Raw genomic sequence first — 285532 nt, 5'->3', positions numbered from 1 at the left:
TCATTCTGGAGAGGAGGGCCAGGAGAAAATGTCACACTAGGTGTGTTTAGGTGGTCACTGTGGGGTTCTTCTACATTCCCTCGCTTCTCATAGACATAAATAAATCCCCTTTCATTCATGTCCTCACTGCAGGATTTACCAGCAGTGAGGACATACTCATCCACCACCTTTACTGTCTGTCGTCCCTGAATCAAATAGGTGTAGAAATTAGCTGATTCAGCATCTCTACAGATGACGGACGACAGACAGTACACCTCAGTTCCACTTTCTCCTGGTACCTCCATGACTGGATTGGGAACCACTGGGTATTTTCTAGTGACCCACTGTGGCAGAAACAAAACAATCACTTGGTTGTTGTTCAGGATGTTTTTACGATCTAAGCCGGACCTGCAACTGGAACAAGAAGGCGGGCGCCACATATTTATCCAGTTGTTAAATAAAGAAACAGTGTCGTTAAGTGTAGTCGAGGTCGGCAGCACAACGATAGGGCCGTTATTTAGGATCTGTAAGAAAGATGTTCCACAATCACTGCAGGTGTTTGTGCAGTACATTTCTCGATCAGTGCTGCCACCGTATGAGTCGAGCCAGACAAGAACAGACTCCAGTAAACAAGATATTTCATATTGTTTCCCCACGTCTGGTGACGGTTCTCTCTCCCTCAGTTCCATCAGAACTGGGGAGATTTCTGTTGGGGAAAACAAATATCCTGGTCGGTGGACGGCAGTGTGGATCAGAGAGGCACAGTTTGGGATTGACGAAGCCTCTTTGAACAGGTGTCTCTGGGCCAGACACCGTCTGGTGACGCTCAGGTGGAGAACACTCTGAAAACCGGCACTCATCCAGCTGTTATTGAATCTGTTTACAAATCTACAGATGTCACCCTCTGTCTGTCTCAACCTGCTTTGTTCCTCATGTACAACTTTCCCATCCGGGTCAGTTTGTTGTTGAGGAACAGTGCAGTACTGGTTTCCCAAGACTTTTCTCTCGTCCTGAGAGACGACTACCCCGGCTGGGGTAGTTTTGTCTTTGGGAAACGTTGAACCATCATTTGGTGGGGTTTCATTGCTGATCCTGTCCGTCAAACCAGCTTCCCCTTCTGGGGTGCAGTCTAATTCAGGATCTACAGTAACCCTGCGCCTTAACAATGGGTTCACAGACAGATCTCGGACTCTGTTTTCATTGTAAAGTGTTCGTCCCTCTGAAATGAATTCCTCGTCCGAGGAACTCTTCATGTCAGAGGAGCTGGAAAATGTGCCGTCGATCATCAGAGGTTTCTCTGCGAGTTCAGTCCCCGAAAAAACTTTCCCAGCCGGGTCAGTTTTTTCTTTGGGAACAACGGGCAAATTGTTCCCAAAGACTGAACTCACATCCTGAGTTGCGTCGAGAGACGATGTCTTAGTCAAATCCACTGTAGAGGCTTCACAGTCGACTTTCTGGTTGACAGACCAAACTGACCCAGCCGGGTCAGTTTGGTCTTGGGGAACCATTGAAAGTTCATTCCCAATGGAAGTGCTCTCGTCCTTTGTACTGCGTTGTGAAATCTCCGTCGAATTAATCTCAGTGTCTTCGGAGTCAACTGGCTCGTCTTCAAGAGAAACTGACCCAGCCGGGTCAGTTTGGTGTTGGGGAACCGTTGTAGGTTCGTTCCCAAATGAAGTGGTCTCGTCCTCTGTACTGTCTTCTGAAATCTCCGTCGAATTAATCTCAGTGTCTTCGAAGAAAACTGGCTCCTCTTCAAGAGAAACTGACCCAGCCGGGTCAGTTTGGTCTTGGGGAACCGTTGTAGGTTCGTTCCCAAATGAAGCGGTCTCGTCCTGAGTGGCACCCTGGTCCAAGTCCTTTTCTGGCAGGTAGTGGTCAAACAATTTCTTCATTCCTGTTGTGACCAGGTAACCAAGTCCCCAACCAACAGGAAAAATTAAGGGGTAAGGCATCTCTAAAATATTAAAAATCTTTGTCCGAAACGAAGCTGTGTTTCACTGAACTGTTCAGATTCCTGACTGACGATGAACTGAGTTACACGCATTCAAAGTGTCATTGACCTTCTATGAGGTCATCATAGAAGGTCTATGAGGTCATCAATGACCTCACTGGAGCTCTGGTGCAAGGTCTTGCTTCTGATCGTTGCTATGGAAACGATCACATCAGTCCTGCATGACTCAAACTATAGATGGAATAATAACTAAATATTTGTATAATGTCATATTTTTAATATTTATTTAACATAAAGAGATTGACAATAGATTTTTATAGGATTGAATCGTTTCATTTGTGGTTTTCTGTATCTGCTGTGGTATAAATTGTCTTAACCCAATTAGCCATGATTATTTTTTAACACAATCCTTTGGTAAGCTAGCTGTACCAAACTATGGTCCAGGGATCCCAGTTTGAGAAAGAATCTAATCTAATCTACTATTATCCGACACTTTCATCTCTCTGATTTAAGCGGATAAATCAGATGAGATTAACAATGATTTTCCAAAATGAAAAAAAGAAATGAAATGATCTATGCAGTTTGTCTTCAAGCACCAGTTAATCTATAACACCGGACTTCCCAGCACAAGTTTTCATGCAGCCAATCTAAAACTCAGCTGATAAAACGTACAATAGAAAGGTGCACAAAAACCCTGTAGCAAATAATATATCATACAAATAAAATATGATTTGTTCATTTTTGGTCAAAAATAAATAAATAAAAGTAAAACAACAAAAACAACAACAACAACAACAACAATAATAATAATAATAATAATAATAATAATAATAATAATAATAATAATAATAATAATAATAATAATAATAATAATAATAATAATAATAATAATAATAATAATAATAAATTGTATATGAAAATATTTAAAAAGTTACAAAACAACCAAATTAACGTGGTGACACATTTTAGGTGCACCACACCATCATTACATACACATAACATATATGGATCAATGTTACAGTTATTATGAAACACATCTCTAAACAGGTGGGTCTTTAACCTTGTCTTAAAGGAACTATTTGTTTTCACTCAGTTTTTTTGAAAGTTTGTTCCAGATTTGTGGTGGATAGAAGATGAATGCTGCTTCTCCATTTTTGGTAATAGTTCTGGGGATGCAGAGCAGCCCAAAACCAGAAGACCTGGTATATCTGGAAGGCTGACACAATGATAATAGATCTCTAATGTATTTGGATTCAAACTTGTCTAATTGTCATGGTTTTTATTAAATAAGTTCTGTTTCTGTTTGGACAATTATCCTCCTCATGTGGAGACATCAAAAGTTGAAACTGACAGCTGAAGGTTCAGCTGATGCTAGATATTACTGGAAGTCTTCGATTGTGATAATGGCATACCACACAGTCTTTTATCAGAGTATTACATATTAATGAGAACTGATTGCACCATAATGTGTTAAGGTGAAACTATCAGGCAATCATCCTGCCCAGGAAAATAAACAGGATGGACTTTTAGACAGTAGATAATGAACTCTGAGTGGTCAACTCGGCCTTATCCATAAACCATCAGTGACAAGCTAGTAGAATGACATAGTTAGATTTTTAAAACTCTTCTGACATTATTTTTCTCTGAAGGCTGTTTTGATGACCTGCTCCCATGTAGGCAGTGTGTCATCCAAAGAGAAAAAAGTTGCAGCTTTCTCTTATTGCACTGCCAGGAATAGAAAGTGGCATTCCAGTTTATGCAACAAAGTAAATTTTTTGTTATTTTGTTATTTTTAGCTTTTTAGAAGTATTGTGTGATTCATTAGGTTCTACTTCAGAAATACATACACATTAACAATTTTTTCCATCTATATAAAATATTTACTCTTGTAGAACCCTATTACAAACATCAGATGTGCAAACAAATGAAATACTTTAAAATATAGAAGAAAAAAAGAATTACATATAATTTTGTTATTGTGATTTCAGCTGTGTAAATAAAACTCCCATTACAGCCTCCGACAACCTGCTACATGCTTCAGATTCTGGATATAACAACTGACATGACCAAAGTCAAAGTAACACAAGAAAGCACAAAAAGGGCATGCTGTTTTATTGGGGTCTAAGTTAATTTGACACTGCAGGAAAAAAAAAAAAACATGACTTGAACATATTATACTGAAGCTTGAGATTATTTTAGCTGGGATCAGAGAGTGACTTAAAACCTAAAAAGCTACAAAGGTCTGAGGGTTTCCAAAATGTTCCTACATCTCAGCATATCATTAGAGTGCATGAAGATCTTCCCATCCTTTTTTCAGAAACATGGAATCAAAAGCCACAAACACAGACCAACACGCCGCTGTTGCTTGGCTTCTTTAAAGCTGTTGGCCAGCAAGTCTGTCATTACAGGAGCAGAGCTCTGGGTGTGTCAGACAGTGAAAACCAGGCCTGTGCAACATCGGTGGTCCACTGACGAAGTCGTATGTGTGTGTCTCCCCCTACTGCCAACTTCTTGCACTACAACAAAGGGCTTCTAATGGAAAATCTGAATACCACAAAGTCCAGAACAAGGCCTGTTAGAACCGATACTCTGCTGCAGCTCATGAAGAACATATTAAAACATTACATTCAAAAACGCTTCATTTATCTTGAAAGTAAATTTTTTAAAAACTGAACATTCTGAGAAGCTTTGCTGTAATTTTATATGGATATATTTTGTTTCCAGATTTTCTGTTGGTTTTAAATAAGCATGGTCTACATGAATGATTTTGTAATATTTCAAAATGTCTTCTGTGCAGTCTTCCACATGTTTGGCAATAAGTTGAGACCCGTCCTATATCTTTTTTTCCAGTTGCCATTCTCAAATGTTTCTATAAATTAAAAACCTATTTTCTTCTTTTTTGTTATTTCCTGACTAAGCAGTCAGGATTATCTATCATTTAAAGTTGTTGTTTTTCAGGCTTCCTAAACGTCCTTCCAAACTTTTCTTTTAACTCTAACCCATTTGTCACTACCTGATCATTTTCAGAGGAAAATTGTACTTTTTTTGTTAGGCCACTTAACTACGAGTCATGGTTGCATAAAAAGGTTCTTAAAGACAACTGAGCAAAGAACCACTTTTAGATTGCACCATCAGGCAGCTAAACACAGAAAAGTCGCTGTCATTTCTTAAGATGCAAAGCATCAAAGATGACACAGTTTGACATAAACAAAATCTGATTTCCCAGAAGATCAATTAGTTGTCAACTCTTGAAAATATTTTCTTTTCACTGCAAGTCTTTCAGATCCATCTAAATTGATGTTTCACCTTTTTTTTTTCTCAGATTGCACTTTACGTTGCTTAGGAGTAATCAGTAAGTTTCTATTTCCATGAGGTATACTTATTTTGTAACACAGGTTTATTTAAGTTAGCAGATATAATTCTTCATAGGTCATTTGAAGATTGATAATTAAGAAGTCTAAGGTTTGTTTGGTGATATTTAGGACCCTCTGAATCAGTGGCCTGCAAACATGGTGGCTGATGCAGATGGACATCTTTTACTTCTTTATGATGTTCAAAAAATGTCTTCAAATAGGAAAAAAAATGCCAGTACAACATGAATTATATTTCATTCCTGTTACTGAGCTTGGGTAAAAACATCGGCTAGCCCATAACAGAAAACAATCTTCCCATGAAATGTCAAAACTGCAGATCTGTCTTAAAATAATGCAATCTTGTGAGATTTTTAAAAAATGTTTTTCAATCAACTATAAAGTCCTTACTTTACAAGATTCTTACTATTTAACTCATTTCACTGAAGTATTGCATGTTCAGTTTATTATTGTATGGATAAAAATTTAAACGGGAAAGAAATTAAATTTTAAAATTGTATGGAAAACTTCAAAACAAAATATTTATGTGGTCCCCAATCACTTTCAAGTTGATAATTTGGCAAAATATTTGAACAACTGGAAGTGTGACGTTAAGATCATATTGACACAATGAAAGTTTAATTTTTATTCACCTAAAACAAGTTTATTGCAAGTTTTTAAGTATCTTATAAAAGAAAGGAAAATTGCATTAAAACAAGACATTTATTTATACATACTTCATTTTTTCTTAGAATAGCAACAGAAAAAGGTGTTAGATGTGATTTGAGGAGAATATTCTGCTTCAAAACTCAGAAGTAGGCCTGATAGGCCAGAAGATATGCATCATTGTACATGTAGATCTGCCTGTTGACCGGGTTGTAGCTCAGACTAGCCACTCCTTTGGCTACCTTTTCCAGTGGCAGTGCCAGAGAGTTGTCCTCTTTTCCTGTTGCTGTGTCGAAGGCGTAGAATACTTCCTCTCTGTATTCATCTACGTAGCGGGTGGCGTACATCACACCACATACCATGAAAGCGTTAGTCGCTGCCTTCTTGAACAGCCTCGTCTCCCAGGTTTGCGACACGTTGATCGTCTTTGAGTTGTCGTCCCAAAACAGCTTGCTCACTACCAGATTACCATGGTTGCCAACAGTGGCATATAAAGCCCACAGCCCGGTTTCATCAGCTTCAACATCCACATCGCTATTTGAGCGGCATTCATAGTAACAATATGGAAACTTGTTGTTGAAGCCCACACCCGTGCCAGGAAGGGTCACCCGCTTGACCTCATTGGTCTTCAGGTCGTAGCGGCAAATATCTGCAGAGCGGTAGCAGTGATAGTACAGACCGTCACCGTACAGCACAGCACTAGGACCCTCAATGGCGGTGGGAGCTGTGACAGAGGACGAGAAAGTAGCGTCCCTGTGGTTGGAAGAACGCATGAAGTCTTTGTAGGTTTGGTAAAGGCGGACTATGTTTCCATAGATGTTGCTGCTGGTAAGTGTCTGAACCCAGTAGGTTTCTGTGTCCGACCCGCTGTCCATCTGCGCCTGCTTGCCCCATGATCCAGAGATGTGGTTCTTGTCATAGGGATTGATTTTGGTGGTAATGGGGTCACTGATGTTGGTGATCAGGCCCTTCATGCAGTACTTGTTCTGGCCTGAAACAGAAAGTTTAATCTTAAATTAAACTTTCAATATTTCATTGGGTGTTTCATAAAGGAGGGGACTGATTATTATATTTTGCATAATACATATTGTAGTACACTGATTCAAACCTATGCTAAAAAAGAAACACCACCTTCTTCAACCATTGAACAGGTTTAACTATTAGTTTTTGGAAAGCTGACTTGAATTTCATTTGCCACGCCCAGCCCTAATTACTGCAAGAGAAGCACGCAGTAGGCTTCTCTTGCAGTAACACATCAGGCTCCAATCTGAAGAAATTCAAAAATGGATGAGAAACAAAATAATTAACTTCAATTAGTCCAGAAAGGGTTAAAAAGCCATTTATAATGCTTTATAACTATAACAGAGTGCATTAGATTCCTGTAAAAGAAATTTCAATAAGACACAATATAAATTTATTCAAAACTATGTGAAAATTCAGATGTAAATGTGAAATTGGTATTACATAATGCAAATTAAGTAAAATTAAAAAAATCTACTTTCATTAAATAATTACAATGATCTGGAATAGCTCTGATTAATAACCTTTGGTGTCACTGCAGACACACAGACCCACCTCTGAAGTCTTTTGGGATCGACTTGCAGGACTCAACGTTGTTCTTCAGGTAGCGAAGTTTCTCCTTGACTGTCTTCATGTTCACCGTGTCTGACGTTTGCATCTTTAGCACATCTTTATGCAATTTACCCACCTAAAAGACACAAATAATTTAAATAAATTCAAAAGTGCCATGTGATGAACCCCAGCTTCCCAAAGCAGGGAATAAAGGCTTGTGAGTGTTGCTTTAAATTTCTGTAAGCCTTCAGAGCAAAGACTGCAGTTTGGACCTGTATTGTTTCTCAGACTGCCACATGGTTTAGCGCTTCCATTGATCCAAAACGCTATTGCTATGATGCTTTATAATAAATAATTATACAGTAATTAAACTATTCAACCTGTGTTAAACAGTTCAGTTGAAGATATCATCTGCATGTCAATCTAAAGCTAGTTCTCTCACACCATGTTGTTTGGCTCTGAAGTCATTTCATGCTAATGCTAAAGCTAAAGCGTTCTGTTTATGAGCCACCTTAATGTGGCTCATAATCAAAAAATGTATCATTATGATCACTCAAAACATGAGTCACCTCATAAAATAGAACATTTAAATTCTCCAGAGTGAGATCACTTTTCTCAATTAATCAAGCTTTAAATTCAGTGTTGCTTAAATATTGCAACAACTCAAGAATGTGTTCATTTGAGTCCAGACATTTAAACTCCTGCAGGTAAGATATTGGCCACTTTATCATACTTTATTATGATTTCAATGATTCCTAAGCTGTATTGTCGTGATTTTTGCTGAGTATCTGTTGAACCTCTTTGTGGAGTTTCTGCGACTGGGCGTTGTTGAGCTGGCTGTGCACAACGGTGACGTCCGTCTCCAGCTGGCTGAGCTCCTGGCCCAGCAGACGGAGGGACAGCGCTGTGTACAGTCCGCGGTCATGCAGGTACTGGTATGGCTCAAGTCGTGCTGTCAAGTTTGAAATTTGAAGCTGAATGCCAGGGAGACGCTGACCGGAGACCAACACCTGCAGGGAAACACACGCAGAAGCTCCAACATGTCAAGGTTGCAGATTGAAGCAAAACTATCAAGAAATTGTTTCCTATTTTTTGAGAATGGTTCGCATGGTTTTAATGCTCTAAAACGAATCAAGTCAGACAAGAACACAAAATGAATTTATTATTCTGGTGTAGAAAATAACGGGCTATGCAATTTGATAGCCAAAGTTGTCTGTTTTAATAATTGGCTATAATCAAAACATTTAAATAAACATGTGATTGATGTGTTGAAATGTAAATAAAATTTTAATACACTACCAATTTTTTGGATTATTGTTGTTATTATTAAATTCATATCATTTCATCACACAATCAAAGTTTTGTGGGGTTTTTCATTTTTACTTATTTCAAACAGACAAAAAGTAAAAACAAGAAAAAAATAAAAATAAAGAAAATTATCATACCCATACAATGTCATTTCAAAAAGGAGCAGGTGGAAGACACACAGTCTTATGATTTCCTGCCCCTCTCTCTCATCAACTTATAAACATTTAAATCTCCAAACACCAGATAAACTTACATTATTTCCACATGACATGACACTTGAATCTACAATTATTCAACTCCATAAAAATAATCTTCAGTGCTTACCTGCCCCTGCAGGCCGTGCAGAGACTTCTCACAGGTTTCAACCTGCTGCAGCACAGCCTCATACCTCAGAGCAGGGAACGACCATATTGTGGTGTTCACATCGCACTGGCAAGAGTCAGACTTTTTCTGACCTGGTACATGGTAAGCCCAGATCTGCACCTGCATGCAAAAACACAGATGTTTATTGAAGCAGAAAACAGATGAGGTGCTGAAAACAAAGTAAAACTCCTCACTGAGATTGTATCTTGAGGATTCAGTCTAATTTTAGGGATTTGCAGAAATGCGACTTACTGTAGAAAAGAGCAGTGGGAAGAGCAGCAGCATCATGCTTGAAGCTGGATCAGTGATGATCGGATCAGCAAACGCTTGTCTGTGTTTCTCTAAATCAGCAGGCTAATTTACTGTCTCTCATTAGTCATTACTGACCCATAAAACCAGGACTCAACTAAATATATCAAAATGCAAAGCTGCCAAAGACTTGTGGTCTGGCTCAGAGTTTCCTACTTCCCCTTTTCTTGATTGGTCATTTATTTGTGAGGTTAGTTCCTCTTTTAAAAGATCTTGTTATATTTTTTTCTTATTTGAAATGTATAAAACTCTACAGAACAAAACCTTAATTTCCATATTTTATTTTTCAGTATTAATTAGATTGTGTTGCTGCACTGTGCCAGATTATTTGTCCCATTTCTTGCCGTACATCAACCACTTTTCCCCCACAGCTACTTGTTCATCTCCAAAAGGTTAAAACTTTCATTCCCCGTTATTTTTAACACAAAAATGAGTCTTACCAACCATTATTCTATTGCTTTAATCATGGAAAGTTTTAGAAAGTATTTCATCTTCTTCTTTTCGGTGATGGCTTTTGAGAACATCAATGGAAATGTAATGAAAGCACATGAACACAACCTCTTCTAGGTCACAGTGGTGATCAAAGATGTTTGAAAGCCTCATTTCTCTGTGGTACAAATACCACCAAGATACCTTCTGGCCAAAACCTCCAAAAAAAAAAAAAAAAATGGCAAGGAGGAAAAAATAATGAATAAATTTGTCTTCTGTTGTTAGTTATTCAGTTAAGATCAATTGGGTGTACTCATGTAGCACCAATTTTCACCATATAATGGGCCAAGGAGGCAATTTACAAAAAGGTCAAATGAATTCAGTCATTTAGATGGCTTCAAAGTCATTCATATCTGTTCCAGTTCAACCCTAGTTATTAAGCAATGAAAAAAAATGGTTAAAATGTTGTATTTTTTTTTAAATCAGAGGAATCCCAGCATATTGCATTGAGCCACTGACTTGGCAGCATGAACGAGCATGTAGACAGTAAATTGTCATTAACTTGCAACAGTCCCTCATCCTAAAATGGCTTAACATGAAAAAAGATTTGATCTCAGATCAGGTTCTGTATCCCCAGAACCAGAACCAAACATTAAGTTTGTTTGCTCCTTTAATCTGGAACAAACATCCAGAAAACTGAAAAAAAGTGCTGAAACAGAGTTTATTTAAATCAAAGCTAAAGATTCCTTTTGTTTAGAGCTGCCATGGATTGATACCAGCTGGATTATCTTAAATCATAGTTGTTGTTTTTTTTTATCATATCCTTTCCTCTGTCACCCAATGTGTTTCTGTTGTTGTTGTTTCTTGTTTTATATTACTTGTAATTATGTAAACACATCAAATTGCCTTAATGCTGAAAATCTGCTTTACAAATAAAATTGCCTTTCCCTGTTCATCCCAATAATGATGACTACACCATGTTTTTTTTTTTAACCTTGTATGAGGTCAGAAAATGCTTATTACGCAGAATACAGGCAGTGGTTCTTCAAACACTTTGTTTTTAAACTCTGAAAAATTCTGCACTTAATTTAAACATGCGATTTGATCAAATTGTGGGGTTTTTTCTGATTTATTGTGCAGCTTGATCATTTTCTGTTCCTGAATCCTACAACCACATCCTCAAAAGTGAGCCAAAAATCTAAATAATAAAATTAAAGACACGCTTCAGTCAGGTTTTTTTCTCTGCGTTTGCAGCCACTTTAAATCCAAAGCCAATGACTTCTAAATGGAAGTAAAACAGCAGAACTCAGATAAATACGGTTCTTTATGACCATAGGGTGCATACTCAAGCTTCTGAATTTCAAAGTGACTTTGGTCTACTTCAAGTAATATTTAATAATATGATATAAATTGAGATCATTTATTTGTCTCCTATTTGAAACATTTACCTTAAAAGAGAGGACAAGGCTGCATGCAATGCAACAAGGAAAACACAATACTTCAAACAAAACCAATAAGATCAAATAAAATGAACAAAGTGATTAAATAAACATGCATTTTGTGCAAAGGAGAATACATTTTAAAGCGGTTTTTGATGCTAAGTGAAGCACAACTAGGTTTTTTTCGCATACCGTCTGTTTGGTTTGGATGTTTTTCTCCTAAATAAATAAAATTATAATTCAAAAACAAGTCTCACTATTTAAACTTATTTCTGTGTGATGATAAAATTGGTTACAATTATCCTAAGCATTTAAAACAAACATCTGAAGGGGTGTCATGTCTTTATTAACATAGTTCATGTCCTTATGCAGAACTAAATTTGGAAAAGCTCTGAAGTTCTAATAAACATTTTTTTTTTGTCTTCTTTCCAAGCAGAAAGAATAACATGATATTTTAAAGGGTTTGTGATTAAACTCATGGACAAAATTGTTGGTACCTCTGAAATAATAACCCAGCAACCCACAATAGTCAGTGAAATAATTTGAAACTGGCAAAAGTAAAAATTAACCAGTTAAAATCTGACTAATCTTCTATCAACCCACTAAGTCCCACTATCTGAGGAGAAGGTACAAAAAAAAAAAAAAAAAAAAAAAAAAAAAAAAAACTGGACAGCTACAATCTCCCAAAGGAACTTCTTTAAAATCCACGGAACAACGTTCATCAAATATTCTGACGTAAGACCTGAGAGACGCTCTGCTGTTGGAGGCACTTTGAGCTTTCAACATGCTCAGGTGACCGAACCGTCACCGAACCAGTGCAGACACAACATGTGCATCATGATATGTAGTTGCTTTAATATTGAGTCTTTTATGCAACATTTGGATTGAAGCAGTGGCATGTGAATAGTGTCTGTAAGTTGTCATCCAATAAAAATGTTCAGCCTTTTTGAACAGGACCAAACAAACCTTCGAATGCCACTGAAATGCAAGAAACATAGGCAAAAATAGTGTGTGAGCTATGAAAAGCTTCTTTTAAATATCATGAGACGTCATTTAGCTTTATGTATTAAATTAAAGAACATTTCTGTCTTAGCATTGGTCGCGGATCAAAGTTGTGCTGCTTAGTAACAAATTAACCAGCTCCTCTGGAAGAAGTATAACACCAGACAAAGTAAAAGAAAATGTAAAAAGAAAAGACCCACAAAGAGCTGGAAGAACCTCTGATCAAGAACAATTTAAATAGCATGAAAGTTCACTGGGATCTGAAAGTCTTAATGAAACAGGGTTGATGTTAAACCTACCCTCAGTATACACAGAAATAAAACGTTTGAAAAGAAATGAGAATTAGGAATTGCTTTGAGCAGTTCTCTGGTCATCTGAGAATAACACGGTGGGTGAAAGGAAATAAAAATACTTTAATGTATTGTTTTGAGTTGAGATTTATAATCTCATTCAAACAGTGGTACCCAAGATGATTCCTGCAACATTTGGATGCATGCTTGCTCCAACACATCTTAATGAAATGGCCTAATTCTCTCATCAGCAGCTCATTGAGCTCTGTAGAGGCCTGACAAGGAAACATTCATTTAGTTCAGGTGTGTTCGAGGGTGGATGTATCTAAAGGTTGGAGGATAGTGGCTCTTGAGAGCTAAAGTTGGGCATCCTTGAAGTAAAGAAACCAGTTCACAAATATAGATATCACTTGAATCCAGTTTACTGGGTTAGATCTGCAGCGTTTCCAGTCGGAATCGTGACAGGAGGCTTTATTGTTGTAAATCCAGTTAGATAGAACTTGATCCAAACAGAACAAACCATTTACAAATACCTGAAAGAAAATTGGTTAGCTTATTATGGGGAAATAATCATAAAGCTTAGCGTTAGCCTGACACATATAAACCGTTCTAAGTGATGAATTTTAGAACTTAATCTAATCTAAGATTCATCGTAGATTAAGATTCATCCTTTCTTCAGTCCCTAAAGAAAGGAGACACAATGTCAGCAAGTTCTGAACATTTTTAAAACTAATTTACATGTGGTTTTTATTTCTTTATTTTTATGCTGATTTCAGTCTGGTTTTATTTAAGGTAAGAGAAAAACAAGCACACTGTCAGACAGTGGGACATAAAAACATGCTTGGCTTGAAGAACTTTGTCTGTACTGAATCTTTTACGTGACTAACACAAACCGCATGAATGAATATTAAATTTAAAAGTCTAGTCCAGGGCTGTGGGTTTTTTACCAAGGTTTTTTTTTCAGCTTTCAGTGCAGATTGGACACTTTCTGTTCCTAAATCTAAAGTAATGCAAATATTATTAGCAAAAAGATTATTTATTAGTCATTCTTTTTATTTGCACGTGATTTCCCTTAGCGACTTTGTGTCACTGCTTCTCAACAATAGAAACCATATGAGCAATTATTCACAATGTGTAAAAGTCAAAATTTTAACCAGATCACATCTCTAAAACAGTTTTAGAGATGTGTTTAATATGCAAAATATTATTTGCATAATAGACAAATAACAAATATATTCCTTTTTTGTTAATAACGCAGCAGTGTGATTTGTCCTTAAAGGAATCACAACGAGCAAATTACAACAAAACTTATTTAATAAAAATGCATAAAAATGGTAAATTTTCATTTTTTGCTGTTTTTGTTTAAATAAAATAATATTTTCTTTCAAATGGAAGGAAAATATTATTTTCTTTTTCTCAGACTTGTCCATGAACAAATCTGAGTTGAATTGAATTGAATTGTGCATATCTGAACTGAATTCTGCATGTCAAGCTGCTTGGTCCAAGTTGAATTTTGTGCACTGGCACCATGAAGATAAATACAAACAAGATTGTCCATTCATAGAGTTTTGGATTTGGATCTGAATCCTTTTGCTGCTGGCATCAACGGCTGTGGGGAAACAAAGAGCCTGCACTCATATCATGTTTTCTAAAGCATCACTACAGTTTCAGTTTTAGAGTAAATTACACTTTATGTTTAGGTGACCTTCAACTTAATGTTGCCTAGGAGTCGTGTCTGTGCATCCTGTCAGCATTTCTTCTCAGTTGGTTAAATCTACCTGTAATAAAAAAAAAATGCCCATCCATCCATTTTCTAACACCCTTTGTCCCTAATGGGGTCGGGAGTGTTGCTGGTGTCTATAACCCAGCTAACGTTCCGGGCGAGAGGCGGGGTTCACCCTGGACAGGTCGCCAATCTGTCGCAGGGCAACACAGAAAACAAACAACCATTCACACACACACACACACCTAGGGAGAATTTAGAGAGACCAATTAACCTGACAGTCATGTTTTTGGACTGTGGGAGGAAGCCGGAGAACCCGGAGAGAACCCACCATGCACAGGGAGAACATGCAAACTCCACGCAGAGAAACCCGAGCCGGGAATCAAACCCAAGACCTTCTTGCTGCAAGGTAACAGTGCTACCAACTGCACCACTGTGCAGCCCCCCCACCCCCCAGTTAAACTTTTTCACATTTTACCTCATAATTATGAGCATCAACTCATTGTATAGGCATTGTTTGCAACAGATATGCACAAAAAGATGCATTTTTTTCTTAAAATAAAATATCTGATATACGGCATACATGTCAGATTCTATGTGTATACCACAGAGAGTCCGAATTAAAATCAAAGTAACGTCCAGAGCATCTAATTTCACATCCTCCATAACTTATGAAAAACTGCAGACAGGATTTTGAATCATTTTATTTCAACTATGGCTCTTGTTACAAATGTTGTCTTGTAAACTGATTTTCCTTCCTGAGCTGTGAATGCAGCTACAGGTGGATGGTCTGAATGTAGGTTTGCAATTGGTTTAGACCCTTTACATTTTCAAAGCCTGGGATGTTGTTTTATAACCCAACCCAGAGACGTTTCTCTGCAACTTTATTCCTGACCTATCCGCTATGTTCTCTGGTCTGGTGAGGGTGTTTGATCTGTAATGTTTTTGACAAAACAGCTGGATTTTATGCAGGGAATAAATTACACACAGTGCTGTTTATTGATTAGTTGAAATCTACAGGCAATTGTTTTGACCAGATATCATTTATGAGTAAAGGGTGCAGCATTGTTTGACAAGGCACAGTGTTGCTCTACTCCTTAAAATCCCCCTTAAGTAATTTTTTGTTTTTAATTCCTATGTGACAAATGTAAAAAAAAAAAAAAAAGCATGTATTAGAACTTGTGGAAGATTAATTTATCAAAAGTTCCCCTCCCTATGCTTATGCCTTCTTAGTCACAAAGAGGAAAGGAATAAGATACAACAAACAAGAAAAGAAACTTCCTCTTTTCCCCATTTGCATGCACACATCAGTGGGAGTGTTCACTGCTTAGAAAGCTCATCTGCACACAGAACCTTGAACAAACTCCAGTTTTATCAAGCTCTTTGATCAACCATGAAGCTCTTTGTTCCACTAATTGTTCCACTGTGGGCTCTTTACTCCCTAGCCCAGCAGGTAAGAAACAATGAATGACAACTTTCTTCATTTTAATCCAAAAACAGCAACCTGATGCTCCAATCTTTAGGCAGCTCCAAGTAAAAGCTGCAAATGTGAGCTGAATCCAACAGAAGAGGCTTTTCCTCACGACAAACTCCAAATAGCGGAAGGCAATGCGACAGACTGCAACACCCACATCACACCACAGAAGGTAATCCCACCATGTCTACCTGCATGTCGGCAGTCATGTTGAGTGTTGTGTGTTGTGTCTCTGCAGGCTCTGGAGCTGGAGAGTCTGCTGCTGGGGCTGGAGAAACGACTGACCCAGCTGCACAGCGACCTGTCTGTCCTGGAGGAGGAGGACGATGGAGAGCTGTATGGTGTTCTCAGTCTGTTCGTTATCGAGAACGAAATGCTTGAGATCAGGCAGCTGATGGACAAGCTCAACAGCACCACTGAGGAACACCAAGTCCTCACCGCTGACACCGTTCAACAGGTAGATTCATGCAATAACTCTCATTCTTTGTCAATTTTTAGTACAATCAAATAGCATTGCCTCAGTTAAAATTTGAGAAAACTCTGAGCTTTAATTTGGGTTTCAAACTCTTTTTTTTGAACAATGATTTTTTTTGCCAACAGGGATTTAGTTAGTTTGATGTAATTCTATTAAAAGACACAATAATAAGCTATTTTTATTTAACTATCCACAAAGGTTTAGTTTGAAAATGTCCTTGTATTTTAAACAGCACAAAATATAATGTGCTTCAAAGGTTTCCCAAGGATTAACAAACAAAAATCATCCTAAATCCTCCACTATTCACACCAGACCTACCTACAGTGACAAATTTTAAATTTAGATAATTTCCCAACCATTCGACATGTAAATGTTGTCTAATGGTGAGCTGCTCACCAGATGTAGATCCTCAACACTCATGTTGGGATATTTTTCGCCCCCTGACTTAACCATCAGCTGTTTGCCAACATAACTTGGGTACTCGTCAAGCCTTGTGTCTCATTTCAAACGGTTTTACTCTGTTCGCCTGTTGAATGTGCCAAACAAGTGATTTTTTGGACTTTGTGTTTGCTGTGTATTCAATTGAATGTAGATTGAAAAGGATGTGAAATAATTGTATTCTGGTTTTATTTATGTTTTCCAACTTCATTGGAATTGGTTTTAGTTTCAGATCAACACAAATCAAAAGGAAAACATTCATAAATTAAATTAACTACATGCATATTAAGCAAATGAAGACAAAGAGAAATACTGTATGTTTCTCTCTCATCTCATACAGGAAACAGGAAGTCATGAATTAGCTCTTAGCTAAAAGACTCTGATCAGCTTTAAAAAGAAATATTAAAAATAAAATTGACCTGCGTCACTTAGGTTCAACTAATGGTTAAAAACATGACTGATGTTTTATCAAAAAGAGATTGTGGAAAAAAATAAATCCAGTGTGCTGAGGAAAAAAAATATCTTTATAACAAATAAAATGCTTCTTTCTTGTTTAGAGTTGGAAAGTTATAATCTTAGACCTGAAGCTGACCTGTTGTATCCATATGTATTAAAATCTGTAGATATTATTGTTACTGAAAGAAAGTGCAAAGCTGCTGCCATCTAGTGGCTATAAAGTAGACAGCAAGACTGTTTGTGTAAAGGGTAAATATTATGACCAATACAAATAAACTAGACATGTTTCATTTCCATTTCAATAAAACATCACTCACATAAAATCAATATTAAAAGTCTGTCTGTGGTTCCATGACTTTTCAACACTTTTTTTTAAATATTACTGTAAATTTACAAGTCAAAGTTTTAACCTTTTTTCCCCCCAAAATGTTCTGTTTCCATTGTCTTTCTCAGCTTGAGGAGTTGAAAATTGAAATGATAAAACTGGAGAAATTTGACACCATGGAGGTGGTGAAAGGACGACAAGTCAACAGGCACCTGAAGAGCGCCCTGGAAACATGCAGGATCGGAGTTAAAGCCACTGTCGCACCCACCCAACCACCATATGGTAACTCCCTCAAACATGAAGATCCCAATGACCTTAAACTCAAATGCTTAAATGTAAAGCCTGTTTTTGAACATTTATTTAGGTACCTGTCAACGCGGCCCACTTCGGAACATCACCGGGCCTGGTGTGAACACACAGGGAGAGTTCCCTGGCAATTATGCATACGGGGCTTGGGGTCGCGATCCCAAACCAGAAATGAGGAAGGAGAATTGGTACTGGATGGTACCGCTGACTTCCAGCCAGTACGCTAACTATATCCGTTTCTACTCCAGTCTTAGTGCACTCATCATTGGGGTGAGCACTCCAGGTGAGGATGTATGCCTACAAAAAAAGCACACACACACACACACGCCCACACGCACACACACACACAAAATAACTCAATAAGTCTTCAAAATATATGCATCCAGTGCTTTGTTTTAACTTCCGCACTTATGTAAAGTACAGTTAGCTGTTCGATTACTATTTATACGTTTCTACTGGTTCTAAGATACCAGAACGTGTTCAAAAATACCCTGTTCACCCCAACCCCTTGTGCCCCTCTCCTTAAAAGTATCTAGCAATACCTAAAATTGTTCTGTATTTGGTAAAATACAATAACATATGCTTGTCAAAATATTTTAAATGTTTTAAAATTCAGGTTTACTAACAGCAAAGTTTTAAGAAGATGAAACCATGCACATTCACACGGTGGTATAAAAAAAAGATAAAGAATTTACAGGAGGGGCAAATTTACAATATAAGATACAGTTCAGTTAGTAAAATCTGTTTATACTCTAAGTCACCTGTCACCTGTGGTGTGGCTGACTATGGCAGAGTCATCAGTGAACTTTTGAAAGTGGCAGCATGGGGAGTTGATGAAATAGTCTGCAGTGTAGAGGGTGAAGAGGAACAGTAACAGTAACAGTTCCCTTTGGGGCCCCAGTACTGCAGACCAGCCGGTCTGAGACACCAGCCCTGTGTCTTCTCCTACTGTGGGCGGAAAATGATGTCGTCCGGTATCCACGGGGGACAGGCGGTGGTCCTCTTCTGACTGTTTCAGACTGTCCATCAGAAGTCTTGCCTGGATGGTCTTAAAATCACTGAATAAATCAAAGAGCATCATCCACACTGTGCTTCCACGCTTCTCCATGTGGATCAGAGCTCAGAAAAGGAAGTAGAAGATGGATCAACCACTCTGTCAGGCTTGTAAGTAAATTGTAATGGATCTTATGAAGATTTCCCAAGGGAGAGGACCAACTTCCAGAGGGTCCACATCAGATGAGAGCGAAATGCTACCAATCTGTAGCTTCTGAGGTCCTTTAGATGAGAGGTCTTCGGCACAGGTACCATGCAGGAGGACTTCCACAGCTGCAATGCTTTCTCCAGCTTCAGATTCATGTTGAACATGTCTCACATGATGCCATACAGTTGATCTGCACATCACTTCAAGAGCCTGAAGCTTATGCCATCCAGGCCTTGGTCTTTTGCAGGTTGTTCCTCACCTGAAGTGTTGTAATGGACAGGGTTGTGGTGACAAGGAAGGCTGTAAGATGAAGTTCTCTGAACATAAGTGGTTGAGAGATGGCTCAGAGTTGCCAAGTTTGGGGAAGAACAGCAGGCGGTTGTTGAAGATATCAGCAGGGGAGACGAGGGAATGGTGAGTGAGTGATTATTTCTGCTGAAGAACTGTTTCAGCTTATTCATCCACTGTAAATCTCCTACAACCTGGGCATTTAGTTTGTCACTGGAAATTGTCTTCAGACTTACAAACATCACTTTTTTTTCCTTCTCTAATCTTTCCTCTCAGCTCCTCCCTGCTTCCTGATCCAAACAGTCTCTTCTTTTTCTCATGGAGAGCCATTGTTTCAGAATTGATGCCAGAGCTACAAAACATTGGACCTTCATGAAGGTCACAGTGTTGCCAACACAGAGATCTTCCCACATGATGGAGCTGGAACTGTCTGTCAGAGTATCTTTAGTCTCCTCAGACCATTTCTTCATTGTGAATTTAATAGTTGGTCCTTTGTGTACAAGAGGCTTTTACACCCATGAAGAAGAACCAGGTTGTGATTTAATCCTCCAGGTGATGGTCTCTAACAGACTCCCAGCTCATCAGAAATTACTAGATAAAAACTTATGTTGCAAAAATAACACATTAGTGTTTTAAGCATTATAAAAGGGCATTAAGTCATTTTTAAGGAGATAAAATAATGTATAACAGTAAGGATTACTTAGATTGATTACAAAATAGCAACATTTCTGAATACCACCAGATATTTCCATAAGAAAGTAGGGAATCTTTCTAATATTCTGTAAACAAAAATTGAGCTTCAATGTCAGGCAGAAAAACAAGAAAATAAAACGTTAATCTCGCTTGTTTCATTCACACCGTTTAGATCACTATGTGGAATACTTACAGCAGGCTGAAGAACTCTCTTCTGGATCTTGGTTCAGCCAATCAGATGATTTGTTTGTTGATCTTGAACTCACCAATGCAGAAGAAGAACATTCTGCTTCCATTATGGTTCCAGGAAGTTTTGTTGGTAGGTGAAAGATTTCGTAGCTGAAGGGGCAGAGACCCTTCCAGTGGGCTTGCTGGCTGTGCCTGTGGGCAGTGCACTGGGATGGGGGCAGGGTGTTAGGGTCCTGGGCCACTGAAGCAGGGCTCAATTGGCTTGGCTTACTGCCCTCGTCTTGGAGGAGGTCACTCTGTGGGGACTCTCCTCATAACATCTTTGAACTTGAAAGGTCCCACGTCTCAGCAGGAGCTGCATTGGTTTTGGACACAACTGGGACAACAGGGAACAAGGTGGGGAGTCCCCTTTAGTGGCGTGCTACTTGTGCACCATTGCATTTTGGCTTGTGACTCTTTGGCCTGAGAGTTGCTGCTCTTTTGCTTTGCTAAACAACCTTTTGTGTGGAGTGGTTGCCTTTCTGATCCAAACTTATCCTTCCTTTGCTGCTGTTGGGTGCTGTGGGTTGCTGGCCTTTCAACCTTCTTGGCATGAACAATTGTGCACCTCCAGGTGACACTCACTCACATACACCTTCTCAACACAAACACAATTATGTCATTTTTATATATTTTTTATGACACTAGTGGCCTTTATTTGCAGTATAATAGACAGGAAGTGGATAAGAAGAGAAGGAGGAAGACATGCAGCAAACATCCCAGGGTGAGGCATTGAACACTGGACAGCTGCGTCAAAGACCAGTTGCCTCCATACATGAGTGCTCGCTCTACCTCCTCACCACATGGTGCCCCAAACCCAATTACTTCAATATTAATGATAATATTAATTGTTTGCACAATCCACAACCCTAACGCAGTCCAAAACATGACGCCCCATGACCCTGCAAGAGTAAACACATGTAGATAATAAATGGATCCATGTTAGTTAGTTTTTAATCTTCAGCTTCTATTAGGTAAAACTTTAATGATTTTAGCTTCTGTTTCAAGTACTTAAAGGTTTTGCTAAAAGTAAATGCAACCCTATAAGACTGTTCATGCATATATATTTTTTTCACTTTTATCATAAAAATATTCATTGGTTGAATAAATATTCAACCAATGAATAGTGGTTCATTGAACTTTTAGGACTTTTATCTTTTATCTAGAAAACCCACTACCTGTTGAACAAATTAGTTTTAACCATACTGAGTTACCATGGTGATTAATCCAAATGGAAGTTAATCATCTGAACCTGAAGTAGATCCTTGGTTAAGCACTGAATCTGTTCCTCTATCTCTATTGTAATTTGTAAGTAGGTGTGAGCAAAGAACAAATAAGTAATCCTTTTTTATTGTGACAATAGAAGAATATTCTACATATGATCGCCGCAAACATCTAAGCTTCTTTGTTCTTGACAAACTGAGGTCCAGGTATTGTAATCACACCAGTAAGAGTATTCTAATGTTTACTTGATTGTACATGTTTTCTACCAGGCAACATTCAGATCTCTCCCTCCAACCCAACCACCAACACTATTCAGGGTCCCAATAATGTTTTGTATGGAAGTGCTTTGTACTACAACTGCTACAACCGAGATGCTGTTTGTCGATTCAACCTCACCAGCAAAAGTGTGACCAGCGTACAACTACCAAAAGGAACCAGGTTAGATAATGTTGCTAAACATTTTAACAAGAACATTTGATGTGCTGGTTCTGTTTGACTCATCACTACAGTCTTAGTGTTGTTCTTTTTTTATTTTTACATTGTTAGTATTATCTCTGTCTTGGGTCTGCTAGGTATAACTCGAAGAGTAATTTCTGCCACCTTGAAGACTGCTACGCCTACACTGACCTGGACCTGGCCACTGATGAGTCAGGCGTTTGGGTTGTCTACACCACCACCGAGGCATTAGGCAATCTGGTTCTGACCAAGGTGGATGAGACGGAGCCGCCAACGCTCGGTAAAACATGGCACACTTCAGTCTACAAGCGAAGTGTGACCAACACGTTCATGGCCTGCGGCGTCCTCTACGCAACACGTTACATCGACGCAAATGTGGAGGAGGTGTTTTATTCTTTTGACACCACGACAGGGATGGAGAACTTCAAAGTTAGCATCTTCATGAACAAGGTGTCTCCTAACATTTTCTCCTTGAACTACAACCCAGTGGACCAGATGCTGTACGCATACAGTAATGCTAAAATGGTCTCCTACAAGGCTTTGTTTGGGTACTCTGATCGTTATGTTTCATAGGAGTGATGATTAATGGTACTCACTGTTTGATCATTTGACATGATAGTATCATGGTGTTAGATTAACGTGTAAGAATTGTCCTTTTACTTGTTTAGTCTTAAAAATTTCAGATGCAACAAGTTTCCTATGAAAGACATTCTCAAAAAGTTTCCCCATGACTTTAGTGTTATTATTGCATCAGCGCTGTTGTTGAAATAGAAGTTGATTGTAAAAAGGCACATTCGACTTTACTTAGTTAGATAATTAATCAACTACAGGTAAAAAAATAAAATTACTCGGCTTGTTCAAATGCACACTGGATTGTGATGAATATGGAAAATCCTTTTAATAAGTTTAAAAGAGAATACTTTTGCAACAACAAGAAGCCATAATGTCTCTTATTACTTCCTGGTAATAAGAGGTACAGTAGATGCTTAATAGTAGCGGGGATTAGGAACCAAAACCTAACTTTAAAATTATTAGAACTGCTTATTTTAGTAGTACAATCATCAAATATGCCTTGATATGCAATAACACATACAGTGGAAACCAAAAGAAAGAAAGGTTCAGTTTCAAGGTTACGAAAATTTGCAAAAATGACAATTATGGTTAAAAATTAAGAAAAAAATGCAGTTTGCCTTTGAAAGTATGGTATTTTCTATTTACAAATCTAAAGAATTACATCATGTTGTTATTTTGTTTAACGCTCTTCAACAGTGTATGTGGGAAGTGGTGTCTATAGGGTTTGAAATTTCTCAAGTTGCTTTTCTGCTCCAATGATAAATCAGATTTTCTAGCTGTTCATTCAAGAATAAATACATGGCTATATTCTGCATTATTCCATTCAGACGTGATGTTACGTGTATGTTTTGAAATCTTCCAACCTAGTAAAAACTGACCATTACTTCACCTGTTCTTGATTGGGTGGTGAAGTTGTTTTCATGACACTATATCCTGTTTGTAAAATCGCCTAACAAACATGATAAATGGCCTGAGGCAAAGAGAAGGTAAACACCTACATCAGTAAAGAAACACTACAAAAAATAACACTTCAATTTAAAATGAATTCATTGGGGTCTTTAAATTTTAATAAAACATCTAAATGCAGTCGATTCTATTGGATATACAATCAACAATTTAGTAATTAGTTACACTGCCTTTGCATTTTTTTTGTATTAGTACAAAAAGAATAGGAGTAATATGCTGTCTTAGTACTTATTTCAAAAGATGAATCAAACATGATCAGAAAAACACACAAAAAGCTTGTCAACAGTTATAAAAATTATTTCAGTCGTGTAACGCCAATTTAGGTTTTTCTGTTAATTACTGAGAATTGCTTATATAAATTTAAGCACACAGTTTTGGTTGAAATGTGAATAAATGCCAAAAAATGTATTAACAGTTTGTCATAAAAACAGAACAAAAATATTAATAAATAAAATCTCACAAGATAGCAAATCACAGCGCTTCATTTTGAGTGAATGAATATGTAAAATCCTTGGACAATTGCGCCATCTACAGGCTGCCTTGTAAAAAAAAAACTACCAGGAAAAATGCATATAGACTTCAGACATTTTGGAATGTGATACCCTAAAGGCATATAGAAATTTAAAAAAATTCTCTGAAAATTATAACTTTAATTTATATGCAATTTAAATTACAATTTAAATTGCAAGTCAAAAATATTATTTTTACCCAAAATATTTGAGGATGAAGGAGGGAGGGATAAGAGCAGCTGCTACTGACCCTCCAGGTTACCATGGCAACGTCTTAGAGACTTTGGACCTAACCAGCCAGGATTAAGATTATCAGAGATAATGTTAACATTCTTCTAAAAACAGCTTGGAAAGGGACTCTTCATTAAATATTAAATCTTTTTTTTTTTTTAAGAGGGGACAGAAAAGAGAGAAATGTCCTACACTTTGATTCAAAAGTGTGCAGCAAACATCCAAATGAAAAAAAAAATCCCAGTGTGGTTACAGTTACTTTTTAAAGATTACAAGATGTTTTACAGTTTTCATATTTAAGTGTTGTGGCATGAAAAAAAAAACACTGAAACACAAGATTTATCCTTTATTTATATGAACTCTGACAATATTGTTTGGTAAAAATTTGCTAGGTAAACAACATCTTTATTCAGATAGTATTGCAGGATGAACAAACATTACACATTACAGATCAACCATCATTAACTATACATCTTTGAAATTGTATAGCCAACATTGATGATAAGTCAACACTTACTAACATCTTTGATTGGCTATTGTTGTTGTTAACCAACACTTTTGCTCATTAAGCATCGTTGTTGAGTAATATTTGTGTTGTATTGAATCAGTTTAGCTCAAAAATAAAATGCTTCCATGAAATCAAAAGTAGGTTTGATAGGCCAGAAGGTATCCATCATTGTACATGTAGATCTGCCGTTTGATGGGGTTGTAGCCAAGACTAGCCACTCCTTTGGCTACCTTCTCCAGTGGCAGAGCAAGAGAGTTGTCCTCTTTACCAGTAGCTGTGTCAAAGGCGTAGAATACTTCCTCTCTGTAATCGTTCACATAACGAGTGGCGTACATCACACCACATACCATGAAAGCATTGCTTACTGCCTTCTTGAAAAGCCTCGTCTCCCAGGTTTGTGTCACGGTGAGATTCTGAGCTTCGCCATCCCAAACTAATCTGCTCACTACCAGATTACCATGGTTGCTGAGAGTGGTGTAGACCACCCACAGCCCGGTTTCATCGACCTCCACATCCACATCGCTATGCGAGCGGCAGTCATAGTAACAATATGGAAACTTGTTTTTGATCCCAACACCTGTACCTGGAAGGGTCACCCGCTTGACAGAGTTGGTCTTCAGATCGTAGCGGCAGACGTCGGCAGAGCCATAGCAGTGATAGTACAGAGCTTCACCGTACAGGACACCGCTTGGACCCTCGACGGCATCAGCATGATTGTAGGATGGGGCGAGGGTGTAGTCCTTATGGTTGACAGATGCCATGAAGTCTTCATAGGTCTGGTAAACACGGAGAGTGTTACCATAGATGTGGTTGTTGAGCAGAGTTTGGACCCAGTAGCTGTCCTTCTCTCCCTCTGCGTCCATCTTTGCCTGTCTGCCCCATGATCCAGAGATGTAGGTCTTACCATAGGGACTGATTTTGGTTGTGACAGGTTCACTGATGTTGGTAATTAGACCCTTCATGCAGTACCTGTGCTGGCCTGAAATGGGGAAAAAGTGTCTTGAGTACAGATTACACTTTCAATATTTCATTAGGTGTTTCATACAGGACTGGTATGATTAATATATTTTGCAATGCAGAATATAAGGACTTCATTCAAAAAATGAAGTCAGGTAGTCCAGAATTAAGAATGGTGGATGGTGTACCTACTGTTTACACTGAACATGTCGTAATTGATTAATACAACAACTTACCTTTAAAATCTTTGGGAATTGTCTTGCAGGACTCCACGCTGTTCTTCAGGTAGCGGAGATTTTCTTTCACTGTCTTTAGATTAATAGTGTCTGAGACTTGCATCCTTTCTACATCTTTACGCAGTTTACCCACCTAGCAAACAAACGTAAACACACATCCCCTCAGAACGGTAAACATTTATGAGAATCCATATTTTTCTGCACTTTGTTATTATACCTCTGTGGAAAGTTTCTGTGTCTGCGTGTTGTTCAGCTGGGTGTGGACTTCGCTGAGGCCGATCTCTAGCTGGCTGAGTTCTTGACCCAGCAAGCGCAGAGACAGTACGGTGTACAGGCCCTGGTGGCGAAGGTACTGAAAGGGCTGAAGACGGGCTGTCACATTTTCAACTTGAGCCTGAATCTGAGGAAGACGAGTGGTGGAGAGCAACACCTGAGGAGAAACAAAATAGAAACTCAGACAAGATTTTATTCATAGATGTTAACATCATAGCCTGATTTAAATAGTCAAAGAGGATTTTCATATTAAAGATTTATTTACCTACATTATACCTACACAGGGGGCAGAGGGTAGGGAGAATAAAACTCTGAACAGCAATCAGAAAGAGTCTGATGTAAAGGGCTAATGAAAATGCGAAGGTTTGGCGTTATTGTTGGGTTGTGGGCTTTTTGGGCACAGAAATCAATTCTACATTTAATGCATTTTTTTAAAATTCAGTTTATTCTATGTCACTCTGTCATCATGAACATTTCCCTAATATTTGCACTTTTTACTGCCTGTTGAAGAAGTAAAAATATAACAAAATAAGTGCAGTTAAATGTTTTCAATCTATCAACCTCATGTCATATAACTTTCTCAGTACAATTTTTAATAATCCTTTACTGCGTAATGTATAAAGCATAGTCTGGGAATGCAAGTATCATTATTAATTGACAAGTATTTAACCAATAAGCATGATGTCTTTTCATGAAATCCAAATAATTTAATGGAAAATATCAGTGACAGCAGTTTTACTTTGTACCTGTTCCTGCAGACTGCTCAGAGATCCCTCACAGGTTTTAACCTGCAGCAGCACATCTTCGTACTTTAGCACCGGGAAGGACCACAGGGTGGAGTTCACCTCACAATGGCAGGAGCCATCTTTACTCCGGCCAAGCACAGTTTGGGCATCTCCACCTTTCTGCAGTTACACATAAAAACAATGCAGTATACAGAACACTGGTAAAAAAAAAAAAAAAAGCTTGATTAACAAAAGGAAACATTAAGAATAGATTTAAAACTCACTAGGGATGTTAACAGAAGAAGGAGAAATGGCAGCATCTTCACAGCAGGAGACCTTAATGCCAAATATCTCCCCTTTCTCTCCCTTCACTAAAATACTACGAGCAAACCCTCTGATGATTCACAAACCTGTCACCACAGAAAGCTTTCACATCCACATGAAACCTCACAAAGGATGGGAAACTATAAAGTTTCACAACAAATATGGTTGACTCGGGAGTCACCCATTCCCCTTTTTTAATGCCAGAGCTATTGCTTCATGTTTTTGGAACACATACTGTTTTGCCCTGAAAAACAAAATCACTTCCTCAGCAACATGTCATTGAACCAGCATCACTGAATAGAATATCCATCCATTTATGTCGTTTACTACATTTTTATATCATTTCAAACAAATCTCTTATGCCAGCGGTCTCAAACTCAGTGGAGCTTCAGGGTGCCCGGATGGGAGGCAGAATATGACTTTAGGGCAGGGGTGCATTCTGCACGTTTTAGTTCTCTCCCTGGTAGCACCAACAATCTTTCCAGCATGTTGTTCTTAGGCCTTCTAACTAGCCATAATTTGATCCAGGTGCATTATACCAAGACCGACTTTGGGTACCTGCTTTAGGCTTGTCAAGTCTGAGTGAGAGCTGCAGAAGGTGGGCTCTCTCTTGTTGATATGGTGTATGTCGAAGTATACATTAAGGTTCCCCAGTAGATTTTATAGTATGTTGCCCCAGTCAATCTTGACTCATAGTTGCTAAAAACTTTACAAGACCGACTAATTTTAGTGACATAGTGGGTGTAAAATATTGAATAAAATGTTGTGCTACATTACTGGCTTTATTTTAACTCTTACATTTAACTTTATGACACACAAAATTATAAGAGGATCGTCCATATTGTCTCCAAGTGTATTCTGGGTAAAGCTTGTCACCAACATTATCATCAGTCACTTGACAAACTAGCTAGAGCGTTTTTACGGACTAAGTTAGCATGAGTTGAGCTCCATGGAGCGGCAAAGTGAAAAGGATGGAAGAAACAGAGCAAGGAAAAGCCAAAAACTGGACGCATATTTTGTTCCTCGTCTTGGAGATGAACCGGACTTTTTTGTTGCCAGCGATTCAGACCCGCCAAAACTGCCAGTCCAGCGAAGGAGCCGAACTAGGTACAGGTAGCAACTCTGACATTATTCACAAAGTGTGAGTTAGTTGTAGACTGATTGTAAATTGTATTAGCCCAGCCGCATAGCTTACATCCTCTTTTCTGTCTGTCGGTGGTACAGCGGTGATGTCACGGACAGAAGGGTGAGTTATGGTCGCTTTCGACAGTTTGGGTTGAGCGAGGTTTTGAGCCAAGACAGCAGTATGGCGTTTATAGTTAAGGTTTACATTGGAGCCGCCTGGAAGAGCATCTTCCAGATCGTCCAGTTTGTGTGAACGGCGGCGCGCGCGATTCGAGCCGATTCGAATTACAAAGATCCAGATGTGCACGAGGTGCTGCTACACGCTTCGCATGCGGCGCGTGTTTCTGCGCTGCTGCGTGCTCGGTTCTACGCGTCAACAATAAACCTAGCTTTCAGCAGTTGCTAGCTGCTCCAGACTGAGTTGAAATTAATAAAGTGTCAAAATGATCCGAACCCATCCGCGGTTCTGAACTGATTTGAATTTGTGTCGTTTCATCATTAGTGACCAGTAGCCTGATGTTTCTGTTGTTCTCTTGGTTTGTTGTACTTCATGTCAGATGAATTTCAGAATGACAAAGTCGCTCTCTGTGGTGGTGAAGCACGTAAGCTCCGCTGTTGCGGGCATGTCTATGTTGTAAAGTTATATGAACATGAGCTTTATAAAGGGCCCGGTCATTAGCCCCGACCCCCGGCCCGACTCTGACTTGTTCCGATGGGCTCAAACTGATATAGGAGACCTAAGGGCCAGAGTCCTGTAATTTTTAGATTTGTTCCTTGTCTCGTTAGCATGCAGTCGAGTTTTACAGCATGCTGCTGATGAGATAATATTGGAGCTAGGTGTGCTGAAGCAGAGAGCCATCTAAAAATTGTCCTCGAGGACAAGTTTGAACAAAACACATTTTATTTGTACTCCAGTATTAGATATTTGTTTCTAAATTAAGTGTTATAATCCATTGTTTGTTCAAAGGTGATATTATTCTATGCAGATGACGAAATCATCCTTTCCAGCAGTTCACAATCGATAGAATGATTAAACCTAGCGACAACATAATGTCATTTGTCAATTATTTAGCTAAAAACTGCCATCCTTTATAGATTGTTTAACCCCTAAAAGTAAGATTATGTGTAATGTGTTTACAAGAATAGCAAGTGAAAACAATGTGTAAACTGGTATTATTTTAGAGCAGAGAGAAAACAGAACCACCCTTGCTAACAAAGAAGCTCTTCTGTGCAAACTGTGAGATTTTTCAAATCACAACTTCACTTTAAATTTTAAAATGTTGAAAAATTGTGTATGCCATAAAAACAATACACTGCATAAACCCATGTCTGAGGTAAAATGTTAATTGTTAAGCCTCTGCATGTCAACCTATGATTTTTCTCCTTATTTATTTCAATTTAAGAGGCATTTAGGATATGAAATTTTCCGCAGGCACGTTTTACAACAGCTGTGGCTGACTCAGGAGTCACTCCTTTCCTGTTTCTTTAATGCAAAAGATATTATTTCCACGTACACTAAAACATGTGGTAGTTGTACTTCACAAAAATACAAAATAATCACTTCTTCTTTCATCAAAGAGGGATAGCTGGCTCCAACAACAAATGTATTTTCTATACATAATGTTTTTTGATGTAAATGTTGTTCAACCAGATGAGATTTTCAATTTTGATTCTTCTGCTATTTCACATTACTTTAAGGCCCAATATTTTTGCATTACATCTTGATTTTATTATGGAGTTACAATTTCAGAGATTTAGCTTTCATAAATTGATATGATGTGAAAAACCTGAATGGAAATGACTGCAAAACCGTGACAGATGCATATGAAATTGCAAAACAACAAAAACTATGGAGTTTCACAACAAATGTTGTCGCCTAAGAACTGTTCCATTTCCCCTTTTTCCCCCATGATTCTTATTGTTTGACTTTTTATAACATTTCAACTCTAAAGTTGCCCTGTAAAAGAACATGTCAAACATATCATTCTTAATCCTTTCTTTCCCATTTCAAAACAAAATCCCTGAGGTTTTATAGATATTAATAAATCATTTTCTTCCGTTCACAGCAATGATGCATCAGTAACAAAAATTTTAAACGTCCATCTACAAATCCTTTGCAGTATCTTCCAATAAATTTCCACTTATGAGGTACTTTGTGTTGAACACAAAAATAATGAAACTGTAGAAAAAGTAATAACGACTTTTTTGTTATAGGATGGAATTTTTTTTAATGGTTTTTATTTATTAAAAATAGTTCAATGAGTCATTCTGTATATTGGTCAACATACTGAAGGCGATAAGCAACTTTATTGTTTATTGTAACAACTTGAAAGATGTGTGGAAAACAAAAAGTAGAGAAATAATAATACATTTTAAAAAAGGAAGACAAATGTCCTAATCTCAAGCAAAATAAAATAAAATGTAACTTGAGAAGATTTTGCATCATTGTGGATTTTCTAAGTGGATTTTGAGCAACAAGAGTTTTTCCCAGGAATAAAAGTTTCCACACTCACTGATTAGGCAATGCATTATCAGGCTTGAACAACTCTTCTTTTTGTAAAGTGCGTCCACCCAGAAGTAATGACCTTGCATATTGTCTCTGTGTGTTTCATCAACAGGTGGAACAAAGAAATCTTACTTTTCTGCAATCCCAACCGCAGAGAGGAAGTGAAAGCATGCAAATCCACCGACTCGCATACAAGAACATGTGGGAGTGTTCATGATAGAGTAGCTGGTGCTGCAGGGAGGCTGTTTTCACACACAGTTTGATTTGTTCTCTGATGCATCATGAAGCTGCTTGCCGTCCTTCCATTGTGGGCGCTGTTCACTGTCACCCAACAGGTAAGAAGGTTATTAATGGTATTTATTTCTAGATTTCAATTATTTGCCCATTTCTCTCTGCTTGTAACGTGTCGTTATTTCAGAAAGCACCGTCAGATGACTGTCTGTGTGAGCTGATAAGCTCAGAGAAACAATTTCCCTACGACAAGCTGAAAGCAGCCCAGGATGCAGCTTTAGGCTGCACAAACACCGTCACTCCAAAGAAGGTAGGCCAGTCTCCTCATTTTCGGATGGACTTGGACTTGCTGTGCGTTTGCATCCGTGCACTGCTTGATTACTTACTGCTCCGACAGAGCGCTGCCTTAGACAGCCTTCTGCTGGGCCTGAGTCGACGCCTGCCCCAGCTGGAGCAGGACGTAGCGATGCTGGAAAAGGAGGATGATGGACAGCTGTTTGGAGTCCTGAGTCTGCACGTCATCGAGAATGAACTCGCAGAGATCCAGCAGATGATTGATAATCTCAACAGAACCACCACGGAAAGCGACTACCTCAGTGAAAACGTAGCTCAGCAGGTAAATTCATTACCCTTCAGTAGTTTTAGTGCTTTGTCTTTAAATGAATCGCTACTCCGACACACATCTCATCAACGTCGCCACATTTGAAGAAATGTAAATATATTAACAGAGAATCCACAATTCCAAATCATTAATTGACATTCATTGGGTTTTTTTTTTTAGTTGGAGAATGTAAAGGAAGAGATGGAGGAGCTGGAAAAATTTGACACCATGCAGGTGGTGAAGAGACATCAAGCCAACCAGCGACTGAAGAGAGACCTTGACCAGTGCAGAAACAATGGAGTTATCCCCACTATCCAACCCACTCACCCAATTGGTGGTAAGTTCTAAAACCCTGAAAGCAACAGCTTATCACATACGTTCAGCAGAACCACAGGAAATTGTTGTTTGGATCATAAATAGGTAATTTAAATGAAGTTTCCTGCTGATGAAAATTGGGAATTGTTGAAACTGTGAAAATATACAGTATTGCTTGATATCTTCCTGGATGTTTGATTTCACATTCTCCTAGGCACCTGCCGTCTCGTCAACATCACCGGACCAAGGGTCCACACAGCTGGAGAGTATCCCGGTTCGTACAAGTATGGAGCCTGGGGTCGGGATCCCAAACCAGAGCCGGGGAAGGAGAGCTGGCATTGGAGGGTGATGTTGACGTCCAGCAACAGATACGCCCATTACGTCCGTCTCTACTCCAGCCTGAGCTCTCTCATTGTTGGGATCAGTGTTCCAGGTAAGAGCCTGAACCCCCGCAGGCTTGATTACATTTGTATTTCTCTGACTAAAAATAACTCAAACTGTCAAGTAAAAACTACCAATTTGTGTGGGATTATCTTCAGAAGAGAACTGATTGCTTGAATATTTCATGTGTAAGTTGACCGATTATAGAAAATGTCACTTAGGGAGTAATTTTTTTCAATCGCCTTTATGGTGTTAATTCAAACTGAGTGCTTTACGTCTTCTTTGTCCTTAGGAAATGTTCAGATCAGTCCGACTAACCCGACCACCAACACCATCCAGGGGCCGAATGTGGTTCTGTATGCAGGGGCCTTGTACTACAACTGCTACAACAAAGATGCAGTATGTCGATTCAACCTCACCTCCAAAGGTGTGACCTCCTTGGATTTACCCAAAGGAACCAGGTTGGTGCTTAACTTTTATTGAAGTTGTGAATGTAAGAACAAAATTCAGAAAATTACAACATACTCCGAACAATTCTAAGAGCTTCTATGAGCAGCTAATGAAACTGATGGCGACTGTTAAAATCTCAGTATCAGTGATGACAGAGAAAAATTGAAGAAAAATCATTCATCCATCTGGCTGGATGCAATACCACAGAAAATGACGTAGTGGGTATGCTGGGTTAATCAGATATTCTGTAGTGCTGCCAGAGAATGACACCATAAGCATAGACTGGCGCCACGTTTATTTGTGAGGGTGAAATAAATATCAGTTCTTCTTCATGCGGTGAAGAGAGAGTGATGGAGCTTTGCCGTCATTGTTTAAAAGCGGAAGCGATGTGTGCAGCCACACAAAAACACAAAACCAGCATTCTGACATTTATCCACACTGAAACCTGGCCTCAAAAAAACTATTATTTCTGGGCTCCCAAGATGCCGATTCACTATTGATGCACAGAAAACTTTTGCAGACACACGTAAAATCCTCTCTTTGTGGATGGGACCTGAAAGCCACAGCAGAATTTCAGTAATTTTATGTAATATACTATGTTAATGAGAGCGAGTGAAAGACAATTAAGGCTAGATATAACTAAATACCCTTCAGGAAAAAATGCTGCACCTGATCAAACTCTGACTTTAAGCTATAACAGGCATAATCTCAAATATTTTTCATCATTATTTATAAATGTTTTCCACTTGTTGCATTCAGTTTTGTGAAGGACAAACAACTGTCCAAAACTATAACGCTGCTCTGTAATCACCTCTGCTTGTGTACCAGGTACAACTCAAAGGGGGATTTCTGCCACCTTGAAGAGTGCTACCCGTTCACGGACCTGGACCTGGCCACAGACGAGTCGGGCGTCTGGGTGGTCTACACCACCACCCAGGACCACGGGAACCTGGTTCTATCGAAGGTGGAGGAGAGTGAGCCGCCGAAGCTCAGCAGAACCTGGCGGACTTCAGTCTACAAGCGAAGCGTGACCAACACCTTCATGGCCTGTGGCGTCCTCTATGCAACACGTTTTGTCAGCAAAAACACAGAGGAGATCTTTTATTCTTTTGACACGACGACAGGGAAGGAGAATTTCAAAGTTGGCATCTTCATAAATAAGGTGTCTTCTGACATTCTGTCCTTAAACTACAGTCCAGTGGACCAGATGTTGCATGTGTACAGTAACGCCCAAATGCTCTCTTACAAGGTTTTGTTCGAAATGAGGTAAAAGCAACAGTGATGCTGAATAAGTACCAGAAAGTGCTGCTCTAATTTGAAAATTCATCTTTATGTCTTAAAAAATGTTTTCTTTTTAAAAGTGACCTTCCTTCTGCTTTCCAGTTTCATCAACTAATGTCATCTCCTTAATGTCTGACTTATTTGAAATGAAAACAGAATATTTCTTGTCATAGCCTGTAATCAACATTTAGTCAAAATTATCACACTTTATATTATTAGACATGGAGCTAGATCTGGGATTCCAGGACCATTTTCTGTCCTCAAGATGATTTGTACAGTTAATTGATGCAGGTTGACAAAGTGTCCAAATAATTTTCACTCTTGAAATCCTTCTCAAGAAAAGAAATATCAGATTGAAAGGGTCTGAATTTTGCATTTTTATTTTTTTGAAAACCATCTCCCATCTTCTTTAATCTTGAGCTTTGCCCAACTTTGTACTGATCTATCACATAAAATCCCAATGAACTCTAATAAAATATTTGGTAGAATCTTGTGAAAATGCTTAAAGGATCAACAAATGGACCTGGGTTAGATGTTTTCTAGGTGGCGCTGCTGGATGTGAGTGAGCTCTATAACAGCTGGTAGTTGTAGTTCTTCAAGCTTTACCTAAAAACAAATGAAGAAAAACAATGTGACAACTTCTGAAATTCTGACACTTAGGCTTTATTTCTTGTTACTTGACCAGTACATGGACAGAGACAGCTAAGTTTGTATTTATATAGTATATATATTATATTTAAATTTTACATTACACATCTGAATGACAACGAAGCAGGTAAGAGTCTTTCTACTGTTGTGAATAGAAACAAGCTAACAGGGAAGACTCCCACAATATGAAACAAACAAAAAAAAAAGACCTTATTGCTTCATACAAATCAATATTAATGGCAGTAAGTAGAAGCATAAGAGTAGTAGTAACACGTTTATCAAGATCATTATACCAAGATGAGGTTACACCCTACAGGTAACTATAAAAATGCAGGGGAGAGAAACAGAAATGTGTTTTCTCACGTTACAGTAGTGTTAGTGTTTGGTAATGGTAACCTGCTCTAGAAATAAAAAGTATCTACACGAGCGAGGAGGTCTAAACAAACCGATCCAGTGAGTAGCTGACAGGGAGCCATGGACTTTTCTGTTGAAAGACCTTCAAAGAAGAAGGCGGAGGAAGGATCTGCTGTTTTCATGTTCAGGGTTAAATGTTAAGAGATGTGGGGGCACAGAGAAGAAGTGCAAACCGTGGTGAGATCGAGGTGTAGGATGACAATACCGTACAGCACTTCAAAAAAGGGACAAGATACATTCAGGAGCCCCCCAGGCAGTGTGGGTCGAAGTTGTGTGGGAGGAAACCAGAGTGTAAGAAGGCAGAAAATAGCTTTTGTGAAGAGAAGAAACACTGAAAGATGACTGAACACGAACTTCGCTACATGCAGTCTCGATGGTTTAAAAATTCACTTGCAGGGTGATCAGATCTCGTAATCCGCTTTCAGCTTATGTTACATTTTTGATATATCGACAACAGTTAATCTCTCATGCGTCAACAGATTCACATTCTTTTCCGTTAACATTCATTCAACTATTTTTCAGGGCAGCATCTCTCTCTGCTTTAGCCACCACTCTCTGCACGCTCCCTATCGCCCCCTGGTGCTCCAAAACAGTTACTACAACACTCTTGAAAAGTGACTTCAGCTGATAGCCCTTTAGGGTGCGGCTGGGCTGGCCTGTGAGAGCCGGGGCACCTTGTGATTTTTTTTTTTTTTTTTTAGGGAAGGGGGGTATTTTTTTATTTTTAAGATGGCTGGGGGTTGCCCTACATTCCGAGCTTGGAGCCCAAATGGCGCCAAAAAAGCCCCGCCTCTGGCAGGCCGCCTCAAGGGAACGCACACCTCAGTATTTGGAAGCTACGCCCCTTCCTAAAGGGGACGGAAATGCTTTGTTTCATTTAAAAAAGAAAAACAAAACAAACGGAAATCAGTCACAAATGAAGTGAGAGTATATGGATACTGGACGTTAATGCAGCTAAATAAAAACCCAGGGAGCACCATGTTTAGTCTCAGTAAAGATGGCCAGAGTTCACAGAGGACAGCACGTGCCTTAGTCACAAACTACTCTTGCTGTAAGACTAAAAGCGCTAAACTAGTGAGATTATGAGTAAGCATCAAATCACTCACTGGCCATGGAGCGATGAGTTTGTGTACATTTTGTGTTTTTCTTTGGCACAGTCTCATCACAAAACCCAGCCCACACAGCTCTCCTTTCAGCAAATGGGCGAAAAAAATGTGCGCTTGTGTGTCGAAAGTGGAAAGTGTGAGGGTGTAGCTTTGGTATGTATATCCATGCAACAGGGCTGGGCGCTGTAAGGGAAATTCTCGGGTGCCTTGACTCCCCAAACCTGTTCTGGTTTGGCTTCTGGTCAGAGTGTGATTGTCACGTCGGAGACCGCAAACAGCTGGCTACTGCCAGAACTGCGTTGGTGCAGAAGAGCCTCAGATCCACGATGGGTGTCGCATTTATGACTCTAAACATCCATCTAATCAGCCTGACGAAAACGTTGCTATTTTTACGTACTACTCAAATAGGAATGCACCAAGATTTACATACACATGCAAATGTGTGTTTAACATTTCTAAGCTATCATTTTGTTGTGGATTGTCTTTAACGTGAAGTGACCTACACACACCTTAAAGCTGCACGCAGTAAATCCCACTAATACAGAACGTTTCAGCAAAAGCAGTCATGGTCACCAGCCCGGCCTGACAAATGCAAGAAAGAAGATTTCCCTAAGTGATTTCGCTAAGAGAGTAGAGAAGCAGGCTCTTCCTTGTTTTCTTTCATTCTAACAACTATAAAACACAAAAGAGAAGAAATGTGGTCCAGCTTTTTGATAGAGGTAGTAGTTTTAAATCAAACAAACAAAAACAAGATTATCCTACATCTATGCATTAAACCACTTGCTCCTAGTCATTATATGATTTTTATAAAACTGGTTACCTAAAGAAAAAGTGCGTCAAAGTGGGCCAATGTGCTTTGGCTGACGCATTTATACAACAAAAATAATGTGAATTTGTAATTTTGATGCGTTTATCAAACAGGTGGAAAGAAAACTTTTTTTAACAAATCATCGTCTTCCAAGATAAATCTAATCTCTGGTTGACTGACTGATGCAACTTTCCTTTCAAAAAGGTAGAGAAGTAGTTTGAAAGATCTGAAAACTATTCCCTACAGTCATAGGGAATATAAAAATATTCTACTCATTTTAAAGAACTAACAATATTCTTTTAAACAACTACACTTTCTCAAATCTGAGGTATTTCATCCTAGGATGAACAAATAATGCAGACATGATGATGAAACATCATTTCATCCTGTTTTGGTTCAGTATGACCACTAATCTAAAATAAAATCTATAAACTTTTACAGATGAGTTCAACTCTAAACAAACAGCTTAAACAATAAAAATATTTTTCATGCATAAAAATTTCATATAAGAAAATGTAGTTTCAACCGTCACCATAGTGCAGAGATAAACATTGCAACACAGAACTGCAACCATCCTAGAAATGATCGTAATGTTTTTACTTTTCCTGTAACTTGAAAAATGCACATCTTTCAGAAACTGCATGCCTGATTTGAAGCCACGCAGCTCCAGATTGTCATCTTGCATAAAAATCCCCCTTACTCCAAACACTTCAGCTCTGCATCTATTTAAACTGATGGGAGTTTAATTTCCAGGATCAGAGTGGAGAAAAGTTGCTTCCACTTTATTTTCAATGAAAGCGTAAATCTACAGAGCCAGGCTGGGGAAGATGACAACATCTAATTGTCCTGTCTTGATAAATAAACTCAGACCAAGTGCAGCTTTGCTTCACTGTGCTCTGTTCTAATTGGGCTCTAAAATAAGCTAACACATCATGTCTAACACATCATGCTACGATAAGACCACGTGATGAAACCTGCCCGACTCTGGACGCACCTTTTTTTAGTTCTCACCGGCCCTCTTATGGCAGGAGATCAGCTTCCTCATAAGCATTTCACAGAGAGATGCTGCCAATTTCTCACAAATAACATGAACTACTTTCCAAAATCCACATGCACTTATCTATTTTCATTTATTTACCTTTGTGGCACCCCCAAAAAGTTCTACTTTCCTTCTCATTTTTTGCCTTCAAAACAAACAGGAGCTTTTAAATTACATATCGGTGTGTGGGTAACCAGTAGTTTGTGTGTGTCTTTTCTTGGGAGTGGGGGGCAGGAAGGGAATTAGAGGGGTGCAGGCAAATTAAATGAGGAACATTTAGCAAACACAAGAATGACACTTCGAGAGCAAAACCAGCAGTTTAAATCTTTAAGTGTGGGGTGAAAGGGGTTTGGGGTGGATAGTCAAAGGTCTGCCAGATGTGTTAGAAGCAGTACAGATGGTATTTTACAGTGACAAGGGGAAGAAGATTGCAGACAAAGATGAAGACAGCGAGAGAGAGAGAAAGCCGCCAGCTGACACTCATCAAGCCTTATTTTTGATCCTCTTCTTCCCTCTCCACCCGCCTCTACCCCTCTTCCTCCCTTTTCTCTGTGGCTCCTCAGCAGGAGACCTCCATAGTCTGGGAGACAGCGCCGACACCCTCGCCGCTGTCGGAGTTGGTGCAGGCGCGGGAGCGGGACCCCTCCACGGAGCCGGCGCTGGTCAGGGAGGCTGTCCTGGAGCGGGCCAGGCGGGTCATGCTGGCAGAGGGCACTGAGAGGAGGAAGAGGAGAAGAAGAGGCAGTTAGATTTTTGGAAAGAGCCCCCACACCTCCAAAAAAACAAACAAACAAAAAAAACAACGTAATGAGATAATGTCAGGGAGAGGAAGGGAGGACATGCTAATGCGAATAACTGAAGATTATACCTCATTTTCAGCTGACTGGCTTGTAAAGCAGCCATTAAAAAAATTGGGCTGGTAAAAAAGCTGCTAATGTGTCGCAGAGAGACACATTGTTGGCACCATGCATATATTCTCAGGTTACGATACACACACATCATTGGAAATAATCAGAAGAGCTATATCCATCCATCCATCCATCCATCCATCCATCCATCCATCCATCCATCCATCCATCCATCCATCCATCCATCCATCCATCCATCCATCCATCCATCCATCCATTTTCTAACACCCTTGTCCCTAGTGGGGTCGGGAGGGTTGCTGGTGTCTATCTCCAGCTAACGTTCCGGGCGAGAGGTGGGGTCACCAGGACAGGCTGCCAATCTGTCGCAGAGAAGAGCTATATTTTAAATAAATTTATTCAGTTTATCTATTTTATTAAGTAAATCCCATGGCTTTCTGAAATCATTTGATTCATCTGTACGAAAAGGTCTGAAATGTCGAAGTTCCCACCAAAGGTCAGTAGAGGTCAGTAATGTTAAAGTAATAACTGATTGATTTATCAATTTATTATTTGTTTATAGTTAAAGTGTTTCACCACACATCTCAACAGTATTTGGACAAATCTTGCTAAAGAAGTAAATAAAAATTGTCCCACTGTTTTGCTTTCCATCACATGCAAAACACAGGAATAATGGGCATGCAAAAATAAGCTGCAATGTACAACACATTGCCTTTGTTTAATCTGAAGCCTTCACCAGTTATGTGTGGACCCTCTAAACACAATGTATTTTTTAATAGTGCACAGAAAACAAAGAGAACCCGTGTTAGTCCACGGTGTTAGGGATCACAGCCGCTTGCTCATGATAAAATCCGTGCTGTTGTGAAATCAGGCCGTTATGAAGCCCTGATCTCCCAAAAAACTTGTTTCAGCAAAGCTGAAATGGTGTAAGAAAGCAAAACAAACTACAGTGTTTTCTCAGTTACGCCTGTTTTCTCAAGAGGGGAGGGTAAAAAGCAGCTTGTGAAAGAACACCGAAAAGATTTGACCAAAGTCACGTGGCTTGGAGGCAGTTCTGCCACATTTGAGGGAAAGATATGTAAACTACTGAATTAAAGTAAAGTAAAATAAAATTTCCATGAATTCCTTCTCATTCTCCTGGCATTTACACACAGGACATAATTTTGGTATTTTTTCAGATAGAGAAAAATTGTAGTCAAATTTCTTGTGAAATTATTGAAAAGAAGGCTATGTATCTTTTTATACAGTGTATGAAAACATCTGGTTTTCAGCATATATGCAAAAATATCCACCTGGATGTCTCGACTCCCAGTGGGACCCGTTTTTGCACATGCTTTAAGTTTCATTTGAAGACATTCTGTTTGTTGTGACTTTAATTTGAATGCTTTTGCTCAAAGCTAGCATAACGCCATGCAAAGAGCATAGTCGGGGATGCGATGGAGTAGGAATGGGGGAACGGGGAGTGAGGACAGAGTATTTTTCCACTGAAGGAAAAATTTGGTCTGATTAAAGAGAAATAAATAAAAAAGTGAAACAGATAATCACAGCCCAAAAAATATTATAATATTCATAACCCAAGAGATGAACCAAAAAAAAAAATAAAAAATGGAAATAAATTTGAAAATGCCATTGAAGAGGGCAGCAGTAAGAGGTCAGAGCTAAATGGGAAGGAGGAAGTACCTGGCCCTCCACTTAACCTCCGATCCTTCACATTAGCAACTGAAAGAACGGGGCAAGGAAGACAGAGGGTAAGATTAACAATTCATCTCCCTCTGCATTAAAACATTTTCTTCATATGTATGCTATAAATGTTTCTTCATGTTACTTTTACTAATCTTAGTGCAAGTCAAGGATACTCACTGTAGCCCATTCCCTGCAGGAAATACTTGAAGGCTTCAGTCAGCTTCCCCGGCTGGAAGAAAGTTCATCGGTTCTTAATTCAGTCACACTGTAAATGCCGTCGCCATTGTTTGTCTGGATGTTTATTTTTGCTTGGAAGGAAGTCTTGTAGGTGTTTGTGATGTTACCTGTGTGAGCTGTGGCAGTCCACCAGAGTCAGCCATCTGCCACGGGAAGAAATCAAACATCAGGGCTCAGGCTGAAACATCTCAGCCGCAGTTGTTGTTTGCGTCAGGTTAGCAACAGCAGCATGCATCAGTTTACCCCATTGGTGAATTTTAAAAGGAGCACCCAAAGGCAGTATTTTAGACCCCATCTTGTTTTTTTTTTTTTATCCTTTTGCAGTTAAAATGTGCCTTTATGCAGATGACAAAGTACTTTATTCATTTGCCTCGACTTAAAGCTGAACGGTTGATAAGCTTCATTCTGCCTTACAATTGGGTCTTTATGTTAATAAAACCAAATTAAGTAAAATAAAGACAAAAAGTTACCTTTAGGAAGGTGGTGTTGGTTGGATCCAGCTTGGAGTTGCACTCAACCTTGAAGACAAAATAAAACATTACATTGTTTGATCATACATCAGTTTTACTTAGTGTTAGCATTTTTACAGCAGCGTAGTGGTCATTAACGCAGTTCCAGTACAGGAGATATTTTTGTGAATATTTAGAATTTATAACTCAGTCAGATCGACTGAGTTTTATGTTCTTGCATTTTTTTTTCATTTTCATTATATACAACTCTAAAATCCATAAACCTTGCTCAGAATTAGCGGTGAAACACACTTCCAAGTGGACTGTGTGTCTGTAACCCAGATGGTGCAGTGTGCTGCAGAGATGAGTCAGTCTGGCTGGCAGAGGCTCGGCTGAAGTGTTCACACACATAAATTAGACAGATGTGCACTAATTCACGTAACACAACGCTGCCAGACACAAAGTGAACATCACGCACATGGCAGCTCTTTTCACTCTGGTGCATTTAATCTTGGATGCTAATTGATCAAATGATGTGGGTTACTGCCGAAGACAACAAAATGCAGGTCAGGCCACAAGGACAGGAATAGAAAACGTGCCAAAATGTCAAACATAGAAAAATTCATTCATATCTCAATGTAAGGAGGTCACTTCTGCAGCTCCTGCCTCGTAAAATGAGAAAACATTAAACATTAAACTCGACCATCATCTGTCAGAGCCAACAAAGCAACGTCTGTTTACGTCCTTCCTCTTCCTCACACTCTGCATCTTCTTCCTCGATCTACTTTTCTTTTCTATAGGATGTTTCATAACAACATCCCTCCCTGCTGCTTCCATCGGAGAGAGGAGAATCTGGGCACGCTGCAGATTAACTGGTGCAGAAGGGCATGCATATCTGGGTCACTTCAAACTAGGGAACCCCAGAGACACCTGTCCCTTTGAGAATACACACACACACACACACACACACACACACACACACACACACACACACACACACACCCGCATGCACACGCATATCTGCACACCAATAGGATCGCATATATGCATCATCCTCATAAAGACACACAGACGGGCAGCATTCCTGCAGGGGCAGCGGGGTTGTGGAGTAAGAGGACCAGGTTTCTGCTGGCTGACCTGTTTCTGTTTACCTGAATTAACGAGCCAAGAACAAAACGCTGAACGGAGCAGGACAGAGCAGGGAGGGGAGGGTGGTCTGCTGACCGGAGCTCGAATTAGATTGTTTATTTACTCTGACTCATGTTGACAGGCTCTGCTAAATAAGGAAGGCTGCTGACAGAAGAGCTCAATTTTTACAAAACACTGATCTCCTGTATCAGACTTTTGAAATGTTTAGTTTGGGGGTGCCCAAAGTGTGGCCTGGAGGCCATTCGTGGCCCACAGAGGGATTCTGTGGGGTCAGCAACAAAATGGCATCATTTTTACCATGACTGAGGAGATTACTTCAATTGGACACTTTACGCAAATCTTCAGGGAATTCTTTTTATTTATTTCATTTTTATGGAGTACAATACAAGTTTCTGATATCTAATGATATGTGTTATAACATTTACAAACCTTTGGGTAACCATTCAGAAAAACCGGCTAAATTATCACTAACAGCAGTTTAGCCGACATCCACATCTTGTTGGCACTGAACTAAAGGGCTGTTTCGCAGTTTTTTTGATGAGTCTGGGATGCGTTTAATTGCCTTCAGTCCAAAGACTAAAATAGGCCCACTTACTTTCTAATTTAGTCTAAAGTGCTACACTGAACACAGTTTAGAACTGTATCTTTTTATGAAAGCTTTCTTAATGCACAACATATGGACAAGTCAAACCTACACGGATAAAATTGTTTAGAAAACAGTTAGTTTGTTTTTTTTGTGAAAAGAAAAGAATAGATCTTCATTTTTGTCAAATATTTTAGTACATTTTTATCTAGTCACTTTTTCTTTTGCCCCAGATTGCATGAGGTCTCATCTTGTTATTATTAACTGGCTGTGTTGTTATACCTAAACATGAATTATGTTGTAGGACTCACCACTCCCTCTTCAGCAGGAGCGTTGTCTCCTACAACCAGCATCACTGGACACCTGCAGAAAACCCGCAAGCATATAGGATATTCTTTCAAATTCTCTTGGTTTTACTGAGCACTTTACTCTCAAAGAGTTTGCAACTTCTTTGAATAAAGAAACAAAACTTCTCTTTTTCTATATTCATGGAAAGTCAGGTTATAATCACTATGAATCAATAAGAACAACTATAACTATAAATGTTTACCACGTAAAACCAACAGAGGTACTTTGTAATCAGGTTTGGTCAAAATCATAACGCATGTATGAAGCTGTACAGTGAAAATAATTTCCTGAAAACTCACTTCAAGGTCTTGGCATTAATCGTTGTTCCACCACGGTTCATCTCCAGGTCCCTTCGACTGAAACAAAAGAGGAAAACCGTGCAAGTTTGAGCCTCTCTGTCCAGTAAAGGTTTTGCCTTTTAGACTGGTACAAGATTGGGTTTGCTCATTCACCTGTTGTACATGTTCCAGAAAAGCTGGAGGTTTTGGTGGTTGATGGAGTTGGTTATCTGTTGTCGGTAACTCTGAACCAGTTCTGTGTTGTTCACCATTTCGTCCTGCGCACACACAAAGCACGAATGACTCAGGGAAATTCCAATGTGGATCAAAAAGATTTATTTACTGTATTCTGTTTGGTTTTGTAACTCAATATTTATATTTCCCGATTCTAAAAAAATAAGAGAAATAGGAACGTGGTGAGAAAAAAAAAAAAAAAAAGCCCGATCTTACCTGGCTGAAAAGATGTGGCAGCACAGTGTCTGGGATGGTGCTGGTCAGACCTGACAGCTGAAGATGCAACAACGACACACGTTTCTATTACTGACAGCTGCTTAATACACAAATCCCACCTGACTTTAGGAAGACTTGAATTAGAAGTATGATCGAAAAGAGGCACCTTTGACGCAGCCCAGTCAATCCATCCTTTGCCGTTCGGGTCGATGTTGAGCAGAACCAAACCCTCCACCATGTCAGGGAACAACAGCTGAGTAAAGACGAATAAAGCACAACAACTACTTTAACGGGAAGAAAGCCACTTATTAACTAATTTAAGTGCAGCTCCTTACATTTACATCACTTTAGGTGTACATGTGAAATAACAGCGCATGTGGTTTTAGTTTTTCAGGAAAAATCTAAATTTATTTAAATTTATACCACAGTGACGTACTGTAACCGTTTACAGTTTTCCATTTATCTTGATAAATTGTTCCAAAATACCTGCAGTGGTTGTTGTAGCTACAAAAACATAGGTCAAGTCAACCAAATAGGAAGAAATCTACATTTTTGGGTAAATTTTTTACATGCATCAAATGGTTGAAATGTGCCTATTATTAAACGCTAAACACTTAAATATTGATAAAGAAGTTGATAATTCACAAAGAAGTGCAGAATATAGGATAAGAGTTTAACTCACAGCGAATTTGGCCAGAATATAAGCTCCAGCTCCGACTCCGATCCCAACGATGCTCTTGAATCTGATAATGATAATAATGTTAATATTAATAGTAATAATAAAATCTGCAAAAATTTACATGTAATCAACCCAGAGTATTTGTTAGAGAAACAGCTGTACACATAGGAAGCAAATGTAAATCTCAGCTGAATCAAGTTTAAAAATTAACCCTTATTGGAGAAATGTAATCATTAATATATGGCTACCTTTGCTTAATACTTTATAAATGTTGTTGTAAAATGAAGCACAAAGCTGACAACTCAAGCTCCAAATGGTTTTTCACACTCATTTGCAGTTATTTCCAACAATATTTGGTTTCTCAGACACTGAATGGAATATAAACATGTACATAAATGTACAAGCAAATTCAGTTTTAATGCAAATGACACCGACCCAAAATGCTGCACAACAGTGGGCAGCATCCCAGCCAGCTGGTCCATGGTGGGATACTGGTACCTGTGGAGGAAAAGGAAAGAGTTTGTCTTTTTAATTCAAATTACTGACCAGACAGGTAATCAGACACTCACTAAAACAATATAAGAAACCAGTGTTTATATTCATCTGTCACTCCCATCTTTCATATACAGTCATTTTAAACTGAATGTAATAATATGCTAATAAAAATCAGCATAGCTACATATGTAGACAAATGATGTCATTCAACAGATAATCAAACCTTTTAAAATACTAAAACGTCCATAATTTAGCAATGGCTTTACTCTTTTTGGCAGACTTATCAAACAGGTTTTGCATTTTTGCCCACATCGGTTCTCTAATTACATATAGTTTGTATTGTCTATAGCTATTTATTTAACAATGTTACATATTATGTATTTGCTGGTATAAAAATTTAGGACTCTTTGAGCTTTACCTTTTTCTTAATTATATATAAACCCTTATTCCAGTATTAGTTACACCGATAGAGTAATGTAAGATTATAATAATAATAATAATAATAATAATAATAATAATAATAATAATAATAATTATTAGACTTATAATAATAATAATTTGCCCAATCGGTTCTCTAATTACATAATAATTATGTATTGTCTATTATAATTATTATAATAATTATAATAATTATTATAATTATTATAATAATTATAATAATTATTATAATTATAATATAATTATTATTATAATAATAATTATTATAATTATTATTATTATTATTATAATAATAATATTATTATTATTATAATAATAATGATAATAATGATAATAATGATAATAATAATAATAATAGTCATTATTATTATTATTATTATTATTATTATTATTATTATTATTATTATTATTATTATTATTATTAAAAAAGGAAATATGCTTAAAATTATCATTTAGTAATATTATTTATATTAAAAACAAGTAAAGAATTGGCGTATTTAATCATGCTCAGCTTAATTACAGGCATAAACACTTGATAATTAAAGTGTTCAATGATGAACATGTCTCAGTCCAACAATGACATTTGTCTTTTTAAAAACTGAAAGTTCTTCATACCCTTGAGGGAACTGTGAAGCTCCAACGTGTTGCCCTGGGGCGTCGACGTGACAAATCACAAAGTGCTTGGTGATCTCCTGCATGTCCTCGTTATTGAAGAAGGGATTGAAGCACATTTTGTCTGGAGGAGGAAAAAAGCACAATGATGGAGGGACAGGAGCAGAGAAATGTAATCTTATTGAATATGCATCACACTATCAGCAGCCCTGACTATTGCTAAAGTGGCTAATTATTAACGGTTCTAAAATTATTATTCAGGTATATAAGAAGTACAAAGTATTAGTCTAAAAAGAAAAAAAATTTAAACCTTTGCTTTAATTTCAAAATATATCTTGCAAGTTTCTAAAGATTAACTTTCTCTATGTTGAGCTGAAATGGTAACTTTAACTAGAGCTACTTATAATGCTTTCAGATTTCTCTAATTTTCTATGTTTTAGTGTTACTGAAATATTTAATTGAAATATACCTGAAATGTGTCGAAATAATCAGCTTTAACTCAATGTTTGTGAGATTGGTTTTCCTTTTGCATAATAGCTTCTTGAATGAATAACTTTCAATTACAATCTGTGAAAGCAATAAAAATGCAGTTACATCCAGCCTGAGCCAAAACTAAATGGTACCTGGTCAATTAAATAACTTGTGTTTAGAAAGTGTTTAGAAAATATTTCAAGCCCAGACTAAATATTAGTGCATTTAGTTCTGTTTTAGTTATAGCTTTGAAAATACAAACAGTAAAACTACCCTGAACTGAAGCTAAATACTGTCACGTCATGTCATAACAATGTCTAATATTGATCAAAACTGTTGGTTTTGTCACTGAATTAAAGTTTTAATCTAAACTGAACATGAAAAATATGTAAAACAAGAAACTGCCAGAAGTGAATCTTGTTTTTATCTGCGGTAATAAATACAGAATAACTTTTTAGCGCTCCAAAATTTCCGACTGCCTTACTTAGTGTTTCCTGGTTGTTGACACTAATTTCGGTGTCTGCCAGGCTGCAACTATCTTAAAATGTAAAAATATTTTTAGTTTCTGATATCCAGAGAATCCAGCTTGTTGTGGCAATGACTCACAAAGGATTAGTTTTAAACTAGAGCCCTATTTCCTGAAGCGCAGTGGAAAAAAACTCGGAACATTAAACTCTGGAATGGCTTAATTTATAGTGTCAGCGGTTCCTCTGTCCTCCTCCCACCGGTCCTGCGGTCGTCCTACTTTCAGCTCATGTGTGTCCGAATCGGTGAAACCGCGCAGCAACAATGTTTTCTCCTCAGGGCTCTGACAGAGCGGCTTTAATTAAATGAACCAATTAACATGTCAACTGGGTTAGAAAAGAAAAGTAGGGGAAGGCAGGAAAAGAGGTAGATGTTCAGCCTTTACAAGAGCAGCAGCTTTGCATTGCAGGCTTATGAGAATGTGGTCATTACATTAAGTGAGCATCATTGAGGTGAGAACTTTCCCATCAGGAACACGCTGAATCATCGACGCACGCTTGGTGTCTGCATTCCTACCAACTCCATGACCTACTTTCTCTATTTGGACTTCCTTTATCTCGCCCCATGCAAAAGCTCAAATTCTCCTCCTGTCTTCATCCTGCGCTTTCTCTGCAGTCAGCTTTAATACTTTAGCTCCATCATCTGCAACAATTCCTGCTGCATGACCTCTTTTCTACTTCTTAAACTGACCCTCTGTATGCTCACTTCTAATCCGTTTCTCTTCATTTCATTTTCCATGTAGCCCCCCACATCCCACACACACACATATGCACACACACTCCTTTTTTCATATTCTCCCGTCTTCAGTGTTCCTCATCAGTCCTTTGGCAAATTTCCCCGCCATCTGCTTATTAAGCCTCATTTTAACGGAAGAATGAATTTCCACCCAATTTCAGCCATATTTCTCTGCTTTTTGAGCATTTTCCTCTGTCCTGTGGTTAAATGACAAGCTGCAGATACTAAGAGTCATGTGGCTCTGCTGCAGGAAAATACATAATTATTTCTTTGTTTTAGTTCTTAATTTTTAGTTTATAGGGTTGATTATTAGAATTTTTTTCCCCTAACTTGTGAATTTAGGCAGAACCAGGCAATAAAGATCAGATAACAAAAACAACCTGATATCTGCAGTCATACCAGCATTGGATGGTGCAACCAGCCCCCCACCACCATCCTTATCCCACCGTCACTCATCGAGGCCCCGCCGCATTGCTGCTGGTTGGCCCCACCCACTTCTCTCTGCAGGATAGGAATGTTTTTCTGACCTACATTTCATCCATGCCTCTTTCATCACCTCTTTACTATTGTCGTCTTTGCATTTTTACATAACCGTCCCTCTGAGACAGTTTCTGTCTCCGTATCGTTTATCTAGTGTCTGATTTAATGAAATGCCAATCAGGTAGTGTTGCATTCTGGCATGCCAGGCGTTTGTTCAGTGACCTTCAACTTTGACATAAATGTGGTGACAGATTAACACAGAAATTGAGGCGATCTCTGTGCAACAAGCAAGTCATAACACCCGTTTTAGCTTTTTGAAATTGTACTTTTGTTCTCATTCAGGATAAATTAACATTTCTTTTACTAGATGAACTCAATAACTGGGTTTGTCTTCATTTGCATAATTGACTTTTTTCCATTTTTCGACTTACATCTGTGTGATTATCCTGATTATCTGCCATTCCAAAGCCATTCTAAGCTGCATGAGTTAAACCAGGATGTTCTCATTGGGTTTAAAGTTGGATTTTAGAGTTTTTTAGAGGTTAAATAATTAGCTACTTATTCTAAGACATCTCCATTACACTGGCTTGAAATAAGTATAGTAACAAATGAACACCTTAGGGTGTCTTTAATGATTATATTTTATTTAAAAAAAAGAAAGCAGAACTGATGATGTTTACAACTAATTTAAGTACCTAATAACATGTCTAAAATGTATTTTACACGTGTATTTTGCATCCTTACTAATTTCGAATAAAGCATTGTTTATGATCTTATCTTTATTCTAGGCATCTATTTTTTGTATTAATATAAAAAATGTGTGAATCTACCTGGTTGCATATTTTTTACATTTTAATGACATGTTTTAGACACAACTGATCTTGTTATCTTGAGTTGTAATGAAAAAGCTGAACAAATATTGTTGCTGTCAGTATTTTGAGTTTGGCTTCACTGAATGAGAATTAGTAATAAAACGCATTCCAAAATATTGAAAATACTCATTTCATTAGTTTTGTTTTCTACTTGACTTATTTACATCAGGATTTTAAACTGGTTTCAATAAAATTACCTGCATCATAACCGCAGTTAAAAAGTCCAGTTATTTATTGGCTATTGACCAAAATCACCAGTACAGCAGACAAAACAAAGGCTGAACTTCCTGTAAATCTCTGTAGCCTAAAGCTTTTATACCTCACTCTAAGCTTTGAATAACATACTTTGAAGCTGACTAAAGGAGTTTACAGCATCTTATTTAGTGGCAAAAGTATTCTGATAACAGTGAATGCTGGGCTTGAGTTTTTTGTAGTTAGTCTATAACATAACTGTAATGAATTTGTACACAATAGTCACCATACAAAAATCTCCAGTTCCTTTTTTCTTGCTTTAAAGTTCCTTCTCGTTTCATCTTGCTCAAAGATGAAATTTTAATTTATATATAAATAGTTTTTCTGTACTAATTTAATAATGTCTTCCTTTTGTTTTCGTACATATGAATTTCGCCTTATGGTGTGTTGCATATTAAACAGAAAATCAAGATGACAAAGAGGGCCAATTATCGCCTCTAAGAGCTGCAGAAACATCAACTCCTGGCGACACATTTTTTTCTTTTGAGTACTCACGGTTCAATCCCACATCATGGTAGGTGAGGATCGCAGGCCTGTTTCCCTTGGGAGCGCCTCGGATCACCACATGCAGCATCCCGTAAGGAGTCTCGACATCATGTTCCTGGGACACATGCAGAGACACAAACTCACCTGGTGGCCCAACAAACACATGAATCCATCTGGACTAGGCTACATTAACCTGACTTTCACTAAACTTACTTCTGTGCTACTAAAAACCATTAAACTGTTTATTATTTGGAACAAAATTGTTCCAAATAATAAAGAAAAAAAAAGGATTGAAAGATAAACACGTATATGATGAAAAAGTGAAAAAGTGTTAACAAAATTTCTGTTTTTTCTTCAACGGACTGGAAGTTACACTACACAGTCCTTTAGCCATAGTTTTCTTTCATATCTGATTTTTTTCTAGTTTTCATAGTTACATAGTTTTCTGCCAGGGGATATTTCATGCAGACCATGCATGATTTAATATCCACGAAGGCTTTGGACTCATCTTGACAACGAGTGGCTTAAAGGGATTTCTAGTTATCTGTTCTGGGTAGTTCATGTTTTTATATTACTCTGATAAATTATATCTACCATCGAGTAGTTAGTTAGCATAGTAACGCTACGTTACTTGGCGTTGCTGTGGTTCGATCAGAATCTGTTACAAAAAGTTGGGCCATGAGAATTAATTGGCCAAAACTGGGATAAAAACCACAAGAAGTAGAAAATGAGACATGATACAACAGCTTTAGAAAATAATATGCAATTGTGAAATTTGAGCCTTTTCATTCTGGAAAAATAAGAGAATAAATATACTGACATGAAGTACTATTTCCAGTGAATATATGCTAAATGGATGAATTGGCAACACTTGGCTGTGAAATGGACAAAAACGGAAAAATAAAGGGACAAATGGACCCGGAGTTAACCAGAATAGAAATAAAAGCAAAGCTTTCACATATACGCACGCTGTGAATTCACCTCTGGTGATATAAACTATTGATATTTTATGGCAGAATGGTTGGAAAAAGTCATTCGTATGCTGTCAATCATAATTGAGAAAAATAAATCTGAAACCTACTGATCCAAGATGAGCCACAAAAGAAAGAAATCTGTTGCTGATTTATACATGTAGGCAGAGCTTTTGAAATTAAGATGAAAAAAAAAATAAATAAATTTACAAGATTATCTTTATTTAACATCTATCTAATGTCATCGGGTGTTGTAATGTAAAGCTTTTCTCGTAGTATGGATATATTTAACAAATGGAAGAGAAAAAAATTATTTGTTTTTTGTATTTGCGTCTTGGTCATTGACTTCTTGCAAGTATTTCATTATGTTAAAAATATGAAAAATCATAAGCAGATAATGTCGCTAGACATGAAAAGCAATTTAGAGTGTGAGTCATAGCCTTTCACCAAGCCTCTATGTTCAAGTAGAGATCTGTGAAACCAAAACAGAGCGCTGCAATCAGAGGCAGAAGTCGCATCATCAGCTGAGCCGTGAATCAAAACATCTCATGCTACGACCCACATTTTGTCTTCTGGGCACAGCCAGGCAAACTCAAAATGGAGGTATGAAGCAAATGTAACTGCACACACACACACACACACACACACACACACACATACACACACACACGCACACACACACCCCCACACACGCACACACACACACGCACACGCGCACACTCACACTCACAGAGCAGTGATCACTGTAACTGGATTCATGCTTTAAGCTGCACTGAAACCTCTCTGATGATGCTACTGCAGCCTCTCCTCTGGAGCAAACAGACCCTGAAATATGTTCTGACACCACATCACTATTGTCCTCATCCCTGCATGCTTTTTTTTGTTGTTTTTTTTTACCCAGACCTCAGTATAAAAGTCTGCTGCTGTCAATTTCCCAGTGTGGAGAAACACAAACATTCATGGCATGGCTATTCAAATCTATCCCTGCATAACGAAATATTAATAAACACACAGACAGCAGTTAAGTGCCAGAATTTTCTGTAATCCTCTCTATAGGCAGAGAGTCATGCAGGATAGATATGAATTAATCCAGACCACTCATCTCGCTGTTAGTTCAGCTTTAAAATCAGTGTTATCCACAGTCAGCATTCTAATTTAAGGCAGTTACTGCATGAGGAGGTGTGTTTCCACTCTGCTTCATTGTGTGCATTAACTCAGATGAACACAGAAAAGATAAAAAATGACCTACAAACATCAGGTTTTTGCAATAACAACACGTTGGCATGATTCCTCTGTAGAAAGAGCCGAAGGAAAAAGGAGGTGAGCAGTAATCATTTTCTCACCTTTAACTAGATTTTTAAAAATTAAAATATTCCTCTTCAGATTGGCTTCTGAGATTGAGCTTCAGGATGTCAACATCCAACTGCGTTTGTGCGCCAATATGTGTCAGTGGGACAAACTCAGAGGATGGAGCATCATTTGGTACTGATGCTGCAGGACAAAGCAGACCCCCACACAAGCACACATGATGCACGTTTTAACATCAAGCAGAAGCAACAGCTGCTCAAAAAAAAAAAACAAACAAACAAAAAAAACAATTCCCATTGGTGTTATTTTGTTTGCACTCGTCACTCACCCCGTCCCAACACTCAGGCATGGCTGCAACGTGTTAACTGACGGCTGCAGGAAGGCAGACGAGCGGCCAGACCTCTCCTGTTTTACGGGACTAGGTCCTGGTGATGCACTCGCTGGAGGATGGAGGGCTGGATGGTGAGTGCCGCAGAGTCTTTGTCTGCTCTGCTCTGCAGCCAACAACGCACTCTTATTCTGGGAGCAGCCGCCCCTCCTCTCTCTTTCCTCCCTCACACATCCCTTACCCTGCCTCACGTACTCCACGCGGCGGAGGCAGGAGAGCATGTGTAGCATGTTGGCGATAGGCTCAGAGAGCTGCCTCCCCCACTCTATTATTGGCTTGACTATCATGTCAGTCATCAGAGGCTCTTATCAGCATCGCTGCGCCTGATTTGATGCAATGTTTGCCTGTTTTCCTCCATGACCTTGTTTTGCTCATGGCTTCTGACAAATAAATTAGGCCAATAGTTGCACAGGTAACTACAGACATGGATTATGTCAGCAATGCAAATGCAGACATATGATGTGTGCTTTTTGAACCCCTTTGTTAAGAACAGCTTGACTAACTATTGTTTATTTCAGGATGAAATCGGTCATTGTTTCGCTCACATTGGATCCAATAGGTTCACACACACCCGATCTTTTTTATTAAACAAATGAGACCAGGATTCTGCTAAATCATTTCTAAACATTTTCTCTGAACAACAAATATATTTGGGGAAACAACATGTAAAGTTTAATTTAATAACATTTATGCAGAAGCATGGAGACCTTCGTGTATTTTGATGCTAGGATTCTGTGGATCTAATGCAATAGCATACTGATAGGCGTAAAACATGGCCGCTCTAGTGGAGTTCAAAATGCAAATTTACCTGGCTACCCGTGTCTAGCACTAGACTCCCATTCAAAGAGATAAGTCAATGCTTTATGCACGGCATAGCGGCTTCTTACTTTTCCATCTAATCGGCAGCCCAACAAAACCAGAAGCTAAACCTCAACGAAATGGCATCAGCATCACCTCCACTATTTGAACCAAGCAACTAGTGAGCACCGCTATATATAACCACTATATTCATCTGGTGGTTTCATGGATATAAAGAATAAATAAATGGGCATCTTCAACCTGCAAAACTCTGGCTCAAGAATGAAATCTGCAAGGTTTTTATTCAATACACAACCCTGTAAATTTCTTACACATCTGTAGTGTCAACGATGTGACCTTGACTTTCCCATCTCGTCATATGGGAGCTGCAACAACCTCGACCCAGCGATGAAGCAGAGTCAGGCTCACCATGTTGTATGATGCTCACAGACACCAAACCCACATTTCTCTCCAGTTAAAGCAACATGCACCACGGTGGAGAACCAGCAGCCTACGTGCACATCAAGGTGGCAGCAATGGTGTGCTGACTGCAGAGCCTCCCTCTCTCTTTGCTCTGTGCTGACACTCATCAACGAGCCCTTTGTCCCATCTCCACGACTTCCACTCAGCCTTTTCCCCCCTCGATCTTCCACATTTTTTCACTCCATCATCCCTCTGTTTTCTGGCAGACAGATCACTCAGGATCTTTCCTCTGCTGTCATTGACTTTGTCCCCCTTTTTCACCCACACACAGGAGATTAACTCTCTCCCTGCTGACTCTGCAGCTCCCTGTCAGCTTCAAGCATGTAAACATCCACACTCAGCATAACCGATTCTCTAATGTTCATATCATATTGCTTGATTATTCTTGGATTATTATCATTATTATTATTTTTGCCTTACTCTAAATGTTATTCTATAATTATAATGCATAAAAACATTTCATTTGGTGCCGCCATCATCTGCAATCTCTTCTTTTTGTTGTCGTGACCTCATGAACTGGGTTTTGACCGTGTTCAGAAACTGAAAATGTAAAAACAAATGGCATTATACTGTAACTGTGTAGGTTAAAAGATTAGAGCAGAAGGGAATAAAACGTCTGAAAAATCGTCCTCAGCTAAAGACGTTTCACTGCACACAAACAGATTTTAGGGTGAACAATTTAACAAGTCACTGTTTAAAAATAATCACACTGAACCTTCCTGCTTCATTATTACAGTACCTGAGATCCGAGACGAGGTGTAGTGTGATTACAGAGGAAAGAGAGAAGAGTTTGTTGAGAAACTTTCTGTCAAAAGAAAGTGGGAGACTCGAAACTGGGAGACTCAACCAGCTTCACCACATCATCTAATCACCATGCCTGGCCTCAGCCAATCCGGAATGGAGCGCCACGCCGCTTTGTTTTTTTTTCCCCCCCTCCATTATTTCCTCCTAGCTAATAAGTCGTCTGAAAAGCTGAGTGCTGCACCAAGCTTTTCTACTACTGTAGTGGTAAGCTACTGACTGCTGCTTACAACTCCACAAAACTCCACTTCAGAGGCTTAATGTGACATGAAAACATATTTCAGAGCGACAACTGCTTTACAGGTAGTGCAAGAAACCCATTTATGTAGGTCAGGATTCCTGGACACAGGCATCTTGGATTTGATTTGCAACCTTCAGACTTTATTTCAAATATTCCTCCTCTCTTATCTTTTCCTATTTCCTGTCTTATCATTACAAAAACATGTCATTAGTGCCACAAAAATACATAAAAAAAGATGTTTTTACAAAAACTTCTTAAAAGCAAACATTGTTTTTGTGCATGAGACCAACAAAGTCTTGACTTCCCCATGCAGATGAACCACTCACTCCCTGTAACTCTGCATAAAATTAGTGTCTATCACTTTCAGGACAGCAGCTATTATCTCAGGCCCTGGAATAAAATATTAATTCCAAATTCAGACAGTTTACCCAAGCAAGCATGTCAAAGGGATGACCAGAAAAACACCACGAACCGCCACAGCGTGAGAAAACAGAAGCGACAGTAATAATTAAAGAGGAGAGGAGAGAGCGGGTTCGTACCTTCCAGTCACCTGGTGGCATCAGTTGTTCAGGGCATTCCTGGTCAGGGAGGCAAGCACAGAAAACACATAAAAACTATTATGTCAAAATAAGAAAACATGTATGAACTTTAGTTCTGCATACAAGGAACCGAACATCCATTGTTGTAGAGACGACAGAAGCACTCCGTCGGTCCAAACAGGCCATGCTAAGGTAGCATATTTACCATCACCTGCAGCCTTAGTAGCATAAAAAAGTCACAAACTTTAAAATAAAAGGTATTTCATGCCTTTGAGCTTGCAACGGCTCTAAACATAATCACCCTATTTGGGTGTTTCAGCCTTTTTTTCTTTTTTTTTTGTTAAAAATGAAACCAGTATCAATGTAGTTTGACATTTTGTGAAGAATCTATACAGAGAATACTTGTATGTCAAAGGAATGTGGATATTTTTGCAATATAATATCAATTAATTTAAAATATATTAGGGAAATTAATGTTTGTATCCGTACTCTGTTCCTTTAAAAAGACTTTTCTGATTGAACAGAAATCCAGCTGAAAGATTTGTCACAGTTAGTGAAATGAAGATTACCAGTCAACGTTAACCCAAAGTGTTTTACCAACAATCAATCAAAAACAGAAAAATTCGGAGAGTGGAGTGGAAGACGAGAATATCCTAACAAAACAAACGCTAGAATCTGAAGGTGTTAAATTTCACATTAAAACAAAGCCAAGTTTCTTGTTTTGTGTGCACAAATCCAAGAGCACTAATAAAGTTGATTCTGATTCGCCTGATCAAGCGTGGGATGTTTCTAAGGAAGAACAGGGAGAAGCTCCCATATCAAGATTTTCAAAGATGACTGAGATGTATTCAGCCACATGTGGACTAGCTTTATGGCTGCATAAATATTCACATCCCTTTAGGGCAAAGAATTCTTGGGACAAGAATTTTTTTTTTGTGCAAATTCTTGTCCCAAAACCCAAATTATATTGATCATAGTTTCATTTTTCCAAAGCAATCAGATGCTGAAGCATTCAAGTAGGGCAAACACTAAGGGATGTTTCACTAATACTACAGCAAATTAATAAACAAGCCTGAAAAGTAAACATCATAACAAATTCAAGCGTATGAAAGCTACTCAAAATATGTTTTCTCTTCACTTTTTAAGCATTAAAATCATATTCTGAATATTTAATATGATATAATGGTGATTATCAAATTTATGTCACATATTTCCTAATGTTCTAGTTGACATCTTTTTATTATTTCTCCTTATTTATTTATTTTTATCTGTGGATTTTGAGGGATACTCAAAGAGTATTGTAAGATTGTTTTCCAAATAGAAACCTGACATAAATGTTTAACTTAAAGGATGTGTGGGAAATTGAGAAGAGCTTCAAATTAAATAATGGTGAAAGATGGTGTTTGGATACAAGATGCTGTGCAGCAGCCAGATCCCTTCTCAATGCAAACCACCTCGGAAATGATCTGAATCAACAAACAGTATCTTGCAAAAGTATTCATACCTGACAAACTTTGTCACATTCAACCATAAATCAAGTGTGCACTTTATTTGGACTTTTGTGATACACCAACACACGGTACCACATAGCTGTGAAGGAAGATGACACGTGACATGCAAAAGCTGCAATTTTTTAAATATACACTCAGTGATTTTTTTTATAGGACACGAGTGAACAAAAAGCATCATAAAGACCAGGAAAATAGGATAGAAATCAAAAACCATGCGTTTGTCCACCTTTCAGTTATACACTATGCTTTGTGTTGATCTATCATATAAAATCCCAATAAAATACCTTGAATTTATCAATGTGACATATGAAAAGCTTGAAAGAGTAAGAGTACTTTTGCAAGTTCAATCCAAACCAAGATCAAGACATGAGACACATTTTCTTGATTGGACAACAGTCATTCATTTGTTGGTATTGAAGTTGTAGATGCAGGTTTTAAGTAAATTATATGTTACCTTTCAGGTGATTTGAACCTTAAGAGGAATCTGGCCTGTGATGTATTGACATAAAAGACAAATACTACATGCTTAAAACAACAGCTATTAGAATATATCTTCACTCATCATAAACATTGTTAAAAAGCCTAGAGCAGAGCAGGAACATCTGTACATCTTAATAAGACAAAAACAAGCAAATTAAGGGCATGGATGTGTGGTCAGACATTTTTGTCCGAACAGATGCCTCGCCTCCTTGTTAGACATGCACACCTCTGAATTTGTGGGGTTAGTTGGGGATGCTTCAGAAAGAAAGCACACACACACACACACACACACACACACACACACACACACACACACACCACACACACACACAAAACACAAATATAAAACCATGACTGAAGTAAAAGAGGTGAATAATGGAAACAAGAAGTGAAATTTTTGCTGAGTAGCTGTGATGAAGTGAAAGAAAAATGACAGGAGTGCCACAGAGAATTAGAGGAGGGAAACACCTAAAGAAAGAGAAAACAGTTACAAAAAACACAGGGTCTGAAGCTGCCCCAAAAAAGAAACTGCACTATGAGAAATTTTGGAGTGAACTTAAAATTTTCCGATATGTTGCTTTGTTTGTGCCACGTTAACAGGATGTGTACGGAGCAGACTATCCAGATAGTTATTTAATGAAATTAACTCATCTTTTAAGGGAAGGTGTAGTTTTGAGGCAACTTAGATCCCCATAGACTTCTTTCATGCAGGTGGTTGTATTTTTTGTTCAAACAGGGAAGACGTTAGTGATGGTAGTAAGGTGGTCGGACCAGCAGGTGGCACTCTTCTCTTCCTTTTAACACTTAACACCCATGTAGACGATGTGTAAAGGCTCAGTTCAGGAAGATGTGAGATTAATCACAGGAAATGAATTCTTAAAGGTGGTGGCTCCTTTAACCTTGCAGACCTGAACAGAATGCTAAATAACTCAGGCTGCGATTTTGATCTGTGCCTGTCTTTATGAGTTAATTTTGGGAATGCGGATTTTGGCCTAGATTTCAGGATTTTTTTTCCTAAGGATTTCTCTCAGCAATACTAAGTTTAAGACATCCGGTCCTGGAGGATCAAGGAACTGACTTGATTAAATCCACAGGGGATTAAAACCTATTGTACTGCTGTATTTTGCTTTACTGCTTAGGAGATTCTTTAACTATGAGCTAAACCAAAGTAGTTGCAAAAAAAAATAAGGTCTTACAGAAAAATAACTATAAGACATTAACTTCATATCAGATTTGTAATACATTTTCCTAGTAAGGTTGTTACAACTGGATCTGGACAAAATGTCATCACGTTTAATTTTTAATTAAACTTCTACCAGGGTACTACTTTAATTAAAGAACCAACAGCTTCTTTCACAATGCGATTCAGACTAATCAAGTAAAATTTAGCTTTCTCTGTTAAGATTAAAATGTTAGCATTTAGCTTGTTAGCTTGTAAGGACCAGATGCACCAAAAATAATCCCCTAATGTTTAATTTTCAGTTTAATTTTCACCATGGCAATAGTTTAATAAATCAGTCTAATTTATTCAAATATAGGTTAATTGCACACATTTACAAGCTTGCTTCAAATGTTTCTCAGCATTTTGGCTTGTTAGCATTTAGCTGGTTTGCTTAGTAGAAATTAGTGTTTACAAAATCTCTTTATGTTTCATTTTCACCTTGTCTTCATCAAAAAATATTGTTTATAACAATAACTAATTGTATAAATGAGAATATTTGATTTCATTGCATATTGTTAAGCTAAATGTTCTAATTTTTTCTTATGTTAGAAACCCTTCAGTTAGTTAGCTTGAAGACAGATGCCATCTGGGACTTTAAGACTGAAAAATATAGAAATTAATTTCACCAAATATTTAAATTTGGGTATTCATGTATATGCTATTTATTGCCGTTAATTTTAGAGGACACAAATCTAACTAGGCTTGTCACCTTTTAGCTATTACTCTTAGTTTTGAAAAAAGTGTCTTAATGTTTCTTTTTTAAAGTTAATTTTCAACCGTATAATAACTGTTGTGCGTTGATTTTGTGTTCTGCCTGTCAAATGTTCCTGGTTCTTCTGGTAGTTACCGGGAGGACCCCGCTGGTCCGACGGCGGGTCTGGCGGAGCCAGTGCCGTGCGATGGCATGCCAGCGGTGAGTGGGGCGGCGGGGGGGAGGGGGTTCATTAGGGGGTGCAGGGCTTTCGGGGCATGGGACTCCCACCGATGCCTCCTCTCCTTTATCCTGCTGTGTTGCAAAACAACAAGCACAACAAAGTGGTTACTGGGCAACAACTAAGTCAGGCAGATTGGCAACATACATAAAACATAATGTCTATATTTCACATTTTCTTTATCTAATGCTTGTGCAGATCTCCCAAAATGCTCTTGGTGAGCTTCTTGTCCTTTAAATGTCCAAGGAATAAACATCGTGTCCTGTTTCATTATAGCTTTTCTGTTCCTGTGTCACCAGAAAGGTCAGGCTAAAGATTTGCAGGCTTCTTCTAATTAGAGTAGAGGAACAAGAGGTAGGTTGCGATCAAATTCTGAATCAAAAGCAATAATACGCCAAGAATCTGCTGCCTTCATGCCTTGCTAAGATGTACTTTGAACCAATGACACTTATGGAAACTTAAAAAACAAACAAACAAACAAAAAAAACCTTAATATTTCATAACAATTTTTACTCTTGTGAACTTTTTTTTGACAGTTTCACTTGTTCTGCAATGTGAACAAGAGCACAACATCCCATTTGTTCTATCTGATCAAATATTCTTTTATCATTCTCAATCCAAACATTGTGTTTTCTTTTCCCATACCGACTGAATGAAGAACTGGTCAGACATTAATGGTTGTGGGTTTTACCACCATCTTGTGCAACCAGCAATCACTCACTGCTTTTAAAGGTCGCCTGTGCTGTAGGGCTGCGGACTTTAAATAAGCAGTGAGAGGCATCAGAGTGTGTGCTTGAGCAAAAGAGGTCATTCATAGAATAAAGCAGCGGCTAGTCAAGTCATGCAACATGTAACCGGATCAATGAGGCAGCAATCAATGGCATTCAATATTTACCAACAGAGAGTTATAATGAGCAGTTCTAATGACCTTTCCAGCTGATCAATGCTGGTTTATGAGATTTTTACTAATGGAGAACGTATTCTGTTTCTTCCCATCAAAAGACGGAGCTCCTATATCACCTGGATGAATCATATTCCTGACAAAGAGAGTCACAGCTAAGCCATTACATTAGTCAGCAAAACTAAGGTTGGCAAAAGGATACAGAGCTGCACTACTGGAATGTAATTTTCTTTCTTTTATTCCTTTCTATTGTGGGCTGCTAAGACTGTTTAGTCATTTCTCCTTAAGCTTACCTCTGTCCGTATTTTAAATCAAGCAACTTTAATCTCCACAGTTGAAAAGAATAATAACCAAGTCACTTTACTTAGAAATTGTTGTTAGAAAAGCTTCAAGATGCAATTGATGGTGTGCTTTTCAGGCATATATCTTTTGCATCAGTGAAGTCTCCAGTATTTTCATCGTTCCTGAATCAAGAGGTATTCAAGAGCCCCTGATTTAGCCTCAGCCTCTACCTGTTGCTTATTTAACGGGTAAGTGGGCTAGAATAAGTGGTGTTTATGTAATCGCCTCTGCCTATTCTCTCCTTTTTTGTCTTTCAATCCCTCAGTCTCTTTCTCTTTCTCTCAAAGCATAAATGAGCTCTCATCTTCTCACAGTGTTGTCATGGTTGGATAGAGTTAATTAATTTCCTCCTCCGCTGGTAAACAGGCCCATTGTCTAATTATAAGCCATCACAAATAATGAGCACAAACATCTCAGTCTTAATATGCCAAGAGTTTTTAAAAGCCCTCAGTAATGGCATTTGAATGCCCAAACAGGAGGGCAAATGGCAACAAAAACACATGCAAATGATAAACATGGTGGACTAACCATGTCTGCATCTGCTCTTCTTTGCTCCAGCAGCAGGGGCTTCTCTTCCGTGATCTGCTGTTCCTTCATCCCTGCCATCCTGGACAACAACCTGCAATCATAAATCCAACATGGAATAAAAGAGAAAAAAACAACATATAAGATTACTTTTTGTGTCAAAGTCTGTAAAAAATCAAGTTATGACCATATCACGCAATTGCATATCCACCCAAAAGTTTTTAGTTGACACAGCTTCTTCGTTCTATACATGCAGCTAAGCAAGAATGAGGCAGGTTGAAAAATTCTGTAGCATGAACAACACACCTTAGAAGCAGCACACAAGCTATGCGTACACATCACTTCTATGGGATTTGCTCAAATGTTGCATAATTTACCCCAAAATAACATGATTTGGTTTCGTGCTGCATTATGCAGATGTTCAATCTGCACCACTGAAGGTTCACTCTCTGCAGTATATATTTGATATTTAAAGGAGCACCAACAGGAGAGAATTTCAACCCATTTTCTGATTAATTTGATAAATAAATTTTTAGCCACTTGGGGGCACTTATAGACAGTGAACAAATCATTAAACCTTCATCCCAAGATTGAAGAATTACGAACAGAAGAAGAAAAAACATCATAGTGGCATGTTGGCAAAGTAACTTTCTCTTTCCAGACACAGTAACATACTGTTAATCTTACACCCATGAGTCTTATAAAATGCATTAAACAAAACAGTTCATATGTCTTGATTTTTCTCAAAATACACTTAATTTATTCGTAGCTTTCACATGTGATTACCAAAAATTTGGTTTGACAAATCTTTGGTAATTACAAACAAATTAGAATAAGGGTGAAAATATGTTTCACCTCACTCTTGAAAAAAGAAATCCATCCATCCATCCATCCATCCTGGTATCTTATTGATGAGCAAGTGTGTTTATCCTTTCTTTTTACTGTCTTTTTATTGTCTTCTGTTTCTTCCCAGACAGATTGCTATTTTTTGTTGTTTTTCCAGAATCTGTGCTTCATCATAATATTTGAAATCTTCGTCAAAAAGCCTATTACCACACTACTATTTTTAACATTGAAAAATGTGACATAGGCTTGGTGCTGTGGTGGCGCAGGGGCCGAGAACCACCCATTTATTATTTAACATCCTCTTGCCAGTGGTCGCAGGTTCAACTCCCGTATGTCTACCCCTCTCTCTAAAGCCAACAAAACCCTAAAGAGAAAAATGTAACATAGGCTTTTTGTTGCATAAAAATTATGTTACAGAAGTTCAAAAATGATGTTCTTTTGAAAGGGCTTCTGACTCCCTTTCAAAAGCAAGACTATGTGGGATGCTTCTGATAACAGAGACAGATTTAAAACAGGAGCTGACATAAATGCTTACTGACCGAGATTACTCAGTTTATAGTGGAGCTTGGACGCACACAGGCTATTTTTCCAAAGATAATACAAGGGCTAAGCCTCGATAAAAGATCTAATCAGAAAGGAGTACTGTGGTTAAACACGAAGTTGATACAGCGCTCCATGCAGTGTACACCAGGCACATCAATGCACGCCAAAAACGAGGTCAGACAGCAATAATACAGCAACAGTGCCAGTTCATGACATCAGTCCACCAACACAGAAACACAGAGCAGCGTCACTACATCGACACCACCAGGGACTACTGCTGCTTCAGAGGATAAGCAGCCTACATGCTCCATGTTCGAACTGCAAAATGTTACTTTGAAACAATTTTTGTGTTATATTAAGTGACACTCTCAGGACAACTAAACCTCTTACTTGATGTCAGGTAGATAAATGGGCACAAATGTCCAGGCAACGCATGCTGTACAGAGTCAGAACTGTAAAAAGTAATTCATTAGATATTTTAAGATGACCTATATCAAAAGTATCGGATAGAACCATGCAATTGCTGCTGCTTTAAAAGTCTCTTCCTGTGACTCTTGATTATTTTACTGTGCATAAAATTATGCAAGTAGGAAACAGAGCATTTCATTTCTAATTACTGGAGGTGGAGGTAAACATTTTTTGGTTTTAACAAAAAAAATAATAAAAAATTCTAGTTTGTGTAGTTTCATTTCTGTTTGCAAATAATTGAAAAATAAAGAACTTCAGTATAAAATATTAGGTGACAGAATAAAAGTCTAAATCTGTTTTATAGATTACATTTGATATTAAATGTGTCTAAATAATATATTTATGAAGAATGATTTTGCCATCTATATTCATGAACCAACCCCTAAAATATTTTAAGATTATTTATATCAAAAATTTATATATTTTTTCAACTGTTCGAAAAGAAATGTACATAAAAATATGTAAAAATATTTTTCATTTAAATCTGATTGAACACAATTAATCACGGTTAATGAATGTTTAAAATATTTTTAAAACATTAAGGATATCTCTAAATATATTAGTAGAAGAATAAATTTTACTGTCAACTATCAAGGTAAGATATGAACATTAACTTGGAAGTGAGAGAAAACGTAGATATAAAGCAAGCAAAAAAACGTCTGCGTCTTTTAACCTCTTCATCATTTATTCTCTTCCTCGTGTCCTCTGTTGTTCCCTCCAGCAGTCATTCAGCTTTATCTCACTGGTTTTCTCAGACACTCTTAAGAAGACAAAGCCCAGATGCCAGTTACATTCACTTTTAGAAGCTGATGAAGAGTGGTTTTTGTCTTTATGACCCTGCAGTGCTAGATTTATTGCTGAAAAGGCTTAGAGATGACTCACTGCAGCTCAGTCTTACCAGGTGCTTGTTCTCGCCGATACCATAAGCATTAACACTTACCGTGTTGTGACGGTAACTAATGAGCACCTTTTCTCCTTCCTTCTGTTTATCACCTCTCTCTCTGTCTCCCTCTCATCGTGACTAGTTTATTAAATTGGTCAGAGTGACCTGCAGTCACTGGACTGGAGCCACGAGGGGTAATAGTAAGGGAAAAGAACCCAAACAACACAGCCAGTGGTCCAGTTTCCCCATTCTGATTGCTGCAACAATTAGCGGCACATGTTTACTTTTCCTGCTTGCTGAACTAAAATCTGCAATTTGTAATTGAAATACTTTAGAATGAGAAAGGCCCCATGTTGATTTCTAGAAAACAGAGAACAAATTAGGGACAGATTTCCCAGAAATGAACGGTCTTCTATACACATATAATTTTATACATAATTGTGAGGCAGTAGGGGCTACATGAGCCTTAAATAGACAACAGGTAGACTACACCATAGGCCAGATTGTCAGTGCATTATATCAACAAAACATACCTGAGCCAAGTAACTAAGTAATTTAGAGTTTTCCAGCCCAGAATCAGCCCAGAGCAACCAGATCAAGCAAGGATAGATATACCCTAGACCAGTGGTACCCAAAGTTGGTCCTTGAGGGCCCCGCCGTCCTGCATGATTTAGTTCTCTCCCTAGTTCAATGCACCAGGATAAAATGATGGCTCGTTACAAGGCCTAAGAAGAACATTGACAGGCTGAAAAGATTATTGGTGCCACCAGGGAGAGAACTAAAATGTGCAGGATGCCGGCCCTTGAGGACCGACTTTAGGCATCATTTCCCTAGACCAAGGGTCCTCAAATCTAGACCTCGAGAGCCGGTGTCCTGTGGGTTTTAGACATGGCTCTGCTTCACCACACCTGAGTAAAAGAATCAGGTCATTAGCAGAACTCTGGAGAACCCGGCTGTACTGGCGAGGTAATTCAGCCATGTGATTGAGGTGTGTTGAACCAGGGACACATCTAAAAGTTGCTTGAGGACCTCTGCCCTAGATTGTTACCTGTTGGGTGTGCAGTTCCTCAGTCTGATGTACACTGCTTAGCTTGACTCGATGTCATGAGATGAGAAAATGTTAAATTCAGTCATTTGAGACTTAGTTTGGCCTTTCCCCTTCATGACTGATTTCTACTTGACCCTGAATGACTTCGGACTGTTTTCTTTTTTTTTTTTTGGTATTCCCTCACAAAGACCTTAAATATCCATTTCCAAATCAAACATTCATATAATCTTGATTTGGACCATACAGAGATGGATACGCTGGTGCACTTGGATCATCAGGTCACAATCTGATGGTCAATAGTGAATCACCTTACAACACAAAATCTGATCATTATAATCAAGTCTAAGCATTAATCATTTTGTTCTAGCGACTAGGATTTGACTAATGTTGAAAAAATAAATATATAATTTGCATTGTGCCTGCTGATTACTCCTAGGCATTCACATTGTTATATTCCTGTTTTGTTTCTGCTTCTGTTGTTTCTCTTCCAAAGCTTTATGTCGTCTGTTTGACATTGTGCTTTTTTTTCCCCAAATCCCTGCTTCTCTATCTCCAAGCATCTCCTCCTTTTATCTTCACAGACTTTGACATTTTACCCCTCCTTCTGTCACTCCAACATCTCTGTCTTGCAGCTGCCCTCTCTCACTTTCAGTGCTTTGCTTTCCGTTTTTCTTCTTTCACACCTCATCCCATCCTACCATATCTGCACTTTTCCCCAGTCGGTCTCATTGCTTTTTTTTAATCTTTTGCCTTACCGTTATGTGGTTATGTAAGATGTCAGATTTTAAAATCAATTAGTGTTGCATTTTATCAGCTATATTTGGCATCATGACGCCAGTGTTGATGGTGGAAAAATACTGCTCCTGGCTTCTCGTGTGGCTTGTCCAGTGGCAACTAGACTCCTATTATCAGCAAATTATAATTTTGTTTTGTAGCAAATACCTTTCTTTAACACTCATGACTGCAGAACGGCTTGCATTTAAATAATATTTGGAAAGAACATAATTTGTTCCTTAAGGAAAATTTACTGAATATTTACTGATTTTAACCTATTTCTACTATTTTCCTTTAAAACATAATGATTACCCGACCTTATTTATTTTCCAAACAATTAACAGCAGTTCACGTTTTTAATGTTAAATTGAATGCTGCGCAAAAGACACAAAGAAAGATTTGACTTACTCCAAAAAATCTTGAGACTGTATTTGAATTTGCCCTTTACATTTGTAGGACAAAACTTGAACTTGTCCCCTAAAGAGTTAAGACTTGACTTGAAAGATACTTACATTAAATCAATTTTGGCCCTGTCTTTTTCACAACATTGTTTATGTTCATTGAGTCTTCCCAGCTCTTTTTTTAAAATTATTATTATTTTTTTTTAAATCGAGCTCAGCTCTATTCCCCAGAGCAGCAAACTGCAGAAATACCTGCGTTCACAGAGGTGCTCACACTTACTGGCTAATTAAGTACATTTGACTGGCAGGATTTGGTTGCTATCTCTATACACTAAATTAACCTAATTAGAAATCTATATTACTTTCACATATGAGGTAATTGAGTTTGAATTGGTGATTTATTTAACAAACATTTCTAGAATAAAATTAATTAATTAGAAACAATTACAGCTTTTACGTCACTTTAAGAAATTACTGTCCTTCAGCAGTGTTTGTTTCCTAACCACTCGGCCCCTCAGGACACTGAAAGGACCACTGAGGCATGCAGTCCACTTTCCACAGAGAGCCAAACTCCAAAGCCTCTCTTCATCACCGACTGGGCTCAGACAGTGATTGTGTCAGTGGGGATAAATCTACTTTTCTCTTGACTCGTTTGTGGAAAGTAAATGCTGCTAAGATATTTTTTTTTCTATTACTGAATTGGGTTTTGAGCAGAAAACCTATTCAGCATTTCAAAAAAAAGAAGAGAGAGAACAAAATGGATTCAACCAGTTTTTTTCTCTTCCTCCTTCACGTCTCTCCAGACATGGTTGCCGTGACAACCCAGCTGGGTCCAATGGCATCTGGCTCACCCTTTCTTTTCATTTCAAATTGCACATTTATGTTTTCCACCACCATCTTGACGACATATTTTAGAATACATACGATCACAGCTTAGCAATATTGTCGGACATGATAGGTTGCATCTCACCTGGTTTTCTAAATGTAGCAAATCATAAGCAAGATGAGTAAATTAATCACAGAATTTTTTGTATTTATTTATTTTTTTACAATGGATAATCAGAGGATGGGCAAAGCTTTATTAAGGTAATAGTGAAAAAAATATTCTGTTTCTTTAACCTGGAATCTAAAGAACATAATTTCCTGCAACTCTCATTCTACTCACCCGCTTTCAGCTATAAACCATGTCTCTTGTCGTCCTGTATTGAAATCACGTATCCTTCAATGCTAGGTGTAACCACCTCTCGATCACCTTGGGTGACATCTGGAATGTCCAGTCATGTTCATTCATGTAGCTTCCAGGAGGAAAATGAAAGAAAGAACCCTAAAGATTTTGACAAACCAAAGCATCTGCCAGAATTCACATCAGGGTTTGTTTATCATATTCGAAAATATAACTGAATGCAACTACTGTATGCTACCTAACTTTAGGTTAAAGATACTGAACTCAATCTCTACTTATGTTGGGACAAACCAGTACTTGTCTGCTATTTTTCATTGTGACATTCATTGTCCCTAAAAAAGGTTGGCAAATAGTTCAAACATTTGAATTAAAGTGGACCACAAAAACAGCCACAATAACTATTAAACTGTTTTTAACTTTTTAGTGTGTGTTTCTGTAATTGTTACAGTTCTGTTGAAAAAAAAAAGCCACATTTTGAAATTAATTTTGATTCACAGACTGAATCTAAATACTTTCTCTCCCCCTACTTTGTTTTCACTGCTCAGAGTGGGGTCCAGATTCAACCTTTGGAAACAACTGGAATAAACAACATACGATGCCCCTTTTTGAGCCAGACACTGGTTGTAAAATTGTAAATTGTAAAAATTTTTGTCATTGTAACTATTGGTACTCAATGAAGCATCATTTCTCTTCTCTATTCTCTGCTCTCCTGCTTTGTATTGTACACAATGCTTCTCTTTCTTTTTCTCCATTCACAGGCTTGTCTTGCCAAATTACACATTTCACAGTCACACCATTTTAACCTTCTTTCTAACTGTCTTCCCTCTTCAGCTGGTAGATGGCTGTGAACTCCTTTAGTGTTTTGCTGTTTAAAGCATTTGAGTTGTGAAGTTTCCACATAGGCAAGTTTCATAAAACACAAGACTGGACATTGGACTTTTTAAAGCATTTTAAAGCTCATTCAGGTTCCTCCACCGAAAGAAAATCTTCCCTTAAGACTAATTCTTTCTTAGAGGGTCCCGTTTAATAAATGACAGATTTTTTTAGACTGTAAATATTATCATGTGCAAAATAACTGGCTCTTTGTCTGTCCAACTGAATCCTAATTTGAGATAACTAAAATAAAGGGTAGCCCTTCAGAGCAACTATCGTGCAACTTTTACATGAATACCTGCTCCAACACCCCTGAATGAAATGAAACATGTAGAGAAGGTAATTCAGTCATTTGAGTGCTAGTAGCTCTGACTCAAAACGCTGCAGGATAGAAGCATTCGAGGGCCGGAACTGGAGAATCCTGACTTAAATCTGTTTCCAGCTTTTGTTTGAATCTCTTGACGAACTGGGACATTTTACGGAGGGCAAAAAGTTTCACACTCATTGTTATAAAAGCTGATATAACAGTAAAAAATGCTTAAATGTGTTGCGAATTTTAAAAATACATAAAAAATGTCGACAAATCTAAATAGTATAGCTACAACTGCTCTCTGCGTTCAGCTGCGTAGACAGTAAGGTGTTTCAGTAGGAATATTAGCTGATTAACTAAAACCAGAAAATCAATAGAAGCAGAATCCCACTGGAGTTAATTTTTATATGTAACGTTTATCTTTCAACAGGTTGGATTTTACCAAGATTTAAAAAAATAAGTATGCATCTAGATTTGATGCATATTTGCGTCAATCAGTGGAAATTGGTTAATCTTTGCATCTATCGTCCTTATCCAGACCCAACCCAGATTAACTCCCTACTGGCAGATTATTTTGTATGCATATTTTAAGCTTTTCCATCCTTTAAGGTCCTACAAAAGCAATAGTTTTGATTGATGACAGAAGTCTGAGGGCTGGTCTCTGTCTCTGCAGACAGAACCCTAGAGAGACAGACACCAGAGGCTCAGAGTAACAAGGGAAAAGCTACAACTCTTTCAACTGTGAAGCACCCATGAAAAACAGTCAGGTATTTATTCAAACATATACGTTGGCATTACAATTAAACCCACAGCCAGACGTCTTTGACCAAGTAATTATTTTAGACCAAGCTTGTCAAGGATAAGTGGGTATAGACAACACAGTAGACTGCAGCTGTAACCGCAGTGAAAGATGGCTCTGAAATGTATCGACGATGGAGGCGCTGAAGTCAAATGTTTTCAAAGATATGAATATACACAATAACACACAGGTTTATCCGTCATATAAAATCCCAATTTGCGGCTGTAACACAAGAAAACAAGTTCAGAAGCTCTTAATACTTCTGTAAAGCACTGTAAGCACAAAGAGAAGCTCTCTGTCAGACAGAAAATCAATTGCAGATTCACGTGAAAGGGAAGCATCACATCTGGTCTATGAAGATGGAATCAATACTCCGAAACTGGGATGGCATCAGCACATGCATTGACAGAGGATAAAGGTTAGAATATCACGAGAAGCAGTAGAAACCTCTTTAGTTAAACTGTCACACAAATTAAATAGCTGATTTTAATGAATTTTTATTGCTCTGCATTATCCCAAAGGCTGCTGTGTCACTAACTCCCACACTAAAAGTGACAAAGCTCAGGTTTTCTCCCCAGAGTCTTACGCAGCCTCATCATACCACAAGGTTACTGAATCCACTCAGCTGTGTTAATTAGACGTATGGCTGCTGCACTTCAAAGAGGAAAAAACTTCCAAAGGACATGACTCTTTTTTTCTCCTACACACCCTCAAAGTGATAAGACCGCTCTGCCGGCATGCTGCAGACAGATAAAGAGGAAGATGGAGTCACTGCACTCAAGTGCAAGAAACAAGGACATGAAAACAGGGTTGACTGCAGATATTTTACATATAAAGTTACCTCCAGTGAGCCCTGTAAATTAGAATTAGGACTGATTTTATGCACCAAACAAAAACGTTCAAAGACAATTTAACAGATTAATATAGGTTGCAAAAGAAAATATTTTTGCTTCCGCACACAAGAAAGATTTTTACAATCAAAGACGATTGTTTGGTGTAAATCTGAGATTGTAATTTATCTGCTAAATGGACACTCGTTATGAATCTCGACCTAATAACTTTGCAGGTGTATATTAACGCACTTGAAAATGTTAAAAAAGCAATTTACTTTACGTTCAAAAAGTGAAATAAATCAAAGATTTACTGAACACAGAGAGAAACATTTTCAAGTAGTTACTTAACTTCTTATTCTATGTCTGACTTGACAGAGCAGAGTGGACCAACACCAGCAGATAATATGGCACCTCAAATAATCACTGAGGAAACATCGAGCCGCTTGGATTCTGTGCTTCTGGGACCTTGATTTCAAAATCAAATTTTTATTCTACGAAGCTGTGGGAGTGCACACATTCTACCTGACAGCCAACATGATACAGATACAGACATGCAGGTAAATACAAACCCACCTATTTTTCCCAACTTCTTGTCACCTAAAATGTCTGCTGTAAAACAAGCTCATTTGTCAAGAGGAGCTGCAACCATCCTGCATCATCCATAGAAGTGCTCTACCATAACCAGGCTTGCTCACTGGCAGCTTATGACTCACCACAGAACGAACATTAGTCATGGCAGCAGTAAAAGCCAATCTGAATCAATTAATGCATTACCCTCACCAACGATTAATAAATAAAGTGCAATAACCATCTGAATATTTGCCACTGCTAAAAACAGCGATTGTTGCCTTATTTGTGACAGAATGGCTCACAGAATGATGCTCCACTGATGCTTTTTTTTTTCTGCTTTCATGTGAACAGGAGGATGACTTGTATTTCTCCATAAGTCTAAAAAACAAAATCTTCAGAATCTTCTCTTATGAGAAAAAAACAAAAAACAAACAAACAAAAAACAACAACACACAGGTCATTGCAGATGGTCACTCACATTGAGCCTGGTGCAACTGGAGGTTTCTTCCTTTTAAAATAGATTTTTTTCTTTCTGTGTACATGCTCACTATGAGGGATTGCTGCAAAGTCAGTGACAAAATTCAAGCAACCGTCCACTGTCACTGCATGCTCATCTAGCTGCAAATCAGTGACTGAACATGACCTGTCGGGATTCCTAAGACAGAAAACCTTTCTTTTAATGTACTTTGAAAAACAAATTTATTTGGATCCAGAGCCCATAGGAGTGTGTGAAATCTGTCTATCTGACTCAGATGAACAAACTTTTTTAGTGCCTTCATATATGATGTGTTGTAAACTGGCACTATGCAAGCAAATGGACCTGAACTACTCCACCTGTCAGATGGAGAACCTCCAAACAACATGATATAAAGGTCCAGTGAGATTACCTTTCTAGGCTATAAAACTTACAGTAACCCTCTGTTAGTGTGATCTCTAATGGTGTGCAATATAAGCATCTTCAGTTGTCTAAGCAAAAATGTAAAAAATATAAACCAAACCACGTCATCCCCAGAGTGTAAGAGCAAATCTGTTTGTGTGAAGTGTAACAAATGCTGCTGTAATTAGCACAAGTCTAATTGCTTCTCTTCGAGGATTAATTGGGTATACTCTAGGAAAATCCTCGTCACCCTCAGTAGTGCATTTCTAATTCGGATCTAATTTTGTAGGTTCAGACAGTCCAATTATTGTGCCTCCTTCCCACATCCCAAACTAAATTGAGTCATTCCTCTCCTCCTAAGAGACAGATTGCAACAATGCTGCGTTTCATTTGAACCTTCAACTATGTCAGAATCAACCATGGGACTCACTTCATACCTCTGTTAACATCAATATGTGTTAATATGTCCCCCCATTATCAGCAAGATGAACACTGCAGTAACAAAATGTGTTGGGGTTTTTTTGGCCTGTTTTAATTCTTACATTTAGAAAAGTCAGAGAAATTATAAATTCAAAGTTACTTATACTGTTTTTTATATTTGATAAAAAACGGACACACTTAAAACTGGCAATGAATCTCGGTGGAAAAATTAATACCTCCTGTTTTTTTTTAGATAACTGTTTTAATTAATCTACATCATGTTTCTGTGGTTCAGTAGGCAGAGTGGTCATCCTGCTATGGAAAAATTCAATCTCCACTGCCACATGTTGGACAAACGCTTTTAGAGCACTGTATCGAAGTAAACCACCTGCATGGGTGAGGACTTTTGTGTGCACAACGAGCACGACAGCGACACAATCCTTGTGATTTTTCAATTTGCAACTAAGAAGTCCAGTTGGATGTGATGTCATTACCAGGTTTTAAGTTTTACCTCTGTCACAAATGAAGCATTAAACCTTGCAAGTTCAATCCCTCTCTACCTAAGATACTTAAGGTAGAGACAGTCAAAGCTGATGAAATAACAGTATAAAACAATGTCAGGGTTTGTTGCCAATATCTTGTCTTTTAAATGTTGGAGATGTTGAGCTAAATACAAGATTTTATTACTTAAGTATCTTTTTAGTGTGAATATTAGCCCTTACTGAGATTTCGCCACACATCCCCACATTCAGTCCTTCTCCTCCACATCATCCAACCTGTTGGCCTCCAAGGCCTCCAGGAGCGGAAATACTTCACCAGCTGACACCGACCGTACTATAAGCTACACACCAAAACATAGAGGCTTTTTTTTCTTTTGCTCTTTTGAGAATGAGACTTTTAATTATTAATGGCTACTGGGTGTCTAGAGGAATCTTCCTTAGCTGAGCAGCTCCGCAGAGCACAGATATAATTTCTGAGAGGAGGATTAAATATTAAAAATTAGCTCTCACCTCTAGACAGAGAAACTCGGCAGCCATTTTTCAGGCATTCAAAGATCCCTTGTCTCAAAGGTGGTGGCCAAGAAAAAGATACAGGCTGTCGCTGACTTTTCACTCGTGGAGAAAAGTAGATTTGTTTACTCATCATTCCTGGCTGACTCAAGCAGAAAATAAACAAAGGAATAAAGAAAGCAGATCTAGGAAGCGTCCAGTCACACAGTGGGGAACTTACTCTTTTGACAGCGCTCTTGCTCAAACATCTATTTTTGCCTTACCTCTCAGCAGGGGTTAGGTGTGACAGGACAACCCCGCCCCCGCCAAATTGTTTTGGAGTATTGAAAGAGCCAGGAGCTGGCGAGCAAGAAATGATTTGTGTAGAAGATAAAGTACTAACTCTGCGCTTTCCATCAATATTCATTCATGTAGTCACTGGTGTTGATGGTGTTAAAAAAAGAAAAAGTCTGTGATGCTGCCCAGAATTTCAATTAGGTTCTGATTACTGATGTCAGCAATGCTCTAACAGAAGTGATTGCTGCCGTCCATCTGTCTGAAAACGGCTGTAATGGCTTTTTAACACATATAAGAACAATTGTTGTCTTTTAAAGGTATTCAAGTATCTCCAACAGATGAGCTCCCACTAAAAAAAGGAGGTTGCAGTGAAACCGTAAAGTATTTGCAGCGCTCCGTAAATTTTGTCTTACAGCTTTTTTTTTTTTTCTCAAAAGTGTATTAAATTAATCTTTTTCCTCAAAATTCAACACACAGATACACCATTAAGACAAAGCGGGAAAGAACAAGATTTTGCGTGCTCTGTAAATTTATTAAAAATAGAAAACCCAAGAAGTATTCTCTGTGTCCTAGATGAAAATGTATGTGTACCAAAAAATAATGACATGATGACAAAATAGTGCTTGTTAGGCAACGTAGCACCTGGAGGATGGTTCTGAATTAGCCTCTGAATTCAGAGGAAAGCTTCGGAAAGAAGGCATGGCGGTGGCGGAGGAAACCTTCATAAAGTGCATTCTCATTATAGACGTTAAAAGAGGCACTGCAGTAAGAACAGGCAGTTTGTGAGGCCATGAAATACATCCTTAATAAATCCGTGATGACAGATGAAATTCTGCTCAAAATGAACGCGGAGACGGACAAAAGGCTCCTTTCAAATGTCTCTGTGGTTCTAACGTTGAGCATTTACGGGTCTGTAAAGTAATGATAATATTAATAATTCATGTTTTTATAGTTCTGAATATTGGTTGAAAGAATGAGGGTTTAGTAGTGGACAGAACAGTCACACTATTAGGGCTGCTAAGGTGAATAATATGTCACCTTTGTTTGATTTAATGTTGGATTCATCATCATTTAAAGATCCAAACAATATCTTTCACTCACATGTCTTAAGATTCTGTTTCAGCACTTAGAATTGGTAAGTCCTAGATGACTGGGAATATTAACAATGCCATTTTTAATTCTGAGTGAAATATGAATGTATGTAACGAGTCTATTCAACACGAATGCTTTTCATACTGATGAAAAAAAAATAAAAACCTTTCAAAAATGTATTTTTCATATCAGAAAATGAATCAACACAGTTGAAGTGATTTATCTACTTCATGATTCAAATAAACCTGCAATTATTGTATTTATTTTTGTATCTGATACACATGCAGTCACACACACAAGGTTAACTGTAGAAATACTTTGCCAGGTCGGTCTCTTCAGGCAAATTTAGAATCACGCACGTATTCTGGGGATTCCCACCAGAATGTCGCTGGTCTGACAGCATGGTGACAGGTGCTGGTGGCGGAGAGGGAGTACAGAACCTCATCAAACCTCATTCAGTGTGATTATTCTACCATGCAAAGTGACAGAAGGAGACAAAAAAAAAATATTTAGTGAAGTATTAACTGTCAAGTCCGGCAAGAAAAATTGTGCAAGAAATACTGCATAAATTCATTCAGCAACTGTGTGACTGGAAGTTCAATGTACACTGTTTAACTTGCCTAATAAAGTAAGAAAAAGAAAAAAAAAAAAAGCATCACCCTGAGTAGATCTTACCTACCTCACATTTGTCATCCTTCATTTATAGACAAATCTGATTTTTTTAGTACATTTCCAGAAGAATTTAATTCCACGTTTTATACTTTTCTAAGGCTGATAATTGGATTCAGAGACTTTAGTAAAACATGTATTTATTTGGCTCCAACTCACTGGCTGTTATAGGGACAGGATCAATTTTAAGGATGTTTACTGAGCTTGTGCCCTGGAGATGAATTTTCAAACACTTTAAACAAGCTTGATATATAACCTTTGTCACAGAATTAAAATAAGGAACAGCAAACAACATTATCTGCAACTGATAATTGTTCTTACCAGTTATATAGGACAAGGAATTGATCTAGTGAGAAGTGCGTGCATGGCTTTCGAAAACAAACAAACAAAAAAAGAACTGTAAAATTTTATTGCCAATATGACATTTACAAGGAAACTTTGAGGGAAGACAGGTGGAAAGGTGTTTTTCTCTTTCAGGTTGAGGAGTAAGTCTAGCTGCAATGTTTTCATCCAGCTAAACCTAGGTTACTGAATGTACATGTAAGTAAACTTGATATTGTTTTCCAAGTTTGCACAAATTACTTTCTTAGATTCAATATTTTTTAAGCAGTTGAATAAAAATAATTTGCAACTTGCCTTCCCCTTCTATTGGTTCTGTTTCTACGGTCTCCCCATTAAGCTGCAGGGCAGATGGACGGACAGTATGTGGCCACTAGTCATCACTGGTGGGAGATGGATGGCTTCACCAGACTCTTTCCTGGACTGGATGTCAAGGCTCAAAGCCCAATGGAGCAATCTGTGAAAATAGATGGCTGTCCTGATTAACTACTGTTTTCTTCCTCAGATCTGCTTGCCATTATTGCACTATTAAACTGACATCTCCACAGCACTAATTGTCTTGCATTTTATTGCTGACCAAATTAGCAGTAAAATGACAAAACACTGAGAAGCATCGTTGCTAATTTTCTATCAAAGCTAATAATCGAAAGGCAATATCCTGGTGTGCCATTATGTGAGTTGAGCAAATGTTGCTCTCAGTGCTAAGGACGAATCAAGTCAATTAGCACAAAATTATCTTCTGACCTATAATGTTATTTGTTGTTTTTTTTTAAAGTTTGACTTGCCAATTTTGATTTTCTTCACATACAATTGGATTTGTGTGAACGTTTTCCAGTAAAACCCTTAGCTGTGATAAAAATTGACCATAAAAGAGAATAAATGTGCTTTCTGTTCTTTTATTAAAGCGTGTTATGGCCAGTCTTCTTGTCTGTTTCATTTAAAGAGAAATGTTTTGCTGCTCTATATTTTGTTTTTGTTTTCTGAAACTCTGGGTTTTACTTTTGATGATCATTAATTATCCCCTGTAATCGAAAAACAGAGGTGGTTGTAAAAAGCATAGACCACAGAACATTAAGGAATTACAGGGTCGATGTTTTTCAGTTTTGATGTATTTGATGATTACACCAGGAAAAAAAAACAAGATGTTTAAGAAATTGACTTGTTGATCTTCCTGAATCTACACCTAAATTTGTCAAGTTAATAAATCTAGCTTTATATAAAAGATTTATAAAAAGCTTGATTTATTAGAAGATATTAGCTTGATATGTTAGCCTGTTGCTAATCCTAGCTTAGCACATGAGCATGTTAAAATGTAGAAAGAAACAGATAAGGAATAAATGTAGCAAAGTTTAACTGGCCAACAACATGATTATATTACAAAGTGGTTTATAATTATAAAAATATGCAAAACAAAACAAAAAATAATCATGTGACCTCATGAATATTTCGTAGGTAGCGCGTATAATTTTAATGAGACAAATTTCTAATATCTTCTGTCAGCCGCTGTCTTTATTCTCTAGCTGATCATCTCCCTCAGCATCCTTCTATGTCACACCAAGGCCTCAACATCCTTTATTGCATCTACAAATCTTCTGTGGTTTTCCTTTTCCTCTGAACTTTGCACTTCTGTAAAAGAGGAAACCGTATGTCCAATATACATACCCTATCCTATCCTATCATATCCTATCTAAGAGTTTTAAATTACTGACTCCAAACTAAGCACTTAATCCTTTGTTTTGGCTTCATAAAAAATAGAATTGCAAAACCAGATAAAACTGGTACTATTTGCATTTGTTGTTAAAATATTACTCCGAATGTTTATATGAACATAAACCAAGCTAAGTTTGTACGGTACTAATCCGACTGAAGCATCAATGTTGTTTTTTTGTTGTTTTTTTATTGATGTTCATTATTATTATTTATTTTTAATTCATTGATGGATATGATTTAAATTGTAACTGAGTAAAATACTTTCTCACTTAAAGTACAAGGTACAGACAAACTGTCCTTAGTTACAGTGATGAGAGTAAATATAAGTGGTTGCTTTTGGCTTTTGACTACTCTATAAATTGTAAAATTAAGTTAACTTTCCACATTAAATTATAATTGTTTGGGGCGTGCTCTGGTGGCGTAGAGGATAGCGCGCCCCACGTTTGGAGGCCTTCAGTCCTCAACGCGGCCGTCGTGGGTTTGATTCCCGGACCCGATGACACTTGCCGCATGTCTTCCCCCTTTCCTGTCAGCCTACTGTTGTATAAGGGACACTAGAGCCCACAAAAAGACCCCCTGGTGGGGGAAAAAAAAAATTATAGTTGTTAGTTTTTGAACAAAACAACACATTTAGCACATGTAAGCTCTTTGATGATAATAAAGCTTAGGTTTAGTTAGTGTTAGATCAAGTTTGGTATTGTTAAAAAAAGCCAACTCATGTGGTAGCTTATTATCTGAACATATTCATACAGTTTTTAGTAAAGAGTTGAATATTAATGAGCAGTTTGTTTTAGTTTCATGTGTGAAAATACTGTTTTCAATTTAGTTCTTTGAGATCCGCAGCATGAGTGGCTGGTATTAATTTAATAAATACAGCATTTCAGGAGTCATAAGAATTATCCACAGCATTTTTAATATCCTGAACCCTGTTGGCTACAGTAATAATCTTTAAAAAACTGTCATGAGGACGAAGAATGTTGCCATAGATTACACAAATGGCTGACCCTGCTGTGCCTTCACTTTAAAACAAGGCTTCCATTAGTGACCACTCAGTGTCAAAGTGCATAAAGTTAATATCAGGCTGGTTTGGTTCATCGTTCATCTCATCAATGTACTCTTTTGTAAACATCCAATATTTTGAAACTCATAAGGTATTATGTTTTCTTTAGAGTTGAAAATGGCTGGTTGTATTTCCTCAACAAAGATTTTCTAATATTAATAATTCAAGAAAGTGTGGAACCAGTGCAGAATCAATAGTTCCCTACAGATTGAGACAGTAACCATGGACAGCCAAGAACACAGGCTGGCATTCGAACACTTATGGCCAACAGTAATGGACTACACACACACACACACACACACACACACACACGCTTGTAAAAATGTGTAATGGCAGGGATTGCTGACATGCTCCATTTCATCTGAGTACAGCAATAACAGAAAATAAGAGTGAGATTCATCTGAAAATCTTTCGCCCAGTTGAGCTGCATATTCTTAAATTGAACTGAAAACTGCTCTGTGTTATAATTGGATTTCTCTTTCACTTTGACTGCAGCGCTATACGCATTGGACTGGAAACAGATGAAGGCAATATTTATTAAGGCAATACTGACATTTGGAGAGCCTTCCAGAGAAAACTGTTTTTATTTTAGGTGTTATTCAGTCTTTTTGTCATACTGGAGTATGCCAGGCAGTACAAATCTCCAATAGATACAAATCAGTTCCAAAAACCAACTATGAAAGAAATCTCTTTAAAAAATTGCTCTGTTTAATGTAATCTCTAGCTATATGTCTTAATTAACTTCATTACATTAGTGTGTCCTGTCTAAGTTGTTGTGAAAGTCTGTGGCAGAACATGTCAAACAAGCACACAGATTAGATTAGATTAGATTAGATTAGATTAGATTAGATTAGATTAGATTAGATTAGATTGCTGTTTTCCAAATTTCTTTTACCTTTTGGCATAAAAAGTTCAACATTAACCTAAAGTGTGTCTGAGTGAAACTACAAGATGATTCATTTAATTGTGGTTTTTCAGAGTCCCTTTGGTTTCTGCTTACAAAAAATGCTTTGAAGAAGAAAAAACATCTAGCCACACATTTTTATTTTTATTTTTCAAAATGCCATTATTGACCAGAGTCATCTTTAAGAAGATTGTGATGCAAACAATAATTTGAATAATTTTTTTCCAGTTCTAGTCTAATATTCAAGTTTTGATATAATTTCTCATAGGGAAAAAAAAAAAAAAGATATCCAAACCTGGCCGTATTTTAAAGAAATTGTCAACAACTGCCATGGGATAATTGATGATGAGTCTTTATCACTGTGAAGGAGGTTTGGTTCCTTTCGTCTTTGAAGAATCGTCTTAATTCAGCCACACTGCATGTTTTTTAAACACTAACACCAAGTGTAAGGTCACGCCACATCATATTCAGTTCAGCATGATTCAGTTAATTTAAATTCCACTTAAGAATACTTTATCTACAAGGGAAATTAAATGTTAACATAACTCGGTAAGTATCTTCAAAGAGTTACTGCGGATGGTGAGGAGAGCTCTCTGGTAGCAGTCAGTCTTGCAACAGGTCTGAAGAAGCTTCTGACTAAAGATTGTTGCTGTATGACCATCATTTGATGCTAACTGCTCAATTTCCAGGTAGCGGAGATTATATTCATCATTTGCTTTTCTCTGTGTGACCATGTGGTTAGAGTGAGAGATGCTGGAGTTGGGGATATATGATTCACAGAACAGAGAGATTGAAGTTCTGCCTTCTTTCTCTGCTCTGTAGTCTTGCTCTGCAGCCCCAAAGTGTCCTTTTCAACTCCTCTAGGATTTGCAATTGTAGTTCAGGTATTATTTGAGCTTTTGAGATGCTAAACAGCTGCTCCCAGTTGTATAAACAATACCTTTGTTGCCACGGTTGCACATCATAGAAAATGTCTGAAAGTATAAAAGTCGGAGCAAAATTTCTTCCACCTGAAAAGGATCAAAAACCAGAGGGAAAAAGTGTCCAGACATAGACAAAAGTCTAAAAATAGAACAAATCAAAACTAATGTAACAGAGTCCAACATGCTGACACCATGAGCGGTGCATAGCTGGCATTGATCACATGCAGTATACATCCAAACTTTGATTAGGCCATTCCAAAGCCTTCAATTTTTTTAGACTTTCAAAGGTGGTCTTGCTTTTGTCCTCAGATTATTGTGCATAACTCAATTTCACTTAAGCATGGGGTCATCAATAATAAATGGCCTTATTTTAACTGATGGTGGACATTCTACTGCAGGATTTTCAACATATGACCAGAATCCATGGTTCCATCAAGTCATCTGGACACTGAATCAGTAAAGCAGTCAAAAATGATTACACTAGCAGAACCATGTATAATTATTACTATAGTAGGATGTTCTTACTTTGGGAGTGGGGGACACGCCTTACAAAAAGCAACACTTTTTTCAATCTACAGATTATTTTTCCCCAAAGTTAGGAGTCATCAAGATGTTATGAGGAAAAATGAAAAAGGTCTTTTGGTCTGTGCATTGAGATTGTTTGATTTATACTCCTTGAAAAAAAAATCTCCTCAGTAGAAGACAAATTCCTATGATGCATTTTGATAAAATATGTCAATAAAACAACAAAAAAGAATTTTGAATGTGAGTTAATGGCAGAAACGGTAGAAAGGACACAACTTGACTTTTTTTAAAGGAACGAGCAAGATTTCAAAAATAAATAAAAAGTCATTAAAAAACAAATTAAAATCACAGATGAACAAATTTTATTCCATTTGAATCATCCCACAGCCACACTTAATGAATAATAAAATTCAAAAACACAAGCCAAATGCCCATGGGCCCATAAGGGCTAAACATTTAGAAGCAGTATTAAGTTGGCAACATAACAAGCATTCAATGAATAAACAATCTGGGGAAAGATTAGACTTCACAAAGCTGAAGCAGAGCCAGAAAACAATGTGAACCTCAACCTGAAAATTACCTGCAGAAGATTTTAGGATAACATTACCTTTCCTCTGAGCACATCCCTAATGCCTCTTGCGCCAATGAAATTATCTCTAAATAGATAACTATGCCATGACAAATGAACTACTTCTGTACTAAACATATTTGTTTAATTACTAGATAATGATTTTCTAATGGCTGACTGCTGCATAACGAATATGCACAACACCGGACTGCTTGACAGAATGAAAAAGATGAATGGAAAATGCCATAAACAATTACAGCCGAGCTGAATAAGGGGGAAGAGTGGGGGATGGGGACTGTGAAGCACAGCATGGTACGCTATTTTGGCTACAGTGGCTTTATAATCCTACGTACATGGTCTGCAGAAGGCTCACTGGAACCGAGCAGCCAGACTTGGAAGGGAAGTTCCTCGCCCCATCTATCAGCAGGTATGAAAACTGCTGTTGGGACATTTAAGGTGCTAAGGTTGTGAAAAGACTCAGAATTTTATTGGAAGACTAAACTAAACACAAACAACAGCCTGAAAAGAATCCTGCAAAAAAATTCTGGCGAAGTGAAGGGTCACACAAATCTTTGCAATACAATCTCTCTCACTGAAATATTGATGCTTCCGAACCTGTGGGATTGCATGTCCCACAACCGTATTGAAGAACCACCAAAACCCAATTTGAGATGAACATTTACTAGCAAAAAATAATTTCAACAACCCTAAAGCAGATAGAAGGAGAGCTCCCAAATAAAGAGAAGAAATGTAGGAAAAACATCTTGCTAAGTGGAAAGCATTAGCATGCAGGACACACTAATAACAGAGCTGCTCTTCCAGTGGCTCACTCACAGTGCCAACCTCATTGTTTAGCTGTAGAGAACGCCACTGGGTGGGAGGGAGATGGATGTTTAGAGAAAGATTTGGAGACTCCAAGGAGAGAGAAGATTTGTTTCAACATTCAAAGAAGCAGAAAAACAGCAAGACTTACAAACAAGTAAATCCTTCGATGCCAGTCACTTTTCAACCTTTACTCCTTGCATTTATTCACAAATTTATATATATTTGTGTGTATAAGTTGTGCCACTGGCACATACGTAGTAGTTAAAATTGGTCTCTTTTCCTAATCTACTCTACAAATTCTAGAAAAACATTTCGGTTAGAAATAATTAAAATTAGGAACCTTAAGAAAACTAATCAATTGTGTTAGATAAGCCGATAATAAATTTGCTTTCTTTCAGAGTAAATGATAGAAATATTTGCAAGCACAGCTAGGGAATTTGCTTACTATTTTGAATTTGCTTACTAAAGTTGCCTGTCTTTAAAATACTGTATTTAATTGTTCTGTTGGCTTAATTTCTGTATATATATATATATATTTATATATATATATATATATATATATATATATATATAGCTACAGCAACATTAACAAATTTATTAGCAAACATTCTTACCTTCGTTTCAATGCTTTGAAATGTTGCTCTTTGTTAATCAATTTTGAAATGTGTTGTTTATCTAAAGTAATAAGTAAATAGTTTTCTTGGACAGAACATAATAAAAATAATGTTTGCTTATGAGGAATGCTAACATTATTCCTCATTTGCTAGCAGAAATCAAAAATCCTCAAAATGTAGGTTTTTGTTATTCTGACAAATTATGACTTTTAGGTACAAAGTAGTTCTTCAAAACCTAACAGTAACAACTTTATTTACTAACATTACCAATATTAGCAAACACAGAAACACAGCTACCTGAGTTAGCTTGCCTTCCAATGATGGCTTTGCTAAAAATATTGCTTTTTGTTATCTTGTTAATAAAACTAATGGTTAATATTAAATTTGAGGATAAAAATGGCTATTTTGTTTTACTTTGACACTTGATTGCAATGTGAAAATAAGAATGCAAATTTAGTATTGGTTAGTATGCATTTTGATCAACTAAAAACAAAAACAGGCCCTTCCACATATGAAAGTGACGTTAATATAACATCCAAATGAAAACAAATAAAAATATATAATTCACTAAAAACAAAACTAACAATAATATTGTAGCATGTATTTTCCAACTTATGCCTTTTCAGTAGCCTCCTGCAGACTGGGGCAAAAATAATGGTGGGAAGCCATTCCAGTGTACAGCCTCATGAATATGGGGTGTGAGTCGGTCGTTTGTAACTGTGCAAGAAAAGGAGCTTCAAACAGATACACCCAGGACCAATTTTTCAGCTGGAGCTCGATTTGACACATTAATATTCACACAGGGCTCTGGGTTTGTCTGGTTTGCTAACGCTATGGTAAATCTCAACAGTCAGAGATTTTAAATTAAACCTGATGTGAGGCTGCTAAATGAACAAAAAACAGGAGTCTATTTTGCCTTTGTAGATCTATTAATAAATTCAGAGCAAGGAAACAGACCGCTCCCAAAGGGAAGACAGCCTCAACTTCAATGGGAATGGGGGAGCAAAAACAGCTTAGAGACAAAAAATTCACTGGATGTAAAAAAAAAAAAAAGCAATGCTGGCAGGAGGATACATTTTAATTATCCTTCCTTTTAATCATTAATGATTTGGTGACACTACAAAGGACAAAACTAGTATTTTTGCTCATTGATGTAATCTTTTCAAAGGGTTCAGGTGGCACAATTAAGATGCATGGTTTTGATTCTCTAAAGAACACCAGAATCAGACAGGTGTCGCCAGGGGCGTTCATGCATTCAGATATGAGGCACCGCTATCCAAGCCTGCACCAAATTCAATCAACTTTTATGACTTCCACCTACTGTAGAGGCATCATTCAGCTGCCTCACCCTGCGACAGCCAGACATTATTTTCTGCTCCCTTCTCAGTGACGTAAGCCCCTTAAGAGCCCAATATTTATATATGCCTTTTGCTCTCAGTCTTCTGCAAATGGTGCCCTTTTGTTCCCTGCGGGGTCAACAAATTCAACCTGTCGACATTCCGTTCACGCAAATGCAGAAGCCGCCAGCGGGGGTGTGTAAACAGGAGTACAAAGCCTCAGCCTCAGTATTCACGGATTCGGTGCCAGAAGAAAAGAAAAAAAGAAAAAGAAGGAAAACATTGCTGTCCTCATTTTAGCGTCCTGCTCCTCTTCCTCCTGCTGCTGTTGTCCTCTAATACAAAAAAGCCACCTCTCAAGGGAGGCGTCAAGTCTCAATCATGGACAACATAAAGGATATTACAAGCCATTTAGTATTAGTAGTAGTACCTTAGTGTGACCCATTTTAAATGTTTAAAATAATATAAAGCAGCAGATAGATCAAAATTTACTGTACCTGTAGCGTAGCTCTCAGTGATCGTGGTTGGGTTTTTGTCCTCGTCTCTCCGTCTGCCACAATCTGGATGAGAGAGAGAGGGAGTGTGTGTGTGTGCTTGGGGTTGCGGTGGACAAAAAGAGAGAGAATGGTCTCTTCGTCACTCTGCCTCCCACCCCTTCCTCATGATAAACACAGAGCACGTGGCTTCACCGACGATGCAGCACGCAGAGAAAATCACACCACCGAGAAATGAAGAGAGAAAAAAGGACAGAAGGGAAGGACTTGACGTAAACGGACGAGCACGAAATGAAAATTTATTTTAAAAAAGAAAGAAAGGAAATTGCACGGACCTCCATCTAATGGGTGTGGTCGGCTGCTCTGAATTGGCAAAGACTGAGATCACAGAACGTGCTGGAAAGCAGGGAAATGTTCGATCTCATCAGAAAGCGGGGTGGAGGGGAGCCTTCTCTGAACAAGCAATTGTGACACAAAATGACTCCATATCAGCTCAACTCATCCTCACGCCCACGCCCGCACACAAACACACACACACACACACACACACACACAAACACACTCAACACAAGCAGACCAGCTCAACAGCCTGTAGGCAAACGGGGGAACATTTTGTCTGGTTGGAGCTGCCGTCAAGGATCTGACCATGTTTGGGCATGTGGGCCATGAAGTGATAGAAACACTGATAGCAACATTTAAAAGTCTCTGTTAGATTGATTTCTTCAGCACAGTGGTGGTTTACAAGAAGAACATCCATCCTAAGTGTGTCTGGGTTCTTTTTTTCTTTCAGCGTAATTCTCCAGAGATGAATGTGTGATTGTTGATGTGAGCATTAGGGACGGATAGCAGAAGTAGAGCAGTAGAGCAGCTCTTCCAGACGTTTATTCATTGCTTGTCTGACTGTTCCAGACTGCCATGACCTTTAGGGATTCAGAGGACACTCTGGGGGTGACACTCTGCCAACGCATAATAAAACGTCTGATTCACAACTCTTATCTACGATTTTGTTTGACTGATACGAGCCAGTAAGGTTGGTAGTATCAGCTGCACCTTTCATGGCTTTAGGTATGCCAGACACAAACCAGGGCAGGAGGAGGAGGGGAAACTGTGCATTTTCCTTCAGCAATAGTGAATGGTTTGTGGTTATTAGTTTTTCAGAAGTGGAATGTAATGTGCAGGAAAGAGCAACCTGATAAATAATGAACTAAGTAGTCTTTAATACGTTGCAGGATTGGGCATAGTGCCATAGAACCCCTTGTAATTATTCATATCCCTTGAATATCTTCATGTTTTGTCACATTGCGCAGAAAATGATTCAAGCAGTATGCAATTCTGTTCACCACGTTTAACTTAAAATAGAAAGCGTGCGGCACAACTGCACACCTACCAAAGCTTGCACCTGACATTTTTTCTAACTTTGGATTCTGTTCTCGTTCTTTCTTGTCGTTGGACCTGCCAGCAAGGAAATGTACTTTTACTTTTCAAACTCAGATCAATCTAAAAATTCAAAAGTTTTTTTTCTTGCAAATGTTCTGCTTTTGGGGCTCAGAAATGGCCTGGCTTTAAAAATAATTTGAAAAATTCTGAAATTAGTCTAAAAACTTTAGAGTTTTATGGTGGAAATTTACTCCTTTTTTCATGCTGTCCTAGTTTTTTGTTTGGTTTTTGATTTTTCATCTTAACAGAGATAAATGCCTTTTGAAACGTTGCGACTTTTAACTTTTTTGGTCAAATTGCCTTGTAAGAGGCTTTTGTGTAGCTTGAGTTGATGGAAATCTGATTGTTGTTAACTAACACAGGCCAGGTGTGAAGAAACCAACAAGGATGTGGTGTGCAAATGGATACAGGAGCTTTGTTCTGCAGAATTTTGTCTAGTTGCAGGGCCAGTGAGAAGACTACATACACCAATCACGAAAATGAATGTACATTTTTAAAACACATTTCAGCCTTTCTTTTTCAAGATGTAATATTAGCACAAGAAATAACACCCACAATAAATAAAAAGGCAGAATTGAATGCAGAAGTTTATGTTATTACACATGTACACTTACATGTGGCTAAATGGTCCGTACCAAGTTTCAAAGTAATCAGACCATCTTTGTAGCAATCAACAAGCTTCTCTCATAACTCTGGTCGGTTATTTGACTCCTCTTCTTCTGAGAATTAGCAGAACTCGTTGGAAATTGGTTGGTTTCCTGGCAATGACTCGGCTTTTCAGCACAGTCCATAACCTTCCAACAGGGTGGAAACATTTACATGTGTCTGTTAGATTGGTTTCTTCAGCACAGGCTTGTTTCAGATGTTTAATGTTAGCCTCCTTTATTCATTCCAAAACCACTTTTATCCCAGTGATCCCAGTGAATTTGGGATCACTCTCTTGTTGGAACACTCACTTGTGTCAAAATATTAACCATGAAACACAAAATATCCCTTACAGGTGAAATGAAAACCGTTCAGGACATTCAGCAAAAAGCCAGGAACCACCAAAAACTCAGAGGATGAGAGAAAAGGTTCTGCTTCAGCACCTTTTGAGCGCGGCACGAATCGGCTGCTATTCATGTGGAAAGGCTAAAAAGTACTTATTCTTTTTTGAGAAGCATTGATTAACGACTTAGTACTTTTGAAGGTACTTAGTTTGAGACTAAGCCAAAGAAAATCACACCGACTTCCTTGTGTGATGGTGGAAGAATACTGAAGACGACTAACTCCAAATGTCTTAACCTTCCCTCTAATCGACGGCTGGATGACTGAAGCTTATCAAGTTGGATGTTGCACCTGGATATTAATCCTAAAATCATTTGGATGAAGAGCATGGATAAAAATAAACTATCACTGAACTTCTAAATTGCTCCAAACCTCATATTAAAAATGTATGGTCAATACTTTAAATTGCTGCCTGTGTCAGAAAACAATCAATTCAAAAATGCTCCACAAATTGAGACAAGCGGTCAAATATTGAGGGTGCTGATGGATACTAAAAGCTTGTTGCTTCTCTTTAACTCCTTAAGGGTTTTTACCCAAATATTATCCAGGGTTGTTGTACACACTCTATCCTGTATATATTATTTTGAATCTGTGTTAAGAAGAGAAAATTGCCAGTAGACTGGTGTAATAAATTCTAGATATTAAAAAGTTGGAGTTATATGTTGTGCAAGAGTTCATATAAAAAAAAAAAAATCTCCATGTCCCCTAGGGGGCTCCGTAATACATATACATATTTGAAAGCATTTTTTTTTTGAATATTCATTCTTTACTGTACCAATTCATAATAAGCATCATCTTAAGTCACATCACAAGATTAGCAAATCCAATTTACATCCAATCACATCAAATCTAAGTCAAGTCTGTTTGACCAGAAAAAAAAAAACAAACAAACATCAAAGTTGTTCACACAATAATCTACTACTATAACTATGGCTATATGTAAATCAACAAAAATACTATTCATAAAAGGCTGCTAAGCTTTCAACATATCATGCAAACAGAGGGATGATATAGGGGATCAGATAGTTTTATTTACTATGGGTTAAATAGGTGTTGTAATAGGTTACTGTTTTACAGAAAAACCTAAACCTTTCCCATTCCTGGCTGCAGACTCCTGTGATGCACAAGGAGTCTAGTAAATAAGGATAAAAGATGGTCTCTGCTTTAAACACCACAATATTTTTGTTGCAGGTCCTGAAGTGTCACCTCTATGCATGAATGAATAAATCCTCTGCAGGGATGTTTGATGTCCCGGTGCCTGTAGCACTCACCAGCATTTTTTAATTCCCCGGATGGGGTTTAGCGAAGTGGATAGTAGACAACAGTGCTGTTTCCTAAAATACAAAATAACTAATTATTTGAAAGAACAAATACTAAAATGGACTTTTAGGAGCTTTGTTACCAGTGACATGCAGTCAGGGGAGGCCAGTGAGGCATTTAAAGAAGTAAAATACTAACAATCAGATAAGAGAAACTCCGTTTGTCCATCTGACTGTTCTATAAAATTGTTTTCTGTGTAGTTTCAAAATGTTATGGTCAAACTTGCTGAATGTACACATTTCCTGTTCAAATATGTGGAGAAGAGCGAGGTGAAGCACCTGTTCCTCACCTCAGCTCCTCTGCTTCACACACAGTGAATGATGCAGGTTGACTCATCCCCATTACTGTCTTTCTTCATATTGCATGTGCAAAATGACCTGTCGTTCCAAAACTGACGTTCATTAGAAAGGCTGATGTTCCAAAGTCTGTCTAATACTTATTGAATGTGCTGTGTCATATTTAGTCTTTCTGATTGGTCATAAATGGTGAGGCAGGAAGTACCATGCTGCACTGATAGAGGGCAGTGCTGAGCCCCACTGGCAAAATGGGCAACAGATGCTCTTCTTCTCCTGGGCGATTATCTCCATTGAAGCCGTCACACAATTAAAAATGAAGGCAAACAAGGACAATTTTTTACAACAGAGTGTTAGAGATATCTTTGGTGACAGATGTAAGCTTCATATACAAACAAAGCTAAAATCATCATAAAACACATTGATTGTTTAAATGGTTTAATTTAACTGAATATGAAATATTATTTTTTTTCTTGCCATCAAATTGCTAAACAGTATGAAACTGATTAAAGCTTAATTTAAAGCTTTTAAAATAAATAAGCACAATTGTTTAAGGTCAAAATTGAAATATAAGCTGTTATTTGTGTTCTTCTGACTTCAAATAGGTAAATGCATCTCCAATGATGAACCTTACAACATGTCACTCTGTTACCCACAACCTGTCACACAGACAAGTCTTATTTTCTATACGTGTATAAAAAATACCAAAAGAAACAGCTTAAGGACCGAAATAATATATTTAGGACCAAAGAGTTAAAATGGATAAAAACCTTTTGTCTTTGACAAACTGAAAAATGATCTTTCTCTGAGGTCAAGTTTGCTCTGGATTCCCCCTCTTCAGTTTCCTGAAAATATCACCAGGCAAATGGTCCACACAGCCAAAAAATGCTGTCAAGGTCAGGCATAAGAACTGCACTGAGAATAAGTGACAAGCAACCAATGTCCCAATACAAATTGATGAAGACCTTCAGAAGACCTATTGAGATATCGAAAAAATGTCAAAAGATCACGGGCAGATTTAACTGCTGGCGAGTAAAGTAGAAAGTAATCATGGGTGATATGAAAGTTTCTTGTCACCAATAAATTATCCTCTAACAGCAAAGTGAGAACAGACCTTTTCAACAGAGTTTGGATGCATGTCACAGCACTGAAACTACTGATTTGGTGTACACCCTAGACTCTGGTGACAATGAATTTTATTAGACCTGAGTGTTACCTCTTACGAAACAGATAATGACATTAACCTCGTCAACCTTGAACAGAAGGCTATTACTGGCACGGCTCAGCAGTGGGTCCCCACATATTTTCAAAAATGTCATTTTTAGTATCAACAAGCATTCTTCTAGACTTCTGCAACTGTAGTTTAATTCAATTCATACTGCAATGCAATCTTTTAAAATGGAGTTGATTGTAAAAATGTCAAATGGTAAAAAAACCAAGCTGTGGCGACCCAGTCGCTTTTAAAAAGTCAGTGACGCTTCTCAGTATTCCCTACTCCTGAGAAATCATTTGGTGATTGTAAAGAGAAACAACGAACCTTCAACAGGGAAAAAAAAGTACTCTTCTGACAGGACAGAAAATGGCTCGAGAGGACAAAAGGGAGACAAAGGCAAAGATAAAAGCTGTATTTAATCTGATATGGTAGACTGGCTCTTTGCTGGGGTCCACTTAGGGGCCACAAAAGACTATTTCAAGCATGTTTGTTAAAATCTAAACAATATGTAACAAAAAAAAAAAAACGCTTTCACAAGTAAAGGGTTTAAATGTGTAATTACACTTACATATGCATGTCTGTGGTTGTATGTATTTATGAGTGTTTGTGCACACCTGTATGTGTATGTTTTGTAGATATATATTTGCATGTGTGGGTAGGCATTTATTACGTATAATTTGTGTACATATTGATATTTGCAAATTTATAGTTCAGCTTGCATGGTGTTTTTCTCTACTGTTCTTTTTATTCTGTTTTCAACTTCTGTTACTCTTGTTTTGTCCACTTTTTGCCACAACATCTTCAATTTTCCACTTAATAATCTTCTCTTATAACAAATTAAAATCTTTGATTTTCTTCTAGTAAGACTGAAATTTGACTTTGGTTTGGTTTTAGAAGCAAGCAAAAGTGCAATTAATTAGTGTTACATGTATTATCTTCTTACTTCTCATACTGCATCTTATCTCACAATTATTTTTCACCTATTGTTGCATTCCATTGGTAAAAATGTTCTTAAATTGTATTTTGTTGAGATGGAAATTGTGGCGCAAACTAAGAAGCAGACCCCATCAAAATTGTTCAAAATGCTACCCTGGTCAGTCACCTCACAGCGTGAAAGTGTCCAATTAAGGTTCTGAAACTGGACCGCCACAGGCTCAATCTCTGCAATTTCCCAGCGTGTCCATCAGCAGACATGTATCTGCTCAAAATGGCCTGCAGCTAGCAGGACTTTCCCATCTCACTGAAAACCACAGAAGACAATGTCAGCTGAATGCCAAAACCGCAGGAAAAGAGGTTGGGATCGTCAGTCAGTCATAAACGACGGCAGCTCTGGTCGAAGGTCGGGAGGTGAGATGTTCTTGAACCTGCTGACAGTAGGCAGCAGCTTTTTTTTTTTTTTTTTTTTTTTAAGAAGAATCTTTTGATATGCGAGGACACCTGTCACAAAGGTTTTAGATCAAACCCTGAAGCCATGTCGTTCACTGCCCAGAAAATCGGACATGGACTGTTTCTCACAGGAAGCGTCAATCTCTCACATGAGAGCAGTCAGTCATCTATAATAATTTAATGCTGCTACTTCTAACCAAGAATTGAAACATCACTTAAACGCCACTTAATTAATATTTTAGTCTTGCTATAATTTAATAGGTAAATATAAATCGACGCTGCTATTTATATTAGCTATCATATAAATGTGATAGGTGATGTGAGCTAAGGTAAAATAGCCAGGTATTTGAGCAAAGGTTATGAATGATTAATTGTTGAGCCAGATTGTAAATATTTATTTACTCAGCAAGCCATCAGACCCCACCCAAATCTTGGAAAAATCTAGATTATTGTTGGTGGGGGAGGGGACCTAAAAATTAATACTTATTTTTTTCTTAGATAAATGGCAGATTTATTTACTTCTTTGTTCCTTTTGCATTTTATATTGATATTATTTGTATGCAAATGTTTTTTATTCTTATTCATTTTGGGGGGGGACAATTTTAGACTTTTACAAGATTGGGGGGAGGGGGGGAGGTCCGGACCTCCCCGACCCCCCCGGCTACATGAACCATGTGACTGCGTAACGAAGAGTTTGAAGAGTGTCGCAACACTGAAAATTTTGACTTGTCTACTTGCAACTTCAGTATAATTGAACTTGGACAACAAAATCGTTGCAAGAAAAAAAATGGCGAAATTGCAAAACTGATTAGCTGGTAATCATGACCTTTGTTGGGAGTTCCACCGCAAATGCAGTGATGTCATAGACAAAAAACAAAACAAAACAAGAACTACCTTAATACGCAATAGAGAAAAGTGAACTTTATAAAGTTCGTTTTCTCTGACTGAAACATATAACCCAGCACCAGGAGAGGGTAAATTTAATATTTTGCACTCCTGGACACTCAAACAAAATGATGTATTTTTGGGCTAAACAAGTGGATTTGCATAATATTTCCCTTTCAAGGACCAGACTCAATGAAACTGCCAAACCAAATCAAGTGTTTGCTCGTTTACTCAAAAGCAATTTCCATACAACACCTTCCTCTTTACCACCAAGAAGACAGAAAACACCATATGAACAGACAGACTTTGAAACAAACCTTCACCACCATATTGGACAATTCTCACACTCCCAGATGGTCAACAGGCAACCAGAACCTCACCTCACACAGCTTTGTGCTTTACGATCCTGACGGGCACAGTGGTGCCAGCTGAGCCCAGTTACCTGCATGAGGCTAAACTGCAGCTACAAGACCTAAATGACTCAACAAAGAAACACATCCAACGTTTACTGCAGCATGCAGCAATCAAAACAGACAGCAGATCCCACACCTCATCATTACCACGTTCCTCTTTCAGTAACTCCCTACAGAATTTAAATTGTGTTGAGGACTAGTGCTTATCACCTGAACACCTGTCAAGTCAAAAGTCTTCCCCATTTGTGTATGATTGATGCATTGAAAGTATTATTTTTAATCGACTGATCTTCATATTAATTTTCAGTTTTCATCAGGTGAAAACCATAATCATCAAATTTGGATGTGACTTGAGAGGCCCTGGAGTGTATTTGGAGGATGAAAACGTCTTGGTGTTCCTCCTGGATCTGTTGTTGCTGCAAACCGATCTGAAAGCAGAAAGCAATGTATCCAAAGAATAATTCAAAAATTTGGAGACAATAATGCTCTATTGCATAAATAAATGCAACCAAAATATTTTTTTAATCTAAAACAAACAAACAAAAAAAAACAAACAAATGGTCTGCATTTGGTCACAATGCTAATAAATTCATATGCAGATCTCATTCATCGGGTATGAAGTCTTCACACCGAAACCTTATTCAGTGTAATGCAAAAGATTTGTCTCTATTACTAAAAGCCCTCTTTATGTATGCATGTCTCTGTGCACCCTACACTCACCTACACCTGCACAAAGAAACCATAAATGTTCAAACACAGTGGAAGTGACTTAGAACTCTGTGTGGGGCTGTCAAAGCCAAACCATGCTTGTCCCAGATGTTCACTCCCATTGATTGAAACCTAAAAAGCTTTCACTCAATGCAGTAACACCACAGGAGAGCACAGTGTGTTGGCTGCTAACAGACAGACTGACCCCTGGGAGGACCGAGCAGCTGTTATTATTAGAATGACTCATCACTCGGTCATACTGCAAAGTGGCCTCTGTAGATTTAACTGGCTGTGAGAGTCTGCATGAAAGATGTATAGACAATAAGGGAAATTAAAGTGAGCTGCTCATAGTGAACTCTGTATATTACTTTGAATTCCTCAGATGTTTGTATAATGTACATTGAGGAGCAACATAAATCACTTTGGATTTTAAAAAACTGTGCATTAGGGATTGGTGTCTGTGTGTGTTTGTGTGTGTGTGTGTGTGCTACATCACTGTCGGTTCTCCATACTGACTATACAGCATAGCAAATATGGTCATGTAATTTTTAAATGTAAAATATTTATAGCAGCTTCGATTGTGTACGATTTGATGCATAGCAGTAAATTTTGTTTTATTGTTGTCGGTGGTTGTCATTAACCACAAAACTGACAAAATGGTGCCAGATTTATTCAAAAATAAATGCAGTATATAATCGAGTCATGCAAAGTAAATACAAAATTCCAATACAAATAATTTCCACTTCACATTTACATGATGCTTATGATCAGACTCATTGTGCATGATCAGCAATGATTGATACTGCTTCATATTTATAAAGGAGTTTACCATTTTACCAACTCGACTTCAGTAGGAAGGAATAGAAAGTAGCATATGCATGAGCTAAGGCATACAGGAGTTCCTAATAGTGTGCACTCCTAATACTGGATTGAAGCTTATATATATATATAAATAAATGGTGAGGGCGAACCAACCAGACATAGTGGTGGTGGATAAACAACAGAGGAAAGCTGTTGTGGTGGATGTGGCAATACCAAGTGACTGCAACATCAGGAAAAAGGAGCACGAGAAACTAGAGAAATACCAGGGCCTAAGGGAGGAACTGGAGAGGGCCTGGAAGGTGAAGACCACAGTGGTGCCTGTGGTCATCGGGACCCTCGGGGCAGTCACCCCCAAACTGGAACAGTGGCTACAACAGATCCCAGGAACAACATCAGACATCTCAGTCCAGAAATGTGCAGTCCTAGGCACAGCCAAGATACTGCGCAGAACCCTCAAGCTCCCAGGCCTCTGGTAGAGGACCCGAGCTAAGAGGAAGAAGAATCACCACCCGCGGTGGGTGAGAAGGGAATTTTTTATATATATATATATACCTTAGTATAGTTTAAGAAAGTTACAAGAGATCAAAAGTAATCTCATTGTACAAAGAAGTGCACAAAAATCCTGAAGTGTTTGCTCTTTTGTCTCAACACAGTTATAGAACTTGGTAGTTCTATATATTGAGATGAATCTTCATATGTCAGTACATATTCCTACAATTGCACCACACCACAGGCCCAAGCTGATATAAATTTCAAAGACAATGTCTGGATGCAGTACCTGAATATCGACCAATGCCAGCATGGCACTACAGCCACAAGAATTACATATCAAAGTTATGTGTGCACAGGCTGCATTTTATAGATACCTGGCCACAGCCGCGACCATGTACCAACATAATCCACTGCAGTAATAAACCACCATGACATCAAAGCTTGTGCATATTCCGATAACCCTGCATCATTATTTCTGCATTTATGAATATTTTGTTTATATGCACCTAATTAACTAGCCACAACAAACTCGTTTGTGTCCACTTTCTAATCCAGTGTGACGTCCATTAGGTTGGAGTAAATTCAGTACCAGTTGAGGACAAGATGATTCATGTAGTTCTTATGCATCAAATTTCAGGTCCGCTGCAGATATAAGTTTTTATAAAGGTGGTTTTTATCAGAGGCTTCCAAGGAGCTGCCAGCCACCTGCTACAGATAATAAGGCGAGGCCAACAGAGTTTGGCCCTCCCTCCCCCCCGGTCCCCACAACATGCCTTTGTACGAGCTGTTGCTCAAGCCGAAACCAGGGGAGGAGGGCTTGAGAGGGAGATAATATTTATTTGGAGAGCATAGCGGGGGCGTTGCCTCAGATACAGCTAATCTTCACACCTCATTGCAGAGATGTGTCTGGCTGCTGCCTGTTTTTCTTTTCTACTCCTGTTCCCCTCCTGCTGTCTTCCGAGTCATCTCTTCAGACTTCCTGGCTGTCTCCTTTCTCTCGCTCTCTCTCTCTCTCTCTCTCCCTCTCTTTCTCCCCACCTCAGGGGCATTGGCTTAAGCGGCAAAAGGGTGGTGCAGTAGAAAAAATAATGGCGATATTATGATAAGTCCATCATATTATCAAGGAATTATAATATGATAGTGAACTGATAATATGAGGAGTTTCCAGCACAGTGGCATTGGAGATGTTTTTTAATGGTGTTGCCTTTTCCCTGTATTTACATGTTTTATGTGTTCAGGAATCATGTCGATCATAAACTCCTTTGACAAAACTTCTCTCAAACTAACCCCCTTGCTAAAATACTCGACAAAAATCCAAAACATGTTTTATTAAGTTTGGAATCCCAATTATAAGAAAGTCAAATTACATTTTTATGCTCATGAAACAGACGCTACTGTCAGAAATCACTCACAACATCCACTAATGCTTGGATAAGTAAGATAACTTTGGACAAAGTATATGTATGTTTCCTTTTTTTTCTATGTTCTCCCTCCACATATGGGTTCACTGGGTACTCTGACCACCACAGTACAAAAACCATGAGTAGATAGATTAACCGGGCTCTCCATATTTGTTTTTAGGTGTAAGTGTGTGCATGCCTTATTGTTTATCCTGTGTGCCTCAGTGTTGCTGTGTGATGGACTGGCGACCTGCCCAGTTGTACCCCAACCCTGCTGGAGAAAAGGATCTGCCCTACTTCTGATGAGGAGATATAGACATTTTGTAACTTTAACTAAAAAAGATTAAAGAAACACAAATCCTATCCACAAGATCTGTTCACTGAAAGCTATTCCTCTCACTTCAAAGGTTAAGGATGACATTTTTGTACTGGGTACCAGTAGTTTGTCATACTCTATCTCCAAAACCAATTTCCATGGACACAGAACAGGGGAGGTGTTTGGTATAAATCAAGTACAGCATTCCAGGAAGACAACATCAAACCAACTCAGGTGGAAACGCCATGGTTTGGAGATAAATTACTGCTGCAGGACCTGGGCATTTTGCCTCCATGCAATCCACCTAGATTGCATGAGGAATTGAGGAAAATTAGACTATATGTCAAAAAAAAAAAAAAAAAAAAGTTGCAGTAGAACCCAAACCCACAATAACCTGAAACAGACTAATAGATCCAGCAGGGATTGGCTGAGAATTATGGGTAATACTTTATTTGAAGGGGTGTGCACAAGACGGACATGTCACTGTCATGAACATGAAGGAGTCGTTATGACTATTTATGACTGTTGTCATGAAGTGTCATTCGGTAAATAATGAAATTTTTATTACAAAGTCACATTAAAAGTTGCATTAAAACTGTATTAAAAGAGTCAACTTTGCATTATTGGGTAAACATTGACACTGACAGAAATGTTACCTTAAAATCTTGCATTAAAAGTTCATTAAATGTGTCAACTTTGCATTGAAAACGTCCTTACTTACCGAATGACACTTCATGACAACAATCATAAATATTCATGAAGACTCCTTCATGGTCATAACAGATGTTATGTCATGTTTATGACAGTCTCATGTCAATCTTATGCACAGTGCACACTACTTCAAATAAAGTGTTAACAAATTAAGAAATAGATAGACCTTGGCCTAGTCAAAGTCAATAACATTAAGATGCTTTGGAGTGATTTTAAAGTGGGATGAACATCCAAGAAAGCCCTCAAACATCTTAGAGCTGTCAGTGAGAGGTGGGACAAACTTTCCTCAGGACTGTCAGAGACTGTAGCTGGCTACAAGTGTCTCACTGAAGTTAGACACTCGGCTGGATTTGCGGTAAAATCCAGCTGAGTTATTACCTTTTCATCAACTAGAAAACACATCTTGCTCAAGTCTTTTGTTTAATGAGTAAAACAAGGTTAAATGTAGGTGCGTTTCGTGACAATAAGCTAGAGGTTTCTCTGATTTGCTCTACAAGCTTATTCTTCTTGTACCTGTTTACTTTTTATTGTGGCATTTCTATAAAATTTAATAGATCTTTTTAAAGTGTTTGTAATCCATCTATTCCTATTTTTTTTCTGTTTGGCTCCAGACTTTCTCCCCGTTAGTAATACAAGCTGGAAGTCATGAATCCTTCATCAAGCTATTTTCTTAGACTAAGATGTTTTAGAAATATTCTTAATCAGCTTCATTTCTTTATCTTTTTATTTAATTGGTCACTGGTGTCCTAATAGATGTTATTAATATGGACTTGGTGAGACCTGGGTATTAAATATTAAGCCTCATCTTTTTATGACGAGCCAGTCTCATTCAGCACAAAAAAATTTCAAACGTGCTAGTGGCAAAAATATCTAATATTTAAATTTGAAGTCTGACCTTCCTGCCCTTGTTTGAACTGCTGTGACTCCGGTAATTAAATATTCAGAGGTCTTGGTAATTTTGCTTTTATGTTTGAAACTATGTTTTATAGATCCTTTAATTTGTAAAAAAAAAAATAAAAATGTGTGCAGTTTTCTTTATTTCTGCTGTCTTTGTAAAAAACTCACTGTTTACAGTTTTAAATATCCGGTGTTTTTATTCCTAGTTATTTGCTTAAGAGCTGTGAGGAGACTTTGTGATGTAAACACTCTTGTGATTTATGTCCACCTGTACGGTAAGCTGGGAGACACTCTGAATGATCCTTCAATAAAATATTGGCAGTAATATAAATTAAATTACAATTTAGGAGCTTGTATGTAAAGTTGAGAGACAGAAAGTGAGCCTTGGGCTCCCCTCAGTATTTTATTGTGTACGCGAATGCTTTTCCAACAAATACCAAATGTAAGAGGCCCTTAAAAAAGACAGGAGCCAGAAGCAGGATTAGTGTCTGGATGCTCGCCCTCAGTCTGCCCTTTGGTTCAGCGAAACCTTTGGCTGAAAGAGAGAGAGAGAGAGAGAGAGAGAGAGAGAGAGAGAGAGAGAGAGAGAGATATTTGCACCAAATATTTGATTATCCTGCTAACACGTTGCAAAAATAGCATCACCCAGCCAGCAGTGATGTTATGAATGCTTCTTGTTTGGTCCTCTGTCAGGGTCAATAGTGACAGCCCAGAGGGAATGTCAATATTTACATAACCAGTGACCTACCATCTAAATCCATCATCTGACCCATGTTTAACACGACGACATGCTACCAGGATCCAGCCACCCTCACATTCTGGATGACTTTACACAACCCTTAAACAAAAGGACTTTTTTGCAAATGTAGAATATTTACAACATAGAGGTGAAAATGTTCCTGAACTGATGGTGGGGGAGGAGGGGTTGGTTATTTAAGTGATTTGGGTCATTATCCCACTAATCAATCTTCAAATATGAAGATTTGATTCAGTTATGTGAAAAAAAACGAAATGATGACGTACAATGCTAGTTACGAACCAGTCCATTTCAAACAAAATTGTAGCGACAATTTAATTTCAAATCAATCAATTCACTTTATTACATTCTTAATTATTAATCACCTATAGAAATGGGAGGCAGCATGTGCATGCAGGTCATTTGAAGGTATTGTTCATGCACGTTAAGCCCAGATTTTGTCTTTCAGATGTATGAACATGTTGCAGATTGCGTTATTGTGCATGGCTGGCCTACTGGTTCAACCGGAAGGTCGTTTTTTAAATGTAATTAGTTCCATTTATGTGCCTCCTGATGTTACGATTCCAAAATTTAAAAAGCCAACACAAAGAACAAGAGCAAACAAGACAGTGTGTATTATTGTTCAATAATAATCTCCTGGGACGAGACCAGGATCCAACGCACTGCGAGACATCTATGCAGTGTTTGTTTGTTGAATATATATGGGATCACAGTTAAACACTGTCATTTCACTTTTCCTCATGTCTTCACAGTTCAAACATGCACACTGTACACATATGAACCCCAGCCCAAACGAGCCCCCACTGACGGCCGTTTTTGTCCCCATAAATATGGGGATAAAAATATCTATATGACATTTCAAAAAGGACTATTTATAAATCTTATTAGGTCTGAAGCTCGTTAAAAGATTACCTTTAATCATGAAACAAAAAATGTATAACACTTTGTAATGTTTGTGTCTGCAGGGACGCAGAAAAGTGACAGTCTTCATTTGCATCGTTAAAAAAAGCAGCAATAGGAATGATGAATGCTGTAGTCAGGTGACACTGGAATCATTTTTCCTTTTTCTTATGGATTAGACTGATGAGCACCAGTTTGCATTGAGGACTTTGACATGTCTATGTCCAGAGCAGGTAGCTGAGGTCATGTGATCAGGACCTGCTGGTTGTGCATCACAAGTGCCTGAAAACTGAAGGAACTGAGATTTAGTTATGGAGAATCAGAGTCTAAACCTCTACCACTGAGTTCACAATCTTTGAACTCTATTTGTTTTTATAAAAACTAGCTTTTACATAATTTCACAAAGTTTCTTGGTTTATGTTAAAACACTTTGAGATCCTTTTATCATGAAAGTGGCTGTAAAAGTTTCCATATTGAAGCTCAGAACCATCCTCTTTAAGTAAAGAATGCCAATGATTATTGAAAATTGCTGTGTCAAATTATTTCTATATTTAGTCCTTTAGTTGGCTGAATATTATCATGGCAGTTGGTCTATGGTTGTCATAGAAACCACCATATAAATGATAATGCAATACTGTTAAAACTGAAATATTCTAACTATTAGGGTTTTAAAAATATTAAATAAATTGGATTAGAAATGTGTGATGTAAAGAATTAGGCACAATTTGGCAGATATAAGACAAATTTTAAAATTCTACAGCTTAATTTTCAAGTGTCTCTCTCAATGAAAAATGTTATATTTCTCCAACCAGTAAAGATGTTTTTTGTTTGTTTTTTAAACAAACTTTAAAAAAACTAAAAATACTAAAGGGCAGTTTAAAAAAAAAGTTAATTTTGTGCTCAGAATAAAACAAAACCGCTACTTTCTAGTACCTCATCAAACAATTTGTTAATCTATCATTTTCTCTCTGGAGAGCTGCATGTTATGGGGGAAAACAAAAGAAGTACAGTGAGGATTGTAACCAAACACTAATGTACTTGCAGTTTTGTTGAACGTGCCCTGCAAATGCATTCAGAATGAAATATTTTCTCAATAACTCGGACATTGTGTTGTGTTTGTGTGTAACCCAGTGACACATTTTAGCAGCATTTGGTGCCTGGCAGGTGGTCATTTCTGACTCCCCACAACAGTTGGTGATTTAGAAGGGACCTCAATCTGCACACTGTGAACAGACTCTACTGTATTCATTAAATGGAGCTGCTTCCTGGGTTAAAAAAAATCACAAAATACAAAAATATGCACATTAATTACTTCTTTCATACGGTTTAGAAGTAGATGCATGCTGAAATCATTCACAAGAGTTAAAAAAAAAAACCATCAGCTACCATCAATAATGTGTGTTATTCTTTGTTTATGTGTGGATTACCTAACTAATTCTAAGGTGTTGTTTTTTTAAAAAAAAAAGGTTTTTCACAATGTATTACACTAAACATTTAAGTACCGTAAGTGATACATAATCTTAGAGCCTTTTTAAAAACATTAAATGTGGAAGAAATTCTCATTTTTATTTCTAAACATGCACGTTTCATGATTTTAGTTCTTGGTCAAGTAAAATGTTTCTTCATATAATTTCTACTTTAGAATGCTGGGATTTATGCCCCAGGTTTGGACTTGGGTAATCCAGAGGGATTTCCAGAAGGGTTCAAATGTGCAGATTTTAGTACAGGTCCAAAATCAATGTTGTAATATTCAAACTGCTTTGTAATCACAGTACTTCTTAAAGCTGGAAATTTACAGATTGCCAAATCATGTCTGGAATATCGGAAAAAGTGTCTCATGAAAGACATTTTGCCCCACCTTTGAATTATCCATGCAGAGAAATGAAAAATAAATAAATAAATAAATAAATTCCTTAGATGAGAAGCAGCCCCAGAAATTGATGAATCAGGATGCGTCTCGGGTGCAATCTTTAAAGTCAGATAGCAGGTCATCTGGGAACTGATGGCGAGGAAATTTAAGAGGAAATTACCTCTTAAATGGAGGACAAAGCCTGTGAATTGAAGTCGGAGACGACCTGTCAGAGCGATCCGAGGTTATATATTATCAGCCGGTGACACATTATCCACACTGGAGATTACACACACAGCCTGGAACTCATTATCTCATAAGGATATTGACCAAAAGTCGTGCGTTCTCAAATCCGTTTGCTGCCGAAGTTGAACAAGCATTGATGGCAAAACAGTCAGCGCACTTTCTTACAGCTTACCTTGCCTGAATTTAATCACAATTGTCAGAGCTGGATAAAAAAAAACTCCAAGCAAAATTTGATTTGGGATCTCCTTCATCACACTAGACAAGTGGAAAACTTTAGGATCGACACCAGCTGTTTTTTGTCTTTCTTTTTTTTTTTTCTTTAACAGCTTCTGATGGGAATCACTGCTGTGGAGAAAAACATCTGGACTAATATCGTTAGCCTATCGGAATTGCAATGCAGCAGAAGCAGCAAATGCTGGTTAAAGAAGATCCATGACTGATTTAGTTAGTCTCACCTTTACCGTTTCTTCTACAATGGGATGTGCTTTATTCCCTATTGGTTTGATCACTAAGTTTTGATTAAGTTTAGGGCAAATCAAGAAGGGCTTCAATGTAAAGAAAAAATTAAAACTGTAAAACCTTTACTTCTCATACATAAAAACAATTTTTATACACTAAAAATCTTGCTGATCAATTATCAATTAAACATGTCTACATTTCAGCCAGGGTTCTTGTCCCTCTAGTCTCTTTGGGTCAGGTCTGGAGGAGGACGTTGTCATCCTGAATAAATCTGCTCCTGACAGTCTGTTGACCCGATACGAGCGGGCCGAGTTCAGGACTGAACGTCGACGAGCTTCCTCTTGCGGTAGTTCAGAACCAGGCTGGAGGCAGTGAGCTGTGCGGCCTGGCCCTTCTCCCAGCCCTGGAAGCCGTTCAGGCCGTTCTGACCGGACCTGAACAGAACCTTCTCCAAGCAGTCCAGTCGCCCCACCAGCGCAGACGTGTCTTCATTGTAGGCATTCTGGGAGGAGTCCATTGTTCGCCTAAAGCGGCCGATGAACGTCTGGAGGGACGACAGAGTAAGAAAGTCACAATCGCAGTTTGCAGTTTATAAATTTTAATATGAGTAATGATTCCTCTTTTTTTTTTTTTAAGTCGGTCCCATTTGCAATTTTTTCTTCTGCAGGCAAAACTGTTTAAAACTGTTAGAAGCAAAGTGGAAAAGGGCGATGGTGCCTCTCAAAATAAATTTATTGACTTGCTGCACCCTCTAGTGGTGATAGAGGTCAATAACAATGCCTTGACTTCTGATGTTTAGTAAAAAGGAAATGGAGCAGAAAAAACCATCTTGGTTGCCAAAACCTCTGCCGGCTGGACCATTTAAATGACGGTTTTATTTCAAACACAGGCAAGAGGAAACTTCCAGGTTGTTTACTATTACACCTTTCAAATTCTGATCTAAATTTCTCATTTACAGGTTAAATTAAAAGACATTAAAGACAACTCGCTCATGCACTGAAAAGGTAAGAAAATGCCACTTGTTGGTGGCAGTTAATAAAATATGCTGCTGTGGATGCTTGGTAAATTGTAAATTAATGAAGAAACTAATTGATTTCTGTCCTCATCAGAAGTGAGCAAGTTTGTCTCCTCACCTAAAGGTCAGGAGACCTAATAACACACAGTTATCAACCTGCAAAGACGTCCCACCTCCTCTAAGATGAACATAAATCACAGCAAATGACATCTAATCTGTGTCTGACTGACAGCGTTTATTGTTGTCCACTGGGGATTATTTTCAGAAACGGACTCGTGCTGGTAACTACTATACTTCCCCCCCGAGTCTCTCGTACCTGTAACAACGTCTTTGCGATGTCTGGATTTTCTGGACTGTCAAAATGCAGCATCTGGGAGCCCAAGCCGTAGTAGTAGGGACCCATCTTATGCAAGTCCACCACGTTGGGGTCCGCTGTGAACACGGTCCTCCAGCCCTCTTTGTAGATTTTAGGAAGCTCCACAGACAACACCTTCCTCTTCTTCTCATATAGACCCTTACAGAGCCACAGAGGAAGCTCCATCTTTGTGCCCTGAAAGGAAAGAAAGAGTGCTTAGTAAACAAGCTGTTGGCACCAACAGTTTGCTCTCCAAACTGTTGGTGCCGGTGTGTTCAGGAAGGCAAATGAGCCAAATGCAAATACCTTAAAACTTATTTTTAACTCTTCATGATATTCAATCATTCATTTTAAATATGTAGTTAATTCTGTGCTTTGTTACATGTAAATTTAAGTCTTTCTCTGTGCTTAACATGCAAGAGACAGGGTTTGAACTGGTCAGTTTTTGAGTCCATCACAAAGATATGTACAAGTAATGACTAAGAGCAGCTCAGTCACTAATTTTCCTAATATTCATTTTTTGGATTGTGGGAGAATCCAGCGCACAGACCCACACTTGTACAATAAAGAAAACATGAAATGCCACACAGAAAACCCCAGACCATTATTTGAAGCTACGACCTTCTAACAACAAGGTTATAGAGTCATATATAAAAATTGTGTAATTTGAATAATTCGGATAATTCTTTAACAAGTGACTAACTTCCCAAATAAGTTGCGTTTTGATTAAAAGTTAGCCAAAGAAGATTAGATTTGCGCCGACGTTACAAGGGAGTAGTATTTATTCTTGAACTCCGAAAAAGTAATTTTTAAAACAGCAATGATTAGTTAAAACGAATTGATATCGGCGAGATGTTCGGTTGAAGTCCATATTATTTATGCCTCAGTAACTTTAAAGTACATAAGACAGTAAAGACAGTGATTTAGAGATAAACGCTGTGCCATAGGTGATTGTAATTTATTGCAGCAAACTCAACCAACCTCTGGGATGTCCTGCGAATCACTAGACTTCTCCAGAAATCCAAGTCGGGGGAAAACGCACTCCGTCCTTACAGGCAGCCTCTCTTGCGAGAGCAAAATGTCGTCGAGAGACAAAAAATTGTCCTCCATCCCCACACCGGGAGGTACGGGAAAATAAGATGGTGTGTCCATGTGAGTAAATGTAAGACCAAAGTTAGACAAGTAACGGAATAAAAGCAATGAAATTCTCCCGTCTTACAGCGCTTCCACCACACTTCCTGGTTTTTGGCGCCGGAACAAAGGAACCAATCACAACGCTGCAAACAAGAACAACAAACAGACGGTGCGTTCTAGTTACCTCGGAAGTTTGAAATCTGTTTCTGAAAATATATCACACACATCTTCATCTTGGAAGTTGGAAATAGGTACTAATAGTTATACCAAGCTATTGAATATTGACAGAGCAAGAGTACTATATCGAAAGTGTTATTCTGTGTAATTTACGTATTGTAAAGGAGAATGTTCACAAATGTCTTACGCAGTACCTTTATGAGTTGGATTCATAGATGGAAGCTAACACTGGTTTAAATCCAAATATTACTGCTTCTCAACAAAATAATGGTTTTTCACTGGGATTTCTGACAGCTTACATAAAAGACTGTGATACACATTTTAAGCATAATTTGTGGACATTTTTATTCTAGAATTCAAATTCATGAAATAAATAAAAATTCACTGATAATGGCATTTGCAACACATCATATTGCAAATACAACTGATTTTCCAACTTGCAACTAGAAAGCTGTTAAATTGGGGCAATGTAATTCCCACATCAGACTAACTATACCTAAATAAATTGAACAAAACGTGAGAGATTTGATGAGATATACATTAAATCTGTATATTTAAGGTATACAGAACATGCGGTTGGACTTGGACTTTGATGTTGAGGGGAGATTTCTCACTTTCCAAGTCAAAAATTTGATGCTGTCTTGGATTTTTCCAACTTTGAATCAAGGAAATGCAAATAGATCAAATACGTTGGATGTAAAGTCATTCTTAGATATGGAAAACACCTATCTACTGAACTGAGCTGTGAACTTATACAGTATAATGACAAATTGACTTCTGTGATATGCTATTAGCATTTTCTATATTGCAAATTATTTGAATAAAATATAATGTTATTGAAAACAAATAACATATTATATAAGGGCAATTTTCATCAGTTACTTAATCAACAGAATCAAAATACCAAAATAAAATCATGTGTAATAATATTTTTGACCATTGGAGGCCAGAATATCACCATAAATAAAAATAGGGTCACCTTATAACCAGTTGGAACTGTTAAGCTGTAACTAATATGTGAACTGTAATTATATTAGAGGCATATAAAGAAGGAACAACAATAAGTAGCTAAAAGTTAGACAATAAATTCAACCTTGAATTTCCATCCAATTAAAATGCAGCAGTTGTCTCAGTGCCCTCACCTTCTCTCTGTCACTTCTCATAACATTCATCAGCTGATAAATGAGGAATGACAGCAAGTCCAGACTGTAATATTGTATTTTCCCCTTTGTCAGGGTAAAATTAGTTCACAAATCTTGACGACAGCAAAAACAGTTCAGTAATTTTTCTTATTTTGACATTGCTGATTCTCAGACACATCCTTCAGACTCCATATTAAGGTCATCGGACACGTGGGCCAACTTCCACCTCAACAAAGTGTTTCTTCATGACTCAAGAACCTAAACAGCTCATAAATTATAAGGATTCAAATGACAGGAGGCCAGAATTAATAACTGGGTTGCCGGCTCAAAGCTGTCTGTCTCAGTCGTGTCCTTGGGCAATACACTTCCCCCGCCTTGCCTGCTGGTAGTGGTCAGAGAGCCTTCTAGTGACAGTGAATGACAGCCTCGCATCTGTCAGCCTGCCCCAGGGCAGCTGCAGCTTACCACTGTCGGTGTGTGAATGTGTGCATGAATAGGTGAATGACTGAATGTAGTGTGGAGTCCTCTGGACTATGTAAAGCACTATGCTGTTGTATCACCATTTACCATGAGGGCAAAGCTATTTTGCTGCTGCAAAACGGCTTTCTGCTCGTCTCTACCAAGGTCCTTGTAAGCAAGGAATGAGCTGTAACAGCATCATGACTACAACTGCTTTAATATTAAATGAGGAATAATACGGAACGAAAGCTCCAGTGGGACTGAGCGCTTTGTGCCAGAAGCGAGTTGATAACGCTTTCAAACTCCATTAAAGCTGCATCAGATGCTGTCACACACCGCCTGTGAGAAGTGGCTGTTTAACAGGACATGAAACTGAATTCATACTGTAGTTTTTTTTGTTTTTTTGTTTGTTTGTTTTATTTTTATGTGACACTCTCCCAATATCAACCAGCAGTAGGAAGCCTTGTGATGGACAGCAAGGAAGTGGTCTCGCTGTGTAAGATCCACATGCGACTTGAGTGGAGTCGCACGTGGATGCGCATGTGAAGTTTTCTCAACGGATATTAATTTGAAGCATCACGATAGATTTGTAGCTCTTAAAAGCCTATTTTTTGTGGTATATTTTTCTTAAAAAAAAAAAAAAAAAAATCAGATTAAGGACAGATTTTTATTGTGTTAAACAATGAGCCTGATATTTCAGACAAACTCCACATATCCATATCTTTTCTAAACACCTCTTTCTGTTGGACTAAAATGTGATTTTGTTTTTCTCTTGCTGATTTTTTTTAGCTCAGAAACACTTACATCTGAGCACTTTGGAGGCTTTCTAAAGTAGTGCAACTTCGCTCTAAGCAAAAAAGCAAACTATTAATACACTTTTTCGGAGAAGTGGGCTTTCTAGGAAATGTAGTTGAAGATTGAAATAAGATAAACATGTGTTACCTCACATTCAGATCTTAGAAATAACTCTTCATCTGTGATGCCTCCACTCTGCAAGTTTCCTTCAGTGACTTAAAATGATTTTATTTCCCACTAAAACTCGCATTCATCTTCCTGTAAAAGACACATTTGAAATAGCAGGGGGAAAAAAACAGTGGAAAATCCTTTTTTCATCTAGCACAATTTATTCCACCATTTGTTTACAGTAGCATTGTAAATGCAGTTTGTACGTTGATTCGTAGTAGTCTTCACACATCAGCTCTTGGCATTCTGAAGAGTGAGTAACACCTCACATGATTGGAATATTAAACAAATGTTGTTAAATATGAACAAATGAATAAATAAGCCCCGTTCAGTGGCTGCACAGTGGAACAACAAGAGTCCTTTTGAGGGTCCGAGTGCCTCGCATCTCCAGTCGCAGACAGATACATCTGTTTCCAGCAGAAACAATGTGGGGGAGCTGACTGTAGCAGAGACCAAGAGGCCCCCTTTTGGTTTGCAAACACACATGCACAAACAGTCATGGAGGGATTACGAGCCAACAGAGCAACCAGAGAACAGAACAAGGAAAAGAGGACTGAGAAAGTCACACGGATCATTTTGAAGAATCCAAATGCAGTTGCGTTATGCGTCCTAATTTTTGTTTATTAATTTTAAAAAATTTCTAAAGGTTTTTGCAGAATCTTTTCGCAGCCATTTTTGCTTTGAGTGACTCTCTAGTTTTCTTAAGCGCCTTTATTGTTTATTTTTACTCTCCCTTGTTAGAGGAGGGAACATATATTTGCAGATTTAGTTATCTTATACTCAACCGTTTCCGATATAAAAAGATGCCATTGCCCTGCGACTTTTTGTACCAATCAGGGATATATAAATACTTATCTGCTTTTAGGTTATTCGGGTAAAACTCGTACTTTCTCATTTTAAAAGAAAAGTTCTCAAATATAGAAACAACAGAGGGTCAAGTTTGAAGCAGACAATGTCACAAGCCGACAGCAATTGGATGTAGTGACCACAGTCAGATTTGACCTTTTCGTGAGATGTCTTTTCCAAATACCTCGAAGACATTCTTGAGATCAATGTTTCCTTGTCCCTCTAGTTTTATGGTGAAATACCCTGTCTCAATTCCTGTGACTTTGGTAATGTTAGAATTTTAGAAAAGCCTTTTTAAAAGATAAGTCATAATTAAATCACGATCAATCCCAAACAAAGAAATAGTCTTCAGTTTCACAAGAAATACTGTGATATTTTAATAATAATATGCTATTTCATGTTATTATGAAATAGCATAATAATATGCTATTATTATTATCCAACTATGCTGCCGCACTGTTGTACATTTTTATTTGACTCTTATGGGCGTTGTTCTACTTTTGCTGTTTTTATCAGTTTTTATTCTAAATTTCTAGGTTTGGTAGATGACCTGAGGTGTCGGCAAATTTTATGAAATTCTTAAAGGACATGTTAACAAATGCATTGGTTGTTAATTTTTATGGGTGTATAATAAAATATTTATTTCAAATGAAAAGGAAAAAAAAATGTCATAAAAGAAAAACATAAAACTCATTTATTGCATCTGTGTTAAACAGATTAAGTGTTGACAGACATTTCAAGTGTTTGTTTGTTGGTTCTTTTGATGGTTATGACCTTTCCTAAGCAAGAACATTACATAACACCAATAAAAAAAAAAGGCTGCAGTTTCCTGTTGCTTGGACAGATTTTACAACACCTGCAGTGATATGCTTGGATACAGCACTCTGTGACCAGCATGCTTCTTTCACAATTACTGTCTATGCTTTACTCTCCATGTGGAGGTATCAGTGACTGGCTGCTGGACAAATAATAAATCAGTTTCTCTTTTTGAATTGTAAGTGGGCCTCCAAATGAAAAAAACAAAAAACTATCCGTTTGTCTGTGGCTATTTGGGTCTTCTGGTTCTGTACCTGGCTGGGTCCACTCAGTAATCCTTCCATGCAAACAGTCATATGAATGGACACAGTCTCGCACTCGCGCTCATTCCAGACTCTCTCTTTAAGAAATGACTAATTTTTTACATGAAAAATCTGGCAGATCTGATAGAGAAAACTGAGAGAGGTTACAAGTGAAATTTACAATATGTCATGTTGCTTCTCCGCAGCTGTAAACATTAGCAACGTAAAGGGAGGACTGCCAGTTGCACACACAGGGAACATCTAGACTGTAAACATTTCAATACAGAGACACACACAGCGCTGTCCCAGTCAGCCCTCTACAACGACCTTTCACACACACATGGCTTCAGTAACCTGTCACAATCCAAGGACACGCAGACGCGCGCACACACATGCGCACACACACACGCCAGCACACCCACCTCTACCGGTGAAGCCTGACACTGAAGCATCCCAACCATACACACACACACGCACACGCGCACACACACACCCACACACACACACGCTTTAAGGGCGTAAACTACATTGCTTCCGGCTCCCTCCTCCCTCCCAGTCTGGACTGAGCAGATACTGAGCATGTGCAGACTGTTCCCCTCTTCTCCACCCCACCACACCCATCTTCAGACCAAGCGAACGCACCGGACAAGCTGACGTGCCACTTCATCTCTCTTCCTGCTCAGATGTGCACTGACCTAATCTGAAAAGCATTTTATGTACTTTCTGATGTTGTTAATCTGGTGCGGAAGGTACGCAGAACTGAGGGTCATGAAAGAGGAGCGCACTGTGAGGCAATCTTTTATGAGACATCACCACCAAGCTGGAGTCCTGTTTGTGTGAGATGAGAGGCGCACTGAATAATGTACAGGTCTGTTTGCAGTTTTCTGCCTCTCCCTCTCCTTCATCCTCATGTGGTTCCTTTTCCTCTTCCACCCACCCTGCCCCGCTTCCGCCCCCCACTCCCCACCCAGTTAAGGCCATGGGAGGACTGGACGCAAGTTACAGACAGGCCTGGATCCAGAGACGAGATGGGAGGCCCGTTAAGACCATGCTTTGATTTGGAGGGGTTTCTGAAGGGAGGCGGGAGAGGGTCCAAGTTGTATGCAGTATCATCAGCAGGTTTCGAAATAAAAAGCTTAACAGAGACCCTTTAATGCGTGATGGTTGGAAAGTCACATTTTCTTTTTGGTTTAGTTTACAAGGAACAGTTGTCTGATAGGACTATGGTTTCCGTCACGGCGAGTATGCGATGATCACTTTGATTGTTTCATCAGATTTGGTAGCGTCTGTGTCCAGATGTCCATGGCAGGAACCTAATATGTCCTGAAGACAAAGAGGAGACAGACAGGAAAGACTGATGTTCTCAGAAATTAGAAACTAATATCAGAAGTCAAAAGCTGTCAACTGTTACATTTTCAAATCGTTTTAGACGATAAAGAAATTAGAGTTTATCAGATCTTTTCTGACAGATACTGATTTCAGATTTTCTTCTATGGTGAAGTGTTGGCCCATTCTTCTTGGTAAACTTATTTTAAACAAGGATTTCATAGACTTAAAGGCCTATGTACAGTGACCGTCCTAATCTGAGTTAAGTCTGGACTTTGAAAAGGCCTGTCATGTCACATAACAAAACTGTTCTTACGTTTAAGATCACAAGCTAATGGCCGGACGTCTTGCTTGAGGATTTTCAGGTAGAAAGCGGGATCCAAGGTTATATCATTACGGAAAATCATAAAACATTGTATATATCAAAAATAGCTTAAAAAACCTATACATTGCAAATTGATACCTTAAAATTGGTCTCTGTCTCTTTAAGAAGCTTCTGTTCTTTCCAAATTGCTGCCATGGAACATTCAATCAGTCCTCAAACATGTAAGAGACAATTAAGGCAATACTCCATGTATATTTTGGATGAATGAATAACATTATAACATGATGTAAAGCTCAAAAATGGCAACCTTACATGATACTCCCATTAAGATAAAATTGCATAAAGTGTTATTTAATTACCCCAGCAACTTTGTTTTGCTTGTTTGTGAATTCTTTATTTAAGTTTCATCCTGCCTCAGATTTTTCAGTATATGACAAATCAATGAGCAAAGCTGATTACTTGAACATTAGTAGATTTTGATATCATGCCAACTAATTAATGCATCGCATCATACGACAGACGAGCCCTGTTTTAAGTAGCCTGGCCATTGCCTTCCTCTGCAACTCCGCTCGATTCTCATTTCCCTTCAGTGGAATTTCTCCCATTGAACTAGATTTCTCTGGTTGAATTTCAACCAGGCAAATCAGTGAACTGAAAGAGGAGTTGCGAACGACGAGTTTCTATAGTGTTTTAGAGTTGTAGAGGAGGTGAACAAAGGAATTCAGTCCATGTTGCCAAATATTGAATTAACATTAACATCCATCTCATTTGAGTTCTCTCTTCCTAGTGGAGGATGGTTGCTTATAGGGCAGACAATTTCCAGTAAGCTTCAAAGCATTGAACTGGCGCATTACATACATCAGGGGGCAAATGTTAGCAATTGGGTAAAATTATACATTTCAACAGAGTCCACAGAGGGAGAGAGCAATTGTTTCTCAATAGCAGACCTTCTTTTCAAGCGAAGCGTAGAGCATGCGGCTGATTTTCACCAGACTGTGTTTTAAGGGGAAACCCACAGTTTTTCAATTAAAGCTATTAAACATTTCCATCATGCTATTCCTGCAACTTCAATTACTGTAATGAGATGCCAGAAACACTGGGATTTTTAAGAGTTGTCATGCCCTCCCATACATGTTGCTGAGAGCTGCCAGTAGTTTTTCCTCTTAATTTACAAAATAGTCAGCCATGTCAGTGGAGAGACTGAGGAAAATCTGTCAGAAGTGAAACATTGGCAGTAAACTCTAAGGATTACCTAGCCTGCTGTTTCTTGATAGTTTTGGATTGACTCACTTACACATTTCTGGATACAAACTGACCTGTTTTGGAAAGCACAGATTTCGCATAAATAAACGGCACTGAACTGAATGAACTGCCAACTTTAGGGTTAGTGCTAAAGAACCATAATTAAAGGAATCTTGTGCTGCATATTAGAGTTTATGCACTTTCTTCAGCGGGTGATCACGCTGTGATTCTCACCTTGAAGAGTACTCAGAGTGGGCCAGGTGGTCGGTCAGTCAGAGGGGTGTTCAGGGCAGGACCGATTGATCTCAAACCATGAGTCTATACAGCTGCAGAAGCACAAAGACACATAGATATAAAGTAGTTGAATCGGATATAGAAATCAGAAAACACATCTACATTGGCTTCTTCATACAGATAATGATGAACTTACACATCTGAATAAGAAACAAGCTGAGATATGTTATGCAATACACATTTAACTCAATGTTATGGAAAGCTGTTGCTAAAGTTTCATGCAGCCCTGTTGGAAAATCTCCAAATACTCCCACACAGGAAGCTCATAGAAGCATGAAACTTATAAATGAACCTCACGGGACGACACTAGAAGAGACCTCTTCAGACCTGCTTTGAATTTATAAAATCTTTCTCCCTGTGTTCTTAGAAAACATTTGACAGGAACCACATTTTTAGGGGGTGTCGTGTCAAGTTTATTTCATAAACAGCTTGAGAACTAAAATCTGAGCCTTCAAAGATCCGAGAGTAAAAAGAAAAATCCATCATGTTGGGATGACCTTTGTGGAGTAAGCGCTGTGCTGAAATGTCCTGATTACAAAATCTTAACACAAGCAGATGTTAATGATTTTATAGCAAAGTGGAGCCATTTGGGAGTCACAGATAACACTACTTTGTGGCAACTCACAAAGTAGTTGCTATCAAAGATTGTTTTTTTGTTGTTGTTGTTTTTCAGTGGATGATGGGCAGGAAATAGTACTTTCTTTAAAGTTATGTTGTCTTCAGGAACTTGAAGGATCTGTACAAAGTCCTGGTAAAATAACTACGGAATTAATCAGAGACCCTCTTGTCCCACATCATCGTCTGACCTCACAAATGTGCTTCTCCTAATGTCCTAGAAACACAGCTCTGAAGCTTGTGGAAAGCTTTTCCAGAAGACTTGACGTTGGTGAAATCCTATTAAGCACCTTGGATTAAGAATGGGATGTCATTCAAGTTCATGTTTGTGTGAAGGCAAATTAGTTTGGCAACAGAGCATATTTTACAGTTTCAGTAAAACAGTACTGAAAAAATAAATAAATTCTAAAATTTAATGTATAAAATCTAAAATTATTAATGTATGCAATAAATAAAAATGTATTAAAGTTCAAGAAATGTGTCAATAATTGCTTAAATACACAAACATGAAATTTATTGTATAAATAATTAAGGCAAACTTGAATTTTTTGTATGTTAATATTTAATACTTAGTTTCCCTTTGTGATTAATAAAATATTTTTGAATTAAATTGAATTGTTAAAACAATGCAATAGTTATTCAATATTTTCTGTGCCACAGTTCATCATAAAACAATTTAATCTGTGACTCTAGTTCATCTAGTTAGACTCCTTCAGCAGAGTTTGTCACTTCCACAGAATTTGATGGTGGTTAATTATTTCAAAATTATATAAGCTATTACATTTAATAAATTAGAAAGAATAATTTCCACATTTGATTGTTTAAATATGCTTTTCTAATTTTAAAAAAATAGTTAAATAATTTTAATAAAATAGATTGATTTATGCAATAAGTGCATTTCCAATTTTATTTAAACGATCACATAAAGTGAACATTTATTCAACTTAATTCCTTTGCATTGTGTACTTGATACCAGCTTATCTCTTTATTTAATTTTTTAATAATGTGAAACTCTTCTTATGATAGAGAGGTAGGAATGCTGCTTTATCTTTAAACAAATGATCGAATAATGTTTGCATCAAAATAAAGCAGAGCAAACAGAGCTTTAAACCTTTACACAGTGCTGTGAGGGGAGGGGATTTAATTAGAAGAAGTGCAAAATTTATATAAGAGCCAGTGATTCAAATCTGTCTGCGTGTGTGTGTATGTGTGTGTCAGTCACCTTTTGTGGTAGATGCAGAGGCACGGCAGTCTGGCTATGGTGTCCCCTTGCTGCAGCTCCTCTAGACAGATCACACACTCGCCGGCATCCCTCGCCAACACATCATCTAAGGTGGCAGACACACACAAACAGCCACCGAGCGGAAGAAGAATTAGCATTTCACCACAAACACTGATAAAGTCGGCCATCATATCAAACGCAGCAGAGAGCAGCTGGGAAAGCAGCTCGGCGCATCACAAAGATGATACCGTTGTCATTTTCTGCTTCCAGCCATAAAAAGAAAAGGGGAAAAAAATGCAACAAAGAAGCAATTTGTGATGAGCTTTGAGCCAATTTCTGTTGCTATTACTAGAAAATTTATTTCAGAATATTTTATCCCCTACCAACAGAAGATCTGCAGCTACAGAGACTTGAACTATCTGTACAGAAGGACTGTGCTTATCAAATCACACAGTTACGTATAAGACTTAACCAGTTTCCATCATCCTGGAGTATTTTAACATTTTTGCCACATCACTATCATAAACTACAACGTACAAAACAAAACACAACTGAAGTGAAGGAAAAAGGCAGGGTTTTCTAAACAAACAAACAAAAAAAATCAAACAAAAAGAGAAATCTAAAAAGTGTGGCATGTATGTTATAGAATCACAACTAATACAACTGAAATTCAATCTGGAGAGACTCAGATGGAGAAAAGAAGACCATTAGAAGAGTTTATTGACATACAGGAATTAAAGTCTTTTGGCGCTCGGGCCCGGCTGGGGATAACATTTATCGCAGCGTTAGCGATAAGCTTCGGATGAGCATTCCCGATGCCGTTAGGGACGTCATCCCCCCGGACCCGGCACTGGTGGTGGAGGTTGGAGAAGGGTGCGGGCCTCAGGACCGGGCGAATGAATGGAGGAGAAGGGGTGGTGGTGGGTTGAGCTCGGTTGGAGACTGAAGGACGCCATGGATGAAGGTCCTTATCAGCTGGGACTTGATCGATGATTGGATGTGACGTAGCTTGCTCCGGCGTTGATAGGTCGACGGTCGTGGGCAGGTCGCTTCACTTAACGAGTCCCGGTGGAGATAGAAGAGTCTTCCAGTTTGAATTTACGCCTAGGCTTCATGTCTTTTGTGGCTCCTTTCTGTCATGCAATGATGTAGTTTTTGTTCATTTCCAGAGGCAAAATATAGCAATGTTTTCTAAAGTATTATAATGTTTTTTTAAAGTGTAGTGAGAATTCAGGAATTAACACTGACCTTATTGAATTATCTGGCAATGATAAGATATTTTGTGGTCAAAATCTTAAGTCTATCTATAATCCAAACCTCTTTTTTTCTCAGGCTACACCAAGATGGGAATAAATGTCTCTAATCTCTGTTTAGGCTGAAGTGTGGAGGAAGCAAGTGGAAAATGTTTTCAAACCAGCTTTTGCTGCAACTTAAACATCATGTATGCAGAAAGAAAAGATTTCTAGTTAATAAATTAGTTACAATATAACCAGCCTTCCAACCCACACTAAATATTAGATTTTTTTAAATTACCTCTAGTGATGAAGAGTAGCAAATCAGATCAAGATTTTATTAACTTAATCTGGACGAGCATCCATTTCCAATACGACCAGGTCAAACAAGCATCCACATATATTCAGAATTTGGTGACAAATTATCCTAACACGCATACTTTGGGAATCTGGAAACCAGCTGGAAGACACATGCAAACTCCAAGCAGAAAATCCCCAATCCCAGATTTAAAACCCTCTTGTTGCAAGGCGACGGTACCAACAACTGCTCAGCTGTGCAGCGCCAGTCGAGGCGGCCAGATTTAGAGAATTTAGATTAGGACGGCCAGTGTGCAATGAAGTCTCTCTTTAAGTAAAAGGACAAGTAACTAAATTGATGTTTTAATAACAGTAAAATAAATCACCTGGAATCACTTTTCAATTGATCCACAGCTTGGAATAAAACAGATTCAGCTTGTTCGCTGACTCGGTAATTTAAGACAATCCAGCTCAAGTATCTGTACAGATGAAATGGGTTTACATTGCTCTCGACACTGAATTTCAGCCAGGGCATGTTTGTTATTGTTCATGTGCTTGTTATTGTCTATTTGATGATGGGAGTGCAGCGACTGCTTGGTGGAAATGAATTTCCCCTTTGTGACAATAATGTCTAAATTCTAAAATTAGGATTAGTGTGGAAAATTCATGACACAGCCAGAATTTCCACATTCTTTGCTCTGGTAATCTATAGTTCTTATAGCCTTCTGAATGTCTTTCCAAAACTTTCTGTGGGCTTCAGCTTCTGGATTCACTTACCCGGCATCCAGAAGAAAAGCTTATCTTGAGGTAGAAGGGAGGATTCATAATATTAACCTGCCGCTGGCAAAGCTGCAAAAATAACACAATCCGGTCATGTAGCGCAGAGCCCCGTAAGATGTTTTCCAACATCTCATTAAAAGGTGAGGCTGCCTGAGCACAGAGTGTGGCCTGACCCAGTAAAGGTATGCCGAGACTAATAAAGTGCTCACAGAGTGTGAAATTCTACAGAATAAGTTGCTCATAAATTAAATTCTCTGCTTGCTTTAAAACAAAACGCTACATCAAATGAGTCGTCCTCGATCCTGAATATCCCCACCTGACCGAGGCCAGGAAAATCTCCACGGCTCTGCGGAGGATCAATACGCCATTCACTGAAGGTGCAAAATGACGGATCGTGTGCAATTATACAAAGCAAGAAAACAGATGTAACTAGGGACACATGTATCATACATATTCCTCCACGTTTGTTAAAGTTGTGTAAAAATCCTAAACAATCTCAAATTGATGATTACATAAAAGATAGCTTGACTAACGTAATAATATTAATTGTAAAAAGAGCAAAGGAGCAGAGAAAACAAGTAAAATACCTAGTACTTAATAGAAATTAGAATTTTGGTTGGATGAGCTGTTCAGGTTGAAGCTCTTCGTTAATAATTTCCACTGAATAATAAACACTTCATTAAACAAATGGAAAAAAAACTAACATTAGAAGGGTGGTGGAATCTGGCAAATTTGGTAGCTTTGTTTCCAGATTCTGTTCATGTGTGGGCTCTCTCTGGGTACTCTGGCTTCCTCCCACAGTCCAGACACATGACTGGCCAATTAATTGGTCTCTCTAAGTTATCCTCAGCGATGAGTGAGTGTGTGCATGGTTGTTTCTTCTGTGTTACCCGATGATGGACTGGCAACCTGTCCAGAGTGTACCCCTATTAAAAACTAACAGAGTCTGTGGAGAGAGATAAACATTAGGGTGATGGCAACAAGGTCATCCAACCTCAGAGACTTTGAGCTTACCACCAAACATAAATTGTCAAAATGTTAACACTGAGCAGAAAGGGGGACATTCCACTTTTTAAATTTAGAGAACCGCGGGTCCATCTGCTTTGGCAATGAACTGCTTCTGTACACATAGAAGATCATGTCCTGGTTAAAGAAACAGAACCAAATTATTTGATTCATTTGCATAAAGCAAAGATGAGGCCGAGGTTCCCTAAGCCAAGCAATTCTGTACAACAGCAGTGATGCTGTGTCATCTGTTCAGAACCTTGCCGAGTAGAACCATATGTTTAAAGAGATCATGATTGAGACATTAAAACAGTCACATCATTTCCAGAAAACCCTTAATCCATACCCGTTCGCTACTGATGAGATCTCAGGCAAAGTGAATGGAGAAATATGTGTTTGACATTAGATTAAACCTGGTCCATCTTCTGTCTCGTTTGATCAGAATTGGATGAAACGGGATCTGAGGGCTCTTTTTCTGAGTCTCCAACTCATTAGTTCTCTCCTCACCCACCTGCCTCCCTCTTGACTTTCAGCTGTCTCTCCTGCCTGCCAGCAGACGTTTGGCATCAAGCAACTTCACATCAATAATGACTTAGAGCGGTTGCTCTTTGCTTTCCTGAATCACAGCACTAAATTCCTTCTTTTCCTGTCCGTCTTTGTCCTCCAGTGGCCCAAGCTGCAGGAGGCAAACTGCATGTGCCTCACCTGACTCTTCCTCCCGCTTTCTCTCTGGTTTCGCTCCACACTGGTCCTCCTGACTTAAATGCCTTTGCCCCCCTCACTCACGCCACTCACGCAAGTGCTCAAGGTGCTATATTTAACAGGGCACATTAAAAATATCATTACTGAAAGCCGAAGCCCAGATAAGATCCTGAAGTGACCTCACGTGGATTTTGTGCTACACTTGATCCTCACCTGCACTCTGCAGGCATGTAGAGAAAAAATATTAAAAGAAAAATACAGAGAAATTACATTTGTTTTGAGTTACTGTAGACAAACATTTAAAATGAGTAGATATGTTTTTGATACATATTTCAGAAATCCTCAACACCATTCCAGTTACATCTTGCACATACATTCTGTAAGTAAACATAACTCTCAAGTGCTTTTATATTTTGTCACATTTTAACCTTAAATGTAGATATTTATTTTGGTGGGATCTAATATAATAAAACAACTCACAACAGCAGGAATTGCAAAAAGGTGCCATTTCAATTTCTGATTTAAAATCTTAAAAGTGTATCATAGATATGAACTCACTTCCCTAAATAAAATCTGACTAAATCCAGTTGTTCTGTAAAGGCCTTTTTGATTTGTTAGAAAACATTAGGAAAGGAACCGTTTTTGTTCCTTGATCATAAAGACCCAGGAGCAAAATGGGCAAGTCAGGAAGAATGGTACAGAGAAGTTTAAAGCAGAATTAGATTATAAATATCTCAAGCTTCGGACATCTTGCAGAGCTCAGTTCAACCATCTGGAAATGAAAAGAGTGTAGCACAAGAGCAAACCTGGCAAGACATGGCTGTCCGAGCAGAGAGAGTGTAAATCAGAGAAGCAGCCAAGAGGACAATGGTAAAGCTGGAGGAGTTGCAGAGACTCACACCTCAGGAGGGAGAATCTGCCAACAGAAAACTATTAGTTATGCACTCCACAAATCTGGCCTGTCTGGAAGAAGAAAGCCATTCTTGAAATAAAGCCACAAGAGGAGCCGTTTGTAGTTTGAGATAAGCCATGTGGCGGTTACAGGAAGAAGGAAAGCTGGTCAGATGATACAAAAATGTAATATTTTGAACCTGCATGCTAACCCGGTCAGGAAAGCTAACAATGAAAGAAAGAATAAAAATTGCATTGGACCTTTCAGCAGGATATTGACCCGCTGCAATACAAACAGAGCTACGAAGGATACGTTTAGATTAAAGCATATTTATGTGTTGGAATGACCTAGTCAAAGACCTGACCTAAACCCAATTGAGATTTTGTGGGAAGATTTGGAAATTTATACTCACAGGGTCTCTATTCAGACTCTGACTAAACTTGACCTTGAGGAAAAGATGGGCCAGCAAAAAGACTAACAGCTCGATCGTTCCTGTGAAAAGTGTTGGGGAATTCATGGAAATGCATGTTCATTAGTTCAAAACTATAAAAGTCAACTATCATCTTTAAATATACAATCATTACCCACTACTTTCTGTTGGTCTATCGTGAATAAACACAATAAATGGCAAAATGTGACAAGGATCCCGAGGCAATGTAGCTTAGTCTTGTTGATGCAACCACTGCACTGTACTTCCAGGTCGTTGCAGGGGTAATGCCACTTTTAATGAGGCGGTTGCCAAAAACAGTTTCTGCAGACACTCACCAGCTCAAAGTTTAGGCTTGTCTGAATTGCTTCAGGTGAAACTACCAAAGACTTTGATCATACCTTCAATTTTTCCTGCATCCTGGCACAGGATAACACTTCTGAGCATAGTTCAACAGCTGCTGCTTTCATCCAATTTATAGCGATATAAATAAGAGATAGCTGAAAGTAATCGATTTGCATGAAGCGTCCTTGATCATAAAGACCCAGGAGCAAATCAGGGAGGGCTTTGCTGGGTTCATGTGTGTTCAGTGAGGGCCATTCCCAAAAGTAAGATTTTATACCTAAAAACTTGACTTTAAACAGCTAAGACTTTATTTTATTCAAAAAAATAAAATAAAATAAAATGAAAATAGCAAGCCCCCCAGCAGCCCTTCAGGACTTTGTGGAACTGGCAGTTCAGGTAATTGATGTCTGCAGATGCTGAACAATCCTATCGAGTGAATATAAACCAAAATGTAGAACAAAAGTATCAGCCATAAATCTATGAAAAGAAGAATTACAGCCGTTCTGGCTGCAAAAGGGGGTCCAGCCCAGCAGTACAGTAATATACTGGCAACTGAAATATTTTGAGTTTATCAAAGTAACCTATATGTATATATTTACTGCTGACCAACACAAGTGGGCATTTTATTATTACCTGCAATTCTTGCACTGTTTTGGTGTGCAATATTTTTATGTAGCTACTCATTTTTTGTCATGGCAGTTAAATAGGAAAAAGAAGAAATACATGTCACTTTCTGATAAGGAGTGTTAACCACCTGAGACAAACACAAACTTGTCACGGTGTGGGGTCAGAGTGTTGGCATATTATATCGTGAAGAGTTAGAATGTGTTACTGATCTGCCAAAGCGGAGAGATCATAAGATTGTTTTTATGGTGTGCTGCATGCATTGCAGTTCTTTGTTTTGGCCCAGTTTTGTTTTCCTCCTCAACAAACAATGACAGGGATGAAGCAGTTTGTTTTGTTAGTTAGCCTTTTTTGTTCAACCTGTTACCAGTGTGAACTATCAGCATAATACCTGAAGGTATTCTTATAAGTCCAGAGAACAGGAGGAGTCTAAACAAGTAGAGCATATATTTTACCTTTTGTGTTAAAATAGTACATGAACTCAGACAGCGTCCTTCAAAATAAGAGCCTTAACCATATTGCTAACTCTCTGAACTTTAAATAGTAAGTACCGTAATTTTCGGACTACAAGCCGATACTTTTTTCCCACGCTTTGAACCTTGCAACTTATAGCCCGGTGCGGCTTTTCTGTGGATTTTTCTTCAACCACCAGGGGGCTCTTTAGCAGGAAGTGAATCATTGGAAGTCAAAATTGGAAATCAAAGAAGAAAGTGCTGATTTTCATTTAGACCAAGCACATACTAAAAGCCGGCACGACGGAGAAATTTCTTCAAACTCATACCCCCTCATCATGGAGACCACAGGAAGAAGTTCATATGATGCCGCTTTTAAGTTGAAGGCTTATCGATCTCGGTGTGAATGAATCCATGGTTCGGCGTTGGAGACGGTGTGTCCTTACTAGCAGATTTATTAAAGACTCAGCCCTCTGCTGCGTCCTTTTGGAAAACCGAGAGCGGTGGGCATACCAGCGGCTTATAGCCTGGTGCGGCTTATACATATATTTTTCCTTTTTTTTAATTATTTTTATTATTATTATTTTAACTTTGTTGGTGCGGTTCATAGTGAGGTGCGCTCTATAGTCCGGAAAATATGGTAATATTTTTAAATATTACTCAGAAAATATAGTGTGTGATGATGATGATGATTGAAGAAATTATGAAAAACACTTTAATGCACCTAATTGTACTACTACTAATGTTAATAATGTAAGTAATAGTGATTATATTTATGTTCAAAACCACAATAATATTAACTAAAAAACATTTTCAGGTTGTCATTTATTAAAGTATGTATACATGATGCCCTGCCTGTTCTCTTTTTAGTATTGCAGGAGTACATAATCCCAGATCCTCCTGTGGAGTGTGACTCCCAAATTTTTATTTTTGTTGTGCTTATCTAAAATAGTCAAAAGAAACTGCAGCTCGAAAAGCTGGAATACCTCGATGCAACTTGACATGTCATTGGCTGGTATTGCAAACAGCGGTAATAATCTCGAGAACATTAAAAAGGTTTAGTCAAACTTAAAAAGAGACCAAATTGGTTTACTCATCGCTAAAGCATCGTCTTGACCAATTGGAGTAAATAAAAGCAACATAGTTGATGTTTTTAAGTCGTACATCTTGGAGAAAAATATTCAAATTTAAACTGTGTGCTGTTGAAGTAGGTAACCAAAGTTCTAAGAATAATTTTTAAAAGGTTGTAAGAAGTCTGAATATGTCTATCAAATAACAGCGCAGACTTGTTTGTTTGAAAAACGTGGATGTGTGACACACCACAGCCCAGGTGATTGGCAATAAAACCCCTGAGCATCCTGGGAAACAAGATAAGCACGTTTCATTCAGTGGGTCTCAAAAACCACACAGAACAGAGGAGAAGGTAGATAAAGAGGAACAAAGAAATTAGGAGGAAAATTGGATGGCAGGAGTAGACAGACAGACGGACGGACTCACAGAGCAGAGGGAGAAATTGCAGAGTGTAATTGGCTGGAAATAAAGAGCGACAGGATGGAAAGGAGATGCAGAAAAAAAAATTAGAGGAATTATGGGAAAGCTTCTCCTTTTGCCCTCCTCTCGTCCGTTATCAGGCATCAGAGTACTCCATCACTCCTGATCCCATCAAGCTTAAGACAGTTTCACTCTCCCCTCTCTGCCTGTGTCACTCAATCTTCAGCTCAGATTTGGCTGGAGGCTTCAAACCTACATTATGTTTTACTGCACTGGCCTTGTGGGCCACACTGGCAGCTATTTGTGGAACTGTAAAATCGCCTCCCTGCACTCCTCGCCTCAAACTACATCATATGATTTAGTTATCATTAGGATGAGAAACACAAGATGATGCAGAGACCTCAACAAGGTGACCCCAGCAGACGCCCGCTTCCACAGCCGGCGAGTCAGAGAAGTGTCAATCAATGAGCTGCTGTGGGGAAATAAATATTTGGGACCAGCGTCTCCAAGCAGCCAGCAGAGGCAGATCATAACTAACAGCAGTGCGTTTACTGGTATAAACAGGTGGCTGGATGGTAGACAGTAAGTCTGCAGCAGCTTTGTGTGCTTCTTTATTTTCAGTTATCTCGACTGTGGGTGTAGATTTCTTTATTTGTAGCTTATTCTGATTGTTTTTTTTGTTTTTCCCTTGAATTGACCAAAAAAAATGCATGTCAATGAAGTAGAATATTACTTAAAAGTTTCAAAATAGAAACTTGTATTGATTCAGAATGAGATACTTCACGTTTATTCATGTTAATTTTGATGATTATGGCTTGCGGCTAATAAAACCCAAAAGTCAGCTTCTCAGAAAAAATATTCTGTTTCATAATACCAAAAGAAAAGAAATTGTTCAACATAAAATGTTATGTTCTTGTCTCCACTGTCATCGCAAAGAATGCTGACCTGACAGTTTGCAGCCAAAAACAGACTGTAAAGCTGGGAGTTTACAGAGTATTGCATAAAAGTCTTCTGTGAAAGGTTTAGCGGAAGGAAAAATTGTGGCTCAAGAGACAAAAAGGCACACAACAGTAATAATTTCCGCCTTGATAGGAATCACAAATCTTGCACTGGGATGAGAACAGTGGCCTGGGCCAGCAGCTCCATCAGTGTGGTGGGGGATAATGCTGTGTGATCCCAGTCTGGTCATTTGCTCTCTCTAATCTGTTGTACCTATTCAACTCAGAGGGGATGCCATGTCCATCCAAAGTCAATAGTGATTTCTTGAGCTCTGTCATTTGCTGGTGTTGGTTCACTGAGTTTTATGAAGTCCAAAGCCAGCATAGAAAACCAGGACATTTAGCAGCGCTTCATGGTTCCTTCTACTGATAAACAATATGGACATATATCGTCAGACAGATGCAGGAGACTGGCCAACAATGTTGCTGAATCTCATAGCATTGCTTATCATTCTGAAAAGTCAAAAATCCAGGTATGATTATAATAATAACAACAACAACAACAAAAAACCAGAATGAGATGAAACAGCTTTCTGGTTATGAAACTGAATCAGTCAACTTGTAAGATAACAGGGAGATCCAAGCGTGGCGGTGCAGAAAGTTAACAGTGCAACACACAGAAGATCAATACAGAAATGAAAAAATGCTCTGACATGGTCAGCTCCTTCACTCTTCCAGTGTTAAATGCCGGTGAGACGGAGCTAAGCATCAGCCTTCAGAGTTATTGATGGTAAGGTATCTGCAATTTAATGTAAAGCTGCAACTTTCAGATTTTTAACAACTCGGACTGAAACAGAACCCCAAAGAAATGAAGCATTGGAACAAGATTAACAGGACCTGCGGCATGGACACTGAAGAGTCCAAGCAATGAACCATGAAAAACAGAAATAGTTAATTCCATTAATTAAACATGAAATAGCCCAAAACGTCTGAAGCATTAAGGATTCCTTATATGGGAACAAGGGGCCAAGCTCATCTCCTGAAAAACAGCCGCACAACCATACATATACTCTACACAGTGCAGTTAGGCAGTAGTCATTGAGCGACTGAACCCAGACTTGTCCATCAGGTTACCAGACCAAGTGTCATGATTTGTTACTCCAGCGAATGCATATCCACTGCTCTAGTATCCAGAGGCAGCATGCCTGCTAGACTGCTATGCTGGCTTTGGATCAGATGCAATGCGTCTGGTGTGTCGGATTGCATTAAGGGATGTAAGGCTTGGATGCATAAATTCAAATTCAATTCAAATTCAAACATGTTTTGGTTATACCAAAGGGAAATTAAATGACTCGTATGTCCCAAGAATCCTCAAGTGTTGTTGTGGATGGTGATGATGTGGTCAGGAAGGATTTCTGGTAGCAGCCAGGCCTGCAACGGCTCTGAAGAGACCTCTGATTGAAGACTGTTACTGTGTGACAGTCTCATAACGATCATGGCACGCTATCAGCTCACTTTCTGGGCAACAGAGACAACACTACACAGTAACACCCCAATTAGTCAGTTGTTGGCAAGACCTCCATCTAGTCACATGGTTAGAAAGTCAGCCATGTTGGAGTTGGGGATATGCTCCTTATGCTCCATGATAGATGGAAGAGGATCTGGGGTCATCCCTGGGGATGTCATAGTTCAGGTGTTAATTGAGTTTGTGAAATACTGATGAGCTGCTCCCAGCTGTAGAAACAAAACTATCCAATGGTGAATTAAGAGAAAAAAAACTTCCAGTTGTATAGTATTTAACATTGGGGGAAATGACTGTCCAAATGTGCAATGCCTCAACCAAAAACATTATGAACAAATGTCTATAAACATTACAAATCAGAACTAACCACACAGAGCAACATGCTGCCACCAGGAGAGGTTCAATTCTAGATCCCATTCCTTGACTGCAGAAAGTCGACGATCTCTACATGTACAGTTCTATAATTCTACATGGCTGGGATGCAAACATTCCTAATCTCTTCCATTTTTTTAACAATACATGTGGCATCTAATCATGGTGCCGCAATAAAACAGGGAATAAATAAAAACAGGGAAGTGTATGGTGGTGACTTGACAAAATGAGGACAAATTTAAGAGGTGTGATACCGTAGTCTGGATTACATTTTTATTTTCTTTCCGAGACTTGATGACTCAGTAACATAATGAGGAGCTTATTCAGCATTATTTATGTGCTTCTGTTTTATTTAAGCAAAAAGGTACACTTGCTGCAGCAATACAACAACTCCAGTAGAAAAACACCAAGGGGCAGAGAATAATCAGACATTGTGTGGGTCACATAAAAACAAGCTGTGAAACACAAGAAGTTATGAGTTACCAAGTAGCTTTGCTGCCTCAGGTGGGTTTGTATGTTTGTAGGTTTTTTTAATTGAATATATTATCTGCGTAGAATCAAACCATAAATATATTATGAATTCTAATTTTTTTTCCATCTCATTCATGTTTAAGGTGTTTTTAGAAGGACTAGCTCGACATCATAAGCCTCCATGTAGACCCACCCACATCGCTGAGAATATTTAGCTGCACAGCAGCATGACACATGCACAAAATCAAGCAATAAAAATGAAAGGTAATGCAAACAACACAATTTTCCCCGTTTATCCCAAAGCTCAACTTTTCCCCCCAAATGAGAACATGTAAAGACGAGAGAGATGTTTCTCACCGTTGTAGGAGAGGCGAGGTTTGCTGAGACACATGATGAAGTGGACCTCCATCTCATTGGACGCCACGGACTTGGAGCAGACAGGACACTTGAATCCTGGGAAGATAAACAGTGATTTTCACAAACAACCAGTTTTATCAAATCTGATATCACATTACCAATATACAACCCAAAGGTTTAAACAGTGATTTTAAGATGTCTTTATGTTCACCGAAAGGCATGTTGAAGATTTGAAAATGATGCACATTTATCTTCTTGTGAGATAATCTGAGGTCCAGGAGCCCCAGTGATGGATTACCCATCAGAAGACCATTTAACTCTGCTGCTCAGGGCTCCTGAATCCCCTCAAATGCCAAACTTTGACAAATTAGGTGTGGAGGCATCTCTCTGACGGAAATCCCAGTGATGTTCTTGTTGTAAATGCTGCAATACAGACCAGTTTAATGCCTTTAACATCTCGTATTAGCTGCATAATGACGTTGATATTGCAACAACAATTATAAAAACAATTTGTAGTTTAAAACATTAGATTGGTCAAGTAAAGCTGGACTAAAAAGTCCCAAAAATTAATAAAAGAAAGCAAAACACAATATTCAGGAGACAGTACAGCCTTTCCTAAACCTTTGTGCTAATTCATATTTTCCCCTTCCTGATTAAACTCAACAGGTTTATGGGAATCTAATTATGGAGGGGGCTGCACAGTGGCGCAGTTGGAAGAGCTGTTGCCTTGCAGCAAGAAGGTCCTGGGTTTGATTCCCGGCCCAGGGTCTTTCTGCATGGAGTTTGCATGTTCTCCCTGTGCATGATGGGTTCTCTCCGGGTTCTCCGGCTTCCTCCCACAGTCCAAAAACATGACTGTCAGGTTAATTGGTTTCTCTAAATTCTCCCTAGGTGTGAGTGTGTGTGTGAATGGTTGTTTGTCCTGTCTGTCTCTGTGTTGCCCTGCGACAGACTGGCGACCTGTCCAGGGTGAACCAGCCTCTCGCCCGGATCGTTAACTGGGGAGGCACCAGTAACCCTCACGACCCCATTAGGGACAAAGGGTGTTAGAAAATGGATGGATGGATGGATAATTATGGAGGTAAGACTGCATGATCGCATGCCGCTTTAGAACTGATAGGACAGTTCTACTAATTTTTGTTTTTAAATTACAAAGAATAATTCATGTAGCACATATTTATATACATAACTTCTGTTATGTTAGCATAACTTCTGTGTGGCTGCACAGCTGCAAAACTTTGACTTTTTATGCTTAATGTAACCATACTTTGAGAAACTCCTTCATAGTGATATAAAAGACTGACAGTTGTTTTTTTGTTGTTGTTTTTTTTTTTTTCCTAAATCAAAGAAGATCACGGTTTTTACACTAAAGGAGAGCCCAAATTCACTTTTTATCTGTTTTTTTTTTTTTCATGAATTTTGGAGCAAACTGCTATTCCTCTGGTTCCTACAAACAAAGTAAGCAGCAGACTGGGTTCTGGCTAACAGGAAAAACAACCCACATCGATCAACATTTAGCTGAACATTTATTACACAGCTGTTTTTGTTGTTGTTGTTGCAATAGATTATTTCAGTATCAGTGGTAATTGCGGTTACATTTTTGTTTTTAGGTAAAAGCAATGAGATCATGTTACACATTTTGTGTTCTTGTTTTTACTCAAGCTTTTGATTCCATATGAGCCCTGTTTGAATCAGACATATCCACCGTCCTTCATCCTCTACTCTCTCTTTCACAATAGGTGATTTTTAAAGTATAAAGCACCAATCTGTGTATATTTGCCCGCTTTTATCCTCTCCCACGCTTTCACATCCTCTCCCCTCTCTTGATTGTTTTGTAATGCTGGAGCCGCCTCAGCAGACTCCTCCTGTGCTGCTTAGATGGGGCCCATTTGGCCTAATGATATTAGTTAAACACATAACAGATAATTAGATCATCCATTGGGCCACATGAGTCGACTTTGCTTACAGCTGAAAACAAATATGTTCTCTGAAAAAGAGGAGCCCAAATAGAAATGCTTTCGCTTGCTTTGTTGTCAGTCAGATCTTATTTAATTTTACAAGATCTGTTTGTTGAATATTGTTCTTCAATGTTCAACATTGAACATTACTCATTTTTGTTTTACATATTTCATGATTAAGGTTCCTTTATCCGTTTTATTTTTCTTGGTGTTAATTTCAGTCACACCTGTTTCTCAGGTTTGATCTTCCCCACTCATGTTTATGTATGTTCCCAGATATTATTGTTCTTTGCCAGATTCTTTTTGTTTTCACCTTCTTTCGTTTTAGTCCAGTCCTGCAATTTGTTCCATTTCTTTCAAATTTTGATAAAGCATCCCAGCACAACGTTAGATATAGCTTTTGTTGATAAAAACAGTTTTGACTTGCTAAAATCACTTGAATTTCACATCGTCTTCACCGTGGATGAAATCTGTACATGCCACACCACAGCGTCTGATTTGAATTACAACTATGTACTTTGACAAGGCCTATAAGCCTTTATTTAATTAATTTATTTCTTCAAAACCATCTGCAGGTCGATATGCTGGTTTGATTTGGATCACTCTCCTGCTGCGTAACCTAAATGTGCATCACCACCTGATGAATGCACTTTCTCCTTCCAAGGATTTTCTTGCAGAGAGTAGAAATCACAGTTTCATCAAAGCATCCAGGTTCCAAACAGAGAAGCAGCCCAGGCCATTACCCGACCACCACCATGTTTGACTGTTGGTATGATATATTTATGGTATGGTATATGGTATATATATCAAAAAGATCCTAAAAGCTCAATATATTGAGCAATATATTGAGCTTTAAGCTTTTGTCCACTTTTACCATTTTGTGTTTCACAACAACATGAGGTGATCTCAGTGATGGGAAGTACGCAGAGATAAGGGTGGGAATAAATTTGAAGGCAACCATCTAATTTCGCTCACTTATGGTTTTTGTGGTCAGTGAAGCAAGCATCCAATACATCGATCGTGTCCTTTGAGCAATGCAGCCCCTGAATTTGAAAAGTGCTGAAGTTGTTCTGGGATCTTTCATCAGCTCTTGGATGAGTAGATGACTTTATCGTGGAGTAATTTCAGAAGGCCGGTCACTCCTGGGAAGGTTCAACTCTTTTACATATTTTCTCTGTGTGTGGATAAAGGCTCTCAGTGTGATTCACTGGAGTCCAAAATCTTTAGAAATAGCTTTTTAGCTTTTCTTGGCAGCAATCAGGCCTAGGTCTAGCTTACAAAACTGAATTTGGCATTCCATATACGTGGTGAGTCACATTTAATTCACGATTTACCAGGAAATCAATATTCTCAATATTCTCAAGTTTTTTCAAAAACTTTAGAATATTAACCCAGTCCATGAGTAGAACATTAATATATTTTTTCACAGTTCTACATGAAATTACATTGCATTTCAGGAATTGTGTGCCTCCAAGATTTTATCCTCTGCATGTCGCCCTCACTTAAAATCCTCAAAAAGTTGTTTTATAGTAAAAATTGGTTTGTGTCAGCAGTTTTACAGAAGGCTTTATGTTTTATAAAACCTAGCACTGTTTGCTAAGAAAACTGCTTCGGTACATAAAACTGTTCGAGGTACAGTAGTTTGACAAATTATAGTGTTACCCAGAAATGAATTCAGTGTATGCAATACATTCTATGGCAGCTGACCCACTTTTCCCTTGGCTGCTATTTTCAGATGATCCAAGGGGACGAGCAGGGAAGAAGAAAAAAATGAAGGAAATGAGAGAAAAAGATGTAGAAAAGGAAGGTGAGGGAGCTGAGCTGTTTGGAAGGGAAGTAAAGGGTTATGATGCACCGTCCAGGAGGAATCCAGCTGAGGTTTCAGCTGAGCAGAGCACCACAGATCCTCGAGGACGTTTCACATTCAAGCAGCACATAAGGTCAGATAGGGACAAAAATAAATCACAGGACTGGATCATAAATTAATTATAATGGTGCTTATGTGAGAATGTGCCTGTGGATGTGTGCTCAGGCCTGTGTTTGGCCAGTAACTGCATTATGTGCTCTGAGGATTTGGTTTAGGTCAAAAAGAGACATATTTCTCAAATATAGCTCTCTGCTGTGGTCTGCAGCTATTCACTCTTAATGCTACGCAGCACTTTTAAGACAAACGTCTCACTAATGGCAACAACAACAACAACAACAACAACATGGAAACAGAAGTCATCCTGAGCCGAAATAAACATGTAAAAGAGCCCAGTGTATTTGGATGAAATCTGAAATTCAAAGGAATGAGCAGCATGGTACAGAAAGTGCTGACCCACATGAAAGCCGTCTTAGGCATGTCTATAATCTGCACCTTTGCAGAGATGCACTATTTGAGTTGAAAAGTGCAACACATTTAAGTGGGTTTGCACCATTTAAAAAACTCTTGCACAGCTTTTTCTAAACCAGAGAACGTCCATAGAGCCACTACACTGCAGTTGAGGAGAGAAATTTGGAGAATTTAACACTGATTTCCAGATAGGATTACTGTACAAATATGAATGATGTGTATGCATCGCAGTTGTTAATAAGTTACTATAGTTTCTGGCCGACGGCAGCAAAGCTTAGGGGGTGACACAAGCTGAAAAATAATCAATAATTTATCCACAAAACACCTCGTGTTTACAGTAACTGAGGAAATGATGCAGCTGAAGTTGGTGCCTGATTCAGAGTTAAAGTAAGGAACTAGTTTGGTGTTTTAAAGGTATTTAGGAAAGCTTTAATAATCTTTATATACAGCAGCATTAGCGCCAGCTAATCGAATATGGCCAAACCAGCATCAGTGCAGTTGTAATTGCGGCATTTGGTTCCAGAATGTATTGACATTTTTTGTTTGGTTGGTTTGTAGAACTGCTTAGCTGATGAGTCTGGGAGACAATAGTAAAAGGAAATACATTTTCTGATACAGCTGCAGAAAGTCACAATTAGAAAATGTTTAAAATTTGGAACATAATAGGTTTATATTGTGAACACTAAATTTGTAAAATCTCTCTGCTTAGGAACATAAAATTGCCTGTTGTAATTTGTTCTTAGACACAAAAGGTAAAATTACGTTGTTTTAAAATGCAAAAAGAAAGACTGCCAGCTCATTGCACTGCTGTAGTGCAGCTGCTGTATAAATCTCCATTCATGAATTGAGAGCGATTCCTGGAACTAAGCTGATTGTTGTGTCATCATGTTTTCGCTCAGGTGTGCCATGTTTAAGTGATGAAAAACAGTGAATCGAAGTTGCAGGGAAAAAGCAGCGCTTTGCTGCGATATTAATTAACATTCAGTGAGGAGCGAGGATCAAAGCTTAATAATGACTCATGTGTAAAATCTGCTGTTGGACTTCCAGATTGGATTTCCCAACAGCTGGCTCTTAGCAGGCATGGGAGCATCTTACTGAATCATGATTGCAGCAGCCACGCCTGATTGGTCAAATTAAATTCAAGGTGACTCCTCATACACTGACGCAGAAGTGTTTTAATTTGCATCAAGTGTGAAGACCAAATTAGAAAATCACCATGGGTCTGACTGTAGTTACTGTGGAGATACAAAGATGAATGAAAACACTTTAGTGCATAAAGCTTTAGTGCAACGGCAGCTCTGGCTATAAACCCAGTATCTTTACTATTTTTCCTGTATTTATTTCAACACCAGAAAAGTCTTTGACAGGTTCCTCATTAAATCGGTGTAGCCACTCTTGCTTCCAAGTAGAGGCGAGCTCAAGTCTATAACCAAAGGTTGAAAACATGCCGCCTTCAAGAGGAAAAATGGAAAGATAGATAAAAGACGGAAGCATATTGATTCTAACCAGTCATACATAAAACTGCTAAATCAGTGCCAGTCCCAACAATACAACTGATGCTGTGATTCTAACATTCATATGATGAAATGAAAGCAAGCTGATAAACAATCTGGAACAAATTTCACAGCAACGCAACTTTAAAGTGAATGAGACTATTTAACAGGGACGTGTTCAAAGACGTGTTGCCTTTGAACCATTTTGGGAAGCTTTCAAACTAGACCGTTGTTCTTAAAGATTTCATAACAAATGTCTCTTCAGTCAACACCAAGTTTTCCAGGAAACACAATCTGAACATACATCATATAAGATGTGGTTCTGTTTTATATAAGATGTGGTTCTGTTTTATATAAGATGTGGTTCTGTTTTGACCAACAGAACCACAATATATTGGTGAGAGAAAGTTAAAAAAAAGCATTGTCATGGAATGATGAGTTAGAGGAAATGATACAATGTATTATCAGTGCAAATAATAACTGTACTTTAAAATTAACCTGTCCCAGGTTAAAGTAGGGAAAACTAACAAAAAGGATGAAGACATTAGAATTTCAAGAGTGAAAATCAGAGACTTATAAACTTACTATCAGCTGTTTATCTGGATTTCTGGCAGCATGTATCTTTTTTAACCGTTCACACAGACTGTATTATACAATCTTCATGGCCACACTCTGTTGTCCGTTGCTATTTGATTCATACAGAAGATCTGGGCTCTCAGCTATTGAGAAATGATTGCTTCTTGGAGGCGTGAACTGTGTTCAGGTTTTAATTTTTACCCACTTGCTAAAGTTTGCCAGTGATAAGTGCTGATCCCAAAGAAGCAACTGTTAATGTCATTTAAATATTTGGAAGCATGGCCAACATGGACTGAATGACTTCGTTCACTTCCTCTGCTGCCATTGCTAAAACTACAGGCAGACTACAACCCTAAGACAGTGCGGAAAATCAGCGTCATCGTTCACAGTTCTCCTTCTGTTCACTGATTGGCCCAGTAGAAAATCTACCAGACAATCCAAGTCTAAGGGAGAAACCCCAGACTGTGTTGTAAGTGAGATTTCTTTCAAGTAGGGTTACACAGGAAGGCAATGGACAGTCTATAGTCTCCACGACCCAGAGAAATATGTTCAGTTCCTCTCAAGGCATACAGAGTCACCTTCTTCAATCAGGAAATGCATTTAAAACCAAACAATTAAATAAACACACACAAATTGCTTTGTGTGTGTTTACAAATTAATTAAGTATTAATTTGTAAATATCAACATTTGCTGGGGTCACCACTGCCAATAAACACTGACATCTAAATGGATCAAATCTAACAACTCCAGTCCTTGAGAGACGTCATCCTCGATGCAGCCCTGCTCGAACACACCAGAGTCAAATGAATGGGTCTTTACCGGGCATCAGCAGAATTTGATGGCATACTGAGGAGGTTAGGGTTAGGGCAGGGTTGCATTTAAAAGTTGCAGCTCTAAGACACTCTTGGCCTTTGGAGATCTGTGCATTTGTTTCATTTACAGCAGGATTCATCAAATTAAGTGTTTTACTCTGGCATGACAAAACTAATTCAGGTGATTTTTCTCACACTGGCAGTTCAATTATTAACCAATATTTCACGTATTGGTAGCAAAAATGGAGACACTTGCGAAGCTCTAATTACAGACCGCATACGGGCAATTTTTTCCCATCTCTGTCGGCCAAACATGAAAACATCCAAACAACAAACACACACCCATCTTTCCAAGTTAAGCTGAGAGGAGGTGAGTAAAGCCATTGAATGATATGGGCCAGTATGATTTTATATGCGCACGTGGAGGTTTACTCTTGTCAAACCCCTGCACATATGAGGAGACTTAAACTCAGCCCAAAGCATATTCTATCATCCCTGAACTGCAGGAGATCCTGATGAAACGTCCAAACAACCATTGTCCTGCCCTGAAATCCAACCTGGGACGAAACATGCACCGTTTCTGGACTCACTCCGGCTGTTTGTGTCTGATCGCTATGAAATTATTCTTTTGAGCGTATCACTATTAACATTTCTTTGCTATCAAAAAGAGATACAGTTTAGAGTCATAATAATACGAAATTACACCAACACAAAACTCAGAAGCTTGTTTGTCTGCCGCAGAGCCATAACTAATCCCCTCACATGCCGTTCTAGACATGCCAGTTTCTTGCGAATTAATTTCTTTACAGTCATGGGAATAATTAAGTACAACCCACATTTGGGTAGACACTGGAACCACCCTCATCAGCAACACCTTAAGAGAACTTGAGTAGTTTCTGAACATCTCCTTTATGGTATGAGGAGTTTGTGCTGGCATTGCTGCAGAAGCCTTTTGGTTCATGCAATGCTTCCAACAAAAGCTGTAGCATTTTGTGCCCTTCCTCATCGTCCTATTGTGAAATATAATATTTAACTTAGGCCTGTAGAGTCAGAGATGGGAGTTCTTCAGGCTTCTTTAATTTGAAAAAGCTGGAATTAGCTGGAAATCCTGTGAAGATTGGCAGCTGTTTAAAAGCTTTCCAGTTGTGAATAACCTTTATCTCTGTAGGATAATGGACTTTTAATTGTTCAGAAACAGTTTTATAACCTTTCCTGGATTAACAGGCAACAAATGCTTGTCTAAGGTCATTGCTGGATTCTTTCCTCGCCAATGTTTAAACACACCGAAATGCTAAAACTGCTGCTTGATAGAGACAGTCGCACACTCAAGTGCATTTGATTAGCAGCACCTCGTTACCACTTTTTACCTACTGAAGGGTTTACTTTTTTCACACAAGTTTGATTCATCTTTTGTGAATGTTTAATACTTGGTGGAACTGGGTGAATGTTTTTTGTTTTTTTTTGCAATAATTTTAGAGCCTGTTAAAAGCCAGGCCCATTTTTGTATCCCCCAATGTGGTACCTTAGAATTAAAAATGGGTATAATTTGGGTTTTGTTTTTGTCAGTTTGTGTACAATGAGGCTAATAAAAATGTTTTATTATTTTTTTTAGCATGTGTGATTTTAAGCATGAATCAGCTTGGGACTTTATTTGGTTTAATTTTGAGTATGACACCAAAACTAAATACTATTTTTTTCACGATTCCAGTGTTACTCCATGTCCAGCTACATAATTACCGCCGTGGTTCGCATGTATCAACTCACCAATGATAAAGACTAATGAGCAATGAATTACAGTGATACACAGCTCAGCTGCAGCAGACAGCATGATTAAAACATGCATAACTGTCTCGTGCTGATGAGTGATGATCATTCTGGACCGTATACGGCTAGACTCATAAACAGGAGCCAGACTAAATCAAACTGGCGCCTCGGACCATAATGGCTGCACAAACAGCTTCTCAGATCCAATCAATACCGCGATTTAATTCTGACCGTGTTTAGTCCTATTGAAGCGTATCTCTAAAGCAATAATTACTTACTACTTATTGTTATTGTTTCCTGTTCTTTGATGCTGTGCACTCAGCTTGATAACTGTCAATAGGGCAGACAGACAGTGTGGCAGAATGGGAAGTCCTATTTAACTGTGCAATAAAATGAGGACCACAACAGTCCGGGGGCAGAGATGAATCATCCAGGCATCTACTTCATGGTGCAGGAGTGAGGAGGAGGAACGAGAGAGTGCAAAGAAAATGAGGGGACAGTGGAGCAGAGCAAAGCGAGCGGCGAGACAGAAAAGTCAAAGGGGAAAAGATGAAAAAAAAAGATTGCTCTGAGGGGCAAACGGTAAGGGTAGGAGCAAAAAAACCCAAAACAAAACAAAACAACAACAAACAAAAAAAACGGAAGGAAATCCAGGAATGAGGCTGGCATATGACTGAGAGGAGAAGCAGCGGCTGAGAACAAACTGAGCGGAAAGATAAAAGGAAAAGGGGAAATGTGGAGGAGATGAAAAGGGCAGATTGATGTGAGGAAGTAAAGCAGAGAATTATACCGACTAAACGCAGAAGAAAAACGATTGTTAAAAGTCTGAAACTCTCTTTGAGTTCTTTGTTTTCTAAAGCTTCAGTAAAGTTAGTGAGTGACCATCGGACCATGCGACGCATTTGATTTTCCCATCTGTGACCTCAGCAGAAGGGTGATTCAACGACAACTGGGCCATTCATGCATTTATTTTTTTAACAGCGCATGATCTTTCTCTGAGCCACTCGAATGGAGAATCAACCAAGTCCCATAATCAGAGGTCAGGATGAATGGATGGATCTATCATTACTTGGAAATTGGCCACAGTACAACCAACTGCTGCTATTCCAAAAATCACCAATCTGATGTACTTTGAGGTCTAACTTTTGAACACGTCCAGAAACAGAGGAAGCGAATTTCTTACATGCAAAACACGGAGCAAAGTCAGGTAGATCAAGGTGCTTTGTAAGCTGAGAACATGGCTGGCTCCACAAATTCAAGATGCTTTCATCAATTTGTGCTCTAATTCAAGAAGTAAGGACACAAGCACCCAGGAAATTCGGCAACTGACTCAACTGCAGACACACACACACACACACACACACACACACACTCGCCAACACACAAACGCAGAGTCATGCTGAGATTTCGCTCTAGCAGACAGGCTGAAGGCTGAGATTCTCCTGCAGAAGCACGACAAAGCCACTCTGGGGGTTTAGCTCTGTGGCACTGCAGACTGAAGGCAGAGATTTAACACACAGAGGCACATCAGGCAGGCCATGTCAGCCAGACAGATCACAGTGGAGGGCAGAGAAGACACCATTAATACTACAGATGGAAAGTGTGAGAGCAATTCTAGTCGCACAGCTTGTCACGCTCGCGGAGCCGACCAGCTGAGAGGATGGATGTGGAAAGGAGAGGGCACTGGTCTTGTAGCGATACATCATTCAGAAAAGACAAATTTACCCAACTGCATCCGAAAGCTTGTGTTTCCAGATCTAACAGAGGTGGAGGACACCCAGTTAGCATGAAGCTACTGCACCTCAATCAGAGAGAATTAGGTCAAAATTATGAACATATGAAAATTATATTCAGCTCAAGCTGCAAACTATAGCTAGCCATTGCTTCTGTACATAGAAACATTTACTCAATACAAGTATGAAACTGTTAGCCTGTATTTTGGATTCATTTACTCTTGTTCTTTTCATAGAAAGGACACCTCGGGAGCAATCTTTGTTAAGCCGTGTCTGTTTCTTAGATGGCGCTATTGATGGAGCAGCACTGTCGATATCTGAGTGTACTCCATTTGTTTTCTTTCCTGTGGGACGTATTTATTGCCCGGTTCTATGTGTTTAAATATTTTCCTTTGAAGCAGTTGGTGTAGCTAATATTGACATTAATGATGCGAAAGCTCCTTGTTTATTCACGTGGAAATTACGTTTTGAGCAGTGATATTGTATTTAGTTGTGTACCCTTAACAGAGCTATAGATGGAGCTATTGCTGCTAACTTTGTAATAATGTCTTTGGACTTTTCCGTTGAAAGTACTGCTCCTCCTGCGCATCAATGTCCAGTTACGTCTCTCTATTGTTAAAAGACAGTCAATCGTTTCCACTGTCACAACATCCATGCTCAGGAAGAGGGACTGCTGCAGCAGCAATTACTTGGTGCAATTATATTTGCTTCCTCAGATTTTTTCATGATCAACTTAAATGGGTTGCATAGCATTACAATATTGTCTGAATTGGACTTTATATAATTGGTTCTGAACAGAATATGTAATATATTCAGTTGAGTAATGTTCTTCAGTAATGTATTGTTCTGTAATAAACTGGATTAAATTCGATTTGAACCAAAGTAAATTATACATGTGACCAAATATACATTGGACCTGTTTTACTTGCAAGGTGCCTTTGACTTGTGATGTAATAAAACTGAAGTCAATTTTCTAAGTAATTAATTTTAATGCCCCTCTGGACTCTTAATTTATTTTGTCTTTAACTGCAGGTGGTGCATTTAGAGCCACACATAATAACAATGCAGCCTGCATTAACTGCAGCACCCTTTCCTTTTTTACGCTTTGGAGTCAGACAGAAAGAAAACCGATTGTCAGCAGACCACCACTGTCACGACCATAAACGGCAACCGTGGAAACTGGAGGCTTCATTACATCACAACTTACAACTAATGCCACTCGCGCCAGCAAACTCTCTGTACCTTACCGGAAAGACCGGCAGTTTCCATGGGAACAAGACAGAACAAGAAAAAGAGAGGGATGGAGAGACAAGGGAGAGGATGGATGCTGGGGGTGTCGAGAAACAAAGAAAAGCAGAAAGAAGAAGATCTGTTTTCTGTTTGCCACAAGAGAAAATAATTCAACCTTATATGCAGGGAGAGGAAAGAGACAAGTATCCAAACAGTCTGTATTTTGGATGTGGACAATCCAGCCGTCAGCAGAGGTTAAATAAGGATGTTTACTCTGAAGAGAGTCCCTGAATGCTCCGTCAACCCCTTGGAGTCCTTGTCCTCTGAGACCATGTGAGGCCCAGACAGGGATCGGTAAACAGAAGCCACTCCTAACAGCAGTCACTGTGCAGCTTCCCTCGTCCCTCAACACCAGCTGTTATATGAGCACTACGTCAGTGAAATGTCTCTCAATGTATCTGGAGGAGTCACTGAATACATTTTTCTGAGCCACACAAACAAACGCCAAAACAACCTTCAGATAAGAAAGAAAGTGTTCAACAGTTCAGTGAACTCGGTTTTTCTGCGCTTTAAATATTAATAATCATTTGAAGGATACTATGGAAACATTCCTCAGGGTTGTTTCAAGGTACCTGGTGTTGACTTGTCTCTCCAAGATTTTGGATCTGTTTTCAAGCTTGAGCTGAAAGCAAACAACCCTGATAACCACACTGTAATGATCTTACCTTCTTAACAATTATTCTTTTCACAAGAAATGACCGAGAGCTTGGAAACATTACTTAACAAAGAGATCGATAAATAAATGGTGTTCAAACAAGTAGCAAAACTAACCTCATGACACCATTCTGCTCTTTACCCTTCAAGGCTGTTATTCAACAGATCCACTATTGTTCAGCACTTAGCTTGCTCTAAAGTGGAACATTTTAGAAATTACGTTCCTCAAGCGTTATTTTGACCCATTTTTTTTTACAGAAACAGTCTTCAAATTTTGAATGGGTCCTGCTGCACTCTGATCTCCAGATTTTCAGATGATTTGAATGGGACATTCTAGCAGTTTCACTTTCTTTCGCTGAAACCAATTAAGATTTTTCTACGACTATGTGCCTGAAACTATTGTCTTGCTTAGAAATCCATCATCTTCAGATTCTTATCAAAGATATCCCGATGCATCTCTCATTCCTTCAATTAGTCTGCCAGCACCATAAGCTGAAAATACTAAAATTGAGGAAAAAATTGACATGTTCAGTAATTATTTTACCCATTATTTATTGCTTCAGGTTTTGACTCCTGGTAGGGTGTACAAATGTAAATCAGTCTCAGGGTTGGGACAAGACATAAAGCAGTTCAGTCATCTTGGTAACCGGCAGACCATAAACAAATCTCATCTAAGGTGTTGAGGGTCCTAAATTTCTGAGAGGGCTGTGAGAGCTTCTCAGTATTTTTTATTTTTTTTTATTTCATTGCTCCTCTCCGTTTTTATCTCAATAAGACCAGTTATGCAACAAGAGCAATATCCGTCTCTTTCCTTCTTTGCAGAACAAACACAGGACCCGGCGTTTTTAAAAACTCTCTCTCAAAGTAAAAGAAATGTAAAAAGGGATCAAACAGTGCAGCTGTAAAAAGCTGGCGCTTTGACTCCAGTTACTGACCAAGTCCCAGGTGTATCTTTAGAGAGTGTCTTTGCCACGTTTATGACATCAAGACGTTGCCCATAGAAACAGTCAGTGTTTCTATGCTACAGCTTATTAGCAGACAGCAAATGTCACTAAAAGTAAATATTGATGATATGCAGATCATTTTAAAGTGTTGCAAAGTGTTGTTTCTGCTTTACTGTAAATTGCATTTTTCAGCTAGTTTTCATTTTCTGCTCATTTTTTAAACTTGTTTCACATTTCTTGGTGAGTATTTTTGTCATAATTTATGAGGTAAATGGGAGATTGAAGTGCAGACAGGAGTAAATCAGTCATATGATGATTTAATAATAGAAACCAATAGCATTTACAGGACATCGCCGGAGAAGGGTAGAGCTTTTATGGACGTAGGAAGCTAGAAACATGGCTCCAGTGGGAATATATATACACACTCACAAAGGTAATTAAGGGGATGAGGAACAGCTGGAACTAATTTCTGGGAAAGGAAAAGACATTGAGCATGAAACACAAACATGACTGAGGTAAAATATGATCCGCAATGCCAATCAATGCTCAACAAAATACAAATACTCAAAAATTATGAGTTTGCTTCACTGTTTCCTGCATCTTCTCAGTCATTTTCTTGCATATCGTTGACATTTTATTGTTATTGTCTGTCCTTTAGTTGATTCTGTGATACTTTTTAAGTTTGCTATTCTTTAGAGTTGTCTTATATGATTCTTGTCAAACTGTAATATGATTTTCTGCCTCCTTGTACTTGTTTTTTTTTTTTTTTGTTTTTTTTTTAATGGTCTCCTTGTGATGGATGTGTGGCACTTGATGTCTGTTGGTGCACATTAATCATTCCCTGCTAACCAGCATTCACCTGTTTGTTTGTGCGTGACGCAGAAATCATTCATGGATGTAATAGTAACGATTAGGTGACATTTGCAAAGGTCAGCATGCGTATGTTTGTGTGTTCCTTTCTGGAAATCCACCAGCGATAAGGAGCTAGATGGTTGTCAGAGCAACAAAGAACCCATCTCCAAACGCCTTCTTGCAGTCTCTCCTTCCCTCCCCGTCATCTTGCTCTGCTCCTCCACGGTGTGTTTGTCTGTCTGTGTCCTCGCAGGCCTCCCGAGCACGCAGCACGCCGAGTTAACGGGGAGAGAAAAGACGAGGAAAGATGTGGGGAGCGTGCGACGGAGAGGAACCAGAAATACATTGCGATGCTGACCTACATTCTCGCTACCAGACACTTCAGCAGCACAGATGTTGCTCCATCCCGTCATTCCTTAGCTGCAACATGCGACCACAACATCTGCCTGCACCGATGGCAGCCTCATTTTGAGCTCCTGTGTGTATCCAGCGAACGCTGCCAATCAGGAGGTTTTGTTTGTATTTGCTTGTGTGCACCAGTGATGGTGGCGTGTAGGAGGATTTGCAGCGATTTCTGTGCTTAAAGCGGCACCTGACTTATTTAGGGTCCACGTTTCTGTTAGGAGTGCGGACGCCACTGCGCTCCTGTTAATAATCTGCATCCGATAGGCTCTATTCAGCCCTCCAAATCCTAAACTTGATGATGCAAGCATCAGGGATGAAGACTTATTTCAGGCTTCGCATGTTTAATATTTCTGGAGTCGAGCTGCAGCCTGGTCTCATTCCTTTGTCTTCCATGAGTGCAACATAGAAAATCCCTTAATATACTGTTACAGAAAATGTTTCAGGCTTCATTATTAGGCATTGGTCAAGATTAAAAAATATATTAACTTCCACAGTTTATCAACTAACAACCTCTAACTTCAACATATTGCATTGGATTTGATGTAACGTCCTTGGAAGTGGAAGGAAATTGACACGTGGCTCTAAAAAATGCTTAGTAATACCAAACTGCAGTGTGGCGTGCATTTGTATTCAGCACTCCTGAGTCAATATTTTGTAGAGCCACCTATAATTACAGCTGCAAGTCTTTTGGGGTTTGTCTCCACCAGCTTTGCTCAAGTACAGACTGATATCTTTGCCCATTCAGCCTTGCAGAACAGCTAAAGTTCAATCAGAAAGAGAGAAATTGTACTTGGAGAATCTGTGAACCGCAATTTTCAAATCTTTGCCACAGATTCTCATTTGGCTTGGATTTGTCTGGGTCATTCTAACACATGATGCAAACCACTGCATTGTAGCTCTAGCTGTTATGTTTACACTTGCTGTCCTGCATATAGCTGAGCCTCCATCACAGTGTCATGTGTACTCTAACAGGTTTCCTTCTAGAATAGCCGTGTCTTTAGTTACATCCATCTTCCTGCCAACTCTGACCAGATGATTCCCACGACGTCATGCTGCCTCCACCATGGGAATGATGTGCAGGGTTGTTTTTTTTTTGTTTTATTTAGTTTTTGTTTTTTTTATGCCATCTGACTTTGCTTTATGTTTTCTGCATGCCTCACAGCTAACCGCGTCATTTTAAAGGTTAGATCGCGTCTTGTTAGGTTTGCAGTTGTGACATCCTCTCTGTTTGCAAGTTATGAAATAAAAAGTGTTTTGTGAGATCTTCGACACTTGGGATATTGCTTTAAAATTGAATATTTCTTTAAAGTTCTGCAAATCTTCATCCCTGACCAGTCTGCTGTGCTCCTTCGTCTTTGTCATGGCGTTTGCTCTGTAATCTTCTTAACAAACCTCCACAAAACATCTGAATTTATGTCACACAAATATTAAGTAGGTGACTTTTGAAAGCAGTTATATTTTATTTAGGACTATTAGAGTGAATATAAAGCACTGAATACATGCATATCACATATTTGTGAAGTTAAATATTAAATAAATAATATTAATTCTCAGAAAACTGGAGTAATTTGGGGTGCTGCATGTTTTTTGTGAACTTATTACTAAGATTTTGCTAAAGGTTGCTTCTGTGGAGGAGTAAAGTGATTTCTGTCTTAATCTCACCTAACTTATGCTGTTCATGTATTTGTTGCCTCGTACACAGGAGATGGAGTTCAGGGCTCCAGCAGCATTTACTTCAGTTTCCAGTCACATCGACAAATGGCAGCATGTTCAAAAGAAGACAAAACACAACACCACAGATAACTCTCTGTATTAAACAATCCCCAAGCCTGTCTCTAAGAATGTTTGTTTCAGAGCTGAAAACAAACTCGATGTTGTTCTTGTTTTCTCTTAATGATGAATAATGTGATGGACTAATCTTCCAGGCGGAGAGGAATTCTTCTGAATGAGTGCAACGCCACTTCACTATTTACATTTAAATTAAAAAGCACCTGCGTGTGGAGGTGAAGGATTAGCATTGTCTGTAATCTGAGAACAATGGCGAGCAGACATCCACTCATGACATCCACTCATGACACAGGGCGGAGGGGTTGGGTGGTGACAGAGGAAGTGATGGTGTTTCTGAGTAATTGCTTTGCGTCTCGGAACGGTGAGTGACGGTGAGAGGGGACATTTTCAGCGGAGTTTGTGTTTTAGCATTAAATATAATGCTCTAATTTAAAAGTAATTTATAATTTATAAGTAACAAGTTCATAAAAACTTGTTACTTCATGCTCACAAGTTTTAAGATTTTGAAAATTGTGCAGGAAGTTCAACAGATGAATATCCATCCATCTTCTTACACCCTTGTCCACTAATGGGGTCGGGAGGGTTGCTGGTTCCTCTACAGCTAACGTTCCGGGCGAGAAGCGGGGTTCACCCTGGACAGGTCGCCAGTCTGTTTCAGGACAACACAGAGACATACAGGACACACAACCATTCACACACACACTCACACCTAGTGAGAATTTAGAGAGACCAATTAACCTGACAGTCATGTTTCTGGACAGTGGGAGGAAGCTGGAGAACCCGGAGAGAACCCACGCATGCACAGGGAGAACATGCAAACTCCATGCAGAAAGATCCCCGGCCAGGAATCGAACCCAGAACCTTCTTGTTGCACGGCAACAGCTCTACCAACTGCGCCACTGTGCCCCCAACAGATGAATATGAAGAACATATTTCCTCCACTACAAGGCTTTTAAAGTCATTTAATGTTTTGTGGCCTTTGTGCTTTTTACTTTTATGTGGGTTGCTCATTTTTCATTTCTATGGAGAGGGTTCCCTCAGCTGCCCTCATTTTACAAGACAGATTTTTTTCTTTGATTTAGTGCTGAAAACAGTAATACATTTAATGTGAACTTCCTTAGCATTCAAGAGAACATTTAATGTAGTTTATATTTATAAAATTGATCTTTTTCTGTGGTCGTAGAGAAATTTTATTTTGTTGCAGTGTGGTCAAGAATAGTTTTTTGAACTGTAAGGAATAAGAAGAAGAGCACCACTACTGAGTGATCACTTCTCCAGAACTAAATCTGATTGAAAATCAAAGGAGTCCAAATGCACAGGATGAATGTAAATAGAGGAGGAAAAAGTTCCAAAATTACTTATCGTCTAAATGTTTTATGTCACAAAAATCTGGCATTTCAACATGAGTGTGTAAACTCTTTGTATCTACAATGTAACTTAGGAAGCCAAAAGGAAACAGATCAGAATCAAACAGTTTGTCCTGAAATAATACATCTTATTTTCCACTGAAATTAAACAAAAGACTCCTGATTCATCTAAAAAAAGAATACAAAATCTGACTAATTTTCAACAGTAAAATACTTCAGCTCAGGTTCTTTAAAAAATATATATATATTTGTCAGCTGAAAACCAAGCTCTTAAACTGACCTAATCTAAGTGATAAATAAAATCAATGACCGGACCAGCTATGGCTGCCGAGATATGTGTAAGAATAAAAGGCCTCCAGAAGCATCGAGTGAGTCCTGTTATTGTTTCAGTCCCTGTTCTGCTCAAACTATCAATGTAATTAGGTGTTAGGAATGCTTTTGCACTTTCGAGAGCGCCGCTGGGGGAATCAGCAGCCAAGGTCGGCGGGGATTAAACGTGTCGGTCAGAAAAAGAGTGCAAATGCTATATTGATTAAGCACTGATGCTGTATTGACAAAATGTGCCAATAAAGAGTTGGGAGGGTTGAGGGAGGGCCCCTGCTCTGAGGAATGAGTGTGGCTGACTGACAGATATACGGTAAAGATTGTTAAAGCACTCGGTAAGACGGTAAAGTCAATTATCTGTTTGTGTTGGGATGTTCTGGATAAAAAGCTTCCCTATGAGAGCTACACCACGCTAACACCCCAACACAATGAGCCAAACTCGTCCTGCTTGTGATTTTTTTCAACCAATAATCAGTTCCCTTTTGCATCTTTGCCGCTCTCAGCCCACTTGTTCTCATTCCTGCATTTTTGGACGTATTAATCACTCAGAGTCCAGTCAGGTCTCCAACTTTAGCTCACTTATTATTTCATGCCTTCATGCCTCTCACTGACACCAGATGTGGAACATCAAATCTAATCAAAGCAATTATGATTAATCAGAGCCTAGCCTTCTGCAAGCAGAACTAAATCAAAGCAGAAAAAGTCACATGTTAGAAAACACGGCTGGTCCCCACATCCAGAGACAGATAGCTACTTTGCTTCATTTTAGGGGTTTATAGCAAATAAAATTACATTAGAATACATTTATGTAGCACCCAGAGTTGCGCCCTGACTTCTGTAAGCATAAATCTATTACATGTCATTCAGGAGTTTTCCAGCTAGTTAGGATGAGAATTCACCAGAAAATTGTGAAACAGTTGCTGCCCAAAAAGGTGCAAAACACAGGGCAGAGAGTGACGGTAGAAAAGGTTTAGAACGGCCTAGGAAAAATCCAGACAAGAATTTGTTTGAGAATGTGTGGCGAATTTTGCAAAGCGATGTTCACAGACATTCTTCATTCAGACAGAGCTACGTTCCACAGAAGAGTGAATCAAAACTTCAGTCTGTTGGTGTATAAAACTGGGAGTAAAAGACTATTCAACAAAGCACTGACTCATACAGGTGAATACATACGCTCATCAAAAATTTTGAAAACCAAACATTCTTTACTTTCCACTTAATTATTGTATGCTTTTCATTGATATATCACAAAGCACTGTACTTGAAGAAATGTTAATGCTGGCTTCTGACATAAAGCTCAGCCACACATGAACAAAGTATGACTCCAAAAACAGCTCAATTAAAGTTTGAATCTTTCATGTTGATCAACTGCAAGAAAAACTCTTTGCCGGTGAATGACAGAGAAAATAAGCACTGTAGCTTCCAGGAAAAGTACAAAATTACTTGATGGCTCTATTTTGTTAATGAGGCTCTATTAAGATTGTTTTACTGATCTCCTCTGCAGACTGCAGCTCCTTGATGTGCAGTCCAAGCAGCCATGTGTTGTGTCAGCAGAGGCTCAGAAAAGTTCAGATTTGCGTTGTAGAAACATGAATGTTGTAAAATGAATGTTGTAAAAAAAAAAAACTCAAATCTGCTTAGGTTCCAGTACCAAGCTGCAGTCATTAAATGTGGCCCGTTGTGGTGCATTTGACCTCCGACCGGCACTGGTCCAAAGATAAATGGGAGGCGCCTTTACTGCTGCTGCTTTCTGCATGCGCGTTTAGCAGAGGATGCGTCCCTCAAGACAAGGCAGGTAACTGCATTACTGATGCAGCTGCGGCGCTGTCGGCAGTTTGAGTCGTGATTAACATCAGCCCGCGTCTTTTAACATCTGAAAAGAGGTCCATCAGACACACACGAAGACAAACCTCCGCAGCACCTCTGGCTCTTCGTCTGGAATCTTAAAAAGAGAATCTGTTCTCTCTCCTGAAGATCATTTGGTGCTCTTACTCACGCCCTTGCTCCCTTTTTGTCCTCACAAACACAACAACGGTCCCAGAGCAAGCAGAGAGAAGACACCTGTGGCCTGTCTGATTAAGAGCCATTTTATTTTTATAAAATACTCGAGGGGAAATAAATACCGCTCTCTCCCGGGATCACATCGGAGAATAAAACAAGTATTTTTGTGTGTGAGCTGGTTGGTTTATGGCGCCTGAGAGAGAATTTGCTCCACTGTGGCTCCGGTACTAAAGCTGAATTTCAAATGAACTGATACTTCAGGAAAATGTGGTGCTGAAGTGTGTTGTTCAGTCCCTTACAAAGGTTTTTATTGAAAAGCTCAAATTTCAATCTATTTCATTGGGATTTCATGTGGCAGATCAACAAAAGGTTGTTGATGGGTGTGTGGAATTCTCATTTGTTTCTCAATCTGGACTTTGACTGGGCCATTAAAACACATGGGTAGGTTTTGAATTAAACTATTCTCTTGTGGCACCAGTTGGATGTTTGCATAGAGATTAAATAGTCCTATTTCAGTCTCATCTATTTCAGAGCACCTTCTTCCACGTTTGCTGTCACTCTGCATGGCAAACCGTAAACAGGATTTCAATAATTCAACAATCATAGCACTTTTCCTTAAAGGCCAGATTTGTCCACAGAGCAACTGTCAACAAATCTGCCCATCAGAGCTGGGGATCTGAGCTAGTATCAATGTGAAAGGAGAGATTTTTAGATTTGCAGTTCTTTTTTTTTTTACTTGACAATGATGCAGTATCTTGTGTTAATCTATCATGTGAACCACCAGTGAAATACATTTAAGTTCTTCATTGTAGCCTTTTTGAATATTTTTAGTATTCAAAATATTGAGTACTACAGAGCTGACAGCCGAGTTAATGTTGCTTCAAAATGTCAAGAATTTATTCAATCAGCATTAACTTGTGAAATGTCGGTAATTTAGTACCTCAAGTATCAAATTGTTTGTTCTAAAAGAAACCTAAAAACTCGGAGGACTAAAACATGACAAGTGAAAGTTTCTCATAAATACAAAGTCAATTTGAAATCTTTATCTTTATCTCTGGTAATCTTCGGCTAAAAATAAAAAGTGTTTCTGATCAGAAACATTTTGTTGGGGCAAACAAAAAAAAGAGGAAAACAGAAGAAAGTTATAGCAAAGCACAGTAATCTAAACTCGTGCTTTCAAACAGGTTTGGCTTTATTTGGTTCAGATAAACGAGATCCCTCTTACAACTTCGTATTATGACTACTCTTCATAGAGCATCCACACATCAAGTCAGACATTGCTTGGAGATTTCCCACAGTGGGTTGAAATTTTGAATATCAGTTAAAAGTCTTTAATTTATGAGTGGGCGGAGGGGGTTAGAACAGAGCGATGTGAAGAAGCACGTGATTCTCATAGTCTTTAAATGGAAACATATCTTTGTATTTTTTCGAGCTGGTCTCCTGAAAGCAATAAGCTGCAGAGCTCTGGAATGCCCCAAAATCAAACACTTTGTGTGTAAATATGCAACTGAATCATGGATAAAGACGAGAGGAAAAAGCAAGAAAAAAAAAAAATCTGGTCCAAATGATTTTGTGTGTATTTATGGCAGGAGACAGCTACAGTTACACATGTGTCTTAAATATGCTGGATTTGTACTTCCTGCCACAATCAAATTTAGGACCACAATACTTGTATTATCATAATACTTGCCTAAGGATCATTATAATTTTATAAAGCAGTCATCCAAACAGACAGCAAGTGTGAGAAACAGGATGTGGGCTGAACTGTGCTTTTTGTTCGTGTGAGCAAACAACTATAACTGTAACCATGTCAACCGCGTGATTTCTCTATAATCGCCAGCAACCACTAAGTGAATACATGTGAAGGTCAAAACGTGTCAAAATTTGTTTTCTTTAGACCTTTGCGCAGAAAAATACTTCTTAACGGGAATGTGAAGATCAATACATACGGGATTGCTTCAGGAATTCGAACCAAAATGAAGCAGGACGGATGCAAAGAGCTATCCAGGTTCATCCGGACCAGGGTCACCGGGTCACTGAGGCCTACTGTCTCTACAACGGGAGAAAACTCAAGTAGGACCTGAACCTGTCATGAGTCCAACAGAGACAAATGCTTGGATGAAGATAACTTCAAAAACAATATACTTCAGTTTGGCAGATTGGTCATGAAAGGTTAAAAAAATATATATTTGTATCATTGCCAAGTCAGAAAAAGGTTTTGAAGAAGAAAATTGACTATGGAAGATGGTGTCAATTTTAAGAGTTTATCACTTCATTCTATCCCTATCAAAAAAAATACAAATCCTAATTATTGAAAAATTAAAACTTCAGAGCAGTTCAAATTTAGTTTGCTGCTCTTTACTTTAGATTTGCTGCATCTGTATCAAAATATACGTTTTTGTTAGATGTTACATTTCAGTGTTTTTATTAATATATTTGATGTCATCTATTTTGGGGAGTGCACCAGTCCCTCAACATGATGCTGCCACTCCCGTTCTTCACTGTTGGTGTTCTCAGGTATTTCCTCCAAGTGTAATAATGTAATAATGGCCATGACGGCCAAATATTTCTTTTTTAGTTGAATTAGATCGCAGGACATGGTGGCTAAAGTTAAGGGCCTTTCTCCATTAGCAGATTTGTAAACTGTAGTCTGGATTTTTATCCTGCATTTACTTTAATTGTTTCTTCCTACAAGTGTAAGTGTGTTCTCTGGCTATGTTGTTACACGTCTCATTTCTCTGTGGATAAAAATATACTTCTTATAACTTCAGCCAAACAACACAAAAACAATCGTCTCAGGGAATTCTTCTCCTTCCTGAAAAGTTTGATGAATGGATGTTCTCACAGTTTTTTTTTATTCATCTTAATAATGAATAAAAACCTTCAATTGTCTATATATTCAGATATGTAGTTTCTGAACTTGACCCAGACTGGGGGCTTTTAATGATGGAACAAAAGTCGCCTCCTTAAAATTAATCTTTGCTTAATTTAGTAAGTAAAGCAGGTTTTTAACCTGTTTCATTTTGAAACAGCAGAATTAGAAATGCAAGCCTCATTATTTTGTTTAAACCCATGAAGACATGTTGACATAATTGGTGCTACAAGACAAGCCACAGAAGATTTTTTGCTTTTTGCATCTGCAGGCTGCTGAGCCGCATCAGTGGTCTCAGCGAAGTAAACGAGGACCCTGCGACTGAAGCAAAAAATAGCAGCCAGGTTCCCCAAAAATACTGTCTGGACTAGATACAACTAAAGTAAAAGGCCATGCTGGCGTTGACAGCTCAAGTTTTGATGGATTAAAAGTTTTAAAACTCATCAGAGAAGGAGCAAATCATTTGTATCAGATTTAACGTTGTGACATTTTGGAGATTGTTTAGATTGTATCTGGCAACTACAAACAGAACTTTTCTCACTTTTATGATGAACAATGTGAGTCCTTCACACTTTCTCCAGTGGTCATCCATGTCTAGTCTGGATGCATGTCACTTTGTCATCCTAATGGACTTTTGCTCTTTTACATGTCATGCAGCATCTCCAAAACATGTCAAACATTACACTACTTTGTATAATCCACAGGGTGCTACATCTCTCTAATTTCAGTCTCTGGATATGAACTGAGTGTCTAATGTTCCCTCAGCATCAAGACTTTTGAGGCGTGCTTAACAGATTTGGACATGTAGTTTCTGAAATGTTTGCCAATTCCTCTTTGCAAAACAACTCAGGCTCAGTCCAGTTGAACAGGGATTGTTGTTAGTCCCTATTCAATCGGACAACCATTTTTTAAGTCTGTCCACAATAAGATTAGATATAGGGGAGCACCGATTTATCGGCCAGCCGATTTATCGGTGCCGATTTCCTTAATTTTCTGAGAATGGCCGATTTTTACATGTGAAGCCGATCTTATCCACCGATCTTATCTAGCTTGGTGAAGGTCTAAGAATCGACCACTGTCCTCTTTTGCTCTCCGGTGAGAAAGGTTTGATTGACAGACTGGCCCACCAAGTTATGTCGGCACACTTACAATTAACAATAGTGACCTCACTGTTGCCAGCTCAACAACTTTCTTGCTATATTGAGCAACATTCCAGACCAAAGAAACTGGTATCGGCTAAAATCGGAATTGGCAGGCTAAGCTTTTTAAAAGATTGGTAATCGGAGATCAGCCAGAAAACTGCAACTAATTATATATGTACTTTCACTAGGCCATTTTAAATCAATCACATGCTTCAATTTAGACTGTACTGACGCTAACTGCAGTTAGTTCTAGTTGTTTTGTGAACTATGTCGCAGCTGTTTTTACTTCTTTGACAGCTTGGAGTTTTTCTTCAAATCATATAAATTCAAGTCAAAATGTATTTCTTTCTATATTTAAAACAACAATAGTGGACTAAAGTGCAACAAATATGTAAAATCACCAGTAGCTCTCAGAAATACAATACAATAAAAACAAAACCAGGTAAAATAAGATACAAAATAACCAAAATAGGTATGGCAATTAATACAATGTGATGCATCTCTGAAACTACTGTAAATCTTTCTTGTTAATTGTGTTTGCAACTGAGGGGAACTTCCAGTGGTTTATAATCATTACTCTTATTATTAGTTGTCATTAGTTGTTGTTTTGGGTATCATTACAGATAGTATAAGGCCATAGTTGTTCTGGCTCTATTCTACAAAGGTCTGGTTATTTCTTCTTTCCTAAAGGTTTTTTTTTTCTCCTCTCGATTTCCCAAATTATGTTTACTTCTGGATGTTTATTTTGTTTGCTTCATGGTTTTAAATTTGTAAGCCTTCTGTCTCTTTTTACATTTCCTTTGGATTCCCTTGTACTTATATGTGTCTGTTTAAGTGCCTTTGGATTACTTCTGTTTTTCTCTGTGTTTCTGTTTTGCATCTTTGTCTTGTTTTGAAGGCTCTAAAAAACCTCGAGCTCCTAGGCCCATCAGGACTGTCGGTAATCCTTGCATCCTTTGTGTTGTGTGATGGAGGAAAGGGTATTATTTTGCATTTTATGTGGGATTAAAAGATCTTAAGACGACTTAGGTTTAACCCGGTGAACTCTGCAGGAACTGGGCTCATCCACAAATGCCCTCGGCTGCTGTCCAACTATAAATCAAAGAAGCGACTTAGCTATTAACACGCTGCTGCTTAATGCAGTTTATTTATTTGCTAGAGGCCCCTTCGTTTAGCTTTGCAATCGAACATGCGCACCTTTCTTGATTTAATCAGTTTTCTACTGACTCCCTCCCCTGCTTTGGAGTTGTTATCTGCCTCCATAGTTATGAAAGCACACCAGAGTTGCTAGGCAATGTAAGAAGGGCAAAAACAGCTGAGATGTTGACGTCTGACTTGCTATCATCCTGCTGTGAGCCGGTCAGGGCTTTGGTAATGAGAGCCTGGGGACCTGGCCCGACCTGCTGCACGCATGTGAGAGAGGAGGGAGAGGGTGTTCATAATGTTGCTTGGTTACTTTATTCTGGGCATTTCAGGATATTTGATTGCAGTGGAGCCAGCTGCAGCGCGGCCACATTCGCAGGGATAATAAGAGTCAAGTGTTTAACCAGAGTCATGTGGATCTAAATAACATGATTACATGCAAATTTCTTGGAAAATTTGCACCACCAATGGAAGCTGGACTCTGTATCATATGACCATAACTTGTACATCTGTGACCATTATTTTGGTTCATGTTGAGCTCATTTAGTTTTTATTAGACAGTATTGGTTGTTTAGTTGGCCCCAAATTAAACTGTTTATATCTATTTAATGATCAGCTATGACCCAGATAATGATAAATAGAATTGCACTGATCAGTCTTCTACCAGTTTCTGGTTTTCTTTGACTTCTTGTCAACAGATACTAATTTGGATGAGATTTTATTTCAATTTTTTCCTCATTTTTTCTTACATGAAAAACTGTAGACAATGTATTGATTCAAGATGTATTCCCATTTAAACTTTTTCACAACCGTTTGCAATGAAACTCCAAACTTCAATAAATAGTGGGAAATAATCGTAAAGTGTAAGAAAATTCACACATGCTCCTCAAAATGGTTTAAAAATAAAAATCTAAATAATGTGGTTTGCATGTTTATTCAACTTTGTGAATCTACCTTTTGTTTTACAAACAACTACAGTAATTTTGGAGTATTTCTCTATCACCTATGTAAATTTTTGCCCATTTTTCTTTACAAAATATCTGATGCTCAGTCAGATTAGATGAAGAGTGTCTGTAAAGTTGTTGAGTCTTGTGACAGATTCTCAGCAGGATTTAGGCCCAGACTTTGACTAGACACTTCAAACACATGAATCTGATTTGATCTGATTTATAGCCAAATCTGGATGCTGGTTGTTTTGCTGGAAAGTGAACCTCTCCTTCAGTTTCAAGCATTATGCAGCCTCAAATAGGTTTCTCCTTTAGAACTGAACTGTACTTAACTCCATCCATTTTCCCATTAGTTCTGACCAAAATGCAACCATACAACTTGAATGCAGTTCCACTACAAATGTGTGAAAACATTGTCAATTTTCCACTTATGTTGGGGGGAAAAAAATGTCAAAATGGCGTTGTTTCCATTGAATAAGAAGCGAAGTTAAAGTCACATGTGAATTGATACTTCACTAAAAAATATCCGGCACCACTTTCTCCTGCCACTTCCTGTCATCTGCTTTGTCTTTCCTGTCAGACGTCAGGTTGTTGATCACATCATGTGAGGCAAAAAAATTGTCCATTGCAGTTTTGTAAAATACGGTAATTTTGATGCCATCAAAAAAAACACTTCATCCTAGGGCAAAAACTTAAAAAGAAAAATGTGTTGTTTTTTTTTATTAAGCAAATTTATAGCAATAGGTAGCACCTACTGCTACCATCATGTGTATCCACAGGGATGAGCGTGTGGGGTAATGTACAGGCATGCAGAGTTTAAGTGTAAAAAACAAATCTCATCTCATATTAACAAACTATCTTCATCCACATGTTTACTGCATGTAGCTTCTTACGGGTTATTTCCTTCAACAATTAATTTCTTTTTGCCACTCCTCTGGAGCTCCTCCAGTCTTACTATGGACCTGTGCTCTCTGATTAACGTGTTGCATCATAGGATGGATCGAACAGAGCTCTGTGAGATATTCAAAGCCAGGGATATTGTTTTATAACCTAACTCTGCTACAAACTTCTCTATATATATGTGTCACTAAGTTGGCCGTTGTGTTCCTTGGTTTTCATGAAGCTGTTTGTTCATTAATGCTGTCAGACAAACCCAGAGACCTTCACAGAACAGCTGGACTCATAATGAGGCAAAAATTACGTAAAGGTTTATTCTATTTAATAATTACGGGACTTTTAAAGAAAGTTATTTATGTTGAATTTTTATCTACGAGTATCAGATTACAGGTGGCAGAGGACATATACATCAAGTATTTAAATTTTTTATTTTTTATATCTTTTTCAGCATAAAAAAATCAATAATTTTTCATCCACTTCACTTGTGCACTACTTTCTGTTGATTAATCATACAAGATACAGAGCAACAAAATACATTGAAGATTGTGGTTGCAGTAGAACAATTGGATAAACTGTTCAAGGGGTATAAATACCTCTGCAAGGAACTTTATAATTTAGGCTTATCTGCGGTCCATCTCCCAGTAAGGTCAGCTAAGGCCTGTGCATGTGCAGGCCTATATTCGTGTCTGCACAGGTGTGTTCACTCAAAAGCAGAGACATATTGGAGAGATAACGAGCTGAAGATTAGCGTGCGGGAACAACACTCAACCCTCGGTTCTCCAGCCTCGCCCTCCTTCCACTCTAATCGCACAGCTAATTGACTCAGCCAGATTTGGCAAGAGGCTTATTAGTGTCATTTCACACAACAAGGAATGACCTATGCATATGGTGAAGTGGTGACAGTCAAGATGGAGCGCTCTCTTTACGGTTAGAATCCAATATGACCTATAAACAGCTCGTCTATAGCCAGTGTTACACTGGTCTCATTTTCAGGCAAAATCTGCAGAAGGAAAAAAAATAATTATACTTCATCCCAGTGTGTGTCTAGTAGATGCAAGAAGAAGCAGATGTTTCACTGCCTCAACTTTCCTTTAATGCAGTGAATATTAATGGCACTGTGTTAGTGTTATTCTGCAGCAGGTAAATAAAGTGTGGGTGCTTGGAAGCATCTGGCGCCTCCAAAGAGAGGAGCTGGGGATCAAGGGGGGCCAAGAGAGTCCATGGTGTGATCAAGTAATTTCCATTTTAAATGCAGATTTATTTATGTCTATGAGTTTGATGGAGGGAAGTTGAGTTACTTTTTTAAAATTTGGCCTGTTGTTTTGTCGCTGCTCTCTGTGCCAATGATAAAAGTATTTGTATTTAGTTTTTTTTAGTTTGTGATAATAGTATAATAAAATTACTTTCCTTTTTAATGAGCAACTCCAATATTCTTAAATGACCCCTATCTAGCCATCCATTTTAACACATTATACAGCACATGACCTCTACTTGTAATAGGTTGTAGGGAGAATGGCCACATGCCCAGCAGTCCCCTATCATATACATATATATATATATATATAATTTTATTTACAAATATAGGCCAAATATAAGCTTAAGACAAGTCTTTTTTTCATTTATTTATTTTTAATCTATTACTGTCCATTACACAGTTTTCTCCTTTATATTTCAAATATACTGATTCCTATTCCCCAAAGCTGAAGACAGTAATTTTTACTTTCTATTTTTTAAATTATTTTACTATTTATTGCCATTGTGGCAACTCTAATAATTCTATTATAGCTGTCATTGTTTGCGTGCCATTCAAAGATTATGTGAAAACCCCCATCTTGGCACCCCTTAAAAAACTTTTTGGAGCCACCCTTGTAATCAAGCCAGCTGAGTTTGTGTGTCTGCGTGAATAGGGGTGTGTTTGCGGCAGATCTTACCGCTGTGAGCGCTGAACCAGCGGGGTGCAATGTGCAGGGGTAAGGTGTCAGCCAGCGACCCCCGGGACCCCAAATAGAGCACCCCGTCCGTGTGATGCCCGCCGCCCCCAGAGTCCTGGTAGCCGGTTCCGTGGGGGGCCGCTGTAGTGCCCCCAGACACTCCTCCGGCTCGGTCCGAGTCCGTCCCTCTTGGGGTGTAGAAGCCGAAGGGCACGGCGGGACTGTGATCGATGCCCATCCCGGCCACGGAGCTCACCGAGCGGCTCCGCAGGCCCATGGTGCCGCTCGGTCGGTAGTGACCAAAGTGGGCCGAGGGTGGCACCGCGCTGTCATCCGAAGAGACGCCGGGAAAAGCACCCCGGGGCCGCCCTGCCGTGCTCTGCTTCCCCCCCATCCAAAGCGGGAGAGAAATGGGTGGGGGTTCTGGGTGGCTCGATCCGTAAAGGGGTCGAGGAAGCCCAAACAGGCTGTGCCCCCCCTTCTCTCCCCTCGTTCCTGTCTGTCTCTCGGCCTGCCTGCCTGCCTGCCTGTCTGTCTGTCCGTGTGTCTCAGCAGACTCGTCAGCTCTGACTCTCTGCAGACGCAACAGCCCGTTTCCCTGCCGAGCGGAACATGAGCCAGCCCTGACGTCTGGATTCACCTCACCCTCAGACAAATTAATATATTGTAATTAAAATAGATAACCTCGACACAACCGGAGGGGGTGGCTGCCGAGCCGAACCAAATCCCTGCAAGGTTAAACAGATGCCCGCCGCTCCCCCGCGCTGTCCCAGCTGCTTCAGACGGCTGAATCACCCCGGCCGGTCCGGATCACAAGAGCGCCGCAGTCTTTACTCCGCCGCTCTCCACTCATCTGATCTCAGACATCGTGACAACTGTTGCTGTCTGTCTGATCGACAGAAAAAATAAATAAATAAAAGATGGTCTGTCTTGGAAATAAATGACGTCGTCGCCGAGCGCTGGTCCGGTCCGGTGAGCTCCAACCAGAGGACACCTCTTCTCCTCCTCCTCCTGCCCCCCTCCCCGGAGATCGGGGTCACAGTGAAGCCGCTCCCCTGCGCTCAGATCGGGCGCTCCTCTCCGCTCCACGCCGCCGATGCTGCTGCTGCTGCTCCTGACCAGACAATGGACGCGCTCAGTGCGCAAGCTCGGATCATAAACACAGACAGACCGGGAGACGGTGCAGCAACACTTTGTTTTAATTCCTCGACATGGGATTGGCCTGGATTTTTCTACGTGTGGGGGGTCTCATCTGCTGGATCAGACAGGGGCCATTTCAGGATAACCTACGACAGGTGCGGCGAGGCCGGCAGGCACCTGAAGGTGAACGCGGCTACGTTCTCGTGCACCAGTGCTTGGAAGAAGAAAGCGTGATAACATGTCCGATTTGCTTTTATTGCCTAGTTCCCCAATTGAAACAGCTTCCTGCTAAGTCAACAAGTTCTAAGGGCTAATTCAGAAGAAGCACAATTAAATTAAAGGAAAATTTCCTGCAAAATAAACAGACCGTTTGGACAAACCGGAAAAACAACAAATGATCAGCTGAATAAATATATTGAGCTTATATTCACAACCCTTTCACTTGTCCACATTCTTTAATGTTATATTTACTCATTTTAGTGAATTTTATCTGAATTTTGTGATATAAAAGATGAAGTGGAGTATTTTTAAAATGGAAAGAAAATTATGGTTTTGAAAATCTCCTGCACCAAGTCTGAAACGTTTGGTATGTCTTCGCATCTAGCCACCCTTTGCAAGTCCTTTGGGGTACGTAAAGCTCAAGATTTTAAATTTTCTTCTTTTAAAATGGACAGCGTCTGTGAACATAAATTTTCAAGCCTCACCAAAGATTCTTGAATCAAATTGGATTGGGACTTAGACTGGGCCAATCCAGATGCTGAAACTGCACTGGTATGAAACATTCAAGTGTATCTCTGGTTGTATGTTTGGGTTTGTGTCCTGCCTTACTTAATTATCCAGCTGGCAGGTTTTGTTTGAAATTAGGATTTTGATCCTGTCTTCTGGTTTCTATGTTTGGTTGAGTGTTTTACCACTTGCAGGTCTCTTGTAGTTGTCCTGGTCTTTCTCCCCAATAAGGTAAGCTATTGTAAAGTCCTTACTGTCATGCAGAAGGTGTTAATCTGTCCTGCTATAATGACAGCAGGCCTATAAATGGTCTACTCTCTGCCGCTCGGGCATGCAATCACACTCGCAGACTCAAATAAACCAAGCACAATCCGCTCAAGTGCGTCTCATGTAATTTTAAGAGCCTGACAGAAAATAAATAACGTAAATTCATCCGGAAAAAGATAGCAACTTTGTTGTGTAAAAATCCTCCCTCTGTTACATTCCTGCAATCTTTTAAAAGTATTACCTCCTTTCTCTGGCTTTCAGAAGGTCACACTAAGGTTTTCTTTCAATCTCTGAACATTTACAGATGAAGGTTTCCTTGTTGATTTAATCCGCCTTATTCCGACACATGAATTATTCAGATATAAAAAGGCTCCTAACCTTAAATATTGAACCAGTGTTGTGTCTTCAGACACTTTGTTACCAGAATCTACCAAGGCCTCAATTTATTTTTATTTCTTGTGCAAAAAAAAAAAAAATAATAAATCAAATATAACATAGTCAGAAAGAAAACAGAATTCTAGCACTGAAAGAGCTGTTCCTCTGGAGCTGCATTTGCACACAGAAAATCACCCTTGCTGCATTTCCCTGTTACTCAAGCAAATCAGATACTGTTCATCTGCTTGGTGTAGTTGTTTTTCCCAGCACTTCTTCCTTTGTCCTCCACTTTCCTCCTTTTTAAATCCCTTGCTGCACAGCAAGCTGCAAAGCTCTGGCATAAGGATGGGTGGTCCAAGTCCAAAGTAATACTTTGAAAGTCCTTTATTTAGCCTGGAAAACTTGTGATCAATGCTTGTTTAAAACAAAACATAAAAGTTTGGCTGCTTGGAAGCGATACCTAAAATTAGAGATGAACATTCAGACCAATCCGGCATGGGTGGGTTAAAAATGCCTACCTTGAAACTACTGTTGCAGTGAGAGGTGCTGTATGGAAAAGAGAGATCACTCTACCTTGACTGTCCAATAAAACCCATCTATTGCTTTCAGCTACATCCTGCGAGCCACCAATATATACTTTCAGACCTCCTTAACTAATATTGGCCAGTCACATCAGCCTTCCAAACGTTAATGAAGCTCGCCAGTCCATCACAGGACAAAACAGAGAAGACAGGACACAAAACGAAGCACACAAACCCTGCTACTTAAGAGCAATTTAGAAAGACCAATTCACCTTGGCCGGAGTACCTGGAGAGAACCCAGGCAAGCGCAGGGAGAACATGCAAACTCCTGAGACTGGGATTTAAACAGAAGAGAACAGTGCTAGTGCACCACTGTGCAGCCGTGCCATATTCTATCAAAGATTTAATGCATTTTCTAGATGAGTTTCTAAGCCACTTGATTTATTGAGTGTCTACAGTTGATCTCTCTGTGGCTGATTCTGTGTGATTATTTCTCATGGATCCATTTTGGATAGATTTGTGCCACTTTCTGGTCATTTAGGAGCATTGTGTATCTATCAGGCATTTATACTCCAGAGCTTCTTCAAGATGACTCATTCAGTGATCTGTGTCTGTATGCACAGGGGCTGGGAGCTTTTATCAACATCAGTAATAAAAACAAACTGTCTATAAACTGAGAGACAAATTATACATTCTTCAAAGATTTTTTTTAAAGCAGCCTAGAAGCTCAAACTGTTTGTTTTAGGAAAACTGTCTCATTCCAAATCTCCACTTAGCAGCTGACCCAACCAGTAAGTAATCAACGGCAGCAAGAATAAGCTTTTATTATGTCTGTCTTCAGGCGGACTGATGGAATTTGGCACAAATGGAAGAAATGCTGACACCAGTTGGTGGAAGAGAGTACTGCAGTGTCAACAAACGCTTCACTTGGGTTTGGATTCAGACTTCCAAAAAGTGGCTCATCCTGAACTAAAGCTCTTCCTGGGTTGCTGCATTAACACAGACTGCAGATAACTGGTGTTTACTCCAGCATCTCTGTTGTTAGTGACAAAATATTCACATCTTGTGCAGAGAATTTGGGAAATTTTTAAAGTTTCCAGGATCGTGTGATGCAGTAACTCTTAACAATCTTAAGCACAGAGTGTATAATATATGGACAAACAGTACATTTCAGGAGGTGGACTAATGCTCACATTTTCTGTGAGATGCATACTGAGTGTGGCTGTAATACATAATAATCAAAATGAACAGAGATAACAACTCACGCCACATATGTATGTTTGGGAATTAATGAATCAAATAGTCACTTTTTAATGCCATTCTTGTGAAAATTCTAATCAAAAGTATTTATTACCTTCCGGTTAATCAGAGGAAAAAAAAAATTACTTCACTGTCTTTTATAAACAAGCATCAACCTCTTATTTTTTTTAAACTAATAGATGCAGTATTTGGGTTTACTTTTGTTTTCTGTTTACATACATAATTCGAAGAATAAAATGACTAAATCAAATTTTAAGTAAGCAAAAATAAAAACATTGCAGAAACTTCAAGCTTTAGTGAGACCAATCTAATTCTGTTGTAGCATTTTAAAAATACTTTTACAAATGAAATAAAACACAATAATATGTTATAAACATCAATAAGGCTTTAACTGGATGTCCTCAGCAACAGTAATACAATCTCATTATTTGATGTCACATCTTTATCATTTCAAGTAATTAAAAACAAAAACAGCAGCTATGTTTTTTGTATTCTTCTGTTTTCCAGGTGCCCTGGCATCCAACAGAAAATACAGTGGCAATAAATCTTAACATTTCTTAATTGAATTCTGATGCACAACTACACAGACAACCTAATGATTCTTGTTACTCCAATCTTATGCCATACTCTCACCCTCTAGAGGGGAGTTCAGTTTATGACTCTCCTCTTTGGAGGATTTTGCCAGGATTCATCAGGTTCCTTGGGTCCAGACTATCCTTGAGTCCCTTCATGACCTGAATGGCCAGAGGTCCCACCTCCTCACACAGCAGCGCTCTCTTTCCTAAACCCACGCCATGCTCTCCTGTACACGTACCATCCATGGCCAACGCTCGCCTGCAGAAGAACGAAGAGAAAATTAGATTTTTGCATATCAATGACCTAGAGAGGAAACACAGACAGAAAGTCAGATAATCACTGATAGGAGGCATTGGTTCAGGTTTGGTTCAGACCTCAGAGGAATGTTACCTGGCCAGCCTCTCTGTGAACAGATGGACCTGGTGCAGCTCATCTGGATCATTTGGATCCACAACCATCAGACAGTGGAAGTTTCCATCACCAACATGACCTGCGATAGGACCTGAAACGGAAAGTGTTTATGTCCATTAACCAAAAGGCCCAGTGGATGTCTTATGGGTGTTCAATTTTATTTTAGTTGGATTTGTTAATCAATCAATCAAGTTTATTTCTATAGCACATTTCAGCAGCAAGGCAGTTCAAGGCAGTTTTTTGTATGTCATAAAGACATACAAAAAATACAAAGTCATAGAACACACAGTCAACAATTGTCTTATCTGTACACTGCTGGTTTGCTAAGTGATAAAACTGAACTAGGTTGAATGCACTTAGAGGTTTGATTTGCTAAAAACCTCTAAAATACCAGAAGTTATTTCCGGTGTCCTTCTCTCACCTGTCAGTCTGCTCTCAAGCAGGTCCTTCTTTGTCTCCACGATAATCTGAGGAAGCCGTGACAGAGGGACACACACATCTGTGGAGTAAGCCTTCAAAAATCACACACACATATACAAGAAAGATAAGGTCATTATATCTGAGTGGCTCTAAGCAGCTGTCTGTTGCAATCTTTAAAATTTAAAGCATTACTAGAGGGAGACACATAAATAACCCAGAGGGGAGCAGTTTGCTTCAGATTTGGATAAATAATGTGCAAAAACCACAGCAGTCAATAAGACAACAGGGTTATTCTATAAAAAAAAAAAAAAGAGGAATCCCTGGTCTCTACTTCAACAGGCCTTTACATCTATAAGTTTGACTTGGCTCAACTATTGTATATATTTAACCTACATGTACTGCTTATAACTTTAGGAAACAAAACCTTTATTATAACATAAATTCATCAAAATTTCGCTATCCATCTGAGAAAGTGTAAAGGGTTTCAAGAAAACCTCTTTCTCACTTCCCTTTGATGACATTTGGACAGAATGAACAGTGAAATCCTAAAAAAATGTTGAAATATTTAGATGATACATTTGTCACCCAAAACTGTCTTACATATATTGTAATATTACTGATAACAGTTGGTATAAACTTGTTAAGTGATCTTTACCATTTCAGGAAATCATTCAGTCACTGACATTGCAAACATCTTGAGAAAATGCCTTCTTTAAAATCACTAGTGTTACCTTATGAGTAGGGAAAATGTACAATGATAATACTAATATATTAAGTAAAAAAAAAATTAATATAGCTTTTAATTGTATATCCTTTGATGGCTCTTCTGTACAAAGCCAGATAGAAATATACTACTATAATATGTAACCGGCTTCCATCTTTCTTGATGGAAAAAAAACTGAGTACATTGAAAAAGCAAGGGCCATGCCAATGACATTTGTAACAATATGATTACACTATAAACAATATTTGAGACTATCGGTTATAAATTGATCTAAGATTTGGTATGGTCGGAAATGCATCACGTCTTGATATGGTTGACTTTTGTAATGTTGCGTGTTTCAATGTCCTGATCAGTTTTACCTTGCAGCCCGGTCTCAGTGCCTGTGCAGCGTACCAGGCGTCATGGCGAGCTTTCCACAGACGGTTCCTTGTTTCAGCGTCTCGAGCCCACTGAAAGTCTGACCCTTCATTACTCTGTGTAATCTCCTCTGCAGAAACACACATGGAGGCTGTAAGTGTTTCGTTTTTCAGTATGACTCTTGATTTTTAATCAAGTAATTTTCATTAGCTGGGTTCTACTCGTTTGTTGCCCAAATATAAAAAAATAAGTAGTCTCTGCTTCACAATCACAACAGCCGATCTGTATCACACGTTTGAAGCTAACAGCAAATGTCAGAGAAATTGTTCCCGTTCACCATTCTCTCACACACCAGCTGTGCTGACTTGTTCTTCCAGGCTGCGTTCTGACCCGTGGAACTCCAGGAACAGAGTTGGGGTGACGGGGTAGGACAGAGAGCTGAACTTGTTGCACGCATCAATCATGACATCATCCAGAAACTCTGAAAGCACAAACACACAATGGAAATGGGGAGAGAAAAGGAATACAAATGTAATATTCTACATTTAGCCAATTTATTGAAGTCGCTTTATATTTTGTAGATGTCAACTTTTAACAAGTAGAAGATATTTGACTTGTCCGTACCAATACGAGCAATGGGGACTCCAGTTTGCAGGATCTGCACGGTGCTGTCTACAGCGGCCTGGACTGAAGGAAAAGAGCAGACAGCAGACACCATGGACTCTGGGACGCCGTACAGCCTTAACATAGTCTTGGTAATGATCCCCAACGTGCCCTCTGAACCCACAAACAGGTTTGTCAAGTTGTATCCTGCAGAAGTTTTCCTGAAAACAGAACAATAAGATGACGATAATAAGATGAGGAAACTACAACAAGCAAGGCTTCAGAGTGCATGTGATGGTTGACGCTGTACCTGGGACGCCTGCCTTTCCCGGCTGTATGTATGACTGTCCCATTAGACAAAACCACCTCTAGGTTCATGACGTTTTCTCTCATAGTGCCGTAACGCACAGCGTTTGTTCCCGAAGCACTGGTGGCAGCCATGCCACAGAGGGAAGCATCAGCTCCAGGATCTAAAACCAACGTCCAAGAAGACAGCTAGACTGCCAGATTGCCAGCGACAAAAAACGTAACAAAAATCTAAAGCTGCTGTTTCTCATCACAATTATACTTTAATATTGCTAAGAGCTTTACAATAATCCACCACCTGCACAGATACAACTGCACAGAAGTTAGGATTTAATCTGTAAACTGTGATTCGCGGCATATAAACTGGGAGACTGTGTGACTGACCCACAGGGAACCATAGGCCTGTGTCCCGTAGGTAGGTATTAAGGGCTTTCCGGGTCACACCAGGCTCAACGGTCACATCGAAGTCCTCTGGGTGAAGGTTTAAGATCTGATCCATGTTCCTCAAACTGAAGCAAACACCACCCTAAAAAAAAGAATCACAGAGACACGTAACAGAAATATTTTTAAGATTATTTTTCAGTTATGTATTTAAAGATTAAAACCAAAGCCCTATTGGACATGCTCCTGGAAACAGAAAACTTTTTTCAGAGATGCATTCAAGGGATAAATATTGACACAAGCTCTCACCTTCACCGCACCAACACCTCCCTCTAAGCCCGTCCCAGTGCCAAATGGGATGATGGGAAGGTTGTGGTCATGGCAGACTTTTGCTAGAGCACTGACCTCCTCCACACAGCGCGGGAACACAACCACATCTGGGGGTCGACATCTGCAAAGAAGTAATGCATGATTCAGATCATGGTTCACCATTTACAGAAAAGAACACACGGTTATTTTGTTTTTTCCAGCAGTGCTCTTAAGATGTAGTAAACAAAGATCTTCTGACCTGTGCACAGACTCATCTTTGCCATGTTGTTCTCTGATGGCTTCGCCCAGAGAGACATTGTCCTTTCCACATATACTTCTAAATGCAGAGAGAACCTTGTCTACAGCAGCTTTCTGAATAAATAACACACACATATAATAGTTTTTATTCAATAAGACCATATCTGTTTTTTATTTTTCTTTAACTGGTCAGTGCTGTCCCTGAAATTTAACTATATATTTCACTTTGCTAGCAATGAAAATAATTTACGGACATTAGCGAAGCTGTGGATAAACTACTCTTGGCTACAGGTGAGAACTATACCACCGAACCATCAATGATTTGATGCAGTGCCAACGTCACGTGCTTAATATTAAACCCAATCACAATGGCGGACCAGGTGTGATTCCTTGCAGGAAAAATGTCATGACAAAAATAAACAAGCTGTCTATACTATTCCAGAATAACAGATTCTAAAAATAATTAATAAACAATGCGCAAATTGAGAGAATATCTTAAGGTGTTTTTTGGGTTTTTTTTTTTTACATTTTTACACTAAAACCAAATGCATACTAAGTTAAATAATTATACATTTAAATATATGGCATTCCTCCGACTTTGGGAAATAACCTTTAATTTCCCCTGGTTTCACTTTGAAAACGACCTTCTGAGATAAGGCTAAAAAATAGATAAAGCAGATATAACTCACCCTGGCGGTGTTTTCTAATGTTATGCTGCGATGCTGAATGAGACTCCACCGAAGAGAAAGCAGCCTGCGGCTCGGGGACAAATTAAGCCACATTGTTTACCTGTGAACACGGTTCCTGACTCGTTAAGTTCATAATAATAAACAACACAGAGAAGAGCTTCCGCTACATTTGTTTTTTCAAAATAAAATAAACACAAATCAGACCTTCACTGTCGTCTTGATTACTTTTTATATTTGATCTTTTAAAACCCTACTGCACAATTAATTAAAACGAAACATGTTTATATTCATAATCCATGTTCTTATGGTGTGTTTTCCATTCACAAATATATGTGCAGTAATTGTTACGGAAGCCTAGAGCAGACATTTTACGCGTATACTTTCTCCCGGTCGTTTTCCTGAGGTAAAGCGTTAATCTCGAGAAAACCAAAAAGCGCTGTTTTTCTTTAAATTAAAACTCAGTTGCACATTTTGTTTAATTCGTTTAAGGGTCAACTCAATTCGTAATGAATACAGTTGACCCTTGATTGATTGATTGATTGATTGATTGATTGATTGATTGATTGATTGATTGATTGATTGATTGATTGATTGATTGATTGATTGATTTATTTATTTATTTATTTATTTATTTATTTATTTATTTATTGCTAATGAAAAAATAATAATAAAAGCAAAGTATTTGCTTTTATTCCCTGTATGTTCTTCAGGTCACCAAATGAGAAACTCTGTTTTTTTTTTTTTTTGGTTGGTTTTTTTTTGTCGGTAGATGGCGCTGTTGATTGACGCAAACGTGGGGTCAAAGTTTAGGACTGCACAGGTAAAACTTACACATTGTCATGTCATTGTAAAGCTTACAGAATATTTGATAAATATTCGCTGTCTTTGGCTGAAGACATCTGTTATGACGTCGTAACGTGTTGTTTTCACTGTCATCGCTATTATCAGACGCACAGCTGATTCCTGTAGAAAATGCCTCGAATCACAAACTTTTGCAAGAAACATCATGAAGCGCAAAAAATAATAGTATAATTGTTGACTTACAATGTTTGAAACTCGTAAAACCCCAAAGTATTATTACAGGTTAAATATCAGTTTTCGTGTCACTACCCTTGAGACATTCCTATTTCTCTTCTGGAAGAGCTATGTATCCTGTCGATCTGCCAGCTGTGGGGGACACCGAGCTGACATCCGCATCTGAAAATTACCTAGCTTCACTGAACGCAACACATTCCTGCAACGAGTGGTTTCGGTCATTACTTACGTCAAAAGAGGTTGGATAACGCTTTCTTATTCTTGTCATTAACTGCATTTTTTTTACTTTTATATAAATGTAACTGTTTTGATTCCAGGTACACATTTATTATGTATTAATTACCTACTTTTATAACTTTGGAACTTGTTACCGTCAAATATTTTAAGGTAAGAGAGTGAGAAAAAAACACACCAAGAAAACAATAATGAAAAATGATCAGCAACAAAAATATATGCCATTTTGAATAACTAGTATTCATTTTACATTAAAACGGTTTTAAATCTAAAAGGAACAAGATCGACAATGAAATTTATGTTGTTTATTTTTCCCTTTCAAATCTATGCATGAAAATAATAATAATAATAATAATAATAATAATAATAATAATAATAATAATAATAATAATAATAATAATAATAATAATAATGATATTTGATGTTAAACTAGATTTTTTTTAATCATTATTAGACTGAAATACGTGCAGACTGCAACATCTGACTGATTGACAGGAATTATGGCAGCAACAAGAAAATAGTCGGTTCAAACAATTGAAACTGTTACAAAAACACACAGTTTTTGTAACACACAGTCTGAGCTAGAAGTCCGCTCAGACTGTGACAAAAGATTAACGGGTCTAAAATGTCTACGAAGGACAAACAAAATGTCCAGAATTACAAAAGTGAAACATGGTAAAAGCCTGGGCCAGCTAGAAAGCCAGAATAAACTACTATTGTGAACTCTACAATTTCAGCTGAAGGAAATGGGATTTATACGTTGAAAAACCAAAGTAACAGAAACGAAAGGAGCTCCAGATGGGAGCCTTTATCCCTAATGCACAGGTGGATCTTGTTTCCAACAGTACAAAAGGCGGTTATTTACAATGAAGTCATTTTTGGCGAGAAAACATATTCTGTCCACCATGCACAGAGCCTTCCAACTTCTCTGCTGGAAATCCAAACTAGTTCCATGAAATAACTTGAAAACAGTCTGGATCCCAAATGAAGGGGAAGTTTCAAACGTTGCATGACTGGGCTTCATTCTGCAAAGCTGATCTGTCAGCTGCTACACAGGAAAGCTGGATCAAAGTCTCAAGGAATCCAAACTGTCAGAAAGGCCAGAGGAGCTGCAGCAGAATATAATTATATAAAGACAAATAATTGACAGGGATTCATCTCTTCTACTCCTGTTACAAAATGCAACACCACTTACACATTGTTTTTAAACTCTTGTCCTTTTCTCATGTAGATTGCTGTAACACCAGCCAACATCAGACAGCTCCAGCTGTTTGAGGACGAACATCCGGCCTGTACTGTGCTGGCGCTTCACCCTCCACATGATCAAACACAGGGTTTGGAACCAAACACGGTCTTTCACCAAAAACGCCGTGTCAGACGCAGACCAACTCCTACCTCTCTGTTTTTACCTTATAGTCTTAGCTTTATACTTGCACAAGAAGTGGTGGCCTTTGGACGACGTGCTGCAGACCTCCAGTGAATCCAGAAGTGGCTTGCAGCCAGTAAGTGAAGCAATTTTAGAATCTGGTGAGACATTATCTCTTCTGGATCTGAAAGAACATCGCATGTAGGACTTCCTACACATTTGTCACTTGCAAAATCGATTGACATTCCAGTGAGTGAAGCATCTCTGTATAATCTGCATCGGAGTTGCTTCTCCAAGAGCATGTTATGATTAAAAACTGGGCTGAAAAGTCAGATTCGTTCAACACTCCAATCAAAATCTGAGTTGACTTTTCCTTCATGATCATGGAACATTGTATCATTAGGCAAAAAAATTATAACAATGTGAGTGAAAGGTCAGTCAGGTTTTACAGAAGTTAAAAGATACAATGTTTTATTTTCTATTTGCTAATAGAAAATAAAATTTAAATTGTTAAATTGTTCTTCGATTTACATCAGAAACTGAGTCTGCACGTCGTCCGCAGGTGCAGTCCATTATGGAGAGGTTGATTGTGTTCCTGCTCAGTCAGGTGGTGGACAGGCCTCGGTCACATGGAGAGGTGTCGTTCTCCCTGCATCCACCCACAGAAACCTGCAAAGTGCTGTGGAAGGATGGACAGGCGGTCGGCTTCTACACCATCAAACACAAAGGTGGGGCAAGTTGGGGAAGACCAGTCAGTTTCCATTAACAAAACAATTTCTGCAAACCTGAAGGGAGGATTCAGCTTGTGAATGTATTATTAATGTTTAAAATGTTCAAATAGAAGACATGTACGCAGTGCTCTGCCACAGTTGGACGGAAAGTGATTCCTGATTTTCAGTAGTTTCTTCAGACGGAAATCTGATATGTTTGGCCTGCATTTGCATTTAGTCTCTCTGATTCAACACTTTGAACCCATTTCTGCTGTAAATAAAACTGTAAGATTTTGAAAGTATGCCTCTACCAGCGTGGCACTTAATGGCGACTACATTCTTCTTTGCAGAACAGCTCAAGCTTAGCCAGATTGGATGCAGCATAACCATCGAAATAAATTTTCAAATGTTGTCAAATTTCATTCTGAACCTTCACTGAACCACTCCAACTGAATATGCTTGATCCAAACCTTAATACTGTTGTTCAGCTGGAAAACGCCTAAAAACTTGAAATGCTCCTCTGAAGCGAAACATCTTGTGGTCAAGCAAAAGACAATAAACGGTCTGTCCTGTGCTGTTTCAGGCAGACTCTGTGACAGCTGGAGCAGCCGCTGCTACCTGCTGCCTGTCCTGGACACTGTGCTGGTGAGGAGAAGATGGAGGAGGAGAGGCTTCGGCCTTCACATCCTGCATGACTTCTGCTCCTCTTTCTCCTCGGAGGAGTTCCTCGGAGTCAGCTCTCCCTTGTCGTCCGGCATGGTGGCAGGTCAGCATGTTTATTTCAAATCTAAACCCCTTCCTTGCATTTTTTTTTTGTGTGTGTGTTGGGGAAGAATGTTTTGTGTTTTGTTGGCGTACTAGGCAGACAAAATGGATATTTCAGAAGACCTCTAATAATTGCAGTGGCAACATTCACGTTTACTTGGAAATGTTCTGACATGTGGTTCTTTAACTGGTCAGTGCTGTCCCTGACATTTCAATAACATCCAAAAATCATTTAACATTTTTTTTTTACTTCACCATGTTGATTATCCATGAATGAGGAACAGCTGGTAACTTGAGTTAGCACTTGGGAGTCAGGGTGCTGGCAAAAAGGACAATTGTTAATAAAGTGATAAATTTTTTGTCCTTTCATGTCTCACTTTTTGATGTTTGTCGTTTACTGTAAGCGGTGACATTTGGCTTGGATGTAACATAAAGTTTCCAATATGGGCGCCCTTATTAAAAAATACCTGGAGACCAGAGTTCGGAGTGGCGGTCATTCACTGTCAGACTGCGGTTGCCTTTTTTTTGTATTTTATGTCTTAATGGCTGATAGCGGGTAGCACAAAGACAGGAACTTTAACGGCCTTTCTCTGACCAGGTGGAGAGCTGAGTCAGTTCATTGTTTTCACCTCCAGTTGTTTTCTGGCAGGTGAAACGTCCCTAAGGGACAGTTGTTTGTTAAAGACTCATTAGTTCTGACTGTTATTCCTTTCAACTCTTACCACAAGGTGAGATCCAATATGCCCCGTTTAACACCTCTATCGAGTGAAACACGGTAAATTTAATGACTTGGAGTGCCACCTTCTGCTTGGTTTGTCTTTTTATCTGCAGATAAAACAGATTCAGTCATGCATGCTTATAAATTGCTCACATCTGTCTGTTTAATGGATCCTAGGGCAATCCAGCATGCATTTGTAGCAGCTTCCAGAAACTCCTGCCTTATTAATGTAATCAAACCTGCATGTGTGGACAATTCTGCAGAGTGATGAGGTCAGAAGGCAGCAAACCCCTAGAATAGATGGTCAGGTTATCTAACTGGAGAACCTGCAGGGAACATGCTGACCCTCTGAGAGAGGAGTCTATAAAAAGACTTTAAAGAAAAAGTAAAACAACAACTTATAAAACTAAATGCTTTTAGGGCCTCATGCAGAATGTTAAAGTTTATTTAAACAGTTTTCTTCTTTTTAACACTGTATTTAGTGATCAGGAAGTTCCTGCAGCAGCATGAGGAACATCGGGCGCGTCTGTATGAGGTGGAGGCTCCAGGAGGATGGACTCAGAGAAGAAACATCTGGCTCAACATCCAACTTGGTCGCTACGCTTCTGAGCAGGTGAATGGCCCCTTTTCTCTCAGAGCACATTGTTTCTTATCATGGACTTACAAGAAAGCAAAAACAATAAAAAAAAAAAAGTACATACTTTAGTCCGCACAATTACTGAAGTAGGAAAATACGTGTTCTACAAGTACAGCTTGCCCCTAGCTTATTGACACCCCTGGTAAACCTGTGCAGTAGTACTTAAAATAAATAGTTTTATTTCAGAACCAAATCTACACTGAACATTTTTAAAGAGTCAAACATCAACGTTTTCAGGGAGTTTGTCTTTTAGTGAAACTGGTGGTCTCTCTGGTGGTCTTCAGCAGAACAGTGAACCAAAGCTCACATCTACATCGACACTGACATGGTTTAGTTGCTAGAAACCTTTTTCCATGACCATCTCAGTCCCCAGACATAAACTTTATAGGAACCTGTGGTGGGGTGATTTGCAGAAAGGAGACACAGATCTAAAGACGATATGGAGGGATTTTGCAGAAAAAAACAAACAAACAAAAAAACCTCAAAGATCGATTTCTATCTAACCTCGTCAAATGTAATATGATCAAAGTAAGAAGTATCCTGTTGGAAAAATGGGATTCTACACATTATAATCCATAACGAAGCCATGGCCTTTGACACCAGGGATTGCGTGTAACGCAATAATGCCTTAGCAAATGTACTCAAGTTAAGTTTTTCTAAACTCTACATTGAGATTATACTGTACTAGTAGAGGCACATATAGGTTATCTTGGCTTCTTAAAAGTTCTTTCTGGGAATCAAATGAACAAGAACTCTGAGATCACTGGGAATATCATGAGTAACGGTCAGATGGAGTTTATCATCATGGAATCCACTGATGAGTATAGAAAACCCCTCTGTTTCTAAACGTAAACACTGCATGAGCTAATTGTGAACAATAATGGGAGTGGTTTGTAATAACAAAAAATCGAATGAAAAAAGTTTTATATGTTTTTAAAGCTGTTTCTGTCCACCCACAGACTAGTCCAGCTGTCCTGACCCCAGTCAGTCCCTGTAACTCGAACGCTCCCCTGACAACGGCCTCTGCTCAGCTCTGTGATGTGTACCAGGAAGATAGCTCCCCGAGCAGCAAGCTCTCTGGGACAGGATGTTGCTCTTCAGTCCGCACTGATATTCTGGATTTTAAAGCCCCCAGCGGGCCCCAATGTTTAAAAGAAAGTCTGAAATGGAAGGAAGCTTCATCAAGGAAGCCTAGCATAGAAAGCCCAGGGGAGATGCAAAGAAGGTCCAAAAGAGCCAGAAGAACATCCATCAACAAGTGAAAATACAAACATATTGCACAACATCACTCTCTAGAGGGGACTGTTCTTTTCCTGGTGAGTGAGGGGCACATGAAAGGGCTTTCAAATATCAAAATGAGAAAATACTCTCTTCTGTGCAGATTTTGTCTTTCTGAATTTCTTTCTTTCTCAAGACAGGCAAAACATTTTAGCTTTTTGGAGTTCACCTGTTCCATTTTTCTGTTCATTCTGTGGTAATTTTATCCCCTACCTCTTTCCTTAAGCTTCTTGTAATTCTGAATATTTTATTATTTTACCTTAAAAGTCCTGTTTTGGTGAAGGCAACTCAACTATCATCAGATAGAACACTGAAGACAGACAGACCTGTCTGTTATTTTGTTTTATGTAATTTATGTAAAATAAAACTACGGAGCAATACAGATCTATATAAAAATATTTCCTATGCTCCCATATTTATATAGCATTAAGTGTATCTGGGATCCATCAAATCTGTGTCCGTTTCTCTAATAACTTTTCCTTAAAAATTTGCTCTGGAAAATATCACATACCAGACTGCATGACGTAATGACGCATTTAAAATCCACTTAAATAAAACCTGTTATTCAGTCATGTTTCGTTGTACTTGTTTCGATCTTTGGTTTGCACGTATCTGTTGTGGCTGGCGGCACTACATGCGTAAAAAACAAGCGCACCTCATTCTAACGCAGCTGCAAGTAGGAACAGGAAGCTTGGACACAGGAAAAAAGTCCCTGAGAAGGAAGAAAAACTTGAGATTACGTTTTAAAAAATGAGCAGAATCTATAACAACACGTCTTTACAGAACAAACCGGTGCACAATGAGAGTTTTGACCGTGTGTGGTGTCCTTCTTCATATGAAAGGTAGGAGCGCCAAACTAACAAGTCCCTCAAAGTGCAGCTTCACCAAATCCCAATAGTAAAATCACAGTCTTTCTATTGCTCTTAACATAAAAGAGCAGAACGCTTTTATGTATATCCTAGAAACCTTTTACTCCAAACAATAAACAATTCGGCTGTAATCTGCAAAGTGCTAAAGAAAATAATGTTAAGATACCTATACAACAATACAAAACATCAACAAATACTTATAACCGCATGAATATGCTAGAACCTTTAATATAGTACTTTACAAACTAAACATATTTTAAGATTGAAATGTAACAACTGATAAGTGTGACAATAATTGTACTCATTCAATTCAGACGTGATATTTTGCTTTCTCTCAGTGGTCCTGGGGTTCTTCTGGAGGGGAAGCTGATGGATGTTTCCAGACATTCAGTCAGTGACATCGACGGACAAAAGGTGTACCAGACATATTTATTTACTCATTTATTTATATTATTTTACTATATCCTCTTTCATTTCAGCTAATTAATTTTGGTTACATGTGGTTCAAATTTATTTATATTTATAACAAAATTAGTAATTACAAGAGACTGATTTAAATTTTGATTATTTTGTTATTTTAATTTAGTGTGGTGTAATGTGTTATTATTTTATTTTATTCTTTGTTATTTTTATTAGGTTACTTATGCAAATAAATATCAGTTTTATTGTAGGTTAGCCTGTTTAAAATGTATTTTAGATTGTAATGTAGGTCTTTTTTGTTATTTGATGGATTTTTGTTTATTTCTATTTATTTTTTATTTGATGCGTTTATTTTTTTTACTTTGTTTTTGGGTTTTTTTACTTTTGTATATTAGATTACATTTGACTATTTTACTATTATTTTTTTCAGTATGACTTTTGTTTATTTCTTTATTTTGTTTCTTGTATTGCTTTGTATTTTTGTTTAATTTAATTAACACAGTAGGTGTTCTTGAAATGCAGGATTTGTTTTGTTAAAGAAGATATACAAGTGAATAAAACCAGTAAATATGAAACTAAAGCTAATTACTAAAAATGAGATAACTAAAGGTTTGAGTTGTTGTCTATGGCAATAAAAGTAAACAATATGTACATATGTATACACCAGGAACTATAGAGGTAGATATTTGTAACAACAGCTTTATAAGGGACGTTATCCAAGCTTCGCTAAGCTGACTTAGCTCTGCTGTAAGGGTGTATTTGATTGATATTAAGATATAGAAAAAATATACTCAGAAGGTACCAGAGCAAAACAAAGCCTAAATTTAAAGCAAAGATTGATGAAAATTGAACTACTCTTTGTTTTCTCTCCTGATGTCTTCTAAAATTAATGTCAGGTACGTTTCTACGTGCTGTACATCAAACCCGGACGCATCCATCAGAGGAAATTCGAAGTCAGTGGGAAGGAGGTGGAGCCGAACTTCAGCAACACCAGAAAGGTCAACACAGGCTTCCTTATGTCCTCCTACAGTGAGTGACAACCACCGTTTTTGTATATCTTCAGTCCGCCGTAAACCTGATTGTTTTAGTGCGAACTGCATTTCATATTAGAAATAACAAACTTTCACACTGTGGGGAAAATCATTTTATTTTCCATCACCTTTTTAAATGAAATTGATTTAAACATTCTTTTTTCTTTTTTTTTGTCGGTGCAGAGGTGGAAGCCAAAGGAGAGTCCGACCTTCTGACTGAGGATCAACTGTCGCAGATGATCAACAAAACTGAGTTGGTTAAAATCACAGACAAACTCCGACCTGCTGGGAGCTGGGCCTTTTGGTACCCAGAGTCAGAGATGGACAAAACAGAGTTGGAAACGGGACAGGAGGTCCGACTGAAGACCAGAGGAAACAGTCCTTTTATCTGTCAGTGTGCTTTAATTATTTAGTTGGTTGTACTGGTTTTTACCACATAACAAGCCTAAAACCTAAGACGTAATGATCAAGATTTCAAATAATTGGTTCGGTTGCTTTTTGAACCTCTGCTGTACGTCACGTGCAGCGTGGATCCCGTTCTTGACTTTCTTATCTCGCAGTCTCTTTAGCCAAAGTGGACAGCGGGACGGTGACCAAATGCAACTTTGCTGGAGATGAAAAGGCCGGCGCCTCGTGGACCGACAAGATAATGGCCAACAAAACAGATGGCAGCAGCTCTCAGAGGCCTGAAGCAGCAGGGGAGGGAGCCGAGGAGGACGAATGGGTCGGAACCACATCTAATTACTATTTGTTGAATTAAATTTTTGTTTGTTGTTTTAGTTTTGTTTATGATTTTATTAAATATGATTCATTATTTTTGAACTTTTAATCACATTTTGGTGTAAGAAATAATAAACAATTTTAAATAGATAAAAAAAAAAATACTTGTATGACATATTTCTGTGATTAATTGACAGGAAAATGGAATATGAATTTTAACGCTTAGCAAGACAAGCACTTCACTCGTGACTTGAGCCTCACTTAATGACTTATGACTTTGGTAAATAAATGTTTAAAGAGGAAGAGGGCAGCTGCCACAGTAGTAATCTATTGTGTATATTTCTACATGCAAATAGACAATCATATTTGCCTAGTTGATATTTCTCTAACAGGAGTTCTGCATGTGACTGGATTTATTGCTCATACGCTGACCTGCATTTCTCTTCAGGATGATTGAAGACAAGGTCCTGCTCCATCCTGGGTTCTGATCCAGTCTTCAGGGTTAAACGGTTTTCATCCTGCATCAACTCTGAAGATTGCAACTGCAGTGCTTTTTAAAAAAAATTAAAAATAAAGTATATAATATAACAAAAAGTATATTTTTGTTTCATCTTTTGAATTAAATGGCCTCATTTATTTAAAAAAAATTGACTACCACACACCCTGAATAGAGTCATTAATCACTGTTACATAGTTATTTTCCTGATCACTTGTTTTGTTTCTTTCTCAGAACAGAGCTCTTTGAGTTCTTGTTGTTTTTACCTCACTTGTCTGAAAATGAAGCTCAGGCACATAAGACAAGATTTCTTTCCCAAATTTATTCCGTATTAGGAAAAAGTTGGAAGTCTCTTTCCAAGCAGCCAGATTTTCTCAAAACCTTGAAGGTCATTCAAAACCCTTCATCACAAACAGCCCCGTTTACGTTTATATGGTTTCTTTTTAAGTTGTTTCTGAATATGGATTAAACACTTTCTGTAACATTTGACTGCTTCTTTCCTCATTTTCCCTAAAGTATTTGAACCGCGACTGCATATTATGATAAAAAAAAAAAGGTTAATTGATAAGTTGAGAAACAACAAATCTGTTTAAGACCTAAACTAAGTATCTACAACAAAAGAAAGTTACACTTTTCCAACTGGCACAGGACATCTCTGATGTTCAGAGTTACTCTCTCAGTTTTTTTGAACATTTTACTCATTCCATTAGCAGATGCTGGATTGAACAGTTCTGACACGTTGAAAGCTTGGGATTTTGCTGTTTAACCTAACTCTGCTTTAAACCTCTCCATAACTTTCTCCCTCCTTTTACTAGTTCACTTTTGTTTTCTAACAAACCTGTGAAGACGCCAACAAGAAGCCAGGTTCTTCTGCTGTTTTTATTTAGAGGCGCTGGAGTAAAACACTTCTTAAGATTTTTATATCTGAAAAAATACAGCATGCACCACATTTCCTTATACTTTATTACTTTGTTTTTATCTCTTAAGCATGATACCAATAAAGTTTGATTGCGAGTCAGCTTGTTGAAGCGTAAATTCTGTTTTCAGTTTTTTAAAACTGGTCAACCACAGGAATATGTCTTTATAAAGGCGCTGCTAACAAAGTGCCAAAATAGCCAATTTAAAGTTCTATACTGTTGTTTTTAATTTGTAGACACAACACAGGGTCATTTCTGGAGTTTAGGAATCTTTTTATTCCTAAATGATTCAGTAAACAAAAACCTTCTGACATAAATTAATGCTAAAAGCGATGAAGAGTTAATTATCACTGTGCTGTTTGTTCACTTTACTTTTGAGAGCCCAGATAAATACTTCTACATGGTTACATGCTTGCTGTGCAATGAAGGAATCCTTTGAAAAACAAACTGGTAATTAAAACAAGTTGTGTCTGATTACATCTAATCTCAGTTCAGACTCGGTCAGCGTGGCATTTCCTGTTGCTAAAACCAAAATAACACAGACCAAATGAAAGGGCTTGCTGTTGATGTTTTATTATTAAAAATAACAATTTCAGCAAAAATGAATGCAGTAACAGTAATTGGATTCTTTGATTTCAACATTCATGCTCAAGCAGACTCTCATGTGTTATTCTGGATGTTTGTGAGTGTTTGGGAACCAGCAGCAGCATGGAGACCAGTTAATTTGAGGATTTTTTTCTTTTTTTTTCTTTAACTAAAATTGTGTATTGGGACAGTAAAATAACTATCTAACTGTCAGTCCGTAAAATAAAAAAAAGTAAATTCATATTTATATAAATCAGCAGCAACACTCACAAGTAATCTCATATAAGAACATCTTTACCAATAGATTTACGTTCCAGCCGGAAACGAACAATTCATAAAGGGGAATAAAATCTATGTTTTAACTATTTGCATTGAGTACACTATAAATAATGTTCATTGTTATTTACACAAACAAGAGCAAACCTCTCTTGTTGTCTGTGCTACACACATCACGCCACTTCTGTCTGATCAACAGAAGTGTGTAAAATCCTTTAACTTCATCTCTATTTAGATTTACTAGAGTCGCCTGAAAATCGGCTTAACCACTGATCCGATGGGCCGCAAAACATCGGAAGCTTTGCTTATTCTAGATGGGCAGTCTCTCTTTCAAACCACTCCAGGACCGTGTCGTGGTTCTCCTGGACCCACTGGATGTTGACTTGGGTCTGCTCGATGGCCTGAAGTGTGGCTCTGTAAGCGCCGTTCATCTCTGTGTTGTCCTTGAAGCGAATCAGCTGGAGACACAAATTGATGTGATTAAAAACACAAAAATGTGGAAGCTAAAGCCGACAGAAAGAGCCCTCACCTTCATTGAAACTACTCATAATCATTAGGAAATACTGTAATCTTTTGCAAACATATTTTCCAAAAGATTTCAGAGATTTGTAGAAAGCATAAAAGATGTGTGCATATGATATGATTTTACTGTAATGGCCAAATTCCTTTTCCGGACTCTTGTTAGCTAAACATAATACACAAATCTTAAAGATAAAAGTTACTAATTAGATAAATAGCTGGGTGATGTCAAATAATTTATTTTTTTTAAGTCTTATCAAAATAGGACATAAATTAACAAAACCAAGGAAGTGATTTGTGAAAATAGAAAAATAAATTCACATTTTTAGAAGATTGAAATAGAAAACATAGCTCCAAAATCATTAAAAGCTTTAATTTATTATAAAATGAGATTTATTAAAACGACTTGTGAAAGCATTATTAACATATTTAACAAAAGATGGTTGAGTGTTAGCCATTGTGTGGAACAAATAGATTAAATAAAAGTTCTAGATTATACTACACAATGTTTCACATAAAACTATGGCATAATCATCCATTCTCAGGTGAAAATTAGTGAATAATGCAAAAAGGTGTAGGTAAGTGTTTGCTACTTACGGGTTAAACACAAAGAAAACTCGTTCAAAAGTTCAAATAATTCAAATAAGCTAAAAAAGCAGAATAATGATAATGAAATGTGATTTCAGATGCTGAAAATTATGAACCACTCACAAATAATTCAGGAGAGAAATGAAGAGTTGAGAGTTATAATATATTTATATGACCTACTTAGTTTAAAAGAAACAGATTTTTTTTTTTTACAAGAACAAACCGCAGAAAAGCCAAACTTTGACCACTAGACTCGCATTATCGCCACAGTTTGTATAACATGGTTTTTGATAAGTGACCTTTGACACATGATCAAGTAATATGAGGAAACATCTGGAGAAACACAAATAAACTTGACACCTCATTCAATTCAGGGTCAGGGCTCAAGAGTCAACGAAATAAATAAATAATTGCCAAACTTTATCTTAAACCGGACTGGTCATGATGGGGCAGATTTGTGATTGATTAGGTATCAGGGTGTTTTGGGTTACTCATGCAAACGCAAAAACAGATAATCAGAATAAAACTCGGTTTCGAGGTGTGGCATTTATTCAACATTTACAGATAAAATGTGAGTAAATTACCTCCTCCAGCTCAAACTGCGTGGAGAACCGTCTGGTCACGCCCATAACCAGTGAAGCAGCATCCCTGAAAAACAGCAGCAACAGCATTTAAGACAACAAGTGATGAAGCTGAAGAAACCAGTAAATCAAGGCAAAGTAGAGGGTGGAGTATATTTACTTTTTAATTTACTTTAGATCACATGTGTCAAACTCAAGGCCAGTGGGCCAAATCCGGCCCGCCATAGCTTTTTAGGTGGCCCTCTATTTAACAAGTATTATGTATTTAAGTGTGCTTAAATATTATGTTATCAATCAAATCACTGCAGTTTTTATCTGTTTACTGACAAATTATATCAATAAGTTCCTCCAGTTTCTTGCAAATTATCGCACATCCACGCAAAATCAACAAATCCCCACACTTCTTTGCACTAATATATAATTGGGAGTTTATTGCAGATTTCTCTTAAAAGTTGTGAAAAACTTTTTTGCTTGTACTAAAGAGCTGCCTCAGCCTTAACTGATGTCTAATTACAGTCCAGGATCTGTACAGCGAGGATTAAAAAGTCTCATTTACTGTCATAAATAAGCGTAAATATCGCAAATATTTCCAAACTGGTACCACAAAAACACTTTGATTAAATCACAAACCAATCTTAAAATCCTGGAGGGACTGAAAAGATGTTCAATATAATTTAATTTTAAGAATTTATTGACATTTTAACAGGTTGTGAGTTTGTCAAGACATTCTGGCACAACCGGCCCTTTAAGAGCATTCATGATCAAAATTAGTTTGACACCCACTGCTTTAGATAAACAACAACTACTGGTTATTAAATACAATCTTGTACCTTGTGCATATATATATATATATATATATATATATATATATATATATATATATATATATATATATATATATATATATATATATATATATATAAATATATAAATATATATATATAAATATATATATATATATATATATATATATATATATATATATATATATACTTAGATACAAAATCTTTTTGCTTCCTGGTTACAGCATAAACAGTGGAGACTTTATGGTGAGGAGCTGTTGATAAGCACTGATTAAATTTCAGGACCTTTGTCCTTGACGACACAGGGCAGGATTACTGTTAGCCACTGTAGTAAACGCTAATTTTTATGACTTCGCTTTAACACGGGCGATTAAATTGTCACGAAGCTCCTGTAAACAACGCCTCCCTGGGCGAGTTGAAGGAACCGTCTTCTTGGCTCAGCTCTTGTCCTGAAGTGGAGCTGAGAACCAAGACAAACATCAACAGAGGAACACTGGGGGACCAGCCACCCAGCTAGATGGTGGTCCTGCAAAACTTTATGTTTATTTGTAGCTAAAAAAGCAGCGCTGACCATATATGTTGTTTAATGGCGTTTTCTTTATCAGTGTGGTCAATACACTGTGTTTACCCCTTACTCTACTTCCTCATTAGATATTTTTTAAACATAATAGTCATAATGCTAAACATCTATGGACAAATTTGTAATTCTTCGTAGTACCAAATGTTAATTTTCGCACAGACAACATACAGGATCCGTCGATACTCTTAACACGGTGAAACCATTTCATAAAGAAAAGTTCCATTTTTGTCCAAGTATAATTTCTATTCCTGAACTTTAATTGTTTTTTCCTCCCCATAGTTACAGCTCAAAATCACAAATAAGTTACATCACACTGTTTAAAGTCCTCTCAATAAAATATTTTTAAAAAGTGACAGAGGATGACAGTGTTGCCCAAAACAAGTAGGTAATAATCAGTGATTGTTACGTAACGGCCAGCTGGAAACTTTGGTGTAAGTTTTTGAACGACTGATGTTAGGAATAACATCATTTGATTCAATTCAATAATTAAATGGATCCTCAGTCCCCTTTAAATGTAGTTTAATAACAAAGCTCCCTCCTCCCCATCCTCTGAGAAAATACAAGGCACTTCCGACCCAAACATCGACCTACCCCTGACTGACGTAATCCCAGTGGGCTCTGATGAAGTTCCAAGCCAGCGCTTGTCCCGCGGCGTTTTGCGCGATGAAGTTAATAGTGGAAGTGACATCCATCAGCCGTATCTTATCAGGGTCCAAAGTGTACGTCAGGTATCTGTAAGATAAGGAAGGTTCTGATTCACTGTCTGCCTCCCAACACCTGGCATGACTGTAAATCACTTTAGCACAGGCATGCCCCTTTATGAGTGTTTATTTTATTTCATTTATTATTATTCTCATCACCTGTTGAGGAGCCAAGTCTTCTTGGTGCAGGACAGAGCTTTTCTGAGCTGGTCTTTCTCTGAGGTGTCAGTGGAGCTTTGAAATTTCTCCCAGGCAAACTCCCACTCTTTCTTCTCACCAGCGGCCACAGCTTGGCAGTAGATTACAGACCGTAAATTGGTATGAATGCTGAATAACAAACAGAAAAATGCCTTAGTCGACTGATTGAAAACATATTGTCTATGCAGAACTGTTGGCTCAGTCTGTTTCCTCTCGAGAAGCTCGTCCACAGACATGCGGGATATGTTTTTACAACAATAATGTTGTGAAGAATGCTCTGCCATCTATTCAAACACTTACGGTCCAAGCCAGCTTAAAGGCTTAAAATGAAGTAGCTCTGGATTGTGGGATATACTTTTTTATTTAGATTTTATGTTTCTTTAAATTTATTTAATCTGATGTCAATCAGGTTTTTCAATAGTCTAACATAACTTCTCTCCTTCTTGTAATTTTAGAAATGTCCACACGACAACATTTGAAACTTCTAACTGTCTGTACAATGACTGACATCTACTACACTATCAGATATGATTTAAAGATAGATATTTTGCCATTCATTTTGCCTTGAATGTCAGTGTACCAAACATAATTTTTACATTGGCCTGAATGAAAAGAAGTCATTGGGCTCTGTGAAGCATTTGTGGTGATTTTGATGTGCCTCTATTTTCTATAGTGGCTAACATCTAAGTCCTACGCCAGAAAAAACTGATATTCCTCTTGAGTTACACATTCTGGCCTGAAATGTTGGAACGTCCCTCAATAATCTGCCCTAAAATCCAACATGGCTTCTGCACATATAAACTGCAGTAATAAACTGCTGAGTTTCTCATCTGAAAGTTGGCGTTTCGCTAAATTAGTCACGCACATTTGCTACTGACCAACATGTGTGACTGACTGTGGTCACTGAACATGCTAATGGGCTTGTCTTACTAGTTAGGGATTTGCCTCGTCACTGAACTTTCAGCAGATCTCACAGATTTTCTCACTGTCAGAAACTTCTTCAGTACACAGTTGAGACAGACAAATATATCCAAACACAGAAAACACATCAGCGTTAGCTCTGCGTTGAGCTTTCTGGAGGCGACGTGGAAAAAGTAAAGGTTGTCTCGTATGCTACGTTTCAACAAACTTCCCATCACAACACTTCTTTTTTTTCATGATAAAAAATGGCTGAAAATACATGCATATATTTTTTCTTTATTATTTTATTTCATCTTAAGTTTATATATTCATGCTTTATGTCTGTCCTCCGTAAACACTTGAAAAGAGAGGTCAAATTTCTTGGTTGTTCACATAACCATGACCATTGAACTCCTATGGAAGAGGACACTGTCCTGATTCACCTTGTTGGACTGCTTTATATTTTAAGATAATAATTTAATCATCATTGTCTGAAAAACAAATATTTTTTATGATTTACTTGGACTTAAAAGGGGGTAAGCCTTCAGATAAAATACTAAAACTACTTCTACATCAAAGATGCCTGAAAATCAGCTGAGAACAGCAAATATTCTAGATTGAAAATGTAGAAGAGATTGATTTTGTTTCCCCCCCTCCCCCAATATATCACACAAACATCACATGCACTAACAAGCAGTTGTGGGCTACTACTGACACACTAACATTACACTTAACTGTGTATCAGCTTCTCCCCACAACTGCTTGAAATGGCCTATAATTACATGCAATTGTGGACTGATGCACAACCACATTTTACTCTGGTATATGCAATGCATGCAGTGATAGTTAAAGTTGCACCTGTAGACATTTCAGAAAACTGACTGGAGAAAATTACAACAGCAAAAAACAATAAACATCGGAGTTCATTGTTAGTTCAATTTTGGCAGATACTTACAAACCTACTACTTACATTTTTATAACAAAATAATTTTTAAAATCCAGAGGGGTGCAGCTTTAGAATAAATCACGATGCTGCGACACCAAAAGACACAAAAAGTGAACAGACAGCACCTACCTTTTCTAAATCACTGCTGGAGAGAGCAAAGCTACAGAACGCAAGGGATGCTCTTACAGTTACTGTCAAATTACAGCTCTTCAGGAAACAGAGATGCAGAAGTTATATTCATCTCAAACCATACTTGTTGGTGTCGCTTGTGTCCATCCAGTCAGCAAACTTCTCCCTAACCATCTCCACACAATCTGGGAGTCCACTGGAGCAGGCCACCTCTATGGCAGTGATCTGGTTGTGCCTTCAAATAACATCACAGACAGAACCCAGTGGTTGAAAGTCACAAAAACCAACACATTTAATTACTTTTCATTGTCAACTTTAAAAGAACTGCAAATTTCAACAACACTGTTTATTTTTTTTGTTTGTTTTTTTCTTAATTACTATTATTTCTAAATGACTAATTCAAGTTTACTTTTGCAACGTGTAACTCCTCAGAACTAGTTCGGGTAAAATTGGTAACATTCATACAGAAATTGTGTCAAAAGGAAAAACCGCAAGAATGAAGTGTACTTGACTTTCCAAAAGCAGGAAATGAAATCCCTGACCAGTATATAATTTGCATGCTTCTGCTGTCAGATGGATAACAGCGCCCTGCGTGCCAAAGTACTTAGCATAAAAAGTGCCTGGCTGTGAACTTTATAGACCTCAAACATGCAAATCTGGTTATGATTAAACTGCAGACAATTCTTCCACTTTAACCTGTTAGTTTAACAGCTCCAGATCAATTGAAGTAGATTTTTGCTTACTGTAGTGAGTGATCGTCTGGGACAGTCGAGTTGTCTGTTTGGTTTTTGAAGAAGTTATAAAGCTCCTCTGCTTGATGTCGAAGATAAAGCTGCAGAGAGAGAAAGAGAGAGAGATTTAGAGCGGACTTTCCAGATCAGGCTTTTCTAACATCTGTATATAAAATTTTAGATCAATTTTAAGAAGCGTAAACTAGGAAAAATGATTTTATATCCAGTGAACATGGCTGGTAAGACAACCCCATATAAGAAAAGAAGACAATGTTCTATTTGTTTTATTGTATTAAGCAACAGCATCGTATTGGCGCTTGCCTGCATGGGGCCGTACACCTCGGAACGATCAAACATCAGGATGAAGTACTCCAGATTCCTGACGGCTGATTCCCAGGGGAGGTAAGCCGTCTCTTTACGGAGGAAACGGGTCGACATCAGAGCCAGAGTCACATCGACCTGCTTTGCTCTGAGAAAAACAGAGGATGGTAGAGACGGTTTGCAGAGACTGCTGAAAAACAATCCTCATTTCATTAAACTGGAGAGTTGTTTTAAATGGGCGCATTGTCTCTCAACCTACAAATCCTCGTTCAAGTCAAATATGTTTGTAAATAAATAACTTAAGATACATTTTTACAAAAATACTTCAGCAGATCAAAAGCAGGTTGCAAAATCTTTCAGAGGGAAATTATCATTCCCCCATTTCCTCATTCGGTGCTGCTTTAAACTAGAAGCAGTTCCTCTTTAAACAAACTAGGGTCAAACAGAATCCATTATGTTCACTTCTGAAATGATATCCTTCAGTCCCTGTGTCACTTTTTCCTCTCAATATTTGTGAAACATAATGTACAAATATCAGTACCTAGCCAAGTTGAAGGCATCGTCAATGAGCTGCCCCCGGTTCATCAGAGGGATGCGCTGCAAATGAGAGAATTCAGTGTTTTAATGAAGCATCCAAATATCAAAACTTCCAAGGGTTTGCTCTGTACTAAAGACAAATATAAAGGTTAATCTATCAAGCTCCAGTCAGAGAGTCATGATTGCTGTTTTCCCTTTGGCACAAATCTATATTAAATGTGAAAACAGAAGTTTGCTCTGGTTGGATATGTTTACTGGGCCGACTGAAATCATCTATGAAAAAATTCCAGTATGGAGCCCAAGAATAATCCCAGGCACTGTTTGTAATTTAAATGGAAAAATCTGAAGTTTTAGGAAAACATTTTAAAAACTTGTTTTCACTGGGTGAGTGTTTTATTCTTACTTTATGTCCCTTAGGCACATTCTATGAAACCAAGCAATAATTTCCCCCATGGTTAAGTTCTTCCACTCATTCATGTATTTATGGATCTTGCCTTGCCACCAATGTGCAATCATGACGAAACAGGATTTTGTTTATTCTCGTCAAAGTTTTTCTTAGTGTTTTCTTTACAGAAATGATGGGCCATTTCTTGTCTATCATTTAAGTTTTACACACAATACAAACTTCTTAAGAATTTTCTCTGAAAGTGTGGACCACAATTAAAATAAAAAAAATAGGTTTGCATTAGGGAACTTGGGAAAACATTATTTATTTTTCTTACTTTGACTTTCCAAATAAGGACTCTATTCTAGAAGCATAAAAAAATGCTCCAGTTAACAAAGTGCTTATAAGACTGTTGATACAAGGGCAAGATTCAGACCGGCGTAAGTTCCTGTGGTCTCGTAACTCTGAAAGCGTTGGCTGACGGTTTGCTTCATGTGTGTATGTTGGCTGTGTTGTGTCATCTGGTCAGGATTAACAACAGTGGTAGAAAAAGTTGTGAATGAGGCCTGGACATTTTTTGGAAGTATGCAGCTCCCCAGACCAAAACCAGTCATGTGTCTGATTTAAAAAAAACTAAGTTTTATTCTTTTTTCTTTTGTTTTTTGTTTTTTTGTTGGTGTATATAAAATACAGAAACTGAAAAAATCTTTAGTATTCAGATGCTTTTATAGTTGATGATAAACTTAATTCAGATTCTGCCTGGGTCATTCCTGATTTTTATCTGTTCACTTGAAGGATTTGATCATGAATCCAAAGCTCATCATTGCATCTTCTTAAAGGACAAGCGTGCAGTGTTTCCCTTGTCTGGTAAAACTTTTTACTGAGAATAATCTGTAAAGCATGTAGTTCAGCTGCTAACTCACAGATGGATCTGTTTCCAGCTGCCACAGCAGGCGTTCCCAGTTCTCCAGGTTGTAGTTGACTCTGTAGAATCCAGTGGTGTTGACGTTAGCCAGGATCCACTCTCCTTTCTTTGAAATGAATTCCTCCATCTTCACTGTTTTGAGAAAAATGTTTGGAGAACACATTTTTAAACTCAACACAAAAGTGAGGATTTTGGGAAACAAGGCCAGAACAGTTCTGCTTCCCAGGACAAATTATAACAATTCAGGCCTCTGGGCACAAAGATAATCCCCCAAACAGCCCTGCATGTAAACAAAACACCAAATCCAAAGCAGGTGTCTTTTTAAAAGATGATTTTTGGTTTATATCTAAGATGTAAAGCTAAGATTATATCTAAGATTGCTATAATATCTAGAGTAAAGCATTTTTCCCTGTTTGTTCTCATTATCTTTATTCAATCAATCAAATTTTATTTGTATAGCACATTTCAGCAGCAAGGCATTTCAAAGTGCTTTACATCAAATCAAACACAAAGATACAATGCAACATAGAATCAACAATCAAAACACAACATCAAGTCAGATTTCGTCGATAAATTCGTAATTGATTACGTTTCAAATACAACTCTAAACAAGTGGGTTTTTAGTTGAGATTTAAAGGAAGTCAGTGTTTCAGCTGTTTTACAGTTTTCTGGAAGGTTGTTCCAAATTTGTGGTGCATAGATGCTGAATGCTGCTTCTCCTTGAACCCTTAAAGTCAGTTTGTTATATCAATCCCTGATAACGCTCAAGAATGGAAGTAAAGTGTCCTTCTGTTTTTTTTTTACTACTACTGAATGATTGGTATATGATCAAAAATACAGTAAAGCTTTTTGCATGTCTCTTCAGTCTGGATTAAAAAACAGGCAAAAATGATTCTGGACAATTTTGCTATTTCTGTGTGTGTTAGGGGTTTGAACTGTGTGTTCATGCACATTACCTGGTCCTTTCTTATCCAGCCAGACATCGTTCAGTCCAGAGATATTTGTAGTGTATGTGATGGGAATGAGCCACGATAGACTAAACAAAAAAATAAAAAAACGTATCTGTTAAAACGTGACCAAAGGGCTTATAATGCAGAAAGCGAGTCTGAATAGAAGCATACTGTCTTCTAAGTCTTTTTAAGGACAACAGAACAGAGCCAAGCCTGCAGACTGAAAAAAAAAATTTCATCAGTTCTGCCGCACAGTGATGACACTTTATGCTGCAGCTGCAGGAGGGGTCGAATAAAAAATGAAAACCAGATCACAGTTTGCTAAGTCATTCCACGGCAGTTTCATGACGTACACAGTTAAAAAAAATAAATAGATAAACATTGACTCAAAACATTCTGCAGGGCCAAAGGTCAGCTCCAATCAGCAGCAGTGATTTCATGAAGGCCTGACAGGAAGATAAAAAGCAAATTGGCCTGCAGGGAATTACCTTCTGTGTTTTAAAAACTGAATCTGACAGTAAGAAATTCAACCGATTGTAACTTTGCCAAAACTTTTTTTTTCTTTTTTTTTTTTTTAACAGAAAGCACATCTATGATCACAGCTAGTGAGACAAACAGCTCAGCTAGCCATGTGCTATGTTATGTAACATATGACTGCTTCTAATGAAACAAGTTTAAAGCTGCTGGAAGTAAGAAGTAAATTCATATAATTCCTACACAGAGATTAGTTTTGACTTTTTTTCAATTGTCACAATCCAGTGACATTTAAAGGGCCCCCAAACAGCGTTAATCTACAGTAGAACAGAAAAAAAAATAAAAATCTCTTACCGATTTCCTAATGTTGCTCCATAGTTTTAAGACCATTGGTAAGATTTCATAGCTTTAATATTGACACTAAAAATTACATTAAATTATTAGTTACAAATGATGACTTTCAAAGTTATGACTAAACCAACAACCATGAAATATATCTAAAATATGCAGAGATCTTTAGAGCTTTACTACTTTTTAAGATTAAATCATTTAACAGCTCTGATTATTGCTGTTCATTTAGACTGGACTTTGGCTTTGCTGTCCCCATATTTTCCATTAAATGGTAAAGAAACAATAAAAAAAGCCCATACCTGGATACAGCAGAGCTGTTGTAGAGGAAGTGCTTCTGGTAGATCTCTCCATTCTTGGTGTTGATGGTGATGACAGGATAGCCCATTTGTGTGGTCCATTTTTCCATGATTTCAGAAACTGTGTACTGGGTTTTTCCATTATGGGCCTGAAAAGACGATCACAAGCCAGTTGTACGTAGCCATATTTCTGTGTTCAGATGTTCATACTTGATGCAATCACTGTTTGAAACAACAAGATTTTTTTTTCTTTGTTTTTACATTTTCAATGAAACTCCACAGGTCTTTTGCTTCTACATTTCCTCCTCTGTGCGCTCTGAGGTAAGCCTAAAAAGCAAGGAAAAACGGTGATGAGACACAAGACAAGTAAACATTGAAACAAAGCACTAGGCTTCTGCGGTTCTATCTAAATCAGAAAATTAAGTCTGAGTCGAACCTTCCTGTTTCTCTGCACAGCATACAGCATTTACAGTTGAAATTGGTAATTTTGAGAAAGTCAGTCTACACAATGCTGACAATATTGGACGCCAAACAGAATCAGAGAACCTTTAAATCCTCTCTTACACTTGGCAAGCCTGCTTGCACAAGCAGAGAATTGAGAAACACTATTTTGATAGTTGGTGATATCATGACAACTCATCAAATTAGAAATCTGCTCTGCTCTGGTTTCCTATTGGCCTTGGTATGATTCATCTGAGTATGGTGAACTGGAAATGTCTGAAGACTACACCAAGACTACCAGTACTCAATCAATTTGATCTATACTTCTTGATATTAGGTTAGAAAATATGTGCTTTCATTTTACATCAACTTTCACAAATATCAACATGCCAGAGAAATAAATGTATTGTTTTTGCTATTTTTTCTTTATTTCAAAACCCAAAATAGAAATAAAACGGTGGATATGTAAAAATGAAGAAATTTCTTCTTGCAGATATTTAGCAACAGTTGTGAGTTATCCTTTTTCTATAGCTTGTTTATCATCAATCAAATGGGTATTGTTTAACAGGAGGAGGTTAAATGTATCGTAGCATCATTATCATGTGATTGACATGAGTTTATATCAGTGCCTTACTCTGATGCCGTTGTCAAAAGCTTTTTCTCCCACATAGTTCGCCAGCATTCTCAGCACCATGGCCCCCTGCAGAGTACATGAAACCAGTGCTTGTTATAAACACAACAGATGCTTTCAGAAGAAAAACCAAGAGAAATCCGATAGAGACCTAAGATTTCCAATAAATATTAGCAAGCTGACATTTGGTCCTGAGCAAAACGGGAAAGGACAAATTATCGTTAAATACAAATTAAACTGACATTTTCCAAAAACAAAAACTACCCACAGTGTTCTGGAGTCACCACGCTTTTAAACTCATCAAATTTGCACCAGCGATTTGGGTTCAGTGCCAATACGTGTTCTTACAAAGTAAAAGGCGTCACCAATTGGATCCAAATAAAATAAAAATTCTTTTGCCATCTTTGTTGCTGAAAATTTTCTTTGTTATGTATATTTTTAATATTTTTGGATTTGCTGATGCTTTAAAAAACAAAAAACATAAAGCTAAAGCTTTTCATCCCTGTGAGATAAATACATCCGGTTAGTCATGGACTGGTTAAAGGCATCAGTGTACACCAAAGCTTTAAAAGGTGTGATTTTAAAACTGCCTAAAATGTTACGTCACACCTTTCTGGTGGGTTAAAGTACTTAATAGGAGGGTGACAATATCCTTTTGTTTAGAGTTAGCAGCACTTCATTTAGTTCCCAACCTAGAGAACCATTTCAAATGCAAATGTACATTTAAAACATAATGACGTTAAAAGGCATGTTTCTAAAAGCTCAAACAAAAAATTAAAACCGAGCAAGCATGTGTGTGGTACTTTACCTTACTGTAGCTTATAGCATTGAACATCCCAAGGATCTCACCAGTTGTCTCGACATCATTCGGTGGAGCGCTGAGAGGATGGGAAGTCAACAGAGCATCCTCCTCAAATGCTGCATGAAGATCATCCATAATTAATTTCTCTTTCTGTAAAAAAACAGACAGACAAAAAGGTTGTTTAATGACACCTGAAAAGTGTACAAGTTGGAAGTAGTTTATTGAGGCAACGGTTTGCTGAAGTAATGACAGAATTTTGTCAAAATGGGGCTTTATTTTGACATACAAAACAGATTTGATCCCACCCAATATCATCAAAGATATACATTCCTCTTGTCTTTAAACATTAAAGGAGATATGAGTCAAAAATGCAGATTAAAATAGATATGTATGTCTAGTTAGGCCCTATAGTGTCAAAAAATAGAAATGATACATACTGTATCTTTATCCAACCTGTGATTCATTATATGTATTCTAAAGACTTCAGGAGAAAATTTGAAAACTTTAGCCAACTTTCAAAGCTTTAAAGATGTTTGAAGTGCTAAAGACCCAACTAAAGGTCAAATACTTTGACTTTTTATCAGTCAGTCAGTCAGAGATGAAGAAGCGTTTTGGATGAAAGAGCTGAGAAATGACAGCTGCTTCAAACCAAAGATCATCAGATTACAAGTCTGGGGTGATGATAAAAGCCTAAGAAGATGGAAGTCTGGTGGTTTTCTTGAGGATTGAAGTAGTTTGGCAAAAAAAAAAATCTCCTACCACTGGTTGCTTTTGGGAGCAACTGGCAGTGGACGAGGGGACGCCCAACCTGAACTTACTATTTGAAATGACTCAACATGGTTCACTGCGAGGTAGGACATGTAGGTGGCGAACCCTTCATTCAGCCAAATTTCATTCCACCATTTCATCGTCACTTGATTTCCAAACCACTGTTGACGAAGCAAAAATTCAGCAATCAATCTCCTGCAGAACTCTACTTCACCTACAGAAGATGCCACTTGTCATGGCAGCAAATACGTCCAGGAGGAATTCAACATGTTTTAATGTATGTGTGTCATTCCAGGAAACACACAAAATTGTCTTTCCCCTTACCTGGTGTGCCAACTCATGAGCAATAATAGTGGCGATTACTTCCTTGTGCAGCCAAGAGGACACTCCTTCCTCATAGAGCAAAGCTCCTTCCTGGTACGTGATAAGACCCCAGTTTTCCATTGCTAACGGTTCCAAGTCCGGCAGAGCTACTTGACCTAAAGGAAGCATACAAATATGGGCAAATTATTATAAGTTACACAACTTGTATGATCCTGCTTTGACAGATTGTTAAATTATATAATGGTCTTCATTGTGGTTTTAGAAAAAGTGGTTAAAGATGAAAATATACATATATTGTTGTCAATCAAAGAAATGAAACAAAATGGTCACAATTTGCCTTAGTCTGTCAATCAAGTTTTAAATTTGGGGGCTATAGTTTTACCAAGGTCTCCCATTCCATACTGCAGCTCAAAATGTCCTTCATAGAACTCGAGGATCTTTGCAGTTACTTCGCTGGCATACTTCGTGTATTTGGCTGCAATGGCTTCAGGACGGGCATAGGTCTGCATGAACAAAACACAAAAGTGTTATCTTGCTTACTCGTTAAAGCGTGAGAAACAGCAACAAGATTGTACAAAGTAAACCAGGTATAATATCATGACCACAGATCTAATGCAGGGTTAGACCAAAACAGCCCTGAAAGATCACGACTCTGTTGCCAATTCTTAACTCGATGAATTTTAACAACAATACAGATAACTGCAAACTGAGAAAACCTCAGAAGAGCTGCAGTTTTGGAGATAGTCAGACCCATCTAACCATCAAAAACTTCCTCAGCTATCCTCATTTCCATTTTTCCTGCTTTCAACATTTCAGCTCTGGTCAAAATGATAAGACTAATAATAACAACGATGAAACTAATATTGGTTACAAATATGAGTGATGTTTCTAACCAATTAAAGAAAATTATTGGGTAACACTTTATTTGACGAGTTTAGCTTTAGCTTTAATAACATAAAGCTACATAATTTTTAAAGTTTAATCGGTAATACTTTTATAACAAATTAATGTCAGATCATGATTTCTTGGTTAATGTCAAGTTGTCATAACAAAGACATTTTGAACCATGTCAACTTTGTATTAAAAGTGTCATGATTTACCGAATTATACTTTATGACAACAGTCAAATATTCATGAAGACTTACTCATGTATGTTATGTCACGTTTATGACGGTGTCATGACAGTCTTATTCACAACTCGTCAAATAAAGTGTTATTTATTATTGTTTAACAATTAATTTAGAAACCCAAATTCTGAACAAGCTATTTCTTAGACTTACAAGTTCACACTTACTTTAATAGACACACGATTTTCTGGGGAATTTGTGGCCTTGAACTCTGAGATTGTGAGGGCAAGTAAATAACTTGACATCTTTGGCGTAGAAAAAAACTTTGTGTATTTCCAATCGTCATCTATAATAGAGGTGGCTGCGAAAAGAAAATAATACACAATAGCATGAGTCAGTGCATTAGGTCTAAGAATTAGGATTTCTTCTTTGTTTATTGTACTTATTTGCTTACTTTGTTGTCGTGTATTTGACAAAGCGTCTGTACCCCGTCTATGGATTACTGTCAGCTGAAAAATAGCCTTCATGTCGGGCTCGTCGAAACACGGAAACAATCTCCTTGCACTCGTTGGCTCTAAATTTGTGGCTACAAGGAATCTAAGAAAAAGACATTGTAGTAAAATCAAAAGAATAATATTAAAAACAAACAGGGATGCATTTTATACTTTACAAACATAATATTTCAAATGTCAAATATGGGGATATTTATTTACTTTTTCATAAACTCTCGAAACCAAATCAGACCAAACAGTGCAAGACTGTGTTATCACTACTTACTATAAGAAAACAAAGACAGTTTGTGTCTTGAACTTGAAAAACTATAATGGAGGCCCAGAATATTTGTTTTTTTTAGTTAAAAATTCTGTGCCACTGATTAAATTTCTTTTAGAGTGTCAAACAAGTTTACGATCTTTTAAGTTTTGAATATCTCAGTCTCTTTCCTTAATGGTATTAAAGCCTGATAGCCCACATGGAAATATTTTCCTTAGAATGAAACTGGATTATTCTTTTATATTGAAGTATTTATTTATTTTTTTTTTTAATATGTTGTTTCTCCAAATAGAAAAGCATTTCTTTGTTCCATACATCATCTTTGCACTTTCTCTGTAACAGTTAATCTTAAAAGAGCGTTATAGTTAGTTTTTTTTTTAAATCACTTACCTTTCCTCTATTGTGTTATTTACAGAGTCAAAGTTGGTTTCTGTATATTTGCTCAGATACATAGCTTGAAGATACTCAGATATTTCTCCCTCAAAAGACAGAGACAAACTGTAATTCCCGTCTGTCTTTAAGTTATCCCCCAACTCAATCTCCAAGAAGTCACTTTCATCATGGTGGTGTTGGTGTGATAGGATTTTTAATGGAACGTTCTCGTCGCGGTCTGTCACCAGCAGAGACGACACGCTCAGCTCGAAGCTGTGGAGGAAGATGTGCTTCGTTGCTTGGTGACAGCGGAAGTACACGGTCGAGCTCCCATTGAAGAACAGCGTCTGGTTTGGGGTCGTGACGTTCACCTTTTCCACAATCCTGCTGTAGAAGTGAGGATGGAGGAGGATCTCGTATCTTTCGGGAATCAGGGACCTCGGCAGCCGCATAACCGGTGGTGGGGCCAGAGTTGTCGTTGGGACGGTTGGACGTTCTGTCATGTTTATGTTAGCAGTCTGTATCTCGAAAACAATCATCATGGAGATCATCCCACCGATGGCAGAAACCGTCAGGACAGCGAAGGCGACGGCCAAACTTTTGGATAAGGCGGATTTTTGTGGCATTGTGGCAGCTTCCTTAGGCCACCCCTGAGGCGTCTTTTGCGTCGCAGCTGAAGTTGAATCTCTGAGCGTGTCTACCTGTGAACTAAACCAACTTATCTGTAGATAGTCAGGCAGTGCTCTCTCTCACACATCTGGAGGCGGTTACTTGGTTCTTACCACTAATGCAAGGGTTAGGTAAACCTCAGGGAAGGCTGCAGTTTCCAAACCATCACACTTTCCTCGCTTTTTCTATTTATAAACACAGCACAAACTGTAAAAACAAAAATCACCAACTGTCTGTCGTGACACGAAAGAAAATGAGCATCTTCTGATTGTAGCAGGAGTCCAAGTATTCAGTCTACCACTGTCGTGCACCCCCAAGGGTTCCCATCCACAGGTAAGCAGGTCCTTGCTGCAGAGGTTTCCAAAGATATGCATCCGTAAGGAAAGCTCTGTGAGATTGACAAACTCACAGCAAACAAGACACAAATAAGGAAAGGATGTCTGAGGGGGCTGGATAAAAGAGGTGGAGTAGAGCAGAAAAAAAAGAGGACTGGCTGCAGAGGCTTATCCTGAGGGAGGCTAGACCACCATCACCTCTGTGCTCGAATTTCTCACGAGGGGTTACAAATCAGCAAACGAATATAGAAAGAGGTGGTTGTTTATGAAAAGACCAGATGTTCCCATTTCAGACAAAAAGTTGTAGAGACCTATACACTATGAGACTGAAATCTGGTGAAACAGCTTAGACAGTGTTTCAGGTTTTTTTTTAATTTAGACTATATTACAGTGCTGTGAAAAAGGTTTGGCCACCTTACAGGTAGGTGTCTTCTGTTTAATTGTCATACACACCTGTTTTATTGTCACACCTACATACCTGGTGCTACATGAAAAAATACTTAATTCTTACATGTAGGGAGTGATTACCCTACTTTAGGCAGGAACAACTCCCATCAAGCATTTGCAATAAGTCTTTTATACTCAGGTGAAGGGATTCTGGTCCACTCTTTCTTCAAGTGATCTTAATTCAGCCAGAATGGAAGCTTTGAAAAGATAATTTAAGGTCTTGCTATGGAAGCTCAATTAGATGACTAGGGTTCTCCTAGTCTCCTTAACCTCAATTTTGTTATGATCATTTGAAAGTTGACTTGCTGGATCATTGTCCTGGGACCTAAGTGAAGTTGAGCTTGCGGTTGCCGACTGGTCTCTATAATTTTCCACTGGGATTTTCTGGTAGAGCAGAAATGATAGACCATCACATGACCACCATCATGGTTTACTGTCAACATGGTGTTCTTTTTGCCATATGTAATGGGATACACACTTTCTTTATCAGTCCACAAAATATTTTCCCAAAACTCTTAAGATCATCAAGATGTTTGATATGGACCTTTGGTTTATTTTTGTTTAGCAGACCATTTTAGCTTAGTTTCTTCTTTACTGTTAAATGCAGTGACCAATGTAATGAGGCCTGCAGTGCTTTAGATGTTCTGGGATTTTTTGTGGCCTGCCAGACGAGCAGGTGTAACCCAGGTTAACACAGCCCTCACTAATTATAAGCCTTTTCATAAAAATAGCTATAAAATGCATAAATAGGAAATAAATAGAGAATAAATAGGTCTTAAAAACAAGAGGACCAGATTTACAACATCTGTGCAAATGTCAGCACCTCCTGCTCGTGTGAAAGACAAATTAATTCTCAGAGACGGAAAAAGGCTTGTCAGTCATATCATGAAGTGACACTGGTGTGCTTAGCTGGGAAAGAAACCTGACCACAACAGAGCAAAAATGAAAAATGTCAAGCTGCTCTCACACACATTAAATACCTAAAAGCCCACTGTGTTACACAATGCAGCAGTAAACACAGAAATCTTGATTAAACAAATGGAATTTCTCTGCAGAGTCTCACTTGGTGAGTTAAAAAGTGTATTTTACAAATATGTGCAAAATGTCTGCAAAATCAAGAGCTGCGGGAGTTCTTCACTCAAACGCCATCACAACAAATACTTCAAAACCCTGCTGGCTCCCTTTGCTGCAGGAGGAACGGCACAAACAAATCAAACTGTAAAGGAGCACCAGCAATTTTAAACAATGTGGTCCAGCACTGGAATTAAGTCTCATTTTACATTCCTGGCCGGCTGTGATTGGAATTACACCAGCTTAACAGCAAAAAGTTTAAAGTATTCAGCAGCAGAGTCAGGGAGCAAAAACACACAAACAGTTTTCAACTCGTTTTCAGACTGGAGCTGCTCTGTGGCTTTAGTTACAAAGCCCATTTCAACATACCTTACAGCAATTTTCAGTCCTAAATATTTACTGCATGTTTATCTTTGACCTCATCTTTTTTGTGCAAACTTCTCTAATGCTTCTCCATCACATATTTGGAGATAAATGTATTTCTGTATTTCTTTTAAACAATCAAACAAACATTAATTTTATAGCACAGGACATGTCACGTTTCAAAGTTTAGATGGCTTAGTATGGAGAAACTGTTAGAAGAAAGGCAAAATATTTTGGAGAATTGTTACTGTATATTTTTTTTTAAGCAAAAGGAGCAAAATGTTTTTAAGAAAAAAAAAAAGAAAAGAAAAAACTTTTTTGTAACTTTTGAATTAATTTGCTTTTCTCCCTGAAATATTCCAAGGTCATTCTAATTGGGATGAGTTCTGTTCTAAAAAATTCAACACTGGATAAGACCACAATAAATGCAATTTGATAAAGCACAATTTGTGATAAATTTTCTTTATTTTACTTTATTGTAAAAATTTAAACATTAAAAGTGGAAATTTTGGGGGGAATCTAAACCTGATCTTTAAGAATCTACAGGCCAAACGAACAGCACAAGCAGCCCTTTTTAGTTCAAAGTAGTGAATCTACTAGGACGTGCTCGGCAGATTAAAAATAATCAAAATCAACATAACAGTGTAGGATGTCACACTATTACGTCCTACTTTTGTTTCATGTTGCCATGGCAACCCAGGCTAGTTGCTGTTTCTACTTGTCTAAACATTTACTTTTTTTGAGTATTATCCTACGCTCAGGTACGTCAAATGTTTGTAACATGTTTCCTAGAGTGTTTATGAGTTTGTTGAGTTTAAATAATTTGCTCCTGAAGCAGGACTGAAAGTAAAATAAGCCAAACAGAAAACAGAGCGAGGCCTCCCTCATTCTGCAACTGGTTTTTACATGCAATGACAGTAATGTTAATAGATGTAAAGTTAAGCTTTGTATGCTATGATACTGCAAAAAAGGGCAAAGGATTATATAATGGTTACCGAATTTTATGCTTGTAGAGGGATTGTATTTTATTTTAGATACTTTTCAAGGTGGTTTGTGTTTCTACAGTGGAATATAAAACAATGCGAATAAAGCATGGATATTTGAGACCAGTGCAGTTACAAATGATGCCATCTAAATATAGATACGTATAAAAGTCACCCTTAATTTAAAAATAGTTGGTTCTTTTAATATTAATGGAATATGAAAAAAAGTCTGGGGGAAAAAATGTCCATGCTCTGTTTTTTTTTTGTTTTTTTCAAGCTTTCTTAAGACTTAAAAATATGGTCTGAAATGTCAAACTTTTTTTGACTGCAAAAACAACTTGTCAGAAAACATTTATTCTAAAATGTTGATTTTTTTTTCTCCCTTAATTTCTGACTGTAATCCTACAGAAACACCATCAAAGCAGTGGAGATTACGACCTAAATGACTAAGAGAACCATATTATTACTGATGATTATAATTTTTACCATATTTTTTATAAATACTCAACTGACTTCAAAGTTCATGCATGAAAGCATAAAGTTTCATCTTGGATGAAAAAAAATCCTAAAAATATTTTGCCTTTATTCTTCACTGTTCTTCTCCTTGACAACAAAAGGTTCAGAAAGCTTCCAGCTAAATAATGGCGATATTATTCTTCATTCAGTTCTGATCCATGTACTTGTGGCTCTGCTCGTTTGCTAACCAGTGCAGCAGCAGAGCCCGATAGAAAGAAGCACCGTTGCTTTTTGCAGATTATCGAACAAATGATTACAAAGCCGCTGTGCTGATATCATTGCCTCAAACCTACGTGTGTTTTTACACAAAGAGCAGATTCCAGTTTAGGAACTGGGAGGATCCTGCAGTCACATCCTATTTTTCATCTGCAGCAACAAGCAGCTTCTGTGTCCTCTTGCAGAATCAGTTTGTTGGACTAAAAGCAACAATGTGGGGAGTAAAAGCAGTGTTTTGCTTTGGCTGGAATTTACAATACACAGACGGATCTTCGGTCTCAGTCAGCTGACTACCACAGCCAGCTGTCTAGATGCTGCACACAGTAGCAGGACTGTTCCAGGATGGCGGTCAGCTCCCCGTAGCTCTTCTCCCTCCAAGTAGGAATGAGCCTCTCGTTGTTCAGGGTCTGAAGCTTTGGCGTCCCCTGCTGGAGAACATGGTACAGACAAGGCCACCTGCTCTGGATCCGGAGCCTTGTCCTACGATCCAGCGTGATTCCTCGCACTATCTTCTTAGCTCGAAGTTCTCTCAGAGCCGGCAGCTTCAGGCAGGAGAAGACCAAACCGCGGCTGGGCGAGACGTCCAGGAACTCCAGAGACTCAGATTCCAACGTGTACGAGATCCCCAGGTTCCTCAGTGGCACCAAGATGTGCAAAGTCAGCGACTTTAGGTTGGGCAGGGATTTGGTAAGCGTCTGGAGCGTGGAGGATGTCACTAGTTTGAAGACCCAGAAGTACTTGAGCTCGAGGGTTCGTAGCTGCTGGAACCGGGTGAGCAGGGACACAGACAGATCCGACCAGTCGAAATGTAAACGCATCTTGGAGATTCGCGGGCAGCTGTGGGTGAGTTTGCCGAGCAGCTCCTGAAAGCTGGTCACCTGCCAAACCAAAGAAAAGAAGAAAGTTTGTTCTATAAGCTTAGACTGCTGGAGAACACAGCAACCACTGTTTGCCAGGTGCCATTTTCTCCTGCTACTCTCCTATTATTATCTATTATTTGATGCCATCATCTTTCTCGCCTCTCCTGATTCTTTCGACAGAAGGTACACTTAGTTTAGTGATTTTATGTTCAGCTGTGTCTGTATCTTTGTCCCAGCGATGGCAGTATTGCAACAACTAACTGTGAACTGTTCCTGTTATGAAGACAGCAGACCAGTGCAGTTACAAATGATGCCATCTAAATATAGATATATAAAAGTCACCCTTAATTTAAAAATAGTTGGTTCTTTTAATATTAATGGAATATGCTGAAATGTCAAACTTTTTTTGACTGCAAAAAGAACTTGTCAAAAAACATTTATTCTAAAATGTTGATTTTTTTTTCTCCCTTAATTTCTGACTGTAATCCTACAGAAACACCATCAAAGCAGTGGAGATTACGACCTAAATGACTAAGAGAACCATATTATTACTGATGATTATAATTTTTACCATATTTTTTATAAATACTCAACTGACTTCAAAGTTCATGCATGAAAGCATAAAGTTTCATCTTGGATGAAAAAAAATCCTAAAAATATTTTGCCTTTATTCTTCACTGTTCTTCTCCTTGACAACAAAAGGTTTAGAAAGCTTCCAGCTAAATAATGGCGATATTATTCTTCATTCAGTTCTGATCCATGTACTTGTGGCTCTGCTCGTTTGCTAACCAGTGCAGCAGCAGAGCCCGATAGAAAGAAGCACCGTTGCTTTTTCCAGATTATCGAACAAATGATTACAAAGCCGCTGTGCTGATATCATTGCCTCAAACCTACATGTGTTTTTACACAAAGAGCAGATTCCAGTTTAGGAACTGGGAGGATCCTGCAGTCACATCCTATTTTTCATCTGCAGCAACAAGCAGCTTCTGTGTCCTCTTGCAGAATCAGTTTGTTGGACTAAAAGCAACAATGTGGGGAGTAAAAGCAGTGTTTTGCTTTGGCTGGAATTTACAATACACAGACGGATCTTCGGTCTCAGTCAGCTGACTACCACAGCCAGCTGTCTAGATGCTGCACACAGTAGCAGGACTGTTCCAGGATGGCGGTCAGCTCCCCGTAGCTCTTCTCCCTCCAAGTAGGAATGAGCCTCTCGTTGTTCAGGGTCTGAAGCTTTGGCGTCCCCTGCTGGAGAACATGGTACAGACAAGGCCACCTGCTCTGGATCCGGAGCCTTGTCCTACGATCCAGCGTGATTCCTCGCACTATCTTCTTAGCTCGAAGTTCTCTCAGAGCCGGCAGCTTCAGGCAGGAGAAGACCAAACCGCGGCTGGGCGAGACGTCCAGGAACTCCAGAGACTCAGATTCCAACGTGTACGAGATCCCCAGGTTCCTCAGTGGCACCAAGATGTGCAAAGTCAGCGACTTTAGGTTGGGCAGGGATTTGGTAAGCGTCTGGAGCGTGGAGGATGTCACTAGTTTGAAGACCCAGAAGTACTTGAGCTCGAGGGTTCGTAGCTGCTGGAACCGGGTGAGCAGGGACACAGACAGATCCGACCAGTCGAAATGTAAACGCATCTTGGAGATTCGCGGGCAGCTGTGGGTGAGTTTGCCGAGCAGCTCCTGAAAGCTGGTCACCTGCCAAACCAAAGAAAAGAAGAAAGTTTGTTCTATAAGCTTAGACTGCTGGAGAACACAGCAACCACTGTTTGCCAGGTGCCATTTTCTCCTGCTACTCTCCTATTATCTATTATTTGATGCCATCATCTTTCTCGCCTCTCCTGATTCTTTCGACAGAAGGTACACTTAGTTTAGTGATTTTATGTTCAGCTGTGTCTGTATCTTTGTCCCAGCGATGGCAGTATTGCAACAACTAACTTTGTGAACTGTTCCTGTTATGAAGACAGTACTCCTGGTCCATTGCTCCTAAGTTTAATTATGTCTTTTTTCTTTGATGGAGCCACTCCACTCCTAAGGCTGGACGATATGGCTGAAAAACGTATAATAATATAAGCATTCCTCATCAGACAATATCAATAATTGGGGATATTGATAATGATTGATTCGTTTTTTTGTTTTGATCTGAAATACTGCCAAACTGGTGGAATAACCCTTCACGTTTTAGCTAGTTTTCACTTCAAGTTGAAAACTGGCACGGTGGTGAAACCTGAAGCTGCTGCTGCACAAGTTACTCAACAAGCTGTTGCTAGTTAACCAAAGAGTGAGTTAGTTGTTGCCACCAATCATGCTCAGCTAGCTTTAAGATATTTTATCTACCTACATCTCCCAGAATGCTGTGCAGTTCTAGATCGGAGTTCATTCTGCATATTGAATATTGACTATTCTATCAGATGTATTATCTATTGATATTGATCATGTGTCTATTGTGATATATAGTTATTGATTTAGTGTGCAGCTCTATCTACATCATAATAACGTTCACTCTCCTTGTTCTAGTTTAGCTGTGTTGTCTTTTTAGAGCTGTATCTCCCATACAAAGTACGTCTATCCTGCGATTAACCACTCAACAATAATACAGTTAATTACCTGGTCCATCTTGTTTATGCTGTCCTGGTGTGAGCTGGAGCTGGAGTGCACTCTTAGGTCCAGTGGCTCAAAGAGGGTAAAGGTCCAGTTGAGATCCAGATGGCTGAGGTCTCTGCAGTGGACGTTATCCAGCAGGTGACTCAGCAGTTCGCTCCACTTGTTGCAGCGGTCTCCCAGGTCGAAGCTGGCCTTTAGCGTAAGCAGGCTGGCCCGCCGGGAGATCAGATGGTGGGTGTAGTGGTGGACCCAGGCCCTCCATCGCTCAAACTCCCGGTTGGAAACAAGCAGCCCCTCCTGACCTAGATGGGAGGCACCGCGCCGAGAGTAGTCTGCAACCCGCCACAGCTTCCACGACCGGACCAGGCAACTCCAGCTCAGGCAAACCAGCGCGCAGCTGCATTTGTCCACCTCGTTCAGGAAGGACAAGACGTGCAGCTGGCACTCCACTGGCAGCGAGTTAAAGGGGAAGAAGTCGTCCACGGCTTTCCGCCTGCTGCTTACTGGGACAAGAAGTTTTTTCTGTGGCGACATTTTTGACGGATAATTACAGGTTTGTGTTTTTACTGGTGGAGGTCAGAATCTCCACCAGAAGGTCCTGTGTTCTGGCTTTGCCATAAATATTTCTGCCCTGAAAGATGATAAAGACAGGAGAGTTTATTTTAACCACGTTGTAGGAGCAGCACATTTTTCAGCTTCTGATTCCTATAATAACATATGGTGAAATTTGTGACTGTGACTATCTCTAAAGTAAACACTAAAAAATAAGCCTTTTAATCAAGAGCATGAAACAGAAAACAAATGCATAGTAATAAAGCCTTTTTTTTGTTTCTTTGATTAGAAAGAAACAAAATATACTTGCGTCCGAAAAGAGGACCTTGGATCAAAAAACAACATTCCCATCATGTTCTCCTTTCTCACAATCCCACCAAAGCTGTTTTTTCCTGCACCTTTTCCTTCCACTGAATGTTTCAACAATATGGTTGTTCACAACACATGTGATCAGTCAGCTTCTTTAGCTGTAAACTTTTGTGGCCTACAATCCCTGTGGACGGTGAAATTTACTGTGGGTGGGAACACTGCCAAATCCCTAATGATTTTTTAAGGCATACATAAAGTAACAATTCTGTTTAAACTCTTTTTTGTAGATTTTATGCAGTATTCAGATACATTTAGACCTTTCATAAGCTGTAAGCCGTAATTCTTGATACTACAAGAAATACCAGAAATAAATGGGTGAAATACATTACTGTGGAAAATGAATCTATTTTTTTTACTTTACTCAGATGCACAGATATTTTAATTGTACCGTTGTAAGATTTTAACAGAATTGTTACTGTTTTTTCTTTTCTATTTTTTTTGGCAGTGGAGAGGGGATTTACTGTGGTTCTGATTTACAGCTGGCAGTGAAAGTCCTGAAGAGGAAAAACAGTTACTAGATTTACACCAGTTTTGTTCCACACTTCACTAAAGATCGTCTTTGCAGCGTTTCTAGAGAGACTTGGTTGCTTTTCCACACATAGTTATACAAGTGTTTTTACAGGCATGCACTGACAGAGTTCTGGCTCATGTGGCCTTCATTTGGTCTCTGATGTCTTAAATACCCAACCAAATACCTACAATACTCTGATGCTCCGAAGAGCAAAACCTTTTCTAAATTGGCAGGTAAGCCAAAACTAAATGGATTTAAAGTTGGGCAACATTAAATGTTGAAACAATTTTTCTCTGTGCAGTGTTCTGAAAAGCTAAGCCTCTTATATCTCTGGCTTATCCCTCTATGTTTCACTGGCCATACAAAGCAAGACTAGTTTAATTTTTAAAGCACCGTTCTTACGCAAGCCAAGTAAAGAAATGTATATTGCTTGATAAGCTTCTGGTATATTATAGCAGACCACTTCAACTTAAAAGTCGGAATACTTCAAAAATGGACATTTATAACCTCTTCCTACACATTATTATTATTTATTTATTTTTTTTACATTTTCTAATTTCATACTATTGAAAGTTCACTTTTTTTCTGGGAATTTCTGGACTACGTTAAAATGTCTACGTTAAAATATTTGCTGTAAAATACATGTATACTTCAGTTGATATTTACACTCCAAAGGCTACAAATATTAATACGGAAGTGCCGCAATAGTTGACACTGTCACAATTTGAGTTCGGCCCTGCTGGACTTGTTTACGTTCCCAATATGAATGTACGGTGGCCGACTACCTGTCGGCCACCGTACGAATGTGATTTAAAACCGCATTTAACATCCACGCCTTCACCCATCAAATAGTTGGATTGCAGCTTAGCTTATTGGAATATGAAGGCTAGTCATCTCAGTTCCGTTATTCACATCCTCACCTAGTTTCTGTAAGAATACCTGGTGCACTCTGATAAAGTTTAAACGTTTGCACAATAAAGGCTACATGCAGATTGTATGCATATTGCATAAAGAGTAGCTTTAAATAAATGCGTTACCTTCAACTGGAAGAGGAGAGGCTCCGAGTTATACTCGGTTTTAAAGCTAACATGCTAGCAGACAAAAACTTTCAAATTCAAAACAAATAAAAAAAAAAATAAAGTCGAAATTTTATAGCATTAACTTCATACCCGAATGAGTAGGTAACTGTTAAGACACCAATAAAAAGAATTTAAAAAAAATATATTAAAAAAATCAGAATAACTAAGCCGGCTAGTTAGCTTCACAGCAGTTGAGTTCTGTTGTTGTTGTAGATGAAGGCGTCATCAACACGTTCTGTCAAAGGAACTCTGGTGCGAATGTTTTAGACATCGGAGTTGCACAGAGGACCGGAGCTTAGGAAGAAAACAAACAAAAACTATTTCTTAATGTCGAGCCTTACAAAATTTGCAAAGAAACCAAACTCTGAAACTAAAATGCCCTTTAACAGAAAACATTAAATATAAAGACTACGTACGAAGCTAAGTGAAAAAAAAATCCTTTGATAACTACAAGCACGGGCTCCCCCTGGTGGAGAAAGGAAGTTAGTGATTAACGCTTTTGTGTTAGTCTCTGTGTTGGTGGTTTGTAAACTTTTCTTTTTGATTTTCGAATCAAGACCACTTTTAAAAAAAATTCAAGTGCATTTAGAAAAATAAATGGTAATGGAAAAGTTAGTTTATGACAATTTATTATAGTCTTTAGTAGACTATAATTAGTTTTCTGTTCAGTTTAATAGCCAATATGCAAAAAAAAAAAAAAGAAAAAAAAAAAAAAAAGAAATCTACTATCCATCCCGCCATCCATCCATTATCGTACATCCTTATCCCTAGTTAGGACGGGAGAGGTGCTGCTGGTGCCTAATATTTTAACCTGTATTTATTCATTTAAAAATGAAGAAAAGATTATGAATCATTGAAATCCTAAAATTAAAACTCACACTACCTTGATGGGTGTATGTTTTTGCTTTTCTTTATTTTTATATCTTGACATCTGGTAAACGGAGGTAATATTTTACGTCTAAAAATTGTTGGCAAAACCATAATATGACAATGAGCTCTTGAAGTTGTAAGCTAACATGCTTCCATGTAGTTTAAATTTACAACTGTGCATAGAATACGTACTGTTGACTAAACATTAGACTTTAGAGAGAACACTTTCTATTTTGTGACAACTGTGGAAATAAGTAAATAAAACCTGAAATTCCCTACGTTCAGTGCTTCTTTGGTTATCATGTTATGGTTTTCTGCTTCCCTGTGTTGCAGGAATTATGACTATTACACTAAAGCATGGTTTTGATGATGCTGGATTTGTGGGGGGCTTTTCGTGCTACGTGACAAACGAGACAGAAATGCGACACGTGATTGTAATGCATTCAGAGACTCATTGAAAATATAAGAGTATAGCGTGTGCTTCACAGAGTCCACAGTTAAAGCGTTATCTTTTCTTGTTTTGATATCTGAATAATTAGAAATATTTCATATTGTATGAGAAATTAAGAAATACGAACTAGAAATACAATTATATTCTGTTAAAAATATATATTTCTAAAGGTTACATTAATGAAGTGAATTAAGGTTGTTGGCTGGCTCTAGCTGTTCATTTTTCCTTGGAGATTTACATATTTAGATACGCTTTGAGTGGCCTAGTTTACAAACTTTGCCCTTTATGTTTCATTTCTGTGGAAAATTTGGTTGTTCGTGGAAAGTTTATTGGAAATGTCTTCTAAAAATCTAGATGTCCCATACTCTTTGAATGCATCGCCAGATTTGTTGTGGTTCTGATCAAACCAATCAGAGAGCAGAACGGGCGGGTCCTTTTCTCCCTCCGCGTCCCGCCCCTTTCTCTGATAGTCTGCGCATCCCTCATCCTCATTTCAGTCTCTGCCATTTAAGGGTCAGGTTCGTCGTTTATCTCTGATATTTGCGTTCTTTAACATTTTTAAATCGACACTAAAACAAACAGCAATATTGAATAATCAAAATAGAGCTTTGCTTCTCACGAACGTTTCGTGAAATAACCGAATCAAATCCACCTGCGACACAATCCAAAACGAGGAGACTGCGGGGTTTTTTTTTTCTTGCTTGCTTCTTGATAGAAAAAAATCTATAAATAAACAGACATGAAAACCAAATTTATCAACGGGGTTTCGTCTTCCCCTTCTATGTCACTGGGCCTCCTAGTGACTGCGAACGCTCTGCATGTCCAGCCCGACACCCAGGAGGACTCAAGGGAGCTTGTCCGCCCCGAACAGCCGGACCTGGAGACCCGTCGCAAGGCTTATTTGTGGTGCAGGGAGTTTCTGCACGGAGCCTGGAAAGGACTGGCCGAGGAGGACTTCGAGATCACCATCATAAGGTTACAATGCGTCCACTCTGCATGTGTAATAGGCGTGATAGAGGCCAGCGTTTCTGTTGATCTATTGTGTGAAAAGACGAAGTCAGACTCAAACCAATAATGAGTCAGAACAGCCATGTGATGTGGTGATGCTAAGCTTCTTAATTTATTGAAAATGACTGAATGCATCTGGTTAATTTAATAAGGTGAATCACTGTAATTTGTCCTTCCAGATTTTCTTTAAATGCTGTTATTTTTGTATTTTGTATATTCTTGTATAGGTTAAGAACAGCAACATTCTATATTTGCTGGCTGAATTTTTGTTGGAGTGAAAGGTTTATTTTTGCTGTTCATTCTCATAGTGTTGAGCAGGTTTTGGAGGAGAACAGAATAGCTGTATGGTTTGCCGAAATGTCGGTCCTACTACCCAACACTTTAATGTAAAGCTAAATAGAAAAATGATGCCACGTTTGAAAGTACCGGAAGTGACGTTTAGGCAATGTTTTTGAAAGGTTTTTGAAAGGTTATGCAGACGTAAATTGTAAATTTCAGGTGTTTAATTCAGTACAACTAGTCATTCAGTTATCCTTATTAGACCTCAAATGTGCTCTTAGATGTTGCTACTGAGAGGTGATTTTTTTCAATTAATTCTTAGAAGAGTTGAATGGCAAAGTTTGGTTGTAATCAGGTATAAATAAATTCTACCAAAAATTAAGCTTAAATGTTTGATTTAAATCTAAAAGCAACACCTGATTTGGAGGCTTAAGATGAACATTTCTGGCAGTTTTCTGTTAAACTGGTTCAGATGTTGACTTAAGGATTCCTTATTCAATAAAACTGATAATCTTTACTTTTACCAGAAGATGAGCGCTACATGTTATACCTAAGGTACTTGGTTCATAATCAGTGGTCTACTCTACTGTTTATTCACAAGAATTTCACAACAACCTAATACTGTTTCCTTTTCTTTACTTTTCTTTTTTTCTATATAAATTTTGTTTAAATATTTAATTTGAAGCCATATTAGGCCACATTTGCAGACTTAGAGACAGATATTTACTCCAAAAAAGACATTTAGAAAGAAACAGGACTAATTTATTTATTTATTTTTAAAGTGGGGTCCAAATTCAATATTTATGCTCCTTTTTGAAGTTTCAGATGTCAATCTTGAACTTGGGCAAATCGATAAAGATGATAAAGATGTTCCTCTCTGTTTTGTCTACAGCTTCAAACAGGTCTCGACTTGCTGAGCCAGAGTTGCAAATTTATACTTAAGTTGAACTAGTGCCTGCGCACACTTCTGTCTTCACTACATCCTGATAAAACAAGTTGCTGCTCTCCTTCTGTCTCACACAGGAAATGTGTGGGTTTCTGTTGATTTATTGTTCAACAACAGCTTCTATTTATTTGGATTTTGACTATTAGAGTCAGGCTACGAATATCCAGACCAGGCTCTGTCTGGATATCTACTGTAGCTCATAAGCTAATACTGTTTGAACTGGTCACATTAAACTAAGGGCGTAAATCCCATCTCATTATTGGGGGGGAGGGCCATAAACAGAAAAATTTCTTAAGACCAATTTTGGGAGGGTTGGCAAAGTTACAGTGAAATGTAACGTAAAATGTGTTTTAAAAGGTTTTTAAACCACATTCAAGCTGCAGGACCAAAAATAACTTCTAATGCACATCGAACACGTGTTTTTCTCAGTAAGCAGCCTGCTAAGACGTAAAACTAAAATTCAAATGTTGCTTAGATATGAGTTTTGTGCAGTCTGACTGATCTAATCTCTGCTACACCTTTACAAAAATTTAAAGCTCTAAATAAAAAAGCTTTAATGACTCCTCTTAATAAAACTCCTCATAAACATTGATTTATTGAAATGGGCCCCAATACAAGTTATGGGCTATTTAAATTATAACTTGTTAAGTTGCTTTATTTTTAAGTCTTTTTTTAGTTTTGCCATGTCCTGGGTGACGGAGAACCAACAGGTAGATTGAAATGAATATTTGGGGAGAATCATAACTTAAACATAACATTTAAAGCACCAGGGTTTATATAGAAAGATATTCAACGTTGATAGTGAGAAATAAAGACATAACTTTTAGTTTCTTCTATCTGTTCTCGGCTCCCACACACAGACCAGGGTCCACTTGCTCAGCCTCTCCCTCCTGTTTCAAACTCTTCTAATTAACTAAAAGTTAAATAGCTAAATATGAATGAGATGTTACACGTCTTTTGTTGTAAGTATTTACTTACTGGAGGGTTTTATGTTTGTGCTGCAGAGCCACAGCTAACAGCTAGCTCCTCACTTCAGCGGCTCAACAGAGCCGGTACCATTCAGTGCTGCTGTTGCTCCTCCTACACTTTGGACTGAACCATTGTTCTAACAATGGTAGAGGGGGGACCTAAAAATTAATTCTTATTTTTTTTCTTGGATAAATGGCAGATTTATTTTGTTCTTTGTTTCTTTTGCCTTTTCATATTGATATTATTTAAATGCAAACGTTTTTTCAATTATTTTTTTGGGGGGGACAATTCTAGACTTTTCCAAGATTGGGTGGGTTCAGGCCTCCCCAAGCCCCCCGGAATTTACGCCTATGCATTAAACATAAGCAGGAGCTGCTCCGAGGCTTCATCAGAACCTGAAGAAAACATGAACATTGAATACTATGTTCACTGCTATCACACTCATTCCATGTCTGTTTTTTTGTTTTTTTTGTTGTTGTTTTTTTTCCAGAGGTGGTCTGAGCAACAAGCTCTTTTTGTGCAGCCTCCCCGACTCCCTGGACTCGGTCGGGGACGAGCCGAGGAGCATCCTGCTGCGCCTCTATGGGGCCATCCTGCAGGTGGGAGTTGTTTCAGTCTATCAACCATAAGCCAAAAAGTAGGTCAGACTGTAAAACTAAGAAAGTAGTTCCCTGTCAGTGTTTTTAGTTGTTTTTTCTTCTTTCTTTTTTTTTTACACACAATTAAGAACCGAAATGTAGAATACATACCTAAATCCTCTTTGAAGTAAAACCGTCAAACTGTTTGCCTTTATCTCAGAGATGACTCATGTAACAGGGGTCAGTGTGATGTGTCAGTGCCACCATCAAAGGTTACTGTTGTGTGTGCGCCTGTAGCTCATATGCCTATGTTAGAGTATGCATGCATGTGTAGTAGTTATGCCTTCACGTGTGTGTGTGTGTGCGTGTGTGTGTGCGTGTTAGCCATTGTTGTACATAGTGATGTACCCCCATGGCTGTACATGCATGTGTTCTTTGCCGTAGGCTTCCCAAAGGAGCGTGCCTTGGGCACTCTTGTTCCCAGGTGAACCCACCAAAAAACACGGTACAGTATGAGATCTCTGAAATCTCAGCCTAATATAAAGATGTAACACACACTCATGTAGCACAGCGCCAGGAAGACACACAGTGGAGGGAAAGCAAAAAGCTCCAAGCTGAATACCACCTCTCCCCCTCTGCTCTAAATCCCTGCCTTGTGATTTCTACTTTTGAAGATGTCAGCTTAATTTTTTTAAGTAGGGGACAAAGTGGAGGTCTTGGCAATGCCTGCACGTCAGCAGATCCCTCAGCTAAAGAGAGAACGATCTAGCTTCCAAATGCTTTACATCTTGTACGATTTACAGCCACTGAAAAAATAAAGCTATGATGTATGAACACAGTCATGTGAAAAATGAAAGGACAATTTTTTTGCTGCAATCAATTGAGCAAGTCTTCTTCCTTGGGTAAAGCTTTTGCTCTCCGACAGATTATCTCAGACTTCTTTCTACAATAATTTGACTAGTAGAGGAGCGCATTGTTAGGACACCTACTGCGAGCTGCCCTGCTCCTGTGACTCCAAAGCAAGCCCAAATAATCATCTCTCCTTGTCCGTGCATAAGTTGTTTTAGGACAGTTAAGTTTAATTTCCTTTTCTGCAGAGATGGTGCTGTGAAATATCTCTAACACGTCTCGTCTGTCTCAAAGACATTGATCCCAGAACCCAAGACAAACTTTGCTAACTTGAGTGCTAAAGCTTTTATCCGAACAAGATATAATTGTTTTATTAACTTTAACATTTAACTTGCTAACTGAGGCCTGGAAAGTCTGCAAAAATCTTTTGCAATTTTTCTGAGCTTTGCACAGCGTGGCCTTGGGGTGCGAAGGGTGGCATTTGCTGGTGTAATCACTAACTGGAAGATCAGCCGCCATCTTAAATGGTTTTCGATAGGGCTGCCCAATATTAGTAAAAATTAAAATTTCAGTGTCTCGTATTGCAACAATACTTTTTAAAATCATCATCACCCTCTATAAGCTTTAACATCTCAGTCACTAAGATCTAGATCAGGTATAAGAGTGAAAGTTCATCAAACAAGCTACATTAGCTATTAATAAACAGAGTTTTAATACATGTTAAATATCATAGCATATGAAATATCACATCAAAATCAAATATTGCATTTCATTGCAGCTGTAATAATGCATACATTGAAACTGCAAGCAACTGTCGGCTGATGGATTTCAAATTGATAAAACTCCTGTTTTCATGGAGCGGTCACTCTTGTTTGTTACCCACTCATTCAGTCCAGTTAATCAGCATTACCTATTTGCTCCTATGAAAGAAAAAGGGTGTACTTAGTTTACCCAGTGATTGTATTGACAGTAATGGAAACTTTTTCCCACGTCTACATTCTCGCCCGACACCGTTACATGCTGAGTCCACAGATTCATAATGCCAGACTCGTCTTGTAGCACGGATGCTGGTGAGAAAAACTCCTGCAGAGATAAGCTCAAGTCAGTTCCAATGATTTCAGAGGATGAATGATAAAGGCTGAAGGACTTTGAGACCTCAGGACAACACTGACTAATGACCTGCTGGCATTTTCTGATTTGTAGAGGAAAAAAAAAAACAGTTTGCAATAAAAAAAAAGTAAAAATAAATTAAAAAACCGCCCAAGACAAGTATGTCGGCTGCCTTTCAAGGCAATTTATACCCCAGCTCACATTAACCGCTGACCTAATGAGAGCTGCATTAAGTTATTAACTTGAGTCTGTGTAATTACTAATGGGTGTGTAAACAGTGTTTATTGCTCGGGATGTCTGAACGAGCTGAACCACTGCGTCCTTCACCAAGGTAACCTCAGCTTTCTCTGCTGTCTCACAGCAGGAATTAGCGGCATCTAATCAAAAAGCTAATATGATTAAACAAGACAGACGCCCATGTTTAAGTGCCCAGCTACTAATGATTAAACCAGCTTTGACTGCATTGGAGACAGGGTTTCTCAGCAGTGAAGACATGCAACGCTGGCCTAGAAGAAGGTTAAATTGGTGACAGTAAACATTTGGCACTCGTTTCTCTCTCTGGGCTGGTGTGTCAGCGTCACGTCAAGCCAGATGTGTAAAAGAATAGTGAAAAGGAAGATGAGCTGTTTATCGTCTTAAAGACTTGGTGTGTGTTTGAACTCATACTGTACTGTAGGGGTGGTCAGGGGTTTTAGCTGATGATGCTGCATGGTTGGCTTCGCCTTTATTCATGGATAGTTCTTTCCTTTTTCTCTTGTTGATAGATGTCCTGTAATAAAGGGGACTCCCGACAGTCAAACAAAGAGAATCACTTCCAAGTAAGTAACTGATGTTGGTGCTGCCGTACATTTTGTTTCTCTGCCCTCAAAAGATGGTCCACAACAGAGCAACCCGCACTAGGATGTTCCAGCCTCTCCTTGATGTGTGTGAACACATCCATAAACACATCCATTAATCCCTTTGAATTTACTTTCTTTTTTTTTGCTCACAAGTCAAAGTGAAATATTCAGGGGGATTCACAGAGGAATCAGTGGATATCTTGAACTAACACTAATGTGTTGATGCCCTTTTTTTTTAATCACATTACACATGACTCCAATGCATTTTATTGCGCCTTTATATAATAAACCAGATATCTGAAACTCCAGTCAAAGGCCAAGGCCTGATCATTAATTAGTCATTTGATTCAGTTGTGTTGAAGCAGGGACCATCAGGAAGTTGCATGAATCTGGCACTCGATCACTGGAGTTTCAGACCCCTGTGATAGACTGACATAGTAACTCATGATTGTGAAGTGAAAGGAAAATGCCATGTGCTTTTTAATAAGTTTTGCACAGAAAAATCTGAAAGTGTTCTGCACATTTGTATTGATCTCCTTTACTCTGCTACCAAGAAATAAAGTGTGGTGCCACCAACTGCTTTGGTAGCACCACAGCAGTTGGTGCCACGCAAAGTAGACTTTAGCATTTTTTTTAGTGAAAATTAGTGAGCAAGCAGCATGATGAAGACAAAGGAACACAGCAGACAACTCAGAGACGTTCTGGAAAAGAAGGATTAGGTTATCAAACAACAACTCAAGCTTTTTCCATTTTACAGAACTTTTTTCAAACTATCAAATGAAAATAGGAACTATACTGTGAACAAACTCGATTTGGAGCTAGGTCAACATTCATAAGATAAGAAGCATGAAAAGTTGAACGAAGAGCTCTGCTAAGAAAAGACCAAGATGTAACAAAAAAAAAACAAAACGTATGAAAATGCAATGTGAATCATGCTTAGTATCATGCTTTGGGAATGTTCTTCCTCTTCAGGAACGAGAAGAACTGCTTAGAGTTAATGGGAAGTTAACTAGATACTGAAAGTAACAAAGGCAGCAAAACACTTGAGAAAGGGACAAGTGTTTTGTGTCGGGGCTTTTGGTGGTTTTGGGAACATTTTTGTGTTCCTTGGGTAAAAAAAAATCTAGTTTTGGCTCTATAAATGGGGAAAAAAGACAGTTCCACACGGCATTTCCTTCCACTTCACAATCATGCTCTTCACGATGGTCTGTTGCATTAAGGGGTGGGAAGACTTTTACAAGGCACTGTAAGTTCACAATAGATTTACCTCCTGCCTGCTTCTCTGGCGTCCTGGCACGGCATGACTCTTAAGAACAAAGTTGAGAAATGTTTTTGATCCATCCCATTGTTTTCCCCCGCTCTGTTTCAACCAGTTAGATCCTAAACAATGGAGTTGTGCTTCATTTCAAAGCACAAAGCCAACTTAGCTGTGACAGTCATGTTGGCTTTGTTGTCCAAAAGGTTCACTCTGTCGGACAACATAGCGGCGAAGTTTTCTACCTTCAAACGAAGGTAGAAAACAGACAGCAAAGCAGGATACTCTTTTCCTGACTTATAGAGCTTATTGTTTTGGCTACTAAGTTTTAAATAAATATAAGGGGATTTAGTCACAAAAATAGGCAAAACTGTTTCATTCATAAGTCCTCCTGAACAATATTTCATTTGTTTTAATCCGTTTTTGAGATTCTTTACAATTTCTTAAGTGATTTTGGTTAGTAGTTCTGCAGCCTTTTTGATTGTTTTTGTTGCTTTTTACAAATTTTCTATGCAGTTTTCTTCTTTTTACAGTTTTGATGCTTAAATACCTTTCACAGACATTAATCTACAACTTTCTTTAAATGTTGCTTTGCCAGAAATCTCCTTTTTGCAATTTTTTTAACATTGAAACAAGTTTTTCCTCATTCTTTTTTTAAATTACTTCTGTCTTTTCTCTGCAACGTTGTTGGATAAACATGAAGAATTTGTTCACAGTTTAGTTTTTTTCTTTACTATATGCATAGACAATGTGGGAATTATGGTTATTTTGAAGTCTGTTAAATTCTTGTTATTGGCTTACAGAATATTGTGCTATATGTGCAAAAAAATGAGGGAAGTGGGGAAGAAAGGAAGCCTAAAATATAACAAGTTTATAAACATTATTTCAAAGTCTTGCCTTCAAAAATGCAAGAAAAATTCAGCAACCTGACCGAACCTAAGAGAAAAGAGATATCAGCCAAAAAATAATTTTCTATACAAAGAAATAAGATTTATCCGAGACCTTTTGGTTTTCGGTTGTGCAGGATTTGCATGAGCTGTAATATGTTTTGCTTTTCCTTGTCTCTGTATGTTATTAACTATTGTTGCCTTCAAAGGCTGCAATGCAACCCAGTTCCAATACATGTGATCCAATTCAGCATCTCAGCAGACACACCTTGTGTTTTTCAAACTTTGAAGATCTAAATTAGTAAAGAGTTTATGATGCATGGATATTATTTACACAAACTTGTATAGAGCCCAATACTATTTTCTTAAACAGTTTCCCAACCCTGGTCCTCAAGGCAACACTGTCCTACATATTTTAGAGGTTTCCCTGCTGGGAAACACTGCTCTAAAAATGTAGACAGAATTCACAGTTTATATCAGGGTTAGTGTATGATGACTGTTTATACGTTACACAAACGCCACCATCTGGATGATTCCATGAACCTCTGAGTCACACTAAGCTCCTAGTAAAGGCAACATTTACAACAGGACCTTTCCTTTATGCACACCTCAGATCCACTGACCTGGAAAATGCTCGATCTTGCAACACATCATGTGGTTGTGACCTTCGAGCTACATCCCGGAAAGCCAAACAATGACTCTTGGTCATGTGGTCATGCTGAGGTCATCAGTCAGTTAACTATCATTACCACACTGCCATCTTTCCTTAAAGATTACTGCTTCACCTCAGCGGCTTCCTTCAACTTTAATCCGGGTTAATGCAGAACTGACCCTGTGTCAGTGGCTAGGTCCAGTTTTCCTAACAATGCTGTCTGGTCAAGGTAGATCCGATCTGGATTAGAGCGACATGGAAGACGTCACTGCGGTACATTAGCCTCTAACATACATTCTTAAAACCCAAGGGATGGAGACACAGAGAGATTGTGCTCATGATAGTAAACAAAGGAGACTCTTAACTTAAATGTTGCTCTTATTAATAGGTAGCAAAAAGTTATTGAACCCTTTCACATAAGATGTGTTAAGTATTAATTTTAGTTCTTGTTAGTGTTGCGGTTACTTTTGACAGATTAATGGAAAGAATGTGTCACAGTATTCCCGCTCCGTTCAGATGGATTTGACTGGTCATTAGTACCACCTCCATGACCGGCTTATTTACACACACAGTAGGGGGAGATAAGCATTGAGGTCAGAGCAGCAGCTATTGGCAGCCCTCGGTGCACCTGCGATATCTTTCCAAGACCAGCTGTGAAATACCTCAGAGCAGACAAGCAGCACCGAAGCATGTCCAGAGTAACAATTTGTAATCAAAACACTGAGTAGGAGAAAATCCTGCATCAGACCCAGTGTGTTTGAGGGGGGGGATGACATGAGTGGGACACAAGCAGAGGAGGCCTGCTTTACTACAGGAAGCGTGTGTTTCCGGACTAGCTTCAGGAAGGGGTGGGTGGAAGGTCTTTGCTAGAAATTGTGAAATTCACTTGCCTCTGAGTCACAAGAAGCCTCGGTGGCCTCAGATTTATTCTTAGCTGACGGTTCAACGTATGAAGAGAAAGTGAGATGAATCCAACAGTTGAAAATAGGTCAGGGGAAATGAAACAGGTTGATGGGGGATAGTAGTGGCATCAGACAGACAGTCAGTATGGGAGCAACAGAGTTCAATCAGTCTGGCTTCGCTGCTTCCTAAAGTCCAAAACAAATGGCTTAGTGGATATCCACAAAGCTAAAGGTCTGCTCAAAATGTTGTCTATTAAATAGCTGTTAATTTAAATTTATGTTTTTACTGTAATTTGCTGAAATAGCTTTTAAATAGACTTTTGTTTTTAAATAATTCAGCTGTGAATAGGGAATCTTCAAAAACAATTGTACTGTGAAAAAAATACATATATTTCACAAAGAAACTTTAGAGGCCACAATAAAATGTAAAATAAGCACATTAACAAATATTGATTTAAATTGAACAAAATTACTCATAATTTTTGTGAAGTTCATTTTGTAATGGTTTATTAGTTAGCTCTAGCCTATTTCATGAAATACAATGAAGAGTGTGGTTACAATGTGACAAAATGTGCAAAACTAGAGTTAAATATACTTTCGCAAGGCACAGAAATTGATTTTTATAATATCTAAGAGCAGGACTGGAAAAATGAAGACATGGAGAGGCAGATGTGGTAGTAAGACTAAGTTTCAAAAGAAAAGGAGAGGAGTATTCTCAGCTTCCCCCAGTAAACAAAATTCATTCACACAGGGGGATGTAATTTTTTAATGTGGTTGTTTTCAAGACTTTAGAAAATATCAGACACATATTAAATATTAGCTTAGCTTGTAAAGACATTAAATTACTTTTTGCCTAACATAGAATCAATGTAAATTAAATGAGATGCTCCTCCTACAGAAATCTTTCACTCTTAGCTAGACATTGGTATAAAACATTGGTAAAAATAGCAGAAGGTGTTAGATTTAGTTTCTGTAGAGAGAGCTTATATACTGGAAGTGCTTTGGATGTAGACTCCCTGTCAGCTGGTTTGTCATCTGGCAGTATTTGTGTCAAGATGATTATGGTAATGTGGATAATTCACGTTGGAGATTTGAAAGCGCATGCAATCAGCATTCTGCAGCTAAGGCCTTATGTAAGGCAGGGAATATTGTTTGAGCAAAGGAAACAGGGTGAGCTGCAGAATCATCTAAAACTTGAGTCATTTTAAATGTATTCACTGTGCCTTACATACATCTAAACTCTTCCTATGATGACCAGAGTGTATGCCATGCTCTCTCTGAACATACAACAGTTTAAAGAAAGTCTCTAAGATAAAAAAAAATATATATATATATACATATATATATATATAAATATATATATATATATATATTTGTGGAACATTTGCCTTTCTTATCATATAAGAAACCAAAATCCAAATAACCTCTCTGAGCAGTACATTTAGTGTTGAGTTTCTGTGTTGGTGCTTCAGAACAGTGTTATTATTCAGAGGTCCATCACAGTTTGGATAAACATCTCAGGGGTCGCAAAGTGAGTAGTTATGTTTTCCTTGAGCTGGTTTCCTGCTCAACAAACTGTGAAACATATTCCCCTTTTAAATGTGCCAAAGATCACAAGTCATACATCTAAACGCATGACTATTGGTGTTTCATTGTCTTCCATACTAGTGTTATATCAATGTGTAGCATTTCTTTTTCTTAACCTCTCGAAGCTCCAGTAAAAACAGATAAAAATAATATCTAACAATTTATTTACTTTGCATCTGTTAAACAGACATGTTTAGAAAACTGATATTAAATTAGTCAGATTTTTTTTTTTTTTTTTGTACAAGTTAGGACCAAAATAACCACAGTCCCTGATGACGTCAATGAAATGTTTGACAGATTCTACATTAAATTGTAAATTGTACACTTCTGAATCCAAGAACATCATTGCATTAATGAAGAACTTCTTGAAAAAATTTCCACATCCCACAAATAAGTACACAATATAAGAGCCTGTTAGAAACTAATTGAGATGTAAAAAAAAAAAATCTGCGTATAAACTGCAAAAGTCACAAGCCCCATGCCTGGGTGATATACCACAGAGTACTGTAAGGCCTCTCAGGACCAGACTTCACCTGTTATGCTGCAGGTGTTTGATGAAGCATTAACTAAAGGTTCTTTGCCTCCATCATTTTATGAACGAGTATGTCACTTATCCATAAGACAGGCAGGGAGCTTTTAAATCCTGGATCGAATAGATCTATAAAATATACTAAATATTGACTGTAAGGTCCCAGCTAAAATTTTGGTGACACTCAATAGAAACTCTCCAAATTGTTGTATCCTAAGATCCAACAGGTTTATAAAAGATGGGTATATATTTGATATAAGGAGGTTATTAAATATTAACTACAGTCAAGATATTGATCGATAAGGTAGAGAGTTACTACTCTTAATAGATACGGAGAAGGTCTTTGACAGAGTCGAGTGAGATTGTCTCTTCTCGGCCCTGGCAAGGTTTGGATTTGGCTCTAATTTTATATTAACAGTAAGATACACAGCCAGGCCTCGTTATGGCCCAGTAATAAAAAAAAGCTTCTCATTTTTAGGAGTCTTGTATAATCAATGGAAACTTTAAGGGATACGCTGTGATCAAGATCGATTTGTCCAAAGGACCTTTGCTCTTTCTGACCAACTGTGAGATTTTTTTCAAGTTCCTACAAGTCTGGAGGAGGTGAATTTTGTCACTTTTAAGGACCCACGGAGAAATTAATAAATTGGAAACAAAAGAACTTACCATTTCATTTTAACCTGCTAAAGGATATAATTAAACATGTCCAATTAGGAAATGTGAAATTTTTGAGATGCAGGACAAAGTCGACTTCTCCTATGTCACATGGCAACCTTTCATAGATCATGTTAATAAATAAAGATATCGGGTGGTGGGAGAGATATTTCACCTCTCCCACCACCATTCCCATACACAAACACACACTTCCATTTTTTGTCTTCCCTGACCCCTTTTTTGTTGATAGTTCTTCAGAAAATACTCTTTATTAAAAAAAAATGTTTAATTGTTTCTCATCACCCAATCTATCAGATTGTTTTTTGAAGCAAAATTTATCCCCCAGTGGACCAAGAGAAGTGGCTTTGTTGTTGATTTTCATTGTTTGTGGACGTCGCTTGTGTGTCGGAGTTAAGGCCGTACCAGAAACTCAAGACAAAGTTCCGGGCCGGCTATGGACTTTTACTTGAAAATAAGTGATTAGTTGCATTAAAATGCTTAATGAATTGAAATGTATATAAATTAACATGCTGAAGACCTGTCCATACTGTTAAATTAAATAGGATTGTCTATGTTATTTTTTACAGATTCAGCCAAATAAATAGGATCAAATTGTGTGTTCATGACAGGCTACTAAATATCAGAGGATGCAAATAAAAAATGGTTGTGTTCTAAAATGTTCGGGGCATGGAGACACGGCTATGTGGGGTTCGATTCCTGATGGTCAGAGATTTGCTGTATGTCTTCACTCCTCTCTGTTGAACCATTTCCAGTCTAATTTAATGCAAAAAAAAGCCACTAGTGTCAGAAAAGAGACTTTTAAAAATGTAAGCGACACCCCTCTTGTTCATTCGGTTTATTAGCCTTTTTTTATATGCAAATTATTTGCAGTTCTGAATTATACGGGCAAACATGTTGTGTTCACTCCAATACCGAGTGCCTTTCTTAAAACAGAGTCAGGCACTGGGGTGAAAAAAGCATCTACGGTTTAAAGGAAAACTTTGCACAGTACATTATGTGCTAATAGACTACCAATAAATACAGTGTGAAATGCCAATGGTATACCCCAATGGGACAAATCTGTTCCAAGCTTAGTCATAAACTTGTTCGACTTTTATTTTTGAAAATTTTAATTCTTTTGGTTTAGTAATCTGTCAAGGTCTCTACAGAATAGATCGAGAGTTAAACAAGTAACAGTCTGACAAAAGTAAAAGTTGATGGAATACTTTGTCAAGGCACTGTACCACAAAGTAACATTGCTCATGTGGGAATGTGAGACTTTTTTTTTTGTTATTAAACTTGAGCTCCTGCTGGACTCTTGATTGGAAGTCTCTGCATGAGACTTTTGTGTATCTGGAAGATAGATTGAGCAAGACTAAGCAGTCCTTCCTGCTTGGGCAGCGTCAACATTGACTACTCCTCTGAGACTGCCAAATCCTGAGAGAGTTTAATCAACCTCTGCACCCTGGCAGGCAAACCCAAACCCATTTTTTTCTTCAGAGTCACCCATCCATGTTACCTACTCCAAAACTTGCTTTACAATCTTTTTCAGGCATGCCTATCACCCTGGGAATGCTTTGGCATTTCACATGTCACTCATCAAATCCTGGTCCTTTAAAGCAACTTTTGTAGTATTTAAAAATGTTTAACTATTCTCAATTTGTTTCTCTCAATTTTACTTGATGCAGGCAGGGCAAATTTATTTGTACAGCAAATTTAAGAAATAAGGAAGGTCAAAGTGTTTCATGTGATGAAAACATAAAACAAACACAAAAACATTACTTTGCAATGGTAAAATAAAGGAAAGTAATGTGAAGTTGGAAAGCAAACTAAAATTATTGATGTTTTAGTTATTAGTGAAAGACAACACAAAATTTTTTTTTCCTTGATTTGGAGGAACTGTAGGTTTCAGCATTTTTGCAGTTTTATGGCAATTTGTTTCAGATTAGAAGATTATCAAATTAAAGTTTCTTCAGCATGTGTGGTTCTAGGTTTTTGGGATGCAAAATAAACCAGAACACCTAAGTGGTCTGAAAGGTTGATAAAACAGAAACAGATCTTTGTTACGTTTGGTGCAAAACCATTTGATAATTTATAAATTAACAAAAGGATTATATTTTTAAGTCTAGAACTGGGTTGATGTGCTTAATTTTCTTAGTTTTAGTGAGAATACGGGCAGCAGCATTCTGGATCAGCTGCAGCTGTTGTCTGACCTCTTAGCAGACCTCTGAAGACACTGTTGCATAAATCAATCAGAATGAGTTTGTCATGACATTACTGGGACATTTGTCCTTTAATCCTAGAAACATCTTTGATAGAAGGCTGAATTTGTAATTATCTTTATATGTCTCAGAACGTTCAGGACTGGGTCCATCCAGATGTTGAGCCTGATCACGAGTTTCTAACTTTAATAATTGGAGCTGTGTGCTGACTCTTGATTGTTCCTGTTTAGGTCCAAAAGAATTACTTGTGTTTTTATTCAGATGAAGAAAATTATGGCACATTGTGAAAAATTCACCACTTTGCCATTGATTGGTTCTATGTCTACACTTGAATGGGTTTCATATTCACCTGGTGACATTGCAATGAGCTGTTCTTATGTTATAGAATTAAAAAATATAATCGTTGGTGTGAGCCTCTCCCAGACGTGAAGAGTTTAACGTTGTCTGTTGCAGGGAGCAGAGGCCATGGTTCTGGAGAGCGTGATGTTCGCCATCCTGGCCGAGAGGGAGCTGGGTCCGAAACTCTACGGCATTTTCCCTCAGGGCCGCCTGGAGCAGTATGTCCCCGTAAGTCAACATGCTTTTGTTTGCATGTACAGTCCCTGTGATTGTCTAAAAAACGGATTAAAAAATAACTTCCAAAGCATTAGCCAGATTTTGGGGTATTAATCTTCTAGTTAGATCCCAGCTGGATATTCTTCTTTTGTCAGTACAAAAACAAATAATGGGAAATTGCTGAGCTGTAAGGCTGGCTTTAAAATTATGATGTACATGTGTCCATCAGCAGGTCTCCTGTCACCAAGAAGCCATAACCATGATTTCTGGTCCTTTAACCTCTGGCACATTTCACAAATTAAATTTATAAAAAGAAAAATATGCTACAGGCTGATTTCAATGCAGGACAAACACACAGTACACTGTCTGTTGTGAGCAGTGATAAGACAGTGAGCTACTTTAGTTTGATCTAAAATGTTTCCTTTTGAGGTTTAGAGTGCAGTGTAGATGCTAAAGTCTCTTGTGTGAGGTTTTTAGAGAATGTTGTGACTTTGTAAGCTGGACTGATGACAGATAGCCTTACTCTATTTTAGTTGCAATGGTATGAATGAACACACCCTTAGATACAATTTGGGAATTTAAAGAATCTGACCCACTGATAAGAAGACAATTTGTAGCATTAGCTGTAAAGTTGTAAGGGGCAGGTGGAGGAAGAGGATTTAACTTCTCTTTTTGGCTGCATCTAATGCCAACAGAGAAAACATGTTCAAACATGTTTAAAACCAGTTTAGAAGTTCAAATTCAACATGTTGCCCAAGTACTGACACCCCTTGAACTATTCAAAATGTTATCACTTGTCAAAAGAAATGTATGTATTATGTGACGATTTCATGGTAAAAAGACTAACACAAAGTAGGGGATAATTACAAAGTGGAAATTGAAGCATGAGTTTAGTTTTTTTATATACGTTTACGTGAATGCATTCATCTAAGTGCTTTCGAAAGTCACCAAACTAATATATAAACGTCACTAGAACACTAAAACAGCATCATGAAGGCCAAGGAACACAGCAAACAGGTCAGCGATAAAGTTGTTCAGTTCATCATCTAAAACTGGTGCGGGTATGGAGGAACTGTCAACTTAAGAAAAGTTGACTCAGTGTGGGAAACATTGATCTGTAATGGAAAAAGTCGACATTGCGACAGAAGCGTGTTTTGTCATTCAGACATTCACTGGAAATCTATTTACAATCCTGCGCTAAACCAATAACACCATTGTTAAACTTTGCTCTTGCGTACAAAAACACGCAAGCAGTGTTTCAGGTTCTAGCATTTCTGGTTGATCTGCAGCAGCTGACTTCACGTCAGAGTATCTACAAGCACGAACACAAAGACAGAAATTTGGTCGATCGGCTCAAAGGATTGAAAGTTTATGGATCTCTTTTAATTTATTCCCCCCCCCCCATGTTCTGTTACTATGAAATATTTTGGATGTCTTAAATAGGGTTTCACCCAGAAAACCTGCTAAGCCTGGTGGTTTGGGCATTAGGCAAGGCCTTTAGCAGCTCGCCATGTTTTTGTGTTAAAAAATGTTAAAAGTTGACAGAATATTCAAAATATGACATGGTAGTAATCTTATTTGAAGACATTATTGGCAACCCTTAAACACCAAGCATACCAAAGTATTAAAAAAAGAGGCAAATAAATAAAAATGTAATGAATATCAGTAATATCTGCACTTCACTTAACTCCCAATGAAGTAATTAGCGAGTGGATCTTAAAACAGTATGTAATGCTGGTCACATTCAGAGCCGGCCCAAGGCAAGAGCAAACTAAGCAGCTGCTTAGGCCTTCAAGGGCCCCATAAAGGCTTGAAATTTTACACAGACCACAGACCTGGAATTTTAACATGTTTATGGGGAATGAGAGTATTAATGAATGGTTTCAGCTTAAATAAATCCAATAGTTTTGCATTGTTTAACATTTAAATTTCAGATTTAAAGGCGTTGGCAAGTTTTCGCTGTAAAAGTGCAAATAATATCTTAATAGTTTGATTGTTGTATTACCATGTCAACAGTCATGATGCCATGAGCTAAACCTTTGTGTTTGAGCATGGTTTGTTCACAAATACCTCCCAGCAAATAATAACCAACTATCAGTGATTGCTTTTAAGCTTAAACTTGTCCAGTTCTTTCAAATCCCACCAAGTCTGTTTTGTGGTGCTGATGTTTTTAACGGGAAAATGGGGCTCCTAAATTTTGTTCTGCTCAAGACCCTATAGAACCTAGGGCCAGCCCTGGTCACATTTAAAAGTAAAATAAAATGAAAGGACTATCACCCTAAAATGGACAGTGATAAGTATTTGTTTGCTGGATTACATATTATTAGGGTACAAAATTCAAGTGTTTCTTTTATTACCTTTTCTTTGTTTAGTAATATCTGGAGCTTGGCGATTTGCTGGTTGCGATTTGTCTTTAACTCTCAGAGCAAATGCAGTATATTCAAGGAATACTAGAGGAAAAAGATGTGTTCGTGATTGACTAGTGGTTTATTTGCATTAACTACATCAATTTGCAAGTGCAGACCCAGAGCCAAGCACGTATTGAGTGACAGTGTGCGAGGTGTAAACACTTATCATAAACTGGGGGAGATCCTGTTACAGTTGTCTTCATGGTGAATTCAGTTGTGATATAAAAAAACTGTGACGTTGCAGAGCCGTAAACTGGACACTTGTGAGCTAAGCGACCCCAGCATCTCCACTGAGGTGGCACAGAAGATGGCCAGGTTTCACGGGATGAGGATGCCCTTTAACAAGGAGCCAAAGTGGCTGTTTGGGACCATGGAGAAGTGAGTCATTCAGGCCTCTGTGTCACCATTCAATTAATCGGCCTTTGAAAGGTTTGGTTATTCAGTAACAGAGGGTTTTTCCGTGATAACATGTGGCACTGCTGATAAATTATTGATATCTCAGATATCAGCTTTTCGAGAAGCTTTCCCTTCTGAAGTGCTTTCACAATGTCTGCTATGTTACATCAGCTTTATGTCTGCTTGAGGAAATGAGGGCTGCTGTTTCGTTCCTCTGAGGAGTGAATCAACCTCAGAGGAATGAGGTTGATTCACCTCATTACTATACGCACCTATAATTTGCTCTTATCTCTCTTATTCTGTTATCCTGCAGTTTGACCTTTCACGTGGAAACTTCCACATCAGCAAAAAAAATCTGAGTTTTCCAGATGCATATTGGAAAATGAGAAAACTGCAGTGAGGGAAACTGTTAAACTATCCTAAAAAAAAAAACAGTCCCCATCCAGTGAAAATAGCCAGAGCAATCTATTGCAGAAATAAGGATTTTTGCCTACAGGAAGCACTAATGCAAACATTTAAGCATCACAATTCTTATAAATAAAAAGTAAAATAGATTTGATTACATAAACTTGCAAATTTGTAGACAAGTGCTAGGCAAAATGTCTTAAAGCATTTGTGTTTTTGACATCATGACATCATAAAGATTATACCAAAAACACAAAATCCCAGCAACAATTTCAGAATCAGCCCAGTCTCACTTCAACAATCTAAAATTAGTGTCTATTCAAGTCTAAATAAAGTTTTTGATATGAGCTGTCTTGGGGTAACTGCTCATGTCATTTTTTTCACCAGGTACCTGAGCCAAGTCATGAGGCTGAACTTCACCAGAGAGTCCCATCTGCGCCGCTTCAACAGCATGCTCGCCTACAACCTGCCACAGGAGATGGAAACGCTAAAGTAAGCTACTAAGATCGCAAATGTATGCACAGCTTTAAAATTGAGCTAACTGATGATGCGTCCTGATGTAATGTTGCAAAACGGCTGCGAACCATTTAAGAAGCACATGAGAGTATAATTCAAATACTCTTTGTTCAACAAACATGATGCTAAAATCTAAAACCTAATTTTTTTTCAGCCTTATGATCAGTGAAAAGTGACCTGAAGCTTTCAGTAGCAGATGATTAAATAACATCTGGATAAACAAATTGGGAACCTTAAGCATACGGTGGTAATCTATGTTAATTTCCTTGGATAAACTCTCCACCATTTTAGCATTGAAGCGGCTCTTCTTTTTTATGTGTGACCAGGTTGCTGCTGGAATCCACACACTCCCCTGTTGTGTTCTGCCACAATGACTGCCAAGAAGGTAAAACACACCCACACCCACACACTGCTTGTCTTTACTCTGTATCTCTTTGTTTTGGTCCTTTTTATAGGAACTAAATTTTGCTTCTTGGGTTGCTCTTAGGAAACATCCTGCTCCTGAAGGGCCGCCACAGCTCCGACAAACAGAAGCTGATGCTAATTGACTTTGAATACAGCAGCTACAACTACAGGTACTAGAGGAGCAACATAATACAAAACAAATAATAATAATAATTTTTACAAATGCAGAACTGAATAAATGCATGCTGTGGTGACGATGTTAAAATCTCAACGGCATTATGAATCTTGGTCGTTCTGACTTCCCATGATTCCACCACTTTCTCTCGTTTACTAAAGCCAGTCACACAGCTCACTGTAAATAGTGAAAATGTCTTTAAAACTCCTATAAAATATCATATTTGCTATGGTATGGAGTGCTTTAAGGGTGACTGTATTTTTTATCTTCCTTAGACTTCTCTTATGTTACTGGTATATTAGGACTGGATATGTTGCATCCTTAAAGTGTGGGGAATAATGATAAAGTAAAATGTGAAAGAAATACATAAAGTCAATAACTTGGTTTCTGTTTGGAGAAAAACAAAAAAACAGTAAAAATATAGAAAAGTCGCTTACTATCGAGACTGTCATGGAAGTTAAAATATTACACCATCCATTCATCCTTTTTGACTTATATAACATACTTGTTACAACTGAAGGTAAAATAGTCACTGGATTGTTCTGTGAAATGTCGCTGCGCCTGTAAAATATATAAGACTGCCCCTTTAACAAAAATGATGTGAAACGAAGGTACAAAATCATTTTTTTTCTACAAACTGCAAATCTCCAATTACCCATCCTCCTTCCAGTAACTCTCCTCCCATTTGACCTTCTGTCCAATGGAAATGAGATGAGCTCTGCTTGCAGTCTGCTGTAGAAAGGGACAAAACCAAAGTCAGAGACAACGAATCGGGAGGAGAGAGAAACCAGTCGGTGTAGTTTCATCAATATTTGTTGACTCTGGTGTTTGTAACTCGGCCTCACTGCAGCTGTTATGTAATCTCTGTTCTGCAGATTACTAAGGGTTCCTGCATGGAGAGAATGGAAAGACCTGAGTGTGACTTTGAGACATGATGGTGCAGTGGATTTACACTGCTGTTAATCTAAAGGAGCACTTTTTTACAAATAGGTTTAGGGCTTGGCATGTTCTGGCACTGGTTAGGTTTAGGGTAAGGGTCAGGGCCACGCTACAGAAGTTAATGAAAAATGAATGGAATTCAATGCGAAATCCTTGTGACGGTTAAAAAACCTACTTGTGTGTGTGTGTGTGTGAATTCCTCAGTGGCTCATTTATGGGAAATGGAGTAGATCACAGGGAACTCCCACCTCCTCCCACCAAACTTCAGCCTATCCCCTGCACAGCAAACACATGACCTCATGGTGCTGGCCCACCATTGCGCTCACTCTGACCCTTACTGGGGGGTGTTTGGGGTTTTTTAGGTCTTGGCTGACAGGCATTGGCTCGAAAAGACATCAGAAGGGGACAACAGCCCCATTTGGCTCCTCCCAACTGAGCCAAGGGAGACTGTGAGACGAAAACAATTCTGATACAGTCCTGATAAAATGTGTGGGAAATTATATCTACTGCAACACAAGAGGCCACTGTCTGTTACTTGTTTCTGGTACATTAGGACTAGATATGCTAATGGTCATTTTGACCATTAGAAAATTACTTTGAAAAATCTGTCATATGCCCATGCAAATTGTACTTAATAGAGTATAATCTTACTTTGCAGTTCTGCAAAAAGGGATTTTCACGACTGTTACAATCATGTTTGAAACTATATACATCTTTGCTCCCTCTGTTGGATTAACAGAAAGTTGCAGCATTAATCGGTCAGTATGCTTTATCACTTTCATGTAAGCAACAGCTTGGAGTCATTCAGGTTGTCTTACCAAAACGTTAAGATGGAAACAGATTAGAAATAATCACGCAGAAGCAATTTTTTGCTGTTTATCAATCAGGGAACGGTTAGAAAGGCCTTTGTAAATAACTTGTTGTTTCCACAAAGAAAAGAAAAAAAAACCCTCTCTGTTGCAGTACAGCTTATGTTTACAAAGCTGGAGCTGAATGAAGCACAAGAGTTATGAAAGAATGTCTATTTGATTAGACCAATCAAATGCACGCAGTGGCAGCAAACCAAACAGGACACATCAGGTGAAATGACTGACAAACTGTCAAACATAGAAGAGGAAGTGTCATGGCCACAGGACTCGGGCATCTTGCTGTCACTAAGGCGAAATATTGCAGCATTAAATGTGTGGCCATCGGCTCAGCTGCTGAAACTTGACTGAGAAGTCATCCAGATAAAGATTTCTGAAGAAATTAAGAACCTACTAAAAGTGGCTCTACAAGCTGCTGAATCAAGAGATTTGCATAATGAAGCCCAGATTGGTTTAGGACGGTAGCCTGTAAAAGATGCACTTGATGTTCCACTGTGACACATAGCTTTCTTTTTTACATGACTGTACTTGCCACAAGTGACGTTCATGTGGCAAGTCAGAAAGAAATGCCTCTCTGTTTATTTTTAGAATATTCGAGACATCTGGAGATATTAAAACTTCTCAGAATGAACATTTTCTGAACATTTTAAGACAGGAAACACAATCTGCTATCAAAGCTTTAGAGAATGGGAGAAGAGTTGGTTTAATCTACTTGGGACTGATTCTTCATCAAACACAACGAAGAAACAAAATGAAGCACTAGTCTTAACATGTTTTAAGCAAACCGAGGTCTGTGTGCTTTCAACACACTTCAAACATTTTGTTTACTTTGCCTGTTTTAGAGGCTCCAGCTGAAGGAACAGAAAATGGAAAAAAATATATTATTGATCTTCTAATGTAAAGTGTTTTTTAATAAATCAAGTACAGGATGATTTTTTATTTTTTTTTTAAATAAATAGAACATGTGGTCTCAATTTTAATGCAGAGCTTTTTGTGGCTGTTATACAGACACAAAAATAGTGTAGACATTATTGAAAAGACATTATGTGTGTTGTTCACTGAGTTTTTATAAAGTGGGAAGTAAAGTGAGATATTAGCAATTTCAACAATAACAACCGTAAATAATTCAAATAGAATCAAAATGTCATGTAAATAAATATATATTTCTTGTGGACTGGGCACTTTATAGATAAATCAAACTGAATTAAATTGAAAATTCAGACAGAAGCCAAATGAACAAGGAGGATCCATTCTTTATCAGGACCCTGATTAATGAAACTAAAGGCATTAACCCAAAGATTGCTCCACTGTGTGTTTGCGTTGCAGAGGCTTCGACATCGGCAACCATTTCTGTGAGTGGATGTACGACTACACCTGTGAAGAGTTTCCCTTCTTCAAAGTCGATACCCAGAACTACCCTTCGAAAGCCCAACAGGTCCGTGTCGGCTCGCTTATGCCTCGTGCATTTTGTTCTTGACGGATGATTAACTGATGGGATTGTCTTTTGTGGGCAGCTTCACTTCATCGAGGGCTACCTGCGAGAGTCCGACCAGGGCTTTGACAACCTGAGCACCGAGCACCAGATGAAGCTGAAAGAGGAGCTGTATGTGGAGGTCAACAGGTGAGTTTAATGTCTAACCTGACTAGCATGAAGATAATACTTTCAAAGTGTTGTTTTTTTTTTCTAAGGAGTGTAAAACCTGCTCTGCGTTTGTTTCTGTGGGTAGGTTCTCACTTGCATCTCACTTCTTTTGGGGCTTGTGGTCCATCATCCAAGCGAGACTGTCGACCATTGAGTTTGGATACCTGGTGAGCCTTTTCTACTCTACATTTTGTTATTTTCATTGTCGTTGGCGTGTTTGTGTGTGCAAATGGCAGCAAGCACTGTGTCAACACCTCGAGTTGAGACGAGGACAGAGTCCATCAGAGCAGGTTGTCATGATAGCCGGACAGGATGTGATGATCTAGTGGTGAACAGTTATTTAAAACCCTTGAATCCAAACAGCTGGGTGTAAAAGAAAAAAGGAGTTATCAACTATGCTACTTTTTTTTGAAAACGCCTTATCAAAGTAAATAAAATATTGCATCCCACTACACTTGATGTTGCTAAAATTTGAACATTTTTAACAGCACAATAGTTTGGAATGTTTCAAAAAAAATTTTGTGGACTCTTTCTGTCATAATCAAAGGATTATTAAAATAGTTTGATTCATTCGCGCACAAAAATGCTGTTAAACACCAGGGATGGACTGGTGGTGTATTCCCACAGGACAAAGAGATTAATTAGCAAACCAGTTTTAGCTTTTTAACTACAAATGTTAAAAACTCAGACCACTGTAAAGCTCATTGACACGTGTTCACGAGCGCTTGATTGTATTGCAGGAGTACGCCCAGGCCAGGTTTGACGCCTACTTCCAGCAGAAGATGATCTGGGCCGCCTAATGCAGCAGGCGACTGGGTGGTTAGACAACACATTGAGCCAAACTGTCAGCAAGAGGACACAAAGGCTGAAAAAAAAAAAAGATTCAAAGATCCACGCTTTACCTACTCTCCCCATCTTTAAAGGGGATTTTGCTGCCTCGTGTTGGTGTTTTGTTGACCAAAAGCCAAAACTTAATCCAATGGCCAGGCTCTTGAGTTACACCTCCAAATCAATCGCAGCTCAAAGTTTACAATGTAGCTACACAAAGGCCAACTGAAAAAGGAAAGGCACTGACTTCTACTAACCTTCTTTGCCGCTCAGATGTCCTCTCTGCTTCTGCTGGGCCGTACTGCTAGCATGATGGATTTGAGTAGGTAGATGGCAGATTTAGGTTACTGCTAGAGCAGAAATGTTAACATTGCATCAATGTGTATGTATAGATCATTCTCTGATGGAGATGCTCTATGGGAAGGAACCAAAACACAGACTACTCTGCCTAGTTTTGCTCACTGAGGCAGCCAGTTGCTAACTATGTGTATTATAATATATTATATAGAGTTCAATGTGCCAGTAGCCTGTTAACTGATGATGGGCTGAAGGGGTTGGTGAAATTATGACTTGATTTAGAGATTTTTTATTTTATTTTTTTCTGTACACTTTTGCTGTGATTTCCTTTTTTTATTTGGGTGTGTTTGTCATTGTCAGACCAGAACTTTTTAAAGATGTGAATACCTTCCTCCAGATGATACCCGAATACATAAAATCGTCAGTTATGTTAGCTTTGACATAACTGATGTCCTTACATCCTTACTAATCATACTCACAACTAGGCTTTATATCTTTTAAAGCAAAAGTATGGAGTGTTAAAAGTGTTTCATTTTATTTAAGTGACCAATCGATGCACATCTCTGTAGAATTTACTGAGCCAAATACCTTAGCATGTTTTTATGAACATTGCTGCTAAACGCCACATTGACAGTTGTATACTAGAGACAACTTTACATAGAGCTTTGCTTCTTTATTTCTAAGAGTGGATTCTTGGTGATTGGTCACTCGTGTGTTGACACAAGTGCCTGGTACCACGCTGCCTCTTCATTGTGCTCTTCATCCAGAGTAATGACGCTGGCAGTCGAGGCATCAAAGCTCATCTGTTTTGCACAAATCACTGAAGTAAACGGTGTAAATAATTACTGTGACAAGGAGGTAGTTGAAAGATTTCTGCAGCTTAGAGACAAATTCAAGCTTGTATTATAATCTGTGTTTTCAGTGGTGGTAAAAATCGTACTGCATTTGATAACAGAAATGAAAACAGAACAGGGCAAACGGTCTCTCACGTTTACCTCGACTATTACGCTGTTGAGTAAGACACATGGATCCAAATGTTGAAACCAGAGAAATATAATCACTGCACAAAATCAACAGACCCCAAACACCAATTATATATATATACATCATATATATATATATATATATATATTGTAGTTAAATACAATATCTAGTTTCTTGTGTTTAGTTGTTTTTCATACCTTCTGTTTAATTGGCACAATGGGCTTCCCTTTAACGTGGTTCCTACAATGCCGAAGTTTGTTTCCATTCTCAATTTCCGTGTTTTGCCTTTTTAATGGCTAAAAAATTGTATGTTTTATATACATATATATATAAATTAACAGGATTTCTGTATTACTTCATGTTTAAATTAATTTTTTTTATTTTCGATTTGTCATATCATGGTGTGAAATTAGTATTATAGCCGTAAGTATTTTGCTTTTTAAGCCATCAAAATCTGCAGATTTATTCAAAAATTAAAATTGGACATTTCAGCAGTTTTTTCTCGTGTTTGAGTATAGAATTTAAACTGGACTGTTCCCTAAACTCGGCCTATTTCAGATTGATCGGGGAAAGGGCTGAACAGCTACTTTTTAGTTTTTATAAACTGAATAAATATATACAAAAATCCACAAATTGTGCTTCGTAAAATCAGGAAAACCCTCACCCCACTTCCCTATTTAAGGCAGTTGACCAAATTAATAAAAACTAAAATTTTCCTCACCTTAAACATGACTGCTTTTTAAATTGGACTATTTAATAATGGATAAAGGAAAAGCTAATCATAACAAAGATAATTAGCCTGAATGTTGAGACGCACTACAGCACTGTTTTTATTCAGTTATACCTCCATACTAACAGAATATTCCCTATGGAAAGTTAGCATACTCCTTTTTTTTTTTTTTTTTTACATTTTAACACTTTTACCCACTTTGTGAACAGTTCCGTATTTGGGACATGCTGACGGTTGCTAATGCTAGTCTAAAGTCCAATCCCATGAATCCACCATGCACGCTGTGAAAATAAATACATCAAACTTGGTGTATGCTAGATTTAAACATTTACTTACTCTGTCGTTTTCTGCTTGGTTTCTGATTTTTGCCCCATTGTCAGACAAAACTAACTAATCTACGCTGCATACATTTTGCCTTATTCCTCTCCTACATCTGATTATACGTGAATACTTTGGTGGGCGTCATGAAAAAGGCGAGCTACATAAAAGCTGCGGTGGTTGTAGTCAAAACCTTTGAGCACTGTGAAGCGTAACAGCAACTGATCACTACACCTGAAGCTAAAACCTAGATTTGAACATCGATTGAGGCACTTTTGAAAAGCTTCTAAAAAAGAAGAAGAAAAGAAAAGAAAAAAAAAAAAACAGGGTTTCTGAACTGTGACTTTGGAGTTATTTAAATGTTAGTTGTACTTTTGCTTGTGTATTTATATTTACTTTTTAATGTGTTTTAATATGTAGATTTATTTTCAGTTTTGATAGATCGTACTTGATGTCCACCGTCAGAATGTGCAAAGGGTTGTACTGGACAGATGTTTAATTGTTTTTTAATGTTACTGGTACATCTTTACTGTCTGTATCACTTGTGGGATTTCCTTTAAGCTAACCCGCATTATTATTTTGTTTTAGACATTGCCTTTTATTCCTTTCTTTCTCTTGTAATGTCATTGTTTATTTAAAAAGAAAAGCGTCTCGATGAGTAAGACGCTACATTCCATTCATGGTTTTTTTTTTATTTTTTTTTTTTTAAGTGGGATCACACACACATTGAACCTTGAGACCGAGAGGTTGGCTTTTAATGGTTCTCTCAGTCAAACTGTAACTAGACCCTGGTCACTGAACAAACACACCCACTCTGTATATATTTAATGTAATATTCTCTAACAAATAACAAGAAGAAAAAAAAAATATTCAAAAATAAATAATGAAAAAGTTTTATCCTGTCATCATTGCTGGCGCACAGAGCTGTGAAAAAAGTATCGTCCCCCTTACAGATTTCTTCTATTTTCGATAGTTTTCATCATCATCATTACAAACTGGTTGTGCCCACCTTTTGCAGAAATGTTTCAAATCAGCCACGTTGCAGAGGTCTCCACCTGAATGGCTGGTGAAAAGTCATGCCGCAACGATTCAAGACTTTGACTAAACCACTTCAAGACATTTGTATTTTTTCACTTTTTTCCAATTGGCTGTAGAGTTTAGTGAGCCGTTTTCCCATAAAAACCGACCCAACATTTGAAAACGTCTTTTTTTTATTTTCATTCAGACTGTCATTGTCTGGTAATAAAGTCGGATCTTTTTAATCTGAAAACAAATCAAAAGAAATCTGTAAGAGAGCAAATGCCTTTTTTGCTGCGCTGTACATTATGGTGTTATTCTATTCTTTGATAATGACTACAAATATTCTGTGACTTTACTCATCTTTGTTATCTATGCAGCTGTAACTGAATGCATATGTACTCACAGCAGCTCGCTCTGTAATCAGAAAGGTTTTTGTCAAACTGCAGCAGCACTGAAATGACTGTAAATCTATGCTTTGCACAAATAAAACTGAAGAGAAAGAGAGATTTGACTTTGGGGGTTTCATTTGTTTTGAACATTGAAACACGAGAAACCCGGTGATGCTTAATTGTCAGGAAAGTCATAAAACTGTTTTCTTAAGCTATTTTTAGGCAAAATAAACTTCAAGGAGCACCGCAATATTTAGCCTGAAGTTACACACGGTGACTTATTTTTATCTGGGGCATAGTTCAAAGCTCACATATTTATCTGTGTTCCAACACATCAAGATCCACGTAAAATGTTATCATCTCACTGGATGAAGGCGACACCTGGTGAACCATACCAGTGTAACTGTGGTATACTGCCAACATGGAGAATGTGGATGTACTGATATTAAAGTACAGCGAGTAATAATCATAAAATGGATTTACAAAAAAGAGAAAAAAGCTTAAATAATACGTGGATTGTGTGATAAGTTGAAATATACTGCTTGAATTTAGGATAATGTCCACGGCCACTTTAAAATAGAGCTAATTTGAGTTAATAATTAAACAAAAATTTGTAGATGTTTATTTGCATCAACATTCAGCGTTAAAAATAAGTCCATTCAAGCTGTAAAATGAGTCAGGTTTTGGCTACATACAATGCACGTTTTTGTTCTGACTTCACATTTTTAACTTGGAAATACTATAAAATCTAAAACAGTGGTAAACTTCTCAGAAAAATCACCGAGTCTAATTCTAACTCAAATTAGTTTAACTTGTTCTTTTACTTACAACACACTTCAGGAAAAAAACAAACCCAAATATTTCAAAGCATTTTTACATTGAAACACAAAGAATTTGCCTTCAGCCAACAGAGACAAAAATAAAACTATAAAATGAAGGTGGCCTTTCATCCAAACTGGTCATAGTGTAGCAGCAAAGCACTATAAAATGGCTGAGTTGAATAAATGAGGCAAAGTGAACTGATTGAAGTACATCTGATGATGATGATGTAAGATTTTCGGACTTTCCAGAGTTTTCTCTGGTGATCTTGCAGCAGACGGTGTCAGCATTCTGGATCTGCTTTTATGGAACCTCATTGAGTTAATGGACACAGGGATGAGCGAGGCGGCTGAATGGATGTGGTGAGTCACACTTGGCCTGCTGAAGCTAAGCTGCAGCCAAATCCATTATTTATAAAAGACTGGCAATATTACCTTCGCCAACATCCTGCTGTTGCCAGTAGCAACAGGTCTGCAGAAGTGGTGCAGTTTGATGAGACAACCGCTAATCAGCAAATGCTAATGTGCCATATGTGAAATAAAACGATTATGTTTCCACGTGTGATTTGTATATCGGTGTGTCAATGCAACTCCAGATTCATCCGTCTTTTATTAGATCTGACCTTTGTACTTTGCCCTGTTAAAAAAACAGATACATTTAATATACCTGCTGGCTCAATGCCTCCTAATTAAGCCTAAAAGCTTTAAAGTTTGAAAGTACAACCTTGTCAGAACTTATTATTCATGTTGTTGGAAGGTCAGCAACTTTCAGTGTGAGTGGAGATTTTTCAGGCTGGCTCGAAAAGCAGAATGTTCTTCCAGTTTGACAGGATATATTTTTTTAAGTGCGTCCAAATCAGCAACATCATCTCAGAACACGTAGACAACTGAGTACAGAAACCAAAGACAATTATACAACCAATTTATTCAGCCAATAAATTTTATGTAAGTGCAAATATTTTTAACGGCTGAATATTTTAGATAAGCTTGTCTTGACTGTATTTTATAGCACCGACTGCAATCGCAATTCAAGGCTTAAGCTTTTGTCGATCCATGTGTACTTACAATAAGTTGATCTTCTTGCATCACCTTTATTGAAGCTGGCATTTGTGGAAAATATCCAGAGCAATTAGAGTGACTGCCAAGTCAGCAAAGTGTCCCCACCAACCTGTGCCTGGGGTCTCCATAGCAACTGGCTGGCCAGTTACTATGGAGTAGCAAAAGTCTCCTCCACTTCCATTCTAACTTACTTTTCCCTTTATCTCAGCAATGTGCCACACATGCGTCGATGTTTTGGGTGTGCATGCAGCTGAAAAGAGTCGGTCCTGTTAACCAAAGGCTGAACGCTACTGGACAAAGGCTGTTCCCTCTAAGTTTGGTCTGAGTAAACGGTTCTCCTACCGAGCATTGACCTCAAAGAAGACTGCATTCTGTACTACCAACCTCCTCAGCAGTTGAGTTTATATAGCCAATGCAATAAATAAGCATCAGATACTGTCCATACAATATTAAAATGTATCTTCATCTCCTTTGAAAATTGAAAAAATGACCCTGCTTGGTGCAAAATGGGAAATGTAGACAGGCCTGCCATCTTTCTCGAACTCTTTTGGAATGAAGGAAGCTCTATTTCACCATCTATCAGTGAGGTGTGACATAATAACCAGTTTCCTGATAATGCTTTAGTACCATATTTGATTCCAAAACAATTTTAATTAGTCCAAACATGGATTCCACTAGAAACCTCATGTAACCAAAATGTTTCAATTTGTTCGATTGGACAGAGATTGGCATTCATTTCTAAAGTTTGACCATATGCAGCAAACTGTGATGCATTGTGTATCCTGACACCTTTCTTATAGCACCAGCTTTAACCTTCTTAGTAATTTGAACTTCAGCAGCTCAGCTGTTGGATTAGACCATATGGGTCAGCCTCCGCTCCTCACTGAGGAGCCTCCTTCGCCCACGATTTACTTTCACTTGTAACAGTCTTTTTTTAGGAAATAGTAATCAGTTTCAACAGGATTAGGCACCAAGGCGTTTTAAAGTTGTGTTTAAAAAAATCCCTGAAACACAGTCACCTCATAAATATAAGTAGGTATGTGAAAATCTCAGATATACTGAAAAAGAAAAATTGTTAAGGTAACTGTGTATTTATTAACATGTTTCATGCCACTTTTTTTGCAGTACTTACTTAGAAAAAGAAACACATTTTTCATCGCCAGTTTTAATAATCAGCTGATGTTGAAATACTTGTCTTTTGCCGCTCGGGGTCATGGAGACTTACCTCTACGTAAACATAAAATTTAATTGACCTTTTTCTTCTTCAGAAACACTGCAGCTCCATGTTTACCTCATTTTCAAGGTTTTTCACGAAGGTCCTGCTATCAGAAGCCCAGAGAGTTGAAGGTGAGAAAGCAAAACAGGAAGAAAAGGTGATAAGATGAGGCCAGAGATGGTGGTGGGACTGCATGAGTGTTTATGGTTGTGCTTGGAAAGGAATGCAACAAGTACAGACTGGGGGAAGGGCCAGCGGTCAATGACAAAATACCAAGTGGGCTCCCTCTCCTAAGCATGTCAAGAACATGCAAGCAGTTGCTTACATTAAAGCAATGATTGACTTCCAATTATAATAGTAAATGTTTTTGTGATTCATGTTAGAGGTTTTCTCTCCGTTTGTGACAACCTGTAGCATTTCTTTCGGCAGCGGGGAGGATGTGTTTCAGTGTTACAGCAGAGACCTTGGTTCCCACTGTGGACATGGAGGTCGACAGCATGGCAAGAATGCAGTGGAGAGGAATGTTAAACACAAAGAGTATTGTGAGACTAAACGGCTGGCACGGCCAGCTGGGAGATTTAGCCCGGGCGAGTTGCTTGTTTACATCCGATTCTGCAGTGACAGCCAGTCAGATGAAACGGTCACACCATCCACATCCAGACAGTCACAGAGAAGCGTAGACTGCTGTATGCTGGTCAAAAAATAAAAAAATAAAAAATTACCATAAAAATGGAAGTGATTCAGGTTGGGCGGAGAACAGTTTTGCAAATATTGCAACTTCTTTTTTTAAAATCTTTCTTCAGAAATTTATTTTCAGGATTCTGATTCATGGGAAGATTAATAAATCATCTGATTTAAAAATAAAATCAAATGAATCCATTAATGTCAGCATCAACAGAGGAAAAAAATGCCTCTATAAAGCCCTTAATCTGTATTTTTTTCAACATAAAGCAGAAATATTTGGTGAAACATTCTGGAGAATGCCACACAAGAAACAGCAGAAACCCTTTCCATGTGTCCACTATTAGCCTTCTTATCAACAAATGATGTTGTAAAAATCCCACATCAGTAATAATACATTTGTTATGTAGTTTTATCATCTATTGGCTCAATTAGAACTGACAAAAAATATAATATTTAACAGCAACTGGGAAAACGTAATATTTTAAACCGATTTTTACGCTCTCCCAAGATAGAAAACAAAAGTGTCATTAAAAAGTACGACTCACTGTGGCTAATAAATATTAAAATAAATATTCCTAAAGACCCTTTTGAAAATGTAAACGTGCTTTGTGTAGCTGGAAGAGGAAATGGTAGCTATAGTGCTCAGCTACCGCCACCTGGTGGCATTAGAGCACCATAGCAACCTAAAATAAATAAAGAAAACTAAGCAAGGAAGGAGCAGAGGTAGGAACTTAACATTGAATAAGTATAACTGAAATAAATAATTTTTTATCATGTACTTTGAAAGTATAGAAGGTAATAATGGGTGAAATTATGTGCCTTACATTCGATTCACTTTCTATCTTTGGCATTCCTGAACCGAAGCAAGAAATGTTTTCTTCTAGTCACCCAGAATTTAGATTTGTGCAGAACTCAGTAGTATGTTTACAGAAGAAAGAAACACAAACACAAAGCAATTGTATGGGTATTTTTTTTAATAACATACAAAATAAGCACAAATCAAAACTAAGGAAAATGTTCAGTGGGTCTTTCTGGATGTGGGAAAAGCTTTCCAGATGAGGTCAGTAACGTCAACAACTTCAAATGTGTGTTTTATTTATTTCTACAATAACAAAAACCAAAAGGAAATGGATTAGTTTGTTAGGGTGAAGCATTGTTTTTTTGTTTTTTTTTGCTTATTTACTTTCTAAATTTAAGGTAAACAGTGCTGCTAGAAACAGATTTTTGTGTGATACATAGGAAGACTGCGCTAGATGCTTCGAGCAGCACAGTTACTGCAGCGTCCTCTTGAGGAAGTCCACAAGAAGATGATGAGGGAAACCGAAATCCATCTGAGTCACAATGTATCCCTACAGGACAAGAGAGGTAAGGTCACTGTGCAGATACTGAACGTTGAGACAGACAAAAAAAAACTTACTTCCTGATGAAGCACCTCGGGGTCAATGATATCAAACAAGTTTGCCCCCTGTTTGTCCATCAACCTGGTTATCTCCACCTCCAAAACTGGAAACCACAACACATTTCTCAACTCCTGTTACAGGTGCAGCAAGGATTTTATGGACCAATTATGGATAAATAATTAGATATATGTGGAGGAAACTTTTTCACCATTAGGGATTAGGTCAAAATAAAGTAGAAAATGTTAAGAATAATTTATTTAAAGTCATAAGTGTGATTTAAAAAAAACAAAAAAACGAACAAAAAAAAAAATGCTGAAAAAGGTCATGTTAACTAAAAAGCTGCCTCATTGATTAGGAGTAAGGTTAGCATTTGGAAGATTGTGTTTATTTTATTTAGTGGGCCCGTTCCATACCAGACAGGACTTTAGGAACACCTATTTTCTCCACAGCTTCCCTTATAAACTCAACTTGAGCTTCGTCGTTTATCTGGAAACAGAAAGATTAGTCAGTGAAGAACAGCGATAAAACATTTAAGCATTCTCTGCTTTTATGTCTCTGAAAACCAATTCCACTTCAGCAAGGCAAGACTGAATAAAAACTGAGAGATGAATGCAGAAAAAACATAGGATGTAAAAGCGATGGAAACCTCATTGTTTCCAAATTGATTTTACGGTTTTGAAACCTTTCGATAGGCCAGTGTGTGATATGAGTTGGATCCAGTCTACTGTCCACTTCAATCTCTGCATGTGAAGCCCAAATCAGACCCTGGAGTAAATATACATTTATGACTCCTGCTGAAGGGTTTTCTACCTATTTTTCATTGTGCAACAAAAATAGTGTTGCAACAAGAGATATTTTCACATGTTTTTGGCACGACGTTTTCCCACACTTTCCATTATTATTCTCACCAGAGCTTTTCTGTTTTTTATTCTCACATGTGGGATGAGGCTCATATGCTAAAGTATTCTTCAATAAAAATAAATGTTTAGTTTAAAACAAGTTATAAAAAAAAAAAAAACTCACCAGTTTATTCTGCAGGGGCAGCTCAGCTCGGATGACAGAGATCCTGTAATTATCATCTCCATCACAGACAAGCAACAGATTCTGCACATTCTGACTAAAATTTTACTAGTATGTGGTTTTTTAACTGTAGATTTACAGTTATCTTTATTGTTTTTATTTATTTACTGTTTATTTTCAAAAACTGTTTTATATCATCATACGTCCACCCTTGTCACATCTCACATCTTAACAATTATATTTTTAAACCCCAAATGAAGAGTACGGTATCTTGATAAATGACTAAGATCACTTATTCCTTACATAAAACATGGCACAGAGAACAATTTGTCTTGTACAGTAAAAGTATTTCTGAGTATTTTTGAAATACGACTTAAGAATTACTCAGAGTGGTATTAATCTCCATCAGATAGAGAATAGCAACAATGAAACATTTATATCTATGACTATAAGACAAAAACTGGAGTGTCTGTTCTGTCCCTAGAAGAACATCTTTCTGTCTTGTCATCCTAAAAATGTATAGCTAACCCTACTTATGTTATAATAATAATAATAATAATAATAATAATAATAATAATAATAATAATAATAATAATAATAATAATAATAATAATAATATCTTCATAAATTTTAGTGTCTGGCCTTGAACTTCAGTCTGAAGTCTTTTAATTCTAAGTCCTAAGAACAAATACTTAACGCTTTGTTCTTGCAACAAAGACAATTTCTTCTTGCAACAATCGTCTCCATCAATTGTTGCAAGCTGCATTTCATTTACAATTTAAACAAAATGCAGAAAAAATTGAGGCTGTACTTTCACTGAGGCAGGCGAAGTTGCAGCAAAGTTAGCTTATGCTTTTTCTTTGTATTTATAGAAAGTCTCTTACTGTTGTGGTTTGCCATGGAGAAAAAGTTTCTTGTCTGCATAGGAAGCTGTGACATCTACGGTAACGTTCTGTAAATGCAGGAACAAACAAATATTAGCTACAAAAGATGTAATAATGACTAAAACTAGCTACATGCTAGTTTTACATGCTTGCTCTTCCTCCAGAGCAAGAGTATACATTGTTTTTCTACACAAAGCTTCTCCACTTTGGCTACATTTTTGTTTTAAGACATCTAAATTTGTTGGCCATATTTAAACGCTGTTAGAAAGTTTAAGGACTGAAAACAGAAACTTGCAGCTAAGAGAAGGTGTACTCTCTTTTTTGCAGAACTAAATCTGTGTCGCTATTTATCTTTTATTGTTTTCTTCCCTTGGAAATTCACAAGATTTGAACTTTTACTTAAACTGTTTTCTAAACCCTTTCTATCCTTCTGTGTTGACAAAGGAGCCTCCAGGCGGCACAAGAGTCGTTATCTTTTCACATTAACATCTCAAAACTCAGTGAAGAATGCCTCGATGTACCATTTGAAAGGACAACGTTGGTTTGTTTTGACTTCCACAGTAGAGCTCTCCGGTGGCCTGAGCCCAGACCGACGTTCCCACGGTGGAGGTGTTCAGGGTGGGAACAGAGGAGCTCCACACTCTCAGCTCAGGGGAGGCTGATTCCAACAAGCACTGAGCAGCCAGACACAAAGCAACATCTCATATTTGAAGATAAATAAGCAAAACGGAATTAGGGAAATACGTTCAATATTACCTTTGCAACATATTCAGGCTTGATGCTGGAGAGATTTGTCTCAAAAAGTGTCTGAAAGAAGCGAAAAAGTTTAAAAAAAATGGAGCAGTTTTAGTTGGGACTCTTATTTGGTGTCATTTCTTTATGTCGGGGTGCGAGGAGTCCTAAAAATCCAAATATAAACTTTGGGTCTCATTCTTATTACGCAACATTCTCAGCTTTTCAAGTTTTATAAACATCTACTGAATTATTTGTTAAAAAGATATATAAAAGCATTAATATGAATTAAATAAAGCCTGGTATTCTTATTTTTGACATATTTTTCTTTGTTTCTAATCTATCTGAATTGTTCATTATATCTTTTCTTATGTCTTTTTTTGTGTGTTTTAGTTACTCCAAGATGTTATTTTACTAATCTTGCTGTGAAGCGCTTTGGTGCAACTTGCTTCTGATAAAGTAAATAAAGTTGTATGACAAAATTATACATTTATGATTGGTGGCATTTTGTTCTGGAGATTTTATATGAACACAACATGAACAAACACAAAAAGATACTTGAACTAGCCTTCCTTTTATCTTTACAAATAATAATAATAATAATAAAAGATTCTTAGGCTTTTGTCATCGTTGGCTACAATTATAAAGAGCTTTGGAGCTGAGGTTGCAGATCATTTAGTCCAAAAACAGAACATCCCAAGTGGCAGATGTTCATACATACAGATGACACTAGGTTTGTACATAATCCTTTTATTCTCACAGGCTACCACTGGGAACTCTTTTAGAAACAAAGAAGACCAGCTTTGTGCTCACATCGCCGCAGATTAAGACCCAATAGATCTATTTCTCTCCTAAATGGGACCGGTTACAGAACAAGTAGCCAAGATATTTAATTTCCACCACTTTTGGCAAAAGGTGACTCACTTTAAGGTCTTCTGATGAAATGTCAAGTTGGAAGCGGCCATCTTGATGAGCAGCAGCAATCAGTGGTATGAAATGTCAAGTTGGAAGCGGCCATCTTGATGAGCAGCAGCAATCAGTGGTATAAAAATGTCATCTGTTGTTAAGAAAGTAAACAAAAAAAATTACAGCAACAAGGAGGTTGCTGCTACTTTATGGAAAGTAATAACAATTTTCCCACTTCAAGTTGGATTTACAGGGACAAATCTGTAATAAAAAAAAATCTGTAGTAGTTAATTAATTAATAGAAACATGTGGTCTCCTCAGAAATAAAATACAAATTTAAAAATTGTTAAGAGACATCAAAAACTTGTGATGAACCCAAATGTGTCCGTTTTTTTCCTTTTTGTCAGAAAAAATTAATAAAATAAATATATATATATAGATAGATCTATCTATATATATCTATATATATATATATATATATATATATATATATATATATATATATATATATATGTATATATATATAGATATATATAGAAGCGGCCAAGTACACTGACTTTAAAGAGAAAATGACGCCATTCCCATGCTTTAAAGCATTTATATCAAAGCCCACCTGAGAACCAGAAGTAAACCATCCTGTTTTCAGTCAGGTGATCTGGGTGAAAAACTGAGGCGTTGATCACAGAAGTCAAGTTTAAGTAGGTTGTCAGACCCTGGAGGAGATAAACATCAAAATGCCTCAAGGAAAGGTTTACGACACTACATGATTCTGACAAGATAAGGGATGCTATATTTACTGTACACAACTAAAATATTCAGATGATTTCAAAGGATCTTTTTAACCTTGTGGTAGGACTCTATGTAGTTCGCTGTGATGAGAGGAGTCGTAGTTACACCAATATCAACACTGATACCGCCATCACTGAGGAAGTTGGCTGCAGACACAAAGCCAAACATTTGTATGTTACGACAATCTTAGAACATTAAACATAAAGATTTAAGAGCCTACAACTCAAATGAAAAAGATTTTCTCTGTAATACCGCACTGTTCTATCGGACAGGGATAAAATTCTGCTAACTGGTCCACAGTTAGGAATTAGTTCCTCAGTTTGGTCAGGCAGACACTGAGATGACATTAACCTTGATTTCCCAGACAACATAACTCTCACCTGCTGTGTCTTGTATAAATTCAGCCAGGATGTCCGCCAGCTTGTTGATCTCTTTACAGATCTGCATTTGGCGACACACAGGTCATTACATTTGACTGGAAGCTGATACGGAAACACCAAAGCCTTCGGTCTCCACTCTCACCTGTCCTTTGACGACCAGCTTAACTGTGAAGGTGATGAAGTCAGTGAAGAGCTTCTTCAGCCAGTTGGGCCTGACCAGCAAACAAAGAGACACACATTAACAACAGTGAACAAATCGCCAAAGTTTTCACGCCCTGGTTGAAAAGCCAGGTTCTGGTAAAGTAAGAAAAATGAGACCAGGAAAAACCTAAACTCATTTTCCACCGTCAATATGACATCTATCCTGACAAATCTACTGAAAAACAAATCTGTTGGAGAGCTTTCTTTGTTTTCTTCTTTTTATGGAATGTGATTCTTCTTTCAACCCTTCTCTTTGGTGCAGACATATTAAATTAAAATTATTTATTTTCATAGGGACAAGTGCAAATTGTTCATAAAAGCCATACATGTCAACATCAGAACCTGAGCTGATTTGCATTGTTTGTCCTTAGCTGGGCTTTTGGTTAGTGGTTACATAAAACAATAAAAACACAGCAGACTGCGCACAACCCACACCAAGTATAACCAGAATGGTTCTAGTTCCTTCTGGGTTCCAGTTTCTGGTTTTTTTTTTTCAGTTGTGGAAAAATGTCCAGTTTCAGTAATTTCACTGTATTAATATTTTCAGTAACTACTGATCGTTATCTTTATTGTGAAATGGCACATATAAAATACTGTGTATTATTGTAACCCCTGATCCTGATTGATACCATTGTTCCTGTTTACTTCTCTATAAAACTTTGCAGTATGTCTTCCGCTTCTCCTTCCTGTAAAATTACTGTTCAATAAAGACTTTTAGTACACCTTTTTAAAGATCATTTTAAAGGTTTTCCCCCCCACAAAAGATGTATTTGTTTTCAGTTAGACTGACATGTCTAATTGAAAGTTGAAGTTTTACAGTCAATTTTGATGTGATTTTTTTTTTACACCGCAAAAACACGGATTTTAACATATGTGCGAATACTTTTTTTTTTTTTATCTAATATAGTGTCACTTACTCCTTGTCTCCCTCCAGGTAGAGGCGAAACTTATGAAAATTCAGGTAACAATCAGATGTGTCTGCAGCGACCTTCGAATTACCGCAGTCTGAACAAAAAGTATTGGGAATAGAAAGAAGAATTTATTAGAAAAAAAATGGAGAATATAACTATCTAAGGTAATAAGCGTTATAATTAGACCCCAAAATACATTAGAACATGTGATTGACAAGTTTTTTGAGGCTGAGAATGAGCATACAATTAATTTTTTTACATTAATTAATAGCAAAGAATGGTCATAATTAAACTTTAATAAAACATTTTTCAATCAGGAAATTATTGGATGATAATAATAATAATAATAATAATAATAATAATAATAATAATAATAATAATAATAATAATAATAATAATAATAATAATAATAATAATAATAATAATAATAATAATAAAGTCCATTATTTACTTACAAAGTTTTGGGTTGATTCCAAGATCAATCTGAGTTTCAACCTCAAAGTCAAGTTTGTGTCCAACATTGACTCTAATAAGAAAAGAAAAACAAAAATTAAATAATTGAAAAAAATAAAAACAAGTCTTTTGGCAGAACCATTTAAAATAATTTTAATAATTCTCTTAATAATCTTTTCGAGCCATCTCAGCAATGAAATGCTTGGGGACAGCTCGTCAAAGTTGATGGACAGATGGACGGAGGTAAATAGAGGGCAACATCTGGAAACATGTGGAAAGTGGTACAATGCTGGGCGGCAGGTTCAGATGCTAACAGAAAAATTAGCCTAAATGTGTAGAAGTTGTTGAAGAAAGAAAGTTACTAAGTTAGCTTAATTTGGAAAAAGCTTGGCTCTCTATTTCTTCCTATTTCCCGGGTCCATCCAGCGAGGAGTGTGTGCCAATCAGGAGCAACATGCGTGATGACGTCACAGAGTTACAACGTTTAATCCAATAGAAAACCACAAAGAAGTAACAACACAAACTGCAAAGCAGCCAAGATACAGACTCATTCCCTGAGACAGACAAAGAATAAAAACAAAGACAGAGACAGAGAAAGAAAAAGCAAAGACATGTCTTTGGAGAAGGCTGAATGCCAAAACGGCAGGAAATAACAGCGATCTGAATCATTATTATCGTGTTCAATCTCTTTATAGTGGAGGCGTTTCTCTCCTTGTTAATGTATTCATTAAGGCGTACCCCTGGTTCGACCAACCAGGAGCTCCCCTGGACACTCAGAGGAACTTAGACCTTCCCTTAATTTCACGCCAGAGATCAAAGGCCATTTGGTCTCTAGAAGAACAATGGAGCAAGCAGCTGCATCCTAGTCTTCTGGCTCTAACAGATACCTGTGACATTCGGAGTGCCTCCCGGCCAAATCAAGTAATTTAGTTTAAGGAAAGATTATCTTCACAAACCTAATTCTGGTCTACTGCATTCAGCATTTTCCAAAGATTTAAGTCCTTGCTTTATCACATAAAATCCTGAACAGTTTTCTAATACTAAACAACACATTTTCATTGAAACAATTTCCATTTGGTTCAGATATTATCATAGACAGTACAATTTTCAAATACATTCAGCATTCTCCCTTCTAAACTTAGATAATGCACTTTAATTATAAACTTGCTATTAATACTTAGAAAACTGTTAGTGATCTCAACATTCTATGTTGCATTTTAGTTTAAACCCTGCCAGATGTGGTTCTAAAAAACCTTTGATGTTCTGTGAACCAAACCGGCTTCTGCCCTGCAATAAATGCTAATTCTGTGGCTTCCTCCTGGGCCCTGATAACACAGCAGGAGGAACCTCACAGAGAGATCACAGATTTGACCTACCCCTGGCTCCCGTCTCCAAATACTTACCGATAGAGTAGTTTTAGTTTCAAATCCCTTACCCCAAAATTAAGAAATTTGTTCAAAATCAGACTGTCCGTACACCTTTTACACCTGGGGTAAGATTAGCTATATTAAGCACTAAAAATAATTATTTTCCTTAACAAAGTACTTTAGAGTGGTTTTGATCAAAGCAAATTTCAGGGACTGAATACAAATGCATGTCATATTGTTATTTGTAAGAAATAAAAAAGAAGACTTACAACAGTATATCACTTTTCTTCCACCTCCCAATATTCCCTACCTTGAGTTGATTTATTATATAAATACTGGATCAAGTACACTGTGTTTTGTGATTGTAATGTGACGAAACGCAACAAAAAAGTTGAAGGTAAATAATTAGATGTGTACAAAACACTTTGACTTTTTTGACCAAAACTTGCACATTCAGACTCACAGCCAGCTGCCATATCCGTACTGAATGGTGCCGCTGAACACAGCGGAGACGTTGCTTATCTCCAGACCGATGCCTTCCCCTGGACGCAGCTCAAAGTCACTCCGGCCGATCGACAGGTTGTAAATCTCCAAACTGGGTGAGTCACCAAGAGAAACACCTGCAGTAGCTTGTTGTGTTGTCGATACATTTTTGTGGAGGTATGAGCGGGAGCACTTACTTTTCTAGGCCATACGAGACTTTGCCAAAGAAAGCAGCTGATTTCTCTCCCTGCATGCTTGGGTAACGGGCATGTTGGAAAGCTGCCTCAATAACTTTAGTGGTTTTCTCATTCACTAAAGTTGATGGACATAAAGACACAGGAACAGGAACAGGCTGTGAAAAACCCTCATAGACTCAACTTGAAGGATTAGACTTTACAGATTAGTAAAAAATTTTTGAAAATGTTCTGGTTTTAGTTTTTTTTGTGACAAAAATTTCAGATCATCAAAAAAAAAAAAAAAAAAAGCAATATAATACATAGATAGTCCTGAAAACAGTTTGGAAACTATGATCTAATTTATCCAGTATGAATAAATAGAACATAAATGGAGCCGAACTTCCCCGATGTAAAATAAGATTTATTTAGCCAGTTTGGAGAGTTTTTGAGCACATCCTAGTATCTCTATACTATTTGATCTAAATCTGGACTTTGACTGGTCCACTTCAACACCTTATGCTGATGTGCTTTGAAACTTTCCCCAGCTACAAGCTTCAAGTCTTAAAATGATGATTGAACTCATTGAGGAAGTCATGGGTTTATCAACAAAAAACAGTTGTTTAGGTCCTGAAGCAGCAAAGCCGACTTTCACCATGTATAATATTTTTCTGAGGTATTGTGTTGGTTAATAATAAAAACCACCACTTCCACTATGTTCACTTGTGCCCTCCTTCAGCATCACTAGCATGCTGAAACAGTGGATCTTTGCAGATCTTATATTCAGAGCTTTCAATGTGCAACTTTGAACTTTTAAAATAAATTTCAAAAGGACGTGTGCAGATTGACACATAAACGCTAATAGTTTTAAATTTCATTGTTAATCACAACTTTTTCCCATATTGAAAGAATGTCTTGTTGACAGTCAATTCTTACTTTTTTGTTATTAAGCAGCTATTTCTGTCCTAATTCCATGTTCATTAAGGTCTCTAATCATAAGCCAAATTTGATTGAATTACTTTAGTATATAAAACATTATATATTCTCAATATTGGACAGCAACAATAATACAAAAAATCTTGAAAGACATAAGTATTTAAAACATTTGAATAATTTTTTTTTATTTTATGTGTTGGAACGAATTGAAAAGCCTGCTATTTTGTGTTTATGCTGGAGTTGTATCCTTTGTTTACATTTCTTTGTTTTTGTCAACTTGATGTTTGTCTTGTTCTGTTTTTGCTCTTAATAAAGATTTATTGTAAGTCATATCCTAAGCTAGGAGTTATTTTTTTGGCCAATATAACTGCACTTGTACTTGCTGGTAATAAAAAAAAAAACAGTCTTCTACCTGTCAAAACATGCTTCCTTTGGTAATTTTAACCAAGTAGTTTGTAGAATTTGGATCAGTTTAAAATGCTGGAAACAAAGATCCTTAATTATCCAATAAGTTGTCTGTTGTGTGTTTAGAAAACACTCGTTAATTCCTTCAGTTTAGAGACCTTCTTCTCTGCTGAATAATGCACAGGTCAGAGTTAATGTAACGTAACAGAGAAACAGTCGAACAATCCTCAGAAAATAGTCAGATACTAAGTGAGGGAGAAGCCAAAGGTCACAGTAAAACAATGAAAACCTTCAGAAGTCCTGGAGAAGTATTGATCAAGACCAACAAAGGAAAGAAAACAAAGCAATGATGGGTGAATTAAGCATCTGTATCTTAGAGTTTGGTTAATGTAAGATGACAGGGATTTAATTTTACTGGGTTTAACTGGGAACCCGATTTTGAAAAAGGTGGTAGAACAAAAACACCCAATCAGTATACATAAATGTCATCCTCAACCCTCCATTAGAAAGCCACTGGTGAGGACTTCATCATTTCTCAGTTTCTGTTTACTGTATTGTAAAGCCACTCTGGTTAAACTACATTCATTTGTTGCATTTAGAAGAATCAGATTGGATCGGAGGATGTCAGTACTACTCACAAACAACGGCCGCAGGATAGGTGAGTCTGCACACAATTCCAGTGTGTTTGTAGGCCAAAGAAGGATCCTGAAGGCAGCTGTGGGTCGTTCCAAATAGAGAAAGGAGCACCAGCCATGAGCAAATTTCGCCTGGCATTCTGATAGATGCTCCAACTCTCAAATTACTGCAACAATCACTCTGCAGCCTGTTAGAGCTACAGATAGCTTTCTATAGGGACAAACTGCCTCGTTCATCCAATCAGAAACGGAGGAGTTGTGTGGCGTACTGTAGGAGTGAAGAGACAAACACCGACTCAGATTTGGAAAAAAAAAAGAAAAAAAAAGAAAAAACAGGTCAAAGTGCAACTTTGTCAGTGAGGTAACAGCTGCAAAACCTACTACACAAATTAAAGTGGGCAAGATGATACAAGATGAAAAATAGCTGATATTAAAGAAAAGAAGTCAAAACAAATATTAATATTGTACGTACCCACAAAAAGGATATTTAAAAATGTCCAAAAACTTGAAAAACAAACATTTCTTTCAAAAACTCCCAGTTTCTCTGCACTGTCCAGGTGACCAACTTCTCTGTACTGAGCTCTGTTTGAACAAAGAGGGTTTTAACATGCAAAGGTTCTCAGGGTAACTGGATACAAGAGCTGAGTCCAAGTATTCATGTCCTACTGCGTTTTGTCCTCCAAATCTCCTATGTGGATGAGTTGAATTTGACCTTATAACAGTATTATACATTCCAACTTTTGTACCACCCAGATTACAGAATCAAATTTGTTTATATCTAAGTTTTATATGAGCTGTGAAATGCGATCTGCAAGACGCAACTGATGCTCCACACAGAATGAGAAATTAAATTGGAGATAAACAGAAGAACCACTCAGGATTAGTAAGGATTATTTAGCCCCTCCTGGACGTCAGCTCACCAGGTCTACAAGTCTAAATGGCTATTTTCTGTGATCAATCTTTAAGCGTTAGAATAAGCGAATTTGTTCTGATACTGTATTTTATTTTCTCATGTGTTGTCAACAGGTCCTGTGGGCGGGCAAAAATGTCCACAGGTCCGGGGGCACAATTCCGACCATTGCCCGCCCAGAGTCATCCGTGCACCCCCTGGACTGGAAGCTGTTTGTTATTTTTTACCTTAGAATGGCCAACTCTCTGTTATTCCTATATCAATTTGATACAGTAGGTGCTTCCGCACTTCCCATATCTGTGTCCTCTGTTTTCAGCAGTTAAAACTGTTTAATCCGTTGTTAACACGTCGTAACCTGTTTTTCCGAGCCGTCTTTAAACGCAACATGAGACCTAGGACGCTCGCGCTGTGTTTGTGTGCCAGAATCATACAGCAAACCAGCAAAACGCAAAGAACTTGGCACAGTTTTCCCCCAAACTCAGAGTGAGTTGGGTAATGCGGTTGGACGCAGGCAAGGTTAGCTAAAAGATGACTAGCTGATAATTCAGCACCTTAAGCTTGTTAACAAGTAGCCTGTAGACTACTGATGTTGTCTACGTTCAGATACGTAGATTCATTTTGCTCCCCCCGTCAAACTCGTTCGGAGCCAGGGCTGGTTGTTAGCACCAGAATAATTCCTGTTTTATAATTTAATATCGTGCGTAAATCCTTGAGGATGCTACTGCCCTGACTGTTTCAGAGTGAAGTGTTGAGACATGGGTCTGCGGGGGCACAACAGGGTTCACACACACACACCACAAAAAATAAACTGGAGACACTTACAAAAGCTATCTGGTTTAGCTTAGCACAATGGTGTTGGCGATCTCTCTGGTGAGCAAGACGTTCTGACTTTCCGAACTACTTCAAGTCAAGTTTAAGGGTTCACGTAAAATACTTGATATCAGCTCAACTGGAACCAAACATTCAGCTTCTCTGATTACAGTAAGTCAACTGGGGATTCATAGAGAGGCTTTTACTTTGTTGAACCGCCTCTGAAGTTCCTACAGGGTCTGAACTGTAAAAAAAATTTAAAAACATTTTCTTTGAAGGAAAAATTCTTCCAACATCCTCTTGGAGATCTCAAAAGACAAATGTTAATAATACTGGGCAGACAGTCAAAAGCAGAAGTTGATTTAAAACCTATTACAGTTTAACTTTAACCAAACGTGAACCGTGGTGGAATTTAAACGTCAAATAACTTAACAGTGCTGGAAACATTTGACCAATCAATAAGCTACGGGTTCTGGGAAATATCCCATCGGGGCTTTTCCCTATGCAGTGGAAAAAGAAGGGACTTTTGTGTGTTTTTTTTTTTTTTAAAAAAAGGCAGAAACAGTTTCTTCACAAAAACAAACAAAAAATATATATTATTTGACATACAAACATTTATTGCATCTTTTAGAAGAAATGTTTCCCTTGCAAGGGGCATTTTAAGGTTGGAACAAAAATAAAGATAAAAATGTCCACTATACACAGTGACCTTTGCCACAGTCTTCTTTCCTCCCCACACAGGAGAAACAAGCATTAAGTTAAGGTACAGAAAATATACAAGATTACACAACTACCTTTCATTCTGCTTACTTAAATGTTACTTCAAGGCTTTACAGAGACAAGATTATAAAACTTATTTACTATTACAGAACAAAATTCATGCGAAAGAATGAAGCACTAAAATCATTTGAATCCGACCACTTCCCATTCAACATAATTATTATAGAAAATATCAGGAAGAGAAATAGTGTATTGAATCATATAATCTGGAATGCTACCAGAAAAACACATTGACAAAAAGCTGAGACATAAAGTCCTCCTAATATAATTTTTTCACAATATAGGTTGCTTCTTTATATTGAATTTGATCTGTAATTTCAACTATTTATGTGTGAAAGGCTCTGAGCCCCTAAAAGGTCATGAGTCATAACCTCTGTGGTGAAGCTTGCATAAGATAGATGTTAGATGTAAAGTGCGTTGTGGACACAAAAATATATTTATATAGTCTTTTGGTTTTTTTTAAACATGCTTTTAGAAACTACTTTTCAAACCAATTACATAAAAATATTTGCATTTGGTCACGAAGAATGTTTCAATAAAACAAATCCACCTTAAAGCCTTAAGAGTGGAATGAAAGGTGGAAAAAAGTAATCTGGGATCAAACCTTTTTTTTTTTCCTGGAGTTTAATCCAAGGTATGAATTTCCTCTTCAGTTTTCTAGAAATAAATTGTATTCCAATTATAACTTAATGTTTATAGTGTGGCACTCCTGCAGATCACCTGCAGTAACAGACTAACAAGTTGATTTTTATTACTTTAGTCGGTATGCAGGAGGTCCATTGAGTTCCTTTTCCTCCGTAGTGACAAAAAGCTTAAAAGTGAAAACCACCTGTTAAAAATGTGCTAACGCAATGTTCTTTCAGAGAATCTAAAAACAGATTCAGGAGTATCTGTAAGTGACAAACTTACTGGTCACATACTACTCTTTTTTTTTATTTCCCCCCCCCCTCTCTTTTAGATCTAATGAAATTCGAATGCTTTAGGAAAAAAGATAATTCCTCATACTAAAAGAGAAATCACAAAAAGCAAAGACTTTCCTTCCTTTACCTTCAGGTTCCACCTTGTGCCTGTTACCTTCTGATGAAGCATTAAACATGGTGCTGGGATAGAAACCTGAAACTAGAATTGATGAACTGCCCACTTTCAGTCCTTTGGTACCATCCATATTTTTTTGGCAAGTCTCATTGTGCTGGTATTCGGTTTGCCACTCAGCAGCTTCTCGCATCCCAGCATGCTCTCTGGTTGCCATTATAAACCAAATGCTGCCTCCTCGGGAGCTCAGTTCGCCATGCCCTGAGCAACCTCAGGTATAAGGGAGGAGAAGAAAGTTTTGAAGAAGACCCAGGCCGTCCACATGACAGACACCCTGTGAGGAGGAACTAAAACTGCTGTCATCGGCTCCTCAGATTCCTCAGCTGCGCGGTCCACAATCTGTCCATCGGCTGGTTCTTCGGCCTGAAGAGTCAAAGGACAGAAAAGCTTCTCAGTTAAAAGTAGTTCACAATAAACCTCCATCTGTGGGTCATTTGTTCACCTATGACAAGGTCAAAACAATTCTGGTATAATATTAGCAAAGATCTTGTTGAAACAATTTGAAGAAACTGGAAACTTAAGCGAATAAAGCGTGAAATTCTCACAAGATTATGCTCAGGGTTCCTGTCCTCATTCTGCTGGTTGTGTTGGACCTCAGGGGGCTGGAGGTTTGGTGCTTGAACTGGTGCTGGCCTTCTGAAGGGAAACCAGCCCATAGTGTGTCTGCATATGCAAAGAGACAAGAAATTGGCTTCTGTAAATGACAAAATGTTCAATTTTGTCAGTATGAAACCATATCTGTGGGCAGTAAAAATCAAAGTCGGTCCGATTGACAAGGATGTGCACTGCAAAGCCAAAACTCTGACCTTAAATACAAGAATCCATAAAGCAGAACATTTAAAAAAATCCATTAAAATTAGCTTCAGAACTGCATTACATTTGTAAAAAAAAAATAAAAAAAAAAAGAAAAAGAAAAGTGAGCAAGATTCTGATTGAAGAGTAATTTCATAACATTAGCACATTTAACTTTTCCTGTGTGTACAAAAATAAAATATTTTTTCATGAGGAGTTTTTTGTTTTTTAGAAAGGAGATAACAGTTTTTAGAAGAGCTTTAAAGTGCCTTTGATCCTGATGGCTGAGCCATGTTCACACAGTCAGCAGCTACTTATGTGCACCAGAAATGCCACAGTGCTCCCCCTGCTGGTCAGTCACCATTAATATCTCAGCTACAAAAAAACAAACAAAAAAAAAAACCCTTAAAGCTTCATTCTATTTTTTTCTACTGAATAGACAAGGTGTTTGGCACATGGACTTCAAATTGAATGTATTATTTGCTAAAATTGATTTTTGTTTGTCCAACTGAAGCATGGCTGAATCATACATTCACAACCACTTAAGTATAATCAAAGGAAACCAAACTATGATCGATTATTTGGGAAAAGGAACACTTGTTTTTTCCTTTTTCTTAATGCTGCTCATCAGCCAAGAACATTTATTCTCAAACTGATTCAAAATATAAAAACAAAGAGTAGCACAGAAGCTTACAGATACATGATGAGCAGCGTACTCATCACCAGCAGAAAGCGGCTCAGGTTGGAGTTGAAGTAAACGATCATGAGCAGGACGCCGAGTCTTGCCGCGGAGTACAACCAGCCCAGCCAGTCGCGCTCCACGTCCTCCTCGTCCTCCATTACGGGCCCGCCCTGTGCGTTCATTCGCATGTTCTGATTGGCCTCCCCCGGGTTGATGAAAGCGGCGTCCTGCACCGGGTTCTGATTCACTGGCAGGTTGTCAATGGGGTTCTGATTGGCCAGAGGAGCTGGGACAGGAACTTGGTGGGCAGGGACAGGTGGGTATTGGCCAATGGTTGCCACCGGCGTCGGGGGAACAGAGCCTGCCGCAGCCATGGCTGCTTGGCTATTGGTGGGAAATTAGATTTAGAGATCAGAAATGACTAAAGTCCAGGAACAATGAAGAGGATCAATAATCAACAGATACTCACTACTGCAGGTAATACTGTCTTGCGTAGACATGTTGGAGCCACAGGAGCTGCTGGGGGCTGTACAGAGATAAGGCAGGAAAGGCTGGCTGGGTCAGCTGGGATGCTGCAGCGCTGCGGGAAAAATAGAAATCTTCTAAGAAACGTGATCTTTTGTCCAGGAAAAAACACCAGCAGCGATAAAATATGGGATGCTTGGCTTAAAAACCACATGCATATTTATTTGTTGGCCAGGTGGAAGTTAATACTAATGCTCACAATTTGAAAACTGCACTTATAAAAGAGCTATTCATTCTGAAAGTGTTGGGTGCTTTCATGGAAACTCCCAAGTGATTTCTTCTCAATGTCTTTAAGTTTCACTTCAGTCTGTGACAAGAGGTTACTCTGAAGAGAGTAGCAAACAGAAATGATTGTATGTTTTGGGGTAATTACTGGCTGCATATTGTGGTTTTGTCCTCTTTAATCTGACATTCTTAGATTTTTACCAACAATCTTCAGCAGCTTTATGCCGTTTCCCCTCCCAGTTTGCACCTTGTTTAAAACACTCTTAAATTAAGAAAGCTGTCTCTTCATAGCTTACAGTGTTGAAGCAGGCCATGTTGGAGCTCCAGGCGTCTGCGTGTGGATCTGAGTAGAAGTCGCTGAAGAAGTCTGCCTCCTCTGCCTGAGCTCTGGTGTGCTGGGAGTCTGAACAGGTGGTCTCAAACTGGAAGGATGTGGTTGTTCTGCCTCTTTGCTCTGCAGAACAAAACACAAAGTGTGAGAAATGCGAGAGTTGGTGTACACCAGGGTTCTGCAACTTCTACAATCCAGTCTAGCAAAATATTTATTTATTTATTTATTTATTTTTAATCAGTCTACAACAAGAAATTTGACCTAAATTTAAATTTATTTGGATTTTTAGGTTTTGAAAAATTAATAATAAAATAATAATCAAAAAAGAATAGATATAGTTTCCTTTATAGGATGTTGACATTTGTACAAAATGCTGTAAAAATATATTCTTAAAGAAAGGCACAAAATTTCCAACCTAATAACTAAAAAGATAGAGCTGGTACTTTAGTGTTGTTCTATTGTGCAAATTCAATGCAATTATTCAACAGAAAAACCTGTAAATGTTAGATCTAAATAAAATAAAAAATAAAAAATGTTCATCATTTTGAGTAAAAGGTATGAAGAGTGGAAGGTCCAAAGAGCTGCCAGCTGCAGTGCCCTGGTTTAATTAAGTAACAGGATGCACAAACACCTGCAGGTTCTGAGTATTAACCAAAGTAAAGAAGGCAGTGAAACCGAAGCGAGCCATCTTTAGGAGTTAGATCTTTAAGGATGACAGCTGAAGTGGAACTGTTCCACCTCACAACATGTTAGTAGAAAAGGAGGAGTTGAATGAGCACAACTGATACAAAGACGGTTGTTTTTTATGTTTTTGTCATTTTGAAAACAACTTGTTCATTGAAATATGACTTAACATATCTCAGTCCAATAGACAACATAATTTCTAGAACCAAGTTGTAAAAGCCTAGAATATCACTAAAAGAAGATGCAAAACATTTAGGTACCATTTGTCTGAACAGTATTTTCAGCTCCACATACGGAAGTTAAATATGCAAAAAAAATTGCCGTGCAAAATAAACTGCTGACAAGACGACAAACTCGAACCACTTAGGAAAACAAAACCAGACACATTCAGAATTAAAATAATCAATCTCTGCTTTAAATGTGTGTTTGGCCGCTCTTACGCAACGGTAACCACAACTGTACTCAAAAACATTGGACGCATATGTACTAAAACAAAATTTCTTTTGGAAAGACAACTCTTGTTTACCGTTTTTTCCTCAAGGCTTCTCAGAGTTTCAGTGAGTGAAGCTTAAGACTTTAAGGCCATTACGATATTAATTTCAGAATTGCATGAATAGGAAAAACTCTACCTCCATAAGTTTAGCTGTTGAAGGTGACTCCATGGTTTTTAGCTCAAAGTTAGCCGAACAATTTACAGAAAGATTCATAATCATTACTGATGACAGGTTTTACCCCGCTATTAAAAAGCCTTGTTTTGAGCCAAGCTTGGTTAACCCTCCCATGGTCTTAGCATAATGCTCAGGAGGAGGGTGGCAGATATCACGGTCAGACAGCAGGGAAGCAGGGGGGTGGTGGTCCCATTAGATGGTCAGTTCCCAAAACCACACACACACACAATGTGCTCCTTCATAACAAAAGAGCAGGCAATTTTAGTTTGACTTGAGAGACATATGAAACACTTTTTGAAGCTTTAAGACTTTTAGAGCCCCCTGAAACTCTATCTTTGTTATTGAGCTCCCACCCCACAAATATCTATCTGCATATCTCCCTGGCACAGATTCTAATCTAGAACTGCTGAGACTACAGTTCTAGATCAGTAATTTAAAAGACTTTTTAAACTAATGTTTACCTTTGTTGCTGCTTGGGGTGGATTCCTCATGGGGCACACCAGGTGCAAAGTGGGAATGGAGTCCAGCTGCAAAGTCAAAGATAAAAAAGTGACTTTTCCTCCATGTAAATCCTTACAGAGTCATCACTTTGGGAAAACAAATGACAGCAAGCTGGTATAAACACAAAATGCTGCTTGTCCTTCTGTCATGTTGGCTATAAGACAGCTGGTGTTTCTTTTCTATTTATGTAAGCTCATGGTTATGTCACAGTGTAAAGGTCTGGGTCACCTTAAACCTTCGACAACCAGCACAATTTTGCAGTCACATAAAATCTAACATAAAACCCCCCCCAAAAAAAACAACAATGTTAGACACAAAAACACAATAACCTAGTTTAGCACTCAGTGCATTCTAACACCTGATTTAAACTCTGTTCTTCTTCTGCCTCAACTTTGAAAAAAACAAGTCTTTGCTAAAATATAGATACAAGAGATTATATAATTCTTCAGGAAACAAAAAATAGAAGCCAAAGAACTTTAGACTTTTGCGCACTCACAATATTTGCTAATCAAATGACATTACACGATGGATCCCTAGAATAATCCCCTGTTGTGTTTCTTGTTATTAGCAGTATTTGCATGCAACTCCAGGCTCAGCTCTACTGTTCCTACTTAACACAGACCTGGTGTTTCTTTGCTCAACGCAAGACTTGCACCTTTGAAGTTCATACTGGTTGGTGTAATCACTCTAAATGTAAGGACACTAACAAAAGTCAATCTTGGATGGCTTGGAGTACGCTGGAGTAATCTGGTTCGCAACACAGCCCAGCGTTAAACATTCATGACACGCCTAAAAAAAATGCGTTCATAAAATAGTGCCACAGCAACTGAAGAAAACACACATGTGTTTTTAAGAATGTTTGCTAGACAACGGTGTTGTATTACAATCACTCGCAAGATAAAGATATGAAATATCATCCTACACTGAATTTAAAAACAATAAGAATCCATTTACAGGCTGAGGAACTCCATACGAGGCTGTTAAATATCAAACAACTTTCAACGAGAAAGGAAATTATGTACCCTGCATAACCCAGAATAATTTCAATAAGTTTACTGATTTAAAGTTTAATTGTAAATTTGAATTATTCTAAGTTCTAATAAACTTAAACAGATTGCAATGAACAATAAACACAATGAAAACATACCTGTCTGAAAAGATCTTTGATGTGCAAATGATCAGGCAGAAGCTTGCCAGCAAAGATCAGTCTCTGGTCACTTACTGCCTAAAATACAAAAAAACAAAACAAAACAAAACAAAAAAAACACATTTTTAAATTTCAGGCATTAAATCATTTGGAAGAAAGAAAATCTCATATTAAACCAGTTTTCTACTAAGGATAATTTGCTACAGTCATGTAAAGAAAACTTAAAATGCTCTGTTTCAAACGGCAAAAGAGCAAATAAACATGTCTATGTTGTCATTAAATAATTGGCTTTTGTAGAAGTTTTTTTAAAGTACTACACAGTTGAGGTTATTACAATTGAGTTATGCAAAACATTTTGAAAGAAACATTTTAAAATACAGCATTTCTTACAGTTTCTGCATTTTGCTTGCAAACACCTGCCTCACCTGTTCCCACAACATCTGGCTATTGATAATCCAGACCTCATCAGGATTACCTCAGATATTGACAACTAAAACAGATCTGAGCTGATTTAAAAGTGAAATTTTGTTATTTAATATTAACAGAGTCGGCTAAAACCACATGGCTAACTTCCCAGAGTTGATCAATAATAATTAACTTTACTGCAAAACTACAGCTTCTCTTTAACTTTGAGGCTTTTTTCAGTTTTATGTCTGAGGTTTCACCGACTAACTGCACCATCTAATCTCAGAAACAAATGCAACAAATTTTTAGCTGCTGGCATTTCAAGACTTTCCCTTATTAAAGTAAACATACAAAGAGTATAGTGTTTACAATTTTATTCAACATAGGTGGGGGACCACCCTTTAAAAAAAAAGAAAAAATTCAAACAAGTGGTCTGTCAGAGTACCTATATTTTGACTAAAACATCTACTTTTAATGACGAAAAAGCAATTTTTTTTTGTTTTAAGGTTGAATACTCATTCCTGTTGTAAAATTGTCTTCGTCATGAATAAATTCAACATAGGCTGACTTCTTGAGTATTTTGGGTCAATAGACATTTGATATGATTATCAAAGGCAGAATATTCATGTAAGACAGTTTAACATCTTTAAGCATTTTGGGGTTGCAATATTTAACAGGTTTCAATGAAAATGGAGGGACAACAACTCAACAATTTCAGCTTATAACGAACTAATATTTGTGTGAAAATATTTGTCTATGAATATCTTCACAGACAAATATTAAATTGTCATTGTTTGAAATGTATTTTGTAGCTCTTTCAGATAAAATTGTTTATTCTGGGGTATTCTTTGTATCAATAACTACTCCAATTGAACCTTGTTGACTACAGATGACCTCTGTTGGAAAATATTGTAAAACCCCCCGGCCCCTCTGAATTTATGGGTTACAAAGAAAGTATTACGAAGATTTCTATGGCCCATTTGAAAACCCGTAACAAGCGGACATTTAGAACAAATGCAGCCAGGCAGGAAGATAATACGGAGGAAATGGCTGACAGCTGTTAGCTCGGAGCGGCTGTTATGACATTCCACAACATAGCCTCGAGCTAATATCTAGCCTCTTATTACTTACCGGTTTGCTTGGGTAAACCCTCGACAAATGAGCCTTAAGGTCCTTTACAGTCCACTTCATGTCGACCCCATCAATAATTTGGTCCTCCTGAGCCTGGTTAGGTGTTTTAACGAGAAGACTGGTCGTCTTTTGTTGAGAATCTTCTAAATCCATTTTCACTTTTGAGTCAGTTGATGCGGTTACGAGAACTGGGTGGAGGTATTCGCTACAACAACGCTACTCAGGAAAAGTGACGCGCTTTTGTAAAATATGCTGGTAGTAAGGCTGGAACAAAAGCAAACCTTCTCTTGAGCTGAGAAACTTTACAACCGGAACAGCGTCTAGAACTGTCTGTATGCGGTCCGTCGAACGGGACTTTACAGGAACAGTATTGTTTCCAAACACATTGTGGCTGCTCCTGATTGGCTAAACGCCACTTTCGCTCAGACGTGGAGGCTCGTCAAATGTTTGCACTGAGAGCATGCGCAGAAATCTACAAGTACGCTTCTCGGCAATTGCTCAAAGATCTTCTATTTTACAATGGTGCCTAAAATTGCTCAATTTTACTCGAAGTTGACAACTCTTTAAACACATTATACAGTTTTAACACAAAGACGGATATCCATCTTACATGTCTAAATTCCTCAACAAAAATTTTTCTGGAATTTTACAGCCACGTAAGACCCTATGTTCCACTTCAGTAGCATCCCTTACGTTTGCTGTATTTGAAAAGTTAACAAAGTGTGTCCTCACTTTTAACATCTCTGTGCAGAACGTTGCTCATCCAGTAATGTTGCATCAGTTAACTTATTCAGACCGGAATGGTTACATGTCAATGCATTTCAAGAACATCGAAATATTAATTTGTCAGGAATTCACTTAAAAAAGTAAAATCCTGTTACACAGATTATTTAAAAGGGAAGGATGAAAAAGATGTATTTGAAAGTTGCTTGTGTGATAAATGTGCTTTGAAAAATTAATGCTTTAAAAAAAATAAAAATAAAAGAATAACAATAACCTGGATTACACACATAGAAACTACTTCCATTGGAGGGAGACCCAGAGAAAACTTAGAACTAAAGTTAACGGACTAGTGTAATTACTAGCTTTGGGATCCCTCAGAATAAACTGCAGCACTGATGAGAGGGTATCTGGCTTTACCCTTGAACCCTTTTAAACCAACCTTGGCTTGGTGGAAGATGGAAAAATGAAAACATCATGATCACTTCATAGGTAAAAAAAAAAATGCAATTTCACATTTCTTTTATTTCCAATGTTTCATATGTGAACATTAAACATGAGTTATTCATGATTAAAAATTAAATGAATAAAACTCCAGAAATAAATTAAGACATTCCTCAATCCAAGCTGATTAATCACACACACACACACACACACAGTCTAGTGTTTGAATGAAATCAAGAAAAGATAAAACTGTCACATTTTTAATGTACTTTGCAAAATGTCAGAATTATAAAGGAAATTTCAGGAGATTTTGATTTATTAAAGGCTATTTAATAAAAACTAATAGTTAATTTCTCCAATCCCTCCCTCAGAAATAACTACAGGAGCAGTGTACCAATAAACATGCCGAAACATATAAATCAACAGCTTAATTGGGTTATTAATTTCTAATAACCAAATCTTCATAATGTGAAGTTGAATGGCAGAAGATCAAAAAAAAATTGTTTGTGATTTGCCCGACTTTGTCACAATTTTTAGATTTTTATTTAGAAAAATTGTGAAAACCCACAAAAATTATTTCCTTCCACTTCACAATTATGCACTACTTTGTGTTGGTTATAGAAAATATATAATATGTAAGAATTCGACTGATAAATTATAAATATAAAACTTATTAAATTAGGGATTGATATAGAAATGGACCTTGATTTAGATTGTCATTTTAATGTATTATTATGCTATTGTGTTTTAATAAATTACATAATAAAGTCTTGGAAGCAAATCACTCACATTTTTCAATATCAACCCAAATTTAGCATATATCATAAAAAGTGTTAAACGTAAAGCAGACATGCCACACTTTTTTACCCCAAATGTCATTAAATTGAAAATATTTTGTTTGTATTAAAAATGAATGGAGGAAAAATGAACAGAAATCCTTAAAAAAAACAATGAGAATTTTTTTTGTGTGTGTGTTACTTTTCAAACATCTATATTATTGTGATGTTGGATTCAATTGCACATACTACATTAAAATATCTTAGGTTTTTCAGTTTTCAAGGTCCTACAGTGTTGCACCATTTCCTTTTAAAAACAACATAATTACTGGAAAAAGTTATTGGCAGTAGAAAGTAAGAACGCTCTCCTGGTTTCCTCTGACCATCAGGACTGGAGCTCTGAGATCCCGGGACAAGATGTCGAGCCATGCCAGGTACAGAGAACTGGGACACCCCTCTCTCCTCCCTACCGGCATGGTGCTGTTTGGAGACACAATGAAGGACACATAACAGGATTTCTTTTCAGTTTGCAACAATCGTATCTTCTACTACCCAGGACAGAAGCAACAAAAGTTACAAATGTTGCACTCACATCACAATCAGAGCTGCATCTCTGGAGTAATCTAGCAGGACCTCATTCAGACGAATCTGACGGAGGGACTGAAGGTCACACAGTGTTAATTCTAGTGAAGAAGAACTGGGGAACAGAAAAATGTGAGTGACAAGAATTTCTCAGACCTTAGCCATGTTCCTCTCTAAATCCTGGTTAGTGATCATCCAAGGTGCTTCCTGCTGTCTTGGAGGGTCAGAATCGGAGTCCTGTTTAGGATTTGCATCCACCCTAAAGCGACCAATCATGTTCTCGAAATGATGAACACTGGAGAAAAGAAGAAGTTACTGATTAGATAATGTTTCAAAAGACTGGACCAGCGTGCTTTTTTCCTTCTGCTGGATGGAAAAAGCCAAGTACACGTCATGCAGTTTTTCTTGTGGTATCATCTTTATCAGCAACAAGTTACTTTCTAAACGACTTTGCCATTCTGTCACATAGTTTTGGAGTGATCTTGGTTAAAAACAAGCCCAAAAGATCATCACGTTAACCGACACGCTTGAAATTGGTTTAAGATCTATAACATGCTATCTGAGATCTGGGATGGAGTTTCTGGATCTTTCAAAATCTCTTGCGTAGATTATGTGCTAAATCTGATCTTGAGGCAGGTTTATTGGAATACCCGATCCATGAACAAGCATGCAGTCTTACTTGACAGGCTGAGGATTTTGGTAGATGTCAGGAATCACTTCAACATCTTGGAAACCGAGACGGAACCTCTTGATGAGAGACAAAACCCTAGGAACAAACCATACACCTTAGATATTTTTCATATAATCTCATAAAAATAAAAACAATCCTCTTTTAAAACTAAAAGAGAGTCTTCTATTATGAATATATTGCTTCATTTAATATATTCTCCAAAAGAAACTAAAATAGTAGATCTCTAATATAAAACAAGTAATCTCACTCCTCTTTTTGCTCGTCCTTTTTGTCTGGTTCCCCTCCAACAAAAACTCGGACCTTACACCTGGCCCAGCGATTCCTGCGAGTCAGGAGGTATGGCAGCAGCAGCGTCAGACCTAACAACAGAAAGATCATCATTAGGAACCATGCTAAAAAGTCAGAGAAGTGAGAGATGAAGGTTGTGACTGGTGACTGCAGACATAGCGCTCCTACCTCCATCATCAGACAGCCAGTAAACATCAATGGTCTTCTTCCCTTGTTTTTTCTGGAACACGGTGGTGAGTTGTGGCTCAAGATCAACAGTGACAGAAGCTGCAAACAATTATCAAAGTATAATCTGAATGTACTTAAAGCTCTGTCAGGGAAATACATGTTTTCTTGTGATGTGATGATGTGCACAGTACATACATGCTGTGCTTGTTCGAATAAGGGAGGAGGGAGAGATGGTGTTGATGTTGTTCTGACCCTCATCAAAACCTTGATTAACTGTAATAAGAACAGTTATCAATGTGAGACAGGGAAGAATGTATCACTAAAAAACTTAAATTGCTCTTTAATAATGCTCTCACCATGTGACTGAGGTGGATTGGAGACATCTAAGCCCTCTTTCATCCTCAGCACACACACTCCATATTGCAGGTCGAAGGCATCACTGAAGAGCACATAAAATTGAATTCAACAAAGCTTTGTTTTCTTCATGTTTGGTCAAAAAAATTATAATAAAATAAATGATATATCCATAAGATTATTTATGCTAAGTAGATAAGTTTGCAAATATTACTCACTGCAGGATTTCTATGTAGTTGTGTGAAGCAAGAGATGGCTCGGAGCGCCAGTCTTTCTTGAAACCCATCAGCAAAACGTTTGGCTTTATTCGACCCAATCCTGCCCCCTGGTGGGGAGTCCGTAACATGAGCAGAGTGGAAAGAAGATGGCCAGGTTATTAAATATATTCAAAGTATAAGCCTCTGTGAAAATGAATCCTCAATCAAACTTTACAAATTCTATGCCGGACGCATATTATGTTGCATACACTGAACTCTAATAATTATTGAAACACATTGAAATGAACAAATGTTCTAGATAGATAACTGATTCCATAATAGAAAACATAGTCAGAATAAAATTTTACGTACAACACTTTGTTGAATAGAGAGATATTTTATGGGAGAGACTACAACATTGATTCTTGTTTAAACCATATTTTGATTGTTAAGCTGTTTCTGACCTGAAGCAGCATGTTAACCCCACAACGTAGGTCCGAAGCCACAACTCCCCTATAAAATGATTTTATCTTCCTTTGGTTCAACCAAGAGATGTGGCTATTACTGCTGGCCTTTTCTAAAGTTGATGGGGAAGAATCAGCCTGAAAATCAGGAAGGATAATTAGTAGGTTTTTAAATTGCAGAGCTAAACACAAAGAACTTTATGTACTACTTTATTGCATGAGAATAAGTTGTATGTGGGTATTTTAATATATACGCACAATGACCACATTTCCACACATCATCAGACTGAGGTTCTTTGTGAAACAGTTGACGAGATCCAAGAGAGCTGGACGACTGCTGGGAGGACCTGTGAGCACCAAACACTGGGGTCTTGTGGGGAACAAAGGCATAAAGAGATTTAATTCAGAGCCAGTATCAAAGCAGGAAAAGTAGTATAGAGCCATAACAAAGCACCTTTTTATGTACTTATACCGACTTCTGTACATGATCTGAATTCGATAAAACAACTTAAAACAACAAAATGGGAAGAGAGACGCAGCTGGAGCCATTTTACAAATTTATCCTTGGTTTTTCACCAGGCCCACATGGAGTGTTTGTCTCCCAATGTTTGTTATCCTACTTGACCAAAGTACACAATTCCAGCAAAAGTCTATAGAAAACTCTGTCAAAAACGTCTTTAAGGGTACACATACAACTAATTACCCCATGGTAGAGAACTCTTGGCCTGCAGTTCTCTAACAGTGAGCCTCTCATAAATTGTACCGTCTTTGTTATCTCCTGAAGAGCATTTCACTAACCTGTAGTTCTTGACGTGGTCCTCCACAAGGTTCAGACCCACACAATGATTCAACGCCAGATTGTAGGAGCTTGCTTGGAGTGATGAGCCCCAGTTAACATCTAAGCCAAGCAAGGAATGTGAATGAAAGCTTTGATATGACAATAAGCTATACTTTTATGAAAATTTAGTTTTTACAGTGAGTCAGATTACCTGGCTTTTTGTAGAGCGTGTACCCCAAGAGAAATACGACAACACCAATTGCAATAAGAGCCGCCCACCAGGTCAGCAGGAACATGATCACCACACATATTACAGCACATATCAGCGACAGCCATTTACTGTAGAATCTGAAGGATGGACGCCAACCTGCAAATGTACAAATTAACACAACACACACTTCACAGTCAGAGAAACTAACCTTTGTTTTACCTACATTGTCAATTGCTCAAGGGCACAGCTTCATGCAATTTAATGTAGACATTAACTTGTACATAAAATGATATACAGCTACATCATATTATGCACTTATATGCATAACATGATTTATAAGTTACAATCCAGGGAAGAAGTAATTTTCACCTTTAAGATCTTGTCTGTCTTTGGTCATTTGTCGTTCATGTCTGATCATTATATACCAAAATAAAGGAGTAAATTGACATTTTTGGGATGACGATTTCATTTATTAAAGGTGAAAAGGCAATCAGACCCCATGTAAGTTCTGGTTGTGAATATTTAGCTGCAACACATGGCATCAAAGATTTGCAATAACTGGCAATAACTCCTTTGTATTGCTGTGGAGAAGTTTTGCCTGCACTTTCTTTGTAACTTTGCTCACATTGGAGGGTTTTTGAACATGAAAAATCCGGTTAAGATCACTCTTTGATTAATTGATCAAAATCAAATTGATTGATTTGATTTTTTGGTGAATTCTAAAGCAATTTTTTTTCTTTTTTTTTGTTATTCAACTTTATCCTAAACTGATGGCCAATCATTCAGGATTTCAGCTGGAGACCAGAATTTGTGCTTTCATCAGTTATAGCAGGTTTTCAACTCCCGACTCAGTAAAGCAGCCCCTGAGAATGATCCTACCTCAATTGTGTCTGACTGTCTAATTATACTATGTTCTGTTTAAGGAATACTGCCAGTGTTACTCCATATGTAAAGGGACCCACTTTGCAAAACTTCTGCTTTTGTCTTGTTAGTCCTCAGACTATTTTTTCAAAAGTCTTGGGAACCATCAAAAATATCTATGAGGTAAATGAGACCGGCCTTTTTATGAGGTCAGTAGTGACTGACCTCAACTGAGGCCCACCCAGCTTTAGATGTTGTTATTGCTCCTTTATGACCTCCTATTTAAAGGACCAAAATGCTATTTTGAAAGTTTCTCTGTTCCATGGTTTTTGTAATCATTTATAGACAATGGCTCTCACTATAGTCCAGTGAAGACTTAGAATCCTAGGAATGTTTTTGCATTTTTTCCAGAGCTTTATATATTTTTTGTTTTTTATGTGTTCTTGAATTTAATTATAGTAGATTGTGTATAGCCTTTTAAGATCTTTTAGCCTACTTTGTGTTGCCAGGGGTTCGATTTAAATGAATTATTGTTATTAATTTAATCAGGCTTAAGCACGGCTAGTAAAAATGAACATCCATTCAAGAAGGGGTTAGTATATTTCAGCTCATATTTTCACACATGTCCTGGTTGGTTTTGAAACTGGCTTTTCTATTTACTCAGGCTGCCTTTGTCTTATACATCAAACATTTCTTAATGAAATGAAAAAAAAATTAAGTGGGACAGAAAAGCAACTACAGAAAAAATCTGCAAGAGAGCAAATATTTTTGACCTACCTGGTGAGTTGGTGATTGAAGCATGGAAGCAGCTGAAATTGATCAAAGAGTAGGAGCAGAGGTAGAAATTGGAGATGATCGGAGCGATGGCATTCAACTCAGCTGGTAAAAGATAATAGATTTTTTTTTGTCATAGGCTACTCTTTACTGTGTGAAAACATGAACTTCTTGTTTAATATTAACTCTTCAACTGACCAATACGTTTAAAGTGGTACTACAGGAATAATTAAATTTGCATTGTATACATAATAAAAAGACAACTATCAATTAAATCAAATATACTGATTGTATTGATATAAAAGGAAAAAATACTGTTCATTTACTAAGAATTTAAACTGTATCTTGAAACTAAAATTATTTTTGTTTTCATTGCTCTTTCACTTAGTTCTTGCTATAAACTTTAAGACTTCATTTTGTGGTCATAAAGAATATCTATTCCAAAAATTAAGATCACCTACAACCCAATATGCTGTAGGATTTGGTTAGAAAATACATTAAACATCTGTTTTAATGACCCACCAATGATAATAAAACAGGCAGCAATGATGTAGGTCAATAGGTAGGCTCTGAGTGGTTCTTGGTTTTTGCCATATCCTTTGCCGAAGAAACCAATGAGAGGGTAAAGATGGTCCTTACAGAGACACTATAAAGCAGAATATAATAAATAGGACAAAAACAAGCAAAAGATGCAGCGCCATTTTTTTTCTTCACATCTGTATAGTGGTGTTTGAGAAAATGTGTATGTACCTGAAACACCTTGGGAGCAGACACCAGGCACGCCAAAGCCGAGGACAAAGTTGCTCCGAATATACCAGCAGTGATGAGAGGGGCGAAGGCTGACACCATGCTTAGTGACTAATCACACAAAAGGTCTTGTTCATTAAACACCTACTTCTTGTCAAAAATGCTAACCAGTCTTATATGGTTCACGGAAAATATATGAATCTATTTATTTTGATTGGACATCTGTCCACGTGGCAATAAATGACTTAATTTTAGAATTCGATTAAAAACAGAAGAACAGATACAGTTACAATTGATGTAAATTTCATGCCATCATATTGCCGCCTTGCTCTGCATCTCCATTAATAACTATTCACATTTTTATTGTGATTAAATAATGTCAACAAAAACAGTACTTCACAATTTTGGATATAAGAACAGCGTATAGCGGCATGATCGTTTGGGTTACAACTGACCTGATAGTAGTTGCTAATGCCATAGGTGCAGGTCTTATTGTTAATGCACTCGGTGAAATCCCATTTATACTGACATGATACACCTTCGCAGGGTGTTGAAGGGGACAAAGTATCATTTAGAGAGCCAGAGGCATCCCGAACCACACAAGCTCCTGCATAAAAGTTAACATACAAAGGAAGAAATCCAGTATTTACAACCACCAACAAACCCTTAATAGACATAGAAAAGGAAACAATTATTAGCTAGGGATTATTAGTTCAGTGCTGGGAAGGTTATTTCAAGTTTAGTCTAGAGAAAACAGCAGCAAAACATGTTAAAATACTACATTTGAAGCATACTCTCTATGCATATTTTCCCCACACAGCTTACCAACGGTTGCAGAGATGATAAGGTAGGAAAAAGTAGTCCAGAAAATTGCCAACAGTGTCCCTCGAGGAATAGCTACTGTTGGATCCTAAGATGAAAAGCACATGGGATATACAAAGTAAACTACTTCTATCCAACCACGTTAATATTTATTCATGTGTATTTTCTTTTTTTTTTTTTTTATCTGTGGGGGATACACGTGTCCCCCATATACTGCTGGAATATAAGAAAGAGAAAAAAAAAATACACTTGCACACCTTCAGATCTCCAGAGATGTTGGCTCCTGCCAGGATGCCCGTAGCAGATGGGAAGAAAATAGAGAACATGCCAAAGAAACTGCCCTCTGGACCCCGCCAGTTGGGTACAAAATTGGTAGCAAAAATACCAGCTGTTGAAGTTGAAATGGTAAAAGTTACAGAAGAATTGGAGCAAAGAGATAGTCTTATCTGTCTTGGCTTAGAACTTGCAACCTAGATTGGGCATTTCATCCTAAGGATTAATTTCTTTATTATAGACATCTTTCATGTTTCAAAAGTATAAAGTTGCCAGAAAAATCACTCATTAAAGCATAAACTACAATAGAACAATCAAATAAAACAAAAAAGAATTTAACTACTAAGATGGTCAAGGAGATACAATGGGCACATTAAAAACTGAAATATTATGTTCAGCTAGAGCTGAGTGCAAATAATAGCTACCTTTGTAGCTAAAGAATCCTTTGGCTTGTTTCTCCAAAGAAGCTGGCATGATGGTTCCCACGATGTAACTGGCAAATGACACCATTATGACAAGGAAAAACAAAACCTGGGCCTGTGGAAAGCACATTGCAAAGTACTGTAAGTGTGCATTGTAGACAAACATTTAAGATGGCTTATTAAACAAAACTGGGTTTTAGCAAAAATCTCCAAAAGTTGCACATTATTTTATGCATAAACATGAACAACAACATCTAAGTCTCAATTGAAAAAGTTTTGTTCATATTTCTGTCCCACTCTGTGGAAGTCTCATTATAGGCAGCTGTTTGAGTAAATTTATAGTTGAATTAAATCGGTTTAACCTTTTACGCCACAAGGCAGAAAGCCTTGGGAGTGCCTGACTTTCTGTTCAAACACAGCTGAATTTATTCCTATCAACCTTTCATGTGCCACAGATCATACAGCAGCCAAATCTGTAACGTATATAGAAACGGTCAGGTAACCTAATTATCTGAAGTCTGGAATGTGGTATCAGTTTTATGCTCACAGCAAAAGAACTACTAGTACGGAGAACATCTTAAAAATTTCAAAGTTCCACCCAGTTTTTTCAAAGACACAATAAACTTTAACTATATGCTATATTGGTCTCATCCAAAGGTCAGCAACCTTTATAACCCAGAATCCTTTGACTTTTGTTGGTGGAGCTAAAATTAGCTTGGAGCAACAACTGAGCTATTTTTTTGTTTCTTGGGAATGTGTTTTTAAAATAAAGAAATGATCATACTGAGGGGAGTGAAAAAAAACTTTCTGCACCAAAATGCTAAACTTTATACAAAATTATGTAAGAAAAAAAGCACATAGTGTGGAACTAAAAGACAACATTACCATATTAAAAAGAACATCGCTAACACTATTTAACACCATTAATCTTACTTATTTTTCAGAAATGCTATGTATATCTTTGAAGCAAACTCCCAGGATTGCTAAATTCTTTGACCACTGATCTAACCTTTGACTCCCACGCCATGCCTGCCATTGAAATCCCTAGCAGCAATGTTACGGTGATGATCCCAATGATGCGGATGTCATTCGTTTTGTCCACCATGACAGCTCCATGTTCCTAAGAAAGAGGTACATATAAGGAGTCTTTGTTTGCTTTATTGTGTCACTGTAGTACCTGATTTGCACATGCATGTGGAGAATGCTTCTCACCCTCATGAGGTCTGTGACAGTCTCAGCAAAGCCCACAGTGTGCATTGCCACAGCCACAGCATTGGCAAAAGCAAAGATCAAGCCAATAGAGCCGCCCAGCTCAGGACCGAGGCTGCGACTTATCAGGAAGTAGGTGCCGCCTTGGGGTGTGAGGTGAAAAAATATGATCTGGTTAGGAGTTTGTGACTTTTTCCACATTGAAAATAGACTAAGTTTTAATGACAAACCTCCTTTGACTTTTCCGTTGGTGGCTATGGCTGAAGTGGACAGACCAGTGATCCCAGTTATAGTAGATGAGAGCAAAATGATGACCCAGGTCAGACCTGTCAGAGGTGGGAAACAGTCTGAGTAAAGTTTCAATTCATCCACTGAAAATGTAATGTGATTTAGCACACATGTAGAACAATGACGGTTATGTCAGTCAATTAATTTGCAAGGAGCTGGCAGTTCTGGAGAGGAAGACATTGGTACAGACAATTGCTGTCCAACACTCAGTGAGGTATTTGAAGGTCTTCATATACAGAATATGCCATGTAAGATACATTAGCATAACCAGCTCTTGATGCAGGTTGGTTGGAATTGTTTTGTGACATTGTGGTTGATTGTGTTGTACAGTTTGTCAACATGTCAGCTATTCTCTATACAACAAACAATTCTTAATACAGCCATCCAGTTGCATATAAATGTGAAGTGCATCATTTATCAAACCCTGACAAGTGCTGTCAATGCTATCTGGCATGTCTATGAGATATTCTCAATGCTAAATAATGCTTAAAATTTCTTAAAATCTTAAAATCAAGAATAAATACTTGAAAGTGCATCACACCAGGAATGTTTAACATACCGATTCCAGCCTGAGCTGTGATCCAAGGCAGTCTCAGGTACAAGATCACCCCCCAGATGTTTAACATGCAGCGAATCTGTGTACAAACAAGCAACATTTTTACAACTAGAAGGCAGGGGTTAAAGAAAAAAAGTTTAATTTTACTACTGGCAAGAAAGGCAAAATTGATGACTGAGGGTGCCAGACGTTTATATAAAATTGTGTTGCATTTTATTATCAGGTCACTGCAATACACCAATTAACTTCTAAAAAAAAAAAAAGACCAGGAACACAAAAAAGCTTAGTGACACATTTAAATACATAAGTAACTATGTTTGAAGGGATATGCTTAGTGACACACCATAAGAAATGAAGGGATCTGAACTCTTGAAGGAGTACAGTACAATGGAGTGTGGAAAAGGTGGTAAAAAATTAATTTTAGCCTGTTTTTTCGAAAATCAATGTATTCCGGTTTAGAATCAAAGCCGATCAGTGTGCCTCAATGAGACATTGTCTTTAACAGGCCAATAATATCTTTAAGCTTATAGACATTTGTGGATTTCTTTTTATTAATATTGCATATATTTTCCCAAACTGCACTATGTTTGAATATTCACTAGCTGACAAACATCTTGTAAATAAAAAAAATATATAAAAAAACAGGACTGACAGCTTGCATTTGTATTATCAGACAATATTCATTTGTTTATTTTATCCTTCTTATATGATTAAAATTTTGATTACGTTTACAGATGAGTGCATATGCATGTTGATTGTTTCATATTAAGCAATATATTTGAATGGCAGTTCAGTATCAGTGATTTAGAGGTGACCCTGCTCCAAAAACACCTGATTTAGCTTCTCAGCTCTACAAGAACCTCCTACAGACCTGATTATGTAAATCGGTTGCGTTCAAATAGGAAAACATTTGACAAATGTAGGACACAAGCCCTCAATAACAAGATCTGCCCTTCTTGGATGCAGATCAATTGGTGCATTACAATTTATTTCACTGACAAACATAGTTAAAGTTTAATTCTTCATTTCTGCATAAAACTTCCTTAAGAAGAGCAAAGACACAGATAAGGATTAACGAATCTTTAAAGCAGCCTTTTGTAGTTGCTTCTGGGTTTAGGCAGCTTATCTGTTTTAAGATGTACAGGCTGGACAAACCTGCATAATAAAGTTACTGAGTGCTACATTTTTACAAGTAGGTACCTTGTAAATCCCATCTGGAAAATATTTTATAGGGTTTGTTTGAAAAACACTTGTTGATACTCAGTCAAGACTCCTTCTGATGCAACAGTATTTTTCCCGTAGATGTTTTCTTCTAGAAAACCGTGAAACCTTTCCACAGTTCCGGCTGTTAGAGAGGTTATAAACACAATAGGGCTACAAACACCATAATTTTCTGACCATAAGTTGTAACATTTTTTCTTTTTCTTTTTACACGCAACTAATTCAACATGGTAAAGAAGAAAACAAAAGCTCAAGGGCAAATCTACCTCAATGCAAAAGTGACATTGAGAGTGAAAACAAAAGACGTGTGTGAGGCTGTTCAACTGGAGAAGATGACTTCAGTGGTTTTAGTGCATAGCAAGATCGAGATAACAATGACTTTTCTGGTACCCTAAGAACTTTGGGATCCAATTTAAACTACTTCTCACCACTTTCAAGGCCATCCTGTCTGTCTCAGTATCATGATGCCAGAACCTTCTCTTACGCTGCTCTGGAATCAGCTGCCACCTGATCCGTAAAACTGACTCCCTTCCTCAGTCTGAAAACCTCCTCAAACTATATTTTCTAATCTATAGAATCTCTGTTATGTTTGATTTATATATGTTGCTGATAGTTTGTTGGTTTATTGCTATGCTGTTTTATTTTTTGTACGCTGTCCTTGAGTGTTTTGAAAGACGCTTTAATGCATTATTATTATCCAGCTTAATACTTTTACGCAGTTGTGTTACAGTCTTGCTGGAAAGAAAACATGCACAGTACATAATTCTGTATGTTACTGGTACGTTATTTCATTAAAAGTAATATATATATATATATACATATATACGTGTGTGTGTGTCTCATGCTACAATGTGAATACCTGCAGTAAGGCAAGTACAAGTACCATTTAGTTTATCTTCAGAGTTAGTGTGTACTCCGTATATTCAGATGTGAACATCCATATCCAACACACTCATCCTTGAAGGGCTGCCAGAGGGGCTGGTGCCCATGTCCAGCTGATCATATCACCAGAGCAACACAGGCAGGACAAACAACCATGCACACAAGGAGTTTTCTTTTTTTTTTTTTTTCCCAGGGAGACCAATTAACCTAACAGTCATGTTTTTGGACTGTGAGATGAAGCCAGAATACCCGGAGGGGATCTACAGGGAGAACATGCAAACTTCATGCAGGAAGACCTTCTTTCTGCAAAGCAACAGTGATAAAAACTAAGCTACCATGCAGCCATAGGTACAGTCAGCAGTTCGGAAATCACAGTACTTTTAAAAGGTGTTTTTTGAATTACTTTTAAGTTAAATGAAAGACTTTTCATTATGGATTACAAATCACAGAGATAAATAAAACAAGAGAAGTGAAAGTTACAAAAAGAAAAACAAAATTGTTTCTCTCCTACTGGTTTAAAGCCCAGTTTACCTTGAAAAAGGCAAACTGGTAAACTTGATGATGCCGATTAGAACATTGATGACACATCTCTTTAATCCATCACAACTCCTAACCTTACATTAGGTCAGTCTACCTACCATGACTCCCTGCACCCAACCAAAGCGGGTGGGTTCAGGTGGGGGCTCCTTTTGCTCGTCCTCTTCTTCAGACGTGCCTCCTTCCGTCTCCTCATACACAGGAGGTCTGGAGTCATCCTAATCAAATGAAGTGTTGTTAGGTCTTATGACTTAGAAAGTATAGTTTAAAAAGAAAAACCGGACTGGTGTAGATGCTTGTAGATTAAAAGCGGTATAATTTGTGAAATAGTAGTAACTTCATTAAGCATAACTAGAGCTAAAATAACATCAAATATTGCCATACTGAGTCGATAACCTTGCAGAAATAATATCCAAGTCATACATAGAAGATTTAAGACAAACATTTTACTTTATTTGCTCATTGAGAAGGTATTGAATATATGAACTGATAAAGAATAGACATCCTTACCTCAGGATTACCATGCAGTTGATGCAGAGATGGCCTGAAGCGTCTCTTCCGACCCCACGCCTGACTGTTGGCGTAGAAATCATAGTGTGGTGGAGCATCTAGAGTCCCGTACGCACTTACAGCAATAGATGGACGGGATGTCATGCTACTGCCATCACCGTAACACTGATAATAATCCGACTCATCAAACCCCCCAGACGATGTTTTACCATTAAGTACTGACAGTGGAAGGTTAGTTCTGTATGCAGACAAGTTAACATTGTCATTAGCAGTTGGATGCTCCATTAAAAATGTCACAGAAATCTCAGAAAATTTCAAAACGATATTGGTGAATAAGAAGTATTTCCTTCACATACAGCTGGCAGCTAGTCAATGAAGTTGATCATGGAGTTGCAGTTAAAAGAGGAAGGCTTTATTACGAGGGCTGGGTTTAAAAATGACCTCAAAGTAGCAGGAAGAGCCTCAGGCCATATAAGATGTTCACTTGTTCAGTGAAAAGTCAAACAAGACTCATTACAGGAATTATTAAACCTGACATGATCAGTTTCACATTGAAGAGGTCAGCCAAGAAATTCTTTAGGACTTAAAGAAACATTTGATTTAAAAACATTTCACAAAAAAACCCAAAAAACATTTCTACAGATATTTCTTCCCTTCTACCCCAAACATTAAGCATTTAAAATAAAAATAAAAAAATTGCTTTTAAATGTCATTTGAAGTTCTCTTTCCTGGCTTTATCATCACAGGTATTAATGATTAATCTCCTGTGTGATTGTTTTGGTGAGATTAGTTGTAAATAGCATAATTACACTTGTATGAACGACCTGTACGATGCCCTTGACTGAAACCAAACAAAGTTGTTAATGGAGCATGTAAAGGTCAAGCAACTATTCATCTTTTATGCTTATTTTGGAAAATAAGGACACTTGTTTTGCAAGAAAAAGTGTTTTGTCATCTGGGAAGTTGTCAGTTCAATTCCAACCTCCCAGACCACATGTCCAAATGTCCTTGAGCAACACATTGGGTCCAGATGTGCCACAAGTTATTGAATTGTGAAGAAGTACATAGATAATGTGACTCGCAGTAAAAAAAAAAATTAAGTTGGAAAAAAGTCACATTAGAAAATTTGTTTTACGATGAAGCAATTGTATTAAAAGTAAAACCTGACTTACTGGACAATTTTAATATATTCTGCTTTTTTACTGGAGCTTAGTTTCTGCACAAATGGCAATGCCTCATGGTTAGTTGACAAAACAAGGAAACAAGTCCATATTGTGACATGCCCATCACTGGATATCTGTGGCGAATTGATGTTTTTAGTTTTGGGGAATTTCTTCCCTGTACAGAACACATTCACCTTGAAAGACTTCAAAACAAGCTTGACTTGTTTTTTTCCATTTTACTGTTATGAATGCAACATAAGATGAAACAGTGTTACCTAATCTAATAAAATCTGATTACCATTTTCCTTGCAATTGAAACAACTCAGTTTTATTCCCTGTTAAGTCATCAACTGCGTGGGCATGTGAATGGTGCAGTTCCACTACTGCTCTTATTAGCATGAAAGACAAATTCCAGTGAAAGGTGTACATTGGGTACCCCGAACTGCTGCTCTACGTTGTCAAATATTGCTCAATCATTAAACCTGGCTGCAAGGAACGTTTGAATTTAAAAACTTGAAACTCCTTTCCTTGAACCATTAAACATAAGGAGTTGCCTTTATTGTGGCTTTTAAACAAGTCCAAACCAATAATTGCTGTATTGTCTCATCTACAGCCCTGGACATCTCAATCACACGGCAGTTCTATCATTGCACAAGGCGGGCACTCACTGCGTCTTTTGAACAACATATCTCTACACAGGTCTTGTATAATGTGCAATGAGAAACCAAGGTCATTTCCTCTTCTGCTAATATGTTACCCAATTAGGAATGCCCAATTTGAAATGTAAACCTGTAATATTGTTTTGGTAAAGGTTCTTCTAAGAGAGGAAAAAAAAAAAAAAAAAAAAAAACAGCTTCAGAGTAAAACACATGTACCAAAGTGGAAATCAGGAAACTCCAGGTTTCTCTCCTCTCCAAAGCAACAAGACACCAAAATATAAAATAGATTAAAGTTACTGCTGAACGACCAAAAGTCTTTACAGCCCATTTAACTAGAAAAAGCCCCGGTTTAATTTAGTGGAAACCCTATAAAAGATTTAATGGTTAATAAGTAGACGTACTGGCACAACTCATTGGCCACATGTCTGCAGTTTAAACAAGAGATAAGAGTTAAGCTATGGCACGTGGTTCACCGATTTTTCTAAGTAATATTTTCATTTAGGTGGTTATCTGAGAGAGCCCAGGGTTTTGCAGTGATAAAACAGATGCCCATATAGCCAAGTCAAAAACAACCCCCCCACCCCACACAGACAGACAGTAGGTTTCGCCATTTTATTTGAGAAAGGGAAACTTTAGATCCTTTTCCTTGTACTTCAGGTTAACCTGCATTGCCTGGAAGAGAGAGTCATCATTAGAGATTAGATTTAAATTGCATTGAGGTTCAAGAGTCTAAACAGCACTTACCTGCATCATTCTTTGGAGAGTCTAGTTTATTTTTAAGCCAGCAAAAGTCTTGGGTTTCACACATGCATTTTACTAAACCAGAGCCCTGAAGTGCAACTGCTTTAGGTTGACAGGGCTATGCAATACTTGCTGTTGAACCAGGGAAACAGCAAAATGTGATGAGAAATTAGTGAAAACATGCAGGATTAAAATTAAGTGTACCTTCAAACTATGACCATGTTGCTGGTGGGAACCAATTAATAATACCTGGAACAGTTCACATTTTAAAGCATACATTTTATTAAATATTTAAATGAGCAGAAGGAAAAAGAATGAGCAGACTGCACAATTTAAGCCAAAGTTCAACATGTTCATGACCTGACAGCACCAATGGCAGAGTATTGTCATAAGTCACATGAACCTTCAAGGTTGTTCTTGTCCAACAGGGTATTGATGGAGCTTAAAGCCATTTTGAGCAGGCTGGTAGCTTGAAATGCGTTCAAAAGTACTGAAAGGAATAGAAACAGAAGTTGCCTCCGCCTTTGGCATGTACCTAACCCTTTGTGGAAAATTTGTGTTCTGTTTATTAGCTTCATTAACACATTTACCTACACCGTCGATGCAAGGTACTTGACTGCAAGGCTGAGATCCTGCATTTGGGTAAGGGTAGCGAAGGTCTGAAAAAGACCCATCTTGGCCAAGCCTAGAGAATGAGGATTCACATGGGGCTTGTACATTAAAGGATGTCCTCGCAGTGTTCCCAGTCTGGTACATCTGCCCAGAGACAGAACCTTCTTCATTAGTGTCAAAGGGTTTCACATAGTAATCTTTTCCCTCTTCAATAGGTTCACGATCGTCTTGCTCAGGAAGTTTCTTTTGAACTTTATATCCACTTGGCAGACTGTGCAGAGAAGCTACATCTTCAAAAGCATCATAAGAAGATTCTTTTCCACTGTTGGACTCGTAAAGATAAAGGGAAGAAATTGGTTTCTGCCATATTTGTGGCCTTTTTGCAGGAACAACTTCCATCATGGGAGAATTAAAGGATGAACTGCCATGAGCGAGCGGGCGGTGATGTGGACTTGAAGCAATCTCAGCATTCTTTTGGAGGTCACTGTATGGTTTAAAGGGATTATCATGTGTAGAAGCATAAAGGCTGGCTGAAGGTCTAGGCTGACTTGCTACATAGCTGTTGGTGATGGGCTTCAGAGAACTGTAGAAACTTTGAAGCCTTTCAGATTGCAGTGGTTTTGGCTGGATGGTTTGATATTTGCTGTTTAAGGGTCGCGTAACATCAATGAGGTATTTTGAAATTCCCAGGACTGGAAACTGAGGCTTTCCAATCTCTGAATCTCTTGGAAACCAGGATGAAAAGCTTGGCCTTCTGCCTGTAGGTTTGTTAGTGACAGGCTCATAAGGAGGTGGTCTCTTCTGTTTTGGTTCAATATTTAGGATTGTCCATTTCCTTTCAGGAAGCCCAGTTGTTCTGTGGTGCCCAGCATCAAAGCCTAAAACTGACTTTTTTAATTCCCTCTCAGGTGATTGTAGTTTTTTTGCCTCCATGTAATGAGTCAAAAGAGACTTAACATTTTGAGGTTTGATAGTCAAGTACCCACCACCTTTAGTGAGGTTTGACAAAGTTTTAACTGGGAAGGAAAATTCTAGTTGTAAGGTGGGAACTGCAGAATCTTGTTCTTTTTCACCTTTTTGATCGCTTGTGAAATCTTTGACGTTAGCAGCACCAGAAGTAGTGTAAATGTTTTGGGGCAGACCAACACCAACATATTTGCTATCTTGAGATCCTCTGTTATATTGGAGAGGAGACAAATTTAGCTTTTGTTTTGAATAAGGCTGAACTAAGTCTTCTCTCATGGGGCTTGTATGGGCTTTGTTGAGACCCAAACGTTCAAGATACTTAACAAAAGATAAAGATGGCGGTTTGGTTGAATCTGGTTTTTGAGGTGCCAAACTCTGTCTGGTTGTGGGATTATCATAGTTTCTTTGTGGGGAAAATTTGTATTGGTTTAATTGCCATATTGAAGAGGTCCGTTTGCCCTCAGTAGGTTGGGTGTAAGTTGACTCATCTGGCTGCTGTAGAGTTTTCTTGAGTCCAGTAGCAGGATAGTTAGACAATGTTGAACCCAGTTGCTTTCTGGTTTGCTCATGGGCCTTCTGGCTGATGGTGGGGGATTTCAATTCAGTATGTATGGAACTCAACCTTTTCCCTAGATTGGTCTGAACAACATTTCCTGGGTTTTGGTTTTCAACAAGCATGCCAGTGGCTTTTATTGGCTTTAAAGATGCGGCTGAAAGGGGAATGGTAAGGTTGACCTGGAAGGTTGAAGTGGGAACACCATGGATGTTCTTTCCAACTTTTGTATCCTTTTTGGCATCTCTCTCAGGGCTTTGAAACTCAGAAATGCTGAGGCCTCTTTGAACGTTTGGTTTAGATTGTATTTTGGGGTCGTTTTGCAGAAAGACTTTGGTGGGAGAGTCTGTTTCTTTCATTTGATCGAGTTTATAGAAAGGGAGATCCAAGCTGACCCTGAAGCCTCGGGGCTGAAACAAAGGGTAGTTTCTTTGTGGTGCAGGTTGGACTGGAAGGTTCTGTGGCCAAAGATTACGTGGAGTTTGCCTAGAAGTCTGTCCAGGGGTCAAATCCTTCACACCACTCCTTTGAGGGTTTTGTCTTGTGTTGATCAGATTATTCTTCAGCTGTCTCAGAGTCCGAACATAATGCAGAGGGAGACGGTAACCAAGTACTTCCTGTTTCTGTCCTCCATCTTGCCATGGTTTGTACCCAGTATTGGCTGCAAGAACAGATCATGTCAATATTTTGTATACATTTACTTTGTTCTTATTTAGCAGGGCAATATCAAATTATGGCACACAATAGTCAAGATTCTAGCAAAATATATATTCAACAGAGACTGATTGGAGTTTCTATTACAATCCTGGCAGGAGAAAAAGATCTTGAAAAGATTTTATATTGCAGACAAAGATTATGGTGCAATGTAAATATTCCGTTATTGTCAATTTGTTGGCACATTTTCTGAGTGTACATAAAATCACAGAGATCACTCATTAAACTAAAAGTAATCACATAGTCACAGTGGTTTCAAAGGAGTTGCCATGTTTCTAGTAACAATAACACCACAAATACCCATGGACTGGAGTTTGCAAATCAATGTTTAACCCAAATCTGAGTGTGTATGCTTCCAAGGCCAAACCTTAGAGGGACCTTGCAGGTCTAGCTTGAAAATAAAATTCATGCAAAGTAGTTTAACCACACAGAAAGATGAGAACATCCATTTTAAGCATAAAGCCAACATTTTTAGTCAGATTTTACATGCATTAATTTAGAACAGTATTGGAATTTCACTTTTGCATAACATGGTTTGCCTGTTTAATAAAGGCTCAAAAGGTGACTTACAAGTCAGTTGACAGTCTCATACATATGTAGGCTATTTCAATGGGGACAAATTGCTTTTTCCATGTGCCTCAGGCATCGGCTAACATCAATTTTAATGGGATTTAGACTGACGGTTAACAGGCTTGAAACAAGTCGTTACTCTTTTTACCAGTTTCACATGTTGCAAAAGGCAAGTCAGACTTACCTCCTGGGAAAGCAGAGACATAAGTCACTTCCTTTATTAGGCAAAGCATGAATATTCTGGAAGATAATTGAAAGGAAATTTTTCCAAATATTACATTTCAGCCTAAAGTATTGAGCAATTACTGGACTCAGTAAAACCAATCCGTTCTTAGGCAGATTTGTTACCTTGAAATCATGAAGCCAGCAGTCATGACTGCTGCAGCAGCACTCAGCAAGCGTCCTCTGAAACTTTCCAGCTACAAGTGCACAGCTGCCCTGTCAGTTTTGCTCCAGTGGAAAGATAAACTTAAGTTTAACCACCATTTATGCCAACAAGGACCTGTGGAAGCTTTGAAGGACACCAGTCTCCCATTCTAATGAGATGAAAATCAGAAAGGGAAACAAAAAGGGCTCACACAGGTGTAACCACTTAGTGTGATTGCTCTGCCTTACGGTGGATTTACTGCTTTTAGAGAAGTAACAGGCAAGGACAGATTCGTCCTTTTAAAGTCCTATATTCTTCAGTCTCAAGTTAATTTTTCTCCCACAAAAGGTCATTTGTTCATGCTGAGCCTTTAAAAACTGAAACTTGTGGAAAAAGATGGAGCTTTGCTGAGCACAGTGTGAAATTAATTTGTTTATGTATTCTCACAAGTATTTTTTTTCCCCAACCAAAACAAGAGTCCATCCCAGTCTGTAAACACTCATCTTAAATAAATAATTTATTTATCTGCTACTGACTGCATTATCTGAATTTTTGGATAGAAAACATGTTTGGTCGTAAACCAATTCTTAAAAACTAATCTGATTGGATATTTTATGACTTGTTTCCTCCCTCTTTACTGAGAAGAGTTAGGAGTGGTGTTTTATTACATTTATGAGCAAGCCTCATTTTCATCCATTAAAAACATTCAGACCAAAACAAAAATATAGATTGCCTAACTAGATATTTGATCTTTAACACTAAGGCATTATTTTCAGAAACAAGAAAAAACAGTTAATGAATTTCATAAATCATAAAGACAGTTTTGACCACTCTAAGTAGTTTAGATGTTGTAGAAGCTGACATTTAGAAAAAATGACTTGGCATCCCAAGGACATGCCTCCCAAATAGAGCGTCAGCACCTTCCTGAATTCACACATGCTTCCAGAAGAGTATTATCAAGGTAGAACTCACCAAACTCAAGATAAAAACAGATGAGCAGGATTGACCAAGGGTCATCAACACATTTCAGAATAATTGGTTTTATGCTTGGAAAACCAACATGGAGAGCAGCATTTAAATTCATTCATTCGTGAGTCTTCCTACACAAGATAAGACCATTTAAAGTTTCTTACACCTACATGTAACAAAGAAGACATGATCAAAAATAAAATCTTTTTTATTTAGTATGTACAGCAGAAGTGAAACTCATTTTCACTTTGAACCACTTCAGGGTCACGAGTATCCTTAAAGTACTAGCCTTGGCAGAATGTATTGCTTAAAATATAAATAAATAACAATCATTCCATTTGACGAGTACTTTTTGAAGTTAAATATTAAAAAAATATATAATGTAAGTTGCTTTGATAAATTAATATTTAAGCACATATTCTATTTATGTCTGTCTGACCTCAGGTTTAGAGAGCTACATAGGGCGAGCCATATTAGGCCCAAAGGCCTCGAGTTTGGGTCGCTATGTACAGTTTAAAAACTTCTTCTGATAATGAATACTGTACATGCAGTGTTGAATCTTTTTTAAGGGTCAAACGTTTTTAAATCATATTCCCAATTGTGTCAATAATGCTGCTAAAAAAAATAAATAAATACATGTACAGCTAATGCTTTGCAATGCCTTAGCAGTAAATATACTTCAACTCTGAAAATTACAAAATAACTGAGAACCTAGTTACAGAGCTTTCTAAGCAAATGTCAGTTTTTGAATTTTTAGCTACAACTAAGAACTTAAGCACCCTCCAGCACGGATTAACCTGGGCAGTTAACTTTTTCCTGGCCAACCAAATCTGTAGTCGTCATTTTTAAGCATTAATTGCTTTTCTGAAATTATCAGAACGTTGCCTTAAACCAGGGAAATCAAAGCTTAACCTCCTATCTCAGTTCGGTGAAGGATGTGAACCTTCAGGTTTCTTTTACTAAAGTGAATACTGGCTCTTAGAAGGTACTGGTCTTCCAAACTGAATAGAAAACCTTTGAAGTTAGAGCAACAAGTTCCCGCGCATGTTTAAAGCATCCTTTTCTCAGATCTCAGAAAGATGGTCTTCTTTTCTCAGAAGAACATTATTTTCAAATATCAGAAGTTTTGAAAAAGAAACGATTATGGTATGTCCAGGAATTACAGATATTTTACACAGACCGTTTTATAAGTATGCATCTCTACATCACTAATAACATTGCCATGAGAGAGATGAGAAACCCCAAGGTACTGCAGAGCCCCTGGCTAATGGGCTCCATGCCATGCTGCACTGATGCAAAAACTGTCCAGACTGCATTTTTGATGCATTTATTCTATCCTAGAAAACACATCACATTATGTAATAAATCTCTACGTAAAGTTTTACATTTTCTCTTTAAATAATTGTGTTGTCATCATTGGAGATGATCAGGATGTACGTCATAACTTAAGACAGCATAACGTTTAATACAAGTCAGACCCACCCATTACAAATACGGAACCATGAAAAAAAACCTCTGCATAACATTGTCAAAGTTGTATTAAAAATTTACCTTTGAACCAGGAACCCAGCATACGTGGCTGCAGCAGCTGCACCTCTCAAACTGTCCATGTGCTTGTGCTCTTGCCGTCGGTAGACAAATACTATTTGGTTCTCAAAAAAATGCACAACTGAAAAAAACCTTTGTGCATGAAAAGGTTTTACCGTTTTCTACCTGGAGATAGGAACCAGCAACCCTCCTGACCCCATGGGGACAAGGGTGAACAGAAAATGGATGGATATTTTTTCACAACAACCATTGTGTAAACAGAATGAACAATACACTTCAATTGTCTCGATAATAAAACCAAGAATCTTTTCATCATGAACAACTCCTGTGGAAATTTGACAACATCCAGCAGCATCAAATATTATACTCTACATTCACTCCATTTATTATTGTGTGCAGTTTAAAAATGGGAAGTTTGCTTAGTGAGATGAACGATTGAGAAAGGAAATGAATCACAGTACAGCTGCAGTCGGTGAGTGGCCATACCTTCAGATTTCCATGATCAGAGGCTGTGTGGATCACTAGTCACACCAAGGTCAGCCAATGGTGCTTCAAAAATTGATCACCAGCCTTGGTCATGCTTTCTGCTGGGATGAGCTGTTCATGCACCATTCTGGCTGAATGATGATGATTTATAGCTTTTAGACTTTCACTTGTTTATGTTCCTTTCTTTTATTTGTCAGTTGATTTACCTCAGAGGATGTGCCCACAGTTTTTGAGTTTCCTGTTTGATTAATGGGACAGATTTAGCTAAGTACACTCCTTTGTGCTTTGCATCATCAGCTTGGTAGCTGCTATTGATAAAAAGCAGGCACAAAACAAAGAGGACAATGGTTTATAACAAGACCAACTTGATAATTTGCAGTCATAGCCTCTAGTTTAGCATACATGCTCAAATACAGAATACAGTCTCTCTCCTAAAGTTAAAATTGTCCATATTAAATGGATGCATTTATAGCAGGGGGTCCTCAAATCCAGGCCTTAAGGGCAAATATCCTGTAGCCGTTTTAGAACACGAAACATTTGGCTGAGTTACCACCTCAGTACAGACAAAGCTACCAGATAAATTTCTCTCCAGTCTTTCACTATATGTGTGACAGACATATTTAGTAGTTGTGGGACACAAGACAGAGGTCTGAAGTTAAAAGACTCCTGGTATATGACAGTGGAGCTCCTTTGAGTTTAGCTTTAGAGTTCTGCAAGCCAAAAACAGATGAAAATATGAATAGGTTAAAATCCAAAGGTAGCTGACGAGCAGCTCACCTCATTCGGCAAGTAGAATAAAAATATGCTGTGAAGCAAAAAAGATTAAGATCTCAGGTCAGCTTTTTATAATAATTGAAATTATAATAAAATGTTGGGTTTGAAATTCCATACCTCAGTATTGAGCACCCAACAGATATGACTGCACCAGCTCTCAACAACAAGTGCTGAGTTGGTCTGTCGCTTTACATCACACCAGTGTTGACAAGCAACACTGTCAACCAGCAGTGTTGACAGTGTTGGAAAGGAAAGGAAAGCTTTCACACTTATAGGCAAAAAATGCATGATATGCTTTTGCTTTTATGTGCTTTTCACCAGCAGGTGGCTCCCATGTGTTATTAATCTAGCAACTCAGTGGAAAGTTGAGCAGGGACATGAAAGGCTGGTGCTCACAGATGGGATCACTTGGTATGATTATCTTTTGCAGGAAGTGCTTATTCAGTTCCCTCCAATGAAAAATGATCAGAAAGGAGGATAAATTTCTTTGCACTTTTATGGATTCTTTCCGCTGTGCAGTTTTATTAAACTCCACAGAAGAAAAAGAATAAGTAGTCACAGAACTTTCTGTATTAAAGTTATACTTTTGATGCGAAAATTTTTTAACTTTAGGGTATATGAAACTGGAAAACAGACATCTTTACATTTATTATAATATATATATATCTTCTACACTTTCACCGATATTACAAATATATATATATATGTATATATATATATATATTAATAAGAACATGAAAGAACAGGGGTATGTTTGTTTTATTATGTATTGCTTTTCATTTTGAAAAACCTGCTACTTCTCCTCAAAGCATTTACATATGAAGTGTCAAAATTCTGCGAATGTCAGTGTGATATGGTGTTTTATGCTAATCTGGTCTTTTTCTGATCCCAACCAACTGTTTTGTTCAATTTCAAGGAAATGTGTTAGAATTAAAAAATCATTTACTTTCTCTGTGTGCTGCATAGATATCAGCAAAACGAGATGCTCTACAAGGCTTCTCAGAACAGGGGTAAATGAGGGGTCCGTGGAGCCCTTATTTATCCTCATAGGGGTGTATATATAGAAATATGGCCTATAATTTATATAGGCCATAAAACAATGATGTACATGTAAAAGGGAAGGATGTAAAAGCATTATATGTCCACTTTGACACATACACAGTCTTTACTCATTGAAGATTTGTGATAAGGAGTGTCAATCAGATGCTACAGTGTTTTCATTTTGATCTAGGTAGCCTCCAATAATTAGAAACAGGGGATTTCTGTTTGGAGACCATAG

The 285532-nt window shown here is 38.0% G+C and overlaps 19 protein-coding genes across 37 annotated transcripts in view; 5 read left to right on the top strand and 14 right to left on the bottom strand.

Moving 5' to 3' along the window:
- The window catches only part of LOC122835625, a 15748-nt gene extending 13776 nt beyond the window's left edge, over positions 1 to 1972 (bottom strand). For both annotated transcript variants that reach the window (XM_044124818.1, XM_044124819.1), the window contains exon 1: positions 1 to 1972. This exon is cut by the window's left edge and continues 100 nt beyond it. In XM_044124818.1, the coding sequence (XP_043980753.1) occupies positions 1 to 1934 (1934 nt within the window). In that variant the 5' untranslated portion in view covers positions 1935 to 1972.
- Positions 1973 to 5925: 3953 nt separating this feature from the next.
- On the bottom strand, positions 5926 to 9581 carry LOC122835339 (olfactomedin-like). The gene is made up of 5 exons (XM_044124331.1): positions 9445 to 9581; positions 9154 to 9312; positions 8319 to 8531; positions 7525 to 7657; positions 5926 to 6940 (listed from the first exon to the last, which is right to left on the bottom strand). Exons 1-5 carry the CDS (start codon positions 9478 to 9480, stop codon positions 6093 to 6095), a joined length of 1389 nt encoding a protein of 462 aa, XP_043980266.1. The 5' UTR covers positions 9481 to 9581; the 3' UTR covers positions 5926 to 6092.
- Positions 9582 to 15756: 6175 nt separating this feature from the next.
- Positions 15757 to 23970, top strand: LOC122835412 (olfactomedin-4-like). Its single transcript, XM_044124476.1, has 7 exons — positions 15757 to 15837; positions 15908 to 16030; positions 16097 to 16315; positions 17681 to 17834; positions 17917 to 18141; positions 21762 to 21930; positions 22065 to 23970. The coding sequence occupies exons 1-7, from the start codon at positions 15778 to 15780 to the stop codon at positions 22519 to 22521; spliced, it is 1407 nt and encodes a 468-aa protein (XP_043980411.1). The 5' UTR covers positions 15757 to 15777; the 3' UTR covers positions 22522 to 23970.
- A 590-nt stretch (positions 23971 to 24560) lies between these two features.
- Positions 24561 to 27640, bottom strand: LOC122835319 (olfactomedin-4-like). Its single transcript, XM_044124276.1, has 5 exons — positions 27211 to 27640; positions 26948 to 27106; positions 26146 to 26358; positions 25929 to 26061; positions 24561 to 25714 (listed from the first exon to the last, which is right to left on the bottom strand). The coding sequence occupies exons 1-5, from the start codon at positions 27244 to 27246 to the stop codon at positions 24867 to 24869; spliced, it is 1389 nt and encodes a 462-aa protein (XP_043980211.1). The 5' UTR covers positions 27247 to 27640; the 3' UTR covers positions 24561 to 24866.
- Positions 27641 to 27820: 180 nt separating this feature from the next.
- Positions 27821 to 34509, top strand: LOC122835875 (olfactomedin-4-like). 2 transcript variants are annotated; one of them, XM_044125308.1, is made up of 8 exons: positions 27821 to 27848; positions 30994 to 31216; positions 31300 to 31422; positions 31510 to 31728; positions 31894 to 32050; positions 32243 to 32461; positions 32702 to 32870; positions 33688 to 34509. In XM_044125308.1, the coding sequence occupies exons 2-8, from the start codon at positions 31163 to 31165 to the stop codon at positions 34127 to 34129; spliced, it is 1383 nt and encodes a 460-aa protein (XP_043981243.1). In that variant the 5' UTR covers positions 27821 to 27848; positions 30994 to 31162; the 3' UTR covers positions 34130 to 34509. The 2 variants fall into 2 exon arrangements, with proteins under 2 accessions (XP_043981243.1, XP_043981245.1); XM_044125310.1 differs by lacking the exon at positions 27821 to 27848 and adding an exon at positions 28233 to 28357.
- Positions 34510 to 34782: 273 nt separating this feature from the next.
- On the bottom strand, positions 34783 to 85021 carry ndrg4 (NDRG family member 4). 11 transcript variants are annotated; one of them, XM_044125311.1, is made up of 18 exons: positions 84863 to 85011; positions 61689 to 61779; positions 59833 to 59991; positions 55773 to 55811; positions 50253 to 50358; positions 46426 to 46546; positions 45313 to 45375; positions 44881 to 44941; positions 44365 to 44451; positions 44199 to 44255; positions 43923 to 44026; positions 43770 to 43826; positions 43434 to 43485; positions 41412 to 41459; positions 41049 to 41084; positions 40882 to 40933; positions 40702 to 40740; positions 34783 to 38869 (listed from the first exon to the last, which is right to left on the bottom strand). In XM_044125311.1, exons 2-18 carry the CDS (start codon positions 61764 to 61766, stop codon positions 38715 to 38717), a joined length of 1314 nt encoding a protein of 437 aa, XP_043981246.1. In that variant the 5' UTR covers positions 61767 to 61779; positions 84863 to 85011; the 3' UTR covers positions 34783 to 38714. The 11 variants fall into 11 exon arrangements, with proteins under 11 accessions (XP_043981246.1, XP_043981251.1, XP_043981248.1 ...); XM_044125316.1 differs by having other exon boundaries at positions 59968 to 59991; XM_044125313.1 differs by having other exon boundaries at positions 59833 to 59988.
- Positions 85022 to 102515: 17494 nt separating this feature from the next.
- Positions 102516 to 105062, bottom strand: gins3 (GINS complex subunit 3). Its single transcript, XM_044125020.1, has 3 exons — positions 104762 to 105062; positions 103742 to 103975; positions 102516 to 102954 (listed from the first exon to the last, which is right to left on the bottom strand). The coding sequence occupies exons 1-3, from the start codon at positions 104930 to 104932 to the stop codon at positions 102724 to 102726; spliced, it is 636 nt and encodes a 211-aa protein (XP_043980955.1). The 5' UTR covers positions 104933 to 105062; the 3' UTR covers positions 102516 to 102723.
- A 2384-nt stretch (positions 105063 to 107446) lies between these two features.
- znrf1 (zinc and ring finger 1) lies at positions 107447 to 158219 on the bottom strand. The gene is made up of 5 exons (XM_044123623.1): positions 155719 to 158219; positions 126491 to 126586; positions 114584 to 114689; positions 112687 to 112778; positions 107447 to 110882 (listed from the first exon to the last, which is right to left on the bottom strand). Exons 1-4 carry the CDS (start codon positions 156110 to 156112, stop codon positions 112721 to 112723), a joined length of 654 nt encoding a protein of 217 aa, XP_043979558.1. The 5' UTR covers positions 156113 to 158219; the 3' UTR covers positions 107447 to 110882; positions 112687 to 112720.
- A 1850-nt stretch (positions 158220 to 160069) lies between these two features.
- ldhd (lactate dehydrogenase D) lies at positions 160070 to 165196 on the bottom strand. 2 transcript variants are annotated; one of them, XM_044123618.1, is made up of 11 exons: positions 165042 to 165196; positions 164354 to 164466; positions 164095 to 164236; positions 163789 to 163930; positions 163409 to 163568; positions 163120 to 163319; positions 162848 to 162976; positions 162498 to 162625; positions 161416 to 161461; positions 160974 to 161085; positions 160070 to 160841 (listed from the first exon to the last, which is right to left on the bottom strand). In XM_044123618.1, the coding sequence occupies exons 1-11, from the start codon at positions 165132 to 165134 to the stop codon at positions 160661 to 160663; spliced, it is 1446 nt and encodes a 481-aa protein (XP_043979553.1). In that variant the 5' UTR covers positions 165135 to 165196; the 3' UTR covers positions 160070 to 160660. The 2 variants fall into 2 exon arrangements, with proteins under 2 accessions (XP_043979553.1, XP_043979552.1); XM_044123617.1 differs by having other exon boundaries at positions 161416 to 161506; positions 165042 to 165195.
- Positions 165197 to 165793: 597 nt separating this feature from the next.
- On the top strand, positions 165794 to 172356 carry fam169b (family with sequence similarity 169 member B). 2 transcript variants are annotated; one of them, XM_044123619.1, is made up of 8 exons: positions 165794 to 165861; positions 166183 to 166315; positions 167542 to 167644; positions 167727 to 167812; positions 168239 to 168404; positions 168970 to 169152; positions 170352 to 170482; positions 171466 to 172356. In XM_044123619.1, exons 2-8 carry the CDS (start codon positions 166187 to 166189, stop codon positions 171766 to 171768), a joined length of 1101 nt encoding a protein of 366 aa, XP_043979554.1. In that variant the 5' UTR covers positions 165794 to 165861; positions 166183 to 166186; the 3' UTR covers positions 171769 to 172356. The 2 variants fall into 2 exon arrangements, with proteins under 2 accessions (XP_043979554.1, XP_043979555.1); XM_044123620.1 differs by lacking the exon at positions 165794 to 165861 and having other exon boundaries at positions 165871 to 166315.
- arpin (actin related protein 2/3 complex inhibitor) lies at positions 171689 to 175804 on the top strand. 2 transcript variants are annotated; one of them, XM_044123622.1, is made up of 6 exons: positions 171689 to 171822; positions 172992 to 173067; positions 173970 to 174102; positions 174288 to 174494; positions 174665 to 174828; positions 175273 to 175804. In XM_044123622.1, exons 2-6 carry the CDS (start codon positions 173023 to 173025, stop codon positions 175279 to 175281), a joined length of 558 nt encoding a protein of 185 aa, XP_043979557.1. In that variant the 5' UTR covers positions 171689 to 171822; positions 172992 to 173022; the 3' UTR covers positions 175282 to 175804. The 2 variants fall into 2 exon arrangements, with proteins under 2 accessions (XP_043979557.1, XP_043979556.1); XM_044123621.1 differs by lacking the exon at positions 171689 to 171822 and adding an exon at positions 172407 to 172626.
- Positions 175805 to 176633: 829 nt separating this feature from the next.
- LOC122834962 (aminopeptidase N-like) lies at positions 176634 to 193914 on the bottom strand. The gene is made up of 20 exons (XM_044123554.1): positions 193208 to 193914; positions 192501 to 192643; positions 192274 to 192407; positions 191362 to 191482; positions 190980 to 191134; positions 190706 to 190816; positions 189894 to 190037; positions 189089 to 189154; positions 188275 to 188340; positions 188017 to 188162; positions 186899 to 186978; positions 185941 to 186074; positions 184637 to 184692; positions 184096 to 184243; positions 183787 to 183875; positions 183168 to 183278; positions 181030 to 181197; positions 180761 to 180901; positions 178790 to 178853; positions 176634 to 177556 (listed from the first exon to the last, which is right to left on the bottom strand). Exons 1-20 carry the CDS (start codon positions 193813 to 193815, stop codon positions 177404 to 177406), a joined length of 2838 nt encoding a protein of 945 aa, XP_043979489.1. The 5' UTR covers positions 193816 to 193914; the 3' UTR covers positions 176634 to 177403.
- A 3706-nt stretch (positions 193915 to 197620) lies between these two features.
- LOC122835575 lies at positions 197621 to 199259 on the bottom strand. Its single transcript, XM_044124735.1, has 2 exons — positions 199248 to 199259; positions 197621 to 198769 (listed from the first exon to the last, which is right to left on the bottom strand). Exons 1-2 carry the CDS (start codon positions 199257 to 199259, stop codon positions 198080 to 198082), a joined length of 702 nt encoding a protein of 233 aa, XP_043980670.1. The 3' UTR covers positions 197621 to 198079.
- LOC122834961 lies at positions 199018 to 204237 on the bottom strand. The gene is made up of 3 exons (XM_044123553.1): positions 203720 to 204237; positions 201254 to 201881; positions 199018 to 200344 (listed from the first exon to the last, which is right to left on the bottom strand). The coding sequence occupies exons 2-3, from the start codon at positions 201782 to 201784 to the stop codon at positions 199757 to 199759; spliced, it is 1119 nt and encodes a 372-aa protein (XP_043979488.1). The 5' UTR covers positions 201785 to 201881; positions 203720 to 204237; the 3' UTR covers positions 199018 to 199756.
- A 1318-nt stretch (positions 204238 to 205555) lies between these two features.
- chka (choline kinase alpha) lies at positions 205556 to 233336 on the top strand. 2 transcript variants are annotated; one of them, XM_044123551.1, is made up of 12 exons: positions 205556 to 206057; positions 208775 to 208883; positions 211586 to 211639; positions 220802 to 220915; positions 223556 to 223689; positions 224500 to 224604; positions 224955 to 225013; positions 225116 to 225203; positions 228340 to 228448; positions 228528 to 228634; positions 228741 to 228822; positions 229396 to 233336. In XM_044123551.1, exons 1-12 carry the CDS (start codon positions 205822 to 205824, stop codon positions 229453 to 229455), a joined length of 1257 nt encoding a protein of 418 aa, XP_043979486.1. In that variant the 5' UTR covers positions 205556 to 205821; the 3' UTR covers positions 229456 to 233336. The 2 variants fall into 2 exon arrangements, with proteins under 2 accessions (XP_043979486.1, XP_043979487.1); XM_044123552.1 differs by lacking the exon at positions 211586 to 211639.
- A 4618-nt stretch (positions 233337 to 237954) lies between these two features.
- On the bottom strand, positions 237955 to 249897 carry LOC122835895 (cholesteryl ester transfer protein, plasma). Of its 2 annotated transcripts, XM_044125351.1 has the most exons (20): positions 249811 to 249897; positions 249146 to 249255; positions 248677 to 248941; positions 246722 to 246836; positions 246505 to 246636; positions 244677 to 244747; positions 244228 to 244315; positions 243252 to 243321; positions 243110 to 243170; positions 242784 to 242875; positions 242554 to 242653; positions 242033 to 242091; positions 241959 to 241979; positions 241059 to 241109; positions 240824 to 240976; positions 240303 to 240370; positions 239422 to 239464; positions 238812 to 238884; positions 238416 to 238501; positions 237955 to 238347 (listed from the first exon to the last, which is right to left on the bottom strand). In XM_044125351.1, exons 3-20 carry the CDS (start codon positions 248810 to 248812, stop codon positions 238270 to 238272), a joined length of 1497 nt encoding a protein of 498 aa, XP_043981286.1. In that variant the 5' UTR covers positions 248813 to 248941; positions 249146 to 249255; positions 249811 to 249897; the 3' UTR covers positions 237955 to 238269. The 2 variants fall into 2 exon arrangements, with proteins under 2 accessions (XP_043981286.1, XP_043981287.1); XM_044125352.1 differs by lacking the exon at positions 249811 to 249897 and having other exon boundaries at positions 249146 to 249270.
- A 1090-nt stretch (positions 249898 to 250987) lies between these two features.
- herpud1 (homocysteine-inducible, endoplasmic reticulum stress-inducible, ubiquitin-like domain member 1) lies at positions 250988 to 259808 on the bottom strand. Its single transcript, XM_044125353.1, has 8 exons — positions 259357 to 259808; positions 257821 to 257898; positions 256634 to 256699; positions 254786 to 254943; positions 254209 to 254319; positions 253752 to 254123; positions 252811 to 252928; positions 250988 to 252628 (listed from the first exon to the last, which is right to left on the bottom strand). The coding sequence occupies exons 1-8, from the start codon at positions 259507 to 259509 to the stop codon at positions 252452 to 252454; spliced, it is 1233 nt and encodes a 410-aa protein (XP_043981288.1). The 5' UTR covers positions 259510 to 259808; the 3' UTR covers positions 250988 to 252451.
- A 981-nt stretch (positions 259809 to 260789) lies between these two features.
- Positions 260790 to 274540, bottom strand: slc12a3 (solute carrier family 12 member 3). Its single transcript, XM_044125349.1, has 26 exons — positions 274132 to 274540; positions 273723 to 273839; positions 270985 to 271060; positions 270368 to 270463; positions 270141 to 270280; positions 269938 to 270048; positions 268932 to 269043; positions 268491 to 268621; positions 268237 to 268321; positions 267867 to 268018; positions 267415 to 267522; positions 267187 to 267310; positions 266668 to 266769; positions 265030 to 265185; positions 264839 to 264938; positions 264299 to 264410; positions 264041 to 264178; positions 263598 to 263704; positions 263382 to 263464; positions 263221 to 263298; positions 263026 to 263124; positions 262817 to 262928; positions 262558 to 262644; positions 262035 to 262173; positions 261889 to 261956; positions 260790 to 261776 (listed from the first exon to the last, which is right to left on the bottom strand). Exons 1-26 carry the CDS (start codon positions 274414 to 274416, stop codon positions 261635 to 261637), a joined length of 3060 nt encoding a protein of 1019 aa, XP_043981284.1. The 5' UTR covers positions 274417 to 274540; the 3' UTR covers positions 260790 to 261634.
- Positions 274541 to 276475: 1935 nt separating this feature from the next.
- LOC122835893 lies at positions 276476 to 280745 on the bottom strand. 2 transcript variants are annotated; one of them, XR_006371363.1, is made up of 4 exons: positions 280458 to 280745; positions 280294 to 280349; positions 276698 to 279486; positions 276476 to 276625 (listed from the first exon to the last, which is right to left on the bottom strand). XR_006371363.1 is itself a non-coding variant. In XM_044125348.1 (3 exons), the coding sequence occupies exons 1-3, from the start codon at positions 280481 to 280483 to the stop codon at positions 277100 to 277102; spliced, it is 2469 nt and encodes an 822-aa protein (XP_043981283.1). In that variant the 5' UTR covers positions 280484 to 280702; the 3' UTR covers positions 276953 to 277099. The 2 variants fall into 2 exon arrangements, 1 of the variants encoding a protein (XP_043981283.1); XM_044125348.1 differs by lacking the exon at positions 276476 to 276625 and having other exon boundaries at positions 276953 to 279486; positions 280458 to 280702.
- Between the last annotated feature and the right edge of the window lie 4787 nt (positions 280746 to 285532).

This window comes from Gambusia affinis, linkage group LG08 (genome assembly GCF_019740435.1).
Source record: "Gambusia affinis linkage group LG08, SWU_Gaff_1.0, whole genome shotgun sequence".
NCBI lineage: Eukaryota > Metazoa > Chordata > Actinopteri > Cyprinodontiformes > Poeciliidae > Gambusia > Gambusia affinis.
This window is presented reverse-complemented; position numbering and strand designations above follow the sequence as displayed.

What these genes read in the sequence shown, in the direction of transcription:
- LOC122835339 (XM_044124331.1), bottom strand. Translation starts at nt 9,480, where the DNA reads ATGATGCTGCTGCTCTTCCCACTGCTCTTTTCTACA. An exon ending in TCCCACTGCTCTTTTCTACA is followed by an intron (nt 9,313 to 9,444) that starts GTAAGTCGCATT and finishes TTTTGCATGCAG; the next exon opens with GTGCAGATCTGGGCTTACCA. An exon ending in GATCCCAAAAGACTTCAGAG is followed by an intron (nt 6,941 to 7,524) that starts GTGGGTCTGTGT and finishes TTTCTGTTTCAG; the next exon opens with GCCAGAACAAGTACTGCATG.
- LOC122835412 (XM_044124476.1), top strand. Translation starts at nt 15,778, where the DNA reads ATGAAGCTCTTTGTTCCACTAATTGTTCCACTGTGGGCTCTTTACTCC. An exon ending in CCGCTGACACCGTTCAACAG is followed by an intron (nt 16,316 to 17,680) that starts GTAGATTCATGC and finishes TGTCTTTCTCAG; the next exon opens with CTTGAGGAGTTGAAAATTGA. An exon ending in CAACTACCAAAAGGAACCAG is followed by an intron (nt 21,931 to 22,064) that starts GTTAGATAATGT and finishes TGGGTCTGCTAG; the next exon opens with GTATAACTCGAAGAGTAATT.
- LOC122835319 (XM_044124276.1), bottom strand. Translation starts at nt 27,246, where the DNA reads ATGCTGCCATTTCTCCTTCTTCTGTTAACATCCCTA. An exon ending in TGAGCAGTCTGCAGGAACAG is followed by an intron (nt 26,359 to 26,947) that starts GTACAAAGTAAA and finishes GTTTCTCCTCAG; the next exon opens with GTGTTGCTCTCCACCACTCG. An exon ending in CACAGAAACTTTCCACAGAG is followed by an intron (nt 26,062 to 26,145) that starts GTATAATAACAA and finishes TTTGTTTGCTAG; the next exon opens with GTGGGTAAACTGCGTAAAGA.
- LOC122835875 (XM_044125308.1), top strand. Translation starts at nt 31,163, where the DNA reads ATGAAGCTGCTTGCCGTCCTTCCATTGTGGGCGCTGTTCACTGTCACC. An exon ending in GTGAAAACGTAGCTCAGCAG is followed by an intron (nt 31,729 to 31,893) that starts GTAAATTCATTA and finishes TTTTTTTTTTAG; the next exon opens with TTGGAGAATGTAAAGGAAGA. An exon ending in GATTTACCCAAAGGAACCAG is followed by an intron (nt 32,871 to 33,687) that starts GTTGGTGCTTAA and finishes CTTGTGTACCAG; the next exon opens with GTACAACTCAAAGGGGGATT.
- ndrg4 (XM_044125311.1), bottom strand. Translation starts at nt 61,766, where the DNA reads ATGGCAGGGATGAAGGAACAGCAGATCACGGAAGAGAAGCCCCTGCTG. An exon ending in TGCCACATCTTTTCAGCCAG is followed by an intron (nt 44,027 to 44,198) that starts GTAAGATCGGGC and finishes GTGTGTGCGCAG; the next exon opens with GACGAAATGGTGAACAACAC. An exon ending in CCAACACCACCTTCCTAAAG is followed by an intron (nt 41,085 to 41,411) that starts GTAACTTTTTGT and finishes TTCCCGTGGCAG; the next exon opens with ATGGCTGACTCTGGTGGACT.
- gins3 (XM_044125020.1), bottom strand. Translation starts at nt 104,932, where the DNA reads ATGGACACACCATCTTATTTTCCCGTACCTCCCGGTGTGGGGATGGAG. An exon ending in ATTCGCAGGACATCCCAGAG is followed by an intron (nt 103,976 to 104,761) that starts GTTGGTTGAGTT and finishes CTTTCCTTTCAG; the next exon opens with GGCACAAAGATGGAGCTTCC. An exon ending in TCGCAAAGACGTTGTTACAG is followed by an intron (nt 102,955 to 103,741) that starts GTACGAGAGACT and finishes TCGTCCCTCCAG; the next exon opens with ACGTTCATCGGCCGCTTTAG.
- znrf1 (XM_044123623.1), bottom strand. Translation starts at nt 156,112, where the DNA reads ATGGGGGGGAAGCAGAGCACGGCAGGGCGGCCCCGGGGTGCTTTTCCC. An exon ending in ACCTCGCCTCTCCTACAACG is followed by an intron (nt 114,690 to 126,490) that starts GTGAGAAACATC and finishes CTGCCACCTTAG; the next exon opens with ATGATGTGTTGGCGAGGGAT. An exon ending in CTCTGCATCTACCACAAAAG is followed by an intron (nt 112,779 to 114,583) that starts GTGACTGACACA and finishes GTGCTTCTGCAG; the next exon opens with CTGTATAGACTCATGGTTTG.
- ldhd (XM_044123617.1), bottom strand. Translation starts at nt 165,134, where the DNA reads ATGTGGCTTAATTTGTCCCCGAGCCGCAGGCTGCTTTCTCTTCGGTGG. An exon ending in GGGAAAGGCAGGCGTCCCAG is followed by an intron (nt 163,320 to 163,408) that starts GTACAGCGTCAA and finishes TTCTGTTTTCAG; the next exon opens with GAAAACTTCTGCAGGATACA. An exon ending in GCTTGAGAGCAGACTGACAG is followed by an intron (nt 161,086 to 161,415) that starts GTGAGAGAAGGA and finishes TTTCCGTTTCAG; the next exon opens with GTCCTATCGCAGGTCATGTT.
- fam169b (XM_044123619.1), top strand. Translation starts at nt 166,187, where the DNA reads ATGTATCCTGTCGATCTGCCAGCTGTGGGGGACACCGAGCTGACATCC. An exon ending in CCAGAAGTGGCTTGCAGCCA is followed by an intron (nt 167,813 to 168,238) that starts GTAAGTGAAGCA and finishes CGTCGTCCGCAG; the next exon opens with GTGCAGTCCATTATGGAGAG. An exon ending in GTCGCTACGCTTCTGAGCAG is followed by an intron (nt 170,483 to 171,465) that starts GTGAATGGCCCC and finishes GTCCACCCACAG; the next exon opens with ACTAGTCCAGCTGTCCTGAC.
- arpin (XM_044123621.1), top strand. Translation starts at nt 172,535, where the DNA reads ATGAGCAGAATCTATAACAACACGTCTTTACAGAACAAACCGGTGCAC. An exon ending in TGTCCTTCTTCATATGAAAG is followed by an intron (nt 172,627 to 172,991) that starts GTAGGAGCGCCA and finishes GCTTTCTCTCAG; the next exon opens with TGGTCCTGGGGTTCTTCTGG. An exon ending in AGGAAACAGTCCTTTTATCT is followed by an intron (nt 174,495 to 174,664) that starts GTCAGTGTGCTT and finishes CTTATCTCGCAG; the next exon opens with TCTCTTTAGCCAAAGTGGAC.
- LOC122834962 (XM_044123554.1), bottom strand. Translation starts at nt 193,815, where the DNA reads ATGCCACAAAAATCCGCCTTATCCAAAAGTTTGGCCGTCGCCTTCGCT. An exon ending in CTCATGAGTTGGCACACCAG is followed by an intron (nt 190,817 to 190,979) that starts GTAAGGGGAAAG and finishes CTTCGTCAACAG; the next exon opens with TGGTTTGGAAATCAAGTGAC. An exon ending in TGGGATTACGTCAGTCAGGG is followed by an intron (nt 178,854 to 180,760) that starts GTAGGTCGATGT and finishes GCTGTTTTTCAG; the next exon opens with GGATGCTGCTTCACTGGTTA.
- LOC122834961 (XM_044123553.1), bottom strand. Translation starts at nt 201,784, where the DNA reads ATGTCGCCACAGAAAAAACTTCTTGTCCCAGTAAGCAGCAGGCGGAAA. An exon ending in GCATAAACAAGATGGACCAG is followed by an intron (nt 200,345 to 201,253) that starts GTAATTAACTGT and finishes TTGGTTTGGCAG; the next exon opens with GTGACCAGCTTTCAGGAGCT.
- chka (XM_044123551.1), top strand. Translation starts at nt 205,822, where the DNA reads ATGAAAACCAAATTTATCAACGGGGTTTCGTCTTCCCCTTCTATGTCA. An exon ending in ACAAAGAGAATCACTTCCAA is followed by an intron (nt 211,640 to 220,801) that starts GTAAGTAACTGA and finishes TGTCTGTTGCAG; the next exon opens with GGAGCAGAGGCCATGGTTCT. An exon ending in CTGTTTGGGACCATGGAGAA is followed by an intron (nt 223,690 to 224,499) that starts GTGAGTCATTCA and finishes TTTTTTCACCAG; the next exon opens with GTACCTGAGCCAAGTCATGA.
- LOC122835895 (XM_044125351.1), bottom strand. Translation starts at nt 248,812, where the DNA reads ATGCCAGGCGAAATTTGCTCATGGCTGGTGCTCCTTTCTCTATTTGGA. An exon ending in TACCTGGAGGGAGACAAGGA is followed by an intron (nt 243,322 to 244,227) that starts GTAAGTGACACT and finishes TTTGCTGGTCAG; the next exon opens with GCCCAACTGGCTGAAGAAGC. An exon ending in ATTTATACAAGACACAGCAG is followed by an intron (nt 242,876 to 243,109) that starts GTGAGAGTTATG and finishes TTGTGTCTGCAG; the next exon opens with CCAACTTCCTCAGTGATGGC.
- herpud1 (XM_044125353.1), bottom strand. Translation starts at nt 259,509, where the DNA reads ATGGATTTAGAAGATTCTCAACAAAAGACGACCAGTCTTCTCGTTAAA. An exon ending in GGGTTTACCCAAGCAAACCG is followed by an intron (nt 257,899 to 259,356) that starts GTAAGTAATAAG and finishes TTTGTATTTTAG; the next exon opens with GCAGTAAGTGACCAGAGACT. An exon ending in GGAACCCTGAGCATAATCTT is followed by an intron (nt 252,629 to 252,810) that starts GTGAGAATTTCA and finishes TTGACTCTTCAG; the next exon opens with GCCGAAGAACCAGCCGATGG.
- slc12a3 (XM_044125349.1), bottom strand. Translation starts at nt 274,416, where the DNA reads ATGGAGCATCCAACTGCTAATGACAATGTTAACTTGTCTGCATACAGA. An exon ending in CACGCTCTACAAAAAGCCAG is followed by an intron (nt 264,939 to 265,029) that starts GTAATCTGACTC and finishes TGCTTGGCTTAG; the next exon opens with ATGTTAACTGGGGCTCATCA. An exon ending in CAATCCACCTCAGTCACATG is followed by an intron (nt 263,299 to 263,381) that starts GTGAGAGCATTA and finishes TTCTTATTACAG; the next exon opens with TTAATCAAGGTTTTGATGAG.
- LOC122835893 (XM_044125348.1), bottom strand. Translation starts at nt 280,483, where the DNA reads ATGACTGCTGGCTTCATGATTTCAAG. An exon ending in GCTGGCTTCATGATTTCAAG is followed by an intron (nt 280,350 to 280,457) that starts GTAACAAATCTG and finishes ATTATCTTCCAG; the next exon opens with AATATTCATGCTTTGCCTAA. An exon ending in TGTCTCTGCTTTCCCAGGAG is followed by an intron (nt 279,487 to 280,293) that starts GTAAGTCTGACT and finishes CTGTTCTTGCAG; the next exon opens with CCAATACTGGGTACAAACCA.